The sequence below is a fragment of the Homo sapiens genome, chromosome 1 (assembly GCF_000001405.40).
Source record: "Homo sapiens chromosome 1, GRCh38.p14 Primary Assembly".
Classification (NCBI taxonomy): domain Eukaryota; kingdom Metazoa; phylum Chordata; class Mammalia; order Primates; family Hominidae; genus Homo; species Homo sapiens.
This window is the reverse complement of record NC_000001.11, coordinates 29,147,259-29,426,342: the sequence shown is the minus strand read 5'-3', so window position 1 is coordinate 29,426,342 and position 279,084 is coordinate 29,147,259. Positions and strand designations below refer to the sequence as shown.

At 48.5% G+C, this 279,084-nt stretch overlaps 3 protein-coding genes and 2 long non-coding RNA genes across 34 annotated transcripts, besides 40 other annotated features; 3 read left to right on the top strand and 2 right to left on the bottom strand.

The window, feature by feature from the left end:
* Positions 31,680 to 31,880: a silencer, noted in NCBI's record as "peak141 fragment used in MPRA reporter construct". NCBI's record gives its function as "represses an SCP1 promoter by STARR-seq MPRAs in K562 erythroleukemia cells {active_cell/tissue: K562}" and the evidence as "EXISTENCE:reporter gene assay evidence [ECO:0000049][PMID:32103011]".
* Positions 46,512 to 46,806: an enhancer, noted in NCBI's record as "tiled region #1590; K562 Activating DNase unmatched - State 12:CtcfO". NCBI's record gives its function as "activates a minimal TATA promoter and a strong SV40 promoter by Sharpr-MPRA in K562 cells {active_cell/tissue: K562}" and the evidence as "EXISTENCE:reporter gene assay evidence [ECO:0000049][PMID:27701403]".
* Positions 66,945 to 67,618: an enhancer, noted in NCBI's record as "H3K27ac hESC enhancer chr1:29685237-29685910 (GRCh37/hg19 assembly coordinates)". NCBI's record gives its function as "activates a minimal SCP1, AML or CMV promoter by ChIP-STARR-seq in primed H9 embryonic stem cells {active_cell/tissue: H9 hESC(primed)}" and the evidence as "EXISTENCE:reporter gene assay evidence [ECO:0000049][PMID:30033119]".
* LINC01756 (long intergenic non-protein coding RNA 1756) lies at positions 76,229 to 96,723 on the top strand. Its single transcript, NR_110758.1, has 3 exons — positions 76,229 to 76,660; positions 93,035 to 93,177; positions 95,151 to 96,723. It is a non-coding gene; the product is annotated as a long intergenic non-protein coding RNA 1756 (long non-coding RNA).
* Positions 99,543 to 189,821, bottom strand: PTPRU (protein tyrosine phosphatase receptor type U). Of its 4 annotated transcripts, none has more exons than NM_005704.5 (31): positions 189,626 to 189,821; positions 170,937 to 171,068; positions 167,567 to 167,838; positions 167,001 to 167,082; positions 166,779 to 166,894; positions 166,299 to 166,473; positions 165,440 to 165,733; positions 150,587 to 150,895; positions 147,222 to 147,331; positions 146,686 to 146,887; positions 146,202 to 146,304; positions 143,394 to 143,667; positions 142,367 to 142,403; positions 141,474 to 141,612; positions 136,631 to 136,660; positions 134,317 to 134,474; positions 122,298 to 122,488; positions 121,494 to 121,569; positions 120,915 to 120,991; positions 115,563 to 115,599; positions 114,790 to 114,887; positions 114,584 to 114,700; positions 113,637 to 113,791; positions 110,836 to 110,971; positions 110,192 to 110,341; positions 108,422 to 108,595; positions 105,518 to 105,658; positions 102,847 to 102,972; positions 102,555 to 102,712; positions 101,017 to 101,152; positions 99,543 to 100,744 (listed from the first exon to the last, which is right to left on the bottom strand). In NM_005704.5, exons 1-31 carry the CDS (start codon positions 189,696 to 189,698, stop codon positions 100,682 to 100,684), a joined length of 4,341 nt encoding a protein of 1,446 aa, NP_005695.3. In that variant the 5' UTR covers positions 189,699 to 189,821; the 3' UTR covers positions 99,543 to 100,681. The 4 variants fall into 4 exon arrangements, with proteins under 4 accessions (NP_005695.3, NP_573438.3, NP_573439.2 ...); NM_133177.4 differs by lacking the exon at positions 136,631 to 136,660 and adding an exon at positions 119,197 to 119,214 and having other exon boundaries at positions 102,555 to 102,706; NM_133178.4 differs by lacking the exon at positions 136,631 to 136,660.
* Positions 100,352 to 100,646: a silencer, noted in NCBI's record as "tiled region #8387; K562 Repressive non-DNase unmatched - State 7:EnhWF". NCBI's record gives its function as "represses a minimal TATA promoter and a strong SV40 promoter by Sharpr-MPRA in K562 cells {active_cell/tissue: K562}" and the evidence as "EXISTENCE:reporter gene assay evidence [ECO:0000049][PMID:27701403]".
* Positions 100,352 to 101,381: a biological region, named in NCBI's record as "Sharpr-MPRA regulatory region 8387".
* Positions 100,576 to 101,381: an enhancer, noted in NCBI's record as "H3K27ac-H3K4me1 hESC enhancer chr1:29651474-29652279 (GRCh37/hg19 assembly coordinates)". NCBI's record gives its function as "activates a minimal SCP1, AML or CMV promoter by ChIP-STARR-seq in naive H9 embryonic stem cells {active_cell/tissue: H9 hESC(naive)}" and the evidence as "EXISTENCE:reporter gene assay evidence [ECO:0000049][PMID:30033119]".
* Positions 112,912 to 113,206: a silencer, noted in NCBI's record as "tiled region #13643; K562 Repressive DNase matched - State 20:ReprD". NCBI's record gives its function as "represses a minimal TATA promoter and a strong SV40 promoter by Sharpr-MPRA in K562 cells {active_cell/tissue: K562}" and the evidence as "EXISTENCE:reporter gene assay evidence [ECO:0000049][PMID:27701403]".
* Positions 112,912 to 113,514: a biological region, named in NCBI's record as "Sharpr-MPRA regulatory region 13643".
* Positions 112,939 to 113,514: an enhancer, noted in NCBI's record as "H3K4me1 hESC enhancer chr1:29639341-29639916 (GRCh37/hg19 assembly coordinates)". NCBI's record gives its function as "activates a minimal SCP1, AML or CMV promoter by ChIP-STARR-seq in primed H9 embryonic stem cells {active_cell/tissue: H9 hESC(primed)}" and the evidence as "EXISTENCE:reporter gene assay evidence [ECO:0000049][PMID:30033119]".
* Positions 113,515 to 114,092: an enhancer, noted in NCBI's record as "H3K4me1 hESC enhancer chr1:29638763-29639340 (GRCh37/hg19 assembly coordinates)". NCBI's record gives its function as "activates a minimal SCP1, AML or CMV promoter by ChIP-STARR-seq in primed H9 embryonic stem cells {active_cell/tissue: H9 hESC(primed)}" and the evidence as "EXISTENCE:reporter gene assay evidence [ECO:0000049][PMID:30033119]".
* Positions 114,648 to 115,148: an enhancer, noted in NCBI's record as "H3K27ac hESC enhancer chr1:29637707-29638207 (GRCh37/hg19 assembly coordinates)". NCBI's record gives its function as "activates a minimal SCP1, AML or CMV promoter by ChIP-STARR-seq in primed H9 embryonic stem cells {active_cell/tissue: H9 hESC(primed)}" and the evidence as "EXISTENCE:reporter gene assay evidence [ECO:0000049][PMID:30033119]".
* Positions 115,149 to 115,649: an enhancer, noted in NCBI's record as "H3K27ac hESC enhancer chr1:29637206-29637706 (GRCh37/hg19 assembly coordinates)". NCBI's record gives its function as "activates a minimal SCP1, AML or CMV promoter by ChIP-STARR-seq in primed H9 embryonic stem cells {active_cell/tissue: H9 hESC(primed)}" and the evidence as "EXISTENCE:reporter gene assay evidence [ECO:0000049][PMID:30033119]".
* Positions 134,966 to 135,468: an enhancer, noted in NCBI's record as "H3K4me1 hESC enhancer chr1:29617387-29617889 (GRCh37/hg19 assembly coordinates)". NCBI's record gives its function as "activates a minimal SCP1, AML or CMV promoter by ChIP-STARR-seq in naive H9 embryonic stem cells {active_cell/tissue: H9 hESC(naive)}" and the evidence as "EXISTENCE:reporter gene assay evidence [ECO:0000049][PMID:30033119]".
* Positions 141,420 to 142,159: an enhancer, noted in NCBI's record as "H3K27ac-H3K4me1 hESC enhancer chr1:29610696-29611435 (GRCh37/hg19 assembly coordinates)". NCBI's record gives its function as "activates a minimal SCP1, AML or CMV promoter by ChIP-STARR-seq in primed H9 embryonic stem cells {active_cell/tissue: H9 hESC(primed)}" and the evidence as "EXISTENCE:reporter gene assay evidence [ECO:0000049][PMID:30033119]".
* Positions 142,160 to 142,900: an enhancer, noted in NCBI's record as "H3K27ac-H3K4me1 hESC enhancer chr1:29609955-29610695 (GRCh37/hg19 assembly coordinates)". NCBI's record gives its function as "activates a minimal SCP1, AML or CMV promoter by ChIP-STARR-seq in primed H9 embryonic stem cells {active_cell/tissue: H9 hESC(primed)}" and the evidence as "EXISTENCE:reporter gene assay evidence [ECO:0000049][PMID:30033119]".
* Positions 171,049 to 171,567: an enhancer, noted in NCBI's record as "H3K27ac-H3K4me1 hESC enhancer chr1:29581288-29581806 (GRCh37/hg19 assembly coordinates)". NCBI's record gives its function as "activates a minimal SCP1, AML or CMV promoter by ChIP-STARR-seq in primed H9 embryonic stem cells {active_cell/tissue: H9 hESC(primed)}" and the evidence as "EXISTENCE:reporter gene assay evidence [ECO:0000049][PMID:30033119]".
* Positions 174,231 to 174,948: an enhancer, noted in NCBI's record as "H3K27ac-H3K4me1 hESC enhancer chr1:29577907-29578624 (GRCh37/hg19 assembly coordinates)". NCBI's record gives its function as "activates a minimal SCP1, AML or CMV promoter by ChIP-STARR-seq in naive H9 embryonic stem cells {active_cell/tissue: H9 hESC(naive)}" and the evidence as "EXISTENCE:reporter gene assay evidence [ECO:0000049][PMID:30033119]".
* Positions 175,733 to 176,398: an enhancer, noted in NCBI's record as "H3K27ac-H3K4me1 hESC enhancer chr1:29576457-29577122 (GRCh37/hg19 assembly coordinates)". NCBI's record gives its function as "activates a minimal SCP1, AML or CMV promoter by ChIP-STARR-seq in primed H9 embryonic stem cells {active_cell/tissue: H9 hESC(primed)}" and the evidence as "EXISTENCE:reporter gene assay evidence [ECO:0000049][PMID:30033119]".
* Positions 176,399 to 177,064: an enhancer, noted in NCBI's record as "H3K27ac-H3K4me1 hESC enhancer chr1:29575791-29576456 (GRCh37/hg19 assembly coordinates)". NCBI's record gives its function as "activates a minimal SCP1, AML or CMV promoter by ChIP-STARR-seq in primed H9 embryonic stem cells {active_cell/tissue: H9 hESC(primed)}" and the evidence as "EXISTENCE:reporter gene assay evidence [ECO:0000049][PMID:30033119]".
* Positions 180,921 to 181,422: an enhancer, noted in NCBI's record as "H3K4me1 hESC enhancer chr1:29571433-29571934 (GRCh37/hg19 assembly coordinates)". NCBI's record gives its function as "activates a minimal SCP1, AML or CMV promoter by ChIP-STARR-seq in naive H9 embryonic stem cells {active_cell/tissue: H9 hESC(naive)}" and the evidence as "EXISTENCE:reporter gene assay evidence [ECO:0000049][PMID:30033119]".
* Positions 182,008 to 182,508: an enhancer, noted in NCBI's record as "H3K4me1 hESC enhancer chr1:29570347-29570847 (GRCh37/hg19 assembly coordinates)". NCBI's record gives its function as "activates a minimal SCP1, AML or CMV promoter by ChIP-STARR-seq in naive H9 embryonic stem cells {active_cell/tissue: H9 hESC(naive)}" and the evidence as "EXISTENCE:reporter gene assay evidence [ECO:0000049][PMID:30033119]".
* Positions 182,509 to 183,009: an enhancer, noted in NCBI's record as "H3K4me1 hESC enhancer chr1:29569846-29570346 (GRCh37/hg19 assembly coordinates)". NCBI's record gives its function as "activates a minimal SCP1, AML or CMV promoter by ChIP-STARR-seq in naive H9 embryonic stem cells {active_cell/tissue: H9 hESC(naive)}" and the evidence as "EXISTENCE:reporter gene assay evidence [ECO:0000049][PMID:30033119]".
* Positions 189,699 to 190,018: a silencer, noted in NCBI's record as "silent region_556". NCBI's record gives its function as "represses an Ori minimal core promoter by ATAC-STARR-seq in GM12878 lymphoblastoid cells {active_cell/tissue: GM12878}" and the evidence as "EXISTENCE:reporter gene assay evidence [ECO:0000049][PMID:35858748]".
* Positions 195,032 to 195,532: an enhancer, noted in NCBI's record as "H3K27ac hESC enhancer chr1:29557323-29557823 (GRCh37/hg19 assembly coordinates)". NCBI's record gives its function as "activates a minimal SCP1, AML or CMV promoter by ChIP-STARR-seq in naive H9 embryonic stem cells {active_cell/tissue: H9 hESC(naive)}" and the evidence as "EXISTENCE:reporter gene assay evidence [ECO:0000049][PMID:30033119]".
* Positions 195,398 to 195,507: an enhancer, noted in NCBI's record as "active region_611". NCBI's record gives its function as "activates an Ori minimal core promoter by ATAC-STARR-seq in GM12878 lymphoblastoid cells {active_cell/tissue: GM12878}" and the evidence as "EXISTENCE:reporter gene assay evidence [ECO:0000049][PMID:35858748]".
* On the top strand, positions 195,409 to 258,647 carry MECR (mitochondrial trans-2-enoyl-CoA reductase). 23 transcript variants are annotated; one of them, XR_007060747.1, is made up of 14 exons: positions 195,409 to 195,612; positions 205,422 to 205,505; positions 209,658 to 209,755; positions 210,207 to 210,338; positions 219,438 to 219,581; positions 223,110 to 223,212; positions 224,298 to 224,400; positions 225,754 to 225,827; positions 230,085 to 230,145; positions 230,330 to 230,402; positions 232,164 to 232,491; positions 232,769 to 233,191; positions 239,587 to 239,733; positions 257,705 to 258,647. XR_007060747.1 is itself a non-coding variant. In NM_001349711.2 (13 exons), exons 5-13 carry the CDS (start codon positions 209,710 to 209,712, stop codon positions 232,319 to 232,321), a joined length of 894 nt encoding a protein of 297 aa, NP_001336640.1. In that variant the 5' UTR covers positions 195,409 to 195,612; positions 203,083 to 203,203; positions 205,143 to 205,268; positions 205,422 to 205,505; positions 209,658 to 209,709; the 3' UTR covers positions 232,322 to 233,686. The 23 variants fall into 23 exon arrangements, 16 of the variants coding, with proteins under 16 accessions (NP_001336640.1, NP_001336641.1, NP_001336642.1 ...); XR_007060748.1 differs by lacking the exon at positions 205,422 to 205,505; NM_001349711.2 differs by lacking the exons at positions 239,587 to 239,733; positions 257,705 to 258,647 and adding exons at positions 203,083 to 203,203; positions 205,143 to 205,268 and having other exon boundaries at positions 232,164 to 233,686.
* Positions 195,533 to 196,033: an enhancer, noted in NCBI's record as "H3K27ac hESC enhancer chr1:29556822-29557322 (GRCh37/hg19 assembly coordinates)". NCBI's record gives its function as "activates a minimal SCP1, AML or CMV promoter by ChIP-STARR-seq in naive H9 embryonic stem cells {active_cell/tissue: H9 hESC(naive)}" and the evidence as "EXISTENCE:reporter gene assay evidence [ECO:0000049][PMID:30033119]".
* LOC124903887 (uncharacterized) lies at positions 201,527 to 202,590 on the bottom strand. Its single transcript, XR_007065564.1, has 2 exons — positions 201,732 to 202,590; positions 201,527 to 201,620 (listed from the first exon to the last, which is right to left on the bottom strand). It is a non-coding gene; the product is annotated as an uncharacterized LOC124903887 (long non-coding RNA).
* Positions 215,735 to 215,854: an enhancer, noted in NCBI's record as "active region_610". NCBI's record gives its function as "activates an Ori minimal core promoter by ATAC-STARR-seq in GM12878 lymphoblastoid cells {active_cell/tissue: GM12878}" and the evidence as "EXISTENCE:reporter gene assay evidence [ECO:0000049][PMID:35858748]".
* Positions 216,623 to 217,124: an enhancer, noted in NCBI's record as "H3K27ac hESC enhancer chr1:29535731-29536232 (GRCh37/hg19 assembly coordinates)". NCBI's record gives its function as "activates a minimal SCP1, AML or CMV promoter by ChIP-STARR-seq in primed H9 embryonic stem cells {active_cell/tissue: H9 hESC(primed)}" and the evidence as "EXISTENCE:reporter gene assay evidence [ECO:0000049][PMID:30033119]".
* Positions 223,222 to 223,311: a silencer, noted in NCBI's record as "silent region_555". NCBI's record gives its function as "represses an Ori minimal core promoter by ATAC-STARR-seq in GM12878 lymphoblastoid cells {active_cell/tissue: GM12878}" and the evidence as "EXISTENCE:reporter gene assay evidence [ECO:0000049][PMID:35858748]".
* Positions 227,566 to 228,066: an enhancer, noted in NCBI's record as "H3K4me1 hESC enhancer chr1:29524789-29525289 (GRCh37/hg19 assembly coordinates)". NCBI's record gives its function as "activates a minimal SCP1, AML or CMV promoter by ChIP-STARR-seq in naive H9 embryonic stem cells {active_cell/tissue: H9 hESC(naive)}" and the evidence as "EXISTENCE:reporter gene assay evidence [ECO:0000049][PMID:30033119]".
* Positions 238,440 to 239,084: an enhancer, noted in NCBI's record as "NANOG-H3K27ac-H3K4me1 hESC enhancer chr1:29513771-29514415 (GRCh37/hg19 assembly coordinates)". NCBI's record gives its function as "activates a minimal SCP1, AML or CMV promoter by ChIP-STARR-seq in primed H9 embryonic stem cells {active_cell/tissue: H9 hESC(primed)}" and the evidence as "EXISTENCE:reporter gene assay evidence [ECO:0000049][PMID:30033119]".
* Positions 239,085 to 239,730: an enhancer, noted in NCBI's record as "OCT4-NANOG-H3K27ac-H3K4me1 hESC enhancer chr1:29513125-29513770 (GRCh37/hg19 assembly coordinates)". NCBI's record gives its function as "activates a minimal SCP1, AML or CMV promoter by ChIP-STARR-seq in naive H9 embryonic stem cells {active_cell/tissue: H9 hESC(naive)}" and the evidence as "EXISTENCE:reporter gene assay evidence [ECO:0000049][PMID:30033119]".
* Positions 243,115 to 243,752: an enhancer, noted in NCBI's record as "H3K27ac-H3K4me1 hESC enhancer chr1:29509103-29509740 (GRCh37/hg19 assembly coordinates)". NCBI's record gives its function as "activates a minimal SCP1, AML or CMV promoter by ChIP-STARR-seq in naive H9 embryonic stem cells {active_cell/tissue: H9 hESC(naive)}" and the evidence as "EXISTENCE:reporter gene assay evidence [ECO:0000049][PMID:30033119]".
* Positions 243,753 to 244,390: an enhancer, noted in NCBI's record as "H3K27ac-H3K4me1 hESC enhancer chr1:29508465-29509102 (GRCh37/hg19 assembly coordinates)". NCBI's record gives its function as "activates a minimal SCP1, AML or CMV promoter by ChIP-STARR-seq in naive H9 embryonic stem cells {active_cell/tissue: H9 hESC(naive)}" and the evidence as "EXISTENCE:reporter gene assay evidence [ECO:0000049][PMID:30033119]".
* Positions 244,095 to 244,324: an enhancer, noted in NCBI's record as "active region_609". NCBI's record gives its function as "activates an Ori minimal core promoter by ATAC-STARR-seq in GM12878 lymphoblastoid cells {active_cell/tissue: GM12878}" and the evidence as "EXISTENCE:reporter gene assay evidence [ECO:0000049][PMID:35858748]".
* Positions 244,395 to 244,604: a silencer, noted in NCBI's record as "silent region_554". NCBI's record gives its function as "represses an Ori minimal core promoter by ATAC-STARR-seq in GM12878 lymphoblastoid cells {active_cell/tissue: GM12878}" and the evidence as "EXISTENCE:reporter gene assay evidence [ECO:0000049][PMID:35858748]".
* On the top strand, positions 244,443 to 278,600 carry SRSF4 (serine and arginine rich splicing factor 4). Of its 5 annotated transcripts, XM_047427708.1 has the most exons (8): positions 250,625 to 257,840; positions 259,431 to 259,614; positions 260,279 to 260,453; positions 265,548 to 265,968; positions 266,857 to 266,969; positions 271,433 to 271,647; positions 276,151 to 276,240; positions 277,117 to 278,600. In XM_047427708.1, the coding sequence occupies exons 4-8, from the start codon at positions 265,782 to 265,784 to the stop codon at positions 277,931 to 277,933; spliced, it is 1,422 nt and encodes a 473-aa protein (XP_047283664.1). In that variant the 5' UTR covers positions 250,625 to 257,840; positions 259,431 to 259,614; positions 260,279 to 260,453; positions 265,548 to 265,781; the 3' UTR covers positions 277,934 to 278,600. The 5 variants fall into 5 exon arrangements, with proteins under 5 accessions (NP_005617.2, XP_011540253.1, XP_047283664.1 ...); XM_047427706.1 differs by having other exon boundaries at positions 250,625 to 259,614; NM_005626.5 differs by lacking the exons at positions 250,625 to 257,840; positions 259,431 to 259,614; positions 260,279 to 260,453 and adding an exon at positions 244,443 to 244,697 and having other exon boundaries at positions 265,826 to 265,968.
* Positions 244,655 to 244,844: a silencer, noted in NCBI's record as "silent region_553". NCBI's record gives its function as "represses an Ori minimal core promoter by ATAC-STARR-seq in GM12878 lymphoblastoid cells {active_cell/tissue: GM12878}" and the evidence as "EXISTENCE:reporter gene assay evidence [ECO:0000049][PMID:35858748]".
* Positions 247,909 to 248,409: an enhancer, noted in NCBI's record as "H3K4me1 hESC enhancer chr1:29504446-29504946 (GRCh37/hg19 assembly coordinates)". NCBI's record gives its function as "activates a minimal SCP1, AML or CMV promoter by ChIP-STARR-seq in naive H9 embryonic stem cells {active_cell/tissue: H9 hESC(naive)}" and the evidence as "EXISTENCE:reporter gene assay evidence [ECO:0000049][PMID:30033119]".
* Positions 261,241 to 261,861: an enhancer, noted in NCBI's record as "OCT4-NANOG-H3K27ac-H3K4me1 hESC enhancer chr1:29490994-29491614 (GRCh37/hg19 assembly coordinates)". NCBI's record gives its function as "activates a minimal SCP1, AML or CMV promoter by ChIP-STARR-seq in naive H9 embryonic stem cells {active_cell/tissue: H9 hESC(naive)}" and the evidence as "EXISTENCE:reporter gene assay evidence [ECO:0000049][PMID:30033119]".
* Positions 269,459 to 269,960: an enhancer, noted in NCBI's record as "H3K27ac hESC enhancer chr1:29482895-29483396 (GRCh37/hg19 assembly coordinates)". NCBI's record gives its function as "activates a minimal SCP1, AML or CMV promoter by ChIP-STARR-seq in primed H9 embryonic stem cells {active_cell/tissue: H9 hESC(primed)}" and the evidence as "EXISTENCE:reporter gene assay evidence [ECO:0000049][PMID:30033119]".
* Positions 278,601 to 279,084: the final 484 nt, after the last annotated feature.

The window sequence follows — 279,084 nt, the reverse complement described above, 5'->3', positions numbered from 1 at the left end:
GCCACCAGGAAGAGCAGGCCTGCCGGTAGACAAGTGAGGAGAAAAGCAGAGACAAGTTACAGAGACAGGTGGATTCCTGAAGGCCTCATTTGAGCACCTGGATTCAGCCATACCTGAAATTCCTCTGGACTTTTTACTTAATAAGCCTATAGTTCTGCTTCTGCATTTCTTTCCCTTATAATAAAAAGGGTCCTAATTGATACAGTTATTATCCCCATAAATTATGGTTTCCATGAAGTAACATATTGATCGTCACATACCTGGTCACACACAGGCACGTAAGCTCAAATTCTGCTGTCTCTAATGGTGATGGTCTTTGAGGAAAACTCTAAGAGCTAATAGGGCTCAAGGAAGCCATATAACAGACCCTGCCCAAGGTGCAATTTGTATAGTCTGAAATGACTCACTGAGGCCATCTAATTTGAGAGGTCCAAATTGCAGGCAATCTCCACAGTTTCCTGGAATCCTCATTGCTCACCTCCCAGGGCCAGTCTGTCCCCAGACCATGACACTCCTGTTATCAGGCTTGGCAGGACACAAGCTGTTGCTGCAACTGCCTGGCCAAACAGGCAACAACATATGAAAGGTAATTTTCCTCCCTCTCACTTCCTGGGGAGCAGCCCCTCAGCTGCCATCAGAGCTGTTTGGTGGGGAGCGGGGATTCTCTGGGAAGCCCGCAGCTCAAATGAACCTTGACAGGTAATCCTGCTCCAAAGCAGCAGGTGAGTCGTGATTAGCGCTGCCAGCTGGAGAAGAAGTGGCCTGGGGAAGAAGTCTCCACCAACTCCCTAGTTAGGACTCTGACCTGGAAATTGTTCGAACTAGTGCAGATGTGGGGAGGCCTCCAGGTACTAGGAGATCCTCCTGTGATGACAGCCAGGATCCACCACCAAAAGGCCCTTCTAGATTGATCTTTGCACATGGATTGAGGGTAAAAAGGTCAAGGTGAAGCAGAGGCCATGATCCCTAATGATCCTATCATCTGTCTCTCCTTCTACATGATCCAGAAATGTCTCATTGAAGACATTGAAGGTGGGAAATATCTCATTCACTGTGGCTCCTCAAGGCCTACACAGTGCTGGCAACTAGGAGAGGCATGTTACGTGGTTTTTGATGATTGAATAAATGAAAAAAAAATTGAGAAGACCTCACTTCACAGGTGGGGAAACAGAGGTCAACAGAAAACTCAGTTCATTTGTAGTCTGGATTTTGCAACAGCCACCACCAGCTGTAAAGAAAGTGTGTAGGGTGACCATATGATCCACTTTGCCCAGGACAGTCTAGTTTATGCCTACTATTATCCTAGTGTAGGCATTAATTGTACTCCTTTTGCTCTCAAAAGTGGCCTCATTTGGACAATTTTTCCAGGATAACAGGGGGTTTGGGGTGGGCAGGAGTGGTCTCTGGAGTGGAAGGGGAAGCTCCACTAACTTGTCAGCAGAAAATACCTAAAGCTCACCTTCTTCCATTTGATCCTCACAACAACCCTCGTCTTAGGTGTTTTTTCCCACGCCCTGGGCTTTCAGGTGTTAATGGATGCTCCATGACAAAGACATGCCATGGCCAAGTACATTTTGGAAAGATTGGATTAAACAACAATTAACTGGCAAACTGGTTTCCTTGCTACAGACTTTCTCCATGCCTTAAAATGTTAGTACGAGCAACAAGAATAAAGAAAAGATACTCCCCTGATACCACAACTCCAGAAAGAAGGAGTTCATTGGGGAATAAATCTTCATACTATTTCCCTTTCATTTATTTTCTTACCCAGACAAGTAGTTTACCCGCCTCAGAATGTAATTGAGTTAGCTGGGGAGAGGGGAGCCCACACACAAGCATCTAAAGAGTAGAAGCTCAAAATAGATGGTTTTTTGCTCAGTCAAGCAAGGCGGGGTTTTTGGCTCAGAGCTTAGTGTGAGGTGTATGGAGGTGGGGAGGGAAGTACAGTCACAGGAAGGAGATGGAAAAATTTAGCAGGAAAAGAAAACCAGGGTAAGAGTGATCAGGAGACCCAGCCCTAGGGAATTTGTAGACCCCATAGAGAGTCCCCTGGACATTGCACAGTGCCTGAGATGGGGCTCAAGCCAGTTTATAAGACATGAAAAAGACAGTGACACCAGGAATCCAGAGGACTTGGGACACCTCAGCTGGAGACATCTGAGGCCTTGGTGTTCTGTAATTTGGTTGTGCGTCTGCAGTGTTACAATGGTAGGCTGGGTTTTTGTTCCCAACTCTTCATTCCCTTCCTGCCTCTCCCATATGCCCTTGCAGAGCACTGGAACAGGCAAGGTACGGTTGCCTGTCCCTGATCTTGGACTTGCTTTGCTCAGTGTAACACTGATAGAAGTGGCAGTTACGGCTCCAAACTGAGACCTTAAGAAGTAAGGGGGCCCTTGGGAGTCAAGAATGTTGGAGAAAAGCACAGGGAAGGGGGAGCTTGAGAAAACCATCCAATAAAGTTGTGCATGAAGACTGGATCCACCCGCAAGTTATGCACGTATGGAACTGACCCAAAACAGCTCACTAAATAAAGGCTCTGAGAACTGAACTAGAATGTAGTGTGTCCTGGGAGACACAAACAGGGAATATCCCAATAGTATTGAAAAGTCTTTAAAAACTAAACTGAAGTTGAAACCACAGCCCACTAAAGTAGATCAGTCCTTGTGCCCTGGGCCTTATAAGGTTGACAGTATGCTTTAAAAAAATGCCAAAGTGCCCTATCCAACCAACAACATATACAACATATATACAGCTTCAGGAAAAAGTCCTCCCCTACAAAAGTAAATTCAAAAAATTGGAAAAAGCAACTGTTCCACCAGATGAACAGATATGTGTATTAATGTAAGGATATGGGAAACATGAAAAAGCACTCTGATTCATAAAGCAAATATTCCTAGATCTAAAGCGAGAGATACACTCCAATACAATCACAGTGGGGGACTTCAATATCCCACGCTCAGCATTAGACAGACCATTGAAACAAAAAAATCAACAGAGAATCACTGGATTTATACTGGAATTCAGACCAAATAGACCTAACAGATATTTACAGAACATTTGATCCAACTACAGAATATCAAAATCAATGTAAATAGGAACTTTGGAAACTATACAAATACATGGAAATTAAACAACATGCTCCATTGGGTCAATGAAGAAATTAAGATGGAAATCAAAAAAATTCTTGAAACAAATAGAAATGGGAACACAACATGCCAAAACCTGTGGGATTCAGCAAAAGCAGTACTAAGAGAGACTGCTGCCTGTTCATAGCAGGCAACACCAACATCAAAAAAGTAGAAATATTTCAAATAAACAACCTAACAATGCTCCTCAAGGAACTAGAAAAGCAAGAACAAATCAAACCCAAAATTAGCAGAAGGAAATGAATAATAAAGATCAGAGTAGAGCTAAATAAAATAGAGACTAAGAAACAATACAAAGGATCAGCAAAACAAAAAACTGGTTATTCAAAAAGATAAACAAAATTGATAAACCGCTAGCTAGACTAATCAAAAAAGAACCAAATAAACAAAATCAAGAATGAAAAAGGAGACATTGCAACTGATACCATGAAATTCAAAAGACCACCAGAGAGTATTACAAAAAACTATACATTGGCAAACTGGAACCTAGAGGAAATAAATAAATTCATGGAATATACAACCTACCAGGATTAAACCCAGAAGAAATAGAAAACCTAAAGAGACCAATTATGAGTAGTGAGGTTGAATCAGTAATAAAAGCCTCTCAACAAAGAAATGCCCATGATTAGACTAATTTAAAGTCAAATTGTACCAAACATATAAAGCAGAACAAATACCAATCCTCTGGAAACTATTACAAAAAAGTTGAATTGGAGATAACTCTTCCTAACTCATTCTACAAGGCCAGCATTACCCTGATACCAAAACCAGACAAGAACACAACAAAAGAAAATGACAGGCCAATATCTTTGATGAACATAGAAACAAACTCCTCAATAAAATACCAGCAAGTCAAATCCAACAGCACATCAAAAAGATAATAGAACATGATCAAGTGGGATTTATCCCAGGAATGCAAGGATTATTCAACGTACACAAATCAATAAACATAATATATCACATCAACAGAACGAAGGACAAAAATCATATGATCATCTCAATAGATGCAGAAAAAGCATTTGATGAAATTTAACATCTCTTCATATAAAAACTCTCAATGAACTATGAACAGAGTATGATATTGAAAGGGGAAAAGCTGAAAGCCTTTCCTCTGGGATCTGGAACAAGAAAAGGATGCCTGCTTTCGCCATTCCTATTCAACATAATACTGGAAGTCCTAGCCAGAGCAATCAGGCAAGAGAAAGAAATAAAAGGCATCCAAGTTGGAAAAGAAGAAGTCAAATTGTTCCCTTTTGCTGATAATATGATCTTATGTTGAGAAAAACCTAAACTCCACTAAAAGACATCCTACATTTGATCAATAAATTCAGTAAAGCTGTAGGATACAAAATCAACATACAAAAATCAGTAGTGTTTCTATATACCAATGATGAACTAGATAGGAGAGAAATCTAGAATGCAATCCCATTTACAATAGCTACCAAAAAAATAAAATACCTAGAAATAAACTTTACCAAAGAGGTAAAAGATTTCTACAAGGAAAACTACAAAACACTGATGCAAGAAATTAAAGAAGACACAAACAAACGGAAAGATATCTCACGCTTAGGAATCAGAAGAATTAATATCATTAAAAAGGCCACACAGGCCAGGTGTGGTGGCTCATGCCTATAATCCCAGCACTTTGGGAGGCTGTGGCGGGCAGATCATGATGTCAGGAGATTGAGGCCATCCTGGCCAACATGGTGAAACCCCATCTCTACTAAAACTACAAAAATTAGCCAGGTGTGGTGGCGCATGCCTGTAATCCCAGCTACTCGGGAGGCTGAGGCAGGAGAATCACTTGAACCAGGGAGTCAGAGGTTGCAGTGAGCCAAGATCATGCCACTGCACTCCAGCCTGGCAACAGAGCGAGACTCCACCTAAAAAAAAAAAAAAAAGCCATACTGTTCAAAGCAATCTACAGATTCAATGCAATCCCTATCAAAATATCAAGGTCATTTTTCACAGAATTAGAAGAAATAATCTTGAAATTCAAATGGAACCAAAAAAAGAGCCCACTAGCCAAAGCAATCCTGAGCAAAAGGGGAAAAATCTGGAGCTACCACACTACCTGACTTCAAAACACATTACAAGGCTATAGTAACCAAAACAGCATGGTATTGGTATGAAAATAGACACACAGACCAATGGAACAAAATAGTTCAGAAATAAATCCACATATTTGCAGGCAACTGATTTTTAATAAAGGTGCCAAGAACATACACTGGGGAAAGGACGCCCTCTTTAATAAATGTTACAGGGAAATTGGATATCCATATGCAAAAGAATGAGACTAGATTCCCTATCTCTCCCCATATACAAAAGTCAACTTAAGATAGATTAAAGACTTAAATGTAAGACCCGAAGCTATTCAACTGCTAGAAAAGAAAACATGTGGAAAACACTTCAAGACATTGTTTTAGTCAAAGATTTCTTATTAAGACCTCAAAAGCACAGACAACTATAACAAAAATAAACAAATGAGACTATATTAAACTAAAAAGCTTCTTCACAGCAAAGGAAACAATTGACAGACTGAAGAGCTAACCCGTTGAAGAAAATATTTGCAAATTATTCACCCAACAAAAGACTAATATCTAGAATTTACAAAGAACTCGAACAACTCAACAATAAAAAAAAAGCAAATAATTCCATTAAAAAGTGGGTGAAGGACATGAGCAGATATTTCTCAAAATAAGACATACAAATGGCCAACGTGAATATTTAAAAATGCTCAACAGCACTAGTCATCAGGGAAATGCAAATCAAAACCACAATGAGATATCATCTTATCCCAGTTAGAATGGCAACTACCAAAAGACAAAAAATAACAGATGTTGATGAGGATGTGGAGAAAAGGGAACTCTTGTACAGCATTGGTGGAAGTGTTAATTAGTACAACCACTATGGAAAACAACATGGATATTTCTCAAAAAGCTAAAAATAGAACTACTACATAATCCAGCAATGCCACTACTGGATATTTATCCAAAGGGAAAGAAATCTGTATGTCAAAGGGATACCTGCACTTGCATGTTTATGGCAGCATTATTCACAGTAGCAAAGATATGGACTCAACCTAAGTGTCCATTGACAGACAGTTGAATAAAGAAAATGTGGTATAGATAACAGAATGGAATACTAGTCAACCATAAAAAAGAATGAAATCCTATCATTTGCAGCAACATGGATGGAACTGGAGGTCATTATGTTAAGTGAAATAAGCCAGGCACAGAAAGGCAGATACCACATGTTCTCACTCATATGTGGGAGCTAAAAAAAGTTGTTCTCATGGATATAGAGAGTAGAATGATAGATACGAGAATGGAAGGTGTGTGTGGGTGGGAGGGGGCGATAACGAGAGGTTGATTGGTGAGTACAAACATATAATTATAGAAGAAATAATCCCCAACATTCAAAAGCAGAATAGGGTGGCTACAGTTAGCAACAATGTATTGTATATTTCAAAGGAGCTGGAAGAAAGGATTTGAAATGTTACCAACACATAGAAATGATAAATACTCAAGATAATGGATACAGCAAATACCCTGACTTGATCATTACACATTCTATGCATGTAACAAATACTCACAGGTATACTATAAAAATGTAAAATATTTTGTATCAATCAATATAAATAAATAAATAAATGTGCTGAGTGAAAGAAGCTAGACTCATAACACCCCATACTATATGATTCCACTTTTATGACATTCCGGAAAAGGCAAAACTATAGGCATAGAGAACAGATCAGTGATTGACAAGGCTTAGCGGCAGGGAAACAGTGTAACCAGAAAGGGGCAGCATGGGAAACCTGGGGGGTGATAGCACCGTTCTGTGTCCTGATTCTAGTGGCAGTTACAGGAATGCATGCATGTGTTAAAACTCATAGACCAGCAGGTAGGGAGCTAGGGGAGGAGGAGCATTAGGACAAACAGTTAATGCATGCAGGGCTTAAAACCTAGATTACGGGTTGATAGGTGTAGCAAACCACCATGGCACATGTATACCTATGTAAAAAACCTACACATTCTGCACTTGTATCCTGGAACTTAAAGTAAAATTAAAAAAAAAAAAACAAAAAACCTCATAGACATGCACGCTGAAAAAGGTGGATTTTGTATGTAAATTTAAAATGTTTTTAAAGACAAAATAATGTTTGAAAAGGAGTCATTGAATGTTCCTCTTCACCCCTCTGGTGCTCCTGTCATTCGTTGTGTATGAAGAGCTGCTGATTCAAGGAGAGAACTGAGGACAGACCTAGAACCTCCTGTACCCTGGAGCAAAGCTGCTTCACCCGCCCTGGGGAACCAACCATGAGCAAGAAAAATACACGTTGGCTATTGAATCCATTGGATTTTGAGAAGGCTAATTATGGAGGAAAAAACTAATAAAGTTATGCAAACTGACTTGACCATAGAATCATCTTCTGGAAAACACCTGTTAGCATCTCTCAGAATGCAGCATTCCTTGGAACCTGCTGTTCTGGGCAGCTTATTCTCCCAGAGAAGTGGTAGCTGACTCCAGGCCAGAATCGGTTCTCCTTGTGTGCAGTCCAGGAATCTTTTCTCCATGAGCCCAGTGCATGGAGGCTGGCTGCTTCCCTCAACTCCCAGGCCAAGTCCTGGGCCTTGGTGGCCTTGGTGATGCTGACCAAAGGTGGGCAGTTAGGGGCTCTATTCTCCAGGAATTCAGGGATCAGAACTGGGAGGTAGGGGAGGGGAGAAAGGCTGGCTCCTCAGGCCCTTCCTTGGCCATCTTTTTGCTGTGTGACCTTGAATAGGTCTCTATCAACCTCTCTGAGCCTCGGTCTCACCAGCTCTGAAACTGGGACAATTGTGTATGGTGAGAACAGAGTGAGATGAGGCAGGTGGGTGTGAGGGCTCCTCTGGCTGGGGTTCAGGAAAGCTTCATGGAGGAAGCTGAATCTGAGCCAGGCCCCGAAGCACACTGGGCAGGGAATAAAAACTTCTTGGTACTATGGGCAGAGGGGCCCAGCAGGCAGGAAAAGCATTTCTCTTGAGCTCGGCAGGGAGGGGCTAGGAGCAGCCAAGGAATCAATGAAGATATCAACATGGCCCAGTGTGGGTCCAGCACTTGTCATGTGTAGACCGTGACCTCATCCGCTGCTCACAGCAGCCCCATGAAGCAAGGGTCACACGTGGGGAAACTGAGGCTCAGATAAAGGAAGTCCAGGTTTGAAATCTGAACTCAGGTCTGATTGTCTCTAAGTCACAGCCCTTTGATAAGAAGTCTAAGGATCTTTCCATTCTTACAGAAATTGTCAATTGGCAGCCTTGAGCAGAATACTGCTCCCAAGATGAAACTCGTTTGACGCCCACCATGTAATAAACACCTAGAAATTTCAAAAAATCAAGATCTCCAATTTCTCTCTTGAAAATCAGGAAATTGGGGCCCTGCATTCTAACAGTCCCACATGGCAACAATTACCAAGAGCCAAGCTCATCTTCAAGAGCATCTCAGGCTTCGGAGCCAAACGCCTGGGTGACCTTGGGCAAGTGACAACCCCTGGGCCCCAGTGGCGTCATCTGTATGATGGGTATATCACCAGCTCCTACCACACAGGGGTGTCCTGAGCAATAAATGGGTTTAACACAGGGGAAGTCCTTAGAGTGAGGCAGCTCACAGCAAGAGCGTCCCTGGACTCCCTCCTGTCCTCCTCCGATGGGACCTGCCCTCTCCCACTGGCCGCGGTCCCCTCCTCTGCGTGTTATCCGCACTGCCTTCACCCCTCACTCATTTAGATGACCTGCCCACCCCCACCCGCCAGCCACTAGTTTGTGACCCCTGCACTTCCAGGGCTACTTCCCAGCCCAACAGGAGAAAGATTTTGGCAAGACACATCTATGAGTCAGAAGTATCCAGGCCAGAATGTTCCCAACATGAGTTCCAACCTAGATTCTGCCTTCAGTCTGTGTGTCAGAGACTGCCCGCCTGCATCTGGGGTGTTCTCACCAACCCATACGTGCCTGTTCACAGGTGGCCCTTCTCCGAAGGGTCTCAAAGGAGCAGAGGCCCTGGGAGTACCCACCTATATCCTGGGGTGATATCACCGTGACCATAAGGACAGGCATGACATCTCCTACCTCCTGGCACCCAGGGCATCTCGAAGCTCCCTGCTGCTCCCCCTGTGTTGTGTCCAGGCCGCCTCTGAGCTCTCACCAGGAGCTCCAGGCCAGGGGAGGAAAAGGAGCCCCTGCTTCACTATCCAGAAAAACATCTGTCTGTCACCACCAACAGGATGGTGTGAACAGTCCGCTAGCTCCCATAGACTGTTACTGGAGCCAAGCAGGAGGCCTGGGTGAACTTGGAGAGAGAGAGAAAGATTGATTTTCAGATTATGTCCCAATCCATAGCTGTCAAGGAAGAAAAAAGACCTAAACAATCGTGAAATTAAATCAAATGAGTTTCTGGATGCTGAGTAGTTTCTCCCCCCTCCATGGATGCCTTCCGCCTGTCCCTAGGGAAGGGACGATGAACGAGCTTACTGTGTGTTTGTTCACTCACTGGTCACTCTGATCATCCGTGCATCTCTGCAGTCAGCAGAGATTCACTGTGGTCCTACTGTGTGTCCAGCTCTGCGCTTGGTGCTAAGAATCTAAGAATGAACAGAACAAACGCCAGCCCTTCCTCTGGGATCCACCAACTGGCAGGAATGAGCAGTTACCACTCAGGATAAAGTGCTGTGCTGGGGGAAGCACAGGGCCCTGGAGGAATAGTCCAAAAGGACGGGAGAAGACAGGAGGACTTCCTGGAGGAGGCTGAGCTCAGCACTTTGAAGACCAGTGAGCCTGGCCAAGTCTGGGCCAGCTAATGGAGGCCTCGAGGAGCAAGTTGTCAGGATTTTGGACTTTGTTCTGAGGGCAATGGAGAATCACTGGATGGCTTTAGTTGGTAGAGTGACATGATTAGATTTGTGTCAAATCTTCACTGTAGCTGCTATGGGGAGAATGGTTTGGTGGAGAGCAGCACAGGACATGGAGAGGACAGACTGGAGCATCTGCATCCTTCAGGTGAGAGGTGATGGCAGCCTGAATTCAAGTATGTAAAATTCCCAGCACAAAGATGCACGCACCACCCAGAGGCGATCAGCACAGGGCAGTGAACAGCCACTGCATGTGAAAAGCACTCCCTCTGTCCCTTCCTGTCTTCCCTCAAAAGCCCCCCTAGGTACGGCCCCTCCTGGCCACCCCTCTTAAAGCTGCAGTGGCTCCCCCAGCTCCTCCAATCCCCCTTATCTTGCTCTTATCCCCTTCAAACATGCAATACAATTTACTTGTGTATTGTGTGTACATAATAAACACAAGACAGAGGAATGTAAACTCCAGGTCAGTGAAGACATTGTTGTGATTATTTGTCCTCTGGTGCATCCCTAGCACCTAAAATGGTGCCTGCACATAGTAGGTGCTCAATAAATATTTATTGAATGAATGACCATTGGCTGGTGGTCACTATCATCATCATCACCCACCAGAAATGTGAGGTCCTCTTCGGACCCGTGCTGGAGCTCAGGGAGTGGATGTCACCTTCCTCATTGCCACTGGGGGTCAGTGGTAGAAGGTGTTTGCAGCTCCAGGTGGGAGGGGACAGCCAAGTAGGCGGTTTTAGGACCAGGGACACAATTGGGTGGAGGAGAATGAGTGTCAAAGGAATGCACCCAAGGGAGAGGAAGGGGAGTGTGTGGCCAAGCTGAGAACAGCTGCATAGCTGATGGAGCTGGGGGGTTCAGGGAGGTACTAAGTCTAAGTAATGCCCAGAGTAAGAAAGAGGCTGAAGAGCAGGGCCTGGAGCCAGGCCAGGTCACGGATGGGGCCGCGTTAGCCCGCAGGAAACATTCTGCTCCCCTGCTGGGTCTTCAACCCGCCCTGTGCCAGGATATGGGGTGAAGGGCTGCCGTCAACCTGCACAGGAGACTCAGGCTCTAGCCTTCTCCCAACCTCCTCCCCTTCCTGACATCTCCCTCACCTGGCACTGGTCTGGGCATGAGAGTGGGCCAGGGGCACTGAGCACATCACCCTCTTCAGACTTCCAGACTGTCCAGGCCAGCCAGGCCTTTGGGAAACCCTTGTGTGCCCACCATGGTACCTGTAAGGAAATTGAGGCCCAGAAAGGGCAAGGGGAGGCCCAGAAAGGGCAAGGGAAACCCCAGGCCACACAATAGTTTGTTTTTCTCCCTCTGCCTTTCCTGCCTCTGAAGAGTGGATGAGCCTGGACGGGAGGTCAGGAGGTCTAGACTCTCATCCTGCCCTGTGTCCCTGCCCCTGTGCCATTGGGCAAGTCATTATGCCAGCCTCAATTTCCCCATCTGTAAATTGAGTCCAAGAGGACTCATCTTGCTTCCTGTGCACCCGTACAAAGCCACATCCTCCAGCTTCTGCTTGCACTGTTTTGAACTGAACAGAACGTACCTCCTATTTCTCCTTTGCTGGAGGGGAGGGTAACTCAGATTTACTGAGAGACTCCTACATACCAGGCTCTTTAACCTACATTCCCTTACTTCTTATGACAGTCTCAGGAAGATTCCCCATTTTACAGATAGAGAAACTGAGGCTTGGAGATATGAAGAAACCTACCCAGCAACACAAACCTGGTGGGTGGCAGAATGGGGATTTAAACCCAGCTCCACATGAGATCAGCCCTACTGTTCATTCTGCACCCACAGCCTCAGTGTCCTCCAACCCTAACTCTATCCCTGCCCTGCAGGAGTCTAACATCTCCTGTCATGCTCAGCCTGGCCCTGCTTGGCAGGCTGACTCGGCCGCTGGCTGTGCTGATCACTCCCTCCCTCTGACTGAGTCCCCAAGGTGTGCAGTGTCTTTGCAAACAGAGCTCAGGACTCTGCAATCTGGGATCTGTTTGCTTTGAACTCCCCCATCCCCTTTGAACAGTGCTGCCAAGGAACCTTCTATTTTGAAAACACTAGGGCAGGAGGGACTTCTCAGCAGCCTGGGAAGCGGCTCTGGAGCTCCTGCTTCTGCCCGGGGCTAGGTTCTCAGGAGTCCTACCAGCCCCAGATGCTTCATTCTGCCCTCCTGCCCAGGGTATCCCCTCATGTGGTGGTCCTGATTTCCAGAAGGAGGGGAAGGAGCCCTGGTTTGGGAGTTTGAATCCTGGCTCCAGCACACAATGCAAACGGTAGCCTTGGGCAAGTCAGGTTACTTCCCTGGTCTCTCTTTCCTCATCTGTAACATGGGGATTACCCGGCAGGGTTGGTGACAGGATCCAAGGAGAGATGGCGAGGAATGTTTCTGGTTCTTTATTCATTCAAATTCATTGAGCATCTATTCTGAGCCAGGCACGGTTCCAGGCCCTGGGGACACGAACCTGGGGACACAACCCTGAGCAAAATGAGCCTCGTGGATCTCAGAGTAGAGGGAGACAGACAACGCCATGCAGTGCCGGGGCTGTGACATGGGGATGTGTGTGCTATGAAGGCACACGAAGGAGGGTTGAACAAAAGAGTGATGCCGAGGCATGGCATTATAGCCAAGGTCACCAGGGCTTCCCTGAGGAGGTGACAGCTGAGCGAAGACCTGGTGGGTGCTCAGATGCTGTGAGTTCCCTCCTCTCCCCACCCCCATTTGTCCTGCAAATGACCAATGCCAGCTGGACCACCTGCCCAGTGCATCCCAGCCAGGGCTCAAGGGAGGACACAGTCCCTATAATCCAGCAGGCCCAGGGTCAAATCCTGGCTCCCTTTCTACTTGCTGTGCCTTCTTGGAGGAGTCACCTCCCCTCTTTGGGCCTCAGTTTCCTCCTCTGTCATTGGAGGTCATGGTCCTCACCTCCAAAGATTCCTGGGAGAATTTATGAGAACCTGTGCCCAGCACACCAATGGTAGTGAGCATGGCGGGCCCGGGATGAAGCAGACCTCCCAGGGAGTGCGTTTGCAGGGAAATTTGCCCAAGGAGCGCCCACTTGGCTGCTCAGAACCTCCTATGGTTGTTTCGCTCTGCCCAGGGGACATGTCTGTAGAGAACCCAGCTCTGCCACTCACAGGCTCAGATGGGTGACTCTCTGTCCTTAATGTTCACTCTCCCCTTTGAGGAATAGGGCCCAGAGCACCACGCTGGTCCCCACAGATGCCCAGGCTACCCACAGTTCCCTCCACAGTGGTGCCTTCTCTACAGCCCTAAGGCACAGCCAGTCCTCCTGGGAGATGCTGGGCCTGGAGCCTCCAAGGTAAGAGCTGCTATGCCAGGTATTGGCCACAGGTAAGCCTAGGTGAGCGCTGGAGGCAGCAGTCGGTAAAGAGACCTGATGAAGGAGGTTTTGATGAAGAGGAGAGTCTAGAGGACAGAATCTCCCCTAACGTAGCAATAGCCAACAGCTCCACAGGCCTGGTGAGGGCAGCAGCCTTTGGGGCTGAGCTGGGAAGCACGTCCCCACTGCCTGACCTCTCCAAAGCTGCCCCTGGCACAGAGCCCACCCACCGGGTGCCAGGGCTCTCTCTCTCCTGGTCTTTTCTCAAAATGGAAATCCCCCACTGTTACCATTCTCATTACACCAGCCACACCCACTTGACATAAAACCAAACTCTCAACGCTGTCAGAGGGGTCCTGGAGGAAGGGATGAACACTCAGGACCTGCCTCCCCAGCTTGTGCACCCGGAAATGGAGCAGCTCAGGGACTGCTGCCTGGGTCCAAATCCTGGCACCACCAATTACTGTCACGCATTCTTCAGCCCACAGTTTGCTTATCTATAAAATGATACGATAATAATAGTACCTATGTTACAGGGTTGTTGCGAGGATTAAATGAATTAATATGCTTAGAATATCCAAGAAATATTGATTATAAGTGGTGAAAATAATTTTGTCTCTACAGAACAGAATAAAGAAAAGAAAGTAAAATTCTCTCACTACCGTCTAGAGATGGCTACTGTTACACCCACATTTGGGGCCATATCCTGCCTGTCTTTTTCTGTGCATATCAACATACCTACTATCTCCTTTTTTAACAAAAATAAGGGACCATGCTATATATATTGTTTTGAACCCTGTATTTTCCATATCACAATATATAGATTTACACATATCTTTGTTTATTCTTCTGCAATTCTAACTGAAGACCTGCTGTGTGCTGTACCCTCCACTAGGTGAGAGCAGAACAGAGAGTGGGGCAGGTGTCAGCTCTGCCCTCAGGTGTTCATGGTCCTGTCTGTTGGGCCTTTGTTGTCTAAACTGTTAAGTGTTTATAAAGCACACTGGGAGGAAATCCATGTGTGACCACCTTAATTTGTGCCTTTTTCTTTTTTTTTTTTTTTTTTTTTTTTGAGACGGAGTCTTGCTGTGTTGCCCAGGCTGGAGTGCAGAGGCACGATCTCGGCTCACTGCAACCTCTGCCTCCCAGAGTCACGCCATTCTCCTGCCTCAGCCTCCTGAGTAGCTGGGACTACAGGCGCCCGCCACCAAGCCCAGCTAATTTTTTTAAATTTTTTTTTAGTAGATACTTGTTAGCCAGGATGGTCTCGATCTCCTGACCTCGTGATCCGCCCGCCTCGGCCTCCCAAAATGCTGGGATTACAGGTGTGAGCCACCATGCCTGGCCCTAATTAGTGCGCTTCTTAATTTGTTCCCATGGGATAAACCTATCAAGGGGGCTGAGTTTCTGGCCACAGAGTGCACGTGTTTTTAAGTTTCTTAATTCATGAGGTCAAATCACCCTCCAAAGGCTGTGCTGATTTCTCCTCCCAACCACCAGATTGGGTTTTAAAGGACAATTCCAGCTTCAGGCTCACAGGAGGAAGCCAAAGAGAGCTGGACCCAGAGGAGCCACCATGCTGAGTAGATCATAATAGCACTAGCACGTGCTTCCCGGGGTTCTTATGTCATAATCTTTCCCTATTCCCTCTTGATTTGTAAAAAAAAAAAAAAATACTGGAAGTGTTAAGATTTTTATGTTTTTTCACCTGCCATCTACTTTGCAGTAAGTCTGTAAAGACTAAGAGGATGCTGTTTATCGAAAGATTCCAGCGTGCAGCAGGTGTGCAGTCTATAGGAGCCCTGCAGCCAGACAGCTGGATTCAGATCCTGGCTCTGCTACTCCCTGGCTGTGTGGCCCTGGGGAAGCTATTTAACCCCCTGGGCCTGAATTTCCTCAGCTGTAGAATAGGGATGAGGCTGATACACCAATGTAAAGCATCTGAGACAGGGCCTGGTATACAGTGCGTGTGACATGTGCTCACTGTCATTGATGATGGTGTGGCACTCAGCAGACACCAGGTTCCCAACCTCCTACTTGCGGCCAGTGCCTAGGATGCAAAACTCAATTCCTGCCCACATTGAATAATGTGGAGCAAACACTTATGACAAAAGGAGAAGGGGGAAAGGACTTAAAGTTGTATGTGCAGGATGACCCCAATTAAAAATCGTACTTACACGGGTATGTGCACACTCACGCACACACATTGGCAGCAGGTGGCTGCCCCTGCATTGCTCAGGAGCTTAATCAACTGTGCCTGGATAAATATCTCCCTGCTGCTGCCTATTTGCGTGGAGTTGCCTGGGCAAGAAGCCGCTTGATCATAAGTCAGTGCACCTGCCCCTGTGACTCATGGCAGGTGGCAGGTGAAGCTTCCATCTTTCCATCTGTTCTCTCCATCCATTGCATCTGATATGGATGGCAGGTCGAGACCAGCCTCACAGGCTTCTCTGGTCCCTAGTTTCAGTTGCACTTCTTGGTGGCTGTTAATTCTTTGTGATGCCCCATGCCCCACACCAGTGAATTTTGAGGAGGCCTCACTGCTTTCAAGTCAGATCATCCAAATGAAGCCTCCAAATTTGATGAAAACCTACAGAGCCATTTTCACCTGCTGGGATCACAGACAAACAGGAACTTGATTTATAGTCATGTGCATAGAAGAAAACTTAAAATATATTCACAATGGCCATAATATAAACAATGGTCATCTCTAAGGAGTAGGATTTCGGGCAACTGATACTTTCCTCTTTATGCATTACTTTCAGAATCATCTCAAAGCAAACAGTACGAGCTAAAAGGCTGCTCTGTGGTTTGTGTTTTCCTCCGCTGAGTCACATGCTCTCCCCCTGACCGACCGCCCCAGCCCCACCCCAGCCAGGTAACTGCGAACAGGTGTGCCCTCCTCACTGTGGAGATGTCAGGACTGGTCAGTATTGAGATTGTTGCCCAGGTCAGGAATTTTCCAGAAAGGCAGATGTTACCTGCATCTTCACAGCCTGTCAGCCCCTTTGCACATAAATTTTGCACATAAACTCCACTTTTTCTGTCCAGAGAACTCTGGTTGGGGTCCAGGAGTCACTGCAGCCACAGACCATGATGACTGTGACCGGCCACCCTCTGGTGACCACCATGGGCCTGGCTCTTTACCTGGCCTTTGGCAGACATCTCATTGCATCTACCCCAGTCCTGTGCAGTGGCCATTGCCAGTCCCATTTGACAGAAGAAGTCAAATATCAGACAGGTGGAGTTACAGAACTGAGGTTACGCAGCTGGGACATGGTAGAGTCAGGATGCCAACCAGTGGGCCCCAAGGCCTGATATAAGCCTCAGAACACCCCAATAACCTTCATCATTCTCCCCCCACAAGCCTTCTTAAATAAATTCATTGCCTAAGGTAAAACATAGCTTCAAGACAAGAGCTCTGGCTTCCCCCAGGCATCCCCCAGGATCTCCTGTGCTGGAATCCTGGAGCTGCCCAGGGTTAGATCTCAGGGGCCCTGCTCCAAAGCCTGGCCCCTCCCTCCTCTCCAGGTGACCACTCAGACTCGGCCTTTGCAGGCGGAGAGCCCAGAATCCGGCCGACCAAGACTCCTCCCGGCTTATGTGAAAGAGGGGTATAGAGAGGGTAAGGACACTGTGCTCCTGGCTGTGCCAATGACTCCAGGGGCCAAAGGAGGCAGGGCTGGGATGGGGACATCTCTGAGGACAGCTGGTCAGTCAGTAAGCCTAGACTGCCTTTCCAGCCAAGGCATCTCTAAGCTGTTCCCTCTTTGCCCTTCCAAAGACAAACTTGGGGAAACTGAGGCATTTTGGGATGACCCTCGGTCACCTCTTTTGTAACAAACCCAGAGAGCAGAGCTGGGGTCCTGCCACTTCTAGTGAACTCTGTCCCTCCCTCCTCCATGACCGAGCGAGCAGAAAATGTGGGAGGAGGCAGATCACTGGGCTTGCTGGCCCTCAGGGCCCAGGGCCAGGGTCAGGCTTGGGAGGGGTGAAGTAGAGGGAAGGGACAGAGTTTATGCCTTTAGGTTATTGTAGGACACACCTGGAAAATGAGGCTAATTGCAGCTCATCAGACACCACTCAACTTTAAGAAAATCTAAGGCTGCTGTTTCTGTTCAGCTGTGGTTTCTATCCCAGCAGTGCCTGGGCGGTTATTTCAGCTCCTCATCCTGCTCTCACTGAGTTGGGAAAAGAGAGGGAGAAAGATACCTTTCTGATTCAATCTTAGCCTCAGCAAAACTCTGGAATGAGAGTTACCTGTGGGTGTTGGATGTCCTTGGAAGTTTTGGAAACTAGAACAGATAAAATACATAATAAATTATATTTTATGGAGGGACAGGGATTTGTGTTCCCTGGGCTCTCATATCTGCTGCCTTATTAAATATCATCATAACCAATGTAGGGTAGGGATTATGATATCCATCTTATGGATGAGGAAACTGAGGCTCAGAGGGCACGTGACATGGTCAGTGGCGTCAGCTACAACAGCACTGGCATCCAGTCTCCAGTCAGAGTGACTCTGGTGCCTGCCCTGTTACCCAAGGACATCTGACAATAACGCCTGCACAAAATGTGGCTTTGTAATGACAAGCTTTGCAACAGCCCTACAATGTAGAGCTCCTAGCCCCACTCTTCAGATGAGGAAATGTGTCACAGAAAAGTAAAGTGACTGCATAAAGACACATAGCTAGTGAGTTGGCCAGGCACAGTAGCTCATGCCTGTAATCCCAGCACTTTGGGAGGCCGAGGCGGCCAGATCATGAGGTCAGGAGATCGAGACCATCCTGGTTAAAATGGTGAAACCCCATCTCTACTAAAAATACAAAAAATTAGCCGGGCGTGGTGGCGGGCATCTGTAGTCCCAGCTACTCAGGAGGCTGAGGCAGGAGAATGGCATAAACCTGGGCGGCGGAGCTTGCAGTGAGCGGAGATCGTGCCACTGCACCCCAGCCTGGGCGACAGAGTGAGACTCCATCTCAAAAAAAATAAAAAAGAAAAGACACATAGCTAGTGAGTAACAAAGCTGGGACTCAAACTCTCCATTCATCCATCATCACCTCCTGCAAGGTGGGCAGAGTGGGGACCAAGATCCACACTGCACAGATAGGAAAACTGAGACAAGGCAATGCAGGTAACCCATCTAAGTCAATACTGCAGGTTGTTTGCAGCAGGGCTTATTCTAGAGCCCAGAGCTTCAGCTTTGTAGCTGGAAATGCATGAGATGAAAACATAATCTATTTCATTGCACCCTTGGTCCTTGGTTCTCTGTCTTTAGTTTGCTGAAAAATCACCTGCTGTGGGGTGAGGGGGATCAAAATGCAGGCTCCCAGGCTCCACCCAGAGATTCTGACTTAGTATGCAGTGGGGGCAAGGAATTTGTATTTTAAACAGAAAATACCCTCGTCAACCTAGGTAATTCTGGCAGACCATTCTTGAAGAAATTGGCTTAGGGTGGTCCAGGCCCCATATGAAGTCCCTATGTGCATTTTATAGCCCAGTATTTGAGATCAAAGATTCTGGATCCATCTGGTCTGGGTTCCAGGACCAGCTCCTCCACTCACACCTTTGGATCCAGGGGGAGTTACCTAACAGCTCTGTGCCCAGTGTACCTATCTAAAACTGAGAAGAAGAATAATAGTGCCTCCTTCATAATGGCCCTTGAGGAATATTGAGTTGATTAAACAGAGCACCTAGAACAAAGCCTGCTTAAAGTGTGGCTCTACAAGGACAATCTCTGCAATAGCCCTACAGTGTGAAGCTCCTAGCCCCTACTCTACAGATGGAAAAACATGGCACAGACAGGTAAAGTAACTTGTATAAGGACACACAGCTAGTGAGTGACAGAGTTGGAACTCGAACTCTCCACCAGCCATCTGAAACTCAGTAGTCCTAACCAGTAGGCTGCTCTGCCCCAACAGCACAAGTTCCCTGGCCCTGCCCTTTGCACCTACACCTGCAGGGTAGTGCCACACAGCAGGGAGTCAGGAGAGGCCACCTCAGGCACTGGGCGTAGATTTGCCACAAAATCCTGGAAATCTGCAGTGTGATTCTCCAACTGGTGCTGGCCAGAGGCTCCAAACAGCATCCTTTTTGGCCACAGATGCTTTGAGTGTTGTTGGAACTGTTATCTCATAAGGCCAAAGGGGTAAAACAGTTTGCACTGCAGCCTAGAATTGCTACAGAGACTTCCCTTCCTATATTTTCCACTTAGAATTGGTGATTGACCCTGTTGTTGGATCAAAGTTGCACATTCGAATATGGTATATGTTGCCTCCAAGATCCAAAAGGCCTAGGAAGCATTGTGCCTCTTTTTTCGTGACAGGTAATGTAAGGTGCAGGGACTTGTCTTTCTGCCAGAAGGAGATATCTCAACATACTTCAGACCATTAAAGCCCCAGAAACTTCACTGAGGTAGCCAACTACTGGATTTTGGTAGGATTTACTTCTTATCCTTAGTTATCCTTCTCATCAGATCAAATCAGCATAATGTCATCAATGTAGTAGACCAATGTAGTGATGTTTTGTGGAATGTCAAAACAGCCAAGATCTCATCAGACTATGCAATGAGAGATAGCAGGAGAGCTGTCAGCCCCACTTAGGGAGGAATTCTCCCCTTAGTCCTTAGGCAAGATTCTGACAGTGCACTATTGGTCTTGCCAGGTTAAAAAAAAAAAAAAAGAAACACTTCTAGTGGTTCTTACAAAATTGGTATAGAGAAAAGGCATTAAGCAGGTCAGTAGTTGCATTCCAACTGCCAGAGGCCATACATATTTGCTTCAGCAAAAAGAATATATCTAGAAAAGTAGCTGCAATTGGAGTAACCACCTGATTAAGTTTACAACCTTCCACAGTCATTCTCTAAGACCCATCTAACTTCTGAGCAAGTCAATTGGATTAATAATGCCTCTATTGAGAAGCATCCCTGCTTCTTTCCAGTTTGCAGTGGTATTAATCTTCACAATCCCTCTTCCCCCCAGGGAAGTATAATCACTTCAAGTTTACTATCTTTCTAGGGAGGGAAAGTTCCAGGGCCATCTACCTAGCCCTTCCTACCATAGTATCATCACCTCATGGGTCAGAGAGCCTAAGTGGGAATTCCACCAGCTTCTCTGTATGTCTATTCCAATTGGGCTTTCAGAAACAAAGGAAATAACTGACTTGACCTTTTGTGAGATGAATTTGAAATAAGGCTCCATCCATCTGCTGGCCATTGTAATCCACATTTTGATTCATGGACCACAGTGGTATGTTGGGTCCTCAGGATTTGTCATCAATTCATAGCCAGTATCCAGTAATCCCTAAAAGCTCTGGGTATTTCCTTTTCTCCAATGGGCAGTGTATTAGTGCTCAAGGGACCCCAACCCCACATTTCCCCTCCACACTGCCTGCAGCAGCCTTTTGCCTGGACATCCAGGCTTTTCCATACCTCCTCTGAAATTTAGGCAGAGGCTCCCAAGCCTCAACTCTTGCACTCTACACACATACAGGCTTAATACCACTTGGAAGCCACCAAGGCTTATGGCTTACAACCTCTGAAGCAGCAACCCAAGCTGCACCTGGGCTCCCTTGAGCCACAGCGGGAGCTGGAGTGACTGGAATGCAGGGAGTAGTATCCTGAGGCTGTGCAGGGCAGCGGGAGCCCTGGGCCTAGCCCATTAAACCATTCTGTCTTCCTAGGCCTCTGGGACTGTGATAGGAGGGGCTGCCTCAAAGGTCTCTGAAATGCCTTTGAGGCCCTTTCCCCATTGTCTTGGCTATTAGCAATTGGCTCCTCTTTACCTATGCAAATTTCTGTAGCCTGCTTGAACTCCTCCCCTGAAAATGGGTTTTTCTTTTCTACCACATAGCCAGGCTGCAAATTTTCCAAACTTTTACACTCTGCTTCCCTTTTAAATATAAGTTCCAGTTTCAGGTCATTTCTCTGATCAATCATGTGAGCATAGGTTGTTAGAAGCAGCCAGGCTGGGGGAGCAGTTCCAAGATGGCCGAATAGGAACAGCTCCAGTCTACAGCTTCCAGCGTGAGCGATGCAGAAGACAGGTGATTTCTGCATTTCCAGCTGAGGTACCGGGTTCATCTCACTGGGCTTGTTGGACAGTGGGTGCAGGACAGTGAGTGCAGCCCACCAAGTGTGAGCCAAAGCAAGGTGAGGCATCGCCTCACCCAGGAAGCGCAAGGGGTCAGGGAATTCCCTTTCATAGCCAAGCAAAGCTGTGACAGATGGCACCTGGAAATTCGGGTCACTCCCTCCCTAATACTGCGCTTTTCCAATGGTGTTAGCAAATGGCACACCAGGAGATTATATCCCACGCATGGCTCGGAGGGTCCCATGCCCACGGAGCCTTGCTCATTGCTAGCACAGCAGTCTGAGATCGAACTGCAAGGTGGCAGTGAGGCTCGGGGAGGAGAATCCGCCATTGCTGAGGCTTGAGTAGGTAAACAAAGTGGCCGGGAAGCTCAAACTAGGTGGAGCCCACTGGAGCTCAAGGAGGCCTGCCTGCCTCTGTAGACTCCACCTCTGGGGGCAGGGCATAGCCAAACAAAAGGCAGCAGAAACCTCTGCAGACTTAAATGTCCCTGTCTGACAGCTTTGAAGAGAGTAGTGGTTCTCCCAGCATGGAGTTTGAGATCTGAGAACGGACAGAATTTCATATCCAGCCAAACTAAGCTTCAAAAGTGAAGGAGAAATAAAATACTTTACAGACAGGCAAATGCTGAGAGAGTTTGTCACACCAGGCCTGCCCTACAAGAGCTCCTGAAGGAAGCACTAGACATGGAAAGGAACAACTGGTACCAGCCACTGCAAAAACATGCCAAATTGTAAAGACCATCGATGCTAGGAAGAATCTGCATCAACTAACGAGCAAAATAACCAGCTAACATAATGACAGGATCAAATTCACACATAACAGTATTGACCTTAAATGGAAATGGGCTAAATGTTCCAAGTAAAAGACACAGACTGGCAAATTGGATAAAGAGTCAAGACCCACCAATGTGCTGTATTCAGGAAACCCATCTCACTTGCAGAGACACACATAGGCTCAAAATAAAGGGATGAAGGAATATCTACCAAGCAAATGGAAAACAAAAAAAGCAGGGGTTGCAATCCTAGTCTCTGATAAAACTGACTTTAAACCAACAAAGATCAAAAGAGACAAAGAAGGCCATTACATAATGGTAAAGGGATCAATTCAACAAGAAGAGCTAACTATCCTAATATATATGCACCTAATACAGGAGCACCCAGATTCATAAAGCAAGTCCTTAGAGACATACAAAGAGACTTAGACTCCCACACAATAATAATGGGAGACTTTAACTCCCCACTGTCAACATTAGACAGATCAATGAGACAGACAGTTAACAAGGATATCCAGGAATTGAATTCAGCTCTGCACCAAGCAGACCTAATAGACATCTACAGAACTCTCCACCCCAAATCAACAGAATATGCATTGTTCCCAGCATCACACTGCACCTATTCCAAAATTGACCACATAATTGGAAGTAAAGCACTCCTCAGCAAATGTAAAAGAACAGAAATTATAACAAACTGTCTCTCAGACCACAGTGCAATCAAACTAGAACTCAGGATTAAGAAACTCACTCAAAACCGCTCAACTACATGGAAACTGAACAACCTGCTCCTGAATGACTACTGGGTACATAATGAAATGAAGGCAGAAGTAAAGACGTTCTTTGAAACCAACAAGAACAAAGACACAACATACCAGAATCTCTGGGATACATTTAAAGAAGTGTGTAGAGGGAAATTTATAGCACTAAATGCCCACAAGAGAAAGCAGGAAAGAACTAAAATTGAGACCCTAATTTCACAATTAAAAGAATTAGAGAAGCAAGAGCAAACACATTCAAAAGCTAGCAGAAGGCAAGAAATAACTAAGATCAGAGCAGAACTGAAGGAGATAGAGACACAAAAAACCCTTCAAAAAAAACAATGAACCCAGGAGCTGGTTTTTTGAAAATATCAACAAAATTGACAGACCACTAGCAAGACTAATAAAGAAGAAAAGAGAGAAGAATCAAATAGGTGCAATAAAAAATGACAAAGGGGATATCACCACCAATCCCACAGAAATACAAACTACCATCAGAGAATAGTATAAACACCTCTACGCAAATAAACTAGAAAATCTAGAAAAAATGGATAAATTCCTCGACACATACACCCTCCCAAGACTAAACCAGGAAGCAGTTGAATCTCTTAATGACCAATAACAGGCTCTGAAACTGAGGCAATAATAGCTTACCAACCAAAAAGTCCAGGACCAGACGGATTCACAGCCGAATTCTACCAGAGGTACAAGGAGGAGCTGGTACCTTTCCTTCTGAAACTATTCCAATCAATAGAAAAAGAGGGAATCCTCCCTAACTCATTTTATGAGGCCAGCATCGTCCTGATACCAAAGCCTTGCAGAGACACAACAAAAAAAGATAATTTTAGACCAATATCCATGATGAACATCCATGCAAAAATCCTCAATAAAATACTGGCAAACCGAATCCAGCAGCACATCAAAAAGCTTATCCACCATGATCAAGTGGGCTTCATCCCTGGGATGCAAGGCTGGTTCAACATACGAAAATCAATAAATGTAATCGAGCATATAATCAGAACCAAAGACAAAAACCACATGATTATCTCAACAGATGCAGAAAAGGCCTTTGACAAAATTCAACAGCGCTTCATGCTAAAAACTCTCAATAAATTAGGTATTGATGGGACTTATCTAAAAATAATAAGAGCTATTTATGACAAACCCACAGCCAATATCATACTGAATGGGCAAAAACTGGAAGCATTCCCTTTGAAAACCAGCACAAGACAGGGATACCCTCTCTCACCACTCCTATTCAACATAGTGTTGGAAGTTCTGGCCAGGGCAATCAGGCAGGAGAAAGAAATAAAGGGTATTCAATTAGGAAAAGAGGAAGTCAAATTGTCCCTGTTTGCAGATGACATGATTGTATATCTAGAAAACCCCATCGTCTCAGCCCAAAATCTCCTTAAGCTGATAAGCAACTTCAGCAAAGTCTCAGGATACAAAATCAATGTGCAAAAATCACAAGCATTCTTATACACCAATAACAGACAAACAGAGAGCCAAAGCATGAGTGAACTCCCATTCACGATTGCTTCAAAGAGAACAAAATATCTAGGAATCCAACATGCAAGGGATGTGAAAGACCTCTTCAAGGAGAACTACAAACCACTGCTCAGTGAATTAAAAGAGAACACAAACAAATGGAAGAACATTCCATGCTCGTGGACAGGAAGAATCAATATCATGAAAATGACCATACTGCCCAAGGTAATTTATAGATTCAATGCCATCCCCATCAAGCTACCAATGACTTTCTTCACAGAATTGGAAAAAACTACTTTAAAGTTCATATGGAACCAAAAAAGAGCCCGCATTGCCAAGTCAATCCTAAGCGAAAAGAACATACCTGACTTCACGCTACCTGACTTCAAACTATACTACAAGGCTACAGTAACCAAAACAGCATGGTACTGGTACCAAAACAGAGATATAGACCAATGGAACAGAACAGAGCCCTCAGAAATAATACCACACATCTACAACTATCTGATCTTTGACAAACCTGACAAAAACAAGAAATGGGGAAAGGATTCCCTATTTAATAAACAGTGCTGGGAAAACTGGCTAGCCATATGTAGAAAGCTGAAAGTGGATCCCTTCCTTACACCTTATACAAAAATTAATTCAAGATGGATTAAAGACTTAAATGTTAGATCTAAAACCATAAAAACCCTAGAAGAAAGCCTAGGCAATACCATTCAGGACATAGGCATGGGCAAGGACTTCATGTCTAAAACACCAAAAGCAATGGCAACAAAAGCCAAAATTGACAAATGGGATCTAATTAAACTAAAGAGCTTCTGCACAGCTAAAGAAACTACCATCAGAGTGAACAGGCAACCTACAGAATGGGAGAAAATTTTTGCAATCTACTCATCTGACAAAGGGCTAATATCCAGAATCTACAAAGAACTCAAACAAATTTACAAGAAAAAAACAAACAACCCCATCAAAAATTGGGCAAAGGATATGAACAGACACTTCTCAAAAGAAGACATTTATGCAGCCAACAGACACATGAAAAAATGTTCATCATCACTGGCCATCAGAGAAATGCAAGTCAAAACCACAATGAGGTATCATCTCACACCAGTTAGAATGGCGATCATTAAAAAGTCAGGAAACAACAGGTGCTGGAGAGGATGTGGAGAAATAGGAACACTTTTACACTGTTGGTGGGACTGTAAACTAGTTCAACCATTGTGGAAGACAGTGTGGTGATTCCTCAGGGATCTAGAACTAGAAATATCATTTGACCCAGCCATCCCATTACTGGGTATATACCCAAAGGATTATAAATCATGCTGCTATAAAGACACATGCACATGTATGTTTACTGCAGCACTATCACAATAGCAAAGACTTGGAACCAACCCAAATGTCCAACAATGATAGACTGGATTAAGAAAATGTGGCACATATACACCATGGAATACTATGCAGCCATGAAAAAGGATGAGTTCATGTCTCTTGTAGGGACATAGATGAAGCTGGAAACCATCATTCTCAGCAAACTATCACAAGGACAAAAAATCAAACACTGCATGTTCTCACTCATAGGTGGGAATTGAACAATGAGAACACTTGGACACAGGAAGGGGAACATCACACACCAGGGCCTGTTGTGGGGTGGGGGGAGGGGGGAGGGATAGCATTAGGAGATATACCTGATGTTAAATGACAAGTTAGTGGGTGCAGCACACCAACATGGCACATATATACATATGTAACAAACCTGCACATTGTGCACATGTAGCCTAGAACTGAAAGTATAATAAATATATATATAAAAGAAGCAGCCAGGCCACATCTTGAATGTTTTATGGCTTGGAAATTTCTTCCACCAGATACCCTAAATAACCACTCTCAAGTTCAAAGTTCCACAGATCCCTAGAGCAGGGGCACAATACAGCCAAGCTCGTTGCTAAAGCATAGCAAAAGTGACCTTTACTCCAGTTCCCAGTAATTTCATCATCTCCATCTGAGACCTCTTAAGCCTGGACTTTGTTGTCCATATCACTATCAGCATTTTGGTCACAACAATTTAACAAGTCTCTAGGAAGTTCCACATTTTCCCTCATCTTTCTATCTTCTTCTGAGCCCTCTAAATTCTTAGAACCTCTGTCTGTTACCCAGTTCCAAAGCCGCTTCCACATTTTCAGGTATCCTTATAGCAATATCCCACTCCTGGTACCAATTCTCACAAAAAATTATATAAAGAAATACCTGAGACTTGGTAATTTATAAGGAAAAGTTAATTAACTTTTTAATTCAATTAAACTTCTTTTCTTTATAAATTACCCAGTTTGCAGGCTGTACAGGAAGTCTGGCAGCATCAGCTTCTGGGGAGGCTTCAGGAAACTTACAATCATGGTGGAAGGCAAAGGGGAAGCTGGTACATCTTGCATGGCTGGAGCAAAAGGAAGAGAGAGGAGGGAGGTGATACATACTTTTAAACAACCAGATCTCATGATAACTCACTCCCTCACTATCACAAGAACGGCACCTAAGGGATGGTGCTAGCCTATTCATGAAAACTTTGACCCCATGATCCAATCACCTCCCACCAGGCCCCACCTCCAACACAGGCGATTACAATTTGACATGAGATTTGGTGAGGACACAGATCCAAACCACATCAGACTGTATCTCCAAGCCAGGGGTTGACAAACTAATCTAACCCACGGTTTATTTTTGCATGGCTCATGAGCTAAGAATGGTTTTTTATCATTTTAAAGTTTAGTTAAAAATTATAAATACCATCGTTGCTAGTCTATATCCCAGCACCAGTCTTAGTACCAATTCTATGTCAGTTGGGATCTAGTCAGAAGGCAGGATCACACAGTAATTTTATCAGGAAAAGCCTGATATAAAGAATTATTGCCTAGAGCTGGGAGCAGTGGCTCAAGCTTGTAATCCCAGCTACTCGGGAAGCTGAGGTGGGAGAATTGCCTAGCCCAGGAGTTCAAAGCTGCAGTGAGCCATGATTGCACCACTACACTCCAGCCTTGGCAACAGAATGTGACGCCCCTCTAAAAAAAAAAGAGAGAGAAGAATGATTGCCTAATGATGGCATTAATTACTAAGGAGTAAAGAGAATGCTAGGCAGACATAGCCAATATGTGGAGTTGAGGCAGAGTACTCAAGGGATAAACAAATTTGAAAGAACTCCCACTCCCGTGCTATGATTCAGACCTCACTGGAGAGGGTGTGGCTGTAGCCACTGAATGGTAAGGAAGTTTCTGAGATTCCACAAGCTGAGGTTGGCAAGCAGGAAACCCACTGTGGTGCCAAACAGGCTTGCCAGCAATCTGCTCTCTGGGGTGCTACCGTACCTTGTGGGGAAATCCACCTCCTCTGCAAGATGGAAATAACAATAGTACCCACAGGGTGGTTGTGAGGGCTGTATGATTCTATGTATGTGAAAGACTAAGAACACGTGATGTTTTTCTAAGTGTATTAAAGTGTAGTTAAGCCGTTGATGAATGTTAGCTATGCTATCACTATTATTATTATTATTACTAGAATAATAATCATCATCATTATCACGAACATCACCATTATTACTGCCATCTCCATGGAAAGAAAAGAGAACTTTCGAGAAGTTGTCTGCCTAGTGCCACTCCCGGGACCCAGCACGCTGGAACCCAGGCCCCAGCCTATCTGGTGTCAGAGACCATGCTCTTTCCACTCATACCAAGCAAGAAGCCTCTACTTCGGTCTCTGTATTCAGTAAATAGGGAAGCTGAGGTTCTGAGACTATAAGGGACGCACCTGGAGCCACACAGTGGGAGAATTCGTTCCAGGCCACCCCCACAGCCTTCTCTGGAAGGAAGCTTGAAGGCAACAGTAATCCTGGTCACCTGTGCGAATGTGAACCCCCTTGACTAATGTCACCAGCAGCTCCTGTCCTTTACTTTCTATCTCCTTGTCCCCCACCTCGTCTCATGTTGATTTAACCTGCAGTTTTATGGTCAATCATCTCATAGTAAATCCATTTTAATCTCCCATCGGGTCACCCAAGCTGTCTTTTTATTAGGAAATAAATAATGCAGCACTTTATGCCACACTGAGGGTTAGCCCTGGGAGCCTGGCAGTGGGAGGAGAGGCTGCACAAGCCTGGAGGAGCCTCGAGACCCCAGAGACAGAGAGAGGTACAAGAATAATTACAAGACGACAGGCGTGTGGGCATGGTTTGTGCAAGACATGAAAGCTGTAATAAAATCGGCTTTGTCTCCAAAGCTCTAGGTGAGATTTTAAATGAAAGGTATCAGCTCGGGGATGCTGGCTGTGCTTAGAGATAAGAGCTCTTAACCTAAGACCCTGCCTGTTGCTTACCTGCCAAGCCACCTGAGCCAGCCTGGCCCTCTCTCAGCCTCAGCATCCCCATCTGACTGACAGGAGTCATTCACCTACCCTGATAATGAGGTCCAGGTCACAAGCTCCACCCAGAGAACCCTGGGTTGATGGCTTCTAAGTAGCCCCAGAGGTCAGCCCTGCCTCTCTCAGAGACCCCTAGGTTAAGGAGCCCTGGGGGTCAGCCCTGCCCCTCTCAGTTTCATCTCTCCTGACTCTCTAAGGAGAAAGGGCACTAGACAGGGAGTCAGGAAACCTGGGGCCTCAGCCTAGCCTGGACAATGATTTGCTGTATAACCTTGGGCAAGGATCTTCCACTCTTGGGGCCTCATCTGTAAAATGGGGGACATGCTGGACACTAATGTTCTTTTCAATGTTCCAGTTTCTGGGGCCTGCCCAGGTTGACTCACTCAGTGGAGGGAAGGTGTGGGGGCTGAAGGGAGCCTCTCTGGCCAGCTGCCCCGCTGCTGCCCGTCTGTGTCCCTCCACCTCATTTCCTTATCCCTGGGGGTCCCATCTGGCCCTGTCTTCATGCCTGCTCCCCAGTTGCCAATGGAAGCATTTCAGTGCATCTCAGTTGGATGCAGAGAACTGAGTCTCTGCCTCCAGATGGCGATGTCCTCTCCTGCTCCAAGCCCTAAACTTAGATGCATTAAACATGAAAATCAGAAGCTCTAGCTACTTCCCCAAGCTGTCATCCTGCAAACTGTGCCTGGAAACGTGGTGCCAAATAAGAACAATAACAACAACACTGCGACTCACTGAACGCTGACTATCGAGGCACCGGGCACTGCCTTCAGGATTCACACGAATTCATCCATTTACTGCTCACAACAAGCCTACCAGAAAGCAATGATTATCCCCATTTTACAGAGGCAGAAACTGAGGCACAAAGAAGGTCAGAGGACTAATAATAGCCAAGCATGGACAGGACTAGACACTCTGACTCTTGAATCCTGATCATGACCCATAAGACCGGCCTTATTAGCTCCAATTTCCTGGACTTTGTCCCAGAAGACCCCAGAGGCAAGCTCAAAGGGATGCTGGCTCCATAGGAGGGCAAGGACTGGCCCCCATCAGCCCCTTCCCTGAGGGCCCCAGAGCCTCCCAGGGATACTTTCCCTACAGAGAGTGAAGCACACTCAGCCCGGCCTCCAGGAGTCCCCAGTACTGCCCAGAAAGGAGAGGCGGGGGTTGGGCTCACCCCCGGGTGTGCAGGCAGAACTGCATTGGGTGGGGCTGGACCCAGGGCAGCCTGAAGACCCCATGACCCTGAGAAGAAAGTCACGGAGCCTGAATGCTCTTAGTGAAGGGAGCACCGGGGCTTTCTGGGTAAGAAAAAGTTCTGGAGTCTGGTCACCCTTCTGGAGGCTGGAGACAGCTCTGGCTGAGCCCAAGGAAGTCATATATCAACACCTCATCTTGCCCCTCAGAGAGTCACCCCAGTACTGGCCACCACCACATTCAGGAAGTGACCACTGGCAAGGACCAGCTTCCTTATTTGTGCCTGGCTGGTCCCCTAGGACCTTCCCAACATACTTCACAGATTATTATTGTCTTAAAGACCAAAAAAAAAAAAACCAGAGCTGATTTCAGAGCTGTCATGGGACAGTGGGGAAGAGGAAGGGCTAGAGGTCAGGGCAGAGGTCTGGGTGACTTAGTAATGGAATGAACTTGTGGCCTCCAGCAATTCACTTCCCACCTTGGCCTTGGTTTTCTTGGTTGTAAATGGGAGCAATGACCTGACCTTACCGGGCTCAGAGAATTCAATGTGATCACGTTGATGGAGCTTTGACTTTGACACTTAAAACTGTGCGATCACCTCTTTGCTTTTGATGGAACATCTTTTCGTGACCTGGGAGGGAGGGAGGCACCAGCCAGTGAGAAGGAACAAGAAAACACTTAAAGTAAAACATGCAGCATGCCTTAGCTTTGAAAATCCAAACCTTCCTCGCAGGTTCAGGTCCAGGCCAGGACGCTCCCGCTGAGTTCTGGCTCTGCCCCTGCTCCCCACACTCAGGGGCTCCTGCTCTGCTTCTGTGTCTGGGCCAGAGCAAAATAGACACCTGGAGCCCGGCCAGCCCCTGGGTTTCTGCCCAGAGAAGGGCCGGGCACCCAGGCAGTGGGAAGGTGCTAGGAGAGGGGCCAGAAGCCACTGGGGAAGAGTGTGTGTGGTGTGTGTGTGTGTGTGTGTGTGTGTGTGTGTGTGTTAGAGAGAGAGAGAGAGAAAGAAAGGGAGAGAGAGAATGGGTAGGTACAGAAAGAGAGCAACAGAGAAACACACACAAGAGATTGGCCTGGCCTGTCCACCCTTCCGCCTGTCCTTGTCCTCTCCCACTTCCATGTGGCCTTGGGTGACCTCAGAACCTTGGTTTCCTTGGCTGGGAAACAGCATGATGCCCATCTCACAGGGAAGGTGGGAGGCTAGAGATGAGGGGTGTCAAGGGTCTGCTTGGTGCCCAGCCTAAGAGGGCAATTTAGCCTTCCTGCCTCTGTCCACCTGCAAACTTCCCTGACCCTCATCCACCAGCAGAGCTGAGGCCTGTGGTGGGCTCCAAACCAGCCTGCCTCAATCCCCTCCTGGCCCCACTGCCTTTTCGCTGGGGCCCTGGGCTGTGGCTTGGCCCCTGTGACCCGGTGGCTCCTCTGTACCTGGGGTGACCACAGCCCTGTCCCACGCTCGGTGAGTCCCCGCACAGGGGTGCTCAATACAGGGTTCCCACGGGTCCCCATGCTCAGGGATGGGGGGTGGCACCAGCCATGAGGCTATGCCCAGAGGTTCCCAAGGGAGCATCCAGAGGAACCAGGTCCACCGGGCACCTGTGTCACCTCGTCCAGGAAACCAGGACTGCTGTCAGGTGTTTACTGCTTGGTAAACATTTTGATGTTTCATTCATGAAACCTGCCTTTTCTGAGGTCTCCTGCAGTACAGACTGGAGTGAAGAATTTAATGAGAGCTGGGCCTGTGGTCCCTGAACAGCTCCAAGCACATGGCTCCCAGGAGGCCGTGTCTGCACTCAGAGCAGGAGTCCCCATCCCCATCCCACAGGTCACAGAGCAGGAGGGATGTGCTGCACAGGGAGGTGAAGTGGAGTCATCTCAATATATACAAACACACACAGTCGATGGATGGGGATAACAGTTCAGGCTTTTCTTTTTGCTTTTTTTTTTTTTTTTTTTTTGAGATGGAGTCTGGCTCTGTCGTCCAGGCTGGAGTGCAGTGGTGCAATCTCAGCTCACTGCAACCTCTGTCTCCCAGGTTCAAGCGATTCTCCTGTCTCAGCCTCCTGAGTAGCTGGGACTACAGATGCACACCACCACGCCCAGACAATTTTTAGTAGAAATGGGGTTTCACCATATTGGCCAGGCTGGTCTCGAACTCCTGACCTCGATGATCCACCTTCCTCATCCTCCCAAAGTGCCGGGATTATAGGCGTGAGCAACAGCGCCCAGCCTCAGTTCAGGCTTTTCGAAGAACATAGTAGGTGCACAACAAAGATTAAGGAAGGAAGGGAGGAAGGGAGGAAGGGAGAAGGAGGGGAGGAGGGGAGGGAGGGAGGAAGGGAGGAAGGAAGTGGGGAGGGGGGAGGGAGAAGAAAAAAGGGACATTCCATCACAGATATGTCTTGGTTTCCAGAATGACCCTGTGGATTGTGGGGGTGGCTGCTGTTAGCTCTACTTCTAGATGTGGAAGCAAAGGCTCAGAGAGATTAAGTGACCTGCCCAAGGACACACAGCATCAACAGGTACTCCTGACTGCTGGGGAGCGCTGAGTCTGCCTCTCCTTTGACAGACAGTGGAGCTCACACTCAGGGAAGGGAAGTGATGAGCCCAAAGGCACGAGCCAGTGTGATGCCAGAGTTGCCAGGACCTGCACCCAGCACTTCTATGACCCAGGACAGGCTCAGCTCCTGCACCCAAGCTGCCTCTTTCCTCTAGGCTACTCTGTACCCCCTTCCTCCTTCTCCTCCCACCCCAAAGCCTGCAACAGCCTCTGTCCCAGCCCTACCCTGTCCACAGTCTTGGGAGACCAGATGTCTGGCACTTTCCAGGCAAATGGAGATATGAGGTGCCTCCAGCCCTTTATAGACCCCAATAAGATGTTCTCCTTCTATGTCCTGTCCCCATCAAAGGCCAGGGGAACAAGGACACTCAACAAATGTTCCACATCATCCCAGAAGTGGGCCACACAACCCCCTGATGCCAGGACTCCAGACTGACAAGTGCAGTACTGAAATACCTCTTAGGCCACTGACACCAGACCTCACTGCCAGGCCTCTGCTTACATACCTCCTGTGATGGAGAGCTTACTCCCTGCAAGTCACCCACCATATTGAGAGAGCCCTGTTAGAAAGCCTTTCCTTAGCCTTCAGCTGAAATCTGCCTCTGTGACATTTATTCTGTCCTAAATACAATTCCCGGGGCTACACAGGATCACTTTGTCCTTTCTCCCTTTGCCCTAAGGCAGCTCTTTAAGTATTTGAAAGAATGATGCTTGTCACTTACTCATTCATGAAACGTTTACTTGAAGGCAACATCGCAGTTTTTTTCATTCCTCCATCCATTCACCCACCCATCCATTCATTCATTCATTCATTCATTCATTCATTCATTCATTCATCTGACTGAGTGCCAGGCCCTGGGCTGCCTTCTGTGCATACAGCTGTCAACAAGCCACAGTCTCCACCTGCAAAATGCCCCCAGCAGGGTGGGGGAGACCACGAATAAACCCACAATCGCACAAAATATTTAAGTGCTATGATGGGGGGTGCAAATAGTTGGGGGAGCCCGGAGAAGGCCACAGGGGTAGGGAGGCATGAAGGGCAGAGGAAGCAAGGAATGTCTTAGGGTCTGAAGTTGGAGAGAGACTCCTCCACATCCTGGGAACTGAAAACGGGAGGGAGCAGCCTGAAGCTGGGCAGGGGGATGGGGTGGAAGGATGGGTGAAATCAGACTATGCAGGGCCCTGGAGGCCATCCTTCCCACATGACCCTGCAGCTCTGTACCCCACCTGGATCTCCTCTGCATCCTGGACAGCCCAGGAGGCCAGGGCCCTACATGACCTTGGTGTTCAGAGGTAGATGTGAGACCCAAGGGACCTCAGAGCCAGGAGCAAAGTAGAGAAAAGCCTGCAAGGGACTCGGGAGTCTAGGCCAGAGCTGGGGGGCCAGGCCAAGGCAGGAGGACAAAGGGACCTATGTTGAGCCCTGTAGGAGTTCCAGGTCCTGTGCCAGGTTCCCCCATGTGCAGCATCCAATCTGGTCCTCACTACAGTCCTACAGGACACAGCTCATTAATCCACCTGACAGGTGAGCTGAGGGATGCTCCCTCACATTTCATCTCCTGTCATTCCCACAGCAATCCTGTAGGGAGGAGGTCATTCGTTCTCTTCGGGGCTTGGAGACTTTTCCTAGCTCACACAGGACTCCAACCCAAGCTTAGCCTATGTTCAGGACTCCACTGGAGTGGTGGTCAGGGAGGCTGGACTGTAGTGACTGGATAGTCTAGTTCAAGGAAAGGCCCTTGCCTTGGGCTCAGGCTCTGGGGCTGCTCAGCTCTGCCCAGGGCTCGCTTCCTAAAGACCAGGATCACTGGGGCTAAGGGCTCAGGTCTGGGTCAAACAGACCCAGGTTTAAGTCCTGCCACAGTACTCACTGGCTGCTCCCCCACCAGGCCATGGACTCCAGGGATCAGAGGGACAGTAGCTGGGGGCCTAGAGGGGTGGATAGGAGGGTGGACTCTGCTGTCAGATGCAGAGTCCAAGTCTTGGTTCCGACACTGAGCAGCCATGCCCTAGGAATGCCACGTAAGCTCTTGAGCCTCAGTGTCCACATCTGTAAAATGGGGTGATAACAGCCCCTGTCATCAGCTGCTTGTGAGGGGTCAGTAACCATGGGGTGGGTGTAGCAGAGCATTCAGCACTGTAAGTGCCCCACCAATGGCAGACCAGATACTTATCTCCACCTCTTGGTTCCCGGGCAGCCCTGAGAATGTCGTCAGTGGAAGGAGCCCTTGGGTGATGAATGAATCCCTCCCTGCCATATGATCCTCCCTGAGCCTTTGATTCCTTATCTATAAGACAGGGCTGGTGACATCCATGTCACAGAGCTGCGCTGAGGATAAAGCTGAGACCCTGAAAGCCCCACCCCAGTGACTAGCAGCAGACAGGGCCCGGGGATACGGTCCCCTACTTTCCCACCGAGCTTGCCCCTGTCACCACTGCGACGGGCTTCCTTTCCCTGAGTCTCCGTGGGGAGCCTGGGATGCTTCTCCTCTATGCAAGGTTGGAAGGCATTTGGTGCACTGGACGGCTGGTAATCCCATGAGCAGGCATTTGTCACGTGCAGGTGATGAGCAAAGCCATTTACACCGCTATTATCCCACTGAGTCTCCCCACAGCCCCAACAAGGCAGGGACATGATGCCACCACTTTGCAGGTGAGCAGGTCAGAGGTGCACAGTGACTAGCCCGAGGCCCCACGGGTGGCAAACAGTGAGTCCCAATTGGAACCCAGCCACCAGCCCCATCGACAACCCACTCTCTCAGCCACCCACCCTCCCTGCAGAAATAACAGTGATGAATGACCAGAGGTGACAGTCCCAGAAGGAAGGCTGAGAGAACTGAGTCCTCTGCTTCCTCTCCAGGAGACCCAGTTCCTCAGCAGGAAGGAGGCTCCACATCTGGCTGCTGCCCCCTGATTGACTGTCCAGGACAGATCTGCCCAGGACACCATCTCCCACTGTTTGATCTTTTGAGCTGAGCAAGCCCCAGGACAGAAGGTGAGCTTGGCGTTTGCTAAGATTCCTGCAAGACGGGGGTCAGGGAGAGGCCAGCCAGGTTGGAGGAGGGGCGGGGTAGGGAGTCAGCATGAGAGGTGGAGGATGCTTATCCAGTCCCCTCCTGCACTGGCTGCCCCTTGCTCTTGGCAACTCAACGTCCCTGTTCTTCTCCCCCCTCACACTGTTACATCTGCACTCAAGAACAGATCTGCTTGCACTGTGAATATGGACGGAGAGGAGATGATCACTGTTTGGGGGCCACAGAGGGTTCCCTCTCCTGATGCGAAGGAACTGGTAGAAACAAAGGGTACAAGCTTTGGGCTATATTTTGGGATCGAGTCACCTAACCTTTCTGGGATCAGTTTTCTCATCTATAAAATGGGGTAATAGATCATGCCTTGGAAGGAAGTGTGATAATAACACATGTAGAATTCTCATTGCTGGGCAAGCCTACAGCAAGACCCAGTAAGTCCCAGCTGCTACTGTTATTGTTAAAATAATAACCATCTGGTCCAAGCTCCCTAATTGTACAGAGAAGGAAACTGAGGCCCAGAGACAGCAGGCCTCAAAACTGTGAGCAGGGGAGCCTGAAGGAGATCCCAGGTCTCCTGAGCCTGCAACCCCAATCTTGGTGGGTCTCAGCCCCACTGGGATCTTCCAGGAGTCCTCAGAGAAGCCTGATAATTCCCACTTTCAAGAGGTCATTTTCTATAAGAGGAAACACTCATAGTCTCTGGTATCCGATCCAGAGTCTGCCAGTCCCCTAAAGGGGTTCCTGTAATGGGTAGGGGTCTGGGAGACAGCCTGGAGACCCAGAGCCCAGCAGTGGCTTTGCAGAGACCTAGATACCCATTTAGCACATGCTGCCTGCTGGGAACGATGCCAGACAGTAAGCCTGGCAATACTGTGCTCAGATCCAGCCCTGCTGCTGACATGCTGTGGGCCTGGGCAAGTTCTTTACCTCTCTGAGCCTCAGTTTTCTCATCTGTGAAATGGAAATACAATATCTACTGTATGGAGGGCTATGAGGAATAAACATAATAATTTATATGGGGTGCCTGGCACACAGTAGGAGCTCTAGTGCTCTTCCCCTCAGCCCTGACTAGCCTGATGACCTGGATGACCCCTGAGGGATGATCCTCTGAGGGAACTGGCCTCAAGGCTTCCACCCTCCTCCCTGGCACAGCAGCTCAGGGTCCAGCAGGCCACATTTTCTCTGTGCATCCTTACAGATCAACAATGGCTTGCTCTGAGGGCCAGGCCAGGCGGCAGTGGGTGGGGGTGGGTGCAATAGTCATTCAGAGGAGACGGGGGGGTGGGTAAGAGTCACCAGGAAGAAAGAGACTCTACCCCTCGCTGATCGAAGATGGTGGTGAGGAGGTGGATGGTAATATTATGGTGAGGAAGATTATATCAGGTAGCTACTGTGTGTCAGTCATTTAAGTACGTTTCACACGTTAATGCATTTACTCTTCCCAACAACTCTAAAAAGTTGGTATCAATATCATCCCCATTTTGTAGGTGAGAAAACTGAGGCACAGAGAGCTTCAGCAACCTGCCCAAGGTCACACAGTTGGTAAGTGACAATGTTAGAATTCAGATCGATGGGTCCAGAGTCTACATTTCTAGCCACAGAACTATGACAGTGAAGTAATGGACACAAATGACGACAGCAGCCAACCGTTATCAACTGTTGACAGAGTGCCTGGCTGTTTAAGCACTTCACATTACCTCATTTAATTTTCACTGCGTTCCTATGAAGAAGGCAATACTTCCCCCCATTTTACAGATGGGAAACTGAGACTCAGAGAGTGAAGTGATACGATCTCGCTCTGTCCCCACCCTAATCTCATCTTGAATTGTAGTTCCCATAATCCCCATGTGTCGTGGGAGGGACCCGCTGGGAGGTAATTGAATCATGGGGGCTGTTACCCTGATGCTGTTCTCAGGATAGTGAGTGAGTTCTCACAAGATCTGATGGTTTTATAAGGAGCTTTTCCCCTTTGCTCGGCACTTCTCCTTCCTGCCGCCATGTGAAAAAGACGTGTTTGCTACCCCTTCTGCCAGGATCGTAAGTTTCCTGAGGCCTCCTCAGCCCTGTGGAACTGTGAGTCAATTAAACCTCTTTCCTTTATAAATTACCCAATCTCAGGCAGTTCTTTATAGTACCATGAGAATGCTCTAATACGTGGAGTAACCGGCCCAAAGGCTCAGTGATGGAACTGGGATTTGGACATAGCTCTGTCCAAAGCCTGTGCTTTTAGTGTCTTTAGAAGGCACAGGATGGAGTCAGGAGCCCTTCTCTGTCTGCTCCTCAGTCACTGTGTGACCTTGGGCAAGCTGCTCACCCTCTCTGATCCCTGCCAGCCCTCAGAGTCCATTCCACTCCTTCCAATTGCCATGCCTTCTCCCTTTGTAGATGCCTTCTGGAGCCTCCTCCCTCCTGTACACCCACCTATAGCCCACATGCCCCTTGAACCCACCCATCCAAACCAACTCCCCAGACACTCCCCCCAACCCCTAGCCCAGGAAACCACGCACCCAAAGTCACCACTTGTGGGTCCTCAAGTCTTCTGAGGTGTCCAGCCGCCCCTCTGGTAATCAGAGCAGACATCATGATATCATCTCAGGTCTACCTTTTTCTCTCTTGTTCTCCCCACCTTCAGTCCTATAGGAACAATTACTGAGCCAATTCTTTCCTCTAACAGAACAGAGATCAGAAGCATAGGCTCTGGAGAAGAGCAGACTTAGTCTTGGGAATCTCAACTCTACCACTCACTGTGTGATCTTGGACAAGTTTCTTTACCTCTCTGAGCCTTAACAATATGCCTGCAAATTGTGGATAACAATAGTACCTACCTTACAGAGTGGCCGTAAGACTTAAATATGATCATGTATAAAGTGCCTGAGTGGTAGAAATTCTCAGTCAATGATAGCTGTTAGTATTATTATTCTCTGCCACTCCTCCACACTTCAGCAGCCCCCACTCTAGTTCAGGCTTCCATCTCGTCTCTGTCCTTGCTTAATGAAATGACCTCCTGCTCCTCCCCAGACCCCCTGCTGAGATATTTCCCTCCCCATTCTTATCCTTCTTGCACACTTCTAGCCACTGACCCCAACCTTTCTCAGCTCCAAGACTTTCTTCCCCAGCATCTGCCAGGGTCTCTCACTAAAAGGACTTAGCGTGGAATTCAAGGGTCTTCCCCTTTCCTCCATCAACCACAACCTGCCCTTGCAGCCATGGCTCCCGTAACTTCCTTTCCAAAGGGTGACCAGTGCTCCAGACAATCCAAGCTCCCCCATGGCCCCAGGATCCTTGGCGGAGGTTTACCTCTGTCAACCCTTTGCTCAGACTGTTTCCTAGGCTGAGAATATCCTTGCACTTATCTCCACATCTCCATGTCCCAGCTAAACTTGCAGACCTAGCTTGAGTGCCTGCTCCTACAGGAAGTCTGCTCTGATTTCCCACCTTACTTTTGGCCCTGCTGCATTCTCACTGGGTAAGAGTTCTCCCTCTGTTTCCTCGTCCTGACTTCCAGAACAGTTCTCTGGACTTTCTTTGTCTATAGCACTTACCATAGTCTATTCAAATGTTCGGTGTACATACATAGTATATCCTCTGCTTTGAAAGTATGGTAAGTTAAAGATGGAATTCTTTGCTATTCCTTCAGTCAAGAAGTGGGCACTAGGTCCCTTCCCGCTGCATGTGAGGTGGCCTGTGACTGCTTTGACCAACTGAGTATGGTAGAGGTGACATTATTCCAGGTCTGAGTCTAGACTTCAAGGGGTCTGGCAGCTTCTGCCTTGGTGTTGTTAACTTAAAAATTACACTGGACTTAAAAATCACACAGTTTAGGGTGGGCATGATGGCTCATGCTTGTAATCCCAGTGCTTTGGGAGGCCAGTGAGGGAGGATTGCTTGAGGCCAGGAGTTTGAGACTAGCCTGGGCAACATAGTGAGACCCCATCTCTACAAAAAAATTTAAAATTAGCCAGGCATGGTGGTGTGTGCCTGTACTCCCAGCTACTCAGGAGGCTGAGGGGAGGATTCCTTGAGCTGAGGCATTCAAGGTTGCAGTGAGCCATGATTGTGCCACTGAACTCCAGGCTGGGCAACACAGCAAGACCCTGTCTCTAAATTTAAAAAAAAAATCACACAGTTTATAAATTGGACAGGAGACTTTGTTTCTTATAAATGATTACAGCCTGCAAGGTGGCCATTTCACAAGCTAGGAAGCATCGCCTCCTACCAAAGGCATTACCAGGCCTTTCAAAGGAGGGCAGGATAAGACAGAAATTTAAGCTGAATAGGTTAGCCAAACATACATATTCAACAGTTTATAGGAGCAGCTATGAATATTCATGAAGGTGGTCACGAAGGCATTTAAATGTGCAGTCTCTGTAAACTGACCATGGTAGGTAGTCTTCTTATCAGGAGAAAGTTACGGAAATCAGTCCCTTGTCCAATCAAAGCTGTAGTTATGGCTTGTGGAACTGGGAGTCAGTTAGTCGGTGTCTGGTGGTTGGTGAGCTGTAACTGCTCTAACATTGCTTATCTCAAGGTCAGTGCTTGTTTGGCTGATAGAGAAAAAAGAAAACCTGTGGCAATTAGAACATGGATTATTCTTGAAGTGTAGGGTTGTGTGACTCAACCCTTGCCTGGCATGGCGTTAGGTCCTGTTTATAATTTGGTATCTTACTGCCACAAAGAATTCGTTCTGTCAGCCTTATGATCTCTATTTTATTTTAACATTAACGCTGGGGCTGGGCGCGATGGTTCATGCCTGTAATCCCAGCACGTTGGGAGGCCGAGATGGGCAGATCACGAGGTCAGGAGATCGAGACCATCCTGGCTAACACAGTGAAACCCCGTCTCTACTAAAAATACAAAAAAAAGTAGCTGGGCATGGTGGCAGGCACCTGGAGTCCCAGCTACTCAGGAAGCTGAGGCAGGAGAATGGTGTGAACCCAGGAGGTGGAGCTGGCAGTGAGCCGAGATGGCGCCACTGCACTCCGGCCTGGGTGACAGAGCAAGACTCCGTCTCAAAAAAAAAAAAAAAACATTAATGCAGGTCAGCTGTTATGTCTGAACTGTAAAAGGAAGCCAGTGTAACTAGGCACATTGGACTTCCTACCCTGTCAAGGCTGGGAACTCCATTTTTAAGGTTTTTCTGGGGTCCCTGGGCCAAGAGGGGGTCCCTTTAGTTGATTGTGGGCTTGGGATTTTATTTTTAGTTTACAGTCTCTTGCAGCCCTGTGCCTCCATGTAAGAGCTCCATCTATCACGATGCTATCATCTGGTGAGGAAGCTAAAGGCATGCAGAAGGTTCTGGAGGAGATGCCATCTGAAGAAAGAGCCAAGAAGCACTAAAATGCCAAACAGTGAAGATGTCATCTTGGAAGGGACCCTCCAGCCCCAATATTGCTCCTGGCTGACACCAAGTGGCCCAGCTGAGCCCTTCTCAAATTCCTGGCCCACAACATGATGAACAAAATAAAATGGTTGTTTTAAGCCACTGAATTTTACAGTAGTTTGTTATGCAGCAATAAATAACTACAACAGAATTATCTTCCCCACCCTATTTACTCAAGCAGGGGTCAGCTCCTTCCCAGCCTTTGGGTTCTTGGCTCCAAATCACCTCCTCCAGGAAGCCCACCTTGACCTCCAGGTGAGGTCAGACCCTGGATCCTATGTGCTCATCACACCCCATACGCTTCATTACCACGTGTGGTCATCTGCATGTCTTGCGGGTACTTGAATTGTCTCTGTCTCCCCTACTAGACTGAACCCTCTGCTGCACTGCCACCCTTGGCACAAACGAGGGCTCAGTGAGTAATTGCTACGTGAGTGAGCACGTCTGTCCCAGCCCTAGGCACTGGGCAGGGGCAGAAAGGCAACCCCAGCTAGGCATCTACAGCACAAGCTCTGATTCCCTCCGAACTACAGGTTGGAGTCCAGGGCCTTGGTCACTCTGCCAGCCCTGGCAGGCGTTGTCTCCAGCTTTCTACCTCTGAGGAGCCCCTGTGGTGGCCCCCCCTGGAGAGAGGGACTGGGAATACCTGGGGTGTGGGAAAGGGGGTCTGGGCTAAAGAGGGAGGCACCAGCATCAACCTCCTGCTGCCCCCATGACCCCAACCCACTGTCTGATGTTCCCGCAGCCTGTCCTCTGCACCTGCCTCCAGGACACCTCCTTGGCTCCTTCCTTGACCTCCAGCAATTCCTCCATCCAGCATCCTCCTGTGGGCCTTTGTCCACTTGGGGGAAGCTTTTGAACCCTGGCTCATCCATCTCTTCATTGCACTCCCTGCATCATGCACTGGGCTTCCAGTTCTATAGCAATGAACTCATTTAATCTTTACAACAGCTCCATCTTACTAATGAGGAAACTGAGGTCAGACAGGTTAGGTGACTTGCCCAAGGTCACACAGGAAGTGGAAGAAGCAGGCTCCAGGCTCCCACTCTGTTTCTCTGGCTCAGAGTCCAGTGTTTTTCCCGCTGCCCCGGATGAGATGACTCAGAGTCCCCCTTGGATTTGCAACATGTTCCTTCCTTCCTGATGCCCAGCTGAGAGCTGCCTGCCTGCCCGAAAGCTGATTCCCCCTTCCTTGGAACTCAAGGCCCTCCCATCTGAGTCTCCCAGATTTCCATGTTGGTACCAGCAGCAAATATGGGGTGGGAGGAGCAAGCGAGTAAGAGAGGGAGAGAGATTCCATCGATTCATTGAGAAACAGAGAAGAGACATCAAGAAAGCCTTTAGCACACAAAGACACCAAGTGCACCCTCCACACACACTCACAAGGAAGGAAAGAGAGAAACACACACAGTGCGAGGTGGGGGCATGGAGATGAGATCATACATATGAAGAGGTAGGAGAGGGGGAAAGGAAGAGAAAAAACAGATTCACACTAGGAAGTAAAAACACAGAATAAGAAATGCCTAGCGGGAGATAAAGATAGAAAAATCAGATACACGAATATACAAAGGCAGTTACAGACAAATCCACGAAGAGAGAGCCGTTGTGAGAGGATATAAATGAGAAAGAGGCACAATCTCAGAGAGAGAGGGGGACGCTCACAGGACACACTCTCAGGCAGAGGCGGAGGGAGACAAGAGAGAGAAACATGTCACAACAGACGCAGGCAGAGGAATGGAGGAACGAGCTGGGGAAGATGGAAAAGGCCACAGTGAGACTGAAGAGATGGGGGAGAGAATAATAAGCACAGAGAAAGAGCGATGGGGAGAGGCAGCAGAGAAGCCACAGATGCCGGAGCATCAGGGCTGGGAGTTCGCACCTTCCCCTCCCCACCTCCCGCTCCGCTCCACTCCACCACCTCCTGCCTCTGCTCACAGCAGCCTGAAATGTAAGCCCTGAGTGGAGAAGTTAATTCTCCCAAGTCCAGCCGCCAAGACGCACTCTGCAGTCCACCCGCATGCCCTTAGCGACACAGAGGCGGAGGGGGATGCATCTGCACCTAGCACAGGTTTCTTCTCCTCTTGTCTGAGCTTTGGAACTGCTGAAAGGAGAGAGACCTGCCCAGCATTTGATCATCAAACCCATGCCCAGAGCCGCATGGTTATACCTGCTAATTTCTGAGCCACAGGCAGCTGGAGGCGGGTACAACCCACCAGCCCCTCAACAAGCACCCATAGGGTGCCCACCAGGGACAAGATGCAGCCCCTGCACTAGGGACCCCCCACGTGGGAGGCAGACAGTCCTAGGTCCAAATGTCCCTTACTGGTCCCTACCTGTGATGACTCACCTGATCTCCCTAAGCCTCCACGTCCACCTCTGTGAAATGGTATCATCATGTCTACCTCACAGGTTGCTGGGAAAAATCAAAAGTGGATCCTGGTGAAGCACATTACACAAAATCTGGCATATAGTAGGTGTTCAATAAACATTGGCTTTCTCTAATTGGGAGAGCCTGGGAAATACAGAGATAACAGCAGAAAATGAAGGGTAGCCACAAGACTATTCAGTCCTTCTAGTTGAGTCACGGGAGACTTTGATGGCTTTTGAACCAGGCCTTAGAATGTAGGGAATATTTAAAAGTGAGAGATGGAGATGGGAAAGGGGGGAGCTCTCTTGGCAGACGAATTGGCATGCGCAAAGGCGGGGAGGTAGGGATGGTCTCCAGAGTAGAGACCTGCCTGGTTTAGTTAGAGTGGAAGATGTGTGGACATGGGAGGGATCATCTAATACAATATTCACATTTCATGGATGGAGAAACTGAGGCCTAGAAATGTTAAGTGACTTGTTCAAACCTACACATCTAGCAAGTGTCTGATCCATCTCTTGAATCCAGAACTCAGTGACTCAGGGATTCTCCCCTTTGCCAAGCTGGAAGTCAGCCCCTTGCAGGCGAAAGCGGAGACCCAGACTGAAGGCATCTTGGGTCTTCAGAAGTTTGGTGTTTTTCTAACAGCTGAAGTCCCAGAAACTAAGCCTCAGGCGGGAACATAAGTGGCAGATCCTGACTGCAAATGTCAATGTCTGCCAAGCCTAAGCTTTGACTGTAGATGCCACTGAGGTAGGGCAAGGAAACCCTATCAGGCCTGGGGGTTCAAAGGTGGGGCTCCACTTCTGAGTAGGAAATCCTTCAGTAGACATGTGTGAGGTCCCGGAAAATGTCCCATGAGCCTCTGGGAGTTTTCTGGCCTCGGGTAAGAGTTGGGGTTATTAATCCATGATTTATGAATGAGAGGGTACGATTCAGGGAGGTCAAAACCCCTGAAATTTAATCAAATTTAATATTACGAATATATTATATATAATTCCTAATTATATAACTCTAATTATATTCCCATATACCTTCGAAGGAGGGTAGGTGCTCATAAATGAGGCCCTTCATTCTTCCGGCCACTTGGACACACACTCGAGGAGTCGGAGCAGAGAGCTGGAGCTCCCAAAGGCCACCAATGAAGGAGAGCAGGGACAAAGAGCAGTGATGGGGGAGAATACCACCATTATTATAAATCAAGTCACAGAGTGTGAATTGGCAGTGACATGAGTCAATAATCCTAGATCTGGGCCAGGTGCAGTGGCTTATGCCTGTAATTCCAGTACATTGGGAGGCCAAGGTGGGAGGATTGCTTGAGTCCAGGAATTTGAGACCAGACTGGACAACACAGTGAGACCCCGTCTCTACAAAAATGTTAAAAAAAAAAAAAAAAAAAACGAGCCAGGTGTAGTGTCGTGCACCTGTGGCCCCAGTTACTCAGGAAGCTGAGGTGGTAAGATTGCTTGAGCCCGGGAGGTCGAGGTTGCAGTGAACCATGATCATGCCACTGCACTCCAGCCTGGGTGATAGGGCAAGACCCCATCTAAAAAATAATAATAATAATAATTCCTAGAGCTGAGGTAGGAAAAGAAACCCCAAGAAGGTAGCCTAAATTTTTTTTTTTTTGAGATGGAGTCTCATTCTTGTTGCCCAGGCTAGAGAGCAATGGCACAATCTCAACTCACTGCAAATTCCACCTCCCAGGCTCAAGCAATTCTCCTGCCTCACCCTTTCTAGTAGCTGGGATTACAGGCGTGAGCGACCATGCCCAGCTGAAGGTAGCCTAAATTTTATGATTATATGGAAGTGCACATTTTCCTAAGGAGAAGATCCATAGTTTTCACCAGATTCTCAGAGAGATCAGTATTAATCAGGGTAGGCTAGTGTTATGCTATAGTAACAAACAGCCCCAAATCTCACTGGCTAGGAGTTTCTCTCTATTTCTTTATCTCTCACAAACTGCACTGAAAATCAGGTGATTCTCCAACGCTGCTGTCTTCCATGTGTTAACCCAGTTATCCGGGTTGCTTTGATCTTATGTCCCAACTGTGTCAACATGCTGCCTCCATGATCTCTAACAAAGAATAAGGGAAAGCTGGAAGATCCTGCAGGGGCTTTTCACTGCTTCAGCTCAGAAGTTTCACATGTCAAGTCTACTCACTGTCCATTAGTCAGAACTAGTCATAATGTCTGCCTAACCACAAGGGAAGCTGGAAAGTATAGGCTGCCATGTACCCAGGAAGGAGAGGAGAGCTGGATATTGATGAACACTGGATATGACTGGGACCTCCTCTCCTTAAAAAAATAAGTTAGGAACACTAAGGTTAGAGTAGTGAGTCCCAAAGTCTGAATCATAGACTACCTTAATCTACATTATTCTGAAAGCTTTGGGGAAAGGCACACTCCCAGGCCACCAGCTTGGAGAGTTATATTCTGTGGTCCAGGAATCTGTGTTTTTGACAAGTCTCACAGACAAGTGTGCAGAACAAGTTTGGCAACCCGTAGAGTAGAAGGTCCTCTGGTCACAGGGCTAGGAGTTGCCTCAGAGAGCATCCTGGGTTGGAATCTTTTAAAAAAACTTCCAGGCTTCTGGTTCCAAAATGGTGGTGTCGTAGCAAGCTGGCTTCACTCCCCCTCCATAGAAAACCAGAAAGAACTAGACAGCACTGAGATGATCGCCAGCAATATCCCAGAATTCACATATAAAGAGGAGACAGTTCCCAGGGCCATGAGAAGCAAAAAAACTCTGAGTAGATGCTAAGAGAATTGGACTTCCATATCCATAACACCCCTCTCCCAAACTGCCCAGCACCAAGTGCATGGAAAATTTCCCCAAGACTCACATTTTCTACACCAGAAAAAGTGAGATTGAAGTAAACAACCAACTTCCCCACCATCTTTGGTTTCCTGGCAGAAGATGTGTCCCTGCCTCAATCCATGAGAAGTCTCAGGAATGCCTGAAGGGAGAAATATCCCTGCAAACAGTCAGAGACAAAGAGGGGAGGCAGGACTACCATCCCCAATTCTGGAAACTCTGCTTAGTAACTCGGCCAAAGGAAACACCAAATCAGAGTGGCCATTAAGCAGCACCATGCTGTAGGAGGTTCATTCCACAGATTCCCAGGGCATGAACCCCTAGCCAGGCTTCCTGCACTACTCGGGTATTCCCCTTTGGGACCTTTCCCCAGTCAGTAAACGCAGCGCTCTAGTTGCTTATTTAGAACCAAGGCAAGCATGTGCTTAAGGCGCCATCTAGTGTCAAAAAGAGGCAGCAACAGAATGGGGAAAAAACAAAGAAAATCAACAGGTAAATTACAAACTCTCTGAGCAAGAGTATCTAATAAAAACCAAAACAAGCCAGCCAGAAAAGACTACAAAAAATAACTAATCCTTCAACGAAAAGACATAGACATATATCCGCAATAAACAAAAGCAAAACAGGGAACCATGACCTATTCAAACACAAAAAGCAAGGAACCAGTAACTAACCCTAATAAGACAGTGATATGTGAACACTCTGACCAAGAATTCAAAATAGCAGTTTTTTAAAAACTCAGTGATCTCCAACATAACACAGAAAAGCAATTCTAAAATTTATCACAGGAATTTAACAAAAAGATTGAAATTTTTTAAAAATCAAACAGAAACCTTGGAACTGAGAAATACATGTACTCAACTGAAAAACTCATTAGACGTTCTCAACAGCAGAATGGATTAAGGAGAGGAAAAAAAATCAGTTAGCTTGAAGACATGCTGTTTAAAAATAATCCACAGTCAGAGGGGAAAAAAAGAATGAAAAGGAATGAAGATCATCTACAAGACATGGAAAATTACCTCAAAAGACCAAATCTAAAAATGATTGGTGTTCAAGGAAGGGAGTTGAGCAAGAGCAAGAAGTATAAAGCTTATTCAAATAAACAATAACAGAAAACTTTCCAAAACTTGAGAAATATATAAATATCCAGCTCCAGGAAAGTCAGAGAACACTATGTAGATTCAACCCAAATAAGACTACCTCAAGACATATTAATCAAATTCTCAAAGGTCAAGGACAAAGAGAGGGTCCTAAAAGCAGCAAGAGAAAAGAAGCAAATAACATATAAAGGAGCTCCAATTTGTCTGACAACAGACTTCTCAATGGAAACCATACAGGCCAGGAGGGAATGGGGTGACATTTTCAAAGTTCTGAAAGAAAAAAAAAAAAAACTGCCATCTAAGAATACAGTATCCAGCAAAGTTATCTTTCAAATATGAAGGAGAGATAAAGATTATTCCAGACAAACAAAAGCTGAAGGAATTCACCACCACCAGACCCATTTTACAAGAATTGCTAACAGGAGTTCTTCAATCTGAAAGAAATAAAAATAACATTCAAATAGAAAACACTTGAAATATAAAACCAACTGGTAAAATTAACTCCACAGAAACCCAAAATACTCTAATACTGTAATTGTGGTGGAAATGAATTGTGAAATCCACTCCTAACTCTACTGTGAATCCCAAAAGATAAATCCTATCAAAAATAATAATAGCTACAGCAACCTGTTGAGATATTCACAATATAAAAGTATGTAAATTTGGACAACATAACATCAAAATTCGGGGTGGAGTTGAAATGTAGAGGTTTTTTCCCATTTGTTCTTTTTTTTCTGTCCTTTCCTTTGTGATCTAAGATAAGTTGTCATCTCTTCAAAATAATTTGTCATATCTATTAGATGTTTTTATAAGCCTCATGGTAACCACAAAGCAAAAAATAAATTAAAACATACTACCAAAGAAATAATTTCATCACAATGTGAGTCAACAAGAAAGAAAAAGATATATAAAACAACCGAAAAAAAAACAAGCAACAAGATGGCAGCAGTAAGTCCTTACTTATCAATAATACTGAATGTAAATGAATTCAATTCTCTAATTAAAAGGCATACGGTGGCTGAATGGATAAAGAAAAAAGACCTAAGTTTGTGCTGCCTTAAAAAACATCCACTTCAGACTGGGCACAGTGGCTCATGCCTGTAATCCCAGCACTTTGGGAGGCCAAGGTGGGTGGATCACCTGAGGTCAGGAGTTTGAGATCAGCCTGGCCAACATGGTGAAACCCCGTTTCCACTAAAAATACAAAAAATTAGCCAGGCGTGGTGGCACACACTTGTAATCCCACCTACTCGGGAGGCTGAGGCAAGAGAATTGCTTGAACCAGGGAGGTGAAGGTTGCAGTGAGCCGAGATCACACCACTGCACTCCAGCCTGGGTGACAGAGTGAGACTCTCTCTCAGAAAAAAATAAATTAAAAAATCGACTTCACCTATAAGGACACACATAGACTGAAAATGAAAGGGTGGAAAAAGATATTCCATCCCACTGGAAACCAAAAAAGAGCAGGAGTAACTATATTATATTGCATAAAATAGACTACAAATCAAAGACTGTAAAAAGAGGCAAAGGGCCAGGTATGGTGGCTCACGCCTGTAATCCCAGCACTTTGGGAGCCTGAGGCGGGTGGATCATGAGGTCAAGAGTTCATGACCAGCCTGGCCAAGATGGTGAAACTCCGTCTCTACTAAAAATACAAAAATTAGCCGAGTGTGGTGGCAGGCACCTGTAATCCCAGCTACTCAGGAGGCTGAGGCAGGAGAATTGCTTGAACTGGGGAGGTGGAGGTTGCAGGTTGCAGTGAGCAGAGATCACACCACTGCACTCCAACAGCGAGACTCTGTCAAAAAAAAAAAGAAAAAAAAGGCAAAGAAGGTTACTATAAAATGGTAAAGGGGTCAATTCAGCAAGATGATATAACAATTATAATTGTCTATGCACCCTATCCTAGAGCTCCCAAGTATATAAATTAAACATTGATAGTTCTAAAGAGAGAGACAGACTGCAATACAATAATAGTGGGAGACTTCAACACCCCACCCCCAGTAAAGACAGATCATCCAGACAGAAAATCAACAAAGAAATATTGGAGTTACACACTAGACCAAAAAGACCTTACTGACCTTTACAGAACATCTCACCCAATTGCTGCAGAATACATATTCTTTCCATCATCACATGGAACATTTTCCAGAATAGATTATATCTTAGGCCACAAAACAAATCTCAACAAATGTTTAAAAATTAAAATCATATCAAGTATCATTTCTGACCACAGTGGAATAAAACTAGATATCAATAACAAGAAGAATCTTGGAAAAGACACAAACACATGAAAATTGAACAACATGCTCTTGAACAACTGGTGGGTCAGTGAAGAAATTAGGAAGAAAAATTTTAAACTTCTTGAAATAAATGAAAATGGAAATATAACATACCAAAATCTGTGGGATACGGCAAAAGCAGCACTAAGAGAGAAGTTTACAGCAATAAACACTTATATTTAAAAAGTAGAAATAAACAACTTGTGATGGTTAATACTGAGTGTCAACTTGATTGGATTGAAGGATACCAAGTACTGATCCTGGGTGTGTCTGTGAGGGTGTTGCCAAAGGAGATTCACATTTGATTCAGTGGGATGGGAAAGGCAGACCCACCCATAATCTGGGTGGACACAATCTAATCAGCTGCCAGTGTGGCTAGAATATAAGCAGGCAGAAAAATGTGAAAAGAGGGACTGGCCTAGCCTCCCAGCCTACATCTTTCTCCCATGCTGATGCTTCCTGCCCTCAAACATCAGACTCCAAGTTCTTCCGTTTTGGAACTTGGACTGGCTCTCCTTGCTCCTCAGCCTGCAGACAGCCTATTATGGGACTTTGTGATCCTGTGAGTTAATGCTTAATAAACTCCCCTTTATATATATATATCTATTCTATTAGTTCTATCCCTCTAGAGAACCTTGACTAATACATAAACCTAATCATGCATGTCAAGGAACTAGAAAAGCAAGAACAAACCAAACCCGAAATTAGTAGAAGGAAAGAAACAATAAAGATAAACAGGAATAAACGAAATTGAAACTAAAAAAACAATACAGAAGATCAATGAAACAAAAAGTTTGGGTTTTTTAAAAAAGATAAAAAATAGGCAAAGCTTTAGCTAGAATAACTAAGAAAAAAGATAGAAGACCCCAATAAATAAAATCAGAACTGTAAAAGGAAGCATAACAACTGATACCACAGAAATACAAAGAATCATTTGTAACAGTACAAAGACTGCTACAAACAACTATATGCCAATAAATTGGAAAACCTAAAAGAAACAGATAAATTCCAGGACATGTACACCCTACCAATGAAGAAATAGAGAACCTAAACAAACCAATAATGAGTAACAAAATCAAAGCCATAAGTCTCCCATCCAAGAAAAGCCCAGAGCCTGATGATTTCACTGCTTGCTGAATTCTACCAAACATTTAAAGGAGAACTCATACCAATTCTACTCAAACTCTTCAAAAAATTTGAAGAGGAGGGAATACTTCCAAACTCATTTGACACGTCCAGCATTACCCTGATACCAAAACCAGACAGACACAACAAGAAAAGAAAATGAGAGGCCAATATCACAGATGAATAGAGATATAAAAATTCTCAACAAAGTACTAGCAAGCTGAATTCAACAACATATTAAAAAGATCATTCACCATGATCAAGTGGGATACATCCCAGGGATGCAAGGATGGTTTGACATACACAAATCAGTAAATGTAATACATCACATCAACAGAAACAAGAACAAAAACCATATGATCATTTAATAGATGCCGAAAAAGCATTTGATAGAATTCAACATCTTTGTGATGAAAACTGTCAACAAAATGGGTATAGCAGGAACATACCTCAAAATAATAAGGGCCATATGTCACAAACCCACAGCTAAATCATACTGAATGGGAAAAACTGACAGCATTTCCACAAAGATCTGGAACAAGATGCCCACTTTCACCACTTTTATTCAACATAACACTGAAAGTCCTGGCCAGAGCAATTAGGGAAAAGAAATAAAGGCCATCCATAAGCCACTGAAAACCACCTATGGGGGAAAAAAAAAGGAAAAGAAATAAAGGGCATTCAAATTGGAAAGGAAGAAGTCAAATTCACCTTGTTCACAGACAGTGTGGCTTATACTTAGAAAAACCTAATGACTCCCCCTAAAAAACTGTTAGAACTGATAAATTCAGTAAAGCTGCAGGATACAAAATGGACATACAAAAATCAGTAGGATTTATATATGCTAACAGTGAACAACCTGAAAAAGAAATCAAGAAAGTAACTCCATTTACAATAGCTACAAAGAATATAAGATAACCTAGGAATCAATGTAACCAAAGAAGTGAAGGGTCTATACAAGAAAAACTATAAGACACGGATGAAAGAAACTGAAGAGGACACCAAAAAATGGAAAGATATTGCATGCTCATGGATTAGAAAAATTAATATTGTTAAAATGACAAAACTACCTAAAGCAATTTGTAGATTCAGTGCAATCCCTATCAAAATACCAAGGACATTCTTCACAGAAATAAAAAAAATCCTAAAATTTGTATGGAACCACAAAAGACCCTGAATAGCCAAAGCAATCTTAAGCAAAAATACCAAAGCTGGAGACATCACACTACCTGACTTCAAAATATACTGCAAAGCTATTGTAACAAAATAAGCATGGTACTGGCATAAAAACAGGCACATAGACCAACAGAACAAAATTAAGAAGCCAGATATAAACCCACACACTTATAGCTGACTCATTTTCAACAAAGGTGCCAAGAACATTCAGTGGGGAAAGGAGTCTCTTCAATAAAACGGGATAACCATATGCAGAAGGATGAAGCTATACCCCTATTTCTCACCATTCCCAAAAATCAAATCAAAATGGATTAAAGACTTAAATCTAAGACCTGAAACTATGAAACCACCAGAAGAAAACACTCTAGGACATTGGTCTGAGCAAAGAATTTTTGTGTAAGATCTCAAACACACAGGCAACCAAAGCAAAAATAGACAAATGGATTACATCAAGCTAAAAAGCTTCTGCGCAGCAAAGAAAACAATCAACAAAATGAAGAGATAACCCACAGAATAAGAGAAAACACGTGCAAACTATTCATTTGACAAGGGATTAATAACAGAATATATAAGGAGCTCAAACAACTCAATAGCTAAACAAATAAATAATCTGATTTTAATTTTAAAAGAATCAGAGTCTTCTTTTTGTCTTAAAAGAAGACATACCCGGGAGCTTGCAGTGAGCCGAGATCATACCACTGCACTCCACTCCAACATAGGCGACAGAGCGAGACTCCGTCTCCAAAAAAAAAAAAAAAAAAAAAAAAGAAGACATACAAATGGCCAGTAGGTATATGAAAAAATGCTCAACATCACTAAACTTTAGAGAAATGCAAATCAAAACCACAATGAGATATCACCTCACACCTGATCAAATGACTATTATCAAAAAGACAGGCTTGAGACCAGCCTGGCCAACATGGTGAAACCTGTTTCTACTAAAAATACAAAAATTAGCTGGGCATGGGGGCACATGCCTGTAATCCCAGCTACTCAGGAGGCTGAGGCAAGAGAATTGCCTGAACCCGGGAGACAGAGGTTGCAGTGAGCTGAGATCGCGCCACTGCACTCCAGCCTGGGCAACGCAGAGAGATTCTGTCTCAAAAAAAATAAAGCCAGGGAATAATGTATGCTGGTGAGATGTGGAGGAAGGGGAACCCTCACACACTGTTGATGGGAACGTAAATTAGTACATGCACTGTGAGAAACTGTTTTTTCCTCAGAAAACTAAAAATAAAACTACCATGTGATCCAGAAATTCTGCTACTGGGTATATGCAAAAGAAAGGAAATTAACATAATGAAGAGAATAAGCACACCCATGTTTACTGCAGCACTATTCACAATAGCCAAAATATGAAATCAACCTACATGCCCATCCATGGGTGATCTAATTTAAAAAAAAAGTGGTACATATACACAATGGAATAGTATTCAGCTATAAAAAAAGAATGAAATCCTGTCATTTGCAGTAACATGGACAGAACTGGAGGTCATTATATTAAGTGAAATAAGCCAAGCACAGAAAGACAAATATCACATGTTCCCACTCATATGTGGGAGCTAACAAGGTGCATCTTATAAAAAGAGAGAATAGACTGGTGGTTACCAGAGGGTGGAAAGGAGAGGGGGAATGAAGAAAGGTTGATTAGTGGGTACAAATACAGTTTGATAGAAGTAAGACCTGGTGTTTGGTAGATCAGTAGGGTGACTATAGTTTATGATAATTTATTGTATATTTCCAAATAGCTAAAAGAGTATAATTCAGACATTTTGAGCAGAGAAAAAGGCAAAGGAAGAGGCAAATGTCTAACCCTGAATGTTCCGAACTGCATCCCCAGGAGATCTGATTACCTGGTATTTTCCAGGGCAGTGGGGCTTTAAGACGCAGGATAATCAAAGTACATCAAACGGCCCCATTATGGCCAATTCTCTCTTTGCTGCTGTTGTTTAATTTCTCCTGGAGAATAAGATTGGAAAGGCAGTGCTAATTTAATTTGCCAGAATGAATAAAGATAAGACAGTAACAGAGGGTGATGAAGCACTGGGAACACATAATTCACATCCCCGAAATCCAGTCTCCTTCCATCACAACTGCCTTCCCCATGCTGGAGCTAATTAAGCCAGAATGATGGCAGTTAATTATTTTCCTCTGTGGCTGGGGAAGGCTGGCTTCCCCGGCCAGGCAGTGGGCATGAGGGGGTTTGTAAAAGGGTAAATCAGATTAAAAGAAGGAACAGGGGCTTGTGGATCCCCTAGGGGCTCACAGATCTCCCTTACGGCGGAGGGAGGTGGCACTTAGATAACATGCTCATTAGCTAAAGTTTCACCAATCAATCCTGGTCTCTGGAGTCCAGTACTCCTGGAAGATGCATATGGGTGTATGTGAAAGTGGGTTCATCATTAAGCCCAACACTAGGCAGTCTTGCCAGGCTGGGTCCAGAACACAGAATGGTGTTCACAGGGACGGCATCACTATGACCTAGGCAGGCATCCATGTGTGCAAAAAGGCTTTTCATCCATGCACACAGGGGTGTTGCTCATCAGAGAGAAAAAAGAGTAGCTTCATGGTGCATACTGGGGTCCTCATTGCTAGAAGAGCACATGGGTATGCTTGGACACTGGTTCAGCCCCATACACATGAGTATGATATAATTAGAAGCACCTGTATTCAGACAGCCCTGAGGGTCCCTGGCCCACTGCTAACTCATTGCATGACCCTGGTGAAACTGCTTCTGTAAGCCTCAGTGACTTTGTAGAGTAGGGATAGTCATAGCACCCGCTTTAAAGAGTTTTGATGAGGACCAAGAGAGAGTGCCTGAAAGAGCCCAGCTCAGCACCCAGCCCATGGGAAGGGCTCTAATCATGAGTTATGATCCATGTTATAGTATCATGATGATCACATGGCTTCTCCTTTCTGAGTGCACGTGAAGGGTGGGCCCTCTGGGCTAGTTCATGCACTTCATGGAGAGCTGTATTTATGGCCATAGGGGAAACCTTTCTGTCACATCCGAAATGCTCTTTTGTGATCCTCCTTTGTGACTCGGATAAGAAGGTGGAGAGCCAGCCGCTCCTTCAGGGCCAGGAAATTTGGACTTTATGGAAAGCTGGCAGTCTGTTTTGCTGAAATTGAAGGCAATTTGCAGCAACACAAAAGGGTGCATTAGAGAGGGAGGGCCGGGAGCCCCTGCAATGGGGAGGCTGGAGGCTGGAAAAGAAGGGGATGAAACTGGCCCGGAGAAGAGCAGTTTAAAATGCAAACAAAGCATGAACACATCTGCCAAGGACTGGGGTTTCCATTCACATGGAATGAAGGACCCATGATGCAGGTGCCTTGTCTAGCTGATGGAGCAGGGGAAGGAAATCCCCACAGGGGCCAAGCCTCAGTGGGCTGGGCTTTCATTTCCTTTTTCATGGAGTCCAAAATGAGAATAGCTGGTGTCGGGGCCTGGGACTGGACTCAGATAGGGACTGGGATTTTTTCTTAACTGAGGGAAAAAGTAGAGTCACAGTCAAAGATGAAGGGGGTTTGGAGCTGGAAAGGCATCAGCTCTAGAGTAGATGCTGGCTGTGAGCAGGAGTTTCAGGGAGTAGGTAAGACTGAGGACAGCAGGTGATTCCCAGCAAAAAGCTCAGGACTGTGAAAGGGGAGGATGGGACGTGGCTCCAGGTTTGTGAGGAGCCTAGCAACTTAAAAGAACAGGAGCCTGGATGGCAGTACCCCGACCCCAACCCCAGCTCACCGTGGGTTTCTGGGACCCCTTGGGAGCCCAGGAAGTCCCAGATGGAAGAAATGTAATAAAACTCCACTACTCCAGTTTGGAGAATCATAGAGTATTGGAGATGAGAAAAGTCTTAGAAATGACCCAACCCATAACCATACACAGGAAATTCCAAAGGCTAGAGATGGGCAGTGACCTGACCAAAGTCTCTGCAATAGTTTAGATTTCTTTCAGCAAATATTCACTGTCCTCCCTCTTGAGGCAGAGTATATTTCTCTGCCCTACTGGTGTAGAAGAGCTTGGCTATGTGACTTGTTTGGGCCAAGAGAATGTGAGTGGAGGTGACAGTTGCCAATTCTGAACCAGGTCCTGAAGAAGCATCTGCTCACTCTCTTGGCCTGGTGCCATTTTTGATGAGAAGAACACGACCTCGGGAGCCACAACCCACAGAAGATGAGCGACACATGGGGCAGACCAAAGCCTGGCCCAGCCTAGAGCCAGCCCCTACCCCAACTTGAACCTGGAATGGAGCTGCCCTGGTCAATCCCCACACCTGAGAGCAGGAAAAATAAATGCCTACTGCAGTCAGCTACTGTCCTGGAGGTGGTGTTAGACAGCATTACAATAGCAATAGCAGCCACATAGCAAGTCAGGGACTAAGCTGGACACACCCCAAGCAGCCCAGGAAGAATAAAGGACTCATTCTCTCCCACCAACTCTGTCCCCTGAACAGGCCATCGTGCCTCTGGATAACATGATAGCCCAGGTCCAACTCTTAAGAAGCGGTATGTGGCCACTGCAGTGGAGTGCGCTGTCTCTGCGAGCACCTGTTAAAGCTCACACTGCCTGGAAGGGGTGAACCAGCCTCTCTCCCATTAGCCCAGCAGCAGGGACTCCTCTCAGACCAGGCAGAGATGCTGCAGTAATGGTAGGTGAGCCCAGCAGGGGGCCTGGAAGCAGAGCAAGCCCAGGAGGGGGCTGGACAGCAGCACCAGGGTGAGGGGTGGGAGGCTGAGTGCTGGCAGGCACAGGAAGGAGAGAGGGGCAGGGTGCTCGAGAAACGCCGTGTCCCGGGGGCCACTCTCTGCAGGGAAGAGCCCCTGGGTATGGAGTGAGTGGAGGGAATTTGACCCTCTTCCAAGCACAGGGCTCCATGGCCCCGGGTGGCCAGTGACCTCACTGCTCTGAGCCAGGGATGGGGATAAGAATGTCCCCTCCAAGGACTGCAGTGGGGAGTGAGATAACCTTTAACAGGTAACATGCTCAGCCCAGCTCCTGATAGACGGGCTCCCTCCCCAACCCCCGGTCAGGACACCCCAGGGGTCAGGATTGTGGGCTCCCCAGTCACACATCTGGGACTCGTGTCCTGCTTCACTGCCTCTGGCCGTGTGATGCGGGGCAGGTTCCTCTCTTTCCCTGAGCCTCAGTTTCTTCTTCTGCAAAATGGGGATAATAATAGCACCTCCCTCCGAGTTATGGTGAGGACACTGGGAGATAATCCTCATAAAGTGCCTTGCACAGGACCTGGCACAGAAAACTTGCTCCATCAAAGGCAGTAGGTGTCGCCCCAAGCTGGGGGGTCTGAAGGGGACTTTAGACAGTGACGTCTGGACCCACAGAAGGGGTTGTTATTCCCACAGCTCATTTGCTGTGGCTGCCCCTTCCAGGATTCACCGGTCCACAGCTATTCTTCTCCAGCCCCCAAACACCTCTCTCTCCCTCCCCATCCAGCTTTGACAGGGCAGGTCTGGCTCTATGTGAAAATGGATTTTTCTGTTCACATGAAAATCTCATGGAAGACAATATCTTCTTCTTCTCCTTTTTTTTTTTTTGAGACAGAGTCTCACTCTGTCACAATATCTTCTTTATAAACAAACACTCTGTCCCCATGTATGGGGGGATTATTAACAACAACTACCTGAGAAAACGTGGCTCCTCCTTTCAAGCCACATTATGTTCAAAGCAGTGTCCACTCCACCATCTGTTACCTGTTTCCTTTCTCTTCTTCTGAATGAGAGCAGCCTGTGTTCATTGCTATGGACTCAATTGTGTGCCCCCAAAAATTCCTACGTTGCAGCCATAACCCTCAATGCGATGGTATTTGGAGATGAGGCTTTGGAAGGTAATTAGATTTAGATGAGGTCATGAGGGTGGGGCCTCATGATGGGGTTAGTGCCCTTATAAGAAGAGACTCCAGGGAGCTTGTGTGTGCTCTCCTTCTCTCTCTTGCACTCCCTCTTTCTCAGTCTCTGCCATGTGAGGACATAGCAAGAAGGCGGCCATCTGCAAGCCAGGAAGAGAGCCCTCACTAGAACCCAACCCTGCTGGTACCCCGATCTGGGATTTGCAGCCTCCAGAGCTGTGAGAAAATTAGTTTCTGTTGCTTCAGCCATCCAGTCCATGGTACTTTGTTCTAGCAGCCCAAGCTGACTGACATTCCTTCTTGTAAAAGATTTGCTAGGGGAGATGAATTCAGGAAAAATCACAAACTCCTGAAAAGATGACGCTTGGAAAAAGCATTCATTGTGGTGTGGAATAGGGTTGAGTGTGAGTGGGTAAATCCAGGCAAGGGCACGGGGCCATCATGGTGGAGGTTGAATTGTTTTCCTGGAGTTCTGTCTGCAATTAATTACCTGCTCCTGACTGGTGTTCATGGCTTCGTGAGTGAAATGGTTGAAGTCTGGCTGGGTCCGTCAAGCCCCATAAGGCAGGCAGGTAAAACCCTACCTGTATCTTACCTGTCCAACTCTCTGGAGCCCAGTCCCCTTCTCTATCCAACTCTACCCTTGGGCCTCCATGCCCTAACTCGGGTCCTATCTCTGGTCCACGGTCTTGGCATGGGGTCTGTGAGTCTTACTCTTGCTAGTGGCTTGGTCCAGCCTCTTGGGTTTATCCCACTGCAAAGCCAGGCAGACAGCCTGGCAAGTGGATCAGGGCTGATTTCACACCATCCTCAGACCTGGCCAAGATGGATCCTTGCCCTGGGTCTCAGAATTTGATGACTGTTCCTCAAATTCTGCTCTGCTCCTCCTCTGGCCATGCCTCTCCTCATAAGATGAGGAATCTGTGTGGCCAAAAGGACATGACCTTTGGAAACTAACCCCCAATTTAGACAATAGTTTGGGTACCTGAGACTGCAGCACTCCCTGCCCAGATATCCCAAAGCCGACTTCCCAAGCCCAAGTGGGCCTTGTCACTGGGTCCATCCTCCTGAGGGTGGCGTGTGCTGCGGGTGGGCACACAGGCCTGGGTGGGGGTGGGGGTGTGAAAAGAGTTTGAATGCATGCACTGGTGTCCACATGCATGAGAGGCCCTTGAGGTGTGGGAGGGACCTGAGGTAAGAAGAGAAGGTGGCGGACCAAGGAGGGGCTAAGTCCGGTTCTCCCTGCATCTCCACATCTAGGGTGGGAACTCAGGGGCCTGAAGACTTTAAACTCAAAACTGGCCTCCTACGTTGTTATAAAATTGCATTTGTTAAAGGAGGAGGGTAGGACATCCTTTATTCACCAGTTTGTTGATTTGGTTTATCGTTTTAAATATTTGGAAATGTGGGCATCCATTTGTGCTCTTGCCCTGGGCCCCCCAAATGTCAGGGACAGCCAGAGCATCCACTGTGCACAGACAATGTGCTTGCCTGGGGGTCAGACCCACAGGCAACATCAGACACCTCCCCGTTGCATGATTAGGAGTGGGGGAGTCAAGGTGGCCTTTCCAGTCTGGTCTGATTGAGAGGCAGAGAGTGAGGTGGAGTCCTCACTTGCACAGCACTCCCCCTGTGGTACCTGCCAAGGTACCTCTCCTGCTCATGGGGAGGCATTTGATGGCACCGTGTGAGAGGGGCACGCTCTGCCTAAGTGAGAGTTGACTAATGTGCTCCAGGGCCCTTTAAGGAGGTGTGGCTGGAGAAGGTGGCAATCATCCTTCCTGCTTCCAGGTGAGGGCACCTCCAACCTCTTTGTCTGAAGAGACCAGTCCTCTTCAGAGTCAGCAGAACATCAGGAGCATGGGCCAAGAGCAGACTCAGAGGCTGTGGTTGGGGAGCTTGGTCAGCCTGGAGAGGTCTTTGTCACTCCTGCCCCCATCCTCAGGAGTTTTAATGTCCAGCACAGGACTAGGCACAGAGAGAGCCCTCGAAGCACGTGGTTGGTGAAGGGATAACACAGCTGCGGGGCCAGGGTAGGAAGATCCCCAGGACCCTTCATCCTGACCCCTCCTCATTCTTCAGCCTCTGCCTTCAGCAACTGGGGCCTTCTCTCTCAGTCTCCCAGAATGCACCGGGCTCCCGCCCACCACAGGGCCTTTACACATGCCCTTCTCTGCCTGGATTCCTCTCCTGGTCCCTGTGGCTCTTCTTACCTCCTTGGGGCAAGTCAAGTCTCTGTATTATTCGGCCTCTTTCAAAGCATCAGAGCCCCCTCTTGCCTGGCACTCACTCCAATTGTGATGAATTAATGATATGGGCAGTGATTTCTTCAGCACATCCCTCCTCCACTGGCTGCAAATTCACCAGTGAGTCTGTGCCACAGATTCGGCTGCAGCCGAGGTCCTGGGGGAGATTCGAGAAACAAGATGGTGCCCAGTAACTGAGGGGCGAGGAGGAGAGCCATTAGGATAAGAGTCTTGGTGAGGCTGATGGCCCTCCTCCCAGTCCCTCTCTCCTCTGATAAGAAGCAACACTGGCACACCTGAGACTGTTCTCCAGTGGCCTGAGGCCTGCAGAGTTGGTAGTATCTAGGAAGCGTTGGTGGAGTGATGGCTTTTTACTCATCCCATCTCCTTGAGGTCTGACATCTTAAAATTCATAGAATCACAGCATTTCAGGGCTGCAGGGACTTTCCTAGGCACTTGTTGATAACCTACCGTGGCAGGAATTGATTTATTATCCTGTGCATATTTCAACCATTTACACATACACACATACACAAGAATGTTATCTTTCCCCACTCAGCTTCTCCCCTTCCCCTGCCTTCTAAATGAGAATATTATCTTTGCAAGATGGTTTCTGATGTATGTGTGCATGTGTGCACATGATGCCAAGTCAGGAGAATGGGCTATGGAGAGGGGAAGAAAGGAGGAACCAGAAAGAATAAGCTGATCTTTCCATATAATGAAGATGAGAGGAAGTGACAGAAATAGGAGACAGAGAGAACAGCTCTGCAAGCTTGCCTGGGGAGCTGCTGGAGCTTCAGCTCATGAAAGGGTCTGCAGTTCTTGGTGGTAAGTAATGGGGCCTTCAGAGAAGAGAGAGAGAGAGAGAGGGAGAGAGAGAGAGAGAGAGAGAGAGAGAGAGAGAGAGAGAGAGAAAGAAAGAAAGAAGAGAAAGAAAAAGAAAAAGAAGGAAGGAAGGAAAGAAGACAAAAGAAAGAAGGAATGGAGGAAGGGAAAGAGGGAAGGAGGGAAAGAAGGAAGGAAGGAAAGAAAGAAGACAAAAGAAAGAAGGGATGGAGGAAGGGAAAGAGGGAAGGATGGAAAGAAGGAAGGAAGGAAGGAAAGAAGGAAGGAAACAAGGAGGGAGGGAGGGAAGGAAAGGAGCCTCTCCAAGGGCGTGGCTTTGCACAGCTCCCCCAGCCAATGAAAGTCAAGCGCATGGACTCAGTTTAGACCTGTCTTCAGCCCCTCAAACTCTTGTTACTTGTGCTCTATCTATAGCTGACTCCCAGCCCTGCCCTGGGGCCCTGAGCACTAGGCTAAGGGCAGCCCAAATCTGTGCATCCAGACTCAACAGGCCCCTCAGACTCCATCTGCCTGCCCCTGAGCCAGTCACCCACGCAGCCTCCTCAGGTTTCGCCCCTTGGACAGTTCTTAGCCAACTCAACAGCTGGGGTCAGTGACAAGAGTAGCTATTTTGAGGAATAAGAATAAGTTGATCTTTCCATGTAACAAAGATGGGAGGAGGCAACGAAAATAGGAGCTCGAGAGAGAGCAGCTCTGCAAACATGTCTCGGGGTACTGTCTTGCCCGTTGTCCACATTAAAGCCACATTTTCCTAAAGCGCCCACCAGACCAACTCACTGCCCTGTTTACGGCCCACCAAATCTGGAGCCACTAATGCCACCCATGTTCCCCCACCTCCCACCACCACTATGATTGTCCTGTTGTTCTCACCGTTGAGGAAACTAACCTCGGGGCTGTCCAGGTGTGACCTACACTTGTAAGCCACCCACCAGCCCTGCCATTGAGCACAAGATGAGGCTGCAAACAGTGGCCTGTCTGACCACTCATCATCTGCTCACTCCCAGCCACACCCCTGCATGTCTCTGTCATTTGTCTGTGGCCTGGGCTTTCTTCTGGGAATCAGGCCTCATGTTTTCCTGTAGAATATCCATTGGGCGCAGCCATCACTCACTCTCTGGGAGCCCAGCACAGGACTCTCTATCTCAATCTGTGCCCAAGTCAGGGAGACTGTGTCCACCAGTTCAGGGGCCACACTCAATAGCTCTGGGAGGAGAAGGAGGGTTCTGGCTGGCTGGCAGCACCACCTGCCAGATACCTGGGTTTCCACCACGAGCACAGTGGGTCTTACAGGAGCCTCTTCAGACAGGCGTATTCTCTGTGAAAGGAAATATGTCATGTTTCTTCTGTTCTCCAGTTTTCTTCCCAATCATCTGGGAATGCTAAGCCCTGGATCCCCAGGCCTCTGTCACTGGGGGTCAGGTGCTGACATCATGTGACCTGGAGCCCCTTCCTTGACCACTCTGGACCCCAACCTTGCATCTGTCCTTGGGACAAAAATATGAGACTGAAAAGACAAGGCAAAAAACAGCCACCTCCAAGGGTGAAGGAGAGGAGTGGAGGAGAGGAGGCCTGTAAGTGCTTAGCCCAGCACCTGGCAGACAGGAGGAGCTCCATACAGGTTGGCTGCTACTATCACGGCAGCAGCAGCGGCGTGAAGTAGTGAAGGGTTCAGCCTCCAGAGTCAGCCTGGCTGGTTGAAATCTAGGCTCTACCACTTCCCAGTGTGTCATTTGGGCAAGCTACTTAATCTTGCTGTGCCTCAGCTTCTGCATCTGTAAAATGGGGATGGTGACGGTGCCCTCACCACAGCGTTGTTGATTAAATGAGTTAATATGTGTAAAGCACTTGGCACAGGTCTGGGCACACAGCCCCTCCTCTGCTCACCTCCAGCCGGGCCCTCCCTACCCTATTAAGAGTAGCTGTCTGGGGGCCTGTCAGCCTCACCCAACCACAAGCTCCTCAAGGGCCATGCGTGTCTCTATTAGGGTGATGAACACATCCCACTTTTTCCTAGGACTGTCCTGGTCTTATCACCAAATGCCCTGCATCCCAGGAAACCTCTCAGTCCTGGACAAACCAGGAGGGTTGGTCATCATAGTCTCCATCTTTGCACCCTCCAGGTTTGTCCATTTGGGCCCAGCTCTGTGTCGCCTCCTCACAGAAGCTAGCCCTGACCCACCACCCAAACAGGCATGTTTCCCCTCCTGGTCTGTCACCCGTCACGTGGGTTCGTCTCCACGGCCACTATCAGGTGTCTTGTCCAGTGATGTTTCCACTTGTTTCCTATCCTCCTTCTCCACCTTGGGAAGGGAAGTTCTCTGAGACCAGGAGTCCCGTTCCCCCTTTTCCACAGGATCCCCACAGGATAAGCCCTGGTATGCAGTCAGTGCTCAATACATACTTGTTGGATGAATAAATATCCATTTCCTCAGCACTATGTCCAAGGGAGGGGAGGCAGCACTGAGCAGGACTAATTCAGCACCCTGGGCCAAGCCCAGTGGCTTACGCCTGTAATCCTAGAACTTTGGGAGGCCAAGGTGGGAGGATCACTTGAACCCAGGAGTTCGAGACCAACCTGGGCAACATGGCAAGAACTTGTCTCTACAAAACAGAAAAACTTTTTAAAAATGCAACACCCTGGTACTGGGGACAACAGGTCGTGGAGCAGAACAAGGATGAGGGAATCAGTTATTTTATCCAGGAGGGAGCTGAGGCTCAGGGAGGGTCATGGGCCTGCCCAAGTCACAAAGGATTTGGTGATGAGGTTGCTGAGCTGGAAGCCCACTGTCCTGACCCCTGGCCGGCCTCTTTGGCCTCTGGTCTTTCTCTGCATCCTGGACCACTTCAGCCTCTATCGAACTGATCCTTTTTCCCTCTTCTCCAGCAATACCTCATTCACCTTCCACCCCGGTGGCTGAGACCATTTCTCAACGTCCAGCCAAAGGAGTAAAAATTATTGGATGTGACTTAAGTAATAAAACAATCACTGCTGAACCATCCGGGTGCTGGAGAGCGGGGAGCAGCAGGCGTGGCGGCAGACATGTGCATCCACCTCACTGCCTTGCTCAGGATGAGAGCTCAGAGGGGCTGGGTTGGGGCTCTGGGCCTGCCCTGAATCTGCACTTCCCCAGCTGAGTGAGCCTGGGTCCGCCTTCACCTTTGAGAGCCTCCACTGCGAAAAGTGGAGCCCCACTGTGCACCCCACAGGGGTGGTAGTGAGGCCTGAAGACACCATGCAGCCCCAGCCCTGGGTGCAAACCAGCCTCCTCCCGGAGGCCCTGGCGCTCCAAACCCCGACTGGCAAGGAGTGCTGTGGGTGCAGTGATGTTGGTCCTGCCCGCTTCACAGATGGGATGCTCACTACCTAGCCATGCAAACCCACATCTCAGTGGCTCTGTATGGATGGGAACAAATCAACGCACCCCACCAACAACCACCACCACCACCACCAATTCTCCTGGCCCCAGAACAGGCCCTCTGAGTTCCTACCCTGCACACAGGGAGGACAGGGCACCAAGCAGAGACTCAGGTTCAAGTCCTGGCCCGCATCTCCAGGGAGCTGCTTCCCCCTCAGGGCACACCTGACTCATCTGTACAATGGGGTCGTTGTCCTTACCTCTCGAGCTTGTTGAAGGGATTCCGATGCCCAAGCTCCCCCATAAACCCCCAACACTCTGCCACCCCAGGTTTGGGGTTTGCTATTGATCTTGTTACTTTTTCCCCACCATGTCTGCTGCAGTTTCTCCCGGACCTTGGGAGCTCTTCCTCAGGGAGCTGGTCCCTGCTCTCATGATCCTCTCTCTCTGGACCCTGTGTTCTCCTAAACAAGGTTTAGTCCCCATTTTTCAACCCAAAGTTCATTCTTTTCTACTTGTTTTTCAGTCTGGAACAGCATTTATACTAGAGATCATCTGGTACAATTCCCTTATTGTCAGGTGGGGAAATAGAATCCCAGGAGGTCTCTCAGGGACTCAGAGCTGGGATTAGGCAGGGGATTCCAATGCCAAGTCGAGGGCTCTCTCTCTACCTTCCAGGTGGCCACCCTTTTGATAGCGCTCCTCTGAGACCCACCCATATGGGGTCTCTACACACAACTATGCCCCAGATTAGGGCAGGGCAGATGTGGAGCAGGGCCTGGGGACACAGCCTTGCCCATTGGAGAGAGGTAGAGGGGAGCAGGGGTTACACAAGCATAGATTCCTCAACCTGTGAAGTGGACACAATAAGATCTGTCTCTCAAAGGTGCTGGAACAGAGAGGATTGCTTGAAATTACCCCAGTCAAGGGACACTGCCTGGTTGAATGTGAAAAATTCAAGAATGGGGTTGAGAGGAACAGGACATGATGTTTTCGAGGAAACTGATGAATAAATTGCAAGTCATTCAGAGGTATTTGAAGCTTACCTGCCTTCACTGAATTGATCTCCAAATCTTTCCCTCCCTCTAGCAGAGAGTGGAGTGAGGAATAAACAGCAACTTCCTCCCACACACATACACACACACAGAAGAGAGAGAGAGAGACACCAGCCTCAGTGCAGACATCCCCTATGAGGGTGGTAGGGCTAGAATAGGGAGCCAAAGCCAACTTTCCTTCTGGGATCAGCTACAATCCTAATACTAACAGCTACTGTTTGTTGAGTACCTACTTTGCACCCGACACCATGGTAAGTATTTTACTGCATCGTCTTTTTTTTAATTGTTTTTATTTTTAATTGTTTGTGGGCACATAGTAGGTATATATTTAATATATTTATGGGGTACATGAGATAGTTTGGTACAGGCATGCAATGTGTAAAAATCACATCCTGGAAAATTGGTTATCCATCCCCTCAAGCATTTATCCTTTGTGTTACAAACAATCCATATACACACTTTTAATTATTTTTAAATGTACAATTAAATTATTATTGACGATAGTCCCCCTGTTGTGCTATCAAATACTAGGTCTTATTCATTCTTTCTATTGCTTTTTTGTACCCATGAACCATCCCCACCTCTCCCCCGCAGCCCCATTGCCCTTCCCAGCCTCTGGTGACCATCCGTCTATTCTCTATCTCCATGAGTTCAATTGTTTGGATTTTTAAATACCACAAGTAAGTGAGAACATACATGCATCATCTTATTTCCATCTCTCAAGAAGACAGTGAGGTGAGCATTATAAATAGCTTCATGTTACAGTGAAGGGGTGGGTTGCCCCTCCACACCTGTGGGTGTTTCTCGTAAGGTGGAACGAGAGACTTAGGAAAGAAAAAGACACAGAGACAAAGTATAGAGAAAGAAATAAGGGGACCCGGGGGACCAGCGTTCAGCATATGGAGGATCCCGCCAGCCTCTGAGTTCCCTTAGTATTTATTCATTCGTCGGTGTTTCTCCGAGAGGGGGATGTGTCAGGGTCACAAGACAATAGTGGGGAGAGGGTCAGCAGACAAACACGTGAACAAAGGTCTTTGCATCATAGACAAGGTAAAGGATTAAGTGCTGTGCTTTTAGATATGCATACACATAAACATCTCAATGCTTTACAAAGCAGTATTGCTGCCCGCCTGTCCCACCTCCAGCCCTAAGGCGGTTTTTCCCTATCTCAGTAGATGGAACGTACAATCGGGTTTTATACCGAGACATTCCATTGCCCAGGGACGGGCAGGAGACAGATGCCTTCCTCTTATCTCAACTGCAAGAGGCATGCCTTCCTCTTATACTAATCCTCCTCAGCACAGACCCTTTACGGGTGTCGGGCTGGGGGACGGTCAGGTCTTTCCCTTCCCACGAGGCCATATTTCAGACTATCACATGGGGAGAAACCTTGGACAATACCTGGCTTTCCTAGGCAGAGGTCCCTGCGGCCTTCCGCAGTTTTTGTGTCCCTGGGTACTTGAGATTAGGGAGTGGTGGTGACTCTTAAGGAGCGTGCTGCCTTCAAGCATCTGTTTAACAAAGCACATCTTGCACAACCCTTAATCCATTTGACCCTGAGTTTGACACAGCACATGTTTCAGAGAGCATGGGGTTGGGGGTAAGGTCACAGAATCTCAAGGCAGAAGAATTTTTCTTAGGACATAACAAAATGGAGTCTCCCATGTCTACTTCTTTCTACACAGACACAGTGACAATCTGATCTCTCTTGCTTTTCCCCACATTACAGAATTACAAGAGGGTCAGATAGTGGCAGAGAGAAGGCTCTAGACCGACAATGGGTTTGATTTCCACCTCTCACACTTGGCCATTGTGAGAATTTAAGCAAGTTATTTAGCCTCTCAAAGCCTCAGTTTCCTCATCTGTAAAATGAGGAGTGACAACTTTGCTGGGCTCTTTTGAGGAGTCTGCGAGCAAGCAGGTCAGTGTCTGGCACGTAGTAATGATTCACAAGTGGTGGTCATGGTCATTCATATTGTCATTATTGTTCAAACATTGCTTCTACATCATTCCTTTCCCCTGTGCCATCCCAGTTGCCCATGCTGGGGAGAACTGCAGAGATGAAACCAACCAAAAATAGAACACTGAGATGTCTCATGAACTTTAAGTGACTACAGAGAATTAAGACTTCCCTGCTGGGAGGCAACACACACACACACTTTTCTTCCAGCAAGGAGAAGGGAGGTGGGGACTCCCTGGACATTCTATGTCCTGGACATTCTATAGTTCCTGGACATTCTGTAGTTCCTAATGATTGCAGGCCCAAGCTCCTGGCATGTCTGGACATGGGACCCTCTTTGCTGGCACTAGGAGGAGTGTGAATGAAACCAGTGGGCAGGGAGGTTTCACTCTGCCTGAGGGGCCTGCCCAGCTATGGCCACCTCCTCTTCAGCTCCAAGCCTCCACTCCTGCTTTAAGACAATCTGTTCTCCACCTGACAGCTGCAGAATTGTCCCAGTACCCAGCACAGAGCCTGGCACAGAGTGGACATTAAGAAAATATTTATTGAATGAATTAACAAATTCTAAGATTCTGTAAGTCTAGGTGTCTACAATTCTATGACTGTGATTTGAGAATCTTAAACTACTATTATTTTAACCAGTGCCAAAGGGGGCCAGGCAGGGAACATGTAGCAGTGAAATGAGCCAGACATAAGAGCAAATACACACTGTGCAAACAGGGCAGGCTGGGAGGGACTCCGCTCCCCATCATGGCTGTGGCCCATTCTGAGCCTAGCGTGGGTAGATCATCCGATTTTTCAGGACATGGCAGATATATGGTTTTTTTTTTCTTTTTCTGTCTTTTTTTTTGGTAGAATGTCCTCATTTTTGCTCACTTTTAAAGAGTGGCGGTCGGGTGTGGTAGTTCACGCCTATAATCTCAGCACTTTGGGAGGCTGAGGCGGGCGGATCACGAGGTCAGGAGATCGAGACCATCCTGGATAACGTGGTGAAACCCCGTCTCTACTAAAAATACAAAAAAATAGCGGGGCATGGTGGCAGGCACCTGTAGTCCCAGCTACTCGGGAGGCTGAGGCAGGAGAATGGCGTGAACCCAGGAGGCGGAGTTTGCAGTGAGGCGAGATGGCACCACTGCACTCCAGCCTGGGTGACAGAGCAAGATTCCGTCTCAAAAAAAAAAAAAAAAAGAGAGGCATGTTTTGAAAAATATAATAATGAGATAATGAGGGAAATTGAGTGCTGGGTTTATGGAAATTCTCTGGTCTATCTTTAACTTTTCTGCAAATCTAAACCTACTCTAAAATTTAAAATTTTACTAAACAACAACAAAAAAACACCATGAGGGCCAGCCAAAGGAAATGGATCTGTGAGCCGAATCAGCCCCATGGACAGCTGTTTGCAAACTCTGTTCTCATCAGCGGTAAACACTAGGTGCACAGCCAGTGCCCGTGTCCTTGAGCAGCTCAGACACTCCCACTTCCCAGTCAGGCTGGGGAAGGTGGGGCCACCCCCGAAGACTGGGGCTAGGGGGGACACAGGGCAGAAGCTGAGAAGAGCAGGCTTGGCTGGGCTGGGGGTGGAGGTAGTTCCAGGCGGACACATTGAGAGGCCCGTTAGACGTCCAAGTGGAGAAATGTGGCAGGAGCTGACAGAGTCAAAGCCCAGGTGAGCAGTGTCAATTTGGGGGCGGCGAGTGTGTAGATGGTATTGCTATGGGACTGGGTGGTCTCATCTGGGGGAGAATGTCGATGGAGAGGAGGAGAAGGTGGAGGACTGAGCCCTGGGCTCTCCCATTTTGAGAGAGCAGGAACAAGAGAAGGACCCAGCTAAGAGACTAAGAAGGGCCAGCCCGAGAGGTCAGAGGAAGACCCAGAGAGTGCATGCCCTGGACACAGTGTGGTGAGTGGGGGGACGTACTAGACTTTGACACCTGATGGCCCTGTTTTTTATCAGATTCAGTACGAATTCTGAGATTCCATTATTTTAGCAGTCTCTGACTCCAGCAGTTTAAGGGAACTCCTTCAGACCTCGGGCTTGAGTCTGACAGAGTCTGAATCCTGATTCTGCCCCTTTCTAGCTGTGCGTCCCTCTTTAGGCCTCAGTTTCCTGATCTGTAAGATGGCGATAACTCCTACCTTCGTCTCACCTCACAGGCCCCAGAAGATACCTGGTCCATCCTAAGACAGGACACACAGGGGCTCCCATTGGCCGGCGCCCCAGATTGGCATAGTCGGGCCCGCCTCTAGCACCGCCCACGGCCCCGCCCACCCTCGCCCTGCGCACCTGCCCAGGATTCCCGGCACCTCAGCTCTGCTGCTTCGCTTCTCCTTTCCAGGTCTTGCTTCCCTTCTGGAGTTTGACTCTGACCCTTGATTGAGGCTGGTTTTAGGCAGAACTTTTATTGCAAGGGGCAGAACACACATAGCTAAGGAAAGCTAGAATGTTCCTGGAAAATTCGCAGCATGGAACCATGGCTTCAGGGATGGGTGGAGGCAGAGGCTCGAACCGTGTCACCAGGCCCTGGCTCCCTCCTTCCTTCTCTTAGCTCTGCTTCCCTCTGTGTTGATACCTTTCTCAGGCAGTCTTTCTCCTCACTGCAGGGAAGGTGGCCTCCAACAACTCCAGGCTCAGATGGTGTTTACAGGTTGTGATTCTAGAGAAAGTGGGGCTGCCTCTCTCCAAGTGTCCACATGTCAGACCAGAGGACCCTGTTAATAGAAGGGCAGGTTCCTGGACAAACGCCTGAGGTCCTCTAGATGAGCTGATGTGCTTTTTGCCTTTGCGCCTGATGATCCTAGGAGAACAAGGGTCTCCCTGAGGTGACTGGGGGGGAAGGGGGCCAAGCTTAAAGCTGAGAATGAGTTCCATGGAGTAAGCAAAAGTAGGGTGGGGCTGGATCCAAGGGCTCAGAAGACTGAATTAGTGGAAAATTTGGGAAAGCAGAAATCTGCTCATAGGGCTCTCTGTGGAAGTAGGAAGAGAAGGGAATGCTGGAGGGAGTGGAGGTCTGGACTCAACCCCCACCACCGTCCCCATAGTCCTTGGAAGAGGTAATGTCCTAGGTGTTCTTTTGAGCTCTGGGCCTCAGCTAGACTGCCCCCTTCAGCTGCTAGCAGAATGGACACACAATAGGAAGGCGAGTGCCTTATATAACCCAGGACTGAAGAGGAAAGTATTTATCACACAAGCAAATCACAGGAGGAACCAATCAGCAGAAACCGCCAGTCAGATGGATCAATCCGATTAATTCCTTTATTCAACCAATCATGTGTTGAGCAGCTGCGGTGAGCTCCTATTAGGAGACAGGTGGGCTCGGTGGTGCCTGCTGGTTCCCAACAGCCTTGGGCCTCCAGGCGGCTTCCACCTCCCCCACCAGGGAGCAGGTCTCACCAAACAAGCAAAGGATAAATGGCCTCCTATGGGTGGAAGCCGTTCATCCTTTCCAGGCATGAGGGAGTGTGGGGGACTCCCGCCTGACATTTCAGTGGTGCATTGATACGCTCGCATCTCCAGGCCCCTGTTGATGTCAAAATGTTATGATCTTGCTGGGAGAAGTGATGAATGGAGCACAGTGGAATTAAATATAGTCCTGAAACAGGATGTGGGCTCCTGAGCGTGTAGTCATGGTGACAGCATCCCTGCTGACTTCACTCACCAAAGGGGATACAGGCACTTGGGGGGAAAAGGCACCTGTCAGGCCCTCCTGGGGACACTGCCCCCAGAATCTCTGTCTCATCAAGAGACTGAGGATGTTCAACTTTGTTTACTCATTCACTCACTCCATCTATTTACCTAGCACCTATTTTGTGCTAGACATCATGAACATCACAGGATGTTTCCCATCTGGAGACAGCAAATAGTCTAGGAGAGGAATGAGACATAAATAAATATAATTTAAAATGTGGGTGCTTATTGTGAAGTGAGAGAATAAAACAATGTGAGGGAGAACAAAAAGAGGGATTGATCTGGGGAGTCCAGGGAAGGCCCCACTGAGGAAACATTTGAACTGAGACCAGGAGGGTCAGAATGAGTCAGTCAGGTAAATAGGAGGAGAAGAGATTTTCTAGTGGCCAGAGCGGTCTATGCAAAGGGCCTGAGGCAAGAAGGAGCTTGGGGCATCCAGGGAACAGAGACCCCAGCGAGGTTGCAGCAAGGCTGGAAACACCACCAGGACTGGGTCAGGCGGGACCACGAGGGCTGTGCCAAGGTCTAGCAGCTTAACAAGGGCAGTAATGGGCCATGGGAGAGGTTGAAGCTAGGTTGTGATGCCACTGGGATCCTGTGTTTAAAGATCCTCTGTCAGCAGTGTGCAGAGTGGGTTGGAGGAGGGGGCAGGAAGGGAGAAGAGTATTCCAGGAAGAGGAAGCAGCTCACAGGCAGGTCAGGCAGAAGGCGTGGGCGGACATGTTCCAGCAACTGCAGGAGCAGGTAGCTGGGAGCCGTGAGGGAGGGGAAGGCAAGGGTGGGGATTTGGACGGGGATTTGGACAGGGCCATGCAGGCTTCATAGCTGCTGGTTCAGAGTATGACTATTAAATGGTGAGAGAAGACATGATCCATTTTTTAAGTTCCCTTTAAACTCATTCTTACTTTGTCCAAAAGCCACCAGTGATCACAGTGCAAGGAGGCTCAGCTCCTATAGGATGGGGGAAGGGATCCAACAGAAAACGGTCCCAGCACTAACCTTTCTACCTGTGTGGCCTCGAGTGGGCTCCCGAACCTCTCTGAGCCTCAGCTCTCTCCTCAAGAAATGAGGCTGAGGCTCCCTACTCCATAGGCTTTAGAGCGGGCCTGAGGAGCTCAGATGTGTGGCGTGGGGGTCAGTGCTATCGTCCATGTCATTATGTGTCCATTTACCTTGTAGACAAGGAGCCACCACAACATTCCAGGAAGCAGAAGGGTCAGGAGTTGTCCCTTTTATTTTCCAGATGAGAAAACTGAGGTCCAGAGAGGGGGAGTGGCTCTCCCAAGGGTGGCAGGTGGTGGGCAGTGCCCAGGAGATCATGAGGTGTAGGATGGTGGAGTGGTTAGAACTGGCCCTCTCTGGAGCCCCATGGACATACATTCCAAATCTCATCCCTGCCACTCACCAGCTGGTGCCTGGGTCGGTGGCCTGACCTCTCTGGAACTCAGTCACCTCACCATTTTTTATTTTTTTATTTATTTTTTTTTTTTGAGATGGAGTCTCCCTCTGTCACCCAGGCTGAAGTGCAGTAGCATGTTCTTGGCTCACTGCAACTTCTACCTCTACCTTCAAGCAATCCCCCTGCCTCAGCTTCCCAAGTAGCTGGAACTACAGCTGTGCGCCACTACACCCAGCTAATTTTTGTATTTTTGGTAGAGACGGGGTTTCACCATGTTGGCCAGGCTGGTCTCAAACTCCTGACCTCAAGTGATCCACCCGCTTCAGCCTCCCAAAGTGCTGGGCTTACAGGCGTGAGCCACCACACCCGGCCAGTCACCTCATCTTTAAAATGGGCTTTATGCCCTCCTGTTCCATGAGGTGAGGATGGACAAGATGGTGCTAGTGAGGGGCTGCACCACTCCTGGCACCTTCTCTTCAATGCTCGTTCAATGGTAATTTTGGTGACAGGACCTGGGACTTCCCCCAGCCTGGCAGAGGGTTCACAGTGGCCGAGGCTGCACCCATGTTTGTTAGGGTGGAAACTGCTTAATAAGCTGGCATTAAGGAAGCACATCAGGAGAAGGCAGGAGGACAATGCCTGGGTAGAAATCACTCTCCCCACTCAGGGAGCAGCTGCCCTGAGCCCCTCACACTTGGGCTCCTCTTCTCCCCTTGGCTCTTGGTGGGATCCACTGTCACTTCTGCACAGGGATAACAATAACAATAATGATAATCCCAATCCTCAAATCTGTCCTCTCAGCAGAGCTTTGCCTGCACCAGCTGTCGCTCCGTCCCCACCTCCCCCAAGAGAGGGCTGCTAAAGGCAGAGTCTTTGGGCAGGACGTCCAACACCAACACACTGTGTGACTCTGGACAGGTCCTTTCCCATTCTGGCCCTCAATTTCCCCTTCTGCACAACACAGGTGTTGAACTACATACTCCTAGGGGTAGGAAGAGTCAGTCCATTTGAGCCATTAAGTTCTGTAAAGATGTTCTGGGAACGTGCATGCATCTGCCCCCTCAACTCCCACTCCCCCCCTGACCTCATCCCCTCTCCTTTCCCCAGCACAAAGCTCTGCCCACAGTGACCTTCTGCTATTCCCCAGGGCCTTTTCACAGGCTGTTTCTCCTGCCCAGGAGTATGCTTCCCTCAGCTGTAAGCAGGGTTTGACCTTCAGTTCATTCCCATCCCTGCTCAGATGTCCCCTAAAGTGTCACCAACCCCCATCTATCACTCTTTGACTCCCTAAATTGCTTTTGTCCCCTCAAAATACTCGTGTTGAAGTCATAACCTCTAGTACCTCAGAATGTGACTGTATTTAGAGATAGGGCCTCTAGAAGGTGATTAAGTCAAAAATGAGGCCCTAAGAGATTAGGACACACAGATATCAAAGTGGACACAAAGGAAAGACCACTTGAGGACATAGCACAAAGGTGGCTAGCCAAGGAGAGAGACTCCAAAGAAACTAACCCCGCAAGCACCTTGATCTTGGACTTCCAGCCTCCAGAACTATGAGAAAATACATTTCTGTTGTTTAAGCCACTTAGTCTGTAGTGTTGTTATGGCAGCCCTAGCAAACTAATATGTCCCCACTACATAGTACTGATCAGCCCCTGGCATTTGTCATATATTCATTTGTTGTTTGTCCCCTCCCTACACCATACACTAGAATGTGAGCTCCACAAAGGCAGGGACTTGGCTTATTCTGTATCCCCAGACCACAGAACAGCACCTGGAACATAGTACGTCCCCAGTAAATGAAGAAAGTGGAGCCAGACATCCCTGATTTCAAGTTCTAGCCCTTTCACTCCTTCATGGTGTGACCTTGGACTGCCCCTTAACCTCTCTGAGCACACTGTGTCTCATCTGTAAAATGCACCTAATGATCACACCAAACTCAGAAAGGCTTGTGAAGCCATAGCAGACAAATGCAGGCAAACTGCCTAGCACAGTGCCTGGTGTGCAGCATATTCTCCAAAATAAAAGATATAATTGTTGCTGTTATTGCAACAGTAGCAAGTTCGATCCTTCATTTAACCCTCTACAAACACACATTGACACCTCTTCTGCTGTCTGATGCTGGAGACAGAAAAATCACTCTGGCTTCTGACCTAGGTATGCTCACAGTTTAGTGGAGGAGACAGACGAGGGGACATGTGCCAAGACAGAAATAGGCCAAGCAGGGAGGGCTTCACTAAGAAGGGTATATTGGAGCTGGATCTTGAGGCATGAGTAACAGCTCACCAGATCAACAGAGAGGGGAGGGCATCTAGACAGGGAGAAAGGCAGGTGCAAAAGTAGGGACACATGCTTTATGGTTTGTGTCTGGCTGATGTCTGTGCCTCTGCATGGGCTGTGAGCTGAGGGCACTGGGAGCCTGGGAAGGGTTTCCAGCTGGGAGGGACCCAGCCAGCTTTGTGCTGCTGACGGGCATTCTGGGTTAGACTGGAGGGGACAAGCTTGAGGGCAGAGAGCATGCATAGCATGTGGAGCTGGGGCATGAGGTGGGCTTGACTGGAGGACCAAGGAGGGCACAAATGGTCAGGATGTGCCTCAGGTCAGCTGGAGAGAAGCAGTCAAGACAATGGGCTTGATGTGGAAATGCCTGAGCTGCAGAACAAGGCTTCTTCAAACTCCCAACTAACGTTGGGGCCTCCCCACCTAGGCAGAGATAGACTGGCAGGCAAGCTTGGGGGCTGGGGGGTCAGAGAGCTGAGAAGGTCAACCAGGGCATCACCCACACAACTCACAGGGATCAGGAGGAACATTCTGTCAACCAGAACCAGGGCAGGAAAGCTGACAAGACTAGAGAAGTTTCCTCCCACCAGACAGCCAAAGGGAAACACATTTGTTTTCAGGAGACAACGTGATTGTTTTTTGCACTGAAAAGGCAGGAATAGAAAATTCCACTTTCCAAGACAGTCATCTCCTCCCCCAAGCATTAAAGGGAGCTTCTGTATCCAGCTTATTGGTGCTTGAAATTCTACCACTGGAGCTCCATTTCTATGGCTTGAGGCTTTGCCATTTGTTAAAATGCAAACAACTTCAAAGAAGTCATGTCTTCAACAGAAACTTATTTTCATTAATTCAACAAATATTGAGTTCTTTCTTTAAACCAGGCAGTACCCAGAGTCTGAGAACAGAGAAATTAATTAAGTCCTATCCAGAGCCAAACCTTCAAGGAACTGGCAAGCTCTGCGCCGATAGCAGGTAGAAAGTAGGGGCAGGGATGCCATAAGGAAAGCTGACCATAATGGTGTTGGAAATGATGGTGGGAGCGAGGTGCTGTGGGAATCCCCGGCAGAGATTATTCATTTCAAAATTGCAAAAGGTGAAGCTTGACCTGGGATCTAAAAGATAAGGAGGGTAGAGATTAGGGGCTGAGAATCCCGGATGGAGGGCACAGCAAGGGCAAATGAATGGAGTCATGAGCCAGTATGGATGAGGGGGGCTCCATTCCACTAAGCAGAGGGCTTGGCCATAAGGCAGGACACGAAGACAGGGCTGGAGCAGCGGGGGGAGTTCTGATTGACTGGATCATATTAATGATCTCAGGCAATGGCGATGGCGACTATCTCAGGGCTTTGTTTGCCTCCCCAGCCTCCATGTCAGCACTTCCCACCAAATCGACAGACCCTCCCTCAGGGAACTACCCTGTCCTCTCAACACGTGCCCTGAACGACCCACCCTCAGCTCCAGGGCCGGGTTCTGATTGGCCTAAGCCGTGGGGCTAGCCTATCTTGCTGGATAAAGTGATTGGTTCAGGAAATGGCACATGACCCAGTTCAGACCAATGAAAGGCGAGGAGATGTTCGCTGGGGTTTCTGGGAAAGAGGAGTTGTCCCTCTCTTCAGAGGGACGTCCCGGAAGCGACTGGCTCTTTTTTTCTGGTCGCTGCAGAGTGAGGGTGTGACGGGCCAGCAAGGACAGCAACAGTCGAGGAGAAAGGAGAGAATGCCAGAGAGATGGAGCCCAAACCTGAACCCAGGATCAAAGGGCAACTGAGTAGCACTCGCTCTGGAGTTCTCGGTCGGCTGCGCCGCTGACTTGCCAAATTTGCCTAAGCCCGTTTGTTGGTGTTTGCAGGTCCTAACTGATGCGGTGCCATTTTTCAAGTACAGAATTGGATAAGCGTTGGAGACAGGGAGCAGCCAGCAGGTGCAAGCACTTCTGTGGATCCAGTCCCTTTCCTTCTGATTCTGTCTCCGTGTACACTTCGTATCACAAATCAGGGTCTTGCCCTGGAAAACATCTCCCGACCCCTCTTGCTGGCCTGGCACCTGCACAGTAAGTCCTGGTCGGGCAGCCCGAGTGTCAGGAACCCTGGGCTCTGTCCCAACCCTGTCTGCTGTCTGGCTGTGGGACCTGGGCTGATTTATGCCCACTCTCTGGGCTAAATTTGTGATTCATCCACCAGCCCATAGACTGTGAACTCCCCGAGGAAAAGGGCGATGTCCAACCCATCCATGTGGCCCCCAAGCCCAGGACAGGCCTGGCATACAGCAGGTGTCCATGGAGCTGTTGACCAGTGTGGGAGTGGCACCTTCCTGCTCTAACCTCCCAGGATCAGGGCCATTCATGATGCTGACAGGGACAGCTGCAATTCCTTCTGTCCACCCCAACAGCCTCCTGGAGGCCCCAGCCCGATGCTAGAGCAGCAGGAAATCTCACCGGAAGAGATTTCACACGGAGGCTTTGAGGCAGAGGCCTCAGTTCGCACACAGCCTCTATCTCTGTTGAAGGTTCACTGAGCCACAATTAGACTATAGGGTGAGGAAAATCCCCCAAAGCCTCGACCCTTTCTTTACTCTCCAGCTGCAGCTGTCCTGGGCAAGATTTGAAACTCCTTAGTTCATTGGTGTCTGTGGCAGGGGTGAGGGAGGAAGAGCAATGATGAGGAGCCCATGTTATAAGACAAGAATCAAAAAGAGAAACAAGGCTGGGCACGGTGGCTCACGCCTGTAGTCCCAGCACTTTGGGAGGCCGAGGCGGGTGGATCACTTGAGGTCAGGAGTTTGAGACCAGCCTGGCCAACATGGCAAAACCCTGTCTCTATTAAAAATACAAAAATTAGTCAGACATGGTGGTGCTCACTTGTAGTCCCAGCTACTCTGGAGGCTAAGGCAGGCGAATCACTTGAACCTAGGAGGCAAAAGTTGCAGTGAGCCGAGATCATGCCACTGCACTCCAGCCTGGAAGACAGAGGGAGACCCTGTCAAAAAAAAGAAAGAAAGAGAGAGAGAGAAGAAGGAAGGAAGGAAGGAGAAAGAGAGAGGAAGGAAGGAAGGGGAGAGAGAGAGAAAAGGAAAAAGAAAAAAGAGAGAAAGAAAGGAGAGAAAAAAAGGAAGGAAGGAAGGAGAGAGAAAGAAAAAAGAAAAAGAAAGAGAGAAGAAAAAGAAAAGAAATGGGCCGGGCAAGGTGGCTCATGCCTGTAATCCCAGCACTTTGGGAGGCCAAGGCAGGCGGATCATGAGGTCAGGGGTTCGAGACCAGCCTGGCCAACATGGTGAAACTACATCTCTACTAAAAATACAAAAATTAGCTAGACGTGGTGGCAGGTGCCTGTAATCCCAGCTACTCAGGAGGCTGAGGCAGGAGAATCGTTTGAACCTGGGAGGCAGAGGTTGCAGTGAGCCGAGATTGCGCCATTGTACTACAGCCTGGGTGACAGGGCGAGACTCTATCTCAAAAAAAGAAAAGAAACAAATCCATGGTGTTCGGCTAATGTTTATTCCTTAACAACAGCAGAACCACTCCTCTGCCGTATTGGGTGGCGTGGGCTGAACCTCAGATTGTTCAGAGGATGAGGACCTGTGTGTCTGTATTCATAGGCAGGAGCAGAGAAGGCAGGGGTGGAAAGACCCACTTTCTCCCATGGGGAGAGGGTTCAGTCTAAAGAGAACTGGAGGTGGGTCAGGGGCTCAAAGCAACCCTGTTGTTATGTGTAGGGAGTTTGAGAGGGGAGAGTAAATCTTGTGTGACATGTGAGGGTGGGCAGGGATGAAAATAGAGGAGGAAAATGAGGAAGTGGTGGATGATGATTGGGAAAAGTTAGGAGCCAGAACATAAAATGTTGAATTCCAAGTTAAGGATCTTGGCCTTCACTCCATGGGCAGTGTACCTCACACCACACACCCCAGAAGAATTTTGGCAGTGTGCCCAGAGATACATGAAGCCATAAGATGGGTATAGGACATCCTCCCTCTGTGTGGAAAATGCCCATTATTTTATATTTTATATTAAAACAATCATGGATATATCACAGAGGGCAAAATATGCATGGCTTTGAAATATTAGATTGGAGAATTTAAAGAACCTATGAGCCTGTGGCTGGAGTAGACGAAGCCCTGTCTGGATGCAGACCTCTCAGTAACCTGGGTGTCCCCATGTCCTAATGCTATTAGCAGGAAGCTCCCAGTTTCTCTTTCCCAAACTTATCAAAATGGAACCTCAGCCTCCTCCATTACTGGGAGGGAAGAAATTGGGGGCGGGGATAGGGGGCTGTCCATGATGCTAAAACTGGATTAACCCATTTCCACAGATGAGCTCTGACCTTAAAGTTTCTATTCTGTCTTCACCTTCTGGAAGCTAGATGAAGGAGGGTGGCTCGGGGAGACCCCAGGAAGCTGAGTACTCCAAGGGCTAGGGAAGTAATAATCCTCAGGGCAAGGGAGGGCTGGATAGTAGAGGACCTAGAGGAACAAGATTAGGACAATTATCATGTGTAGCATTTACAGGTCCTAGGAAAAATATTTTCTTGAGTTTGGAGACTATCTCTGCTTCCTAAGAACCATTCAATGTTCTGGAAGTGAGCCCTGAAAATGGTCCCTTAGGAAAATAGTTGCTAGGTCCTCCTCTTTGTGTGTGTGGGTGTGTATCTGTGTGTGTAGTTGCTTCTGTATGCATGTGTATGGCTTACTATGCATGTAATAGACTCTGTGTGTGATAATGCATAGCTCATATTAAAACAACTGGCATCTCATAATTCAATTCCTCAGAAGGAAAAATCTAGGACAAATATTTAGCTGGTATTTTATCCCAATTCAAAAATGTGTACATCCTGAGTTGTCTCATCTCCACCCACAGCCCTGTAGTCACAACCACCCAGGTAGCATCTGCTAAGAAGAGAAAGCTCCAGTCTCCAAGTGCAGGGATGGGGGTGCCTATCTTGGTGGGGGCTGAGGGGAAAGCCTGCAAGGATTTCACAGTTCCAGGGAGATGGAAAGCCTGCAGCTCAGCACAGCCAACCTGGGCTTGCAGACATGGTCTCTAGCCAAACTTCTTGTCTGGCCCATCATGACTAAAGGGAAGGGGCCCGCACCCCAAGTGTCTATACCCATCCGTCTAGGGCTGCTCTGTTCCCCAGTCTTGCTGGGCCTTACAGGCCTGGGAGCATCCAGCCTTCAGACATGGTGTTAGCCAATTCAGAGCTTTGGCTGCAGACAGAGGTGGGTTGGAGTCCAAGCTCCACTACTCACCCATTGTGGGACTGAGGGCGTGTTGTTTCAGCTGCTGCACCTCATTTGCTGTGGACCCCAGTGCGTGCCCCAGTGTGGCTGCCCCACAGTCAGTGATCCCTCACTGTGGATCGCCCTCTCTGTCTCCCTAACAGGAGACATGACAGTCATTTGTTCATGGGTTCTCCATGTACATTTCTTCCTGAGTGATCTATTGACATGAAATTGGCCTTCAGCTTTTTTTTTTTTTTTTTTTTTTTGAGACAGAGTCTCGCTCTATCCCTCAGGCTGGAGTCCAATGGTGTGATCTCGGTTCACTGCAACCTCTGCTTCCCAGGTTCAAGTGATTCTCCTGCCTCAGCCTCCTGAGTAGCTGGAATTACAGGTGCCCACCACCACGCCTGGCTAATTTTTGTATTTTTAGTAGAGATGGGGTTTCACCATGTTGGCCAGGCTGGTCTTGAACTCCTGATCTCAGGTGATCCACCCACCTCGGCCTCCCAAAGTGCTGGGATTACAGGTGTGAGCCACTGCACCCGGCCTCAGCTTCTTATATATTTATCAGTTTAGCCACCGTTAATACATAAACTGTTGTCCTCACAGTAAAATTTGTTAACTGCATTCCTTTGCATGTGTGATTTGGGCTTCTGTGCCTCTTCAGACTTCTCTCAACTTGGACAAATCCATCTGCTCCTCTGCATGAACAAGCCGTCTTACCTTCCAGTGGGATGGGTTTTCCAGACTCTCCCAGAACACACACATTTGTAGATTTACAGCTCCTTTTCCCACTTCTGCTGCCACTCTAGCTACTGCATATTGAGGACTTGCTCCTGGCCAGGCATAGTACTGAATGCTTTGCCAAGATTATCTCTAAGAAATGGGCACCGTTCTTATCCCCATTTTACAGATGTGAAAACTGAAGTTTAGAACAGTTGAATGATTAGCCCAAAGTCCCCCAAATACTGAGCGGTGGAGCCAGCCTTTGATTTTAGATTTTTCTGATTCTAGAGCCCACAATTTCTGCTTGCATTTTGTACCATAGAATGGAAACAGTCCTCCTCCAAATGTTCCACTGTCTCCTTCTGTCTTTCTTTTCCTCCTCATCCTCTCCCACCTCCTCCTTTTCTTCTCACCCTCCTCTTCTTCCTCCCCATTTCTCTGTAAGCCTCTTCTTTCTCTCTTTCCCTTCCCCAGATATTTGCCCCCAACCCAGCACTGCCAAACCTTTGTAGCCAGGATGTTTAAGAGCTGAGATTCCATGTCACCTGCTGGGACAGAAAGGGGAATATGGCTTCAGAGACACCCCTACATTATGGGAGGAAGGATGGCCAAGGCCTCCAGACTTACAACCCACCCTGAGGCCCCTCCCCTAGCTCAGAGCTGTGTGCCTGGGAAAAGACACGTTGGTTTCTCCTTCACTTCTAGCAGCTCAAGGAAGGACCATCCCTGTCCTCAGCATCCCATCACTGCAGGTGTGTGGGTGACGATAACACTGTTCCCAGGTTTACTTTCACACAGTGTGCCAAGGAGTTTCTCCTGGACCTCACGTGATCCTCACATCATCCTGGGAAGTGGAGCATTATGCCCCTTGAATGGGGAAACTCAGGTCACACAGGAAGGTAGGGGCAGAACCAGCATCAGATCCCAGAGTCTCTCATTCCCAGATCAGCATCTGTAACAAAAGGGCAGGCCCAACCTGTGAGTTGGTCACGATGTCGGTTGTTTTAGTTTTTATTTCAGCACGAGTCTCACCTGCCAGCTCCTCAGAGCCGTGGGAGAGGGTGGGGCCAGAGCTGTCTGGATTCAGCTCAGGGCCCCAGGTCTGCCACTGGCTCAGTGTGTGTGACCTTGGGCAAGCGCTCCTTTGCCTCAGTTTGCCACAGGCCTGTTTTCTCATCTGTAAAATGGTCCTTTATGGGACCAGGGTGCTGAGTTTGACTCCCTGGCGATCTGTGCTAGGAGCATCCTGTTCCCCTGGGGCTTCGGGGCTGGACGTAGCCTGTACAGCCGCTTGGCTCCACAGCAGCTGTTTCACTTCCTCAGCGAGGATTGTAATTCCTCCTGCTGGAAACTGGGTCCATGCGTTTGGCTTGAATACGTTGATTTGTCAAAATTACCATTTCCTGGGGCTGCTCACATCAGAAGCAGCAGGTGGTTCTTCCGTGTGCTTCAGAAAGCACCCCAGAGTCCAGCTGGGACAAATCCATCCCTCCAAAGCGACATCTGCTGGAAGGCAGCACTGAATTATGTCGCATTATAACAGCATTTCACTGGGTTCCTGTGACCTTTATTTAGCCAGAGCCGGAATCTCCTACCGAGGGGCCCGCTCCCCTGTCTGGGGACTTTTCCTGGCCTGCACCAGGCAGACTGCATCATAGCAGGTAGGACGGGGGTCAGGGTGAGGGGTTCTGGGCCAGGCAGGGGTGGGCAGAGATAGGCCCCCTTGGCGGAGAGGAGAAGGCGGGGTTGAGAGGACCACATCCATGGGACAGTTCTCTCCGCGGGGCTGGTCACCCACCATGGGTGGCCCTGGAGACTCCTATCCCCTTCATCCATTCCTTTTCTCACTCACTCAGTAAACATTTCTTGGCCACTGATGTGCCAGGGTGACATGCCAGGTTAAGGGGACACAGAGGTAGGGAAGAGCTTGCTTTTATCTCAGGGACTCACAGTCTGGAACAAGAGACAGAAACTCTGTGTCAAGAAACAATAACAGGCATCAGGGAACAGGAGGAGGGAGCAGTTAACTCCCTCCAGGGTTAGGGGGACAGGGGTGTGTCTCAGGGTGGCTGCCCCAAAGGGTGCTCTTTTTGAAGCACATGGATGAACCACCTGTTGCTTCCAATGTGAGCAACCCCAGGAAATGGTCATTTCAACAGCTTGCCCTGAGTCAAGGGCCCCAGTGCTGATAGTTTATCTGAGAGGGGAACCCTCTCAGATAAAGTGTGGAAATGGAACGACTAAGTGGGGAAAAGAGAAAAGTCAGTGAAGCATGAACTAAGCACTAGGCAGTGGGTTACAGCGACGGCAGCTTCGGGGCTCAGTCCTGCTGGGGAGCCTCTGAGGCCTGCGTGGAAGATGCCCCCAGAGCCCACTCTCATGACTCAAGGGGTAGTGGGCACTGTTCACCACCTCTCGAGGCATTAACTCCTCCTGTCCCCTGTACTCCTAGCTGACACCTGCCACACAGACAAGCAAGTTCTCCAGGTGCCAGAGAGAGAAAGAGATGCAGGCATTTGAGGTGGGAAGCTGTCAGCATGCTCAGAACTGTCTGTAACTGCAGAACTCAGAGTGCCAAGGGGAGGGGGACACCAACCACATCTGTTACAGCATCTTAGGAAAGCTGACATCTGAGCTGGGTTTGAAGGTGAGTAGGAGGTTTGCAGCTGGAGCAAGCAGGGTGAGTGGCTCATCTGGGCAGTACAAACAGTATGTGGATGGGAGGGGAAGAAATGAAAGTGGCTCGAGGGGCCAGAAGATTTCAAGAAAGGAATTTATTTTAAAATTAAGTATGGGGGAGATTGAGCAGGCTTTATGCAGGGAAGTCAGGGGTGCTGACAAATGCCGGGGGAAGTGGGGACAGAGAGAGAGAACGCTATAGGGACAATGTCCCGCAAAGGCAGAAAGGAATCAGTCCGGAAGGTGGAAACGGACTGGCCCTCAACCAGAGGAGAGAGTCTGTCCTGAGATAGTTAAGAGTCCTCTTCCCAAGCGGGCTGAGAACAGGTTCAGGAGAGAAGGGAGTATTTGAGAAAGTCAGGTCACTACTGGGAGTGAAAAAGCTGATGGTGGGACTAGGGGAGAACTTAAGAAAGGTGGAGGATCTGAATAGTCCTTGAAGGGAAGGGCGGTTGGAGCAGATGACAGGGAGGTGGCAGAAACGATGGGTGATGCTGGAGCCCGCTGACGTTGGCAATCACCCCTTGGCGATGTTGCCAGTACTCACTAAGTGCAGTTTTCTCAGCAGCTTCTCAGCAGCTCAGAACAGGAGTTGAGAAAGCAGATGGCTGCCTTGGCAAGTGGCTGGGGATTGGTAAGGCAGGGAGGCGAGAGGAGAATGTCAGCCACCTGCAGGCACAGAATTCCTCGGGGAAGGTTTCACTGGCTTTCCATTGCCTTCCTACCCTTGGACCTGGGAGAAGAATGGGGAAGGGTTGAAAAGACCAGGGCTAGGGGTTTCAGTGCCTAGGCTCTCATCCAAGCTCTGCTGCTCACTTTCTGTGTGACCCTGGGCAAGCCACCTCCCCTTGTAAGACCCCTCTTTCTATACCTATTAATTCAGGACTTCTCATCCTCAGCACTACTGACATTGCAGGCCAGATAATTTCTTGTTGAGGGGCCAAGGCGGGGGCTGTCCCATGTATTGTAGGATATTTAGCAGCATCGCTGGCCTCTACCCACTAGATGTCAGTAGCAAAACCACATTGTGATAACCAAATGGTCCCTGGGAAGCAAAATTGCCCCCAGTTAAGAAGCACTGTATTAATCAGAATAACGATAATACAACTGGAATAATAATGTAAGTGGAATAATAATGACAAGATCTATCCAGCCAAGCCGTAAGAAGAAGGGTTGTCATGAGGATCACAGAACATCATGGAAATTGAGGTGAGGAGAAAGCCTTTGCAGGTCATTAGAGCAGCTTGGATGGAAGTAGGCATCTGACACAACTTCTCCTCACTTTCCCCACCTGTAAAGGACATAGGTTAGAAGCTGAGCTGGGCCTAGAACCCAGGCATCCTGATTCCCAGCTCTAGGCTTTGGCCTTTCTGCAAGGCATGCTGGGAAGATGCCACATCCTCATCTTCACCATGTTCACACAGAAACTGGGACTTTCCAAGACGGATCTGAAGGAGGCAGAGGTGAAGAGAAAGGCCAAGAGGAGAGCAAGGGGGAGGCCAAATCTTCATCTCAAATCTGATTAAGATGGAGACAGCAAGGAGGCCAGATGCCAGGGTGGAGAGTATGTGAATAGAGACCATTCAGAAGACAGAGACCACACCAGTAACCTAAACATGGAAAATGTAATGTAAAGAACTGTTCATGAGGCTGGGCGCGGTGGCTCACACCTGTAATCCCAGCACTTTGGGAGGCCGAGGTGGGTGGATCACCTGAGGTCAGGAGCTCAAGACCAGCCTGACCAATATGGTGAAACCCCATCTCTACTAAAAATACCAAACTTAGCTGGGCATGGTGGTGTGTGCCTGTGGTCCCAGCTACTGGGGAGGCTGAGACAGGAGAATTGCTTGAACCTGAGAGGCAGAGGTTACAGTAAGCCAAGATCACGCCACTGCACTCCAGCCTGGGCAACAGAGAGAGACTCCATCTCAAAAAACAAAACAAAACAAAAAAAAAAAAAACAAAGAAATGCCATCCATCTCTATAGCCTTTCAATACCCCTCCACTGCCCTCTATTGACAGAGATTAACATTGCACCAGCCTGCAAACAAATGTTTATAGGGTCCAGCTCCAGTAACACAAAGCAGGACACAGAAGGGTGGACTTGAGAAACAATTGGTGGAACCATCACAGTCCTTGCCTTTGACGAATCAGCTTCCATATATATCTACTACACACTTTTAAACTTCCCTTCACAACAAGGCAACTCTGTGTTTCCACCTAAGGAGATGCAGTTATCCCTTGTACACATAAGGAAGTTCCCACCCTTGCCTCAAAATAAGGAGACACGTAGTTCCAACATCATTCACCCCTTGCTGGCTATATGAACAACTCCTCAAAATCAGCACAGTCACACTGAATATTCTGTTTCCTAAAGGCCATATGGTAAAGTTAACCTCCAATAACTGGTATATAAATAACAATGGGGAGAACACATGAACACAAAGAAGGGAACAACAGACACCCAGGCCTGCTTGAGGGTGGAGGCTGGGAGGAGGGTAAGGATCAAAAAACTACCTATTGGGTACCATGCTTATTACCTGGGTGACAAAATAATCTGTATACCAAATCCCTGCGACGCATAATTTACCCATGTAACAAACCTGCACATGTAACCCCTGAACCTGAAATAATAGTTGGAAAGAAAAATAGGCCAGGCACAGTGTCTCACACCTGTAATCCCAGCACTTTGGGAGGCCAAGGCGGGTGGATCACGAGGTCAGGAGATCGAGACCATCCTGGCTAACACAGTGAAACCCCGTCTCTACTAAAAATACAAAAAATTAGCCCGGCGTGGTGGCACACTCCTGTAGTCCCAGCTACTTGGGAGGCTGAGGCAGGAGAATCACTTGAACCCAGGAGGCGGAGGTTGCAGTGAGCCTAGATCGCGCCACTGCACTCCAGCCTGGGTGACAGAGCAAGACTCTGTCTCAAAAAAAAAAAAAAAGAAAAAGAATAATACCAACGGGAAGAAGGAGAAGGAAACAATTAACATAGTCATAAATATATACACATAACAATAAATGAGAAAATATGCAAAGCTACTCTAGTCCTCATTTCTGTAACTGACCACAAGGCCATAATTTATATCTATGATTTCCTTCTTCCACTACCCATTCCGAATCTTCCCTACCCTCAACCAGAACCTCAGCTAGTTGGGGTTTTTTTTTTACCAGGAAGAGAAAGTCAAAACTTCATTCTTGAATGATAGGAGCCCTCAATTATCCTGCCTTTTTTGGATTGATGAAGTTCTCCATTAACCTGTACAGTTGGGCTTGGAAGTACTAAGAGGCACACCCGCAGAATCCCCTTAGTTCCAGACATAGCCCTCCTGTCCCCATCGTGTAGAAGCAATCCAATTTTTCCGTGGAAACCAGGATCAATCATTCCATCCAAAAGAGTAACCCTTTTATCGGCCTGTTTGATAGGTGACGTAAGAACCCCAAATGGCTAGAGGCAGTCTCATCCTTCCATTCATTGGAACCAACGTTGTGTCCTCTAGGATTCCCCCCATCCTTGCCTTAGGAACAAAGATATCCAAGCCAGCAGAGTTCAAATTTGCAAAGACAAGAAGCAAACATTCTCCAAGTGGGTGATTAAGAATAATAATGAGAGGAGCCTGTACCAGTTGCCATTTATTGCTTCTGAGTTCCAAATCCACCCCTCATGGCCTGCTTGTGAAACTAGAACGTTTTCTCTTGCAAGTTGGCATGGTGTTGATTTTGTCAATAGATGGCACTGGCAGGATGTTGGACACTCTGATTCCAGAGTACTTGGCTTCTTCTTGCATTCGGTGGTGTGCAGGACACTCAGTAGAGCACACCGCTGGTGATAGCAGCAGCCCTCCCATATCTGGCTTCTCAAAGGCAGGATCTATAGAAGCCCCAGCTCACTTCCACTCATCTTCCCAAAAATGGCTTCCTATCCTCCCACCCCAAATACTCTGAGAAACTTCTTGGCAGCCAGTGCTCCAGCTGGCTTCCCAGCAAGTTCAACAGAAACCCTCACAGGCAGCTTCTGAATTTCATCAGCATCTCAGCAGGCATGCCCACTAACCTTAGCCCACTGTGGGGAAAAGCAAGAGAGATCAGATTGTTACTGTGTCTGTGTAGAAAGAAGTAGGCATAGGAGACTCCATTTTGTTCTGTACTAAGACAAATTCTTCTGCCTTGAGATTCTGTTAATCTATGACCTTACCCCCAACCCCGTGCTCTCTGAAACATGTGCTGTGTCAAACTCAGGGTTAAATGGATTAAGGGCTGTGCAAGATGTGCTTTGTTAAACAGATGCTTGAAGGCAGCATGCCCCTTAAGAGTCATCACCACTCCCTAATCTCAAGTACCCAGGGACACAAAAACTGCGGAAGGCCGCAGGGAACTCTGCCTAGGAAAGCCAGGTATTGTCCAAGGTTTCTCCCCATGTGATAGTCTGAAATATGGCCTCGTGGGAAGGGAAAGACCTGACCATCCCCCAGCCCGACACCCGTAAAGGGTCTGTGCTGAGGAGGATTAGTATAAGAGGAAGGCATGCCTCTTGCAGTTGAGACAAGAGGAAGGCATCTCTCTCCTGCCCGTCCCTGGGCAATGGAATGTCTCGGTATAAAACCCGATTGTACGTTCCATCTACTGAGATAGGGAAAAACCGCCTTAGGGCTGGAGGTGGGACAGGCGGGCAGCAATACTGCTTTGTAAAGCATTGAGATGTTTATGTGTATGCATATCTAAAAGCACAGCACTTGATTCTTTACCTTGTCTATGACGCAAAGACCTTTGTTCACGTGTTTGCCTGCTGACCCTCTCCCCACTATTGTCTTGTGACCCTGACACATCCCCCTCTCGGAGAAACACCGACGAATGAATAAATACTAAGGGAACTCAGAGGCTGGCGGGATCCTCCATATGCTGAACGCTGGTTCCCCGGGTCCCCTTATTTCTTTCTCTATACTTTGTCTCTGTTTCTTTTTCTTTTCCAAGTCTCTCGTCCCACCTAACGAGAAACACCCACAGGTGTGGAGGGGCAACCCACCCCTTCAGCCCACCATGAGACCATCTCTGGGCTGACAATCCAGTGAAATTTTCTACCATCCAATAGGCTGCAACTACACCCTCCTCAAGGGTCTGAATCCCAGCTGTGGAGAGGATCCTCTCTTCCTTCTAAGTTTTGGGCCTTGTACATTCTCCTTCACTTTAGTGGTATTCTTTAGAGTTCTCTTTTATTCCCCCTTAGTTAATCTCATATGTTTTCTGTATCTTGATTGAAAATTGACTGACATAGAACCACTCCCACTTCCACCCCTGATTAATGGACCCAGGTATTCTAACAACAAGGAAGGTAGCACTATACAATGGTGCCTGATTCAAAGCATATATTGCATCCTTTCAGGGAATGTCTCCCAAGTGGTGCCATACCTGAGCCTTCAGTAAGCCATTCCATCTTTTAATTAGACCGTTCACTTCCAGGTGATGAGTGATGTGGTAAGACCAGTTAATTCCATGGGAATCAGCCCACTTTTACATTTCCTTTGTTGTGAAATGAATTCCTTGGGAAGAGGCAATTCTGTGTACTATACCATGATAGTGGGTGAGACATTCTATGAGTACATAGATGGTGGCAGGGACAAAAGAATCACAGGCAGGGACATCAAATATATCTCCAGATAATGATTCTATTTCAATAAGGAAGAATCTATGCCCCCTACATGATGGGAGATGTACAATGAAATCAAGATGAAACCTGGTAGATGACCAGTCTATCCAGGGAATGGTGGCATACTGTGGGCTCATGTTGGTCTCTTCCGTCAGAAGATTGAGCACCCAGCAGTGGCAGTATCCAAAGAAGTCCTTAGGAAAGGGATGTTCATGTTTTTAAGCCCAGGCATATCTTCCATCCCTGCCACTACAGCCACTTTACTCATGGGCCCATTGGACAAGCATAGGGACAGAGGAATAAAGAGGTTAACTGATCATCACAAAGCATGTTATATTGCTCACCTACTTATTGAAAGCCTCCTCTGCAGTGGATGCCCTTTAGCAAACATTCACATGGGACACAAATCTTCACAGTCTATGCCCATTCTGAGAAGCCCATCCACATGACTCTTCTGCAGAATTCCCCCTCTTCCATCTTCCAGTCCTGTTTCTTCCAAGTCTCTGACCAACCAGCCAAACCATACCATTAACAACTGCTCATAAATCAGTGTAGAGCCATACTCTGGCTATCTCTTATTCCAGAATGGACAACCAAATATACTGCTTATAAGATTTTCCCTCACCACTGTATTTCAAGGTCACCCTAATGGGGCTGTGATACCTCAGTCTTCTGTTTTGGTTGGTATATCGGACAGCACCATCTGTAAACCAGGCTTGAGTTTTCATTGTTCAGCAACTGGTCATAAGGAGCTCCCCACGAGGCCATAGGCATGATTTGAGGGGGACAAGGCAATGCGGCAGAAGTTGATGAGAAAGGAGTTTGAACTACTAATTCATACAACTTACTCATACCTTCCAGGCTTGCCCAAGTGAGGTCTCTTTAATAGCATTCTCATTTGATGATAGATTGCTGCCACACAAAGCTAACCTTATAACTAGTTGCGTCAATAGAATCTCAATTAGGAATCTTAGGCTGCATGGTCACTTGATGTCCCAGTTAGGCACCCAGTCTCTACCACAGTCCAATAGCAAGCTAGAAGCTATTTCTCAGGGGGGAAAAAAGTAGTGTCTGAATAAACAGGAATAGATTTACTTTAGAATCCTAAAAGTTTGCATTGTGATTCCCCTTTAGGGGCTTAGCTGTGACTCCATACAGCATCCCTACCTGCTGTGGACAATTTGAGAATCACTGGATCTACTGGATCATTCAAGTGGTAGAGAAACTTTTTCTGAAGCCTTAATTTGCTGCAGAACCTCCTTGACTCAAGACTGGAAGCCTTATGGAGATTTTTGCTCATGAGTCAAAGTTACACACGCAAATGTGACATATGTTGCCTCTAAAATCCAAAATGCTTACCAAGTGCTGTGCCTCTTTTTTAGCAGTATGTAATGTGCAGCAACTTGACTTTCACCTTGGAGAGACATATCAACATGTTCCAGACCACTGAACCTCAGAAACTACCGAGACAGCAGACCTCTGAAATTTTGTGGGATTTATTTACCACCCTGACATTCACATATGTTGTACTTGCTACTGCCTGTTCATCAGGCATAATCAGCTCATCATCAATGTAGTACACCAGTGCAATGCTTTGTAGAATGTCAAAATGATCATATTATCTGTAGACTATATAATAGGAGAAAGCAAGAGAAATTGACTTGGTTCTGAGGCAAGACTGTGAATGTGTACTGTTGGCCCTTCCAGGTAAAAGCAAACTGTTTTTGATAGTCCTCACTAATTGGTACAGAGAAAAATGCAGTAGATGGGTGAACAGCTGCATACCAAAGTGGTATACTGAGTTGCTCCAGTAAAGATGCTCTATCTGGGGCAGCAGCTGCAATTGGTGTTACCACCTAATGAAATATACAATAATATAGTCATTCTCCAAAACCCTTCCAACCTCTGCATAGGTCAAATAGGCAAGTTAAATGGGGATGGGATAGGAATCACCACCCCTGCATATTTCAAGGCTTCATGAATCTCTGAAATTTCCCCGCGGATATGGAAGTGCTTCCAATTTGCTATCATGGCAAAGAGAGGAAGTTCCAGAAACTTCTATTTAGGCCCTTTCTTCCATGATGGATCTCATTCCATAAGACAAAGACCCAAAATGGGGTCTCTTCCCAGTGAGAGTATGCCAATTTCACTTATACATTCAGAAACTGGGGGAATGTCCAACTGAACACATTTGGGCTAAATATCTATCACCTGATGATCTAAGTCAAGACTTTGAATGGTGGACCACAGTGGCATTTTGCAACCCCAGGAATTATCATAAATTCAGAGTCAATGTCTAGTAATCCCCCAAAGGACTGGGTACTTTCTTTCCCCAAATGCAGTCATTCTAGTAAGTGGCCACAGGTCCCCTTGGAGAAGGCTTGGAGGAAGTTTGGTTTTTTTTAATTATTTTTATTTCAAATGTTTTGGGGGCACAAGTCGTTTTTGGTTACATGGATAAATTCCTTAGTGGTGATTTCTGAGATTTTAGTGCACCCATCACCCAAGTAGTGTACACACACCCAATATGTAGTCTTTTGTCCCTCGCACCCCCCAAACCTTCCCCACTGAGTCCCCAAAGTCCATTATATCATTCTTACACCTTTGTATCCTCATAGCTTAGCTCCCACTTATAAGTGAGAACATACAATATTTGGTTTTCCATTCCTGAGTTACTTCACTTAGAATAAGGCAGGCATGGAGGAAGACTTATGGTATATACTTATAGCACTACTGCAAGAATCTTCTTCAAAGGGTCTGGCATCCTCCTAAATCAAGATGGTCTGATCTGTGAATTGCTTTAGGTCTAGAAACTGGATGAGAAGCCGTAACTGCAACAGTCATTCCAGTCGGGTTTTGGGCACCAGTGCTAGAGTTGTGTTTGTTCATTTGTTTTTCTGTGATACAGATCAAGCAGTGCTTTAGTAGGCTATCTGTCTATTTCCTTTCTAGGGACAAAGTGGTCAATTAGTCACCACCAAAGATCCCTATGGGCCAAGGCATTCTAATTACAGGCACATCCCTGCTGCCCTTTATGGCGCATCATCCATATTGTCTTTGGTTATTAAGCAATTCCACTTAGCCTCTGCAGCTCCAGGATGCTATCGTCCCCATGAAATCAAGAAGTTCACAGGAATGATAGCATAATCTATGGTAATAACTGGACTATGAAGGTGAACATCCACAGAGTTTCTTAAGGATGAAGGTTCTCCTCTCAATAATATATTTCTCAGTGCCTTAGTTAAGAAGGTGTCTTCCGAGAATTTTCATGGAACATAGTTTGCAGGGGTGGTTGTGCAGGTCACACATGATAAATTCACTCCAACATCCTATCTCCTTAAGCCTTTGGACTCCCTCTTCCACATTATGCCATGGAACCTCTGGCATTTCAATTTCATTAAATGTAAGCCACCTTCAAGTCCAAGTTTCAGTCAACCAACTGAGTAAACTGTTAGAGCGAACTTCAGTTGCACAACTTAACACATTAAATACCAAATCCACATCCATGAATTCAGAATTATTACCTTCCACCCTTAGAATCAGCTCCCATAAATATTCCCTGAATTATGTAAAATCTTGCCATTAGCAAAATCTTGCCTTTCTTCTGTTGTGTTGCCTCGTTCTGCATCACAGTGAGTACCTGTCCCCTTGGAGCATGCTGAGATTTGACCCTTGTTATGGATCTAGTGGTAACAAAGCGTGCTTGTGGCATCTCCTGAGGATAATGGTCATGCTATCTCAAGGCATCTGCCCCATATGAGGTTATCTCCGCATTTTCAAACAAAGGAAAACTAACCTCCTCAGATACAAGAGGGGAAGATATTTCCATTGGCAAGGGAGGCTCAGAGGGCCTCAGGGAATCAGGATTCTCCATTTTATCTGAGTCCAACCAGATGTCCCTATTCCAAGTTTCAAGATCACATTCTTCCCTGATTTATACCCAAACTTTCACATGAAAAACTTGTGATGCTATAAATTTAACTGACATTTAAATTCTGCCACCCACACAATTAAATTTTGTGTTTGGTTTTGAGCAATATCAGCCCTGTGGCTACATGAAATATGAGATTCTTTTACGGATGACATGGAAGCTCTGTGGTCCTCAAACTATGATTTGAGCTGAGAATTAAATAACCTCAACTTGTCTTTTCTTTTCTAGTAAGTGCTCCAGTGCATGCAAGATTCATCCCACACCACAGTCCTTGCGGGCATCATTACTGGTGTAATCATGGTCAGGTGCAGGAGTCACCTGAGTTCCCAAGACACTTGCTCCAGTTGGCATTGCACCAAAATCCATTACAGGTGATAGCAACATTATGGTGCCATTATGCTGTAGATTACAAGCATCCCATTCCCACTGGCAAGGAACTCAGCATTGTGCTCCAGCCCAAAGGCACAATGAAACCTATCAAAATCTCATCTTTGCGGGTCTGTCACCTGGGACCATTCCTGCTCTCAATTCCTTATCAATTAGGATCCAGTCAGGAGACAGAGCTCACACCCATAATCTGAACGTGGAAATTTTAATATAAAGAATTATTATCTAACAAAGGATAGTTAATTACTAAAAAGGGTAAAAGAACACTCTATGAGACCCAGAAGCAGCACGTGCAAAAAAGTAGCTACTGTTTCTAGGCTGAGGGAAAGTGAATAATGAAGGAAATAGGGCCTCAGGAGAAGGTGTTCCCCCTGACTCAGACCTCCTCTATGAGTGAGTGATGACCATGAGAACATGCAGCCTCCAGTGGCTAAGAAACCTGCCAGGGAAAGTAAGCTGGCTCAGTCTGTGGACATGGCCGTCTTTGTGGGAACCTGATCCCACATGGGTTCAGGCTGGTGTCAAGTGTGAGTAGGGCTGGTCTATAGAATCGATGTCCAGGTGGAGAGAGTGAAGCCTGATGGTTCTTTCCTGTTATACAGAAAAGACGTTTGGAGCTGGTCCACACAGGCCACTGAGATGATAGCACTGGGCCTTGGCTCCTGTGCTGGAAACAAAAAGATGGAAGGAGGACCAGAACCTGGAAGGGAAGTGCCTTCCCGCTGCAGAGGGACCTTACAGTGTCCCTCTAGCGCCCTCTCCTGACAAAGCCTAACATTGCTCTAGCTGGCACAAGAGAACTGTTCACAGGGTCCAGCTCCAGTATTACAAAGCAGGGCAACGAAGGATGTATTTGGAGCTCAGAGACAATAAATTAAGAACTGTCATGGGCGAGAGAGGCAGACATGGAAGGGAGCAAAGGGTTGATTGGGGAAGAGGCTAGAAGGGGAAGAGTTGCTATGCCTTTTGTAGGGAAAGGAGCATGCATGGGCTGGAGCCCTGGGGAGCAATCCCAGCCCTCTTCAAAGAGAGAATGCAGTCACAGAATAAACACAGCTCAAGAAAGCCACATTGTTCCACTTTCAAAAGAATAGAAAATAAAATTCCTGGACAGGTTCCCTCTTCCCACTTCTGGGAGTAAGTAGGGAGTGGGTTGAGATACATTTCATTTTTCTTCAAAAGGCTTTCTCAGCTCCTGCTGACTCAGGCCACCTCCACCCTCTGCAGATTCAAGACATTCAATTGTCCAGTCACTGGCTTTTGCTGCAGGCCTACTAGATGCCCAGCCCTGAGCCCTGTTTGACTGTGGGCCTCAGCTAAGCCTGTTTGTGGCTGTGGCTGAGCCTAGCTTGAGTGAGTGTTGAAAGGGCAGACTGGTTCACGGACAAGAGAAACTTCCAGCAGTTAATGTGGTTCAGGTTTAGATCTGCCAGTATTTCTCCAATGATTATAAGAGCAATGGTTTGGAGTCAAGTGACATGGCTTTTAATTCTGTCTTGGCTCTTTTCTAGCTGTGTAGCCTTAAGCAATTCACCTCAGCTCTCTGAGCCTCTTTCCTCATATATCAAATTGTTTTGGTAACATCTGTCTCTCAGGATTTCTGGGAAGATTAGGGACAATGTCCACATTAGGTATAATGCAAGGACCTGCCAAAGTAGGTACAGAGGTCCATCAGACCAAAGCTCAGACTACACCCAAGATTTCATCAGGCTCAGAAAGCAGATGCTTAGGCCAGTGGCCTGGGCACTAATGAGCAATGCCAGCCCCATTGTCTCTGAGGGATGTTGAGCCCATTGCTCTTCAAACAGGGATGCATTAAGAGATTAAACACAGCCCAAGACAGCCACATTATTCACTTTGAAATGAGCAGAAAATGACATTTCTGGTCAGGGTCCCTCTTCCCATCCCAGGGAGAGAGTAGGAGGTGAGCTTAGACGAGTTTCCTTTTTCTTGAAAGGCGTTCTCAGCTCCTGCGCTCCCGCTGACTCAGGCCACCCTCACGGTGAGAATGCAGCAGACTAGGATGATCAGGCAGTGTTTCAAGCCGGCCCTGGACCTGGAGAGGCTGTTGATGGTGAGGCACAGTGGAGATGAGCCCAGCTAGGGCAGGGTTGGGAGAGCAGCCTGGCTGAGGGTTGAGAGCAGCCTCAAGCAGCTGGTGTGGTGCAGGCATAGACTGGCTGTTGTTTGCATGAGCACCGGCTTTGGAGTCAGTCCCAAGTTCTAGTCCAGAGACTGAATCTTTTCTAGCTGTGACATTGAGAGCTCTGCCCTCATTTCTCTGAGCTTCAGCTTTCTTGCCTGCTAAATGGGCTTGGTGATACCCACCTCTCAGGATGCTGGGGAGATTAGGAACAGTCTGTATTAGGGACAATGCACAGCAGTCACTATTGTGATCACCAGGACCAGCCAGGGTGGGGGTGCAGGCCCATCAGACTAAAGTCAGTGTAAAGCCACCAGCCTCAGACACCCGATGCTTAGGCCAATGGCCTGGACCCCACTGAGCAATGTCAGCCCCATTGTCTGAGGGATGTTGAACCTGATGCTGTCCTACTTAGAATGAGCTCCTAGAAAGCACCTAGCTCTGCCTCCTCATGGACAAATCAGGAGACTGAGCCCCAGATGTTTGCTCAATGCCACACAGCATGGTGGTAGCTGAGCCAGCATTGGAACCCAGCCTCATGACTTCAAGCCATGTGGTCATCCAAGGACTAAAAATTATGTGCTTAAGAGTATAGGCTTTGGAGCCAGACAGACCTGAGCTCCAGTCCCAGCTCTGCAACTTTCATTCATTCAACAAATACTCGTTGAGTTCTTGTCATGTGCCAGGCACCATGCCCAGTGCAACAGACACAGGAGGACAAGACCTACATGGCCCTGGCCTCTCGCTGCTCAGTCTGGTGAGAAGAAATACCCAGTGAATGAACAAGCTCATCACCCACTGTGAGAAAGCAGCAAGGCACAGACACAGGATGGGCCCTGAAAGACACAGGGACAGTGGGTGCTGGAGGGCCACTCAGGGCATTCAGGGAGGGCATCTCAGGAAGGGGACATCTGATCTGGGAACTGGACACCAGGCAAGAGCCAGGTATGCAGGACCGGAGAAGGGTGTCCATGCAAAGAGCTCAGAATGATGGGGGAAGAAGAGCCTGGAGTGCGCAGGAGCGTGCAGGAGGGACGTGGACAGACAGGGTAGAGCCAGGACAGGTGGGCCTCAGAGGTCATGGTCAGGAGCACAGTGCTCATGCACACAGCAGCAGGAGGCACTGGAGGGTTTGAGCAGGTGAGTGATGGGATCTGGCCTGTTTTTTCAAACGATCACACTGGTTGCTGTTGTTTGTGTGACCTTGTTGGCTCTCTGACCTGGGGCAAGTTGCTTAAGCTCTCTAAGCCTCAGTCTCCTCATCTGTAAAATGGCGATGATCATAGTACCTACCTCACAGGTGGAACTGGAGACTGACATATGACAGTCTACAGAGAGCACTGAGCAATGTGCATTTCAGTGCCGAATAAAGCTTTGCTTTCTTACATCCCCACGTCCAAAGCCCTCATCCTCTACCTGCTGGCCATTCATTGCCTGACTTGAACCTGTTGATCCTGCCTATGCAATGACTCCATTATTTCTGCACTGCCCTTAGCCATGGGGATGTTGAGGCCAAAGCTCATTAAGCTCCTGTCCATCAGAGGTCACCGGGGCAGGGGGAGGTCCATGGAGCCCAGGGAGAGAGATTGGCCAGGCCCTGCTCCCAATGAGGGCCTTGCAAGTGGCCTTGGCATCCATCAATGTCACGGCTCCATCTCCTGGGTGCCTGGGATATATAATGCATCTCAATCAGGGGCTGAGAGAGGTTGTGTGAAGTAATCATTGCTTTCGCTGACTCCTACAGCCAGATTTATTATGGTATAAAGAAACAACTTAGCTTCTGGCAGTAACAGGCAGCTGGCCTAGCTGCACTTGTAGAAATCTTATTTGCTGGGGCCTGGGTGGGTGGAGGTTTCTACCCACACTTGCTCAGCCAGAGGCCCTGGACAGAACCCGGCTGGACCATTCATCTTCCTGTGCTCCTGGCCACCTTGTCTGAGAGGCCGCCACCTTGTCTGAGAGGCCGCCACCTCTGACACATTTCACAGCATTTGAAAAGCAGTGCTTAGGCCACAAATTCCCCATCTGGTATTACACCGAGGGGATCCTTAGGCTTTTGGGCCAGGGAGGCCACAGAGCAGAGCAGTTAAAGGCCCAGGTGTTGGAGTCAGCCTAAACATGGGTTCAAGTCCCTGCTCTGCCATATAGTGGCCAGGTGACCTTGGGTGAGTAAACTCACTTCCCTGAGCCTCCATGTCTTGTCTCTAAAATGGAGGGGTAGGAATCCCCCCTTTAAAGAGCTGCTGTATGGAGTAAGGAAGAGCCAAAGGGTGTAGGACACATAACACAGGAATAGGCACTAGATGAAAGGTGATCGTCACCATTTTCATTATCCAGGGGCTTCAGTATTATGGCGTGAGATGCCCTTTATTGAGGGTCAATTATGTCACCAGGGAGTATGCTGGTTCCTTTTAAATATTTTGTCCCTAGACCTCACAACCAATCCTGCAGGTAGGTCCTGTTATGTTTATTGCAGGGTTGTTAGGGGATTGTGCAAGGTCACCCGACTGTGGGTTGTGGAGCTGGGGGCGGGACTATGGGTTCTGGAGCTGGTGCTCCTCCTAATACAGAGCCCACCTCCCCAGCTTCTCTGAGAGGCCACACAAGGCCCCTGGTCAGTCGGGCAGGCAAGTCCAACCTCTCCTTCCTTCCCTCCCTCGTGCCAACATTTCCAGGGCACTAGCTCCATGACAAGCCCCTTACTGGGCAATGGACACAAGATGGCACAGAAATACTCCCTGCCCTTGAGGAGCCAGCACCGAACAGAGCAAAGGGCCGAGCCGCATCCAGACTGCTCCGCACGCGTGTGTATCAGTTAGCAAAAACTAACTGTGTATGTAACAAGTGATTTCAACAGACTGTCTTCAAAAAAAAAAACCATTTATCATCTCTCCCAGTTCTAGGGGTTGGTTGGGCAGTGTCTTCTAAGCTTAGCCATGTGGCTACACTTACCTGACAGGTCAGCTAGACTGGAAGGTTCAAGACAGCCTCACTCACAGCCTGGGAGTTGCTACTGACTGTTCATGGCACGCGCTGGTTCTCCTCTGTGTGCCCTCAAATCATCCGGTAGGTGAGACAGCTTCCCTTGTATAGCAGAGTTCCAGAAGAGCAAAAGCAAAAACTGCAAGGCCTCATGAGACCTGGGATCCAGAACTCACACGCCATCACTTCTGCCCATGCTATTGGCCAAAGCAAGTCATATTCTATCGCTTGGCCAGTACCCGTGACACACATTTGTGATGCATCGCGTAAGGCTCAGAGGTCAGCTCAGAATGAGGATGAGGGGGTCAGTCTGTGCCCTATCCAAGTGTGATCCTAACTGGCCAATTAATTTTTAACTCAGATTAAAGTATGCTGAATTGTGAGGTCATTAGAATGGGTTGTATCCTCTGACCAATGGAGAAACTGAGGCACAGAGGGTCAGCCAGTGTGCAAACAGAATGAGTACATCATAGAGTCAGCCTTCATATGAAGAAACTGAGTTCCAGAAACAGGAATTGTCTTGTCCAAGGTCAGGCAGCAAGCCTGTGACAGAGTCAGGAGTGACCCAGGTCCCTACCAGCCAGCCTGCTCCTCCTCCCTCTCTACCCCATGGAGGCGGCTGGGGCTGGGAATGGGCTGGGCTGGGGCAATGGGACGGTCATCCCCAGCAGGGCTGTGTCTCCTCTGCCCCCATCTCTGCGATGTTTGTAAAGTAAGCCCTTTCAACACGCTTGGCACTACATAAGGCACTTAATCATTACCTCATCTGATCCAAACAGGACTGTCCCCACTTTACAGATGATAAAGTAGGCCCCAGAGAGGGCACTAACTTGCCCAGGGTCTCGCAGCTGCTGGGCCCATCTGCCTGACACCAAAGCCTGAGCCTCCCATGCTGCCCCAGAAAGAGCTGAACCTGATCCAGGGCCCCCAGTGGAGTGAGAGGCAGCTCTGTGGCCCTCAGGGATCTCGAGTTGATATACCCTACCTGAGGAACTGCTTCAGAGGCCTGGATGGGGACAGCAATGGCCAGGGTCCCTTGGAACCAACTCTGAAAGTGGAAGGACCCTGAGTGATGTCCTGGTCCACACTCCCACCATTTTACGAATGGAAAAACCAGGACCAGATCAGAACCCAGGCTTCTCCAGGGCCCTCCCACTGCACTGGAGGCTGGGGGCAGGTGAGCAGGCCCCGTCAGGCTGGTGAGACACACACAGGGCTGCTCTGTGGCATTCAGAGAGCACGTTTATTTACAAAGCGCTTTACAAACATCAGCTTATGCCTCCCCACAGCCCCCTGCGAGGTAGGTCAGTAGTCATATCTACAGTTTACAGATGGGGAAATTGAGGCACGGAATGGGGGTGTGGCCTGCCCCATTTTAAAGAGACCTTCCCACCCACCCAACCAAAAATAACAAAAGAAACAAAAAAGCACTGGTCCTACCTCTTCCTCTGAACTCCAGAGGGTATGACCAGCCCTGCTCTAACACTGCCCCTCCCCACAACGGGCAGCCTGACCAGGAGCCACAGGGGCCTCAACCCCAGGGGCTGTTGTTCAGCCTTGCAGATTGTCACTGGCCCAAGCTGAGCAGGACAGGCCAGTGAGGCCTGAAGATTAAAGGAAGAGGGGGGCGAGGTGACTTCATTCTGCAACAGTGGGTCAGGCAGGGAAGGAGCCCCCCATGGGGCACAGCAGTAATAGGCAGATCCTGGTTCAGGGAAGCTCAGAGCACATATCAGGGAAGCAAGTGGGGAGGGATAGTGAGCAAAATATCTCAGGGGCTGCAGGGGGCAGTGGGGAGGAGGGCGCTGCAGTTCCCCTGGGGAGGACAGTCAGTGTGCCCCACTGGCTATTCAGAATTGAGACCTGCTTCCCCAGGACCTTCAGGGGCTGGGCCAGATGGAATCCTAAATGCCAAGTCCCAGTACATCCTCTACCCACATGCAGAGGGGGCAGGCTGAGTGGGAACCTTGGCCTGGGATGCTCTCTGCAGGGCCTCACTCATCCCTGCCAAAAGCCAGGATGGTGCCAAGGGGCTTGGCCTGAGTCCCCCAGAGCCAGCCGTCCTGAGCCTTTGTCACTCTGCCAGGCAGCACCAGGCCTCTCAGCACAGGCCTGCAGGACCCTATGGAGGTGGGGCTGGGCTGCAGACTTGCTAAGCTCCTCCTTGGCCCACCACCCGCCCATGGGACAAGCGAAAGGCCCTGCCCACAGTGGAAGGGGGAGCAAGATAGCCCAGCATCCACTCCAGTGCTTGCCCCATGGGAGTGTGTTTGGGCAGAGCAGGAGGCACTGATCTTCCTCGCCAGTCCAGGATGGTGGGTCTGGCCCTGAGTGTGCAGTGGGTGCCCCAGGCCAGGGCCCCGCTATCTTGACTCCAGCCCCTCCAAGTACTCCAGGGCCACATCGTAGCAAAAGTGGTACTGATCCTGGGGAGAGGAAGAGAGGGAGGGAATCATGAGCCTGACCCCAACTCCAGTATTGTGGGGGGAGGGGAACGGGGAGTGAGAGGGCAAGCACGAGCCCGAGCCCAGGCCCGCCCTCGGGGAGAAGGGAGAAATGGGGGTAATGTTTTAGGACCACAGGGCTAGAACCAAGGCCCAGTGGTGGGGCCCAGATATGGGAGAGTGGGTGCTAAGGAACCTGGCCTGGCATGGACCAGGAAGGTGGAAGTGGCTGGGCACGGGACACAGCCCCTCACCATGGTCTCCACCATGTTGGGTTTGTAGTTCCGGAGGGTTTTGGCAGCAAAGAAAACGTCCACCAAGTTGTGGCAGCGGATCATCTCCAGGACCGTGGCGCAGGCGCAGAAGGTGCCGCTGCGTCCTCCCCCGTTTCTGAATGAGAGATGCAAAAGCTGAGGGGCGGGGCCTTGGAACCTGAAGGTAAGAAAAGGGCCAGGGAACCACGAGGGAGGGGCAGAGAGCCTAGAGGAGAGGGACGGAGCTAGGGAATCTAGAAGGGTGGGGCAGAGAGCCCAGAGGTGAGGGGCGGAGTTAGAGAACACAGAAAGGAGGGGCCCGAGAGCCTAGAGGAGAGGGGCGGAGCTAGGGAACCCAGAAGGAAGAGGCCAAAGAGCCCAGAGATGAGGGGCAGAGCTAGGAAACCCAGAAAGGAGGGGCCAAAGAGTCCAGAGGTGAGGGGCGGGGCTAGGAAACTAAGGAGGGCCAAAGAGCCCAAGGTGAGGGGCAGAACTAGGGAACTCAGAAGGGCGGGGCAGAGGACCCAGAGGTAAGGGGCGGGGCTAGGGAACCCAGAGGGAGGAGCAGGACCAGGTTAAGAAGGATCAGAGGCTAAGACATCTCAGAAGACATATTCTCAAGGCGAAACAGACTGCGGATTCTGAGAGAAAGGAGGCCAGACACACTCCAAGAGAAACACCCGGAGAGACAAAGACAGTGACAAAGAAGGGCGGAGGAGCAGCAAGCGCGTACCCAGAGAGCAAGGTGGAACAGGAATGCTGAGAAGACTGGTCACCACCTGGCATCGTGGGCACACAGGCACAAACGTACCCAAACCCCAAGTCAAACCCACAGCCTCCCACAGAGCTCCATCCCCTCCGTGCCTCTCCCTCCTTCCCTGTGACTCCACGTGTGGGGTGCCTCCTGGGGAATGGCAGACTGATGCGGCCCTCACTCCCCTTCTCAGGGGTCTTTCCCACCAGAACCAAAACCCCTGGGGGCCAGACCCGGACTGACTCAGCTCCGCACCAGCTTCCAGTAGGCCCAGCCTGCCACTCGAAAGGCTCAGTAAATGCTGAAAGCATGAAAAAGTGGGGAGCAAAGGAGTGACTGCACCCAGACATGAGTGAATACATGAACTTATGAATGGGGCATGCAGATGGATGGATGGATGGATGGGTGGATGGATGGATGGATGGAAAAAGTCACATGTGTGCATGCATGAACAAAGACTGGAATTCTATTGGCATAAAAGTGTGCCACAATCTCATGGGGTAAAAAATTCTGACCAAGGACTCTAATTAAATTGGCAAAGTCAGACATCACACAGAGGATACTGGGCAGTTGTTCAGGGCTGAGTCTATAGCCTGGAAACTCACTGGATTCCTCCAGGGCCAGCCTTGGCTGGTTGGGCAGCATCCTGGCCACAGCCATCTAAGAGCCCAGGGGTTTCGGTGCCAGCTTTGCAGTCCAGCCAAAGCTGGCACCCTTTCAGACTGGACCTCTGCCCCTGGCTCCCCAACCCCTCCACCCGCCCTCCCACAGGGCAGGTACTCACAGGCAGTGCACGATGGTGCGCCCATCCCCACTCTCGGCCTGCCACTTGTCCACCTCAGCCAGCAGGTGCAAGAAGGCCTTCTTGGAGTCAGGTGTGTCCCGGTATGCAGACCAGCGCAGGAACTGGAAGTGCCGCACCAGCAGGTGCCCCTCCTGCAACTGGGGACAGGGGCAGCCAGCCAGGGAGGACATGAGCACCAGGGTCCCAGGGGCCCCTGATGACACAGAGGGTCATTAAAAGCTGCCCCAGCCACCACCCAGGGTCCTTCCCTGGGGCTCCTCAGACCACTCACCCGAGAGATGTTCTGCACCCGGAAGACTCGAGCCACTAAGTCTTCATCAGCTGTGCCCGACATAAACTCCACCTCCATGAGGCCATATTGCTGCCGGCCTGGCTCTGGCCAGTACTGCAGGCAGGGCTGGGCATAAGCACGGAGAGGGGAGAGCTGAGTAGAGCCTGGCCGGGGCTCACCCCACAGCCATGCCCACCCCAAGGGCTCCACACTTGCCCTGTGGCTCCCACGAACCCTGGCCCACCCACTCACTCCAGACTCACCTTCAGCAGCTCCCCCAATCACCACCAGTTGCCCACAGGCTGCAAGGCCCACCTGCCCCAATGCGTTCTGCACTGACACGTTCAGATCAGCCAAGATGAACCCTTTGCAAACTGCACTGATGCCTACTGCTGTGCAGCTAGAAAGCTACACCTTAACCGGTTCACACGCTCCTACATGAGGCTGCCTGCTTCCAGGAATAGGCCTGGATCACTCCCACCCACCCCAGAACCTCCCCCCAGCCTTCTCTCTCACTGCCTCTGCCCTTCAGCACCAGCTCACAGAGGTGGGGTGTCCCTGATGCTGCAACACAGTTCAGTACCCCCACTTCTGCCCCAGGACCCCTCCATGGAGTCAGGGTCCTAAATACAACCCCCTCCCAGACTCCAGACTGTGGAGGGACAGAGGAGGTACAGCCCTATGACCTAACACACACAAACACACGTACAAATACACACACACATCCTCCAGGCTAAGTATCCTGAGCCTCAGTTTCTAGTCTCAGCTCTGCCTGAAGCCCAGGAAAGGCTCTTCCTTTCTCTTGGCCTCAGTTTCTCCGTCGGTAAAATGACTCCCATCCTCTCCCAAAAAGACACCGTGCTCATCAATCCCCTCTGACCACAGCCCAGGACAGGAGGACACCACCTTCCTCATTTTGCCTCAGGTCCTGGCAACCCTGTGCGTTCAGAACCCTGCACAGGCTGCTCCCTCTCCACGGGTCTCTCTTCCTCCACCTCCTCACCTAGTTAATTCTGCCCTTCCCACACATCTCAGCTCAGACACTACCTCCTCCAGGAAGCCATCGCCGATACATGATCCCCCGGACTTCTCTGTCCCTGTGCCAGCTCTTTCATAGCTCTTTTCCCTCTGTGCTGTCACTATCAGTTTTTCTACCTGTTTCCTCCTGGACCATGAGATCTGGGAGGGGCTGTGTCTCTTCTCCCTCTGTCTCCTCCCTGCCCACTGCAGGGAGCTGTTCATGGGCAAAGTTGGTTGAGCAGATGAGCAAATCAGTGCCCAGTGAACTACATCTCTGTGAGCCTCCCTCTGGGCCTCTCCCCTCTACCCTAGCAAGGATGGTTCCTGCTGCACCAGGGCTGAGGCCCATTATCCTGTAGTCCTGGGTCATTTTCACAAAGTGCCTGACTCATAAAGAGCCCAGTTAATGCAATCTTCTCAAGGAGGCCATTAAGAAGCTGTTGTACTCATTTTACAGCAAATCTTCCTAGCCCCCTGGGCCCAGCAGAAAGCTGGGGTGGGAAGGGGTCCAGAGACCTAAAGCACATGGTCAGGCAGGGCTGGAAGGCTGGGTATCTGTACTTCTTGGGAGCTCCAAAGGGAAACAGGGGAGTCAGAGGGGCTGCCCCCAGGCTGAGGTCACTGAACCAGTGTCTGGGCCAATCTCAGATACAACTGTCACCCTCATCATCTTTGTCCCTGCCACATACCACATGCCTACTGTGCAGCAGACACAGCAGTGCCACATATCCTATGCACACCTGACCTGGTCCTCACAATAACCCCACAAGAACAGGTCCTATGATGGCCCCCATTTTACAGAGAAGGAAAGTAAAACTCAAAAGAGGTCAATCAACTTACCCTAGATCAAACAGTCAGAAAGTAGGAGGCTTGAATTGTACTCTACCTCGGAGGCCCCCATGATGGGCGCTTTAGTGGAGTGACTAAAAGAGCAGAAGCTCTGGAATGAGGCAGCTGAGGCTGGGGAGCACAGCTCTGCCCCTCCCCAGCCATGTGGCCCTGGAGAAGGCACTGAACCTCTTTGGGTCTTAATTTTCTCACTGAAGCCTTCCCTCCAAGGTCATTATAGATTCTAAATAAGACCATGAGTGCAAAGCAGTCCCTGGCTTAGCAGGGGGCCAATAAAGAGCAACTGTGGCCAGAGGCAGTGGCTCATGCCTATAATCCCAGTTCTTTGGGAGACCAAGGTGGGAGGATCACTTGAGGCCAGGTGTTCGAGACCAGTCCAGGCAACACAGTGAGACCTTGTCTCTACTGAAAAAAAAAAAAAAAAAAAAAAATCAGACAGCTGTGGTGATGCAGCCTGTAGTCCCAGCTACTCGATAGGCTGAGGTGGAAGGATGGCTTGGGCCCAAGAGGTCGAGGCTGCACAACTTAGTGAGCTGTGATCGCGCCACTGCACTCCAGCCTGGGCAAAAGAGTGAGACCTTGTCTCAAAAAAAAGAAAAGAAAAAGAGCAACTAGTGATCTCCCATCTGACACCCTTGTTTTACAGATGAAGAAACTGAGGCTCTGGGAAGGTGTATGATTCATCACACAATAAATAGATGGCAGAGCTGGGACCCAACTTTTGGCTTTGGGGACCATGGCCCTGAATACACAGAGGACCTGGGAGCAGGCGGCCCATTGGCCTGGCCAGTGGAGGCCTCACCCAGGCGGAGTTGGACTGGTTCAGCTGGTTGAGCATGACGATGGAGGTGCACCCGTAATCGTAGACCAGCCGCCAGAAGTCGGGCGTGGTGCTCTGCAGCGGGTGCAGGGTCACGATGAAGGCCGCACTCCGTGTGTAGCTCTGCAGGGAAACCGGAACTCAGCAGGGCCCTGTTCCCGGCCCCTGGCCTGGGCTGAGCCTCTGCCCCAGGCTGTCTTCCCGCACTGCCCACCCTGAGTTGGACGGTTGTGCCCCACAGGACCAGGCTGCCTCCAGTGGGCCATTTCTGATGTTGGTTGGCACACTGAGGCCTGGGTTGACAGGGTGGGCCCAGGCCTCTGGGGACCAAGCCCATGACCCCCCAGAACTAAACAGCAAAAGTTTCCAAAGGTATGGCGAGGGGAGCTTGGGCATGAGGCTGAGCTCAAGGCAGAGGCTGGCCGAGCTTACTCCCTGCCTCCGCGCTTCGGCATCTGCTATTTTGGCTGCCTAGGCCAAATTTCCCAAATGTCTATATGGCTGTCTCCCTCACTTCCTTCTGGTCTTTACTTATCACCTCCTCAAAGAAGCCCTCCCCCACCACCTCATCAAAAATAGCCCCACACACACCCCAAATCCACATTAAACACTGCCTGGCTGTTTTTGTAGAAATTTCCAGTTGATGACATTTCATTGTATATTTCCTGACTATCCCACTCCACCTGCTAAAAGCAAGGTTCAGGAGAGCAGAGCTTCTAGGGTATGGTCTCCACCCAGAACCCTGTAGGGGCTCAATAAATATTTTGAATAAATCTCTAGGTCCCTTCCAACTCCATAAGTGAAGGGTCTGGGGCCCCAGGCTCTCCAGGCAGTGACAGGCCCCGACGCTGCTCACTGCTCCCTCGTCCTGCCAGGGGGGCTGGCACCCGGCCTTCTCCCATTAAAGATCTAGCTCCCAGCCTCCCCTGGTGACCTGCCCTGCCCCACCCTGTGCCATGTCCCCCCTCCCTTCCCCGAGCTCTTCTCCTGTCCCCCAGTCTTCCTCCTGACCTAGGGGCTGGCACAAGCTCCCATGACCCTGGTCTTTGTCTGGCTTCTTCTGGCCTTGACCCTGACTTGGGCCCTAACCAAATATTGATCTGCCCTTTGTAATCCTGCAAGGTGCAGTGCAGAGAAACAAAGAGCCCCCCTGGTCCCCCAGCGATCTCTCTCCAGGACTCTCTGAAGGCTCCTGATTAACAACTCCTCAAGGCCAGGCCCAGCCAGATTCCAAAACTCAGGCCTGGGTGCCCAACAGGGCTCCTTGCAGACTTGACCACCACAAAGACTCCAGCTGGCCCCTCACTGACGAGTTCAGGGCCTGTCTGAGAAATGGGGCCTCCTGGCTCCAAGCCAATAGGACCTGCATGGCTGGGGTCAGACGTCAGAGGCATCAAGGACCTCAGGAGGGGACAGGGCTGTCTCAGAACTTTTCCACGTGATAACCCACCCATCAGGGCCAGGGAGCCCCAGCTCAGGACCCTCAGACAGTCTCCTTTCCAGGCCCCCAATGTGCAGATGGGCACACCAAGGCCAAGGAGGGGGCTGGGCGGGAGGGCACAGCTTCCTAAGTTTAGTTCAAAGATCTTCCCGGTACTACATGCCACCCCTCCAGGACCCCTGACCCCTCAGCAGGCCAGATGTCCCCCGGCGAGCATGTGGGCACACACATTCCATCCACCAAGCTGAGTGACAGTGACTGATGGGCCCCTCACATCTCTCATCAGTGGCTAGGGCAGCTCTTCCCCTCCCCTTCAGCTGACACCCGGAAGCCCCCTGGGTGGTTACCCTCTTTAAAGAAACCCCGCTGTCCCCCGCACTGTCCTGCCAAGGAGTTCCTGGCCAGGCATCAGGCCGCAAAAAGCCCATCTCCCTCTTAACCGCTGTGGGAGAACCTTCCCCATCGGCATCCCTCATTTCCGCGTGGAGAGACGCAGCAGTGACACACCTGGCCCTGGCCCATCCTTCACTCACTCCTCCCATGAGCGAGGCTGCTTGGCTCCACTCCTTCCTCTTTTTCCAGGCCAGCCTACCCTTGGAAAGTGTGCACTCAATTGCTCCTGCTCCCTGCCAGTAAAGGCCAGTCCCTGACGGGGAGGGGTGGCCTGCGGTTGCACGGCTATATCGGGGAGGGGTGAAGGAGCGGCCCACCAACTGGCCACACATCTCAAACTCCATCTCCAGTTTTATCTATAACATATGATCTCCACCCGTGTGTCTCCTGTGTCTATATCTGAACTGGTTCCAGTGTGGCAGAGGAATAGGGATAATAATCCTAGACCCTTCCCGCCTCAGACAGCAGCATCTTGGAGCCATTTAGCAGGGGACTAAAATGCCAGCACCCATCTCCTGAGCTGCTTGCAACCCTCAGTAAAGGAGGCAGAGCCCCTGAGCTTGAAGCAGGGAAAGAGACTTCTAAAAGGCTCCTGAGCCCTCAGAGGGCCCATGCCCACCCAGGGAAGAATGGGGCCAGAGATCACTGTCCCAGGCCTGGTCCTGGAGCAGACTCCAGCTCATTCTCCCCAGGACAAGCTCCCCTGCTTCCAGACATCAGGTCTCGAGTTCCATCCCCAAACCCTCGAGGTCTCCCCAGCCAAAGTCCCCTGAATCACTCATCCTACCCCAGGCTCTGCTGGGCCTAATCTTGGAGACAGCCCTGCCTGAACTCCACAACCAGACCCCACTGAGGCAGAGTGTGGGGGGCACTGGCTTGAATGCCCTGAATGGAAGCTCCCTAGGAGTAGGAGGGTCACACACAGGCCTGTTCCCCAGAATGGGCAGGGGTCCCCCCAACAGAGCCTTCAGCTTTGTTCCCGTGGCCCCTGGACCTTCCCTGATGCTGCTGGGAAGGGGAGCCCCAGAGCCCACTCCACCCCAAGCTCTCACGTCAGTCAGGGCTGCATTAATGTAGTTGTTGGAGTCCCCATCAGTGGAGATGAGGAAGGGCAGGCAGCGGTCGGGCGGCAGGACGTCCATGCTGCGGTTCTTGTCGCGGTTCCGGGGCAACAGGGCGATGCTGCACTCCTCCACGTCCAGCGGCGGGGTGACCGAGTTCAGCGTCTACAGGGAGCGGGGGTGGGGACAGAGAGTTACGTCCAGGGCTTGCTGGGCCTCCTCACATCCCCATGAAGGAGGCTGGACTGAGTTACTAATCCCATTTTATGGATGGAGAAACTGAGGTCCAGAGAGAAGGGTACAGGGCACGGAGCCAGACTCCCTGTCTCTAGGCCATTATAGGGCCTGGATAGAGCTCTAGAGACCAGAGTCTACCTCCTTGCCACCCACATAACCTCAGACAAGCTACTGCATCTCTCAGCCTCAGTTTCCTCGACTGTGAAATAGGGAAGTAATATGCCTACTTCATGGGGCTGCTGGGAGGCCAAAGTGAGATCATGACAAGCACTGGGCTGAGCTCGGCACACACGGGCACAGTGAGGAACTTTACTAGCTGACCAGTGCCTTCACTGAGGCAACCCCTGAAACCCCACACCCTCCAAGAAGCGGACTCCAGGCACGTGGAGAGGGGGTCACGTTCCTTGGTCACGGCCCTGTCTGAACAGAATGAAGTCCTAAGCACCGGGCACTGAATCACACCTGGATCTCCGGGGCATCTCCTCCGCCCGCATGCCTTCACACCTCACGCATCCAGACCCAGGGGCTCTCAGTTTCTTTCTCTTGTTCTTGGAGATCCCTCACAGGGAACCACAGTCTATCATGATCCCCAAAGCCTGACACCCTCCTCCGGGAACCCTGCACCTCCTGTGAGAAGTGCCAGGTCCCCAGCACGTGCCATCCTGCTGAGCCACTGCAGGAACCCTGGAGTGGAGGGGACTTCTGAGGTCTCTGCCACCCAGTGATCGCTCTCAGGCTTCTCTGGAGAACCAGCCTTTTCCCATCTCAGCCATGTGATATGGTGAGGCTGGTCCTGCCCCAAGAGCCAGGCCTTGGGCATGTGACCAGAGCCAGGGGCAATCAGTGAGCTCCACCTCTCCAACCTGTGACTGGTCCAGGGATGGGAACATGAAAGTCTGATCTAGGACTGTTGGGGGGATGCTGGGAGCAGCAAGCGCCTTTTTCCTAAGTCACCAGACAATAGAGATGATGGGAGCCCAGCACTGCTGGCGGCCAGGTGCAGGTCTGAGAATGAAGCCAAAAATAGGAGAGCAGAACCAAGGCAGACAGAAACCACCTGTTGGCATCATCATCTGAGCCCCTGGATCCAGCTACAACTGAAGCTGCACGATCCTCAGACTTTTCAGTTATAAAAGCTGGATTTTCATCACTCACAACCAAAAGAATCCCAATGAATACAAACACCCCAAGGGACATATTAACTACTTCTCTTCTCTGGGTAACAAAACTGAGGCTCAGAGAGGTAAAGGGAACTGTTCAAGGATACTCACAGCTCTTAACTAGGTAAGCCAGGATTTGAACCTGGGTTTATCTGACTTCAAAGCCTGGGCTCTTAACTGCTTTGATGCACCCCATCTTCCGCTGTCCCAAAGTCCTTCCTGGTAGCTCAGCTCTGTCCCTCCAGCTGTGGCCTCAGGCTGGTCCCTGCTTCTTGGCCCTCAATGACTCCTGCAGTATTAAGGATGCCCCAACACACACACAGACACACACACACACACCTATACACACGCACTCATCCCCCACCTGGAACTCTTCCCGCAGCTGGGAGGAATTACTCTGAGGATCAATGCGGATCATCTCCTTGTAGGTGGCCTTGAACTCACTGACAGGGATGGTGGTCTCCCCACACAGGCAGGCCTCCAGGATTGCATCATGAATGAAGATGTACTGCTCCTGGAACAGGAGATGAGAATGAGGCCGAGGAGGGGCCTAGAAGCTGGAGATCTGTGGTGATGGGGCTTAAGCAAGCTCAAGGTTGAAGCAGGGTGTCCTGAGGTGGAGGCCAACCATGTTACTACAGGCTGGACCAAGCCTACCTGAAACAACCTCCATGGACATGCCCCTTTATCTCCTATTTCATCCCTACCCCCTATAACAACTCTGTGAGTGCTCTGAGAGGTGGGGGACAGCTCACGGTCACACATCCACTGAGGATGCAATCCCAGGTATGTCAGCTACAGGACCGGTTGTCTGACCCCACCCAACAGAACACAGGGGAGCAGTTCAGGATGACCCTATGCAGTTGGCGGCCCAAGGTCAGGGATGATCTGAGGGAAGGCAAGAGCCTCAGGACACCCTTTGGGCATGCTCTGCCGGCTCCAGGATCCTTCACGAGAAACTCCAGTCCTAGAAGTAATAATGGTGGGGACAGGGCCAGGTCCCCGCACCTCAGTCTGGATCATGTTGACACGCCGGGAGCAGAGAGTCTTCACACAGTTGTAAATGTCCACGACGCCCTCACACTCTGCCATGTCCAGCATCACATCCAGGACGATATAGCAACCTGTGCGGCCGGTGCCCGCGCTGGAGAGAGAGCAGCCCCAGACCAGGTCAGAGCTTTGGGGAGGAAGCCCGGGACTAAGGAGAAGAAGAGAGGAGGGCACTGGCCATGTCTACACCATACAGGGGACACGGACACAGAGATGACTGCCCCTCCCCGAGTAAGGAGCCAGGACGCAGGCTGCTGGATGGAAGAGCTCTAGTGAAATGTGCTAGAGGACAGAGATGGGATGGGCCTCAGGGAAGGAGAGGAGAGAGGGTGGGGAGAATGCAAAGGTGACACTGGCTCAACCTAGCAACTTAAGATTAGGAGAGAACAGGAATGATGATCCTCCGAGCTAATTCAAGAATGTTCTTTCCTCCTGAAAACCACCAAATCTCCTACACATCCTTGAAAAGCCCACACACTCATACCCATTCACATACCCACTGGAGCATCCCTGACCCTTCCAGGATGATGTCATTCTTTTGAGTTCCCAAAGCAACGTGGGCAGGTTTTTATTAAAACACTCTTCGTGGCCAGGCACGGTGGCTCAGGCCTGTAATCCCAGCACTCTGGGAGGCCGAAGTGGGTGGATCACTTGAGGTCAGGAGTTCGAGACCAGCCTGGCCAACATAGTGAAACCCTGTCTCTACCAAAAAATACAAAAAATAGCCGGGTGTGGTGGCACGTGCCTGTAATTCCAGCTACTCAGGAGGCTGAGGCAGAAGAATCGCTTGAACCCGGGAGATGGAGGTTGCAGTGAACCAAGACCACACCACTGCACTCCAGCCTGGATGACAGAACAAGATCCTGTCTCAAAAAAAAAAAATTAATTAATTCAATAAAACACTCTTCCTGCTACATGGTCATTGTTTATGTGGCTGTCTCCCTAACTTGACTGGGGGCACATCAAGATCATTGTCCTCACGCAAGGTTGTGCAGAGCTGAGGGGGAAGGAGAGTGGACAAAGATGACAGCAAGATTTCAGGTTTGAAAACAGTGGCATCCACGTGCTAGCGAGGACATACAGCAACTGAATACCCCAAATACCCCTGGTGGGGCTTAACTTAGCACAACCCCCTTGTAAAACTGCTCAGCAATATCTCCTAAAGCTGAACGTTCACACAGATAACAGTTCTACTCCTACGTACATACCACACAGAAAGAAATACATTTCTTGGCCAAAAGACATACGATCGAATGTCCTTAGCAGCACTACTCATAATAGCTTAAGACTGGAAACAACCCAAATGCCTATCATGGCAGAATGGACAAACACACTGTCATTTATTCACTTGATGGACGATGATCCACTGTGGACGAGCCTCACAAACCTAAGGCTCAGGGAAAGAAGACAAACAGCAAAGAGCACATGCTGTATGATTCCATTTATGACAAGTCCAAAAACATGTGCAACTAACTGCGCTTTAGAAGTCAGAATAGTGATTTCTCTGGGACTGGGGATGGGGGAATTCAGGCCAGAAACGGGTTCAAGGGGGCTTCTGGGAACTGTTCATGTTCTGCTCCTTTCTTAACTTTAAAAAAAAATTTTTTTTTAGAGGCAGAGTCTCGCTCTGTTGCCCAGGCTGGAGTACAGTGGTGCAATTACAGTTTACTGTAACCTGGAACTCCCATACTCAAACAAACTTCCCACCTCAGCCTCACAGGTAGCTGGGACTACAGGCTTGTGCCACCACAACCCACTAATTTTTTTATTTTTGTAGCAATGAGGTCTCACTATGTTGCCCAGGCTGGTCTCGAACTTTGGGCCTCAAATGATCCTCCCACCTTGGCTTCCCAAAGTGCTGAGATTACAGGCATGAGCCCCTGTGCCCAGCCAATGTTCTGTTTCTTAATCTCAGTAGAGCTGGTTTTTTCACAAGTGTGCTCAGTTTATGAAAATTCATATTTTTAAACATATTTCTGCACTTTGCTTTAAGTGTATTATATATCAATAAAGTTTTGTTTTTAAAAGATGGCATCTTAAAGAGGCCTAAAGAAATCAAAGAGAAGCTGGTTTAGGTGGCAGGGCAGGGAGGACGACTCTACCATGCGGCATTTGGGGAGCTGATAAGAACACAGTAGAGGAACCGCAATGAGACACAGAGGCCATGGACAAAGCCACAAAGGTTGGGGGTTACGCTCTCCAGGGGGAGACAGAGGGCAGGCCAGGACAGCGTACTGGGTCCCCATTTAAGAAGCAAGAGAAAGATGTGGAGCCAGGGAGAAAGCAGAGAGAGGAGGGGCAGCTGGGGTCACGGGAGCCAGTCAGGGTCTGCAGAAGGTGTGAAGGCCAAGGGGTAGGCAAGGCCCACTGGGTTTGGTGGAGAGAAGTGAAGTCCTTCCCACCCCCAGGCCAGGCCTAGCACGCGGCAGGTGTGCAACAAAAAGCTGCTTACTGAAAGCAGGCAGAACTCAATCGTGCCTGGCGCCTCAGCGGCCCGGAGGCCCCTCCCTATCTCCAGTGCCTCCTCAGCACCTGGGTCAAGGGGCTTCACAGGTCTTGGGGGGCACATGAAGATGCCAACCTCAGAGCCAAAGGCCAAAGGGGACAGGGCCTTTGGGGGTCGTTCCCTCCTGCACTCCATCTCTAAGCAGGAGAACCCAGGCCTGGTCCCCACTACAGATCCTGAACCAACCTGACCCCAAGCCCAAATTCCCAGGGAGAAGGGCCCCTTTTCTCCTTGGGATTCCCGGTGCCCCCACCTGCAGTGGATGACAATGGGCCCGGCATCAGGTGGGGTGGAGGCCTTCACGCGCCGGATGAAAGCCAGCAGCCCCGTGGCATGGTAGGGGACGCCATGCTCTGGCCACGCTGTGAAGTGGAACTGGCGGACCTCGTGCCGGGCAGAGTAGCCTCTCTGGGGAGACAATGGGAATAATAATCAGAGTCCCTGGCAGCATCTGTCACCATTAGACACCTGCTGTGTGCCAGGCACTGCAGTAAGCATCTCATTGTATAATCTCAACTAATCCCAATGATCAATTTACTGATGAAGTAGGTATTAATGTCCCATTGTACAAACAAGAAAACTAAGGCTCAAAGAGGAGAAACCACTTTCCCAAGGTTAGAGAAACCAACAACATGCAGGATTTGGACAATGGTCTGCCTGATGCCTAAACCTGGGCTGTGAAATACTCACCTCTGCCACCAGGTTGTTGTGTAAACATATATCATTTTGACTCCCAGGGTCTTAATTTAAAGGAAAAAAAACTATCTTTCCTCTGAGGACTTTACAGAGCAGATCAAATGGGATCGTGGACAGGACTCGCTGGCCAGCCACTGACTATGTGGCCTCTCCTGCCTGGCATAAGCCCTCTGAGCCTCACTTTCTGTATCTGGGCTAATCACACGGAGCTTTCCAGGACTGAAACAATATTTATAACAGGCTCAGCACAGAGTAGGAGCCAGCACCTGGCAGATACTGTCACCCCCTTCATTGTCTCAGCTTCCTCCTATGGGCACCAACAAAGGCAGTGACCTTCCTGCCCTTCTAGAGTGCTCCCAGCCAACAGTGACCAAGTAGCTTCCTTGCTGGGATGGGCAGTGGTGCGCTCCTCACCCTCCTGCTCCCAGGGCTGGGGGAAGTGGGAGTGGGCTCTAATCCCTGCTCAGGCACCCTCTGCAGGGAACAGGCGGTGGGGAGACTCACCCGCTCCAGGGCAAAAGTGCGCACGACATACTCAGCCAGGGTCTCTGTCTTCACCAGCATAATCTTGATGTCCCCGTAGGTGTCTGAGTCCTCCGGCCAGTACCGTGAGCATTTCACCTAGAGGCCCCACAGGACGGGACTCAGTGGGCTCTTTGCTGCCCCCTTGGCCTGCCATGCGCCCCAGCTCGCCCCACAGCCCGGCTTACCCTGCCCACCTCGACCAGCTTGGTGATCATGACGATGCTGGAACAGTGCTCCTGCCACACCATACGCCAGAAGTCATAGACCATCTCAGGCTTCGGCCCTGGGGATGCAGGCAGAGGGTGCCTGTCCCTGAGACAAGGTCTCCACCCCAGGTCAGCACATCCAGCACCATCCAGCACCACACCCCAGGCCAGGAGGCCTCCTGAGCCCCAACGGGGGCTTCATGCTGCCCACAACACCCAGCTTGCAGCTGACGCATGCCTGTAGGGCCCTGAGGTTGGGTAGCATCAGGAGAGGGCCTGGCTAAAGAGCCCGCTCATCCTGAATGGGACCCTGGAGGAGGACCAGATGGTTGGGCAATGGCATGAGTGTCCAGGAGGGACAGACAGATGGACAGTCGTGGAAAGGGATGCAAACAGAAGAATCCAGGCAGCCACCAGACCGAGAGGCCCAACCCACACCCATGAGGCCTGAGCCCAGCTGGCCCTTTTACAGACACCACTTTGGAGACAGGCAGGTAGACCAGGAGCAACAGATGGACTGAGCACATCAGGGAGACACAAACACAAAGAGGGGACAAAGGCAGTTGGCCAGATTCCAAGAGATCCAGCAGAATCGGGAGCAGATGAACAAGCAGGGAGCCAGAATATGGCGACGGTGGGGAGACATTCAGGAATCAAGCGGATCAGCAGGGGAGGCAGAAAGGCAAGCTGAGGGCATTCCAGCACGCTGGGAGGCACATGGGAAGGCGCATGTGGGCAGAAGTGCCAGGTACCTTGAGTGGCTATGAAGTGGTTTGACCTGTGGTAACCCTGGAACAGGAGGAGAGGGCACGGTTAGACCCCAGGGAGTAGCCCCTCACTCCCCCACACCTCCTCTACCCTCCCCTCCCAGCAGCAGAACCCCTACCCCACCAGGGAACTGCTCCCTCACATCCCTAGGACCTCCTAAGCAGGATGACTTTGCATCCCCCCAGGTCCCCAAGGAAGTGGAGAAGTACAGCTGGGACACCAGAGTCGTGGGCTTAATCCAACCTGGGCTGTGCAACCCCAGGGAGGACATGACTCCTTTATGTGCCTAGAGGGACCCCCCACCCATAAAGTGGAGAGAGGCATCTGCTTTCAGCCAGGCTGTTGTTCGGAGACAGAGTCCCCAATGGCCCTGCCCTGTTCCCAGGGTTCCAGAAGCTCTAATCAACCCAGATCCCACACGTGGGATAACCAGAGCTTGTCAGTTATCTTAGCCCCCACACTTGGGATAACCAGAATGGACAGTACCCCTCCCCCTTACTCCTCAGTCACTCAGAGCGTGGGGGGCCTAGATGAGGGCTTCAGGATGGAAGTATATGGGCACAGACATTACTCATGGCCCTTGGATAAAATGTTAAAATCTTTAAGATCAATAATAATGACCCTGTTATGGTCACGTACTGTGCTAAGCACTTTACCAGTACCACCTCCCACGAGAGAGAGGCCAAGAGCTACTTCATCCTCCATCCCCAGAGCCCCCAAGCTGAGGAGAGAAACCTGCCCTCCGACAAGCCACCCCAGGGCCACAGCCACCCATGAGGTCCTGCCACAAGGCCTCATCTTTCTGAGCAAAAGAATTCACCAGATACCAAGGGCATCAATGCGGGCAATGCGGAAAGGGGAATTAGTACTGCAGGGCTGGCGCTGAGAAAACTAGCCCAGCCCCCTACCTCAAGTTTACACCCTCAACACAGCTCCCAGCAACTCCTCCGGTCTCGTGAACTTCCCAGGCCTGAGGAGCCCAGGGGCCAGACTGCCAAGGTTCAAATCCCAGCTCTACCTCTCACTAGCTGTGTGCCTTTGAGCAAAAACTCCTTCATTTCTCTATGCCTCCATTTTCATGTCTATAAAATGGAATAATTACAGCATTTACCTCTGAGGGCTGTTGTGAGAAGCAAATAAAGTAGTATGTTAAATGTCTGCCACTGTGTCTAGCACAAAGTCAGTACTTATTCAGTAATAGCCATTATTATTACTACTACTATTTTAAAGCTGAAGCAGTATCCTTGAAGATACAAATGAATCAAGTGTATCAAATGGAAGTCAAGAATTGCTGGGGCAGAAGGCGATTGACTATGGGGTGAAGAATCTGAGTCTTGGAGTTGAATGGACCTGGGTCCCTGCCACAGCTATGCCGAGCAGTAGCTGTGTAACTCTGAGCGCTGAGAAGGTGCTTCTCAGTCTTTCTTGAGACATAAATCTCCCGGGGGATCTTGTTAAAAGGCAGATTCAGATTCAAAGGTCTGGGGTGGGGCCCGGGATTATGCATCACCAGCTCCCAGGTGGTGTCCATATTGCTGGCCTCAAAACATCCTGAGTAGCCAGGCTCTTGGCCTCTCTAAGCCTTTGTTCTCCTCTGCAATATGAGGATAATAGCAAGACAAACACTCAGAGATTCTGCTGGATACCTGCTCACTGTTCCCACGAAAATGACCAAAACATAGTCAAAGTGACTAATGACGAAAAGCCTCCCAGTGACTCTCAGCCCTCAGCACTGGAACTTCTCCACGTCTAGCCCAATTCCCTCCTGCTGTCGCTCCATGCCACTGTCTCCACTGCAGCCTCGACCTCCAGTGCTCAAGCAATCCTCCCACCTCAACCTCCCAAGTAGCTGGGACTACAGGCACAGGCCACTACATCCAACTAATTTTTGTTTGTTGGTTTGTTTGTAGAAATGGGGTCTCACTATGTTACCCAGGCTGGTCTAACTCCTGGGCTCAAGCAATCCTCCCGCCTCAGCCTCCCAAAGTACTGAGATTACAGGTGTGAGCCACTGCACCCAGCCAAGAAATATATTTTTTAAAAGAAAAAGGAGACAAAATGGAAAAAGCACCCACAAAATAGCAAATAATCACCAGTCATTAAATATTATGAAAACAGTATATATGTATTAAAAATCCCCAGCCTAGGCAACATAGTGAGACCCCATCTCTCTCTCTCTTTTTTTTTTTTTTTTTTTTGAGACAGGGACTGGCTCTGTTGGTCAGTCTGGAGTGCAATGGCACGATCTCGACTCACTGCAACTTCTGCCTCCCAGGCTTAAGCAACCCTCCCACTTCAGCCTCCCTAGTAGCTGGGACTACAGGCATGAGCCACCACGCCCAGCTAATTTTTGTATTTTTTGTAGAGGCAATCTCACTATGTTGCCCACGCTGATCTCGAACTCCTGGACTCAAGCAATCTGCCTGCCTTGGCCTCCCAAAGTGCTGAGAAGACCCCATCTCTTAAAAAAAAAAAAAAAAGGAAAAAATTAGCCGGGCATGGCAGCACACGCCTGTAGTCCCAGCTACTCAGGAGGCTGAGGTAGAAGGATTGCTTGTGCATAGGACTTCAAGGCTGCAGTGAGCCATGATCACACCCCTGCACTCCAGAGCAAGAACCTGTCTCAAAAAAAAAGAAAAAAGAAATCAAATTAGAGAATAGCTAGATGAATTAGGGTAGTTTTTTTAATTTTAAAAGGCTAAAAAATGGGCCAGGTGTGGTGGCTCATGCCTGTAATCCCAGCACTTTGGGAGGCCAAGGCAGGTGGATCACCTAAGGTCAGGAGTTTGAGACCAGCCTAACATGGTGAAACCCCATCTCTACTAAAAATACAAAAATTAGCTGGGCGTGGTGGTGCATGCCTGTAATTCCAGCTACTTGGGAGGCTGAGGCAGGAGAATCACTTGAACCCAGGAGGCAGAGGTTGCAGTGAGCCGAGATCGTGCCACTGCGCTCCAGCCTGGGCAACAAGAGCGAAACTCCACCTCAAAAAAAAAAAAAAAAAAAAAAAAAAAAGCATAATATTTAAAAACAGACTATCCAAACTGCTTCCACCAAAAAACATTCAAATTAAGGCTAAATTGAGGGTAAAATGGTCGGGGTTGAGTTTCAGGCAAACTGATCATGAAGGTATTTGAACACTAGGGAAAGTAGTTTTAGGAGGCTGACCTGGGGCTGTCCAAGATCTTGACCCTTAAGCAGCAGAAACAGGGCCCTCCAGGGCAGCTTCCCCTGCACCCTCCAAAGGGTCCTGTAGAAGGTGCAGCTAGGGAGGCTAGGGAGGACTCCTTGGGAATGGCGGAGCCAGGGAAGGAAGGTGACAGACTGTTGTGACCAGTGCAGAATGGGCAGGGGAAGCACCCCCAACACTGCTGCCCCTGCTCAAGGCAGTGGAGGATGGGAGGGAACTGCTTACAATAGGAACACTCTCGAATCTTCAGCCCTGGGCAGCCCCTGGCCAGGCTGCTGAAATGGACGGTTGGTGCTGGGCACATAAGTAGAAAGGAAGGACAGAGACAGAGAGACAGACAGCCAGAGACCGTGAGAGAGTCTGAGATACAGCCAGTCAGACAGACAGGAGGAAGAGGAGGAGGAGGAGAAGGGGAGAGAGATACTTACTTCTCGGTTTATCCGAATCTTAATGATTCCAGTGAGGAAACAGTACAAAGCAAAAGAGACAGATATTAGGCCAGGGGCAGATGGAGGTGGACGGAGCACAGGAGTGGCCAGAATGGGCGATGTGAGCAGGGCAGGCAGAGCGGAGACGGGCAGGCCGGGCTGGGCTGAGCCACAGAGTGGGGAGTGGCATGTCCCTGCCAGGGCCCAAGAGGAGCCAACTGGGACCTTGGCAAGACCAAGGAGAGGCCCGCTGTCACCAAAGCTGCCCAAGTCTTCCAGGCTGGGCCTGGCCCTGACTCCAACCAAGGGACAGGATGAGTGGGGGAGGCAGCAAGGGATTCTGGGAAACATGGCATGGCACATCTGGCCCCAGGAGGAGGAGAAGAAGAGGGAGAGGAGAGGCCACCTCCAGAGACCCTGACTACCTCGGCTCCCAGACCTGTGCCTTGCTCTGCCTGGCCCCCCAGGCCTTTGCTTAGGCAGCTCCTCACCCGGGACACTCTTCCCTCTCCTCTCCAGCCACCCAGAGGCAGCTCAAGCCCTGCTTCCTCCACAAAGCCCGCCACACCAGCCCTGGCTCTGCCACTAGCCTGCTGTGTAACACTCAAGCTGTGTGATCTCTCTCCTGGCCTGCACTTGCTCATCTAATCTGAAGTTATTTTGATTTGTAAACATGTCTATCTGTCTCACCCACTCAAATAGATATGTTCAAGGAAAGCAGAGGCCATGACTGTCTTGTTCACATCTGTATCCCTGGTGCCCAGCACAATGCATGGCACAAAGGAAGTGCTCAAAATATATTTCATACGTGATTAAATGATGCTCTCCCAAACTTGGTTTGCTGTAGGGATTAGGGGCCCTGTCCCGCCTCGCCCCTCTTCCACACCTAGGAAGTAGACTCATCACCTCTCTTTGACACCCAAGCCCAGGCCTCCTGGCTGCCTGCTCTGTCTCTGGCCCCTCCCTCCAATCCATCCAAGTCCTGCTGCTGCTGCAGCAGGGGGCAGGACAGCCTCACAGCAGCAAAGGCTTTAGAGACACAGACAGGCTGAGATTTGCGTCCTTTCTTTACCACTCACTAGCTGTGCAACCTGGGACAAGTCGCTCCACGTCTCTGAGCCCCGGTTTCCTCACCTGTAAAGTGAGGTCATGGTGCTAACTGCCTCAAAGGGTGGGTGGAGGGATTACAGAAAAGGAGATCTTGGGTGTAAAGTGCTTAGCACAGTGCTTGGCACTCAGTACGTGCTGGATAAATGTGCGTTATTATTCTTAAAGGACCACTCTGATCATGGTCAAAACACTTTAACAACTCCCTGGTGCCCCTAGGAAAAAGCCCCCACTCCTGAGCCTGCCATTTGAGGTCTTCACAATCCAGCCCCTGCCTACCTCTTCAGCCTCATGGTGCACGATGAGAATCCCATTCTCCATGCCTCCCGCCTTCCTCACCTCTTGGCCTAGCTGTCTGCCTCTTCCCTTTGCTTTGCTTCTCTAAAGCACCTCATCTCTCAGGCCAACTCCCACCTACAGAAAGCCTTCCAGAAGCTGCTGCTCACTGTCCTCCCTCCTCTGAGCTCCCTGGCACTGACTGCAGAGATAGGGGCACTCCGAACTCAGCCATTTGAACCCCCATTTATCCCGACAGGTTTCTGCCCTGCCTGGATAGTAAGCCTGGAGCGGGCAGGGCCAGGTCTGCAGAAATGACAGGGCAAGGCACTCACATCTATGTAGTTGGCATTAATGTAGTCGGCATTGGGGTCTCCCAGCATCGGGTGCAGTTTCACTCGGTGCCGATCATCTGTAAACACAGAGCAGGTGGGCAGGGGCTGAACTGGGGAGCCCAGAGCTAGGCAGTCAGGGAGGGATTCCTGGAGGCTAGGGGATAGGGCACAGGCAGGGCAGCCAGGGAACCTAGAGTCTCAGGGCTTACCAGTAGTCTCTGGGCACCATGGGAGGCAGGACACACCAGGGGGTAGAGCCTGGGCTATGGAGTCAAGGAGGCCTAAGAGTGTATGCTGCTCAGGCAATTACTGGCTCTGAGACCTTAAGCAGGAATCTTAATCTCCCAAGCCTCAGTTTCCTTATTTGTAAAACAGGGATTATAGTATTTCCCGTTTCACAGGGAAATTGAAGGGAATAAATGAAACAAGCACAGGGCGTGACGTGTGGTAGGCCCTCAATAAAAGGTGGCCAATGCTACTATCATCTCTGAGGCTGCCCCAGCTCACCCTGGCTGTGTTCCCCCTCCTGATGCCCTCCCACCCACTGCCCTGGACCCCAGGCCCTTCCCCAGGACTCACAGGCAGGCATTGGCTCCTGCCGGCTGCCCTTGACCTTGTCTTTCTTCTTTGTGGCGTCCCAGCCTTCAAAGAAGCTCTACCAGAAAGAAAAGTGGTGGTCAGTGGGAGAGAGGGACCCTCACTGAGGGCCCCTTCCCCTCAGTGGGGATGATGTAGGCAGGATGGGGGTGGGATGATAAGGGCCAGATTCAAGCTGAACTTGGGCCTGAGATAAAGTCACTGTGTCACTGTGGGTCCTTTTATCAGCCAGGGACCAGGGTCAAAACCAAGGCATGTGGGGGGAAGGGAAATGAGAAAAGAGGAAAAGAGGGCCAGGGTTCAAAGACATTTTGGAATAAGGGTCAGGCTTAGAATAACGGTTAGAAAGAAGGTAAAGGTGAGGTCAGATTTAGATTAGGATAAGGGTGATGTCAGAGTCCAGACAGAGGTGGGATGAGATCCAGAGTTCAAATGGAGCTTAGGATGACAGTCAGGATCAATGTCAGGCTGGGATTAGGTCAAGGTCAGTGTCAGTGGGCAGATTCAGTTTAGGGACAGAATAAGGATCCCGATCACAGTCCACATAGAGATGGAGACGAGATTCAAGGTCAGATTTCAAATCAGGGTTAGCATGAGAGTGAAAAACCAAATCAGTCTAAAATTAGGATGAGGGTCAGAGTCGAGGTCAAAAAGGTTGAGTTGGAAACTGTCAGAGCAGGCGTCCAACCAGGACTAGGCTGAGGGTTGCCAGGGTCAGAGTCCACAGAGAGTAAGAGCCAGGTGAGGCCTCTGCAGGGATCCTGCTGGCCCGGGGCCGGCGTGCACCTCATACTCCTGCTTGAAGCCGTAACCCTCGGCCGTCTTCATCTGGTTGATGTGCTGCAGAAGGTCTGCGACACGCACCGCAGGGTGCAGCTGCCCCGTGTGGTATGGGGAGCCCTTCCGGCCACAGGGACGCCTCGGGGAGCCCCCCAGGAGGCTGCTGGCCTCAGTGACCCCACCGCTGCGCTGGTCTCCTGCAGTCAGAGAAAGACAAAAGGGTTCTTGACACACATGCCCCAGCCTCGGGGGTCCTGGAGAGACTGGGGTCTATGGGGGTGGGGAGGCACAGCCAATGCCAAGCATAGCTGGGTTGTTGGCTGGAGCCAAGCAGCCTAGCCAGGCCCACCCTGTGTGGTCCTGAACACATTCCCTCCCTCCAAATCTCGGTTCCACCTGTAGAATGAGCCGGTCAGATCAGGTGGCCTCCGAGGGCCCTTGCGGCCCTGCCTGGCTAGATTTCATTATCCCCTCACTCTATCCAGCGAGGCTTCACCATGCTACCTGCAGAAGGCAGCACTCCGCAGAGCCCATGACAGCTGCTTCTTCCTCCCCCTCTTCCAGAGAACAACCTGGAACACTGGCAACTCCCAGCAATTACCCCCATTCAAAGACAGGCAAATCAGAAATTAGCAGCTGCTGCCAACCCCTCTGCAGATTAACACCAGGCACCCGAATAGGCGCCTTTCTCCTGCGCAGGCAGTTCCACCGTCAGCCTGTGCGGGGCCGCAGCCAGTGGGGGAGTGGGTGGAGAGGTCCACAGCTCCTCACACACCCTGGGAAACCATCCTCCCCCGAGCCCCCAGGACCACCCCGTCCCCGGCTGTTCTGTTCAGCATTCCCAAGGACGTCCCACTCTGGTCTTGGAGATCAGGTCCTGGGACTGAGAAAATAGCCACACCCGCCTTGGGACACGCACGCCCACTCACTCATTTAATACTTATGCATCGCTTAACAACAGGGATGCATTCCGAAAAATGCATTGTTAGGTGATTTGGTCTTTGTGCGAACACCACAGAGTGTATTTACACAAACTCAGATAGTAGAGCCTACTCCATGGACCTGGGCTGCACGGCATAGCCTATTGCTCCTACGCTACAAACCTGTACTGAATACTGTAGGCAATTATAACACAATGGTAAGTATTTATGTATCTTAACATAGAAAATGCACACTAAAAATACGCTATAAAAATAATAAATGGGCCGGGTGTGGTGGCTCAAACCTGTAATCCCAGAAATTTGGGAGGCCGAGGTGGGTGAATCATGAGGTCAGGAGTTCAAGACCAACCTGGCCAACATGGTGAAACCCCGTCTCTACTAAAAATACAAAAAATTAGCTGGGTATGATGGCACGAGCCTGTAATCCCAGCTACTTGGGAGGCTGAGGCAGGAGAATCACTTGAACCTGGGAGGCAGAGGTTGCAGTGAGCCAAGATCGCGCCACTGCACTCCAGCCCAGGTGACAGTGCGAGACTCTGTCTCAAAAAAAAGAAAAAAAAATCATAATAAATGATACACCTGTATAAGGCATTTACCATGAATGAAGCTGCAGGACTGGAAGCTGTCCTGGGTGAGTCACTGAGTGACTGGTAAGTGAATATGAAGGCCTAGGACATTCCTGTACGCTACTGTGAGCTTTATAAACACTGTATGCTTAGGCTACAATACACTTATTTAAAAATAGTTTTCCTTCTTGAATAATAAATTAACCTTAGCTTACTGAAATGTTTTAATTTGAATTTTTTGACTTTTGTAATGACATGCACATAGTACAGCTATACAAAAATATTTTCTATCTTTATTCTATACTTTTTTCTATTTAAAATTTTTTTTCGTTTTTTAAATTTTTTTTGTTAAAAACTAAGACACACACACACACACACACACACACACACACATACACATTAGCCTAGGCCTGCACAGGGTCAGGATCATCAGTATCGCTGTCTTCCACCTCCACATCTTGTCCCACTGGGAGGTCTTTAGGGGCAATAACACACACGTAGCCGTCATCACCTATGAAAACGTTGCCTTCTAAGACTTGGAACCAACCCAAATGTCCATCAGTGATAGACTGGATTAAGAAAATGTGGCACATACACACTATGGAATACTATGCAGCCATAAAAAAGGATGAGTCCATGTCCTTTGTAGGGACATGGATGAAGCTGGAAACTATCATTCTGAGCAAACTGTTGCAAGGACAGAAAACCAAACATCACATGTTCTCACTCATAGGTGGGAATTGAACAATGAGAACACTTGGACACAGGGCGGGGAACATCACACACCGGGGCCTGTCATGGGATGAGGGGAGGGGGGAAGGATAGCATTAGGAGATATACCTAATGTAAATGACAAGTTAATGGGTGTAGCACACCAACATGGCACATGTATACATATGTAACAAACCTGCACATTGTGCACATGTACCCTAGAACTTAAAGTACAATAAAAAAAGAAAGAAAGAAAATGGTGCCTTCTTCTGGGACACTTCCTGAAGGACCTGCCAGAGGCTGTTTTACAGTTAACTTTTTAAAAAATAAGTACACTCTAAAATAATGATTAATAGTATATTAAATACATAAACCAGTAACACAGTCATCATTAACTATTATGTACTGCACATAATTGTATGTGCTAGACTTTTTTACAACTGACAATGCAGTAGGTTTATTCCAGCTTCACCACAAACAAGTGAATAATGCATTGCACGATGACATTATGATGGCTACAATGTCACTAGGTCATAGGAGTTTTTCAACTCCATTATAATCTTATAGGACCACCATGGTATACGTGGTCCATTGTTGACCAAAACTTCATTATGCAGTGCATGATTGTACGCATGTCCCTCCTCCTGCTCTGGGTGAGGCTGTGAGGGGCTTATTCAACTCCAGCCCTCCCCACATTTTCAAGCCAATCTCTGCCCAGATCTAAGCTGGCAGGGTCCAGTGGGGGACTGTCAGTGGGGCCTAGATAACCTGCCCCCACTCCCTGTGCCTTCACATATGCTGTCCTTCTCCCTCCAAAACTCCTCCTCCCCCTACTTTTCTTGCCTGATGAACTCATACTCATCCTTCAACTCTCAACTGAAATGACCCTCCCGGCAAGAACCCTCTCCGGTGCCTGGCCTAGAATTCCTACTCAGCAACTAACTGGTAGAATGAATGCAGGATCACCAGGAGACCCCCTGATGAGCTCAACTTCCTCAAACTCCAACCAGGGCAGGGAGGCTGCCCCATTGTGCTTGGGTTCCACCTTCCTGTGCCATGGTTTGAAGATGACTTCACCTCATTTGCTTCTCTGCTCTCAGGAACCACGGTCTTCAGCTGCCTATAGTTCAATGTCTGAAAGCAATTGATTCCTATATTTTAGCTGGATTACTGGTTGCTTACAGCTGGATGGCAAATCAAGTACCAGTTATGCCATTGTGGTGGGATGCCCAAACCCTTAATTTTACAGATGGGGAAACTGAGGTCCAAAGAGAAAAGACTGGCCTAATTTGGTGGTTGCCAAAGTGTTTCAGAAAATCGTAGGTATGCAAGATGATTAAGTGGTGTCCCATTAAAAAGAAGAGCAAGAGGAGGAAGAGGAATTCTGTGTTTTAAAGGAGTCTGTGAAATTCTGGTTTAAACAAAAACAAACAGGTTTCTTCCCTGCAAGACCTCTCGGGGCTTTCGGCATGTTTGTTTGCATTTTAAATCTTCAAGAGAGGAGTGGAAACAGCAATGTTTCATAAACATCTTTTGCCACGGAGGGCTTTTCTTGTTTGTTTCATGAAACATCCTCAGGAGAACACTGTGCAATGTAGACACTGAGAGATGGGCTCTGGAAAGACTTCAGATCAATTCCCAGCTCTGTATGTGACCGTGGGGATGTTACCTACTCTCTCCAAACTTCCATTCTCACATGTCAAGTGAAGGTAAAAATTGTTACAATCCAATATGATGATGTAAATATTAAATATAATAATGTATATAAAGCACCCAGCCCCGTGCCTGGCACACAGCGAGCACCTGCAAGGGCAACTGTTGACATTACTAGTCATTTCCAGGAAAGGAAGGAAGCCCCTGAGTGCCAGAAAGCCATGGCAGCTGGCTGACAAGAGTCTTGGTGCTTCTCTGCTGTAAGATCTTGGGTCTGGGACCTAAAAGGCAGCTTGAAAAGATGATTCCAAGGAGTGTCCGTAACGCACCACCAGGCAAGTGCAACAGTTTCAAGAAGAGGGACTTCTGTTGGCTCAAAGAACTCAGAGAAGAAACTGGCGAGATGGAGAAGCCCTCGTGCTCTTTGTGGAAAGTGGGCCGACAGCTCCACAGAGAGCTCTCCTGGCAGAGAAAGGAGCAAATGAGGGTGGCAGAGAATCAAAGAGTTTATCCCAGAGATCCTGAAAGGCTGGCAGCCCTGGCACAGCCCCACAAGGAGGCATGCAATCAGTGCACAGTGGCTGAGGACAAGCAAAAAGTCCCGCCTGGAAAGCCAGAGCCACATCTGGGCAGCTGACAGCTGAGCCTAAGAATAACACAAGATGTTCTACAAATAAGACCACCAGGAAAGGAAGGGATGATGATGTTCCCAAAAGGACCCTCCAATTCCTGGGCCCAGAGAGGACAGGTCCCTACTCTCCTTGCCTATGAGTTCCCCTGTGGGACTTGAGACACACTTCCTACCCCACCCCATCCCCTACCCCTAAGGACCAGTTTGCCCATAGGCCCACCTTCAAAGTCTCCACTTTGGGACTCTCCCAGGCTCTTCCTAGCACCATCGTGACTGTGGAACATCTTCTGTGAGTAACCACTGGACAGCTGATGCTTTATGGGGAGGGCTGAGGCCCAGAAAAAAGAACACTAGGTTTGGAGTCAGAGAGACCTGAATTCAAATTCTGGCTCAAGTTCCTTGACCTCTCTGGGTCTCAGTTTCTTCTTCTGGAAATGAAAATCCTCAGCCCTCCCTCAGTGGTGGCACTTTCCCTGATTCCCACCACCCTCAGATGAGGAGAGGCCCCCAGTTATTCAATGTGGTAGCACCCCAAACTTTTCCTCCACTGTTTGCAATTAGCAAGTAAGTTTCTTTCCTACAGAAGCACAGCCTGTAATAAGAGCTAGCCATATCTAACATATTGAGTGCCCAGCACAATTCTTAAGTCATTTATTCCTTAGAATATCCGTATGGCAGGGGCACTACCATTGTTCCTCTTGTGCAAACGAGAAAACTGAGGCCCAGAAGAGTTAAGCTACTTGCTCATTAAATGGAAGCACTAGGATTCAAACCCAGGCTTGAATCCACCTGACTCTGAGACCCTGCTGTCCCCACTGCTCTCTCTGCTTCCCTGATTAAGGGGCATTGATGGGCATGAAAAAACCTGGCACTTATTTGACAAACAATTTGGCCAACACCGACTGGCACCCACAGGAGTCAATAGCTCCAGACGTACAAGGCCCAGGAGGATCTGAGGGTTTTCGCAGGCAGGATTTCAGAGACAACAGGGCTCATTCCAACACCTTGGGAAGGTTCCAGCTGGCTTTTTCACACCAGCCCCGCCACCAGTTACCCACAGTGATAAGTCCTTCATTTAAAATTTGCATAGAAGGATCCACCAAAATCAACATGGCTTTCCATTCTAAACCACAAAAACCTGGCCTCCACTGTTTGGAAAAGAAGGAAGTGGAAGGCAGACCAGCAAGTGGAGGGCAGAGAAGAATAAAGAGAGAGAATGTGCTGAGGCACAGCTCAGCTCATCTCCTGGACACGTTTTGGTTTTTTTTTTTTTGTCTTTTTTTTTTTGAGACAGAGTCTTGCTCTGTCTGCCAGGCTGGAGTGCAGTGCAGTGGAGTGATCTCGGCTCACTGCAACCTCTGCCTCCCAGGTTCAAGCAATTCTTGTGCCTCAGCCTCCCAAGTAGCTGGGATTACAGGTGCCTGCCACCATCCCTGGCTAATTTTTGTATTTTTAGTAGAGACGGGGTTTCACCACGTTAGCCAGGCTGGTCTTGAACTCCTAACCTCAAGCAATCTGCCTGCCTCTGCCTCCTCAAGTGCTGGGATTACAGGTGTGAGCCACCGCGCCTAGCACCTTTTGAGTTTCCAACCATCACCTCTGCCCAGGCTCAGTGCCCCTTCCTCCTCACCATCAGTCAACCATACCCATCTCACCAAAATGCTGACCACTCCTGCCCAAGGGCATATTTTCTCAAAACTAACAGCACTGATTGTCCCCACTATCCACATAGCAATTAGCCTGGTCCCGACTTCCCTGGGTCAGTCCTGACTCCCCAACTCATCAGTGAATCCCAGGAGCAGAGCCCATGTTTCCTGCCTCTCTCTGTCTCTCAGCAAGACTCAGCGGTTAGGCATGAGCCCACACCACCCTGATCTCCCGCTCTCTCTAGCACCCACTGGAGGATTTAGTGCAGTCACACCTCTCCCTGTCTCCTCCCATGCCTATCACCACACATTTGCACATACAGTGCCTCCTCTACACATGCCCTTTCCTTCCCATCTCTGCGGTCTGAATCCTACCCATCCCTCGAGGTGCAGCATGATGCAGTAGAAACAAATTTGCAATTCAGAAAGACTTGCATTTAAGTCCTGACTCTGCCACTTTCTGGCTATTTAACCTGGACAAGTGACTTCCCCTCTCCAAGCCTCTGTTTCCTGATTTGTAAGCTGAAGGGTTAATAACAGCTACTAAGCAGGCAGGTGCGGTGGCTCACACCTGTAATCTCAGCACTTTGGGAGGCCAAGACGGGTGGATCACTTGAGGTCAGGAGTTCGAGACCAGCCTGGCCAACATAGTGAAACCCCGTCTCTACAAAAAATACAAAAATTAGCCAGGCATGATGGCAGGTGCCTGTAGTCCCAGCTACTAGGGAGGCTGAGGCAGGAGAATCACTTGAACCCGGGAGGCAGAGGGTTGCAGTGAGCCAGGATTGCACCACTGCACTCCAGCCTGGGCGACACAGTGAGACCCTGTTTCAAAAAAAAAAAAAAAAAAACAGCTACTAAGCAGGGTAAAATGGTATAAAATGGTGAAAATTTAATAAGAGAGATTACAAGGAGAATATGATTAATAAGTGCATAACACTGAGTTTAAAAACATAAATAAAATGGCCAAATACCTAGACAAATATAACTTATCAAAAATATAACTTTCTATTTTTAAAAAAATAGAAAGCCTGAATAGTTGTTTAGTCCTTTAAATATACCAAATTAGAACTTTAAAATCTGGCCAGACACGGTGGCTCACACCTGTAATCCCAGCACTTTGAGAGGCAAAGACAAGTAAATCGCTTGGGCCCAGGGGTTCAAGACCAACCTGGACAACATGACAAAACCCTGTCTCTACAAAAAATACAAAAAAAAAAAAAACAAAGTAGCAAGGCATGACAGTGGGCACCTGTCATCCCAGCTATTCAGGAGGCTGAGGTAGGAGGATCACTTGAGCCCAGGAGGTCGAGGTTGCAGTGAACCATGATCACACCACTATAGTCCAGCCTGGGCAACAGGGTGAAACCCTATCTCAAAAAGAAAAAAAAAAAAAAAAGAAAGGAAAGGAAACATCATAATCATCATGACCAAGTTGAATTTATCCCAGGAATTTAAGGTAATTTTTTAAAAATCTAAAAATGTCACTCATCCCATTAGCAGACAAAAGGGGAAAAAATAATTATCACAATAATTGCAGAAAAAAGTATTTGGTAAGTTTAATGCCCACTTAAAACCTCTCAGCAAACTAAAAACTAAAAGGAATTTGGTTAGCCTGATAAAAACATTTCTACCAAAACCCCAAAGCAATCTTCATTCTGTGTTTAAATGTTAGAAACATTCCTGTTAAAGTCAGGAAAAGAAGACAAGGATTCCAGCTACAACCAGTCTATTCAACACAGTACCGGAGGTCCCAGCCAAAAAAACATGGGGAAAAAGAATAAGAAGTGGGAAAGAAAAAACAACTATTTCTTCTGCAAAGGATATTCACAGATCCTTTAACTGCTCAGAAAGCCTGAAACATTCTACAGAGAAATGAGAATAAGAAAGCATATCGAGAAGTATGTATATAAGGCTAGGCACGGTGGCTCATGCCTGTAATCTCAGCACTTCGAGAGGCCAAGGTGGGTGGATCACCTGAGGTCAGGAGTGCGAGACTGGCCTGGTCAACATGGTGAAACCCCATCTCTACTAAAAAAAAATACAAAAATTAGCTGGGCATGGTGGCGCACGTCTGTAGTCCCAGCTACTTGGGAGGCTGAAGCAGGAGAATCACTTGAACCAGGGAGGCAGAGGTTGGAGTGAGCTGAGATTGCGCCACTGCACTCCAGCCTGGGTGACAGAGTGAGACTCCGTCTCACAAAAAAAAAAGAAGTATGAATGTAAGATCAATATGCAATCAAAAATAAACTGCATTTCTCTATATAAGAAATGGAAATGTAATATTTGAAAAGTGTACCATTTGCAATAGAAGTCAAAAATAAAGAACCTAGGGACATCTATCTAAAAAAAGATGTACAAGATTTTATGGAGAGAATTATTGAAAGACATTCAAGACCTAAATAAATGGGGCAATATAAATCACTTTCATGGGTGGAAAGACAATTTCATAAGATGGCGATTCTTCCAAATTGATCTATAAATTCAATACAAAACCATCCAACAAAGTTTTTCAAGAAACTTAAAGAGATGACTCTAAAATTTATAACAAAGAGAATTAGCCGAGCGTGATGGCTCATGCCTGTAATCCCAACACTTTGGGAGGCTGAGGCGGGCAGATCACTGGAGCCCAGGAGTTTGAGACCAGCCTGGAGTAACATAGTGAAACCCCGTCTCTACCAAAAAAAAAAAAATGCAAAGATTAGCCAGGCATGGTGGTGCGCCCCTGTAGTCCCAGCTCCTCGGGAGGCTGAGGTGGGAGATCGCTTGAGCCCGGAAGACGAAGGTTGCAGTGAGCCCAGATTGTGCCACTGCACTCCAGCCTGGGTGACAGAGCTAGATCCTATCTCATTAAGACAGAGAGAGAGAATGAAAACAAAAATAGCCAAGACATCCTTGATGAAGCACAAAGTTGGCACAGCTTCATGTTTCAGATATCAAGACTTAAATAGCCTCGATAATTAGACCGTGTGGTTAGGAATCAACCAAACCAACCAATGAAAGAAACAGGGAACTGAAAAATGATCTACTTATCTGTAGAAATGGGGTGTGCGAGAAAGATGGCACTGCAAATCAGCAGGGAAAGCGTGAACTATAATAAATGATGCTGGGACAGTGGCTTATCACCATGGAAAAAATAAAATCCTTAACTTATACCACCACACACAAAAATCAATTCCAGATGGATAAAGATTTAAATATAAAATGTAAAATGTTATAAGTTCTAGAAAAAAAGCAAAAAATATTTTATAACTTTGGATAGGGAAAACTTCTTTAAAAAACACAAAAAGTAGAAATCACAAAGAAAAAGACTGATGAATTTAAATACACAAAAATAAAAATCTTCTGTTCATCCAAAGACACTATAAATAACCTAGGAAGATAAGCCACAAATTGGGAGGAGATATTTGCAATTCACAAGTGACAAATGATTATTATCCTAAATATATAAAGAACTCCTAAAAACCACTAAGAAAGCAACAGAAAACCCAATAGAAAATTAGGTGAAAGACATGAACAGGCATTTCATGGAAAAAGAGACCTGAATGGCCATTGATGACTTGAAAATACGTTCAACTTCATTAGTCATCAGTGAAATGCAAATTAAGACTATAGAGAATTACCATTTTATACAAACTAATGTGGCAGAAGTGAAAAAGGCTGGCAAATTTTGATCTTGATGTAGAGCAACAGAAAGTCTTACACACTGCTGCTAGGAAAGAAAACAGGCAGAGTTGCTTTGGAAAGCAACTTGGCACTCTTATTAAGCTGAAGATGCACGTACTCCATAATCCAGCAATTCTATTTCTAGAACCTTGTGTGCAGGTGCATCTAGACATCCACATCAGAATATTCACAGCAGTCTCATTTGTGATAACAAGAAAACTAAAAACCAATCGAATGCCCATGGATGGCAGAATGGAGAAGTCAATTGTGATACAGCCATACAATGGGAAACTACGCATCAGAGAAAGTAAATGAACTGCAGCAAAACATCCACATGGGTAAATTTAAATATGATGTGGAGTTAAGTAGTGTGTGATTTCATTTTTATAAAGGATGAAAATGAGCAAAACTATACAATGCGTTGTTTGGGGATATATGTACACATGGTAAAACTACCCCCAAAAGTCCGGGCGCAGTGGCTCACGCCTGTAATCCCAGCACTTTGGGAGGTCGAGGCAGGTGGATCACGAGGTCAGGAGATCGAGACCATCCTGGCTAACACGGTGAAATCCCGTCTCTATTAAAAATACAAAAAATTAGCCGGGCGCAGTGGCGGGCGCCTGTAGTCCCAGCTACTAGGGAGACTGAGGCAGAAGAATGGCATGAATGCGGGAGGCGGAGCTTGCAGTGAGCGGAGATTGCGCCACTGCACTCCAGCCTGGGTGACAGAGGGAGACTCCGTCTCAAAAAAAAAAAAAACAAAAAACTACCCCCGAAAAAGGTAGGAAAATTATAAACACAAATTTCAAGGGAGGCTGGGCACAGTGACTCACGCCAGTAATCCCAACACTTTGGGAGGCTGAGGCGGACAGATCAATTGAGGTCAGGAGTTCGAGACCAGCGTGGCTAACAGCGTGGCTAACATGGTGAAACCCTGTCTCTACTAAAAATACAAAAACTGGCCAGGTGCGGTGGCTCACGCCTGTAATCCCAAGACTCTGGGAGGCCAAGGTGGGTGGATCACCTAAGGTCAGGAGTTCAAGACCAGCCTGGCCAACATGGTGAAACCCCATCTACTAAAAATACAAAAATTATCTGGGTGTGGTGGCGCACACCTGTAATCCCAGCTACTCAGGAGGCTGAGCCAGGAGAATTGCTCCAACCCTGGAGGCAGAGGTTACAGTGAGCCAAGATCACACCACTGCACTCCAGCCTGGGCAACAGAGTGAGACTCCATCTCAAAAAAACAAAAAAATTAGCCGGGTATGGTGGCAGGTGCCTGTAATCCCAGCTACTTGGGAGGTTAAGGCAGGAAAATTGTTTGAACCTGGGAGGCAGAGGTTACAGTGAGCCGAGATCATGCCACTGCACTCCAGCCTGGGTGATAGAGTGAGACTCCATCTCACAAAAAAAAAAAAAAAACACAACAATTTCAAGGGAATATTTACATCTAAGAAAGAGGTAGGGGATATAGCCAGGGAGGTGTACCAAGATAATGTTCTAATTCACCAATGAGGTTCATTGCTGTTTGTTGTATTGTTATGATTTTATGACTTTCATAAACATTACATATTCTCTTCTGTACAAATCAACACTAAACAGAATAAAAAGATGTGGGATGAAGCAAGTTATGACACAGACCTAGTACATAACGGCTGACTCACTATATTCTGTGAATACAAGCACAGCCCTAAGTGATTTTGCACACATTATCTCATTTAGTCTTCACATCGGCCCTACTAGCAGAGGCAATCTGCATTCCCATTTTATACACAAGGAAACAGACATCCAGAGGGCTTAAGTGACTTGCCCCAGGTCACACAGCTAAGAAAGGGAGAGGTAAGCCCAGGTCTGACTCTATATCGGTCTCTCTCAGCCACTGTATCCCCACCTCTCACATAACAGGTGCTCAATAAGGGGTGAGGCCACTCTGATCCCTCTGATCCTACAGCAGCACCTCCTCCTTGACGACTGTCACAATGGACCTTGCATTCCTCTTTTGCTAGCAGAATTCCTTGCAAGCTCCTCTAGTACACAATGCAAAAACGCCACCTGTGCTGGCTCTATATCCAGAAGGTATCCAGCAGGAGCACCACAGATGCTTCACTTTTGGTTGCAGGTGTTACAGAACTCACCTGATGTGGGGACCCTATTGTCTCAGGTTGGGAGCCCCAGAGCCATGAAGAAGGGGTAGGAGGGCCGGGCACTCACCCCGGGTGCTGTAGCCATGGGTGTCCATGAAGGACAGGCCCAGCCGCTCGTCCTCCTGCAGGGTGCTCTGGTCTGTGAAGCTGCGGTCCACGGCGCTCATCATGTGTGTCTTCTCCTGGCGGTAGTTGACGGTGGCCTTGGTCATGTTCACCGGCTTCCTGGAGAGGGGGGTTGAGGGGAGACACAGGCATTGTGTGGGGCTGGACAGCACCCAGAGGTGGCTGGGGAGGCCCTGGAGTAAGGGGACCTCAAGGCCAGGAGCCAGCAGCTGTCCTAGAAGCATCTCTGGATGCTGAGGGCTCTGCCCCCATCCTTCACTCATTAGACCCAGAGCTGCTTCTTCCCTGAAAAGGGCTTGGCAGAGCCCGTCCTAGGGACCTTTGCTAAGGGAAAGGGGTGGAGCAGCAGTGGCTTCAGGCTGGGATCTCACTCCTAAGTTTCACTGGCCCCCTGGGCTTAGGAAATGGGAAAGAAAGTCACTCCAGGGCTAATTTGGTGTCACAGCAGACAGCCCCCTCACCCCCACTGCACCCCAAACTAGGAAAATGGCTGGCCCAGCTCCAGGCCCAGCATGTCCCCACCTCTCTCCTCCCCGTGTTAAACAGGGACCACTCTCCAGACTCCTCCTTCTCCTGCAGGAAGGAGGGACTACACCCCTCCTTCCCCGCAGAGAGTCTAGCTTGTGCTCAGCCAGAGCTCGGGGGCTTCCCCCACGCACAGAATGAACTCCACCCTTGGCTTCTCCCTACTCCCAGTAGCACCTAGGATGGTCCCAGCATAGACCACCACAGACTTGTAAAGAGACCCACAGAAGGTCCAGATTCCCACCACTGCCCACCAGTCCGTCCTGCTGCTCAGAGCAGCAGGGAAGAGAAAGAGAGACCTCCTCTCCCTCCAGGCCCAGCTTCACGGATGAGGATGGCAGTTTGTGACTTCGAAGGAACTTGGAGGAAAGTGGGAGGGAGAAAAGGAGGTGGGGAGATAGGGCCATGGACAGAGGACAGCCAGCCAGCCTGGCTGAACATGGAGCCCAGAGAGGACCCGTCACTGAGCAGATGCTGGCCTAGAGGGTGGTCTCCAGGGGTGTGCCACAGGCTCTGTTCCCAGCCCAGGATTCCTGGCCTACCTGGAAGAAGAGCTACAGAAACAAACCAACCCGATCCCCAGAAGATGGAACCCGGGAGGGACACCTAATGCTGTTGGCATCCAGCTGAGCTCAATGTGAGATTAAGCAGATGGAATTTAATACAGATTCTTTGAGAAGTTCTGCATCTGGTTTTGAAAACTAACTGCGCAAGCAGCAGGGAGAGCTGCCTGTCCACAGCCCCTGCAGGAGCCGAGCTGGGGGCTCAGCGCGAGTCGCTGGGTGTTGAGTTGTTGGAAAAGCTCGTGTCAGGAAACACTAAGGTAAGGAGCTGTCCAGGGAGGAGGAGGTGAGAGACCCACTGTCCTCAGGGCTGGCCTGGCGCCCTCTGGGCCTGCACTTCGAGGGAGGGAAAACCAGCACAGGGGCAGGAGGAATGTTCCAGAAGGCTTGCAGAGTAGAAGACAGAGAGAGAAGACAGAGTAGCATCGGCAGGCTGTGGAGTCAGCAGGGGCCTGGGTTGTATCCCAGTTCCAGTGCATTTTGCAACCTCCCACAACTCCCTTGGTCTCTCTGAGCCTCAGTTTCCTCATCAGTAAAGTGGGAGTGATAAAAGCTCCTATTTCTCAGAGCTGTTGTGAGGACTCTGTCAAGAACTGAGCACAGGGCTTGGCCCAGAGGAGGCTCCCAGGAAATGGTGGGTCTGCAGAGCTGGGGCTGCCTGGCTGGAGAAGGGACTTGTAGGGGCCTGAGAGTTGCCTGTGCTGTGGGAGAAGCTGCCAGTCTCAGAACAGGTAGGCCCCACCCACATGCACACAAGCACACACATGCACATGGACGTGGGCTCCAGAGCGTGTCCTGAACGTGGATTTGGTTGGAGGTCAGGACATACTTCTAACCACGAGGAACAGTAGACGTAAGGGGCTGCTCTGGTGGTGAAGGGGACATTGAGGCTCAGGGACTTGCTGGGGGTGACTCAGCAGGGCCAGCTCTGAACCCATGCCTCTTAGGGGCAGAACCAGCACTCATGACCACGACTTGAGGAGGAAGATGCAGAGGGGAAGGACAGAGCAGAGGAAAGAAAGTCAGAGGCCGAGGTGACCAGAGAGAACCGGGTGGACACCAGGCCAGGCTGGGTGCAGCGAGACTAAGCCCAACCAGAGAAGGCGGGGACAGGGGATCTCCCCCTAGGCAGGGCCGGGGACTCCCAGGCAAGGTAGAGCTACTTACGGGTAGTAGGAGTAGGCATAGTGGTCTCTCCTGGCAGCGTGCAAAGAGAGAACAGCACAGTTGTGTCCGAGGTCCGTCCACCAAGGCCGGGCTGAGGCAATGCCCAGGCAGCAGGGTGGGGCCTGGGTACCTCCCGGGCTGGGGAGGGGGCTGGCCAGGGACTGAACAGGTCAGGAGGACCTCCCTGGTCAGGCTCAGATATTAATGACCAGGACCCAAGGCCCTTCTGAAACCTTCCCCAAGCCTACTGCAGGAGTGAGGAGGAGGTGGGAAAAGGACCTAGGGGGCCGCAGAGCTTTCACACAGTCATACACATATGCACACTCACACAGACACACATGTAGATATATGCTCACATACACACTCATACATGGAGAAACACATATCAACACCCACAAATGCAGACACACAGGTGCAGACATGCATACACATGTATTCAGACACACTTGACACACACTCACTTAGACATATATTCACAAACACACACACACACACATTAGACATCCCCTGACACACACAGACTCATACTCTCTAGGCTAACTGTGCTTACCAGGGCTGTTCTCATCCCCCACCCTCCCACCCTGCACGGCCCTCTGCCCATAAGGGGTCAGCCCTTTGCCTGCACCTCCACCTGGGTGGGGACAGAAAGGGGGCAGGATGGAGAGGACTCCAGATGTATGCCCAGGACACAACTAGGGCCCACCCTTACCTACCCTGCCTGCCCCTGGGTGTGGGATCCACTAAAGGAGCCAGGTCATCCCCTCTGGGAGCACCTGGGGCACAGCTTCCATCAAGAGCCCTACCTTACCGCAAAGCACCCACAGTGTAAAGCAGGTTGGATTCCCATTTCATAGGCGGGGAAGCTGAGTCAGGGAGCATGGGCTACCTGGGCCTCTCTGGGGGTCAGTGGCAGAGTCCAGAGCAAACACCTGCCCCAGGACCCTGGTCCTGGAACTTCCTCTGTGCTCCCCTCCCAGGCTCTCCAGAGGCCTCCATTCACTTGCCCCCACATCACCCTGTCAGCAGGGACCCCAAAGAATGGCCTTCCACAGGAAATCCTGCAGATGAAGGGGAGGAGAGCGGAAGACGGACCAGCAAAGGCAGGAGCTTGGCCCCAGGTCACAGAGCACATCTCCTCCATCCCAGGGAGAGAGGGGAGAGTCTAGGGCGCTGGGGCTGTTGCAGAGGCCCCACGAGGGAGGACACGGCTGAAGAAATGGCATTCTTCTGGCCTCAGTTGACACATTGTGCCTTCAAAAGGGCCTTCCCGGACCACTCTCCCACGAGTGCCAGCTACATGATGTCTCTTGTATTCTCTTTGCCCCCAACACCCAGCACCCTGTTCTTTTCACAATTTGCAATTATCTCTTCCATTTGTGCTTTTTCTAATTTCATGCCAGGCTCTCCACTGGCTACAAAGTACAGGAGGACAGAATCCTTGTCTTTTTGTCTCCCTCAGTTTCCCCAGGGCCCCACACATTGTAATCCCACAATAAATATTTTGTTGAATGGAGTAATCAATAAATGAGGAAAAATAAATAAAAGAACTTCACCTCCATGCGCTTCCACTTTCTTCTTTAAAAAGTGAGGTTAAGCCTGGGCATGGTGGCTCAGGTAGGCCTATAATCCCTGCATTTTGGGAGGCCGAGGCGGGTGGATCACCTGAGGTCGGGAGTTTGAGACCAGCCTGGCCAACATGATGATGCCCTGTCTCTACTAAAAATACAAAAAATTAGCCGAGTATGGTGGTGGGCGCCTGTAATCCCAGCTACTCAGGAGGCTGAGGCAGGAGAATCACTTGAACCCAGGAGGCAGAGGTTGCAGTGAGCCAAGACTGCATCACTGCACTCCAGCCTGGACAACAAGAGCAAAACTCTGTCTCAAAAAATACATACATACCCATCCTGGCTAACAAGGTGAAACCCCGTCTCTACTAAAAATAAAAAAAAAATTAGCTGGGCGTGGTGGTGGGCGCCTGTAGTCCCAGCTACTTGGAAGGCTGAGGCAGGAGAATGGCGTGAACCTGGGAGGCAGAGCTTGCAGTGAGCTGAGATCGCGCCACCGCACTCTAGCCTGGATGACAGAGCTTGAGTCCATTTAAAAAAAAAAAAAAAAAAAACATACATACACAGTGAGGTTAATAATAATCTCCCACAGGGACTGCTGTGAGGCCTCAGCACCGGGAAGCACCCAGCAGTGCCCACAAACCACTCCTCCCTACACCTCAGAGTGGGGAGACCCGACTCCCCTGGGCTAGACTGTGGAGATATAGACAAGACAGGGCTTTCTCTGCCCTTCATGGAGCTCTTAACCCAGGAGGGGAGGCAAGCATTGAGCAAAACACTACAAGTAAGTAAATGACAAAGTGCAGGGAGAAGAAAGTGCTGCCATGGAGAAGGGTGGGGTATGGGGACTTCTGGAAGCACAGCCAGGGGATCTGACCTGGCCTGGGGTCACCAGCCTCCCTTCCAGGCCCTGGAATTCCCCTACAGCAGATGCATCCAGTCTGATGGTCCACAGAGGCAGGGCAGGATGGAGAATCTGAAATCTTCTTCCAGCTGGCCTCTATTACCCATAATCCCCCTGGGACTCCCTCCTGGGGGCGTGGTAACTGCCCTCCTCAGCAACTTCCTACTCTTGTTAGTTATGTTGGCACCCCACGTTGATCTGAACACCCCCATCCCTGCCAGGGCTGCTGCATCCCATGATACCCACAATGCAGACTGCAAAAGCCCTGAGGAGCACGGAAGGCCCTGAAGGCCAGGCTCAGATCCAGGGGCATGCAGTGGGTACTACACAGTGAGACTGAATGGCTTTTAGAGGAAGTAAGGAGGTCCAGAGTGATGGGGGATGAGGGGTTCCTGGAGGCATCTGGGATAACTTGGGTTTATGGGGTAGCAAATACATAATGGAAGGTTTCCCAGTGAGGCCCTGACAACATTTCTGATCCAGCCTGTCCTGGGCCCAGTGCTCTCTTTGCAGGGCTCTCTTTGACACCCCTCACTCTGCCAATCCTCTTCTCCTTGAGGGTAGATTTCTAGGACCTCAAATACCACCTGAAACTGAAATCTGCCCCCTCCACTATAGCCCTCTCCAGCCCCAGCCCTACTTAAAGTCACTTCTCAGGCCCCCTGCTGGGGGAAAGTCAGGGGCTTGCCATTCTGGGGGCACTGCCTATGCACCAGACTCAGTGAGGCCTTCACATTTGTAGGCGAGCCTGAGTTGAAGTCAGGCCCTACTGCTCATCAGCCAAGTGGCCTGGGCAAGGTGCTTTCATTACAGTTTCTTCATCCAAAAAAAAGGGAGTCAGTCAAGATCCAAGAAGGAAATGTTCTCTGACGCATGCTGAGTGCAGAACAGTGCCTGGTACACAGTAGATGTCCAATAACTAATGTACTCATGGATGATGTGTGTGAAGCTCCTGGCACATAGTAATCCCTCATTAAATGATACTTTAAAATAGTCTCTCTTAAAGCTGTGCAGGAACAACGAGGGGAAAAATCAGAGTGTATCGCCCTGGCTGGGCCATCCCCCCCATCTCCTCCACTCCGCTGCACACTCCACCCCTAGACTCTCTCTCTCTTGCTGGTGTCTGGCCTCAGGCAAGGTGGCCCCAGCCAGCTCTCTCTCTCATCTTCCTGGATCCTATTATCCGCTCCTGGCAGCCCAGAGATACAACCAACTCATCCATGTATGCCCAGCCTGGCAGCAGTAGGGGCTATAGAAGCCAGAGCCCAGGTGGGGAAGGGTGGAGCTGGCTCTGCCTCTGGCTCTCCGGGTAGCCTTGGGCAGCCCTGCGTGCCCTCTAGGCCTCAACATCCCCATCCCTCATTTAAGGCGCTTGGACCACAGTGTCCCACGGCTGCCTGGTGGGGAACATGGTGGGGCAGAGCTGGCAAACAGAAAAGTCCCAGAAGCCCCCACTCAGCTTCCGACCAGCACTGCTGCTCAGCCTTCATCTGCTCCATTTTACTAGGCTCCCAGGGAAGGGTTTTCTGGTGTTTTGAAGGCAGGTTCTGTTTCTTTAAAAAGATTTGAAAACCACTAGACTAGATGGCCTTGAACTACCTGGCAGCTCTTACGTTCTGGGGCTCTGAGCCTCTACAATTCTAAAGCCTAAGATTCCTAGAGTCCTAAATCCTACATTTCTGAAACTGCAAGATTCTAGGTTCTGGATTCCACAATGTCCTGGGATATATGCTGCCCTCTGCAAATCCGCTAGGAAACACATTTCATGCAAACACAGGCTGGACCTTTGAGACACGAGGGATAGTAGGGGCGGCAGGGGGAGGGGTTTATCAGTCACAGGCCCAGGAGGGCTCCTCAAGGATCCACAGGAACAGGGTCCAGGGCAAGTTGAGCCTGAGAGAAGGTGGATCCCGGGAAGAGCCATGGCTCAGGGCCCTTGGTTTAAAGAGGAGTGAGCTCCATCCTCTGCTCAGGTCAACTGCACAATCCCATAAGCAGGGCAGACACCTTGGCTGAAGGTCTGCAGGAGGGTAGGGGTTCAAAGCCAGGTCACCTCTATGCCCTCCCTATTGAAACAGTCCCAGCAGGCATAGCTCCTTGGCACCAGGCACTGAGCACCCCTCCCTGGATGGCAGCACCTGGCACCAGCCAGAACTGTACTCCAGCCATGCCACTCCAGGGCAGCCCCATCTTCCCAGTCTCTGGCTTCCCACCACCCAGCTCAGATCCATCTGTAGAGGCGATGCCCAGGCTGGCAGCCCTCCACACACCTGCAGGACAGCTGCCCTACCAGCTCTTAGCCACTATTCCTCTGTGCCACCAGGCCTCTAAGGGGTAGAAGCCACTGGTGGGACAGGGCACCGGCCTCACTCACCCTTTGCGGATGATGACAATGATGGCACCCAGGAGAAGGATGAGGACAGCAAGCCCCCCTGCACAGATGCCCAGGATAAGCCCCATCTCCTCCGATCTCTGGGACACCTCCAGGGGCCGCTTGCTTTCCTTGCAGGCAGCTGGGGAGAACAAAGCAGAACAAGGGATCAGAGGAAAGACAGGGACCATCGAGCCCCTCCTGTAGGTGGCTGTGCCCAAGGAACAAACTGGGCTGCACAAACCGCCCTACATCCTCAATGTGTGTCCTGCCTTTTGAGCAAATCTACCTCCTCACCATCCCTGATACCTTCTGCACTTCCACGCCACAGTCCTCACTGATATGGCTCCTTTGCCAGGAATAGCTTCCCTCGCTTCCCACTTTCTCAGATCCTCCCAGCTCTCAGTGGATAGGGGAGAGCAGACACCTGGGCTTCAGCCCCACCCTCTTGCCCTCCTGGGAGGTAACAGGGATTAGGAATTGTGTACCTAGGGCATGGTTAGTCCATCTCAGGATGGGAAACCAACCACATTCCCTGTCTGGAAGCAGGAAAGATACCTATAGCACAGGGCCCATGCTGACCTCACCTTCTCCCCCACCACAGGAAAGCCGGACAGATACGTAACCCAGAACCAGCACCCTGTACCCATCACCCCCAAGGCCCAACTATAATGGCTCCTCTCCACAAGCCTGCTCCAGGCCCCTGCTGTCACCCTGGGAGAAGGCGCCCTTGAGGTAGGGCACATGGAAACCCAGCAGGAAGCCCCTCCTGGCCCCAGGACTGCCCAACCACCCTCCTCTACTCCCACAGCCGTAGGTCCTCAGGATCCACCTCCCCAGCGCTGGGCAGGTGAGAAACCTGCCGCTGAAAGGCTGCAGGAACTCAGCGGACTTACCTTTCCTGGCAATGCGGATGCAATTCAGCCGGGTCTCCTGGAGGCACAGATGGGGGTCTCAGCGTTGCTGAAGCCCCGACCTCTCCCTCCCCAGGGTGGGAACCTCAGACAGCGTTTCTTGGGCCTGTTCAGGGCTTTGTCTTGTGCTGATGGCATCAAGGGACACCCCACCCGAAGGCAGGCCTGGGGGGACCCTTGAGAGCGGGGCCTAGAGGGGAGGCACCTGCAGTGCCTTAGGAAAGGGGGATGAGATCGGAGGCAAAAGAGAAACAAACGTCTTGGGGAAATGGGCGGGGCCTCGGGCATCGGGGCGAGGCCTAGGGCCAGAGGTCCAGCTAGGAAGTCAGAAACCAGGCAAGAAACCAGGCAAGAAGCAGAGGAGGGAGGAGCCTGGAGGATAAGGTGGGGCTTCAGGGAGGAGGCGGGTCCTAGGCCTTAACACAGGAACGCTGGAATCTGAGATGGACTCCTCTGGGAAGAGAAGCATCTAAGATAGAAGGCAGGGCCTCAGGAAGGGGCAGAGACTAGACTGGGGACCTGGATAGAAAGGAGGAGCCTGAGAAAGAAGGCTCAGGAAGGGGGTAGTGCTCTGTGGGAAGGAGCCTGGGGTCAGGAGGGCTGGCTATGGGAGGGGTGGGACCATGGGGGAGGGGCTATGGGAGAAGGGACTATGGGACGGACTCTGGGAGGTGGGGCTGTGGGAGGCGGGGCCGTGGGGGTGGCTCTATGGGAGGTAAGGCTATTGGAGGTGGGGCAATGGGAGGTGGGCAAAAGGAGGCAGGGCTATGGGAGGGGCAAGGTTATGGGGGAGGAACTGTGGGGCCAGGGCTATGGGAGGTGGGGCTACAGGAGGTAGGGCTATGGGGGTGGGCTGTAGGAGGAGGAGCTATGGGAGGTGGGGCTATGGGAGGTGGGGCTATGGGAAGTGCCGGGCCTGGAGTCTGCGCTGGGCCTGCTCCAAGGTATCTCCTGTCTGCCATCCCCCCACACCCAACCACGCCCACCATGACCCTGGCCGGTCCCTCACCCCCTTCAGGTGGCTTGCTGCCTGGAAGTAGATGAGATAGGCCTTCCTAGGCTCAAGTGGTGGGTTCCAGAAGCCTCGGTAGGTCTGGTTGTCACCCACGGTAAAGGGCATGGCCTCAGGTAGACTGCTGGCCGCCAGTTCGGCCCCGAAGTAGTGCACCAGGCCTCGGGCCAGCGCCGCCTCGAAGGTCAATGGCACTGGGAAGCAGTCCTGTCCACCTGGCTCCCGCCGCAGCCTCCGCGCCCGCTCCTCCTCCACAATCACCTGGTACACACTGGACAGGGAGGAGAGCGTACAGGGGATCACAGGCGGCCAGAGGACTGGGAGAGCCAGCTGGCAGTTAAAGGCATGGGCTTTGTGGTCAAGCCCTCCTGGGGACTAACTTCCACACACTGCTCCTTACTAGCTGGGCAAGTCCCCTAACCTCCCTGGGCCTCGGTTTCTTCCTCCATAAAATGGGAGTAATTGCAAGACTGTTCAGAAGATAGATGGGAAGAACAGGCAAGTTAAGCAAGCAGCCAGCACCTGTCAGCGGTTATTCCTGTTACTAATCCAGGCTAAGAGGATCGTGGACCCTGCTCAATATAACCAAGCCATAAGGCCCCAGCCTGCTTCCTCCATGAGTCCTCCTGTGTGTGTGACACAAGACCTGGGAAACCAAAGCTACTGAAAGCTCCCTTCTGGGACTCAGTAAATGACAGGGTTAGCCAGATTCATTCATTCATTCATTCATTCATTCAGAAAGAGATGACTGAGCTCAGACTATGAGCCCTGTGCTATACACTAGGCAACTGGGCTTCCTAAAACTGACCTCTAGTGAGAGACAGTGATTTAGCAAACAAGGACACCCAACACTATGTCTCTAGCACCCTCCCAATGCCAAGGCAGCCTCTGATCAGCAAATCGGAGCCCTGCTGTTTCAGGATCCTGACTGCCCACTCTGGTTCGTGCTCCCTGGTCCCAGCTGTGTTTCTATTTTATCTCTTTACTAAATAGGTTTCTGCTATGAGCTCCTCCAAATCCTCTGCAGAACAAAGTGGAGAGTAAATAAGTGAATCCTGACAAATTTAAATATTTCCAGTTACAGTCTCGGTCACGTCTTGGCGTGTGACATCCCATACTGACAGCCTCTCCTTGGGGAAGCAGAAATGCCTTTTCCTTGCTCACCAGATGTTTCTTTGGAGCATCCAAGTTGTGGGGAATCATCCCAGAGTGTTGGACACCAGCCCATGGCTTGTCACTAGCCCATTATAAACACCAGTCCAAGCCCCTTTCAGCCTCCATTGCCCCAGGCTAAGGTCAGGCCTCTCCTAGCCCTAAATCCCACCAGGAGGTAATCATTAACATTAGCCATGAACAAAGTGCATCTTAATCTAGAATAATCCCCATTGTGCAGATAAAGAAACGGAGGCTCAGGAAGGTAACGGGACATGCCCAGGGTCATGCAGCCATCTTGCCGCTCCCCTCCCACCAAGCCTGCCCCCACCTAGCCTTGCAATCATCATCCTGAGGGACCCTGACCAGTGCTGCTCACAGGATCCCTCAAGAGGACAAGAAAGAAAGGGTTCCCAACCCATCCCAGACTCAGTGGCATAAGGGCCCTGAGGCTCTAGCAACAGGCAAAAGGCCCTGCAGACCCCGTGACTTTTTCCTGGGTCTTCCCTGAGGGTCTGGGAATCAGCCCAGGGCAGGATTTGCAGTGGCAAATACAGGGAAGACAAAGCAGAAGAGGAGAGGATACAGTGGGGAGTGAGGAGGTGAGGGACTGCCATGGTCACCCAGGCAGCCCACTCTCTTCCTAGGGAACTGACTAGGACCCTCACACCCCCCCCACCTAAAGGCTGTCACCCTCTCCCAGAGCATGTACCTTCGTGGAAGGAAGGGGTGGACCAGAAGGGCAGGGAGGCTCTATAACTTCTAGAAAAGGTACAGGCACAGCAGATAGACCTGGCTTCCAAATCCCAGCTCCACCACTTACTAGCTGTGTGGCCTTGAGGGCAAGTGATTCAGGCTCTGAGTCAGTTTCCCGATATGTAAAATGAAGGTAATAATACCCATGCCACAGGGCTGCCATGAGGATAAATGGCTTCATGCAGATAAAGCCCCTAGCACGGGGTCTGGCTAACAGTACGTGCACACAGTTGCACAAACACCCTCACACTCTCACACACATGCACACTTATGTCTCCCATATACGCCTCTCACACACACTCACACCACACATCCCATGTCTTTATCACAAAGACACACCCAGTTTCACATCCCACATACACACACACACACACACACACACACACACAGTCTTGTCTCCAGCACCCTCTCCCCAGCAGAGGCAGCCACCACGGCACCAGCAAGCCCAGCTTCCTCTGGGGAGAGGAGGTGGAGAAGCCAAGCTCCTAGCCATTCCAGAGAGATGGCCCTATCTGGCTGGCTGCCCCAGCCTTCTAGAAAGCCCATCTCTGTGCTTCCAGGAAAAGGCTGGGATGATATAAGGCCCCCAGAGTTTCACTTCTCCAAGGTGTCTGAGGAAAGGCCCCCTGGACAGGCCTGGACAGTCCCCTCTCCAGGCTGGACCTATCCAGGGTCCTCCTGACAGTCACCATCTGAGACCCATGGCCTCAGAGGGGAGGGACTGCAGGCTTCTTGCCTGCCAAGCATCACAGAACAATCTCCTCCAGACACTCCAAGCCCTGCGTGGGAGACTGAGGGAGGAAAAGGGTGAGCTGGCCTGGGATGGGGCTCTGGGTCAGAGGAGGGGCCTCTTTCCTAAGGCCCTGGACTCCCACCCCTCCGTCCCCGCTTTCCCACCTGATGGGCGCACCGCGGCCCTGTGCCGGCCTCAGCAGCACGGTGATGGTGTTCTCAGACTCGCCCAGGGGTGACGGCATGTCGGCATAATCAAAGCTGGGAGCTGGAGAAGGGGACAGGGTCACAAGCTGGAGCTTGGCCACTGGACCAGGAAGACCAGGCTTCCAGCCTCCTTGACCACAGTCCTCAGATCTCCCCTACTTCAGCCTTAGCCTCTTTGTTCCTGCTGACATGACCTGAGCTACCCTGGCCCCTGACCTCAGGCACCAGCCCCAACCTCAATCTTCTGATTCCACTGACCAGTCTCCTGACTCCTCTGACTTCATCCTCCCTGAGCCTGACTTTAACTCCTAAATGGCATATTTATCTCAGCAGGGGCCCTCTGTAACTACCCCCAGGATGCCCCCCATTTCCCTTCTGCCCATGGAACCCTGGGATTCTGGGCCACCTCCGAAGAGGCTGGGCCGGGTCAGGTGGGGCTCACCAGAGATGTTAGTGGTTATCTCAGTGAGTGCCGCCTGGCCGAAGCCTTTGCCTGTGCGGGCCCGCACGGAGAACAGGTAGGTGGTGCCTGGGTGCAGGTTGGAGAAGACATGGTAGGTCTCATTGCGGAGCTTGGAGATGGTACGTCGTGGGCCTGGCACGTTCACTGCCGGGTCTGATGACTCGATGCTCTGGTAGCTGATCTGGGGGCAGGATTGGCAGGCAGGTGGGCACTGGATGGTCAGAGCATCCCTGACCAGCAGCCTCCACCCACCATGTCCCAGGGAAGTGAGAGATAAGGCTAAGCAAAGGAGACTATGGATGCCATCAAGCCAGGCTTCTAGTCATCTTCGGCTCTCCCTCCTGCCTTCAGGACCCTCCTCTAGAATACACAGGGCACAGACCTGGCCATAGTTGAAGAAACTATGACAATCACATCTGTCCTCCCATGCACCTCCTACTGTAGCAGCAGAGAGAAAGAGGGCCACCTCTCACCTTCCACCAGGGTCCCCCACTGTAATAGGGTCCCAAACCCACCTCATACTGGGTGATGAGACCATTGGGCTCCTGGGGCTCCTCCCACTTGAGGAAGATCATGTCCTCCAGTGGAGTGAAGGTCAGGGACTCGGCTGCAATCCCACTGGGCACTGCAAGGGAAAGGCAGCAGGGGCCAGGGGAAAGTGGGCTTTGGTGCCAGACACCTGGGTTTAAATTCCAGCCTTGCCGCTTCCTACCTGGTTCTCATGGACTATTCAGCCTCTCTGCACCTTACTTAACTCAGCTGTGAAGTGGGAATGATATAACCCCTCTCAAGCCAGGACTCAAATGATGTGATGTACATAAAGCCCCAAGGCAAACATCAGCAATTGCATATGGTTCAACCTATTACTAAGTACTCAAAATGGATAGCTGGCATTTTCATTACTGTGTAGGTTGCATTCAGGAGAGAAATACGTTTGAAGGCTCCAATTTTGTTCCAGTTGGGTAGTTTTCAGAAAATATGCACATGGGCCAGAGAAATGAAAACAGCAATTGCATTGCGGTATTGGGATTATGGGTGGCGATATTTTCTCGTCTAAAAATTTCTAATTACATAAATGACATGTTCAATGTAGAAAATCAAAATGAGCTTAAAGAAAATTAATGGCATCTACAATTGTATCACCCAGAGATACTGTTAACATTTTAGCATTAACACTTGCAGGCATGGCTTTGTTTTGTTTTTCTTGTGTAAATGTATACTGTTAATGGCAGGCACAGGAGTGTCATTTAGGAAGAGAATGATCTTTGCTTGGGAAAATACCTTGATAAACCACTATGGGGAAGCTGAAGTCCTAAGGCAGAGAAAAGCAGAAAGTAAAGAAGGAGCTGAATTTTGAATCTAGGCCAATGCTGTGCAGAACAGAAAACTGTGCACGTGCGGCAGCAAGACAAAGCCATAAACCAAGGAGCTTAGTGGTAACTGGAATCTGTAGGAACCCAGGGAAAGGCTTTGGACCTGTGATAGCATTCGAGTGTAGCTCTTAAGAAGGACAACTGGCTGGGCACGGTGGCTCACGCATGTAATCCCAGCACCTTTGGGAGGCCGAGGCAGGCGGATCACTTGAGGTCAGGAGTTCGAGACCAGCCTGGCCAACATGGTGAAACCCCCATCTCTACCAAAAATACAAAAAATTAGCCGGCGTAGTGGTAGGTGCCTATAATCCCAGTTACTCGACAGGCTGAGGTGGGAGAATCGCTGGAACCAGGAAGGCAGAGGTTGCAGTGAGTTGAGATTGCACCACTGCTCTCCAGCCTGGGCAACAGAACAAGACTCCATCTCAAAAAAAAAAAAAAAAAAAAAAAAAAAAAAAAAGAATGACAACTGTGAAGCCAGATGGTCAGGTTAGAAAGCCAGGCTTTCTGTGACTTCTTCTGTAAAATGGGAATAGAAATAAAATGGGAATAGAAATAGTAACCTACCACATAGGGTTGTCATGGGTATTAAATGCAGTAATATATCAAAACCATTCAGAATGGTGCTTGAATGTGCTAAGGGCTAAATATTAGTTTGACATATGTAGAACACTGCATTCAACAGCAACAGAATACATGTTCTTTTCAAATACACTGGAACATTTACCAAAATTTAACAATATGTTGGGCCATAAAGTAAAGATGAAATTTCACAAAATAAAATTTAGAGTATATACTCTGACTACAGTGGAATTAACCTAGAAATCAATAATAAAAAGACAATTAGAAAAGTCCCAATTGCTGGCCAGGTGCAGTGGCTCATGCCTATAATCTCCGCACTTTGCAGGGCCAAGGTGGGCAGATCACCTGAGGTCAGGAGTTCGAGACCAGCCTGGCCAACATGATGAAACCCTGTCTCTACTAAAAATACAAAAATTAGCCAGGCGTGGTGGCGGGCACCTGAAATCCCAGCTACTCAGGAGGCTGAGGCATGAGAATCACTTGAACCCAGAAGGCGGAGTTTGCAGTGAGCCGAGATTGTGCCACTGCACTCCAGCCTGGGTGACAGAGTGAAACTGTGTCTCAAAAACAAACAAAAAAGAAAAGTCCCAATTGCTTAGAAATTAAGCAACATAATTCTAAGTAACTCTTAGGTCAAAGCAGAAATTATAACAGAAATAACAGTTCAATTGTATAGACAACAAATTGAACTGAATGATAATGAAGATAGGAAATATCAAAACTTGTGGGACACAGCTAAAGCAGGACTTAGAGGAAAATGTGTAGCTTTAAACACGTATATTAGAAATGAAGAAGGGCTCAGTATTAATGATCTAAGAAACTTCTATCTCAAAAGGCAAACAGAACAGCAAATCAACTCCAAAGAAAGTATAACAAAGGAAATAAAAAATAGAAAATAAAGAAAATCAAGTAAGCCAACAGTTGGTTCTTTGGAAAGATTAATTTATACAGTCTTCACAAGGGTAAACAAGAAAAAAGAAAACAGAAATTACCAATATCAGAAATGAAAAAGATGATATCACTATAGAGCCTATGGACATTAAATAAATATAATAAAAGAATATTGGCAAATGAAGTGGCTCATGCCTGTAATCCCAGCACTTTTGGAGGCCAAGGTGGGTGGATCACTTGAGCCCAGGAGTTCGAGACCAGCCTGGGCAACATGGCAAAACCCCGTCTCTACAAAAAATACAAAAAAATTAGCCAGGCATGGCAGTGCACGTCTATAGTCCCAGCTACTTGGGAGGCTGAGGTAGAGTGATCATTTGAGCCTGGGAGGTCGAGGCTGCAGTGAGCCATAATCATGACACTGCACTCCCACCTGGACAAAAGTGTGAGTCCCTGCCTCAAAAATAAATAAACTAGCTTGGCGTGGTGGTGCATGCCTGTAGTCCCAGCTCAGGAGGCTGAGGTGGGAGGATCGCTTGAGCCTGGGAGGAGGAGGCTGCAGCAAACTGAGATGGTGCCACTGTACTCCAGCCTGGGCAACAGAGCAAGACTCTGTCTCTAAATAAATAAAAAAAATTATAAACAACATTATCTCAAGAAATTTGACAATTTAGGTGTAATGAACAAATTCCTTAAAAAATACAGTCCATCTAAACTGATACAAGAATAAAAAAATCTGAATATCCCAATATCTATTTTAAAAACTAAAATTTACTAAAAACCTTGCCACAAAGAAAACTCTATGCCCAAATGGCTTCACTGCTGAATTCTTTCAAACACTTAAGGAAAGAAATTAGACCAATCTAACCCAAAGTCTTCCAGAGAAAAAATAGGAGCTATCACTACTTTGGTGTTATACAGTTGGTTTAATCCTAAGCAAAAAAAAGAAAAAAATACCCTCAGTAAATTTCAGTCTCAGACATGGCGTATCTGTGGGAGGTACACAGGGCCCCGGGAATTGGGACTGAGACTCTTACCATCCTCATCCGTCTGGAAAGTGACCTCCTTGCCCTCTTTGCGCCCCTCAGGGTTAGTGAGGACAAGCCTCACGTGAACGTTCCGATAGGGCAGCAGGTTCTTGATGGTGTAGCGGCTGACACCTTGCTCTGTCTTCACACACTCTCGGATGGTCTGGTTGTGGCTGCTGCCCAGGGTGTAGTGATAGCACAGCGACACAGTATAGGTGTGGCAACGCGTCACGTTGTAGCCCAGTGGTTCCCACTGCAGGGTCAGCTGACGGGCCTGGATCTCAGCAAAAGCCAGGCCTTTGGGGGCCCTCATGGGCTCTGGAGAATGCAGGAAGCAGAGAGAAGAAGTTAGAAGAAATGGGAAGAGAAGAGGAAGAAGAACAGGGAGAGAAAGCATCAGTCAGCTGCCTGAAATCATCCCTCCATTGCCCCCAAGAGCTCAGGGGACCCCTAGAACATCAAACAGGGAGTAAAAGTATGTGCTTTGGAGTCAGGCGGACTACATTTGAATCCTGGCTCTGCCACTTGCAGCTGGCAACTGCTGGCTGAATCACTTCACCCCTCTGATCCTTAGATTCCTCAACTGCAAAATGAAAAGATAATAGGCCCTGCCTCATAGGATCATTGTAAGGTTTAAGGAAATACACACAAAGGATGCATGACAATGGCTAATATACAATAAGCCCTCAAAAATATTAGCTTTTTTTTTTTTTTTTTTGACAGAGGCTCACTCTGTCACCCAGGAGGGAGTGCAATGGCATGATCTAGGCTCACTGCAACCTCTGCCTCCCAGGTTCAAGCAATCCTTCCACCTCAGACTCCCAAGTAGCTGGGATTACAGGCGTACACCACCACGCCTGGCTAATTTTTGTATTTTTGGTAGAGATAGCGTTTCACATGTTGGCCAGGCTGGTCTTGAACTCCTGACCTCAAGTGATCCACCCACCTCAGCCTCCCAAAGTGCTTGGGTTACAGGTGTGAGCCACCGCACCCGGCCAATAATTTATTTTTAATAGCACAGTTCACCTCCTAATTCAAGATCACCCTGGACTACAACAGGCCAGTCTGAATCAAACTGTTGATATATTTTTCTTAAGGTATTAATTCCAAACTTGTTCTGAAACAATGTATAGTAATACATATAATATAATAACATACAGAAATCAGGGTAATGAGGGAAATGAGAGCCAAATAGTTAAATAAAGCCAGAGAATGACAGGGAAACAGAAACAGAAATACATGACATTAGGTCCTATGTGGAGGTCTAAAGATAAGGTTCAAATTCAGTGGTGGGTTCCCTGGCTGTCAAAGCAAAAAGGGAAACACAATCTATTATATAATGATAATGATAATAAAGGCAGTTAACATGTATTGGGGGTTTTGGATAGGCTGGGCATTGTTCTCGAGTCTTTAAAATGCTTTATCTCGACCAGGCGTGGTGGCTCATGCCTATAATCCCAGCACTTTGGGAGGCCGAGGCAGGCGGATCACAAGGTCAGGAGTTCAAGCCCAGCCTGGCCAATATGGTGAAGCCCCGTCTCTATTAAAAAAAGAAAAATACAAAAAAATTAGCCAGGCGTGGTGGCGCAAGCCTGTGGTCCCAGCTGCTTGGGAGGCTGAGGCAGAGGAGTCTCTTGAACCTGGGAGGCAGAGGTTGCGGTAAGCTGAGATTGTGCCACTGCACTCTAGCCTGGGCAACAGAGCGAGACTCCGTCCCAAAAAAAACAAAAAATGCTTTATCTCATTTAATCCTTGTAATCTAGTGAGACAAGTGCTATTATTAGCCCTATCATACAGATATGAAAACAATGGCACAGAGAAATTCAGTAACTTGCCCACAGTCACAGAGATGGTAAGTGGTGAAGCTGGGATCCAAACCTGGTCAGGCTGGCTCCGAAATCCATGCTCTTAACCACCACTCCCCACCTCCCCAATAGGAATTCACTGATGCCTCAGGAGAGAGCGAGCTACCCCAGCAGAAGGGAGGTGCATGTTATGTTTTACGGTTTCTTGATGACTCTATGGACCAGAATGCTATCCCCATCTTATAAATAAAGAAACTGGGCTGGGCACAGTGGCTCATGCCTGTAATCCCAACACTTTGGGAGGCCCAGGCAGGAGAATCGCTGGAGCCCAGGAGTTTGAGACCAGCCTGGGCAACACAACAAGACACAATCTCTACAAAAAATAAAAAGTTGGCCAGGCGTGGTGGCTCACACCTGTAATCCCAGCACTTTGGAAAGCCAAGGCAGGTGGATCACCTGAGGTCAGGAGTTTGAGACCAGCCTGGCCAACATGGAGAAGACCCATCTCTACTAAAAGCGCAAAAATAAGCCGGGCATGGTGGCACATGCCTGTGGTCCCAGCTACTCAGGGAGCTGAAGCAGGAGTATTGCTTAAACCTGGGAGGTTGAGGCTGCAGTGAGCCATGATCGCACCACTGCACTCCAGCCTGGGCGACACAGTGAGACGCTGTCTCGAAAAAAAAGAATAGAAAAGAAAAGTCAAGGCTTCTGAAGCAAAGGCAAGATGGAGCCCAGGACTCAGCCCTTAGTCCTGCATCTGCATTGACCAGCTGTGTGATCTTGGGCAAATCTCTGGGCCTCAATTTCTGGATCAGTAAAATGAGGGAAGACACCAAGACTGCATCAACTGATCCTTTTCTCTCTTACACTCTGATTCCATGAAGTATAGTTTCATTACTCTCAAGTTCTGTGATCGCCTGCAAAGTGTCCCCAGCTAGAGGGACCTCAGCATCCCTTAATGAACAGGTGAGAAAGCACCGCTATACAATCTCTTAAGAAGATTAAGTACAACCCCTAGGAGCATTTTTTTTTCTTTTTTTTTTTTTTTTTTTTTGAGACAAGGTCTTGCTCTGTCATCCAAGCTGGAGTGCAGTGGCAGGATCTCGGCTCACTGCAGCCTTGATCTCCCCGGCTCAAGTGATCCTCCTGCCTCAGTCCCCCAAGTAGCTGGCACTACAGGTGCGTACCACCAAGCCCAGCTAATTTTTGTATTTTTTGTAGAGACAGGGTCTTGCTGTGTTGCCCAGGCTCATCTCAAACTCCTGGGCTCAACTGATCCTCCTGCCTCTACCTCCCAAAGTACTGGGATTACAGGCTTGAGCCACCGCACCCAGCCCCTAGTGGCATTTTTTATGTGATTAATTTGTTCAGAATTCCCCTTATGAAGAAGATGCAAAGGAAAGCATTCGCCCAGGCTGCTCCTATCTTGGGAGTGCACCAGTAACACAGTTTTCAACACTGGCCCCATGTACAGCACAATACAAGATTCTGTTTCCACCCAGAAGGTTTCCTTTCTTCCCTGGAATGCAGGCAAGCAGCATGTCTCCAGTTATACATGGAGCCATCGAAGAGAGATTTCAGCACTCACTAGGAACAAAGCCTGCCTCCTGACTGGCTCCCTTCTCCCCACAAGCAGGGACCACCCAAATCCCATCCCATATGGACACTGAGGGGCTGGCTGCCACTGCTCCCTGTATCCTGGGTACTGTGGGCTGCAAGCCCATTCACCACACTTAGGTTTTCTCTCCCATTCCTGGCCCATAGAGATTTTTCTAATTTTTTTAATGTAGTTTTGTTTTAAGCCATCATTCTTCTATGTTTGCGCCAGAGGAGGCAGATCTGGGGTGTGCTCACTTGCCATCTTTCCCAGAGGTCCTCGCGTTATTCTTCAACTCTCTGGCTGTGGTCCTGGCTGCCCTGTGTGCACTGTCCTGGGAGTCTACAAGAGCCGAGGTGGCTGCCCTGTGTGCACTGTCCTGGGAGTCTACAAGAGCCGAGGTACCACTGCTTTATTTGCACTACTGGGAGTGGCTCTCTGTTCCCTGCAGCTCAGCTCACACCATCCCCACCCCCTGGAATGCTGCCCTGCATTCCTTTCCAGCCTCTAGGGCTTGGCAGAAGCATTCTGCTTCCTAGTCCTCCTGCAGCATTTACAGAAGGGCAGGAGAAGTTCCATGTAAACGGGGGACGTATGCTGGGTAAAGACCACGGCAAACAGGACAGTAGTGTCCCATCCAAAAGGGGCAGCTACTGCTCACCTCTAGATGACTGTTGCCAGGCAGGACTACAGGTTCAGAGTTGCCAGATCCTCCCATTTTTCAAGAGGAGCCAGAAATTCCAATTTTTATGTGAAATCTCCAGATTTTTAAATACTGGCAACCTACTCAAGCTTCTTCAAATCACCTTACAGGGCCCAAGATAGCAACTTTGGAGGATGAAACTCCCAACTTCAGACTTAGGCATCTCATTCTTTGACAACTGTGCCACCTCCCATCCACCCAGGTAGACTGAGAGCTCTTTGAAAAGAAGGTCCACTTTTCTTTTTTCTTCCTGCCTACCCTGATCATATCTGGACAGATCCAGGGAGCTCAAATAGTTTGTTGACTACAGACTGATATGTTGATTGAGGGGTGTGAATCCATGAGTTTCTCCACGTTTCTAAAAACCATCTGGCACCCAGACACACTCTCTTCAACTGTCAACACACGCTGACAAAACAGAACTTGGGGACCTCAAAGCCCCATCCCTCTAAATTACACAGGGCTACAGGTCACTCCGAGATCAGAGGTCAAAATGCACATTAAAACAATGAGGATAACATTTAACAGCTGTTGAATTAGGCCACCATGTGTTGACTTTAGTAAGGCTAAACAAGATGCAATAACCCTGAAATGTTCAACTTTTTCTCATGGGAGGAGCTTTGGACTGGGATCTGGTACACCCAAGTTCACATCCTATCTCCACCTCTCATTAGTTCTTTTTTTTCTTTGTTTGTTTGTGTTTGTTTTTTTGAGACACAGTCTCACTGTCACCCAGGCTGGAGTGCAGTGGTGCTATCATTGGCTCACTGCAGTCTCAATCCTCCCACCTCACCTTCCTGAGTAGCTGGGACCACAGGCATGTGCCACCATGCACCTGGTTAATTTGTTTTGTGTTTTTTGTAGAGACAGGGTTTCACCATGTTGCCCCAGTCTGGTCTCAATCTCCTGAGCTGAAGTGATCCACCTGCCTCAGCCTCCCAAAGTTCTGGGATTACAGGCATGAGCCACTGCACCTGGCCATAGTTCTGTGGCTTCAGGCAAGTTACTTAACCCCCTTTGAATGTTGATGTCAGGTTCCTCCACTAAAAAATGGAGATTATGGCTGGGTGCAGTAGCTCATGCCTGTAATCTCAGCATTTTGGGAAGCCAAGGCAGGATCGCTCAGGGGTTCGAGACCTTCATGGGCAACATAGTAGTGAGACCTCATCTCTACAAAAATATAAAAATTAGCCAGGCATGGTGGTGCGCGCCTGTAGTCCCAGCTACTTGGGAGGCTGAGGTGGGTGAATAGCTTCAGCCCGGGAGGTAGAGGAAGCGGTGAGCCAAGATCATGCCACTGCACTCCAGCCTGGGTGACAGAGTGAGGCTCTGTCAAAAAAAGAAACAAAAACAAACAAATGGAGATTATGATGCCTACTTTAAAGAGCAAATGTGAGAGTTACATGAGATAATATGAGTCAAATTGCCCAGCCTACAGTCATTACCAGCCTACAGTCATTACCAGTCTATAGTAATTAATAAACATGTGTGCATTAACATGAGATGCCAGTAGCAGTATAAATTGGCACAACCATTTTTTAAAGCAATATATTTAAAAGCCCTTTCTTCAACCACTCCTGACACTTTATCCTAAAGAAATAACTCAGGGTGGGGGGAGAAGGGAAGAACTACAAGCGCTAGGTTTCTCAATATAGTATTATTTATCATTATAGAAGTCTGGAGGCAAACAGTCCAGCTAAATGGGGACATTCAATGGACTTCTAGAGTCAGTAAACATAATTATAAACAACATAACACACGTAACAACACCAAGCAAATGAAGCAGCATACGAAATGCTTTCTACATCCCAATGCAAGGGTGTAAAAATGTCTACTGCAGGCATATGGGCAGAGATGTGAAGAAGTCAGAAAAATTAAAACAGCTGTTGGGCTAGGATGATGAGCTTCGGAGTGCTTATTTTAAAAAATGCCTTCGCCTGATGCTATATTATTGTTTTTACAGTAAATAATATAGTGCGAGGGGAGTTTCATGGGGATGGAGGAGATGACAACACAGCTGGCCAACAGCAAAACAACTGCCGGCCAACGCGCCTAAGCAGGGAGGGGCCATGATGTCAACAAAGAGAACCGTGTAATTCAGAAGGGCAGGGGGAGGTGTTTGCACCCTGTCTGCCAGGCCCCTGCCCCAGCTTCCGTCCTGGCCAGCCTATGAAAACTGTTTCACAGTGCCCAGCACAAAGTGGGCATTCAGCCCATGATGGTGGCAGCAGCAGCTGCTGCTGCTGCTGTTAAAAACACTGGATTAGGCTGGATGCACTGGCTCCTGTCTGTAATCCCAGCACTTTGGGAGGCTGAAACAGGAGGATCCCTTGAAGCCAGGAGTTTAAGATCAGCCTGAGCAACAGAGTGAAACCCTGTCTCTACAAAAAAAAAAAAAAAAAAAAAAAAAAAAATATATATATATATATATATATATATATGTATATAAATTAGCTGGGCATGGTGGTGCAAGCCTGTAGCCCCAGCTGCTTAGGAGGCTGAAGCAAGAGGATCACTTGAGCCCAGGAGTTCAAGGCTGCACGCAGTGAGCTATGATCGTGCCACTGCACTCCAGCCCAGGTGACAGAGTGAGACCCTGTCTCTAAAAACAAAATAAAACAAAAAACTAAAACAAAACACTGGATGAGAAATCAAGAGATTCAAATTTTGATTCAAGCTCTGCCATGGACTCACTGTGTAGATTTGTACAAGTGGCTAAATCTCTAAATCTGAGTTTATTCATCTGTAAAATGGGAATAATCAACAGCCGTCATCATGAAACCTGGGTTCTTGACCCACTGTCTGATCACAGCCAAGTCTCTTCCCCTCTCTGGGTTTCAGCTTCCCCATCTGTACACTAAGGGGAGTGCAATAGAGATCCTCTGCGGAACCCTGTGCTATGATTCCTTTTATCCTAAGTGGCAAACCAGAACTGCCTTTGAAAGATTAAAAACACCATCATTTACTGGGTGCTTACTGTGTGTTAAGCGCTATACTTCACATGCATTTAATGCATTTCCCTGCAATTGTCTGCATTTAACCCAAAACACTGGAGGCTCCAAGGTTCAGGCTTTCCAACTCCTCTTTCTTCCATCTACATTTATTCCCTAAAAATCTAAGGACTGAATCGGGGATTCTCAACCTCAGCACTATGAACATTTTAGACTAGATAATTCTTTCTTATGTGGCTGTCTGTGCATTGTAGGATGTTTAGCAGCTTCCCTGGCCTCTATCCCTTTAGATGCCAGTAACACCCCATTGCCGCCACCCAGTTGTGACAACGGTTATGTCCTCAGTCACTGTCAAATGTCTCCTAGGAGACAAAATTGCCCCTAGTTGAGAACCATTAGCGTAAAAGATCTCATCCAACCTCAGGGCTTTAAATGCCATCTATACCATCTCCACACTGATGACTTTCAAATTTCTATCTGCAGCCCGAACCCCTTCCCTGAACTCCACACTCATGTATCCATCTGCTGATGAATATCTCCACTTGAATGTCTAATAGGGATCTCGAAGTCAACATTTCCAACACAGAACTCCTGATCTATGACACCCACGTCAAATCAGCTGCCACCACAGTCCGCTCCAGGAAATGACAGCTCCATCATTCCTGCTGCTCTAGCAAAACACCTTGGAGCCATCCTTGACTTCTATTTCCCTTTCTCTCATCCCATATTCAATCCATCAGCAAATGCAGTTAGCTCTGCCTTTAAAATAAACCCAGAATCTGACCACTTCTCCCCACCACCACCACTTCCACTCGGCTCCCAGCCATCACCACCTCTTAAGCAGATCATTGCAGTAGCCTCCTCCCTGGTCTCTGCGGCACCTTTGCCCTCCTGGAGAACATTCTCCACAAAAGGGCCAGAGTGATCCTTTTAAACAAAAGTAGATGATGCTCACTCCTGCTCTCTAAACTCTTCAGTGGCTCCCCAGCTCTCTCTGTGTACAACGGCTCTAAGTCCCACATCTGCAGCTCAACTTCAGCCTCTTCTCCTGCCATCTCCCACTCAGTCACTAACACAGTGACACTGGTCTCCTGGATGCCCCTTGCACGTGCCAAGCATTCTCCAGCCTCCAGGCCTTTGTGCTGGCTGCTCAGTCGGGCTGGTGCTTGCTTCCCCCAGCAAGCCCCCAGCTCTCTGCACGGCTCAGTCCCTCACCTCCTTCAGATCTCTGCTCAAATGTCACCTTCCCTTGAGACTTTTAAAAATAACAACCCTCCAGGCCCCACTCCCTGCTTTTCTTCTTCACGGCACTTATCACCATCTGACAGGCCATAAAGTCCTCCCTCGGTATATGCCAGGGATTGGTTCTAGGACCCCTACATATAACCGAATTCACACATATTCAAGTCCCATAGTTGGCCCTTCATATATACAGGCCCTAGAAACACTGGAGTTTTTTGTATTGCTGGTTTGTTTGTCTCTAGATAAGATCTTGATCTGTCATCCAGGCTGGAGTGCAGTGTGAAATCTTAGCTCACTGCAGCCTTGATCTCCTGGGCTCCAGCAATCCTCCTGCCTCAGCCTCCTGAATAGCTGTGACTACAGGCACATGCCACCACATTCAGCTAATTATTGTTGCTGTTGTGTTGTAGAGACAGGGTTTTGCTATGTTGTCCAGGCTGGTCTCAAACTCCTTGCCTCAAGCATTCCTCCCATCTCAGCCTCCCAAAGCACTGGGATAAAAGGTATAACCCACCATGCCCAGCCCGCAAATACCGTATTTTTGATGCACGTGTGAGTGAAAAAAAAATCTATGTAAGTGGATCTGCCCAATTCAAACCTGTGATGTTCAAAGGCCAACTGTATACTTCACTTGTTTACTCATCTATTATCTATCTCCTCTTGCCAAAATGTGAGTTCCAGGAAGAACTCACATGTTGGTGGCCTTTGTCTGTCCTGGTTATAGTCATATATCCCTACCAACCACAATAGCACCTCGCACGTAATAGACACTCAATAAGCATTCGTTGAATAAATCTTCAAACTAACCCTATATGGTAAATGTTATTATTCCCATGTTGTAAAACAGGGGGACTGAAGCTCAGAAAGGTTAAGTAACCTGACCCAGACCCCTTCACTAGAAAGCAATTCCCACTGGAACATTCTGACCCACCACTCAAGGGTCTCCCAAAGTGTGACATTAAACCAGATTTTAGACCTACCATCCAAGGAGTTCCCAAAGTGTGGCTTTAAACTGGATTTTAGATAATTCACAGATTGGCTTTTTAAAACACTTACGAATATTGATTAGCAACAAATAACATTGACCTAAACCTCACACTTTACCCAAAATAGATCATAAACTTAAATGTAAAATGTAAAACTATAACACTTTTAGAAAAAAAACAGGAGGCCAGGCGCGGTGGCTCATGCCTGTAATCCCAGCACTTTGGGAGGCCGGATCACCTAAGGTCAGGAGTTCAAGACCAGCCTGACCAACCACCTCTACTAAAAATACAAAATTAGCCAGGCATGGTGGTATATGCCTGTAATCCCAGCTACTCAGGAGGCTGAAGCAGGAGAATCACTTGAGCCCAGGAGGCAGAGATTGTGGTAAGCTGAGATCATGCCATTGCACTCCAGCCTGGGCAACAAGAGTGAAACTCCGTATCAAAAAAAAAAAAAAAAAAAAAAAAAAACCCAGGAGAAAATCTTTGGGAGACAGGGATAGGCAAGGAGTTCTTAGACTTGATACCAAAACCACAATTCATAAAAGGGAAATTTTACAAATTGAACCTCATCAAAATTGAAAATAGTTCTGTGAAAGTCCATATAAAGAGGGTGAAAGGACAAGCTACTGGGAGGAAATATTTACAAACTCCACATTTAACAAAGGACTGGTACCTAGAATGTACAAAAAACTCTCAATACTTAACAACAACAACAACAACAAAAAGAATAATCCAATTAGAAAATGTTCAAAGACATGAACAGATGATGCACCAAAGAGGATATACAGATGGCAAACAGCACATGAAAAGATGTTTGTCCAGGTGCCGTGGCTCATGTTTGTAATCCCAGCATTTTGGGAGGCTGAGGCGGGCAGAACACTTGAGGTCAGGAGTTCAAGACCAGCCTGGCCAACATGCTGAAACCCCATCTGTCCTAAAAATACAAAAATTAGCCAGGCGTGGTGGTGTGTGCCTGTAATCCCAGCTACTCGGGAGGCTGAGGCACAAGAATTGCTTGTACCTGGGAGGTGGAGGTTGCAGTGAGCTGAGATCATGCTGCTGCACTCCAGCCTGGGCAACAGAGTGAGATTCCATCTCAAAAAAAAAAGAGGAAAAGAAAAGATGTTCGACATCACTAGACACTGAAGAAATGCAAATTAAGACCATGATGAGATATCACTACACACCTCTCAGGAAGTCCAAAATAAAAAATAGTGACAACACTAAATGCTGGCAAGGATGCAGAAAACTGGATCACTCATACGTTGTTGGTGAGAGTATAAAACAACACAGCCACTCTGGCAGTTTCTGATAAAACTAAACATGCAATCACCATATGACTCATTGATTGTACTCTTGAGCATTTATCCCAGAAAAATGAAAAGTTATGTTCATGCAAAAACCTCTGTATGAATGCTCACAGAAGCTTTACTTGTAATAATGAAAAAGTGGAACCAGCCCAGATGTCATTCAACAGGTGAATGTTTAAACAAACTGGCATTTCCACAGCATGGAATAAAAAGTAATAAAAAGTAATAAAAAGGAATAAACTACTGATATACACAACTTGGATGAAGGAAACTATGCTGAATGAAAGAAACCAATTCCAGTGCCAAGATAATTCAATAAGAATAGACTTTTCAACAAATGGTAATAAAGATCTACATACAAAAGAACGAAGTTGGCCACGCATGCCTATAATCCTAGCACTTTGGGAGGCTGAGCCAGGTGGATCACCTGACATCAGGAGTTTGAGACCAGCCCGGCCAACATGGTGAAACCCTGTCTCTACCAAAAATATAAAAATTAGCTGGGCATGGTGGCACGCGCCTGTAATCCCAGCTACTCAGGAGGCTGAGGCATGAGAATCGCTTGAACCTGGGAGGCGGAGGTTGCAGTGAGCCGAGATTGCGCCATTGCACTCCAGCCTGGGCGACAAGGGTGAAACTCTGTCTCAAAAAAAAAAAAAAGAATGAGGTTGGATCCCTACCTCACACCACATTTGAAAAATTAACTCAAAGTGGATCAAAGACCTGAATGTAATAGCTGACACTATAAAACTATTAGAAAAAAACACAGGAGTAAATCTTCATGACTGTGGATTAGGCAATGGTTTCTTAGGGATGACATCAAAAGCACAAACAACAAAAGAAAAAAATAGATAAATTGAAAACTTTCGTGCTTCAAAAAAAAACTATCAAGAAAAAGAAAATATAATCCACAGAATGGGAGAAAGTATTTGCAAACATAAACATCTGATAAGCATCTAGTGTCCAGAATATATAAATACTCCTTTTTTTTTTTTGAGACAGAATCTCAGTCTGTCACCCAGGCTGGAGTGCAGTGGCACCATCTCAGCTCACTGCAACCTCCACCTCCCGGGTTCAAGCGATTCTTGTGCCTCAGCCTCCTGAGTAGCTGGGACAACAGCCCACCACCACACCTGGCTAATTTTTGTATTTTTGGTAGAGGCTGGGTTTCATCATGTTAGCTAGGCTGGTCTCAAACTCCTGGCCTCAAATGATCTGCCCTCCTCGGCCCCCCAAAGTGCTGGGATTACAGGCATGAGCCACCACCATGCCCGGCCTACTCAGAATATATAAATAATCTTACAACTCAATAATAAAAAGACAAATAACCCAACTTAAAAATTGGTCATTTTTAACACTCTGAAGACATTTCTACAAAGAAGATATAGAAATGGTCAATAAGCACATGAAAAAATGCTCGATATATCATTAGCCATCAGGGTAATGCAAATCAAAATCACAATGAGATACCATTTCATATATACTAGAGTGCTTATAAGAAGACAGATAATAACAAGTGGTGACAAGGATGCAGAGAAACTAGAACCCTCATAGACAAGTAGTGGAAATTTAAAGTGGTACAGCTGCTTTGGAAAACAGTCCAGCAGTTCCTCAATGAATAAACACAGAGATATCTTATGATATATATGGTACATAAGAAAAATGAAAACATATATCAATATAAAAACCTGTACACAAATATAGCAATACTGTTCATAATAGCTGAAAAGTGTAAACAACCCCAATTTCCATCAACTGATGAATGACAAATAAAATGTGATATATTTGTATAATGGAATATTATTAAGCAATAAAAAAGAATGGAGTATTGATACATGCTACAATGAGGATAAACCTTGAAAACATCATGTTAAATGGAAGAAGGGTCAGGTGCAGTGGCTCACGCCTGTAATCCCAGCACTTTGGGAGGCTAAGGCAGGCGGATCACCTCATGTCAGGAATTCGAGACCAGCCTGGCCAACATGGCCAAACCCCATCTCTACTAAAAATACGAAAATTAGCCAGGCATGGTGGTGGGTGCCTGTAGTCTCAGCTACTCAGGAGGCTGAGGCAGGAGAATCCCTTGATCCCAGGAGGTGGAGGTTGCAGTGAGCCGAGATCACGCCACTGCACTCCAGCCTGGCGACAGAGTGAAACTCCGTCTTAATAATAAATAAATAAATAAATAATAAAATAAATGGAAGAAGCCAGTCACAAAAGATTATATATTATATGATTCCATTTATGTGAAATGTCCACAGAGAGGCAAATCCATAGGGACAGAAAGGAAATTAGTGGTTGCCTAGGGCTAGAGGTGTGCGAGTGAAATGGGGATGACTGCTAAAGAGTACAAAATTTCCTTCTGAGGTGATGAAAATGTTCCAAAATTGATTAATGGTTAATGGTTGACTCAATTAATTAATTGAGTTAATGGTTGTGTAACTCTGTCAATACAGTAGTCCCCCCATATCTGCAGGGGACACATTCCAAGACCCCTAGTGGATGCCTTAAACCACAGAGAGTTCCGAACCCTAGATAAACTATGTTTTTCCTATACATACACACCTATGATAAAGTTTAATTTCTACATTAGGCACAGTAAGAGGCTCACAACAATAACTAATAATAAAATAGAACAATTACAACACCACACTATAATAAAAGTTATACAAATGTGGTCTGTCTCTCTCTCTCAAAATATCTTATTGTATTGTACTCACCTTTTCAAGCCTCAAGTTGACCACAGGTAACTAAAACCATAGAAGGAGAAACTTCAGATACACGGGGACTACCGTATACTAAAAACCACTGAACTGTACATTTTAAGGATTGAATTGTATGAGATGTGGATTATATTGCAATAAAGCTGTTATCCAAAAAAAGCCAATTCTAGAGGTTATATACTCTGATTTCATTCATATAATATTTTTGAAACAACAAAATTTTAGAAAGGACAGATCAGTGACTACCAAAAGTTGGGGAGTAGAGGAAGAAAGGGAGGTGAATGTGGTTATAAAAGAGTCCTTAAGGGGATTGAACTATTCAGTATTTTGACTGTAGTGGTGAATACACAAACCTACACATGTGATAAATTGTGCAGAACTACATACACATATACACACACACAAACAAGTACAAGCAAAACCAGAAAAGTCTGAATAAGATCTGTGGTTTGTATCAATGTGAATATCTTGACTGTGATATTATGCTATAGTTTTGCAACATGTTACCACTGCAGAAAATAGGGTGACTTGCACAGAGAATCTTTCTGTATTTTTTTTACAACTGCATGTGACTCTACATTTATCTTAGTAAGTCCATTAAAAAAACACACTAAGCCAGGCACGGTGGCTCACGCCTATAATCTTAGCACTTTGGAAGGCCGAGGCGGGTGGATCACCTGAGGTCAGGAGTTTGTGACCAGCCTGGCCAACCTGGTGAAACTCTGTCTCCAGTAAAAATACAAAAATTAGCCAGGCATGGTGGAGCATGCCTGTAATCCCAGCTACTCGGGAGGCTGAGGCAGGAGAAGAATCACTTGAACCCAGGAGGCGGAGGTTGCAGTGAACCAAGATCGCGCCACTGTGCTCCAGCCTGGGTGACAGAGCAAAACTCTGTCTCAAAAGGAAAAATAATAACAACAACAATACTAAAGTCACAAAAAGAAAAACCTATTGTGTTCTCAATTTCTCTTCTGATTAAACAAAAAAGACCCTCATCTGGCACAGGTGTACCATCCTCCAACAGCTGCTTTGCCCTTTTTAACAAGGAAGAGCAGACCTCAGGCTCAACACCCAGACAAGAGAAACCAGCTAGAATGTATAATATACTTGTATTTGATGGTATTTAGTTGCTTATTTTATCTAGATGTAGAATTAAGAACACAGATTCTGGAGTCAGCCAGTCAAGAGTTCCAATCCCATCTCTGCCACTTACTAGCTGTGTGCTCTTGGGCCAGTCACTTAACATCTCTGTACCTCAGTCACATCTAAAATGGGTACGACAAGAGCACCTACATCGTGGTAGTGTTGTAAGTTTTAAATCTATAAATATGGGTTTGTGTGTGTGTCTACACACAGATATGTTTAAGTGCCTGACACAAAGTAAAGTATTAGCTATCATTATCTTTACCATAACAAGGGTTGAGGAAAAATCACAATGTTTTAGAAAGGTTTACAAGCACAGGCCACGCTACCTCTCGAATGCGCCCCTCCATAGCCCTGGGCCCACCAGAGACTGAGGCCAGGGGTAGCTGCTGCACCCACCTGCGCATTTGGTGCGGCTGATGAGGGGTGGCCCAGGGCGGCCAGTGCCGCCGTCTCCGGGACGCGTGAGCAGCACGCTGATCTCATACTCTGTGTCGGGGTCGAGGTGCCACAGCTTGTAGGTCTGCAGGCTGACGGCGTGCACCTCAGCCCAGGGCCCGCGCGCCATGCGGTACTCAATCTCCTTGCGCACGATCGGCCCGTCGCCAATGATGGAGTTGGTGTTGAGCTGGATGATGAGGTAGGTGGGGCCAGCACGCAGCAGCTGTGGGGGCGCGATGGGAGTTGGGGGCTCTGCGAGGAGATGGGGGAGAGGCGAGGCGGACCGATGCTGCTGTGAGACCCCAGCACCCAACTCTGAGTTCCACCACACCCAAATCCCTCTCCGTCCTCCTAGGGCCTCTCACGCTGCTACCAAGCCCTCAACCAGACCCGCTCTCCTACCCCCACTAAATCCCGGGCCCTAAGGGGCACCTGGCTCCAAAGGCTGACCCCGCCCTCGCCCATCAGCCCACAACCCCTCTCTCAGGCCCCTCCTAATCCCCCACATCCTCGCCTCCTGGAGCGGACCGCAGGCCAGCTAGGATCAACACAGAAGTCACACAGCCAGAACCCCACCCCTCTTTAGGCTCTCACCTTGACCCTGTCCGTCCCCCTCGAAGCCAGCCCCGACCCCTAGATCAGATCTCATCCCGGCTGGGCCACTGCCATTTCCACAGGCCCATCTTCAGATAGCGCCCCAGCGACACCCTGCCGGCCCCACCCCCCACGGCCACGCCCCCGGGCAGAGCCCGCCCCCGTCGCCGGCCCCGCCCCTCGAGGGTGAGGTCCCGGCGCTCCCCGGCGTCCACCAGCTGACCCTTGACGATGAGCTCCGCGAAGTTAGAGACGCCCGCGCCGCGCGGGGCCTGGGACACACAGCGGTACAGGTCCTGCTCGGCGCGGCTCACGGCAGCCAGCGGGAAAGTGGCCAGGAAGCGCCGGTGGCTGATGTGCCGCACGCCCGCCGCCGGCACCAGCGCCCCGCTCTGCCGCTGCAGGGAAGAGAGTGAGGGGGTCAGGGGCGCCTCGGAGCGAGGGGTCCCGATCTCGCTCTGACCCGGGCCCCATTTAGCCGTCCCTACTACACCGCGCGGACATAGGTTCCTGGAGCCGCGCTCTAACCTGGGGGAATGGGGGACCCAAGAAAGCGCAGAGCAGAGCTAGGGGAGGGCCGGGACGCTGTGCGCAGTGCTGGAGTATGAAGCAGGGACTCAGCAATCTGGGGGGAGTCAGGGCCAGAAGCAGCCACCAACCCCCTCCCACCCCGCCCCCAGCCAAGATCACCGCTCCCGCTCACTTGCAAGAGGAAGCGTTCGGCCTCGGCCGCTCTGCCCGCGGCCATGCACTGGAACGACGCGTTCTGGCCCGCGTTGACCTCCACGTCGCCCAGGCGGGAGAAGTGTGGGGCCTTTGCTGCGGGGTTAGAGCTGCATCGTGAGCTGGGCCTGCACCCCCTGCAGGCAGGAGCCGCGGCCGCCCACACCCCTTACCCCTGCGCCCCCAGTGGGCTGGGACTCACCGCAGGGGTAGCTGAGAAGCAGGATGTCATCTAGGCCCATGTAGCCCCTGCGGTCTGGGGAGATGAGGGCCTCAAACAGCACCTGGGGGAGGCGGGAGGGCCCCTATCATACTGATATTCCTCCAGCCTTGCCTGGGGAGGTGCCCACTTTCAGCTCGGCCTCAGCCTCCTCTGCCTCAACTAGCAGAGGTCAGCCCAGCTCACACTGACCCTCCCTCCCAAGCCAGCTAGTTGGGGGTGGGGTCCCAGCGCCCATAGTGAACAAGGTGGAGGCCAGTTTCCACCCAAATCCTGGACAGTTACCCTCAAGCAGCCAGACAGAGTTTCCAGGTCAGCACTGTTCCAACTCACCCTTGACCTGGGCCAGAGGCTATTCCTAGGAACAATGACCTCAGATGCTGAACCCAGACTGGCCCCAGACTGACCCCTGGCCTTGACCACAGGTTGCCTCTGATACTGAATGCAGACACATTCTAACTTCAGCCACTCATCTACTCCAACCTCAATTTGACATCCATCTGCCCCACCTCCAGGCACAGGCTGACCGCTGACTGAACCCAGCCCACCTGATATTCATTGGGCCAGAAAGTGCTGACAGCCAGCTCAGCCTGGTGCCACTGACGGCCGTGGGATCCAGTCATATTCCACACAGCACTGCCCAGGGGGCCCCCATTAACGCGCACGTAGACGCCCAGGGTGCCCGGGCTGTGCCCGTCCCGGCTGTACAGGAAGTAGCTGAACTGCACACAGTGGGTATCATTCTCGCTCAGGCTCTGGAAGATGACATGGGCTCGCTGGCCTGGGGCATGCTGGGAAGTGTTGACCATCAAGTAGGAGCCTGGAAAGAGAGGAGGAAGAGGCAGGAGATGAGGAGACCTCAGGGGAGGGACAGGGCCAGGGCAAGGGGAGCACTGAGGAGGACTCCAGGCAACGGGACCCACCAGGAGTCAGGGATTCTGAGTTCTGGCCCCAGCTCCACCTCCCTGGGTGAGTCCCTTCACTTCCTAGCATCTGTTTCCCACAGGAGACCTGGAGCAGTAAAAAACACACAAACCTGACTTTGTCAAAACCATTTAAAGGCTGGGCGCGGTGGCTCACGCCTATAATCCCAACACTTTGAGAGGCTGAGGTGGGTGAATCACCTGAGGTCAGCAGTTCGAGACCAGCCTGACCAATATGGTAAAACCCTGTCTCTACTAAAAAAACAAAAATTAGCAGGGTGTGGTAGCATGTGCCTGTAGTCCCAGCTACTCGGGAGGCTGAAACAGGAGAATTGCTTGAACCTGGGAGGCAGAGGTTGCAGTGAGCCAAGATCACGCCACTGCACTCCAGCCTGGGTGACAGAGCAAGACTCGGTCTCAAAAAGAAAAAAAAAATTATGGCTCCTTACAATCTACAGGTCACAATGCCCATGCCCAGCCTAACCACAGCTTTCCCCATGTTCTGAGCTATCCCTGGAGACAGGGACTAGGTCATTCATCCCTGGAGTCAAGAGCTTGGCACACAACAGTCCCTCAAAGGCCACCCCTTCCAAAGCCCTCCCTCTGCCTCCCACCCTGGGCTTCTCTCCTGCCCCCTGGGTCATTACTAAAGTGCCTGTGTGTCTCCCACCAGGCTGTGAGGCCTCAGGACGCAAGCTGAATGAATATGTAGAACAGAGATTGAATGAAAGGATTCCAACTTCCCTTCCAGCCCCCATCCCTGAGTCTAAATTCCTGGAATACAAATCCCCTTGACTTCCAACCTGGAGAAAGGCAGCCTGTCCCTTCCCCAGAGACCCAGGCTGGGTACTGGTGGAGTAGAAGTGGACTAGGCTGGCTCAGGACCTGGCGGGGGGATTTGGGCTTCCCAAAGGGCACCCGAAACCACCCAGCGCTGCCTCCTCCCGGGCTTGGCTGCCAGCCAACACAAGCTCACTCAGATCCCCGCTCCAGGAGGGCTCCCCAGGGACTCTGCTGGAGGCGATCTCATTCATCTCTGTAAGCTAGAAGCCCTATGGAGGCGGCTCCTGGATCAGTCCCAGCAGGGCAGTAGTAAACTAAACTCAAGTCCCCATCCCCACCCAGGAAGGGGCACTTCTCAACCCCCAACACACTCCCTCTTGGCCCACTCATGCTACTTCTCTCTCCTCTCCCTGCGAGCAGCTGTGTGCATCTTTCTCCCTCTTCCAATCTGACACTTTGTTCTTTCCTCCTCCTCCTGCTCCCTCTGCCTCCTCCTCGGCTCACTACATCCCTCCCCTTCTCTTTCATTTACTCCCTTTGTCCCTGTCGCTCTTCCTTCTCCTCTCTCCATCTCTGAGTGTGAATCTCCCTCCTTTCTTCTCCCTCCACCACCAGCTCCCATTCCTAGAATGTGAGAACCAGGAGGACAAAGACTGTCCATCTGGCTCACCACCACATCCTCAAGACCTAGCACAAGGCTCACACTAATTGCTAAATTCCCCTCTCCCCTTTCTCACTGGGTATGTCTCTGCTTGCACGTGACAAGAGAGGCAGTGTGCACTCAGGGTGGTCAGTACTATAAGAGGTGAATTCCAATCAGCTGCCTTGTACCTGACTGCCAACCATGTATCAGACTGAGGCTGGGCCCTGGGAATATGGAGAGGCCCACACGAGGTCCCTGCCATGGTGGGTACCTTTACAGATTATTTTCAGAGAAGGCAAACTGTGATACCCACTAACACCTGCAGAGGCAGAGATAAGTGCCCCAGGAAGGGCACAGTGTGAGCAAATGCACAGAAGGGGAGGCGGGGCAAGCCATGAGAGTCCGCAGGAGGCGCCTGTGCCAGGTCATGAAGGTCTTCTCTCCTAGTGGCTTCAAGTCCTGGCCCCACCACTGAGAATCTTTGCTGCCCCTCCCTGACAACAGATGCAATCTCAGCCATGACGTGAGCTAGGCAGTAAACACCCTGGGCACTAGTGTGATGGGGCAAAGGGAGTGGGCTTCAGGCTGTGGAATTTCAGGATTCACTCGGAAAGCCCATTTGATTTGTCCTCTGACACAGCCCTTATCAGTAATAAAGTTGACAATTTGGCCTTTATTTGTCTCATTCTTTTTTAATTCCCAGTTGATCCTGCATCCAGTGAAGAGCAGTACTAGTAATCAGGGCCCCCAAAGACCCTCAACCATAGCAATTAAATAACTGACCCCTGCATGCCACCCCTGTGCTCTGTACTTTATATGCATCATCTCATGACCCTCTGAAATGGAGTCCTGTTTGCCTCATTTTACAGTGAAGACAATGGAGGCTCAGATACGTTAAGTGACACTGCTGGTAAAGTGACTGGAGACAGGGTTTGAGCCCAGGTCTTCGTGACTCTGGAATGAGTGTTCTAGGGGCCATGATGAAAGCAGGAAGTCAGTACTAGAATCCATATTATTAGTCTCCTGACTCCCAGTCCAGAGCTCAGGATGACAAAGGTGCCCCATCTTGAAATAGGAACACAGCAAGGTAGAAGTCGAGAAGAATCTGGGACTTCCAGGAGGAAGAGGGCAGAGGAAGGAAGGTTTTATACACATCTAGTCCCAGTGTTACTGCTCTTTCAGCATCTTCAAGTCCTGGAGAGACCAGGATTCAGGGGCTCTTTGGGAGAAAAGAATCTCTGAAGAGAGCCTCTCAAAGATGGAGGATTTAGGAAGAACTGAGAGTGGGAGTGGTTTGGATCCTGAGCTAGGCAGCAAGGGGAGTAATTGGAAGTGAGTTTTAGCTCACAGCCATGAGGGCCTGCACTCATTTTACACACGAAACTAGCTGACATGCACAATTAGACAGTGTCCAGAGAAAGCCACATTCAGTGTCACGTATGTCATTAAAGATGCAAATGTAGATGGGGCCCAGAGAGGTTAAGTAATGTGCCCAAGGTCACACAGCAGGTGGGTAGAAGTGCCTCTGGAAGGAGAAGAAGGGGTAATGGCGATGGAGAGTAGACTTACCGTGGGGCAGGTCCGCAGGTGCCCGGGTGCCAGGGTGGATTCGCACTTGCTCCCACTGGAAGTCATCGTACTGGGCCTGGCTGTACTCGCAGGGCACTGCTGGGTCACTTGCCTCCTCGAAGGTGCAGCCAGCTGTGAGAGCAGGGCCTGGTTAGCCCAGGCTAAGGCAGGGCTGCTGGCCAGGAGGGCTCCTGGAGGGTAGCCCCACTCTCCCTTCTACCCAGGCCCACCTGCCCTCCTCCCTCTCTTCAGGCCCTTCCCCACACTGCTCCCTCCCTCTAGTGAAATTCTCCCTCCTCCACCCTCTCCCTCTACCAAGGTCCCCTCCCAATACCAAGATGTCCCTACACTGCCAACTCCCCCAGTACTTCCCAGGACCCCCCAACCACCACTGGCTCAGTCATCCATCAAAGACCCTCCTCAAAAACTAGTTATCAGGATTGCTATATTATTGGAACTTCACAACAACCCATAAGATCAGGAATAGAATCATCTCCACTTTGTGGATAAGGAAACTGAGACCCCAAAAGGCTGAGTGACTTCATTAGGGTCACGCAGGTCACTGGTGATGGAGGTGGGGTTTGAACTGAGATCTCCGGATTGTTACTCAGTGTTCTGTCACCTGCCCCTCTATCTTCCCATAGAGGACAGACAGTGGGCCCTGGGCCTGGCAGGACCATGCATGCCATAATCCAGCCCAATGAGATCTCCTTTAAAAACAACAGTTGCCGCCAATCCACTCAAGCCGGGCACAATGCTAAATGGCGTAAGTACAGAGCCTCGTTCAGGCCACGCGTTCTGAGTCAGGCACCACTATTTTTCCTACTTGACAGATGTCAATGGAATTCAGTCATTGCCCAAAGTCGGCCAAATTAGGTCTCTGCCTGCAGGAATGTGACATGCAAAAGCACAGTCATGTGTGGACTAGGCACATGTATGACTGACTAGATGAAGCAACTTCCCATGATTTGCAACCAGTACTAACAGTTGAAATGAGAAAGAGGGGAGGAAGTGAGGATTGAAATACATGTGAGTCCTTTGGTTGGTAATGAGGTCCATATATCTTAGTGAGTTCATCAAAGGCCTGAGCTGGTTGCCTGATAAACCTGAGAACACTATTGGTTCAGAAAGGAATTGCAAGCTTCTCCCTGGCACTCACTCCCAAACCTTAGTGTTTGGAGCCCCATCAGGAGCCTGAGGCATCAGAAACCCAGGAAAATGCCCAAGCAAGTGGCGAGGAAGCAAGCGCAAACCATGCCAGACCCTGTCCTGGGTACCTGCCAGCCACTGGTACTCCTCCCGATTTGACAGATGATGTGACTGAGGATCTGAGGAGTGAAGGGATTTGTCCACAGCACCACGTGGTGGATCAATGAGTGGGCTTTGGCATCACAGACTTGGGATCAAATCTTGACTGCAATTTGCCAAACCTTGTGACCAGGGGCAGGTGGCTTCTCTTTCTGAGCCTCTGTTTCCCTATCTGCACATAGGCTTGTTGAGGATTTGATGTAGTAGCCCACTTAGCACAACGCCTAGCATACTTAAGCACTCAGGAAATAGCAGCTCTTATGTGTACCATGCAAGTCTACTAGGGAACAGAGGTGGGATTTGAATCCATGTGGGTCAGATGATGAAGTCCAAGCTTCCCACCAAAAGAGGTTTCGATACCAGAAGGAGCAGACCTGAGCTGCTTCCCAATCTCAAGAAGAAGAGGGAGAGGTATAGATAGTTGTGATATTTACATATATTTGGTTAGTGCAAAAGTAATTGCAGTTTTTGCCATTTTTTTAAAGTAATGGCAAAAACAGCAATTACTTTTGCACAACATAATACATATTTATTTATATATATAAAACCCTTTGTACAGTCTTATGTTATAATGTTGGACACTTTAGGCCTCAGAAACAGGCCTCAGGAAACAAAATTTCTCTCTGACCTATTCCTGTCCTCCTTTCACCTGTCCAAGGCAGGGCTCTAATCTAATCATGGGTCATTCCAGAGAGGGTCCTGCCCCATACCCTAGAGGAAGGAATGCCACGGAAAGGCCAAGTAAAGTCTAAGCAGACAGGCCTTGCTGGGTTTAGATCAGGTGTTTTATGTGCAATCACATTTGTCCATCATGCTTATGTAAGGAAACCTCCGTAAATACCCAAAAGGACAGGGTTCGGAGAGCTTCCAGACAGCTGAACACATGGAGCTTCTTGGAGGATGGTGGGTCCAGAAAGGGCAAGGAAGCTCCATGTCCCTTCTCCCATACCTCACCCTATGCATCTCTTCATCTGTATCCTTTGCAATATCCTTTATAATTAACCAGTTAATGTGTTTCCCTGAGTTCTGTGAGCTGCTCCAGCAAATTAATCAAACTCAAAGAGGGGGTCGTGGGAACCCCAACCTGCAGCGGGTCGGCCAGAAGTTCTGGAGGCCCAGACTTGCGACTGGTGTCTGGAGGAGGAGGCAGTCATGGGGACTGAGCCCTCAACCCATGGGATCTGACTCTTGTGCTAGAACTGAATTGGAGGACACCCACCTGGTGTCTGCTACAGAATTAATTGCTTGCTTGGTGGTGGGGAGAAGCCCCCACACATTTGGTCACAGAGGCCTCCTGTGTTGATGACTGCTGCTGTGGTGGTGGGAGGGCAGAGGAAAAACACCGTTTGAGAGAGCTTTTCCCAAACAACAGCACCTGGGGAGTGAGTGCTATGTCACAGGCCCAGTGCTAGGCATCTTCACACGCAGCAAGCGACTTCACTTTTAGGAGGCTCTACTGTTTCATCTGCAGCTGCAACTCCTCTAGGCGGTGATGCGGATGATGTGAAGTAGCACATGAAAAACACACCCAGGCCAGGCGCGGTGGCTCACACCTGTAATCCCAACACTTTGGGAGGCCGAGGCAGGCAGATCGCCTGAGGTCAGGAGTTCAAGACCAGCCTGGCCAACATGATGAAACCCCATCTCTACTAAAAATTAAAAAATTAGCTGGGTGTGGTGGCGCATGCCTATAGTCCCAGCTACTTGGGAGGCAGAAATAGAAGAATCACTTGAACCCAGCAGGCAGAGGTTGCAGTGAGCTGAGATGGTACCCCTGCACTCCAGCCAGGGTGACAGAGTGTGACTCTGTCTCAAAAAAAAAAAAAAGAAAGAAAAAAGAAAAACACACCCAGAAGAGCCAGGCACAAAGGGGCTCCTCACTGCTGGGGGCTCCCGGTCTTCTCCTGAAATGGTGAGATGTGGGTGTGAGGATGGCACCAAGCAGTTGGGATGAAGTAACAGAAGACTCTTTCCAGAGCTGAGGCAGGACCTTGGCTGAGCTCTTTGGCTCTTTGTTTGAAAATCCCTGGTCAGCATCATACCCTATTGCCTGTAGGAGGTGGGTATTAACCCCATCTGTACCTGGAGGGCCTCAGCTTCCCCTGTAGAAAAAGACCCACAGTGCAGCAGAGAGAAAGAACATGGCAAGTACAGAGAGAGAGCATGGTGGTCAGGGAGGACTTCCTGGAGGAGGAGGCCAGCTGACTTCAGCTTGAGCTGGGCCTGCCCTAAGGCTCTTAGCCAAGGCCTCCTTGAGGTAGAGGGGTTGCCAGAAAGGGAAGCCCAGGATCTAAAGCCCTGGATGGGGTTCAGGCCTTTCCTGTTCCTTCACAAGTAACAAAGCCGCTGCCCTGATGTCTCACTCACCACCCTGGGGAGAGCCTGGGAGTGCCAGCCCCTTGGCTTCCTCTTGTTCATCCTGAGCCAGGCCACACGAACGGCCAGGACTCCCAGACTGACTAACCTGGTCAGAGTGACACCCAGACCACCTGACCTCAGTCACAGGAGCCCCCAGATAGACTGACAACAGTCCTATGATCCCCAGCCAGACTGATCCAAGTTGGTGACCCCCAAATAGGCCGACCTCAGCCAGCCTGGCTCCCAGCTGACTGTCCCTGTTGAAAGTGGCCTCTGCCTCATACAGATGACCCCCAGACTATCTCACTTCGGCCAGAATAACCATCAGACTGACTGACCCCAGACCTGCACACCCCAGCCACAGTGACCCCTGACCTCTGCCAAATGACCCCTACAACTGACCCCGGCCAAGGTGACCTCCAAGGAGTCACTCTGGATGGGCTGACTGACTGACCGCATCCAGAGTGATTCCTTTTTTTTTTTTCTTTTGAGATAGAGTCTCATTCTGTTGCCCAGGCTGAAGTGCAGTAGCATGATCTCGCTCACTGCAACCTCCAGCTCCCAGGTTCAAGCTATTCTCGTGCCTCAGCCTGCAAAGTAGCTGGAATTATAGGCACGTGCCACCATACCCAGCTTGTTTTTGTATTTTTAGTAGAGATGGGGATGTCACCATGCTGGCCAGGCTGGTCTCAAACTTCTGGCCTCAAGTGGTGCCTCCACCTTGGCCTCCCAAAGTGCTGGGATTACAGGCATGAGCCACTGTACCCAGCCTCAGAGTGATTCCTTAACCAGATTCACTCCCTCTCCCTGACCCATGTCCGTCTCTAGACCTGTGTCTCTGGGCCAGACCCAGTTCTAGCTCCAGCTCATAGTGGGTAACATCTCTGGGGACAGGCTCCCTAAGGAGAGCCCCACCCTCACCCCTTCCCCTGGTCCCTTGAGATGGGAATGGTCAGCTAGGAGCCAAAAGCCCCAAAGCCAAGTCCCAGCTCTGCTAGAGACTCAACTCCTGCTGGAGGCCACTAAATCCGACTTTGAGTTCAGAGCAAGAATGGTAGCAAGGAATCCTTCTTGACTCCATCAACACAGACATGGGCACAGACATGCACATATACACATCAATACCTCTATGAAGGGGCTGTGAATTACCACCATGACCACCTGAGCCGGTGAATCCTCAGCAACTCAGAAGGTAGGTAGTATTATTTTTGTCTTATTGTTAGTTTATTAGGTACTATTATTATTCCTAATTTACAGATTAAAACAGGCTCAGAGAGATACAGCTGCTTACTCAAGGCCATGCAGCTACAATGTGCAGAAGCTCAGACTTAAACCTCCTATCTTTATTCCAGGAGACTGGGCACAAACAAAACAAAGCCTGCCCTTCTGCTGGCCATAAGTGTTAATTCAGCTTCATTCACAGGGGATTTTTCCCTGCCAGTACAAAGCAGGTCCCAGGCTGGCACTATTAGAGGTACAAGGATGATGAAGACTCTGCCCTGCCCTCAGGGACCTCCTAGTCCCAGTGAGGGTGAGGAAGAGGGAATGAGGGAATAAGGGAAGAGTCAAGGCCACAAGAGGGGGTCCAGGGGAGGGGGCCAGGTAGAGGGGAAAGGCCTCCTGGAAGAGGCGGCATCTAAGCAGAGCCAAGAAGGATAGGTAGAGATGGGTGGAAGGATTTGTGGCAAAAGACCCAGGGGAGCAAAGCAAGGTGGTCAATAAACACAGTTTGTCCAGGGCACAGAAAGGAGCCCAGGTTGGCTAAAGCCATGGGAGCTATGACTGGAGGGAAGGGAGGTTGAGGCCAATCATGGAGGACCCTGAACGCCAGGGTGAGGAGCTGGGCCTCATTTTGAATTGAGAAGCCACAGTAGGTGTTTGAGTAGGAAAGTTTATCTCATCCTGGATTCAGATGAGATAAATGATATATCCTATAAGCCATGAGTAGGGCAGGTGGTGTCTCCAGAGAGCACAGCAGGATCCAGAGGGATCTTGGGACCAAGCCACCAAGGGGTCCAGAGTCAGATGTCAGAAACTGGTGAGGACAGGGGCCTCAAGTCCCCTTCCAGGATGTAAACGGCACACCCTCCAATCACACTCAGAGAGGTGCACAGCACACAACACACATATGCCCTGAGCCCCGCGCTCAGTGTTCACACACACTCCCTTTCTGCAGCCTGGGCCAAGCCTGGGGATGCAGCCTCAGACTGGGAACAGGGAGAATGCCTGCCCTTGGGCACCCCATCTCTACAGAGGCCTCCCTGAGAGGGTGAATTGAATCAACCCAAGACCCCCAAGGGCTCCCCCAGCCTCAGTTCAAACTGGCCCAGCTACATTCCTCAGCTAATCTCCCCAGTCTGGCAGGCGGTTGCCTGAGCAACCGTCAGCCACAATTTGGGAAGGCAGGGGGATGGTTTAGCCACATCCGGCTGGGCTCAGGATGGGGTGATGTAAGGGGCAGAGCTGCCTCTGGAGGAGTGTGGGAGGGGTCTCCCTGGTGGGAGGGGCTCCACACCTCCCCATGCATGTGTCCACATGCAGGTGTGCGTGTGAGTGTGTGCAGGTGTGCGTGTGTGTGTGTGCACACGTGCACTCATGGCTCTAAGATGACAGGACAGCCTGGTACTGAGTTTCAAGTATTCAAATGGGAGGCGGAAGACCGGGATCTTTTTCCCACTGAGCCTCTAAGTCCCTTTGTGACTTTGGGCAGGTGACTTGCCCTCTCTGAATCCTTACCTCCTCACCTGTAAAATGAGAGTGGGGACCGCTAAGGTCAGATGACCGGTTGCAGTTGCGTGAGTGTGCACGTGAGCAAGAGTCATCTTGGGGCAGAGGTGCATGAGGGTGGGCATGGGTGTCGGAAAGGGGAGGTCTCCCGGGCAGGCGCTGTGAAGCCGTGGGTGTATAGACGTGCATTTACAAGCAAAGGTACAGGGCATATTTAGTGGTAAGCCTGCACCTAAGGGGGAGGTGGGTGTGTGCAGTAAGGTAGATGGGAGTTGTGCATACGTGTATGTGTCAGTGTGAACACAAGCACTGTGCACCAGACTTTCCTCACACCAGACAGGGAACAGCACTCCATGCCCAATGCGGCTGCAGCTGCAACCAGTATTTTCTGAAGACACCTGGCAAACAGAGCCTGTTTGCAATGAGACTTTTCTGCCCTTTGGTTTGTCAATAGAACATCCAATTCCCAAGAGTGGTCCCAGGAGAAGCAAAACTTTTCCCAACAGGTTGCACATTTAGGGGCTGGGATTTCACCCAAGCCCAGGTACATGCCCAGTTGTGGGTGGGGGAATTCAAATACAACCCCAACAACAATACTGGACTATTTCATCATCCAAGGTTGTACCCCTATTCTCAGCAGCCCAGCCCAAGCCTGGAACCAACACTGGACTCACCCCTGACTTTCTTGCCTAACCCAGCCCCATCCTGGGTTCTCCACCCCAGCTACAGCTCCATCTCAGGCCTGTCTAATCCCTACCTCCTCCCTGCCTGAGGTCAAGGACCACGTCTCATGCATTTGAACCCCATCCCAAGCCCTGTGTATAGCCAACAGTGCCTGGACTTATTGACCCCATGATCCCAGCTAGTCTGACCCTCACCAACCACACCCAGCTCTAGGACCATGACTCCAGCCCAGAGGCCCGGCCCAGCCCACCTTGCTACTCTCCTTGCCCAAGTCAACTCATCTAGACCTAAGCTGAGGCTCCCAGAGCTGCCCGAAGAGCCCTGACAAACTGATGGGTCATTAATTGTAGTCAGGGCTGGGAGCAGTATGCCCATTTTCTAATCACCCAGGAGTCACCATAGCTGCAACCAGAAAGATCGCCCAGGGCTGGGCCACAGGGAAAGTTGAGCTAGCACCACCCACAGAGCCAACACACAGCCTGACAATGCCAACATCTTGCCATCTCCACGGAGAATGGAAGGAAACCAAGTACAGCAGGGGACCTTATGCCAGGCCCACTCCCCATCTCCCTGATCAATATGTGCTGCAAATCCCAGAGTTAGCAGTAGAGCTGCCACACTGGCAGTATGAGGGGAAGGCACAGGCCAGGGCTGGATGCCAGACAGAGGAAAAGGGCCGAATGGAGGACTATGTTGTGCAGTGGTGCAGTGGTGCAAAGAGTTCACAGATCTGCCCCACAGACACCCTGCGACATACGAAGACAGAGTATAGAGTAGAGGGGCATGGGGCTGTGCACAAACCCGAGCAGTGTGACGATCTGTACTTCATAAAGGTCCATGGAGAGAGGCCTCTGCTGTGCCACAGTGCAGTGTGTGGAGGGTGCAGTACAGCAGCTTTGCAGTGTAGAGACAGAATACTGTTATACAATGCAGGGAGCAGAGCCCACAGTGTGCACAGGCCTCATTACAGACATCTGGTACAGCATGGCAGAACTGGCCAGGGCCATGATGCACCATGGAAGTGCCACATCCATCATGGGCATGACCCAGAGCTGCACAAGGCACACCGCGCCACTGCAGTGCATTTAGTGGTACACTGGGCTGGCACCCAGTGCTACGTGATAGGTGTATGGAGGAATGCCAAGATGGTAAGTTTAAGCCTTACTAGTTCAAGCTTCATGCATTCTCAGGGGAAGGGTGTGTGCCCTGCATAGACATGCAGCACAGGCACACAGAACAACAGAGAGATAAGGGGATGGGAAAGGGGCAGTGAGTGAAGAAGAAACTGCAGGGTGCGGCAACCCAGCCTAGCATATAAGCCCAATAAATACAGTCCTGAGGAACAGAGTATGTGCAGACTCGAGGCATGGGTAGGAAGTGGCACAAAATGGAGTACAATTAAGATGCTGTGTGGAGCTGGGCGCAGTAGCTCATGCCCGTAATCCCAGCACTTTGAGAGGCCGAGGCAGGTGGATCATTTGAGGTCAGAGGTTTGAGACCAGCCTGGCCAACATGGTGAAACCTCGTCTCCAGTAAAAATACAAAAATTAGCTGGGTTTGGTGGCACATGCCTGTAATCCCAGCTACTCAGGAGGCGGAGGCAGGAGAATCACTTGAACCCAGGGGGCGGAGGTGGCAGTGAGCCCAGACCGCTCCATTGCACTCCAGCCTGGCCAACAGAGTGAGATTCCATCTTAAAAAAAAAAAAATAGATGCTGTGTGGAACCAGTGGATTCAACGCAAGGGCTCTGGGTCCCGCAATCCGGTAGAGTGCACACAACCCAACAGTGAACAGGTTCGTTGCAGGGTAGAGGCCCTGGGCAGTAATCCTGTGCAGTGCACGAATGCAATGTCAGATACTGTGCAGTGGTGCTGCCTTTGCAAACCTAAGCCAGTCCTGAAGCCCAAGAAAGTGGTCCCAAGCTGTACTATAGATATAGACTCCCTGAGTCATGTGCAACGTGGGGCAGTGAGGACACTCAATGCAAAGATGTTGTTCACGTAGGGCTGACAACAAAAACCTGGAAAAGGACGCCAGCCTACAGATACCATGGTGGTAGGAGCGTGAAAGGCCAGGACACCATAGGGGCAGCGTTTCAGCAGCAGTGGTGCAGTGCAAGGGCTGGGCCATGAGGCACATATCCAGTGCAGCAAAGCAGTGCACATGCACAGAAGTGCTATATGGGGCAAAGTGCACTGTTGGTACAATGCAACTGTGGAATGCAGAGGGGCCATGCCCAGAAACTCAGGAAAAGTTCACAGTCCTGATGCAATACTGACGTCCATGCAATAGTGCAGTGCAGTACAGAGATGCTGTGTGATGCCAAGATGCAATGTTGTGGTAGCATGCCATCTGTTGGCACGGTGCAGTGCTGCAATGCGAGGAGCTATGCCCAAACCCCAAAAGAGTCCATGTGCCCAATGCAATGTAGACTGCCTGGTGAGGCAATGGGGTGCAGAATATAAATGCTCTATGACACAAACATGCAATGTGGCCACAGAAAACCATGTGTTGATCTCAGACAGTGGTGCAGTGTGAGCAGCTCCGCCCAGAAACCCAGGAGAATTCACCTTCCCAATGCAACACTGACATCCAGCAGAGTGACACAGTATACAAGAGAGCAGCAAAGACACACACATGGCAGGACCATGGCAGGATCATGGCAGGATGGAGGCACGGTCCAATGGGACAATGCAGAGGCAGAGCATGCAGAAACTCAGGAGAACGCACACCCTCAATGCAATGCAGCAATCCCAGTGAAGTAGAGGGCTGAGACACAGGGCTGTGCAAGGAGGCTGGACCCAGGAATCCCAGACAGTGCACATCCAGAGCAGTCCAGAGCCTGGCACGCTGCAACAGTGTTGCTGGGAGGGTCATGATGCCTCCCTGTGATGCACTGGAGGAGAGGGGAGCTCAGATCCCTGGAAAACTCTCTACCTACAGCTCTGCCCGGCCACGCTGGCTCACCCCACAAGTTGGGGGCCGAAATCTCATCTGGCTTGTCTCCCTCCCTCCAACATCTTCCACCCCAGTGACTCTCCAAGGGCAAAGGCTGAAGCCACTGCCACCCACAGGATAGGCCATCTAGAATCGAGCACATTGTCCAGGTATTATAACTGAGCAGAATCCCAGCATGCTGGCAGGAAAACAATGAATTCAAATTCTGCTGGTAAAGCTCTCAGACAATTAAAGTACAGCCCCTGGCCCCCAGCCCAGGGCAGGACAGAGGAGAGATAGAGAGAAAGACCTATTATTGGATAAGGCCCTGGGACAGGGTGAGCAGGAAGTAGGATGAACAAGAGGTTAGGATGTCAGAGAAGAGCCAGACTCAATCAACCTGGCTAGGCACTCCCCAACCACCACCCCCGTCCCCACCACTATTACTCCCTCCCAGGCCTGGACTTCATCAGAAACCAAGAACAAACTTTTCTGGGCACACAGGATGACCGCACGCATGCAAATACACACATCATAACAGTGATCACTTACACAGTGCTTACTATGTGCAGGACCTGTTCTAACCTACATAATCATAACCATAAAACATATCCTCATGACAAACGCATGCAGTGTGTCCTATTATTATCCCCATTCCACAAATGAGAACTCTAAGGGCCCAGAGAGGTCAGTAACTTACCAAAGTATCACACAGCTAGAAGTGGTGGGCTTAGGATTAGAACCCAGATGGTCTGGGCCCTGAACCCATGCTCTTAACCACCACACGCTAGACAAACACATATTGACAGGCATGCCCAGCCACAAGTCCACATGCACGCTCCTGTAAACACACATACATACACATTCTAAGCAATGTATTTCCCACTCTCAGCTGAGACTCACCTGTCCTATCCACTAGGTTTCTGATAGCTCCCAGTTGTCACCTCTTATCTCCACCTCTTATCTTATCACCCACATCTCCTTGTTCTATCATCCACCTGTCCCCCAACCCTCAGTTGTTCCCCCAATACCGCCTGTCCCTTCACTGTCAGCTGTCCCATCCCCCAGGTATATCTTTCCCACCAGCTATCTTCTATCCGCCAGTGGTCCCCCAGGCCTCAGCTGTCACCCACCACAGTGGACATCTGACAGTGTGCTGCGGTTTTCCGTCTCCTTTTTCCACTAGTCTGGGAGCCCCCGGGGGCTGAGCTGTCACCCCACCCCTAGCTTTAATCTTGCCCTGTCAAATATCCTCAGCATCTCCCCTTCCTAACAGCCCCATCTCAATCTTTCTCCCCAGCTTCTGCCCTCAAACTCCCAAGCCTCAGCGGCCCTCCAAGCCCCCTTTCTCCTTGTCCCTTCTGAGTCATCACAAGGTCTTGTGGTTTGCATCTTGGGAATCTGCCCAAGACCTCCTGCGTCATCTGGAAGCAGCATCTTCTGAGCTGTCCCCCTCAGGGGTCCTCCCACAGTCATTCTGCAGGAAATGGCAGCCCCCAACCCAGAGCCAGAGGAGGAGGCATAGCCAGCCCACCCATGACTGTGCTGCAGAACCCCAGCTCCTGCATTCACCCCTCCAAGCCTTCCCTGTGCACCCAGAGGCATCGAGATGCAGCCACTTAGTGGGCATCTCCCACGTATAGGCCCTGGGGACCACAGATGACAAAGACACAGCTCAGCCCCTGGGGGCTCCCAGCCTAGTGGAAAAAGGAGATGGAAAACCGCAGCACATTGTCAGACGTCCACTATGGGAGAAATTTCACCAACTGCACCGGGAGAGGGCTGGGAAGGCTTCGCTGCATCAGTGACAATGGAGCTGAACTGTGAAGGCTGAACAAGTAGGTAGATCCCCCACCCCCACCACGAGGTGAGAAGTAGGGAGGGGCACAGTGTGTGCAAAGGTAGAGAGGTGTGAACTGGCATGGCAGGCTCCTGGATCAGCAATTTGCCTGGTGATTTGGAGCAGACAGCGGATAGGCAGGAGTGGGATCAGGGAAGAAAGGCATCATGTGAAGCTGCTTCAGAAAGAAAGGGCTGGTCATGCAGGGCCTCATGTGCTATGCTAGGGTTTGGGTTTTGTCCCCTGAGTTCTGGGGAGCCTTCAGCTTGGGACAAAGGAGTGGCAGCATCCTATGTCTGCCTTAGAAGCTTATTCCAGCCACAGGGTGGTGGAAGCATTAGAAACCAAAAGCCTGGGCCGGGCCCGGGGGCTCATGCCTCTAATCCCAGTACTTTGGGAGGCCGAGTCAGGCAGGTCATGAGGTCAGGAGATGGAGACCATCCTGGCTAACACAGTGAAACCCCGTCTTTATTAAAAATACAAAAAATTAGCCGAGCGTGGTGGCACGCGCCTGTAGTCCCAGCTACTTGGGAGGCTGAGGCTGAAGAATTGCTTGAACCCAGGAGGCAGAGGTTGCAGTGAGCCAAGATGGTGCCCCTGCACTCCAGCCTGGGTGACAGAGTGAGACTCCATCTCAAAAAAAAAAAAAGAAACCGAGAGCGTGATGGCAGGCAGAGTAGAGGCCAAGAAGGCTACCAGGCTACTGCAATAGTCCAGGCAAGATCTAATAAGGCTGCAGAGAAGGGGCCTGGATTGAACAAAACCTTTTGTCAAGAGCCACTGAGTCATGGTCCATCCAGACCAATTCCCCTCCCAGAGATGCCCAGGACTCACTGAAGGTGCTGCAGGCCGCCTCATGCCTCTAGACCAGTGCTGTCTGCAGAACTTTCTGAGAGGATGGAAATGTTCTCTGCCTGCATTAACCAGTACAATGAGAGCCACTAGCAACATATGACTCTTGAGGACTTGAAATCTGACTAGTGCAACTGAGGGATTGAATTTTTATTTTAATTAATTTAAATGTAATACCCATACATGACTCAGGAGCCACCGTATTGGAGAATGCAGGTAGAGGACAATTTCCATCACCACAGAAGGTTCTATTAGATAACACAGCTCTAGGCTGACCGTTGAAAAACAGAACTATCGGGGCCCCTTCCAAGGCTTCTGGCTTTGGAGTCTGAAGAGCGATCAGGAGGCAAGTCCCAGGGAAGGGGCTACCAGAGGTTGAGTTGGGTACAGCCACCAGGACATTCCCACCCAACACGTCCACACCCCTTGTGGACACATCCTGGATACATGGACACCACCATAGGTCACAAGGGCACCTCCACATCTAAACATACAAATAGACACATGAGGCCAGGCACAGTGGCTCACACCTGTAATCCCAACACTTTGGGAGGCCGAAGCAGGTGGATCACCTGAGGTCAGGAGTTCAAGACCAGCCTGGCCAACATGGTGAAACCCCATCTCTACTAAAAATACAAAAATTAGCCAGGCATGGTGGCGGGTGCCTGTAATCCCAGCTATTCGGGAGGCTGAGGCAGGAGAATCGCTTGAACCCAGGAGGCAAAGGTTGCAGTGAGCCGAGATCATGCCATTGCACTCCAGCCTGGGTGACAAAGCGAGACTCCATCTGAATAAAAAAGAAGAAAAGGCCGTGCGCTGTGGTTCACGCCTGTAATCTCAGCACTTTGGAAGGCCAAGGCAGGCAGATCACAATGTCAGGAGTTCAAGACCAGCCTGACCAACATGACGAAACCCAGTCTCTACTAAAAATACAAAAATTAGCCAGGCATGGTGGCGTGCGCCTGTAATCCCAGCTACTTAGGAGGCTGAGGCAGGAGAATCACTTGAACCCGGGAGGCGGAGGTTGCAATGAGCCAAGATCACGCCACTGCACTCCAGCCTGGGTGACAGAGTGAGACTCCATCTCAAAAAAAAGAAGAAGAAGAAGAAGAAGAAGAAAAAAAAAAAATAGACACATGGCACCCCACACCCAGACTCACTAACAACTGGATACTTCAATGACTGGGTCCCTGTTGTTTCATACACAGATACCCCCACCCTCAGATACCCGGACACTTGGGGACCCCTACAACCAGACACTCAGGCACCTGGCCAGCCCCATACCTGGACACAACACAGAGACACTCCCCACTTATAAATACCCACTAACCTGAGGACTCCCAGACACATGGATACACCCACCTCCAGCCCCAGGGATGCTGGGATAGCCTCTGTCTGCACACCCTGATCCTCCCACATGCTGGTACTGGGTTGTCCACACCTAGATAGCGAGACACCACCCATCCAAATAGCTCTGCACCCAACTCCAGGAATGTGATACTTGGATAGCCAGACACCCTTAGCACCAGGCTCCCCAGGGGTCAAAGCAGCTGGTTACCTCCCTACTCCAAACTCAGATCCTGCCACACCACACGATAACCAGATGGCTAGACACCCTAACAGGTCACATGTGTCCATGCCCCTAGTTACAATCCCTACACACCCCCCACTCTGACTGCCCAGATGCTAGAGTCACATCTGCACACACCTCAGCCAGCCTCCCCAACCCCATCTGCCAGGGCCACCACGGGATGCAGTTCTCCTCCCTTCCCTCCGGTGCACAAGCGGTGAGAACAGAGGCTGTGACCCCACCCGCCCACCCTAGGATCTAGGACTGAGGACTAAGGGAGGGTCTTCCAGGAAGCTTCCCTCCCTCTCCTAACACAGGGCCCTGCGGGCTCCCTCCCTCCTCCCCAGCCACTCACACAGACCGTTGAGACTCAACGTCTCACCAACTGCCAGGCCCCATCACAAAAGCCTGAGACTGGGGGCTGGAAGGGCCCTGCCAGCTGCTAGGGGTGGGGCCAGAGCCTGGGGGAGGGGCTGGCAGGCAGGAGGCCCGTTCCCTTCAGTCTCTTGCCAGGGACTCAACCTCCCCAACTCAAAGCTCCCAGATGACACTCTCAACATGGCCTTTTCACAACATAACACCATCCCCCACCCTCCAGGAATTTTCCAGATTCCTGGAGGGAAACCTGGTTCTTCAATCTCTACCTTCAGTGGAATCAGTGCACCCCCATCTGGCATCTCCACCTCTGAACCTGGCCCCCTTAAACTTTATTCTTTCAGGCCATATATATTTATTCAGACCCGGTGGGCCAGGCCTTGTACCTGGCACTAAGATTCAGAAGTAAACTAAAAACCCAGTCTCTGTCCTCAGCTCTCAGTCTGGTAAGGGAGACAGCACTAATAAACTGTAATTACAATAATTACAATGCTATGTAAAAATCCAATTGACCCCCACCCCCCGACTTCCTAGGCTAGGACAGGGCATCACCGAGGAAGGCTTCAGGGACTGGATGATGCTTACAGCTGAGAGCCCATCAAGTTGCAGGAGTTCACCAGCAAAAAGCTGGAGTTAGAAAGTTCTGCAGAGAAAGCACGGCTTGCCCAAAGGCCCAGAGAGGAGACAGCAGGCTGTGGGCATTTGGGTCTTTGGTAAGAAGGTCAGGCTGGCCAGATCATAGGATGCAAGGGGCAGTGACACAAAACAAGATGCAGCTGGACAGGCAGGCAGGAGCTAGAGCCAGCAACAGGGCCAAGGGATAAGGACTTCACCCTGAAGGCAATGGGGAGCCTTCAAAGGGTTTTAAACCCTTTGAGTTAAAATGTACTTTACAAAGATCCCTGGCACCATGAGGGAAAGAGGGAAGGAGGAGGCTGGAGTCTTCCTGCAGGTGAAAGATAGCTGAGGACGGACAGAAGGAGACAGATGAAAGAGTCTCTGAGAGGGCAGACAGGACGTTCCAGGATGCAGGAGGGCAACTAGGAAAAGGGGGGAGGGGGAGGAAGGAGGAGCACAAGGTACCCCCTGCAACTCTGGCCAACCCAGTCCTGCATGGAAAGGCCACCCCATATGCCCAGCTGAGCTGATGAAAATCATGGAAGGATGGTGGCCTGTCTCCATCAAGCACGATGCTTGCCCTAGGTTTTTTCTGACACCAGAGCTGGGCAGCAGGCTGTCCAGGAGCTCAGCGTCCCCACCTCGGCCACTGTCACTGCTTCCTGCTAAGTCCCCTCCCCTAGCCCCAGGGAAAAGGGAGGGATGCCCAGACAAGCCTTTATTGCCCAACCTGAAACCACTGGGCAGCCACTCCCTCATTCCTGCCGTCCACAACTCCTGCGACCAAAAGGACAAAATAGCAAGAACACAGCAGAATAAATAACTACCAGGTTTGCAAGGCTGAGAAGGCATCACACACCGCCCCTACCCGGAAGCTCCGGAGCCATTCAGGGAGCTGGGCTGACTCTGTCCAGACTGGGGACAAGGGGTATCACATCTATTCTACTTGGGCTTCTGAGTTCATCTCTAAGAATAACAAAGGGGGCCAGGAACTTTACAAGTGAGGTGATTTGCCAGACATCACATGAATAGCAAGTAGCAGAGGCAGAATTTGACACCTAATACCCCAGCTTTAAATCACAGCCTCTGTCTGGGGCTTTGCAACAACTCTCAAATCCATTTTTTGTTCCCTGGCACTCACAGACAGAGCCTTACTTTACAAGGTACTTGGTATCTACCAAAAGTGCCATACACCATTATCATGATGGCTATGAGGCAGAAGAGGAAACTGAGGCATCAAGAATGGGAGTAACCTGCTCTAGGCCTCACTCCCAAACTTCAGTTCCTGACAGTCCTCCTGCTGGCAGGGCTTGGGGCTTGTGAGTGTTCTTGAAATCAAAGCGATGGTGGTAGGAGCGGGGATGGGGCGCATACAGAACCCCGCGGGTTTGATTTCACGGTGGGAGAGGGAGGCAAAGTTGCCGCAGGACATGGGGGAGAAGTTGGGGAGGATGGGGTGGGAGGTCGCCTTGGGCGTCCTTTCGGGAACGGGGAGGTCAAAGCTAAAGCTGTGCCCTATGGCCCCGGAGCTGCAGGGCGAGGCCCAAGCGCTGGCCAGTGGCCGGCGCGAACGCTGGAGCCACAGGAGTTCCGGCCCGAGACACCGGAGCCAGCAGCAGGGCCGCGAACGCGATGCCGGGGAGGTCAGTTGTCTGCGGCTGGCGACCGTGAGGAAGCGGCTCCGCTCCAGCACGTGTCTCGGCTCGGATCCCGCCCCGGGCGTCTCCCGGCTACCCGGAGCCCGCGGAGCAGCCCCGCCGGTGGCGAGGGCGGGGGAGGTCACCCGGAGCAGGGCCCCGAAACTCCGCGGGAAGGGGCCGCGGTCTAGGATCCCAGGCCTCAGGGTGGGATGTGGAACACGCGCACGCACACACATCCGACACACCGTCCACACTCCGACGAGCACACGGACACACAAACACAGGCTCCGTATACATACATTCAGCTGCGCGCACACACACACGCGCACGCACACCAAAGACACCAGACTCCGAAACACACCCGGAGAACGCGACCACACAGCAGACAAGCGCGGAGCCACACGCTCACACTCACGCTCACACTCAAGCACACACCTGGCGGTCCCGGCCGGCCGGGAGGCCGCACAAAGTTGCAGGCTCCACCAAGGGAGTGTCCCGGGAGGCCCGGGCGTCCCCCGCGCGTCCTGCGCGCCAAGGGAGGGGGCGCCGTCCCCCGGCGGCGAGCCAGGCCCTGCCCGCGCCCGGACGTCGCAGCCCAGCCCGGGGACAGCCCCCGCCCGGCCGCCCGGGGCGCAGCCGCGGCCCGGCCACCGCAGGAGCGCCCGCCGGTCCGGCCCTCCCCTGCCCGCCCGCCGGCCCCTCGCTGGGGCCCGCTGGCCCGGGCGCCCCGCAGCCCCGGCGCCGCCTCGGATCAGCCGCCCGCCAGCGCCGCGCGGAACTTGCGAAACAACAAACAGTCCGACATGCCCGAGGCGGCGGCCGCGGGGCCCGGTCCTCCCCTGAGCCTCGGGCCCTGCCCGACCCGGGCAGCCCAGGGGGCGCCGCCGCGACAACTTGTTCCGGCCCAGCGCGCCACACACGCGCACACGCACACGCGCGCACACACGTCCTGCCACCGCCCCCTCGGGCGGCCCCGGGACCAGGGCACACTCGCAGCCGCGGCCCAGGCGCGCTCCACACTCGCAACATTCCTGGACGCGCAGCCAGCACACACGGACACATTCGCACACACTCACATCCGTTCCAGACTCGCTCCCACACACGCATTCCCGGCACACTTGGCATTCACTCGGACCCACGCGGCCCCCGGCAGCACACACCACATACCCTAGACACTCCCCACACGTACACAGCGCACGGACACACACGTTCCGGACCCGTTCCCACGCCTTCACACATGTACACGGATCTCAAAAGCACACACGCCACACACGCGTTCCCGGATCCACACTCAGGCGGGATCCAGAGAGCACCCTTGGCCACAGGCATAACACAAACACACAACCCACTCGCAGACACAAAACAAACAGCACTCCCGGCCAGGCATACAAAATGCAAACAAATGCAACACATTAGCAGATACAACTCCCGCAACACAACCAAACTCAGATGCACACACAACCCACTTGGCCACACAAACACTACACACTGGCAGACCCACAAGACACTCAGCGCACACCCAATGCCTCGATGCACACAACATTCACCCCCAACATACTCGCCGACACACATCACCTTTTCTTGCGCACAGAACTCACGGACACACAACATTCGCAGTCACGCAACACCCCGGGCACACAATCGCCCATCCTACGCTCAGACACACACAGGGAGCACGCTCGTAACGCCCGGTCACTCAACACTCACACTTTCTTCCGAGCTACGCCACGGGCCCCGAGGCTCGGCGGGGCAGGCTCGGTCCGGCCGCCGCGCGCTTACCTGCCGGAGTCTCGGTCTCCGGCGCGCAGAGCTGGAAGGTGAGTGCCAGCACGAGCGCCTGGGCACGGGCCATGGTTGGAGCGTCGCCGCCCGTCCCGGGGCCCGGCGCGGGGGACGCCGCCCCCGGAGCCCGAGCCCAGCCCGAGGCGAGCCGGAGCCCGAGCCGGAGCGGAGCGGCGCGGCGCGGAGCGGGACTGGCGCCGAGTCCAGAGCGCGAGCCGGAGCAAGCGGGGCGCTGACGTCAGGCCCGGCCGCGGGTTCGGCGGTCTCGCGGCGCTCCCTGCTGGCCACGGCGGGTGCTGCAGCGGGTCCGGCCGCCCGCTAGCCCTGGCGCGCCCCTCCCCCGCTCCCGCATCCTCCCCGCCATGAGGCCCCGCGGCTGGGTCTGGACGCCCACGGACGTCTCCACGGACCGGGCACCAACACTGCCAGGCGAGCACGCTCATGGCCCACGCCTAGCTCCCGTACAGCGCTCTCAGGGACGGTGACCCAGGGACACCCGGCCTCTGTCCCATCCGATGCCTGAATCCCTTGTACCTTGGCGCCTTCAAATGCGTGTTCTACATACCTCCAGGAACAGGGCGCTCATCACCTGGCCAAGAGCGGTTGTTGGGGCTTTGGAAACGCCGGCTTTTAGAAAGTTTTTCATTTCATGACGTGCAAGTCTACCTCCCTCACTAGCCCTCACTGGTCCTACTCTACCTTCTGGCTACACAGGTTAAATGTATTTGGGCCTCTACCCAGAACGAGCCCTCGCACTATGATCTGCAAACTCGTTGCTCATTACTATGTAAGACCAGGTACCTTCTATGTGTTTAACCCACATGGACTCATTTAATCATCATATATTAGGTATGCAATAATTATACTGCATAAATACTGTTATGCAACAGTATTTGACAGCACCGAGATTTGAATCAAAGTTGTTTGGTTTGAATTGAATAGGGGCTGAGACCTTCCTCCCATCTGGACACCTATTCATTCAACAAATATTTATTGGGGTCTATTCATTTATTCAACAATTACTATAGGCCAGGGTAGAGATATAAAACAGACAAAAATTCCCTACTCTCATGGACCTTACATTCCAGTGGGAAGACAAGAACAGTAAACAACCAAAAAAACAAAAACAAAAAAGCAAACCCTCTGGTGTACGTCCTTTATCACTGTCTCATACACCAGGAAATTTGGGGGTGGTGGGGGGACAGGGAAGGGAAGGGGAATTGTTGCAATTTCAAATAGAGTGCGGGCTATATGATGAGTTCATTATCTGTCTCCACCTCTAGAAATGAGCTCCCTTGGGAAAAGACTCATCTTGTATTTCCGTGCCCAGTATATGGCATGTTTTTATTATTTTATTTTATTTTATTTTATTTCAAGATGGAGTTTCACTCTTGTTGCCCAGGCTGGAGTGCAATGGCGCAGTCTTGGCTCATTGCAACCTCTGCCTCCCAGGCTCCAACAATTCTCCTGGCTCAGCCTCCCAAGTAACTGGGATTACAGGTGCCCACCACCACGCCCGGCTAATTTTCGTATTTTTAGTAGAGACAGGGTTTCACCATGTTGGCCAGGCTGGTCTGGAACTCCTGACCTCAGGTGATCCACCTGCCTCAGTCTCCCAATGTGCAGGGATTACAGGCGTGAGCCACCGCGCCCGGCCTCTGGCACGTAATTGATGCTCAATAAATACTGACTGGATGGAATGAATGAAAGGGAAATGGTCCTAGCCTTCATGAATCTTACATTCTATTAGGAGAGCCCAACAGCAAACATGTACATAAATATATCATTACCATCTAAGATATGCAAGCTAAAGGAAACGAGGGAGTATAATGATAAAGAACATAGGGAAGGGGCATCTCCTTTAGATAAGTGGTCCAAGAGGGCTTTGCTATAGAAGTGACATGGTGACATTTGAACTGAGACCTGAAGTATGAGAAGGAGCCAACCTCATGCAAATCAGTGGAGAGGAACATTGCAGTCAGAGGGGACAGCCTGTGCAAAGGCAGGAGCTGGTGGGTACAAGCAGCTGCAAGGAAGCCGGGCAGCTGGCATGGAGTGAGTCAGGGGCAGAAGGGAGCCAGGTGCAGCTAGACAAGTCAGCAGGGTCTGTAGGTCAGGCAAGAAACTATGAGCAAGGAAGGGGCTTGAGGTTCAACCCTAAGAGTAATTAATGGGAGGCCACTGAAGTGGAGTAATTAAGCAGAGGAGTAATAAGGAGTAATAAGTTCTGATCTCTGGGTTTTTTTTTTTTTGTTTTTTTTTTTTTACAGCTCCAGCTATAAAGACTGCTGAAGTAGGGAAAGCCATGGGCAGATGGGTCTGACCACTGGGCAGTGACACTGAACAAAGCGTAGGAGTTCAAGGTATATGTAGGCCCTCCCTGTGCCCTGCCCCTCCTAGCTGGCTTCATGCTGAGATGGACACACCTTGAAGCTGCCCTGGGGCTGGAGGAGGTATCGCTGGGTTGAGAGTTCCTGGGCTCTTGGTCTCCTCTCTTGTGAGAGCTGATGAGCTCCACACTGAGTTAGGAAAGGGACCAAAAGACACAGCAGGCAAGAATTAGACACAGATAATTAAATAGGGAGAGGGAGGCAGAAGCAAGAAGAAACCAAGGGGAAACCTTAGGGAAGAAACTAAGATACAGAGACGCTGGAGCAGAGAGGAGCCAGAGAGGCCCACCCAGAAAAGGAAACTCAAGGAGAGAAAACCAGTGAACAGAAGAAACAACCAAGGGTGCTGTTTGCAGAGGGCTCTTGAGAGAGCCTCAAAATAGGAGTTTTACCAGTGATCCCATTTTACGGGTGTGGAAACTGAGGTTCAGAGAGCATATGACACTTGCCTAAGGTGACACAGCTAGTAAATAGACGGCGGGCCCTAGATTTGAACCCAGATCTGACTGATTCCACATCCCTTTGCCCTTTGTGCAGGGGAAGATGGCAGAGACTATAATGGAGGGAGAAAGAGAACACAAGCAACAGGTAGACAGATGAGAAGAGGACTTTCTGCTTTACTTTTAAAAGACCACAAACTTCAGCCGGGCACAGTGGTTCACACCTGTAATCCCAGCATTTTGGGAGGCAGAGGCGAGGTCAGGAGTTTGAGACCAGCCTGACTAACATGGTGAAACCCTGTCTCTACTAAAAAAAAAAAAAATACAAAAATTAGCCAGACGTAGTTGCGGGCACCTGTAATCCCAGCTACTCAGGAGGCTGAGGCAGGAGAATTGCTTGAACCTGGGAGGCGGAGGTTGCAGTGAGCCAAGATCGCGCCATTGCACTCCAGCCTGGGCAACGAGCAAAACTCTGTCTCAAAAAAAAAAAAAAAAAAAAAAAAAGACCACAGACTTCTATAATCCTTGAGAGAAGAAGGAAGAAGGAAATTCCTGGCCTGGAGTGACCAGCCCAAATCTAGGGAAAAGGAGATGGCACCACAGACCGTTCTAGGCCATGAGGAAATTCAATTACCTGCAACTCATGGAATATTTATGACACCTACCCTGTGCCAGGCTCATATCGGGTGCTGGTGTTATGGAGATAAACCAAACATGGCTCCAGTCTTGCCTGGAGGGGAATAAATAAGAGACGATGTACTAAAGGCCATAACACAGCTCCAGGGAAAACACAAAGGCAGCAGCAGATGACCTAGGGAGTTTTGAAACATCAAAGAAATGACATCTGAACCTGGAGTTTCCGAGGCAGGGAACAGCATTTCAGGCAGAAGGAGTGGCCTGAATAAAGGCACAAGACACACTGGGGAAGACGGGTATCAGATGCAGCTGGATCACAGGCTATGCACGGTCCAACAGGAGAAGATGAAGCTGGAAATGCAGTGTGGGAGTCAGAGTGCAAAGAATCTTGAATGCAAGTCCAGGAAATTGGACTTGAACCCCTCAGTCAGTAGTTCTCAAACTATGCCCCTGCAAGAACCCAGATGGCCTAGACTAAAAGTGAGGGCTATTGGGATGCACAGGAGGCTAAAGTCCAGCCCCAAGGAGGAGGACTTGCTGGATGATTCTTCAGGCTTCCTGACTGGGCTCCCCAGAAATTCAGAGGAGCCAATTTGGTGAAGAAGAGAATGTCGACATCTCAATGTCACCTAGGGAGTCTTACAACAGAAGGTTACGTTGTACTTCCCAGTTCAAGTAAGCCTATGTGTCACTGGGGAAAAGGGTAAGCAGGACTGGTCATCGTGTGTGTGCTGGCACATAAATGTGGGGCCAAGCCTTTCCCCCACCATGGGACACCAACTTTCTCTAATAATAAAAACAAGTACAGACATTTAGTGAGCACATACTATAAGCCAGACCCTAGTCTGAGGGTTTTATGTGTGATATTTCTCATTTAATCACAATAACCCCCGATAATATTTATCAAATGCTTCCATGTGCCAAGCATTGTACTAAATGCTTCAAGTGGATAATATCTCACTTGACCCTCACAACAATCTTGAAACAGATAACTAGTATTCCTTCCATTTTAAGAGTAAGAAAGTGAAGACACAGAGAGGCCTGGTGACTTGTCCGAAATCAAATGGCTGGAAAATGGCAGAGCTAGGACATAAAGCCAGGTTTGTCCAAATCTAGCTCACAGTACTTTGCTGTGCTCTCTTCCTCAGAGGAAAGGCTTGGAGATGGCAAGCTTCAAGTCAATAAAATCCAGGAAAGGAACTCTTCCTTATCCTTCAAAGCCCTGGCTCAGTATCTTAAAACCTGTTTCCTGGGACACCTGCATCAGAATATTCTTGGGAGCTTGTAAGGATGTAGATTCCTGGAACCCCCATCCGCAAGATTCTAATTCAGTAGGTCTAAGATGGGACCTCGGATTATTTTTATGCACACAGAAGATTTTGAATCACAGGGCTGGCTCTAACAGCACCTCCTCCAAGAGCCCCCACCCCATCCCACCCCATCCCAGAGCACTTCTCTTCAGACTACAGCATTGCACTCTGGCACGAGCCACAGCTCGATCTGGGGTTTTAGTAATGTTCATGTCTTCCCTACACCAAAAATCAGACTAGATCCTTCATAGGGCTACACCTTTTTACAGGCATTTCCAGTGTTCCACTTAATCCCTTTCTACACTGTGAGCATTTTGAGAGAGGACCCTTCTCCTTGTGATTCCTGTCTTACATCTGAACAGAGTTTTTTACAATGCGTTCTCCCACCCACAATAGCATTCCTCTATTATTTCATCCAATCCTCACAACAATCCGGAAGGAGGCATATTATCCCCATTGTACCGATGAGAAAAATTCAGAGTTTCACCTGCCCAAGGTGGCCAAGCTAGGAAGTGGCAGGGCTAGGATTTGAACCTAAGTTTTCTAACTCCAAGCCCCATACTCCTGCCTCCACAGCAGCTTTCGTGTACTCTCCTCAGTGTAGGGAAGTAAGCTTTGCCTCCCTATGCCGTTACATGGTAGTGGTGATTAAATGAGATAATACCTTAAAGAGCCTGGCTCGGTGAGCACTCAATATATTATGTGAAGGGTAAACTGAGGCCAGGGAGAGTAAATATTTCCTCCAAATCAAACACCAAACTGCAGGCTGTAGACACGACTTTGGACTAGCCCCAGACTCTCCTTGTTGAGACAACAGCTTTGGCGGCCTCGCAAGCTCCGCACCCCCGGATCCCTCCGGGGCCCACACGCAGTCTAGCCAGGCGCCACCACTTGGGCAGCGAAGGAAGGAAACGCCCTTCAAAGGGACCAAGGGGGAGTGGTCACCCGGCGGGGCAGGGGCGGGGCGCAGGCGCGCGGTCGCTGGAAGATGACGTAGCCGGGGCGTCAGGCTCTGTGTTGGTTGGAGCGAGCATGTGGGTCTGCAGTACCCTGTGGCGGGTGCGAACCCCCGCCCGGCAGTGGCGGGGGCTGCTCCCAGCTTCTGGCTGTCACGGACCTGCCGCCTCCTCCTACTCCGCATCCGCCGAGCCTGCCCGGGTCCGGGCGCTTGTCTATGGGCACCACGGGGATCCAGCCAAGGTCGTCGAGTAAGAGACGGCGCCGAAGCCGGGGAAGGGGACTGGGGTTTCTGGAAGGCTTTAACACGAGCTGCGGACTGGGAAGAGAGGGACAGGGTCCGAGGAAGGGGGCAGAGAATAGCAAACCGAAGCCGAAGCCCAGGGCGTTTTTGGTAGGTCAGAAAGACCGTACTTGAAGGTAGCTGAAGACCCGAGAGGCAATTATCAGGGTATTAATGGCTGATGTTTATTGATCGAATATTGTGTCAGGCAATCCCTTGTTTAAATGGATGCTCTCATTTAATTGTCACAACAATGTTTTGGGGTAGTTATTGATTTATCCCCATTTTGCAGATGAAAACTGAGGCAGAAGAGGTAAAATCACTCGTCCAAGGTCACACAGCCAGTAAGTGACAGGGTCAGAATTCCAACCTATGTCTGACTGACCTGCGTGAGTTCTTACTATTATTATTATTATTTGGAAGAAGTTTTCAGAATACTTTTACATCCATTTGGATCTTCATGTGTCAGTAAAGAGTAGGTCATAGATCATTGTTTCCAGAGGGCAAGGGACTTGCCCAGAGTGATACCGCTAATAAGTGATTGGAACAGGAGACTGGAATCCATGGCTTCTGATTCCAAACTCATGTTTCTCTCCACTGCACCGTATATGCATCTTGGCTTGGTTAAAAAGAGCTGCTTTGGTGCCATACAGACCCAAGTATCTATATTTGGTCAAATACAGGCTCAACGTCTTAGTAGCTGTTTGGTCTTAGAGAAGTCATTCAACTTCTCGTTACTTTTATGACTTTGTCCTCCTCCTAAAATTCTGTTGGATCTTAATTCATGCTTTTTGCACGTGGTTGATAAAAATAGTATGTCAGTTGCCAACCATTGTAAATCTGCACATAAATAGCCATTCAGAAGGGCTATTGGGGCCACTGAAGTGGAGCTAAAGCAAAAGCACAGGTCTGGGAATCAAAATACTTGGGGTCAAATCCTTGTCCTAGCTTTGCATTTGGCAAGTTACTGAGGTTCTCTGAGCCTCGGTTTCATCATCTTAAAAAATGGAGACAGTACAGACAAAGTTCATAGTGGTAATCACCTAAGATCTATGTAGTGCTCTCCACCAAAAAACACCTGCATACTCTTGTGCAGTACCTTCTTTTTAACTCTTTGATTCCCAGCAAATAGTTTGATTATTTTCCAAAGGATGGGCAAATGTGGTATTACTTTAATGGTTAAAATTCAGGCTAGAGCTGGGCACGGTGGCTCACGCCTGTAATCCCAGCATTAGGGAGACTGAGGCGGGTGGATCACCTGAGGTCACGAGTTCTAGACCAGCCTGGCCAACGTGGCGAAACCCCATCTCTACTAAAAATACAAAAAAATTAGCCGGGCTTGGTGGTGGGCACCTGTAATCCCTGCTACTCAGGAGGCTGAGGCAGGAGAACCGCTTGAACCCAGGAGGCGGAGGTTGCAGTGAGTCGAGATTGCGCCACTGCACTCCAGCCTGGGCAACAGAGCGAGACTCTGTCTCAAAAAAAAAAAAAAATCAAGCTAGATGTTTTGACAGGTGGTGAGGATAAGCCTCAGATAAATTCAAGGTCATCCAATCAGCCTAGCCACATCCCGCATTATAGAAACGAAAAGAATGTCAAGAAGACACATCAGTCAGTAAACTCCAAATTGTATGTTGATCGTAGGTAATAAAGCATTGTGTCAGGGAAGACATCTCACTAAGGACTGCGTTGTAAGGAACTGGTACAGCTCTGATGAACACTCCTCCATTTCCAGGAATGTACCCCAAATGAGAACCATGTAGTGTCTCTCCCACGGACTTGTAGTTTGTGTCTGCAGCAGGACCTGCCACAAAACAGGTGCTCCTAAAATGTTAGTTCAATCTAAATCTAAATTTCCAAAAAAAGTGAACCTTTTATTAAGTTCTGCTGTGGTGATGAGGAAGGCCTGGGAAAGTTCAGCTGAATGCAGTTGCCTCCTAATTGATTCCCTCCTCTTGGAGAGCCAGAGAAGCTGGAACAGACCGGTCTGTTTGCAGATGCCACTTAGGAAAAAAAAAAGCTTCTATTATGTCCTTCTGTGGAACTTCAGTAATTTCCCTCTAGTTCAAAACATGATACTTCCAACCGGGCGCGATGGCTCATGCCTGTAATCCCTGCACTTTGGGAGGCTAACATGGGCAGATCATGGCGAAACCCTGTCTCTACTAAAAATACAAAAATTAGCTGGGCATGGGGGTGCAAGCCTGTAGTTCCAGCTACTCGGGAGGCTGAGGCAGGAGAATTGCCTGAACTGGGAGGCAGAGGTTGCAGTGAGCCGAGATCGCGCCATTGAACTTTAGCCTGGGTAACAGAGCAAGACTTCCTCTCAAAAAAAAAAAAAAAAAGATACTTCCACAAAGCATTATATTCAACTTTGGCTTCACAGCACAGTCACCATTTGTAGTGCTTTTATTTTTTGTATTTGCCCACATAAAATATCAGACAGCTTTTATTTTATATATATATTTATTTATTTATTTATTTATTTTGAGATGAGATCATGCCATGTTGCCCAGGCTGGTCTTGAACTCCTGGGCTCAAGGGATCCTCCCACCTCAGCCTCCTGAGTAGCAGGGATTGCAGGTGTGTACCACCACACCCAGCTTGACCTGTAGTGCTTTTAGAAACTACCGTATGTATTCCTAGGCCCCACTCCTGAGGTACTTAGTAGGTCTAGGATGGCTTGGAGCTTCTGTTTTTTTCAAAGCTCTCCAGGTGACTCTGCTGCCCAGGCCAGGCTTGAGAACCACTGCCTTGTGGATACAGATTGTCAGACAAGCAGTAATTCTCTCCGTGCTCCAGAAGGGCAACTTTACTTTCTGACCCAGATTCAGGCGGCTTTACTTGTTCTCGTATGGACTGAAGCCAGAGACTGGGATTCTCTTTGTAGTCATGTCTTACAAGGTTTAGGGTAACCACACTGTCACAGAAAGAATCAGGTGTCCTTTACACATCCTGGTAACTGGCTGTCTGGGTCAGGTTACACCAGGTAGGGGTCATGGGACTACCTAGAGTCTGAACAGAGCATTGTCAGAACTAGTGTGGTTTGTGATGCTTGCGCTGTGGGCCACACCTCTGCAAGCAGGAGGGAAGGAATGAGGAACAGCCTTCTCAGGTCTGAATCCTCAAAAGGAGGCCTCCAGGTTTCTCCTGTTCTCACGTCCCTGTTTTCATTCCTGTTGGCCTCCAAACATTGCAGCTGTTCTCTCCTAAGCCATTTTCCCCTGTTGCTTAGTTTCTTTCCCTTTCTTCCAAAATGGGATTCCCTAAATAAGTATTTGGGCCTTTTTTATTTAAAAGATTAAACTGTAGATCTAAGTAAAGTAAGACTGTGCAGAAGAATGACAAACATTTGAGAAATTTCAGAGTTCTCCATAGCCACTGTCCCTTGTGCAGAGTTCTAGATTCCCTATCAGATAGTTCCCAGAAACCCAGGGGCCAGGCATGGTGGCTCATGCCTGTAATCCCAGCACTTTGGGAGGCCGAGGCGGGCGGATCACCAGAGGTCAGGTGCTCGAGACCAGCCTGGCCACATGTCGAAACCCTGTCTCTACTAAAAATACAAAAATTAGTCGGGCACAGTGGTGCATGCCTGTAATCCTAGCTACTCGGGAGACCGAGGCAGGAGAATCGCTTGAACCCAGGAGGCAGAGGTTGCAGTGAGCTGAGATTGCACCACACCACTGCACTCCAGCCTCAGCGACAGAGTGAGGCTGTGTCTCAAAAAAAAAAAAAAAAAAAAAAAAGATAGTTCCCAGAAACGCTTAGTTCTTCTCTTGCCTTCTTTTTTTCCTGAAAGTCCGCTCAGAACTTTGCCATTCTCTGGATCTTCTGGTGAAAACAGCTTTCATTTATTGTATACCTGCTGTATAGCAAGCATTGGACTAAATGCTCCCTGTATATTACGGGGTTTTAAAATCAAAACACTCCAGTTTGGTTATTATTACTTCCACTTTACAGATAAGGAAATTGAAGCTCAAGTAGATTGAAAGGCACTTATCCGAGATCTTACAGCTAGGATGCCCCTTCTTTATTAAAAGTCCTTGATATAGACATAGGCCTGAGGAAACAACAGCAGTCACCTCAAATGATTTCTTCAAATAAACTTTTTTAAATATTTTAAATAAAAAATATAGATGGGGTTTCACCATGTTGCCCAAGATGATCTCAAACACCTCAGCTCAAGCGATCCTTCTGCCTCAACCTCCCAAAGTCTCAAATGATTTTTGAGAATGAGATGGACTATAAAATTGGGAAAAAGGTCAGAAGAGAAGGTGAAATTGTAGGTCATTCAGGTAACCCCAAATTTCTACGCTGTAGAAAGGGCAGCCCCAATCCTGGGAAAGTTTAGAAATACCATTCTCTGTCTCCTCCCCTTTTCAGGATCCCGAGGCTTTTGTAAAACAGCATCCTGATCATCTTGGCTTTCTCACCTGCCTGCTGCTAGTACAACAATGAAACTAAGCTGGAGCTGGAAACCCGTGGACATATACCCGTTCTGTCTTTTTTTTTTTTTTTTTTTTTTTTTTTTAGATAGAGCCTGGCTCTGTCCCCCAGGCTGGAGTGCAGTGGTGCAATCTCGGCTCACTGCAACCTCCACCTCCCAGGTTCAAGTGATTCTCCTGCCTCAGCCTCCTGAGTAGCTGGGATTACAGGCGCGTGCCACCACACCCAGCTAATTTTTGTATTTTTAGTGAAGACAGGGTTTCGCCATGTTGGCCAGGCTGGTCTTGAACTCTTGACCTCAGGTGATCCACCTGCCTCAGCCTCCCAAATTGCTGGGATTACAGGCATGAGCCACGGCACCCGGCCTACCCATTCTGTCTTAAGCCAGATGGACTTTGGAGGAGCAGGTAGTGGGGCCCCAGTCTGTCCATTCTCACTATAGGGCACTGTTTACTCTCAGGAATTTCTTCTTTTTACAGTTAATATAAAGCAAAACTGCAGGTGACTTGATTTTTAAACCCACATTTTAGTACTTTGGGGAAAAAATAGCATTTTGGGTTTGGTGCTCTGTTTAGAGCTCTTTATTGTGGTCATGAATGGAGTGGGAACAGAAGGCATTGATATAGTAAGTTGGCCAGCATGTATTCTTTGAGAGTTTACTGAGTGCAAGGCACTGAGGGTACAGAGTTGAATCTGTTGTGGTCGTTGCCCTCAGAGCCTCACAGCCTAATCCAGGAGAAAGGCCGCCATAGTCCAGTGGGGTAAATGCTGTGATGGGATATGTTCAGAGTCCTGTGGACACCCAGAAGGGGGTTACCTAACCCCCTCGGGTTAGTCAGAGTGTTCTCTGAAGAGACAGGGTGTAAACTGAGTGCTCCAGAGATCCGGTGAGCAGTGTATGAGGAGAGAAAGTGGGGAAATGTCCCAAGCAGAGGAACCTGCATGTGCAGAGACCCCGAGGGAAGAGAAAACATGGTGTGTGTGATCAGTCCGTATTTGTTGACTGCCTACTGTGCACTCATGTAATCCTGTGAGAAAGGTGTCTGCTGAAACCAGCTCAGAGGGGACTACCCTTAGATCACAGGGCTCAAGCTTAAGCGGATTCCACATCCTATAACTCATACATTACCTTCCATCTGGCCTTTAGACTAGGCTGTGGAGTTTAGGGCCAAGCCCTGCTACCCTGGTTTTCTCACTGTTGCCTCTGAAGGTGAAAGCTGCAGGCACACCCCCTAGGAATCACACAAAAGACTGGGGTTTTCCCTCCGTCCAGAGAGTCCGGGAGGAAAGCTGCCCCTCGGAGCCACTCCAAGTTGTCTCTTGCCCTCTCCTAGCAGCTCTCTGGGATGAACTGGCCTTTCCCACCCTGGGTGAGGTGGGAGGGGTCCTCATTTTAGAGAAGGAAAAGCAAAGATGACACAAGGTGAACCTGTGACTTGGGATGTTTCTTGCCTGTGTTCCAGTCCCACCTCTGCCACTAATTATGGCAGTGAGGAAATCACGTTAGTCTCCAATTATCTTCAGTTACTCCTTGATAAAATGAAGAGAGTGACCAAGGTCAGCAGTGGTAAATATGGGTATGTGTGCTGTCCCCATGCAGACCTTCACAGTCCCTTTCTGTAGACCTCAAAACCTACACACCTCTTTATCACATTCTCCCCAGACAACGCTCTTCCTGCCAAGACAAGACGGGCCCTCAACATCCTTCTCAGCATAACACTGCAGCCATGGAAATTATCATGAGACGTGAATCCTCTTTGCTCCAACAATTGTCCGGCTGTGACAATTCTAGGAAAGTAACACAGGCATTGACTGCCTGCTCACCAATGGTTGTTCCAGCAGCCTCCAGGGAGCAATGATTTTGTTTGAAATCTGGGATCCTGGGCACAAGATGTTACCAAGGACCCCCTCTTGGCCCTTGGTTCATTACACAATCAATAGCCCTCCCAGCCTCCAGCCAGACAGGAGCTGCATGGTTGTGTTTTTACCTGTCAAAGAGATCCAAGCAGCTTGCAGGTAGGGACTGTGCCCCCAAGAGTTGGTCCTCAGCAAGTTGAGTGACAGACTGCAACTCCCTTGTAGTGGAGTTTCCCTGGTGTCAGCAGATGTAGCATATCATGGGGCCTGCAGACTTTCTGGTCCTCTTAGTTTAGGGTAAGTAGGGGATTGAGAAGGTTTCTTTGCCAACTGGGTAGAAACTTCCAGAAGTTGCCCTAAGTCTCTGATTCCTTCAGTTCAAAACAATTGTGCTAAAGAGCCAAAAAATGAGTCCTGAATGGTGGGAGTCCTGGAAGCCGTAAGAGGTGCAGGGAGGGTGTGGCTGTGTCCAGCACACCAAACCACCTGGAACAAAGGAGCTTTGCTCAGGCAAAGGAGCTCTCCCCGAGAGCCCAGGACTCCCTTAGTTCCCTGGGAGCCAGGCCCTTACAAGCTGCGAGCTGAGGAACTTCATTCCTTCACAATTGCCTAGTTGTGCCCTGCTTATTAATTATTAGTCAAATCCCAGAACAATGTACCTAGCACACCAGGCATTTCACTGAATCACAGAAGGCAGTTTGGTGACCAGGGGACCACAGACAGACTGGGGAGGACCACAGGAGGGTCAGTTACATTCACCCGGTGCCCTGTGATGACACAAACGTTCTTGATTCTGTACTAAGTCGGTGCCCTGTGATGACACAAACATTCTTGGTTCTGTACTAAGTAGACGAGAAAGTCTCTGGCCAGTGACAATTTCTCCCTACCTCTTCTTCCTGCTCAAAATGATATTGACCGTTTGATGTGATTGAGTAAAAGATGAAAGATAAGTACAAATGATTGCTAATTAAATGTGGAACGCAGGAAAGATATCTCAGCAGAGCTAGCTAATGCCCACCTTACACAGCAAGTATAACTGTGCCAGTCCCCAGGGTACTGGCCTCTTTTCCCCCCTCTCAAAAGGCTCTTTCTTCTGCCTGCTTTTGTCTCCCTTGTACTTCATATGGCATCACAGGTGTACAGCCTTGGCCTCAAAGGAGCCATTGTGACCTTATCCAGGCTGGGATCTGTTGATTGAGGACAGTGGCATCCCCTCGAGTTGCATGGCGCCATTACATTCACGGAGGACGTGAACGGTATGGGGGAAGCAATTTGAGATCTAGCCAGGCTGGGTTGGGTGCCTCATTTGTACTCCAAAACATAGCCACTGTTTCCTTTGGTGAGTTTTGTTTGTTTGTTTTTTTAAAGAACAGGGAAGAAATTGCTATCATTACACTAGAGGTTTAACTCTTGGAATTCAGACTTGGTCCCTGTTTTCCCTCCTGTCTCAGCAGAATGGTATCCTTGACAACATGGTTAGCACTGTCTGCAGGAACAGCAGTGTCTGTGGTATTGATGGCATTCCCTGGGGCAGGCCAAGGCTGGCCTCCCTGGTGAGAGGCAGCTGGACCCCCCCACCCCCAGGCTTGCAGCAAATGTGGGGCCAGCCCCCGACACCATCCACCTGTGTTTGCAGCTTCAACTTAACTTCCCATCTCCTAAACCCTCACCCCTGCTTGGCCCTCTTCACTCTCCTTCTCTCCCACTTCAGTGAATCTCAAATGGCAGAGCTGCTGGGCTTCCCAGAAGACAAAGAAGAGAACGAGGGGCCCAGAGCATCGTTTCTCAAACTGCTGTTTGGGGCAGGCTGTGCTGTGAAAATACTGTAATGTTCCCAGCCCACATTAAATCTGGAAAGCTCTGGATGACACAGGCCACATGGGTTTCTTTATTCCGGGACTTCTCAGAGCCTTTATGACTAACGTGTAGTCAGAATCTTAGAAAAGGGGCTTAGTAGGCAGCATTTCCCAAACAAATTGGATCGCAGGAAATACCTAACAGCCAGGTGCAGTGGCTCACACCTGTAATCCCAGCATTTTGGGAGGCCCAGGCGGGTGGATCATGAGGTCAGGAGTTTGAGACCAGCCTGACCAACATGATAAAACCCTGTCTCTACTAAAAATACAAAAAAAAAATTAGCCAGGCGTGGTGGCACGCACCTGTAATCCCAGCTACTCAGGAGGCTGAGGCAGGAGAATTCCTTGAACCCGGGAGGCGGAGCTTGCAGTGAGCCAAGATTGTGCCACAGCACTCCAGCCTGGGCGACAAAGCGAGACTCTGTCTCAAAAAAAAGAAAAGAAATACCTAACAGTATCTCCAAGAAAAATTCAGCACACACAGCGTAGTGAATGCTGGTGTAGGGTTCAACAGCCTGCATTTTGGAGTCTAGCTTAAGATCAAGACTCTTGAGTAAATTATTTCTCTGAGCCTCAGTTTCCTTTCCATTAAATTTGGGTGATACCACCCTCCACATAGGCATTTTGAGGACTGAACGGCAGTCAGTCCTCATGTATATAAAATGTTAAGCATACTTGGAGCTCAGTAAGCCATCGACATAAGTTGTCATTTCATTGTTCAGTGAAATCACCCAGAATAAGTTTTTCGACTCTCCTAGACTCCACCCACCCAGCCAACTCACAGTTCTGTATGTCTAGCCCTGAGCACTCTCTGCTCTGTATCCATACTGCAGGTCACCTGTGTCCCCTCTCCAAATCTACTCTTCCTTCCTCCCTAGCTCAGCATTCAGTTGTCCAAGCCAAAGGCCTGGGAGCCATCAAAGACTTCTCTTCCCTCCCGCCACATGGAACTGATCACCAAGTGACATTAGTGTCGCTTATTTAAGAGATTTTACATTATTGAATCCTCTCCATTCTCCTGGCTCTTATGCAGATTACACCTGTTGCCTGGTCTACTCCTGGGTCAGATTCTTTGTCATTCCCTCTGGCAGGAAAACCTTTTGTCTTTTCTCCATCCGCCCTGTAAATGCCTATTTATCCTTCAAACTATGGTATCCTTTCTTCCAAAGACCCTTTTCTAATCTTCTGTTTCCTTCCTCCCACCAGGCTAGACACTGTCAGCCAACCTCAGCACCACAAGCCTCCCTCTATTATAGCCCTTCTCCCAGTGTTTCCACGGATGGGTTCCCAGTCCATCAAGGCCCTGAGAAGGGGATTTTTTTTTTTTCCCCTGAGACAGGGTCTCCTGTTGCCCAGGCTAGAGTGCAGTGGTCATTCACAGGTGTGATGATGGTACACAATAGCCTTGAACTCCTGAGCACAAGCAACTCTCCTTCCTCAGCCTCCCAAGTAGCTGGGACTACAGGTGCGTGCTACCATGCCCACCTTTATTCATCATGAAACCCCTTGGCACAGTATCTGATACTTCGACTGTCCATAAATATTTGTTGAATTACGTTTACTTGAATTTTCCAAAACGTTGCTGTCTTCCTTTCAGTGACTCAGTGATTCTTTTCAGAGGTATAACCAGGGAATTGTTCCAGAGGTTTCCTTGGATATTCCTACAACTGATAACAGCTGTCATTTCTTCAGCATCTACTGTGTAGGTACTACCATAAATGCTTTACATACATTAACTCATTTAATCCCGTGAACTGAGTTCTCGTGTTATCCCATTTTACGGAGGAATATTCTGAGGTTTATCTAGCTGATAAATGACCAAGGTAGGATTCAAACCCAGGGCTGTCTGCTTCACTCAAGATCTGTGCTCTACCCATCATCTATGAACTGAGATCTACCTGTATTCTCATCTTGACCACGGTCATCTAGATTTTTAAGAAGTGCAGTGTCACTGCACGTGAGATGTGTATGCCTAGACTGAATGCTCTTAAGGATAATCTCCATCTTTATTTGAGCCCATCTTGCAGGAGTATTTTCCTAAACAGCCTAAAACGAGGAAGAGCAAGTTCAAATAGCTAAGTCCCTTTGGTTTGGGCCCTGCGCCTGATTTCCTAAATGACTGGCACTTTTTTTTCTTTTGAGACGGAGTCCCACTTTGTCGCCCAGGTTGGAGTACAGTGGCGTGATCTCCACTTGTTGCAACCTCCACCTCCCAGGTTCAAGCAGTTCTCCTGCCTCAGCCTCCCAGATAGCTGGAACTACAGGAGCACACCACCATGCCTGGCTAATTTTTGTATTTTTTTTTTTTTTTAGTAGAGACGGGGTTTCGCCATGTTGATCAGGCTGGTCTCCAACTCCTGACCTCAATTGATCCACCCTCCTCGGCCTCCCAAAGTGCCAGGATTACAGGCGTGAGCCACCATGCCTGGCCATGACTGGCAGTTATGCCACATTTTCTCACTAGTGAGAAAAGTTCGATCCCAGACATTTGCTCAACAGTGAGTTAAGACTAAAACTTCTCTGCCCTCTGGGAGCTCACAGTCTAACAAGGAGATAGCACATATACACATATTCTGACTGCAAAACTAGGTGATAAGTAAAAAGAGCTCTGAACTCAGAGTCTGAAAGACCTGAATCCAAGTTTAAATTTGTATCTGCAGTTCCAAAATCCTGAAAGCGCTGGAAACTGACAGGTTTTTTCTATAACTCATTTGAAGGAAACGATCTAACGAGGTTTTTATGTGGTCTTTATTCATCCCACTTAGCCTGAGTATTCCTACATTTTGCTGCAGAAACATTCATGTATCTGATCACAGGGTGCTACAACAGCCCCCATTGGGTATGTAGATAATACATGGCCCCAAGAGTTTTGGAAAAGGGATTGTGAACCTATGTCTTGTCCTGATCAATTGACAAAAAATGTATGAAATGGCTTCACAAACTAAACATTAGTAAACTCATATGAGATAGTCTTAAATAGCATGATGTATAATTCTGTACAATGGGAATACTGAGCAAGTGATTTTTTTTTTTTCTGGACTAGGAAGAGGGTCAAAAGATATCTTAAGGGAAGTAAACTTTGAACTGGGCCTTGAAGGGTGAGTTGAATTCCTCACTTCATAGAGAAGCTGTGGAAGAAAACATTCTGGGCTATAGGAAGAACGTATAGAAAATGTGCAGAAAAAATGTCTTTAAACAGCTTGAGCACATGAATTTTGTCAGCTTACAGAAAAACTCTGATGATCTGTGAAAATACAGGAGAGAAGCACTGTGGATAATACAAAGGGGCAGCTAGTCCGAAATCCATTTGCTCTGGGCAGGATTTTTCTTTTGAATGCAGACTTAATACACACATTGAGAGTGAAACATCACTATCTGGGCTGATGCCTCCTTGCTTAGTGCCCACCTGTTAGCGCTCCCTCCATCTCCCCATAAGGCAACGGCAGCCGGTCCAGCCTGTGCTCATTTCACTGCCCTCTGCTTGGTGTGGGGTCAGCCCCTTACCTGCTGGCTTCTCTAGATCACACTGCCAGGTTCAAATCAGGTCAGCCACTTGCTACTTTGTAGTGGCCATAAGCAAGTTGTTTACCTCTTAGAGCCTTTGTTCCTCAGCTGTAAAAGCAGAACAATAGTATGAGAGCTATTGTAATAGGAAGGCTGGCAGGTAAAGCACTTAGCAGTGTGCCTGACTGGTAAGCACTGAATAAACAGTAGTTATTACTATTACAAGGGCTCCCCGTCCTCCAGCTATGTGTAAATACATACATTCCTTAATTAAGTAGCTGGGACTACAGGCACACACCACCACACCTGGCTAATTTTTGTATTTTTAGAAGAGATGGGGTTTCACTAGGTTGACCAGGCTGGTCTCGACCTCCTGACCTCGTGATCCATCCACCTCAGCCTCCCAAAGTGCTGGGATTACAGGCGTGAGCCACCGTGCCCAGCTATTATAAAACATTTCTTCAAAATCACACTTTTACCACAAGATCAAGCCTCCAGTATAATTAAAAGGTCAGATTTCTGCAGGAAGTAGGTGGAATTACATCAGCTTAGTTGGGTGATACTGTTGCCTAATGCTAAAAACCTTGTTGGCAGTTATATGTGTCTTGGGTAAGTAAAAATGAATTACTACTTAATAAATGCATTTGGGCAGAGGGAAGCATTGCAAACATGAAATCTAAGGGGTGTGGAGAAAGAAAGAAAGCAGTCACTGGTGATTAAAAAGTCACAGGCCCCATGGGTCCAGTACACTGACCAGTAGTATCTGGTTGGCAGAGCTCCTTTTTTAAAAAGCTTTTTTGAAATAACAAAAGTAACACATGCACATTGCCACTTGGCCTCCCTCAAAAGCCTTCTTGCAGGTTTTGCCCATTAAGCAAAGTTTCACTGGGATAAAGATGTTGCCACCATGGTGTCCAAGACCCACCATGAGCAGAGGGACTTACCACTTAACATGGAAGAGGCTTCCAGAGGGGATCAGGTCCAAACCACCACTGCAACTCTGTTTTACAAATGGAGAAACAGAAGCCTAGAGCAGAGAAGAAACTTGCCCATGGTGACCCAGGCATCCTGCAGTGGAGCTTTATACCCAGGACCTTCAGCCCTCCACCCAGGGTCTTTTCTGCCAGACAAGAATCCTCCTCCAGAAGGGACATCACTCAGAGTGAATCACAGCCATCCAGGGAGTTCTTTGTGAACTACATAGGCCATCTCCCCATTACGCCCACACTCTGCAACTAACAGAAATATCTCCTCTCCCCTGTATATGTTAGGACCAAGAATAAAATCAAACATGTGGAGGACATGTCAGCTAGCCTGGGATTTCCAAGATACCCCGGTTGGTAAGAACTACTTGGGGTGCCCTCATCTGGAGATTCTGGCTTAGTAGATCAGAGGTGGGCCTGATAATTTATATCCATGAGCATACCAGGTAATTCTTATAACTAAGCGAGTTTTGGAAAACACAGGGCTCATCTAGGCCAGCAGAGGTTTCCTGTCCCAGAGTGGGCAGTGGGGTTGAAAGACCGGGCACAGTGGCTCACACCTGTAATCCCAGCACTTTAGGAGGCCGAGGCAGGCAGATCACGAGGTCAGGAGTTCAAGACCAGCCTGGCCAACATAGTGAAACCCCATCTCTACTAAAAAAATAAATAAATAAAATTAGCCGGGCGTGGTGGCAGGCACCTCTAGTCCCAGCTACTTGGGAGGCTGAGGCAGGAGAATCGCTTGAACCTGGGAGGCGGAGCTTTTAGTGAGCCGAGATTGTGTCACTGCACTCCAGCCTGGGTGACACAGTGAGACTCTGTCTAAAAAAAAAAAAAAAAACACTGTGGGTTTTCCACTTGCAGTTAATGAGAGTCAACCTCTATCCTATGTTGATTTCTTTTTTTTTTTTTTTTTTTTTTTTTTGAGACAAAGTCTTGCTTTGTCACCCAGGCTGGATGGCACAATCTCAGCTCACTACAACCTCTGCCTCCCACGTTGAAGCAATTCTTCTGCCTCAGCCACCCGAGTAGCTGGGATTACAGGCGCCGACCACCACGCCCAGCTAATTTTTGTATTTTAGTAGAGACAGGTTTTCACCATGTTGGCCAGGCTGGTCTTGAACTCCTGACCTCAGGTTATCCGCCTGTCTCGGCCTTCCAAAGTGCTGGGATTACAGGCGTGAGCCACCACGCCCAGCCTCCTGTGTTGATTTCTTATGGTACCTCTCTTTTATAACAGAACCGTAATTCCTGGGCACACATGGCAGCTCAGAAATGTTGCCTGACCTACTTTGAGGAGATGATTTGAGCGAAACACCCATTCTAGCCTGGATGACATGAACATCTCCGTTTGGCTTTGTGCTTAGACTCAAGAACCTGGAGCTAGCTGCTGTGAGAGGATCAGATGTCCGTGTGAAGATGCTGGCGGCCCCTATCAATCCATCTGACATAAATATGATCCAAGGTAACCTTGGTTTCTGTGGCTTATGTTAATTGGCTTTTTTGTTCAGCTGCCACCTCATTTTCATTCCTCCTCAGGTGTGGGTGTGAAATGCCTGTGATTAGCAGCAGCTGTTCTCCAGATGAGCCGTCTGCAGGCTGTGTCAGCCCTGTCTGGCCTCCCTTTTCTGGAATGTGTGGCTTTTTGAGAAGATTGCAGTGGGGAGTAAACTAAGCATTGTGAAGTGCCTGCGACATGCTGGTTTCATTTCATATGTTACCTGATTTTCATGATAACCATGAACACTAAAGAATATTGTCCCCCTATACAGACAAGCAAGCTAAGGCTCAGAGGTTGGTTAGGCAGACAGTCCAAAGCAGAGCCCAGATCAGGCCTAGGATGGCGTGGACTCAAGTCCATGCTCTTTCACTGCCCAAACATCACTGGTTGACCCTTTAATGCTCTTCTCCCTCAGGAAACTACGGATTCCTTCCTGAACTGCCTGCTGTTGGAGGGAACGAAGGTGTTGCACAGGTGGTAGCGGTGGGCAGCAATGTGACCGGGCTGAAGCCAGGAGACTGGGTGATTCCAGCAAATGCTGGTTTAGGTGAGTTTCTCCAGGTGTCAGCTGCCTATTCGTTCTTCCAGATCCTATTTCACCCACTCTGTCGGCATCCACTGATTGGCCGAGTGTACCTGGGTAATGCAGGGTTTATTTTTTTTATTTATTTATTTATTTTGAGACGGAGTTTTGCTCTTATTGCCCAGGCTGGAGTGCAATGGCGCGATCTCAGCTCACCAAAACCTCCGCCTCCCCAGTTCAAGTGATTCTCCTGCCTCAGCCTCCCAAGTAGCTGGGATTACAGGCGCCTACCACCACGCCCGGCTAATTTTTGTATTGTTAGTAGAGATGGGGTTTCACCATGTTGGCCAGGCTGGGTCTCAAACTCCTGACCTCAGGGATCCGCCTGCCTCGGCCTCCCAAAATGCTGGGACTGCAGGCCTGAGCCACCACGCTTGGCCTTGTTTTGTTTTTTTTTGAGACAGGGTCTCACTTTGTCACCTGTGCTGGAGTGCAGTGACGCGATCTCGGCTTACTGCAGCCTCCCAGGTTCAAGCGATTCTCCTGCCTCAGCCTCCCGAGTAGCTGGGATTACAGGTGTACACCATCACGCCCGACAAATTTTTGTATTTTTAGTAAAGAGGGGGTTTTATCATGTTGACCAGGCTGGTCTCAAACTCCTAACCTCAGGTGACCCACCACTCAGCCTCCCAAAGTGCTGGGATTACAGGCATGAGCCACTGTGCCGAGTCTGAATTTTGTTTATACATGGAGATGAGCCAAAATTCACTTCATGTGGAGGATGTAAAATGAGGAAAGACACAAAGGTGAGATTGGGAAATGGTGGAAAATCCATTGTAGCCTCAGCAGAGGGTTTGCATATGGGAGAGGATTGCACGAGTGAGAAAGAAGGCCAGAAAGGCAGGTTCAATCACGTGAGCCCAGGAGTTCTAGGCTACAGTGAGCTATGATCGCACCATTGCACTCCAGCCTGGGCAACAGAGTGAGACCCTGTCTATTTTTTTTTAAAAAGGTAGCTTGTGTCCACATGGGGTAAGGCCCTGCCCAAGCCAAGCTAATGAGTAGGATTTTGTTTGATATATTATAAGGAGTCATAGGTGAGTTTTGTTTTTAGCACTTAACAGTTTTCAAGGCACGTCTGTTATTGATCCTCACAGCAGCTACAAGAGGGAAGCAGGGCAGGTATTATCCATCCATTGGACATAAATTGAAGCTTGAGAAGTAAAGCCCTGGCCCAAAGTCAAACAGCAAAATGAGAGTGCCCACTGGATTCTTTCTCCTGGGTTCCCATTACACACCAGTGTTATGATCTTCTGGGTTGTAACTTACAGCGACCCAGCTCAAACTTGCTTTAAAAAAAGAAGTTGGGGCCAGGCGTGGTGGCTCACGCCTGTAATCCCAGCACTTTGGGAGGCCGAGGTGGTGGATCACCTGAGATCAGGAGTTCAAGACTAGCCTGGCCAACATGGTGAAACCCTGTCTCTAATAAAAATAAAAAAATTAGCCGGGTGTGGTGGCATGCGTCTGTAGTCACAGCTACCCGGGAGACTAAGGCAGGAGAATCTCTTGAACTCAGTAGGTGGAGGCTACAGTGAGCCGAGATCATGCCACTGCACTCCAGCCTGGGCAACAGAGTGAGACTCCATCTCCAAAAAAAAAAAAAAATAAGGCCAGGCGCAGTGGCTCATGCCTGTAATCCCAGAACTTCGGGAGGCCATGGCAGGCAGATCACCTGAGGTCAGGAGTTTGAGACCAGCCTGGCCAACATGGTAAAACCCCGTCTCTTCTAAAAATAAAAAATTAGCCAGGCATGGTGGCGTGCACCTGTAGTCCCAGCTACTCGGGAAGTTGAGGCAGGAGAATCACTTGATCCCAGGAGGCGGAGGTTACAGTGAGCCGAGATTGTGCCACTGCACTCCAACCTGGGCGACAGAGTAAGACTCCATCTCAAAAAAAAAAAAAAAAAAGAAAGTTGATTTGTGGAACTGGGAAGTGTAACAGAGTGAAAGCTTCGGGTTCAGCTAGATCCAGGAACCCCAGTACTATCAGAGTTGTGTCTCTCACTTGTTCTTAGATGAGATCTCCCCACATATTGATATAATCAAACCAACAAATATTTATTGGCCACTCTCTTTGTGCCAGGCACTGCTCTAAGCACTTCATGTATATTAACTCAATTGTTCCCACAACATGAGATGGATACCTCATCATTCCCACTTTGCAGGTGATATAACAGTAAATGCAGCAGAAAACTGTAAACTGTTAAGCAGTTTGTCCAAGGTCACCCAGCCAAAAGTGATGGAGTTAGAATTCAGATCCACTCTGATACATACCTCTCATAGATGGCCACCAGCAGCCTGAGGTTCATATCACCCTAAAAACAAACAAATGAGCATATCCTCCACAATCATGTCCAGCACAACCATATCCATCCCCCAGAAGGGCCCTGAATGGGCCTTGCCCATCCCTGAACCAGTCCCCTGGGGCGGGGTAGGGCCACTCCGGTTGCTCTGATTGAGTCTCTCACCCTCCTCTGTGATACAGGTGGGGCCTTGTGGTTGACAGCCCCAGAGATTAGGAAGGAGCACTTGTAGAGAGAAAAAGATACTAGGCAGGAAAAAAAAAAACAGTAATAGGAGTCTACTACAAGCTCTTTGCTTCTCTGAGATCAGGAAGGCTGCCAAGAATGGCTCCACCGTCTCCTACACCCACCTGGCGGTGAAGGAGCTCAGCCATTTGAGCAAATTGAGAGCTGCAAGGATTCACTGGATCCTGATGCCAGTGCTTCGGGCCAGCCCCCGTGCTAAGTGAAGGTCCTATCAAGGTGAGCAGACAGTTCCTGCCCTCAGAGTGCTCTTGGCTGGCAGTGGGAGGCCCAGAAATGGAAAAACAACACTTAATACAATACAGTATTACAAGTGCCATAATCACAGGATTGACACCAAGACAAGAGTCCTCTATCTTGGAAAGCGTTAAGAAAGGCTTCCCAGAGAAGTGATGCTTGAACTCAGTCTGGAAGAGCTGCTGGAAGTGCAGCCAGTGGGCTAGGTGAGGAGGGGCTTCCCAGGCACAGAGTGCAGCGTGTGTGAACGTAAGTGATGAGAGAAGGCACAGCACTGGTGGGGAACTGCAGGTAGCTCAGGGTGGCTGGCTCATGGGTGCGAGTGGGAGAGAAGTGAGATGGAGCTGGAAAGGTGGGGTGGGGCTGGGTCCCAGCGGTCCTGCATCCACGGTGCGAGGGGTACCAACAGAGAGTTAAGTAGAGGAATGATTTGATAGGATTTGTGCAATGCAGAGAATGGTCTGGAAACCATTGGTCTGGAAAGGCAGAGGGTGGAGGCAGAAAGCCAGTGAGGAGGTGGGCAAACAAGTCAGGCTTCAGATGATGAAGTGTGAGGGTCTGAATAAGACAGTGTCGTAGGGCTGGAGAAGAGGGCATGGAGTCAAGGGCTAAAGTAACAGGACTTGGCAATACTTTCAGTTTGGAGAAGAGAACAATAAAGGATGTCTGCCAGGTGTATGGGTAATTGTACATGTGGTGGTGGGGGTACCCAGAACAGGGATTCTTCCCTGGAGAAAAGGTGATTCTTTTGTTTTGTTTTGTTTATCTTTTGAGACAGAGTCTCGCTCTGTTGCCCAGGCTGGTGCAATCTTGGCTCACTGCAACCTGCAACCTCCACCTCATGGGTTCAAGCAATTCTCCTGCCTCAGCCTCCCGAGTAGCTGGGACTACAGGCGCCCACCACTACACCTGGCTAATTTTTGTACTTTTAGTAGAGATGGGGTTTCGTCTTGTTGGCCAGGCTGGTCTTGAACTCCTGACCTCAGGTGATCTGCCCGCCTCGGCCTCCCAAAATGTTGGGATTACAGGCATTGAGCCACTGCGCCTGGCCAGCAGGTGAGTCTTTTAAGCAAGGTGCCAGCCAGAGAGGATGAGGATTTTATAATTGTGAGGACTGCAATTAACTCAGTGTATTCAGTAAACATTTTGTGAGCATCTGCAGCATGCTGGGCTTGAGGACACAGCAGTGAACAGACATGGTCTTTCTTCTCGTGAAGACTGCCATTTAGTAAGAGTGGCAACTATTAAACAGGTAAGTTCTTAGTTGGCCACAGCTTGGTCATTTTTCATGGTTCTGAGCTGCCTAGCTGTTGCTAAGCCCATAGCCAGCCTTTTCCCACGTGCAGCCAATCCCAGGGGAGACCAGACCAGATGGTGTGGATAGATCTTTGCCAACTGACTTTCTCCTTGGGAAATATGCAAAACCTTCCTGAGGAAGCACAGAGCCGTAGAAAGTGCACTGGCTTTGGAATCAGGGGGCAAGTTCTCTTTCCAGCTCCGCTGTATGACCTAATTTAAGTCACAGCTACTTTGAGCCTCAGTTTTTTCATCTCGAAAATGGGACTAATTGTCACTGCCTAGCATGTCTCAGCAGTACTCAACTGAGAATATATGCAATGATCTTTGCAAATGCCAAATTTCTGTATGCATTAGATCAGGAGTTGGCAAATTTTTATCTTAAAGGGCCAAATAGTAAATATTTTAGGCTTCGTAGGCTATATCATCTTTGTGACTACCCAACTCTACTATCGTAAACAGCCACAGGCAATATATAAACAATTGAGTGAACATGGCTGTGTTCCAATAAAACTTTATTTACAGGACCAGGCATGGTGGCTCATGCCTGTAATCCCAGCATGGGAGGCCAAGGCGGGCAGATCGCTTGAGTCCAAGAGTTCAAGAATGGCCTGGGCAACTTGGTGAAAGTCCATCTCTACAAAAAATTAGCGAAGTGTGGCAGCGTACACCTGTAGTCCCAGCCACTGGGGAGGCTGACATGGAAGGATAGCTCGAGACCAGGAAGCAGAAGTTGCAGTAAGCCACACTCCAACCTGGGCAACAGAGTAAGACTCTTGTCTCAAAACAAAAAAAAAAAAAACCCTTTATTTACAAAAACAAGTGGTGAGGCAGATTTAGCCCACAGGCCACAGTTTGCTGACCCCCAAGTTCAACAATGGAGATGGTTAAGGGTCAGTTGCATATGACTGAGGAATTGGGAATCCTCAGAGCTAAAGTCTGGGAATTAGCATCATTAAAGGAAAACAATGTGTGTTATACACCCACTGTGTACTAGGCATAGTGATAGTCTCTGTACAAATGTCTTTAGTTTAATCTTCACACTATGACATAAGTGTTACTCTCTGCATTTCACAGATTAGGGAAATGGAAACTCAAAAAAGGTGAAGTGATCATTCAAAGTCACACACTAGTGAGTGGTAGAGCCAGGGTTTTTAAGCAGGTCTCTCCAACTTCAAGCCTAAGAGTTCTACTTGAAACCCTGAAAGCCCTTGTCTCTGACCACGGGTGCTGCCTCCCTCCCACCCAGAGTCTCTTGAGAAGAGGATTAGGGACTGCTAAGCCCCAGAAATCCATATCAAGGGTTGGATTTCCATTGTCGTGCCATAAGGGGAATTAGAAAATGCCCTGGATTTCATACATAGAAAGCCCTGCACTAAGCATTTGGTGCACGGTAGAGTACAGTAAGTGTTAGCTGAGATGAATGGGAACGATGATTTGAAGGCCAGTCCGGGGGAAGCCCACAGGATGCTGGGGCACTTCCTGGATTACAGAGGAATCCTCGCCTTTTCAGTCTCTTATTTTCTCAGCCATAGACCTACTCTAGGATTGACACAGCCTTCTATAAAAAGTGTTCCTGGGCCGGGTACAGTGACTCATGCCTATAATCCCAGCACTTTGGGAGGCCAAGATGGGCGGATCACGAGGTCAGGAGATCGAGACCATCCTGGCTAACACAGTGAAACCCCATCTCTACTAAAAAATACAAAAAAATTAGCCGGGTGTGGTGGCGGGCACGTGTAGTCCCAGCTACTTGGGAGGCTGAGGCAGGAGAATGGCGGGAGCCTTGGAGGCAGAGCTTGCAGTGAGCTGAGATCGTGCCACTGCACTCCAGCCTGAGCGACAAAGCAAGACTCCATCTCAAAAAAAAAAAAAAAAGTGTTCCTGCCTCCTGTCCCCAGTTCTTGGTCCCTAAAGCCCACATTGACATCCCCGTTTCCTATAGCACAGTTAGTGATTACCCAGGCTGCCCCCTGCTTCCCACAGCTGACCCACATAGGACCAGGACACCATTAGAATCCCAGCAACTGGATAGTGAGCAGGCATGCCCAAGAGCTTTGGAAGCATAGGCCAAGGGCCCCGAGCTGCCACTGTGACCAGATGCTGAGCCAACAAGGCTCCAAGCAATTTCCCTAAGGTGACACAGTGAGGACACTGTGGAACCAAGGCTGGAGTCTCTCTGACTCCAAAGCCTACCCTCTTCACCCCTTCTTCATACAAGATCCTGCCTGTGTGAGTGCAGACCCCTCACGCAGTCCTCACCAAATCCTATTGATTCTGTCTTTAAAATAGAACTCAAATCCATCTTCTGTTCCTCATCCCCACTGCCAAAGTCCCAGACTAGGCAGCCATCATCTCATACCTCGACCCCCACAAAGACCTCTGGCTTCCACGCTGCCCCTCCCCACTCCACAGTCTTCACCCAGCAATAAAGTGATCTTAAAGCATACATCGGATCATCTCAGTCTCCTCTTAAAGCTTGTTACAGGCTTCCCACTCACTCATTCACTAAAACAAGATCAGTTCTCCATACCACAGTGCTGAGGTCATGTTCTCATACCACAGGTTGTGACCCATTCGAGAAATCAATCTAGTGAGTTGCAAATAGCACTTTTTAAAATTAAAGTTGAGCAGAAAAGAATGAAAAATAGCAGAGTATCACACATAGTAAGGGTAAGTATTCTGTGAAACACAGGCTTGTGTTACACGTACATTCATGTATGTATATGTACGAATTCACAGTGGAACTCATGGTTACTGTGGGTCAGAATTCTGAAAGTCTAATATCACCTGCCCGGCCCCTGCTGCATCAGCCAGGCCAGCCATGTCTCAAGCCACTCTTCCCATCACTCTCCACCCTGCGGTGCAGCATCATCCCATCCCAGTCCTTTGTCCTGCTACAGCATCTCTGCATCTGCTGCATGCCCTACCTAAGATGTTCTTTGTGTGCTCTGAGACGGTAGCACCTCTATCCTTTCACTCTTAGCCTGTCACCTCCTCAGAGAAGTATCCTTGACTCCCATCTAAAGTAATTCTCTTGATGTTCCTGTCTCTTTATAATTTATCATTATCATATCTGCTTTTTTTCACCTGTTCGACTCCACTAGAATGAAACTAAGGAAACTGTCTGTATTGTTCAAGTGCCTGGGTGCAAGATAAATATCTGTAGATGGAAGGAAGGCAGCCCAGATACCCAGGTTCCAGCTCCAACTCTGCCTAGATAAGCCAGGGGGCTCTGGGCAAGTCACTTCCTCATTTCCTCCCCTGTTGCATGAGGGGTTCAAAGTCGATGTTCGATAAGGGCCTTCTCAGTACTGACATTCTAGAATTCTTTTGTCTGGAACTGGAATGTGGGCTGGGAGTTGATGCTCATTTCTTTCAAGCTTATAGAATTTTTCATTTCCTTATCTCATTTGATTTCTACAGTAGCTCCTGGAGGAGGCGAGTCAGGCTGTTCTTGCCTGTGCTATTTACACATTAGAGTAACTAAAACTCAGTGACAGGAATTTTCTCAAACTAGCAGAATAGCAAAACCAGGTTTGGCATCTGTGCTCTTGACTTCTACTTTTATGCTTTGTTGCCTAAAACTACCTGAGTCAGGCCGGGCGCAGTGGCTCACGCCTGTAATCCCAGCACTCTGGGAGGCCGAGGCGGGCGGATCAGCTGTGGTCAGGAGTTCGAGACCAGCCTGGCCAACATGGTGAAACCCATCTCTACTAAAAATACAAAAATTAGCCGGGCGTGGTGGCAGGTGCCTGTAATCCCAGCTATTCGGGAGGCTGAGGCAGGTGAATCGCTTGAACCCAGGAGGCAGAGGTTGCAGTGAGCCGAGATCATGCCATTGCACTCCAGCCTGGGAGACAAGAGCAAGACTTCATCTTAAAAAAAAAAAACATGTGAGTCAACCTGCTCTGGATGAGAAGAATGAGGACTGTGTAGGAAAAAGGGGGCTTTCTCAGCTTCTCCTGCCCTGGTGGTAATGTTACTACTGTCTTACCCTTAGATTGCAGCAGTTTGAGGTCATTAACTACCTGCACGGTGACATTAACTAAATCTAATGGTAACTCAGAGAAGCAGCCTCTCTGAATCGCCCTTACAATGGTATTTGGCATATTTTGTTTTGGTTTGTTTTTTGTTTTTTGGGTTTTTTTGAGACAGGTTCTTGCTGTGTCACCGAGGCTGGAGTGCAGTCACACAATCATAGCTCACTGTGTCCTTAAATTACTGGGCTCAAGCAATCTTCCCACTTCAGCCTCATGAGAAGCCGGGACTGCAGGGCATTATGCCCAGCTAATTTTTTTTTTTTTTTTTTCTGTAGAGACAAGGTCTCACTATGTTGCCCAGGCTGGTCTTGAGCTCCTGGCCTCAAGCAGTCCTCCCACCTTGCCTCCCAAAGTGCTGAGATTATAGGCATGAGCCACCACACCCCATTTTTACTACATGTTTAAGATAAGAATGACTGTCTATTTTGGGCCAGGCACAGTGGCTCATGTGTGTAATCCCAGCACTTTGGGAAGCCGATGCAGGCGAATCACCTGAGACCGGGAGTTCAAGACCAGCCTGACCAACAAGGCAAAACCCTGTCTCTACTAAAAATAAATAAATTAGCCATGTATGGTAGTGCATGCCTGTAATCCCAGCTACTCAGGGGGCTGCAGCATAAGAATCACGAACCCAGGAGGCGGAAGTTGCAGTGAGCCAAGATCGCGCCATTGCACTCCAGCCTGGGCTACAGAGCAAGACTCTGTCTCCAAAAAAAAAATTAAAAAGAATAACAATCTATTGTGCATAATTATCATGAGGACTCAGACATTCAGAGGAACGTCCAGATTTTCTTCTTTTTCTAAACATCCTGGATGCTATCCTGGATGCTTCCAGTGGATGCTACCCACTATCCTGGATGCTTCTTGGCCAAGGAGGGTGAGCTGGGGTTGAATGTGCACAGGGCTCCTTCCTTATGATCCTGGCTTCATCTTCTGACTCAGGAACCTGGCGGACCGAGGCTGTGTTCAGCGAGGAAGCACTGATCCAAGTTCCGAGTGACATCCCTCTTCAGAGCGCTGCCACCCTGGGTGTCAATCCCTGCACAGCCTACAGGATGTTGATGGACTTCGAGCAACTGCAGCCAGGTAGGAACCCACAGGTTGGGGGAGCAGGCCAGGGTCTCGCAACTAGGGTGCCACTCACATCCTGACCCCAAGGCCAGGAGAACTTGCAAGGTGGAGGTTTTGAGGGGGTGATGGACCTCTCACCTGGGTGAATGTTGTTGCTTTCACTTAGAAAGATGTTAGCTTGGTTCCTAGGAAACATGCTGAAACCTCATGAGGAGTACACTCTCGAAAACTGCTGCAGGGTCACATTCTCTAGAGCTTGGGATTGAATTCTGTCATTCAGCAAAAATGTGTTGAGCTGGGGCTAAGCTCTGGGATACAAAGGCAGACAAGATAGACACAGTCCCTATGTTTTCAATAAAATGCTGAACTTAGTGTTAATAATTCCACTCAGCGTTTACATAGCACTTTCCAGTTCACAGAAGTGCGTTGACAGGCATTATCCCCGTTGAGTGCATGAAATCTTCACAGCATTGCAGTAAGGTTGGTACCATCATTGGTTAAGAGCTCAAGCTCTGGGCAGATAACCTGGGTCTGACCCCAGGCTTCACCTTTCCCTGACTGTGAATTTGCCTCTCAAATCATCAGATTTTTCTTCTGTAAAATGGAGAATAAAGAACGTGGAGGGTGAAACACTACAGCATAATACTTCACACAGTGCTGGGCATACAGTGCAGAGACTGTCCGCTGCTTATATTCTTCTTCCCTTTCATAAATGGGAAAACTGAGGTCCAGAAAGGTAAACTATTTGCATGAGATCAGCCAGGGAGTAAATGACAGAGCCAAGTGTTTTTATTTGGGTTTCTCTGAAAGCAGAGCCTAAGACCAGCACTGGGTGCAGAGAGTTTGTTTGGGAAGAAGAAATGAAGGGGAGTGGGGAGAGTGAGACAGAGATGGAGGCAAAGCCCATGAAGCCCGGTTACTGCTGCGGGCAACTACTGCTCCGGCTGTTTTTTTGAGACAGTCGTGCTCTGTCGCCCCGGCTTGAGTGCAGTGGCGTGGGCTCACTGCAACCTCCACCTCTCGGGTTCAAGGGATTCTCCTGCCTCAGCCTCCCAGGTAGCTGAGACTACAGGTGCCTGCCACCATGCCTGGCTAATTTTTGTATTTTTAGTAGAAATGGGGTTTCACCATATTGGCCAGGCTGGTCTCTAACTCCTGACCTTGTGATCCGCCCACCTCAGCCTCCCAAAGTGCTGGGATTACAGGCGCGAGCCACCCACCCCCAGCCGGCCTGCTCAGTCTTGCTGGGGCCCTCTGAAGACTCTCAGAACCCACTGCAGAATTAACCCTTAAGGCCAGGCATGGTGTCTCATGCCTGTAATCCCAGCACTTTGGGAGGCTGAAGCTGGCAGATCACTTGAGGTCAGGGGTTTGAGACCAGCCTGGCCAACATGGTGAAAACCCGTCTCTACTAAAAATACAAAAATTAGCCCGGCGTGGTGGCAGCGCCTGTGACCCCAGCTACTCAGGAGGCTGAGGCAGGAGAATCGCTTGAACCCGGGAGGCGGAAGTTGCAGTGAGCCAAGATTGCACCACCGCACTCCAGCCTGGGCAACAGAGCAAGACACCATCTCAAAAACAAAACAAAACAAAACAAAACAAAAACTAACCCTTGAATGATGAGAGGCTGGGCCAGTTTTCCACTAATTCTCACACCCCATTGTTTAAGGGTCGCCCTAAGGGCATTAACCTCCTGGGCTGCCTCTGCACACCATGCACATCCATGCACATCCGTGAGCCGCAGTGGCTGTAGAACTCACCCAAGCCACCTCTCATACCAGCGAAGAAACTGAGGCCCACAGTTGTTGGAGTGTGATGAAACATGGTGCCCAGCCACTGTCCAAGGCCTGGCTGAAAGCCGATGCCAGTTCCCACAAGAGAAATATAGGTTTCTTGCAACTATGGCAGATGGTTCCTGGGAGCCTTTGGTGGAGAAAGCCAGTGGCTGTGACCAGGGACCTTTGCTGGAGTCCTAGTGCAGCAGACACTTTGTTTGCTTGCATCCCATGCCCTAAAGCCACCTCCCATTTAGGCTGCAGCTGTAGTAACAGATCTAGGCATTTCGACGCTGCCCACCCTAAGTACCCACTGCACACCTCTCCACTTTCCTGCCTCAAGGCTGATATGGCCTGAACTAGATCACTGTTGAATAAACTTAGGATCTTGACACATGGTAAGAATTACATTTTATATTGTGATCAGTTTATACAAATAGGAATATATATATAATGGAAACCAAAGTTTCGTGAAATACCCTTACTATGTGTGACATACTCTGTTATTTTTTATTCTCTTCTCAATTTTAACTTTAAAAAAAAAAGGTGCTTGCAACCAACTAGATTGATTCATAATCCACTGGTGGGTGACAACCTGTACGTTGACCCCTGGTGAAGACGAGTGGGCATTCTTCTTCCAGGAAGTCCTCTATCTCTAGTTTCAGCCCGTTGTGTGACAGATCCCTGCTGCCTCTCAAAAACCAGATAGCATTTCAAATTCAACAAAGCACTTTCCCGGACACGATGCATTTGACTCTAATCGGGGGCACTTTTTTTTTTTAATAGAGGGAGTCTCGCTCTGTCACCCAGGCTGGAGTACAGTGGCGCGATCTCAGCTCACTGCAACCTCCACCTCCCGGGTTCAAGCGATTCTCCTGCCTCAGCCTCCCTAGTAGCTGGGATTATATTTTAAGGGAAGGAAACTGAAGTTCACAGAGGTCATGACTTGCCCTGTCTGTTTAGTTACAATCATTGGTGAAACTGAGACTCATGCCCAGATCTGTCTCATTCCAGAGCCCACATTTTTCCCAGCATGTCACACCGCCTTCCCCAATGGCCAGGTCCAAAGCTAAACCTGGGCTTTGCCACAGAACTGTAGGACCCTGTTTCAGGGGCTGCCAGTTTCTCCAGCGCAGCTGTAATCCCATTTCAAGGCAGTGCACCTTTATTAAACACTGCAGAGAGGAATAGGGCATGACCCTTCCCTCTCAAGAAGCTGCAAGCTGTTGATAGAAATGGACCTATATACAATGAAGTGTAAGATGGGGCAGACCGTGGTATGTGCATTAATACAGATGCCCACAGAGCACTGTGGGAGCACATAGAGGGAACAATCCAGGAAGGCTTCATGAAGGCTGCACTTGAGCTGCGCTTCAAAGGATCTACAGGATTTCAATAGGAAGGAAGAGAGAAGGAGGGAAACATTGCAAACCAAGGAAATAACCTAAGTAAAGACTTGAGGACATAAAAGTTGGGAGGATGACGAAGGCTATAAAATATTTTACATAGCAGGGCAGGGTCTAAATTATATCCAGTGTAGATGCTGAGTTGCCAAGTCCTGGGAGGCATCGTGAGTGTTGTGGAAGTTTAGGAGGCATTAGGAGAACAGTGAGAAACAGTGGAAGGTCTGAGAAGACTCAGCAGCCAGGTCCTGGGTCCCTGTTGAGCCTGAGGACTCCCTTGCCTACAGAAGGATCCCCGGCTGGGAGCCTTTGACCTATTGCAGATCTATACAGGGCTTGATTTGGTTCTCTTCCTGGCTCCACAGGGGATTCTGTCATCCAGAATGCATCCAACAGCGGAGTGGGGCAAGCAGTCATCCAGATCGCCGCAGCCCTGGGCCTAAGAACCATCAATGTGGTCCGAGACAGGTGCGTGGGGAAGGAGGCTTCATCCCAGACCATGTCTTGGGTCTTTCCCACCTCCCATCCCTGCGGTGCCCAGTTGTCCACCAGAGGGCGCCCTTGCATAAGCATAAACTGGCTTTAGGCATCGCTAACAGTTGGCGGCTGAAACAGATGAGTCAGTCCTAAGAAATGAAGTCCAGCTGGCTTTTGGCGATAGGATGAGTGAATCTGACATGTAAAGAGAGGGCAGGAAGGAGGTGGAGACTGCCCTTACTGAATAGCTAAGACTTTCTGAGACTCTTGGCTTGTGATAACCTCATGTTTTCAAAACCCCAGTTGATATTTGGGAATGATTTGAGCTGTATTATTCTTTCTGTGAACTGTCTAACCCAAGGCCCCTTTACCCTTGCTTTTGTGTGGTACTTGGAAGTGCGCTAAATACAGACGTGAAGGAGACAGGGGCAGGTTTGTCATCTGTCTTTTACAGATGAGGAAACTGAAGTTTCAGGGAGCAGCTTGCCCTGGAAGACACAGCAAGTCAGTAATAGACTCGGTTTCCTCACTTACTCTCTTTCCATCATATCGTCCAGTTTCTCTAGGCCTCACTGTCCATGAATGTGGCTGTGGCTGTCATGGAAGCCCACTCTTAGTATAATCGACACCAGCTTCAGTTCCTCAGTTGTACTCGCAAAAATAATTCCATTTGCCTTAACCAAAGAGACCCAGAGCCACTCCTGGTCTAGACTGTGTATGTCCAACACTCTGAAGAACCACTTGAAAAGAGGGGGGAAGTGGAGTTTGTCCTTTCAGTAGAAGAAATCAGGAAGTTAAGTGACTTCTCCCTGGGCACAGATGGCTTCTAACACTATTGAGCTGTCAGGGCCTGTGAAAACCACCCAGTCTCACTCTGTTGCCAGTGAGGAGACAGCCAAGAGCTATTGAAGCTGCATGAAATTAGGTGGCTGGTCCCTGCTCAAGCCTGGCTTAAACCTAATCCCAGCTTCCTGCAAAAAGAAGCACGGGTTCTCCCAGCTGTGGCAGAGAGGTCCTGGGGGGCTTTGGTGGAAAAAGCTGGCAGATGTGACCAGGGACCTATGTTTGGTTTCCAGACCTGATATCCAGAAGCTGAGTGACAGACTGAAGAGTCTGGGGGCTGAGCATGTCATCACAGAAGAGGAGCTAAGAAGGCCCGAAATGAAAAACTTCTTTAAGGTACCTAGGAAGAGGGACATTGCCCCTCCAGTCCACGCACATCTCCCTGAAGAAAGTTGACATGCATTAGAGAAACTGGGGACTGGCCCCATTGTTCCTCTCTGGAAACCTCCCTTTGCCTCTTGGTTGGTTAAAGCCCATTCCCCCTAGCCAGGCGGCAGGCAGCACGCATTAAGTGCCCAGATGCTGGGAGGGAGGCATGAGAAACAGAGTTTAGGAAACCCAGTATGACTTGCAGTTTAAACGTTTGTGGTGGGCCGCATCAGCCCACATGTGTGACTCTTAGAACTGGCAGGAGAGGACCTGAGGAAACAGAGACACAGAAAGAGAAAGAAAAGAAGTAACCTTTCCCAACCACCTGCCTTACATTTTATCTGATGATTTCCACAAAAGCTTTTCAAAGGAACTGTTATCTGTTTTACAGATTAGGAAACTAAGACTCAGAAAAGAGGAAATGCTTAACCAAAATCATATAGTTTATAAGGGCTCCAGAGAGTCAGAGCTGGCCTCAGTCTCTCCGAACTCAAAGCCTCTTAACCTTCCAGAACCTCCACCCCACAACATGCCTAGTAAGTGACCAGACCCTCAGCCCCTTTTCACTGAACCATCTGGAGGAACCAAAGACACACACTCAAGAGCATGCGCTTCTTGCGAACATTTCTGAAGCAGTAGATCAGCATATATAATATCAGCTGAGTCAAAGAACTGAAAAGGGGGGCACACAGGGAGCTGAAACCCACCAAACTGCATGCAGATGCCCTTTGCCTATTCTTTCCCAGAGAAGATGAGTTCTGCCAGGTCCTAAAATGGACAACAGGATTAAGTTGCTACAGAAAAGGCCCTTCTTGGCTGGATGAGGTGACTCATGCCTGTAATCCCAGCACTTCGGGAGGCCAAGGCAGGCGGATTGCTTGAGTCTGAGAGTTTGAGACTAGCCTGAGCAACATAGTGAGACCTCTGTCTCTACAAAAAAACATTTTTTTTTAATTATCTGGTCATCATGATACTCATCTGCAGTCCCAGCTACTTGGGAGGCTGAGGTGGGAGGATTGCTTGAGCCCAGGAGGGTAAGGTAGCAGTGAGCCATGATTGCACCACTGCACTCCAGCCTGGGTAACAGAGCGAGACCCTGTCTTAGAAAGAAAAAGAAAAAAGAAAGAAAAGACACTTCCTAAGCAGAGAAAAAGGTGAGTTCAAAGGCATAAACACACACACATATACATAAGTACGTGCACGCAAACAAAGGCATAAACATCTCATTTACTCCCTCCTTTTAACACAGCACTTGGGCAAGCTTCAGACCCCATATGTAGAGCGGGGATGCTCCCTCACTGCACTTTTGTTGTTTTCCAGGACATGCCCCAGCCACGGCTTGCTCTCAACTGTGTTGGTGGGAAAAGCTCCACAGAGCTGCTGCGGCAGTTAGCGTAAGTCCCTTGGGCCTGCAGGTCCAGCTCGCCAGAGCTCTCCAGGTCTTTAGCTGGGAGGACCATCAAGTGACTGAGTCCCATCGCCAGTTCGAGCCAAGTCCAGGTCAGCACAATGTTGAGTGGAAACTAGGACCAAAGTCATCCAGCTATTTGGGCACTGGTTTCTCAGCCTTCCCCTTTGCAGATGACCAAAATTTTGGCCTATCCAGCTTTATTTTTCCAAGGGACCCCAGAAGTAGACTGCTAAGCTGCCTGCCATAGAGGAATAGTCAAGGATTTATAACCTAGGGATGTCTGAAAAAGTCACTTAGTCCTAACTTATTTAACCTTTCAAAATTTGTATTAGCTTTTAAAATAGATTCTAATTTTAAAGGTAACATTATGCTTATTACAAAACATTTTGAAAACATGTAAAAGTGCAAAGGAAAACTTAAGCATAAAAGTTTCCTGTTGGCTGGGCACTGTGGCTCATGCCTATAATCCCAGTAATTTGGGAGGCCAAGGAGGAAGCATCACTTGAGGCCAGGAGTTCGAGACCAGCCTGGGTAACATAGTGAGACCCCATCACTACAAAAAAAAAAATTAATTTTTTTTTTAAGTTACCTGGCCAGGCATAGTGGTTCATGCTTGTAATCCCAACAAGACAGGCAGATCACTTGAGGCCAGGAGTTTAAGACCAGCCTGGCCAACATGGCAAAACTCCATCTCTACTAAAAATACAAAAAGACTAGCCAGGTGTGGTGGCAGGCACCTGTAATCCCAGCTACTTGGGAGGCTGAGTCACGAGAATCATTTGAATCCAGGAGGTGGAGGTTGCAGTGAGCCGAGATCACACCACTCTACTCCAGCCTGGGTGACAAAGGGAGATTCCATCTCAAAAAAGAAAAAAAAAAGTTACCTATCACCCCACTACCAAGGGGGATAAGCCCTGTTGACAATATTAATGCATGTCCTTCCATTCTTCTTTCCCTTAATATAAGCTTCTAGGCCGGGCGCAGTGGCTCAAGCCTATAATCCCAGCACTTTGGGAGGCTGAGGCGGGCAGATCACGAGATCAGGAGATCGAGACCATCCTGGCTAACACGGTGAAACCCCGTGTCTACTAAAAATACAAAAAATTAGCCAGGTGTGGTGGCGGGCACCTGTAGTCCCAGCTGCTCAGGAGTCTGAGGCAGGAGAATGGCGTGAACCCCGGAGGCAGAGCTTGCGGTGGGCCGAGATTGCGCCACTGCACTCCAGCCTGGGCGACAGAGGGAGACTCCGTCTCAAAAAATAAAAATAAAAGCTTCTTGAGCTAGAGTGTGTGTAAAAAGACACTTCCTAATTAAAGCAGGAACCCCCTCAATAGTACGGATTCAGCTAGCGCATACTTGCTGAGCACTTACTAGCTACCAGGTACAGAGAGGGCTGCGACACTGATGTGCCCTCTGAGAATTCACAGGCTTGATGAGCAGGTGAGTCACGTGGCCAGAGCACTGTGGTGAGTATTCACCATGCACCAGACTGTGTGCAGCGCTTGACTTACCCTTCCCACAACCACCTAGACAGGGGGTGCAGTTCTAACCTCTGTTTTATACTTTTAAACAATGAGGCCCAGGCCGGGCGCAGTGGCTCATGCCTGTAAACCTAGCACTTTGGGAGGCCGAGGCAAGTGGATCACCTGAGGTCAAAAATTCGAGACCATCCTGGCCAACATGGTGAAACCTCGTCTCTACTAAAAATACAAAAATTAGCCAGGCATGGTCGTGGGTGCCTGTAATCCCAGCTACTTGGGAGGCTAAGGCAGGAGAATTGCTTGAACCCAGGAGGTAGAGGTTGCAGTGAGCCAAGATCGTGCCATTGCACTCCAGCCTGGGCTTCAGAGAAACAGTGTGTCTCAAAAACAAACAAACAAAAAAAAACAAGGCCCAAAGAGGTCAAGTACCTGTCCCAAAGTCTAGGCAGCAGGAGAGCCAGGCTTGACCCCACATTTGAGCACACCGCTTCAGCCCTATACCTGACAGACAACCCCTGCGGCAGACCTCAATCCCAATGTCATTGCAGGGGGAAGCGTTGTTACGGGTGTAGGCACTGGAGCCAGAATGGCTGGGTTCAAGCCCCTGCTCTGTGACTTACTAGCTGTGGGCCTGTGGAAAGTTAGGCAATACGTGAAAAACAATCCAGGCCTCCGTCTCTTCATCTGTAAAATGGGGGTTATATAAACCCTCTGCCTCTGAAGGGTGGTCTAACACGGGTCCCCAGCCCCCAGGCCGCAGACCAGTACCAGTTCGTGGCCTGTTAGGAACCAGGTCACGCAGCAGGAGGTGAGCGGTGGGTGAGCGAGCATGGCCACCTGAGCTCCGCCTCCTGACAGATCAGTGGCAGCATTCGATTCTCATGGGCATGTGAACCCTATTGTGAAGCACGCAGGGAAGGGATCTAGGTCCCATGCTCCTTATGAGAATCTAATGCCTGAGAATCTGAGGCGGAACAGTTTCATCCCAAAACCATCTCCCCCACTCCAGTCCATGGAAAAATTGTCTTCCATGAAACCGGTCCTGGTGCCAACAAGGTTAGGGACCGCTGGTCTAAAGGACACTGGGCGATATACAAATTGCTGTACAAATGACGGATGGACTTCAGCTTTCTCATCTCTAAAACAAGGTTGTTACGAGGATTCCCTGAGGCAGTGCATGCAAAATGCTTAGAACTGTGCCTGGCACATAGTAGAAGCCTGGTAAGTGTCAGCTAGTCTGATTAGATGAAGTGCAGCAGGGATACAGAAGAGAGAGGGCTTGGCTCCCAGGAGCTACTTTCTACAGCAGGTGGCAGTCAAGGGGCACTTAAGACCAAACTACCCAGCAGCCTCAGGGACAGAAGTACCTGCCCTAGGACAGCAGCTCCTTCCATTTGGTAGTTTTGAAAGTCTACCTTGTGTTGTCCCCAAATGTGCCTGAGGTCATCCTTAATCAACAGACTCCTAGAAGAGCCAGGGAGTGGGGAGGTGAACATAGGTTAAGTCAAGTGAACTCCAGGCTTATTCACTTAAAAATTATGTTAGCCTCAATCCTGTATGTCAGCTGACATGGGGGTGTGGGTGTCAGACAGCAGGTACTGAGAAGGCACCTCCTGCAGTGAGAAGATGCTTGTCATTGTTCCCTGCACCGTCCACATCATTCCTTATCTGTAGAGCTGTTTCCTCACGTTGATTCTTAGAATGAGCACTGGCAGATGAAGAGATGAGGTCTGGGCCATTTTCACTGCATCACCCTAGGTCGGACACCTGTAAGTGAGAGCAGAGCCAAGGCTGAACTCAGGCCTCGAGCTCATCTGGGGAGAGCATGTTTCTTTTCAGCACTTAATCAAAGCCTGACTGGATGGGTTAGATCAGTGGATTCCCAATCCTGGCTAAACATACAAGTCATCCAGAGCGGGTGTGTGTGTGTGTTTAATATACATTCTCGTCTCCTGATTCATTGAGTCTGGGATTGGACCTAGGAATCTGGTTTCTTGGTTGTTTTGTTTTGTGTTGAGATGGTCTCACTGTGTTGCCTAGGCTGGAATGCAGCAGTGCAATCTCAGCTCACTGCAGCCTCAACCTCCCAGGCTCAAGTGATCTTCCCACCTCAGCCTCCTGAGTGGGGCCACAGGCATGTATCACCGTGCCCAGCTAATTTTTTTTTATTATTATTTATAGACACAGGGTCTCACTATGTTGCCCAGGCTGGTCTCAAACTCCTGGGCTCAGGCAATCCTCTCACCTTGGCCTCCCAAAGTGCTGGTATTACAGGTGTGAGCTGCCATCCCCAGCATGCATTTATTTATTCATTCATTCATTTATTTTCTGAGACAGGGTCTCACTCTGTTGCCCAGACTGGAGTGCAGTAGTGCGATCAGGGCTCACTGCAACCTCAATTTCATGGCCTCAGGTGATTCTCCCACCTCAGCCTCCTGAGAAGCTGGGACTACAGGCATGCCGCCTTGCCCAGCTAATTTTCTGTACTTTTTTTGTAGAGATGGGGTCTCCTTTTGTTGCCCAAGCTGGTCTTGAACTCCTGGGCTCAAGTGATCCACCTGCCTCAGCCTCCCAAAGTGCTGGGATTATAGGCATGAGCCACTGCTCCCAGCTGGAATCTGTATTTTTCAACCTTTCCCAGAGATTCTGAGAGCAGGGTTTATAAAGGAACCAGGGTTGGAGTAGAAGCGCCATGGCAGGTTCAGGAAGGGCTCTGTCTCTGCCTTGCATCCACTCTTTGTTCTCTTTGGACTTTTCAGGCGTGGAGGAACCATGGTAACCTATGGGGGGATGGCCAAGCAGCCCGTCGTAGCCTCTGTGGTAAGCTGGGTGCAGAGGGAGGCATGCCTGGAGCCGGGCCAGACACCTCAGCCAGGCCACATCCCCTGGCACGACAGCTGTCTAAGCTTAGGCAATGCCCCGTTCCTGGAGGGGAGTCTGTACCCTTAAGCGGTACCTGAAGTTCTTGCCCTCAGAGCCCAGCATGTCCTTCCTGTGTCTGCAGAGCCTGCTCATTTTTAAGGATCTCAAACTTCGAGGCTTTTGGTTGTCCCAGTGGAAGAAGGATCACAGTCCAGGTGAGTGCATGGCCCAGTGCCAAGAGTCACAGATGAGGGCAGTGCCTAAAAATGGCAGCAGAAATGACCAGCTATTCTGAGCCCTGGAGGGGTGATTGGGTCCCCAGCCCCACAGAAGGATCAAAGAGAATAGCCTTAGTCCAGCTACAGTCAGCAAACAGTTATTGGACTAAACTGGGTTAGTCTTAGGGGCGCAGAACAAGACAGACACTGCCCCCGTCCTGAAGAGCTGACAGTGGGGAAAGATGGATAGCCAAACAGAGAGAATAGACTCTGGAGCCAGCCTGCCTGGGTTCAAATTCTGCTTCCACACTACTGGATAGAGGTTCTGCCTAGCCAGCAGTGGGACCTTGAGCAAGTTACTTAATCTCTGCCTCAGTTTAAATGTCCTAAGTTTAAACTCTTGTTAGCCGTGTTTGACAGAGGAGGAAATTGAGGTTCAGAGTGGTTAAGTAGCGTGCCCAAAGTCACCTCCCTGCAGGGAGGTATGAGGCACGATGTAAACAGATCATCTCCCTGTTCATCTCCTGGAGGACTGGCTCCCCAGAGCGGGATCTCCAAACTCAGGACAAAGAATAACATGGAGTTATCCAAGTGAAGGGGAGGAAGGTGGTGGCATGAAGGCAGTGTTTCAGGCAGAAAATATCGAAAATCACACGTGCAACTAGGCACTGAAGCGGTTCCGAGCGACCTGGAGCACTAGATCTGAGCTGGGGCTGGAAAATTGGGTGAGTGGGTTGTGACCAGGTTACAGAGGCCTTATAAACCTGATTAAGGCATTCAGACTCATGGGTTTTTTTGCTGTTTTGGGGGGTTATTTTTTTTGAAACAAGGTATCGCTCTGTTGCCCTGGCTGGAGTGCAGTGGTGTGGTCACAGATCACTACAGACTCAACCTCCTCGGTTCAGGTGATCCTCCCACCTCAGCCTCCCAAGTAGCTAGGACCACAGGCACACGCCACCACATCCAGCTAGTTTTTGTATTTTTAGTAGAAATGGGGTTTCATCATGTTGCCCAGGCTGGTCTCAAACTCCTGGGCTCAAGTGATCCACCCACCTCAGCCTCCAAGAGTGCTGGGATTACAGGCGTGAGGCACCACACCCAGACAAGACTCACGCTTAAAGGCAACTGAGGAGCCAGTATAGATGACTAGATTTGAAGGCTGAATGAATTTATGTCTATGGAAAAACACTTCTCAGCCGAGGCCTTCACTTCTCAACTTCCTGTACCATATAGGGTCCTTCGCAGGAGGCAGGCCCAGGAAGGGGATGTTGGTGGCGTCCGGTCGTGGGGTTCTAAGGGAGTCCTGGGCTCTCAGGGAGAGCTCCATTTCCTGAGCAGAGCTCAACTGTTCCACATCACTTGGCGTGCCAGGCATACCCACTCCCTCTCTGGGCCTCCTCTGGCCTCCCTGCCTCCGCCATCCTTTTCCTCCCACCATTCAGTGCTCCTGTCTCCACTGTGGCCAGGTTCTGTGAGTCTGTGCCATCTTAGCCACCACTCTGAAGGGTGGTCTCTGCCTGTCTGCCCCTCAGCCCCTAGAGCCGCTCCTATGTTCCCCTCTCCCCACCTTGACCTCACTGTCCTAAAGACAGGCAGGGACCAGGCTGCCTCCACAGCCACCCTATCCTTGGCACAGCCAGGACTCTCAAGGCTTTATTGGAGCTTGGTGCCAGCTCCTGCCCATAGGGCAGCCCCGTGCCACATCTCACCAAGCCCCAGCTGCTGTTCTCTTGTCTGATTTCCTCCAACCTCCCGCAGACCAGTTCAAGGAGCTGATCCTCACACTGTGCGATCTCATCCGCCGAGGCCAGCTCACAGCCCCTGCCTGCTCCCAGGTCCCGCTGCAGGACTACCAGTCTGCCTTGGAAGCCTCCATGAAGCCCTTCATATCTTCAAAGCAGATTCTCACCATGTGATCATCCCAAAAGAGCTGGAGTGACATGGGAGGGGAGGCGGATCTGAGGGGCTGGGTGCAGGCCCCTCAGTTGGGGCTCCCACCTTCCCCAGACTACTGTTCTCCTCACTGCCTCTTCCTATTAGGAGGATGGTGAAGCCAGCCACGGTTTTCCCCAGGGCCAGCCTTAAGGTATCTAATAAAGTCTGAACTCTCCCTTCCAAAAAGTAGAAGTCATCCCTGTCGAGAAGGACCAACACTGTGCACTGGTCAGCTCACAGCACCAAGAGGCCCCCTTCCTGCTTTTCTGTCATGTGTTCCCCCAGTAATCATTTTCTGACCACCCTGAAAGCAAAGCCTGGGTGGGTACTGGCAGTGCAAAGGCCAGTAGGCCACCATCCCTGGCCCCAAGCTGCACAAGCCCACAGACGAGGGTCCTGTAGAACAAACGCTTTGATGTGCTTCTCAGGTAGCCTGCGGCCCAGTCCAGGGCTTGGGGAGGATCAGCTGCATGGAAGAGTGAATGCCAGGCTGAGGTCATCAGGGCCCTGAGGAACTTGGACGTGGGGTCTTCACTCTCATGGAACTGCCCTTCTAACTGGAGACATAGACAATATACCAGTGGTTCTCAACCAGAGGCAATTTTACCCCCAGGAGACATTTGACAATGTCTGGGGATATTTCTGGCTATCACAGCTTATGAAGGAGGTTGCTACTGGCATCTAGCAGGCAGAGTGAGTGCTGCTGTTAAACCCACCACAGGACACAGAACAGTCTACTGCAACAAAGAATTACCCAAGGCCTGGCGCGGTGGCTCACACCTGTAATCCCAGCACTTTGGGAAGCCAAGGCAAGCGGATCACTTGAGCCCAGGAGTTCAAGGTCAACCTAGGTAACGTGGTGAAACACCATCTCTACAAAAAATACAAACATTAGCCAGGTATGGTGCTGTGCACCTGTAGTCCCAGCTACTCGGGAGGTTGAGGTGGGAGGATCACCTGAGCCTGGGAGGTCTAGACTGCAGTGAGCCATGATCATGCCACTGCATTCCAGCCTAGGCAACAGAGCAAGACCCTATATCAAAAAAAAAAAAAAAATCTAGCCCCAAATGTTCAATGTTCATGAGGTCGTTGATAAACCGTGCATTAAACAATCTCACAGTAATTACCATAGTGACTAATGCTGTAAAGAAGATATGTGGGGTGCTGTAAGAGCAGAATAAAGATCTTGCCCTAGGCCCCAGGGACAGGGGTATGCTTCCTTGAGGTGAAGTTTGAAGGTGGGCTCTCACAAATGAGTGAGCTTTATTCAGGCCGAGAGAAGAGCTTGACGTGACTTTTTGGTATTTGCTTCACGATTCATTTGCTCAAAGCAAAGAACAGAGGCTTCAGGGTGTCTCCCTTATCACCTGGCCCTCTGTACCCTGCACTCAGGAGCCTCATTCAGGACGTATTTATTGAGTGCCTAGTGTGTGCCCAAAGCTAAGGATACCAATGAAAGAAGTGCTGCTGGCCCTCAGGTTGCTTAGCCTAGTGCAAGATTGACCAGTATAGTATAATGATGAGGTCACTGACATGGAGGTGTTCAGAGGGCCTTGAGAGGACACACAGGGGCCCCAGTTCTGCCCGAGGGCATCAAGGAAGGATTCCTAGAGGAAGTGTCTCCCACAGCCAGTCTTGAAAACCGAGCAGGAAACTGCGTACCAAGCAAAGCCAACAGCACATGAGAGTTTAGAGGCCTGAGAGCCTGGCACTCAGGGAACTGCAGTCAAGTGTAGCTGCTGCCTTAGACGTGGGGGAAATGTGGGAACTGAGGTGGGAGACATGGGTGAGGTACAGATCACAAAGGACCATGATGTCAGGGCTTACCCTGAAGCCCTAGGGAGGCACCAAGGGATTTTAGGCAGTGGAGCAATATGGAAAAAACTGGCTCGGAATGTTTGTTTTTTTTTTTGAGACGAAGTCTCACACTGTTGCCCTTGCTGGTGTGCAGTGGGCGATCTTGGCTCGCTGCAGCCTCAACCTCCTGGGTTCAAGCGATTCTCCTTCCTCAGCCTCCCGAGTGGCTGGGACTACAGGTGTATGCCACCACACCTGGCTAATTTTTGTATTTTTAGTAGAGATGGGGTTTCACTATGTTGGCCAGGCTGGTCTTGAACTCCTGACCTCGTGATCCACCCACCTCGGCCTCCCAAAGTGCTGGGTTTACAGGCGTAAGCCACCACACCCGGCCAGAAGGTTTAATTGCATGCCAGTTTGAACATGGACTCCCAGCATAATCATCTTTTCTTTGGAAGCATCTTTTATGTCCGCTGGAAAAAAGGACTCAGCTTCAGCCTGGGGCTGGGAAAGGTCTGCATTGCCCTCTGGGGAATATTTGCCACCTTCTGGGCTCAAGATCAGCCCCAACTCTTTCCTGGTCCCTGTCCTCTAGGTTAGTGGGACAAGTGATTGTACAGATGATCAGTGCAGGCAAGTGAAAAAAGCCTTAGAAGGAGGGAAGGCTGCCAGAGGCCACAGGAGTAAAATTAAGATTAGGTTCTTTAGGCCAGGTGAGGTGTCTCACACCTATAATTAGACAGGCGTGCTGGTACATGCCTGTAGTCCCAGCTACTCAGGAGGCTGAGGCAGGACAGTCACTTGAACCTGGGAGGCGGAGGTTGCAGTGAGCTGAGATCACGCCACTGCACTTCAGCCTGGGCAAGAGAGAGAGACTCTGTCTCAAAAAAAAAAATAGGATTCTTCAAGGGGAATCCATAAGGTTGGGGTTTAGGGAGAGTGGTGAGCCTGAGTCCTGGTGAAGGAGCAGGCCCCTGGTGCCCACTCTAAGAGCAGGCATACAGGAATGTTTGTAACACCACGCTTCAAGATCTGGAGGAACGTGCAGAATGCCTGAGAACAGTGAAGGCAATGATTCCTTGTACCTTTAGGGGTCTGGAGGTGACATTTGGGCTGGTCTTCAAAGGATGATTATAATTTATTCAGGGAAGGGTGACAAGCATTACAGACGAAGAGAGCAGATTAGGCAGTTACAGAGACAGGGTATTTATGTTAGAACTGTCTCATTTTCTCCATTCTCTTCCTGAGAATTAAAACCTACAACTTTTAGGTGGGTACATGGCAGGCCGGAATAAACACTGTTTCTCTGCATCCCTTGCAGCTAACAAGATCTGCCCCCGCAAGTGATGTAAGCAGAGGTGTTAGGCGTCAGTTTCTTAGGAACCTCTTTTTTTTTTTTTTTTTTTTATTTGGAGAGATGATGGAGTCTTGCTCTGTCACCTACGTTGGAGTGCAGTGGTGCAATCTCGGCTCACTGCAATTTCCACCTCCCAGGTCCAAGTGATTCTCCTGCCTCAGCCTCCCGAGTAGCTGGGATTACCTGCCACCACGCCCAGCTAGTTTTTGTTATTTTTAATAGAAACAGCGTTTCACCATGTTGGACAGGCTGGTCTCGAACTCCTGACCTCAGGTGATCCGCTGGCCTCTGCCTCCCAAAGTGCTGGGATTACAGGTGTAAGCCACTGCGCCCTGCCCAGGAACCTCTTTAAAATATAGCAGGCCTGCATCCTGTACCTTTTTCTTCCCCTTCCCCTTCCACCCTCCTTATAGCTGTGGTACACAGACATGATTCCTGGAGTTTACCCAGCCATCTTTGACTACGGTTTTTTTTTGTTTTGTTTTGTTTTGTTTTTTTGAGACGGAGTCTGGGTGGCGCGATGTCGGCTCACTGCAAGCTCCGCCTCCCGGGTTCACGCCATTTTCCCGCCTCAGCCTCCCGAATAGCTGGGACTACAGGCGCCTGCCACCGCGCCTGGCTAATTTTTTTGTATTTTTAGTAGAGACAGGGTTTCACTGTGTTAGCCAGGATGATCTCGATCTCCTGACCTCGTGATCCGCCCGCCTCAGCCTCCCAAAGTGCTGGGATTACAGGCGTGAGCCACCGCGCCCGGCCTTGACTATGTACAGCAAGATCAAAGGAGCCTGGCTCCCTGACACCCAGAATCCCCAACTGCCCACCTCAGGACTTGTTTTACATGAGAAATAAGCGTCTGTTTTATTCAAGCCCCTAGTATTTGGGGTTTCACTGAACCTAATCCTAAGTAATACAAATTCAATGGTTTAACTTAGATTGAAATCAAGTCAATCTGAAGCCGAAAAAGGGAATCGTGGCAGTTTATGATTCCCAGCTAAGGAATTTGGACTTTATTGTGTTGGCAGTAAGGAACAAAAGATTTCTGAGACAGAAGATCAGAACTGTGCTTTGAAAAAAAATCCCTCCAGCAGTAGCCCGGAGGACAGTTTGGAGGAGGGAAGCACTAAAGAAAGATAAAATCAGAGACTCCCAGGTTCTGAATTTCAGGTAGGTAAGCCCACCCCGCCCCCTTCCACTAAATGTCAAAGACCAACCAGGGGTTGCCGACATTTCAGAGGCCAACATTGGAAAGGAAACAGTGCCAAAAGAGAATTGGACTTAAAATGGATCCTCTCTTCTCTACTTTACAAGTGCAGGAGATTGTTTTTAATTTCAGACGGTCCGGGCACAGCGGCTCATGCCTGTAATCCCAGCACTTTGGGAGGCTGAGGCGGGCAGATCACTTGAGCCCAGGAGTTCGAGACCAGCCTGGGCAACATGAGGAGACCCCCCCCCAACCCATCTCTACAAAAATACGAAAATTGCCTGGGTGTGGTGGCTCACACCTGTAACCCCAGCACTTTGGGAAACTGAGGCAGGCAGATCACCTGAGGTCAGTTCCAGACCACCCTGGCCAACATGGTGAAACCCCGTCTATACTAAAAATATAAAAATTCGCCAGACACAGTGGCTCACACCTGTAATCCCAGCACTTTGGGGGGCCAAGGCAGGCGGGTCACCTGAGGTCAGTTCGAGACCACCCTGGCCAACATGGTGAAACCCCGTCTCTACTAAAAATACAAAAATTAGCCGGGAGTGGTGGTGCACGCCTGTAATTCCAGTTTTTCAGGAGGCTGAGACAGGAGAATTGCTTGAACTCAGGAGGTAGAGGTTGCAGTGAGTCGAGGTCGCACCATTGCACTCCAGCCTGGGCAACAAGAGTGAATCTCCGTCTCATACAAAAAAGTTAACATAGGCTGGGCGTGGTGGCTCACGCCTGTAATCCCAGCACTCTGGGAGGCAGAGGCAGGCAGATCATGAGGTCAGGAGTTCAAGATCAGCCTGGCCAACATGGTGAAACCCCATCTCTATTAAAAATGCAAAAATTAGCCGGGTATGGTAGCGGGCGCCTGTAATCCCAGCTACTCGGGAGGCTGAGGCAGGAGAATTGCTTGAACCCGGGAGGTGGAGGTTGTAGTGAGCCAAGATCGCGCCATAGCACTCCATCCTGGGCAACAAGAGTGAAACTGTCTCAAAAAAAAAAGACAAATAGGCATTACCTGCTAAAAAAAAGCTTGAGCGCACCTGAAGCCCTGCAGCTTCCTGACTCTGCCATCTCTCCCTGTCCTCTTCTGGGACCATCCACCCAGTGACTACCTATAGTTGCTGCCACAATATTGGTAAATGGAGGCCAGGCGCAGTGGTTCATGCCTTTAATCCTAACACTTTGGGAGGCCAAGGCAGGCAGATAGCCTCAGGTCAGGAGTTCGAGACCAGCCTGAGCAACATGGAGAAATCCTGTCTCTACTAAATTAATTTGTACTAAAAATACAAAATTAGCCGGGCGTGGTGGCAGGCACCTGTAATCCCAGCTCGTTGGGATGCTGAGGTAGGAGAATTGCTTGAACCCAGGAGGTGGAGGTTGCAGTGAGCCAAAATTGCACCACTGCATTCCAGCCTGGGCAACAGAGTGAGACTCCATTTCAAAAAAAAAAGTAAACTCCAAATCCTTCCCATGATCCTTGAGGCCCCTCAAGATCTGGTCTCTCCAGGAGTTCGAGGCTAGCCTGGCCAACATGGTGAAACCCCATCTCTACTAAAAATACAAAAATTAGCCAGGCATGGTGGTGTGCGTCTTTTTTTTTTTTTTTTTTTTGAGACAGAGTCTTGCTGTGTTGCCCAGGCTGGAGTGCAGTGGCACAATCTCAGCTCACTGCAAGCTCCGCCTCCTGGGTTCACGCCATTCTCCTGCCTCAACCTCCCGAGTAGCTGGGACTACAGGCGCCCACCACCACGCCTGGCTAATTTTTTTGTATTTTTAGTAGAGATGGGGTTTCACCATGTTAGCCAGGATGGTCTCGATCTCCTGACCTCATGATCCACCCACCTGGGCCTCCCAAAGTGCTGGGATTACAGGCGTGAGCCACCTCGCCTGGCCTGTGGCGTGCATCTTTAGTTCCAGCTACTTGGGAGGCTGAGGCAGGAGAATCGCTTGAACCCAGGAAGCAGAGGTTGCAGTGAGCTGAGATCGCACCACTGCACTCCAGCCTGGGTGACAGAGTGAGACTCTGTCTCAACAAAAAAAGGAAAAAAAATTTGATAAATGTGTTTTCTTGGGATATGAGATAATTACGCACACTTTCCTCAGGGGAAGACTGAGGCCGAGAAGAATAAAGCTCTTGCGGCCAGGCATGGTGGCTCACGCCCGTAACCCAGCACTTGGGGAGGCTGAGGTGTGCAGATCACCTGAGGTCAGGAGTTCGAGACCAGCCAACATAGTGAAACACAGTCTCTACTAAAAATACAAAAAAAATTACCCAGGCATGGTGGCTCATGCCTGTAGTCCCAGCTACTCGGGAGGCTGAGGCACGAGAATCGCTTGAACCCGGAGGCGGAGGTTGCAGTAAGCCGAGATCTCACCACTGCACTCTAGCCTGGGCAACAGAGTGAGACTCGGTCTCAAAAAAGAAAAGAGAAAAGCTCTTGCGTTAACCTGTGTGTGCCAGGCTGTACTTGTGCATGGAAACTCTCAGAACACCCACCAGCCCCATGCTTATTGTCAGGCACCATGCCCTGAGTAAAGCACTAGGCCAAGCCACAGCAGCTGGAAATGGTGGAGAAGAGAAGGCTCAGTCCTGGCACAACATCTGCTTGCATCTGAAGGCAGGAACATTCCTGGGAAGACAGCAGGGCTAGCTGAAAGGTAAGTGGAAAGGAGACATTGGCACCTTATGAAAGAGAAAAAAGAGATTCTTAGAAATTTCCTATGTCATTGAGATGTTAATGTCACCACTTTACAGAAGCAGCAGCCTCCCAGAGATGTGAAGTGAGTTGTTCCAGATCACACAGCAGGCAGCAGAGCTGGCACTAGAAGCCAGATCCCCTGACCATATCTGGTCACTACAGCAGACAGTCCCAATTCTTTTGGCTCCACAGGTGGCCTTGGAGGTCCCACTCTTCTCACGAGTCCTTGATTTTGTTCTTGACATGTCAACTGGAAGAGCATTCAAATTTCCCTGAGTCTGTGTCTCATGGGGAGGCATGAGAAAAAGGCAGAATCAGGAGGCCATTGAAGTAGTCCAGGTAAGAGATTATTTATGTATTCATTCAATAAGTATTTTAAACGCTCTTTATGTGAAAGGCACTGTTGTTAGGGGCTAGGGATAGAGCAGGAAACAAAAAACATGGCCCCTGAGACCAGCGAGCTTACATTCCAGTGGTGGAGAAAGACCATGCACAAGTAAATAAATAAACCAGGTAATTACAGACTGTGTAGTAAGTGTTGTGAAATATGACAAACAACACTTGAAATAAGGTGGACATGGAAGGCCTCAGGCCTGAATAAGAAGGAGCCAGCTGTATTCCAGGCAGAGGAAGTAGCGCATATCAAAGCCCTGACTGTGAACAGTCTGATGAGGCCTGAACTAGTTTAGGAAGTAGGAATGGAAAGAAGGAATGAATCTGTGAATATTTAGAAGGAATAATCAGAAGGACAGACTGAATGCAGTGGTTGAAGGTTGAACTTTGGCACCTCGCTGATGGTGGTGCCACTTGCATTGGGGAAGGAGGAGCAGGTTTTAGGGACAAGCATTTCCCCTCTGGAGGGCTCTCTTTCCCATCTGTACAATAGGTTAATATAACAACCAAGCTTAGTGCTAGGATTTTTGTTTTCGTGGTTTTTTGTTGTTTTTGTGTGTGTGTGTGCATGTGATGGGGTCTCACTCTGACATCCAGGCTTGAGGACAGTGGCATGATCACAGATCACTGCAGCCTCAACCTCCCTGGGCTCAGGAGATCCCCCCCATCTCAGCCTCCCAAGTAGCTGGGACTACAGGCATGCACCGCCATGCCTGGCTAATTTTTTTTGTTGTTTTTTCTGCAGAGACGGGTTTTTGCCATGTTGCCCAGGCCAGATTGCTAGTTCTTAAGAATGTTATGTTCCTCACACTTACTGAATTCCAAATGAATTAAAGATTATGGCCGGGCAAGGTGGCTCACACCTGTAATCCCAGCCCTTTGGGAGGCCCAGGCGGGTGAATCACCTGGAGTTGGAAGTTCAAGACCAGCCTGACCAACGTGGAGAAACCCCATCTCTACTAAAAATACAAAATTAGCTGGGCGTGGTGGCACATGCCTGTAATCCCAGCTACTCAGGAGGCTGAGGCAGGAGAATCACTTGAAACCGGGAGGCAGAGGTTGCAGTGAGCGGGGATCGTGCCATTGCACTCCAGCCTGGGCAACGAGTTAAACTCTGTCTCTAAAATATATATACATAAATTAGCTTGGCATGGTGGCACGGGCCTGTAGTCCCAGCTACTCAGGAGGCTGAGGCAGGAGAACCGTGTGAACCCAGGAGGCACAGGTTGCAGTGAGCCAAGATCATGCCACTGTATTCCAGCCTGGGTGACAGAGCAAAACTCTGTCTCAAAAAATAAAATTGAATTAAATTTAAAAAATAAAATAATAAATAGGAGGTTGGGTGCAGTGGCTCATGCCTGTAATCTCAACACTGGGAGGTCCAGAAGGGAGGATTGCTTGAGCCCAGTTGTTTGTTTGTTTCTTTTTTGAGACAAAGTTTCGCTCTTGTTGCCCAGGCTGGAGTGCAATGGCACAATCTTGGCTCACTGCAGCCTCCGCCTCCTGGGTTCAAGCTATTCTCCTGCCTCAGCCTCCCGAGTAGCTGGGATTATAGGCGCCTGCCACCATGTCTGGCTAATTTTTTGTATTTTTAATAGAGACAGGGTTTCACTATGTTGGCCAGACTGGTCTCGAACTCCTGGCCTCAGGTGATCCACCCACCTCGGCCTCCCAAAGTGCTGGGATTACAGGTGTGAGCCACTGTGCCTGGCCTGAGCCCAGTAGTTTAAGACCAGGCAGGAAAACAACGAGACTCCATCTCTAAAAAAGTAGAATAGGCTGGGCGCTGTGGCCTGTTTTTGAGATGGAGTTTTGCTCTTGTCACCCAGGCTGGAGTGTGATGGCACGATCTCGGCTCACTGCAACCTCTGCCACCTGGGTTCAAGCAATTCTCCTGCCTCAGCCTTTTGAATAGCTGAACTACAGGCCCACACAATCACACCTGGCTAATTTTTTGTATTTTTAGTAGAGATGGGGTTTCCCCATGTTGACCAGGCTGGTCTTGAATCCCTAACCTCAGATGATCCTCCTGCCTCAACCTCCCAAAGCGCTGGGATTACAGGCGTGAACCACCGCACCCAGCCACTAATTATTACTTTCAAAATAGATTTCTTGCCGGGCGCGGTGGCTCACGCCACCTCACCTGAGGTCAGGAGTTTGAGACCAGCCTGGCCAACATGGTGAAACCCAGTCTCTATTAAAGATACAAAAAAATTAGCCAGGCGTGGTGGCACATGCCTGTAATCCCAGCTACTTGGGAGGCTGAGGCAGGAGAATTGCTTGAACCTGGAGGCAGAGACTGCAGTGAGCCAAGATAGTGCCACTACACTCCATCTTGGGCAACAGACCAAGACTCCATCTCAAAAAAAAAAAAAAAAAGCCGGGTACAGTGGCTCACGCCTGTAGTCCCAGCACTCTGGGAGGCCGAGGCAGGCAGATCACGAGGTCAGGAGATCAAGACCAGCCTGGCCAACATAGTGAAACCCCTTCTCTACTAAAATACAAAAAAATTAGCCGGGCGTGGTGGCAGGTGCCTGTAATCCCAGCTACTCTAGAGGCTGAGGAAGGAGAACGCTTGAACCCAGAAGGCGTAGGTTGCAGTGAGCTGAGATCGCACCGCTGCACTGCAGCCTGGGCGACAGTGCGAGACTCAGTCTCAAAAAAAAAAAAAAAAAGTAGAATAAATAAAAATTTAAAAATAAAATCCAGAATCAAAGAAAAATAAAGGATGGATAAATTGATCCCATAAATATCTAATGTTTTTGCATGGCTAAAAAACACTCTTGGCAAAGTCAAAAGTCAACAAATGGAAAAAATATTTGCAACTCATTTGACAAAGAGCTGATTTTCCTAATATATAGTGAGCACCTATGAATAAGAAAAATGGGTAAAGGATATACACAGACAGAAATAGGAAAATATATCTCAAACATATGAAGAAAGACTCATATCTCTGCAAAATATGATATTTGCAAATTAAACCACTTGGAGATAACATTTTTCACCTCTCAGATTGGCAAAGATCAAAAAGTTTGATAACACGGTGTTGATGAGGATATGAGGAAACAGCCACTTAAGGGGAATTGAGCAATAACTTATCAAAACTCTGACCCAAATATCCTATTTCTAGGAATAGATGATATATATAGAGAGAGAGAGAAAGAGAGAGAGAGAAATGCAAAGTTACTGCAGCAGTGTAATAACAAAAGGTTGGAACTTATTTCAATGTCCTTCACCAGGGCACTGGCTAAATAAATTACTGTGTATAAAATGGTATGAACCATAAAACTAGTCCTTTTATACTCTTAAGGAATGATTTTCAAAATATATTTTGTGTAGAACCATATGTATAGTATCCTACTATTTGTTTTATAAGGGTAAATTAACCTCCTAAAGGACATTTCAGAAACTGCCTCTGGGAAGAGAAACTAAGTGGCTGGTGGACAGCGAAGACTTTTCACTGTGTATCATTTGAACCTTGAGTTATCCTTTCAAAATATTCAAAAAACAAAAACAAGCAAAGAAACAAAACCCTTTATGGTTCTAGGTACATGGCGTTAGTGAGAAGGGAACCAATATTTATTGAGCTCTTACCATGTTTCAGACACTGTTCCAAGTACTTTCACATACACTACCCCATTTAGTGACCTGTGTAATCCTTGAGATGGGTATACATTATTCTAATTTTACAGGTTAGAAAATAGACTGGATAGGCCAGGCGCAGTGGCTCACGCCTGTAATCCCAGCACTTTGGGAGGCCAAGGCGGGCGGATCACCTGAGGTCTGGAGTTTGAGACCTGCCTGGCCAATATGGTGAAACTTCCTCTCTCCTAAAAATACAAAAATTAGCCGGGCGTGGGGGCGGGCGCCTGTAGTCCCAGCTACTCTGGAGGCTGAGGCAGGAGAATCGCTTGAACCCGGGAGGCGGAGGTTGCAGTGAGCTGAGGTCGCGCCACTGCACTCCAGCCTGGGCGACCGAGCGAAACTCGTCTCAAAAAAAAAAAAATAGGTTGGATTGTGGTCAAGTAATTTACTCGGCGTCATGCCTAGTCTAGCTCCAAAGCTCCAGCCTTCTCCGCTTCTCACACTGCTTCTATTTAAGCAGTGTCCTCTTAAAAATAATACTGGTCTCATTTATTGGGCACTTGATATGACAAAACTACTAAGTGCTTTATGTACGTATTCTCATATAATTCTCAAGACAACTCTGGAAGGTAGGAACTACTCTCCCCCTTTTACAGAAAAGATAAAGGAGGGTCCGAGACATCGCGCGTAACAAGCCCAAGGTCACGGGTACACAATCGTTTGGAAGCTAGGTTTGATTCCAAAGCTCCAGCTCCGAAATCCAAACCACACCCGGTTCAAAGGACAAAAGCACAAACGCTCGCTCGCTGGGCTCTAGGAGGTGCGGACACTTCCGGGGGAGGGGCGAAGCCAGCTGGCTGCGGAAGGCGGTGCAGGAACCCCTTTGGCGAGCTCGCGCGAGGACGTGCCGCAGCGCCGCCTGTCGATCACCTTGCCCCGCCGCACGTCGGCGCGCCCCCGGGCAAGCTCCTCCCCCAGTCCTGGCCGAGCGGGAAGCGAACGCGCGCTCTCTCCGGTTACCTTCCGCCTCGGGGAAGGGCGGGGGAAGTGGAAGCGCGCGCTCGCGAGCTGCGTGCTCGCGTACGTCGCCGGGGTTCGGCTGCGTCCGTCCCGCCGCCCGCCCGTTGCCGCCGCCGCCGCTGCCGCCGTGCTCTCGCTTTGCCCGCCGCCGCCTAAGGGGGGCTGGGGCCGGGGCCAGCCATCACTGCCGTTGCCGGGATGCCGCGGGTGTACATCGGCCGCCTGAGCTACCAGGCCCGGGAGCGCGATGTGGAGCGCTTCTTTAAGGGCTACGGGAAGATCCTGGAGGTGGATCTGAAGAACGGGTGAGGAGGGCGAAAGAGGGTCCGGCCGGGCGGGGACAGACCCCATAGGTGGTGGGGAGGCCGCGGGGACGGGAGAGGGACGCCTGGTCCGCGCGGAGCGGCTACCGGCCTGGCCAGGCTCCGCCATAGTGGCGGCGCCTCGGGGGCGCGGGTAGGCCCCGGTTCCCACTGCGCCTGCGCGGGTGGGGGTGGTGGAGGCATAATGGGAGCTGTGCTGAGGCCCTGAGTGGGACGGGGAGAAGGAAAGCCCGAGTGGGGCTGGTGCTCCGGGCAGGGGGGCACAGCTCCAGGGCGCCCGGGAGACCTGGGTTTTCCCTTCCTAGGCCCGGAACTGGGGCCCTATTCGTTTCTGGGTAGACACCAACCTTTCCCGCTCTGAGGACTACTGGAAATAAACAGGATTTCCTGCTCCCTTTCACCTCTTGCCCGGTCTCATGGATCAGACGGTCACAGCGCCGTCTTCCCCGAGGACTGGAGCCTTGGAGGGAGGCCCTTTTTAGCCGTGTGCCACGCTTTTTTGGGCGGGAGACTCCAGTTTGAGTAGTCTAGTGACAGTTTCGAAAGTATCGTCTTGCCGTGCTGAAAGCCTTCACCGTTCCCTCTGCAAGAGTAAATTAAAGTCTTAACTTCTTATCTTTAAGACTCCGTGCAGAGTTTCCACGCTGTGGTTTCCGTTTTCCAACTTACCGAAAAATTGCTTGGCCGTTGTAGAATTTGTTAGGAGAATAGTGGCCACCCTGGCTAGTATCTGCGTCTGGTTAACGCAGACGGAGACGAAATTGTTAACTTACTGCCTCCCCCAGAGTATGATCTATTACTTGTATTCTTAATCTACTTCGGCAAAAATAGTGCCAGCATGAGCTACAGGTTTTAGGGAAAACTGTTGAGGAATCAGGCCTGGAGAAAATACTCAACGGGGAAAACTGGGAACCAGATGTTAGGTAGGGCTTGGAAGGCATGGATATAAAATTAAAAGGACTGGGGTGACATTTTAGGGCACTAAACCTTGGGTGTTAGAGAACTCTTGGCTTAAAAAAGAAACTCTACTTTGCAACAGTTGTAATATAGCTACCGTTTACTCCCCAGGGTTATACTAGTAACTGACACCTGAAACATTTTGAAAGTTACCTAAGTATGTTTCACGTATGAGAAAACTGGTAGCTACCGTATTCTCAAATGATGATTTGGGTTTAAAAAGCCATTTCAAATTAATTATTAGAATCGTTTTCTTTCTGAGGACGTCTTTAGTAAAGTACTGATTTCTTTTACAGTAAAAGGCTTTAAAAACTACTCCTTTTCTACAGTAAAACGTTCAGTTCTTAAGGATATATTGAAGTGGCGGGTAGACGTTATTGTATACATACCATATATGTGAAAGTTGAAACTCCAGTTTTTTTCAGAGCCCAGCTAAATTGACAGCATAACTAACTTTTGTGGACAAAGTGTGGATTTTGAAGCCAGCCAGGCCTAAGTCAAATCCTGGTTCCACCACTTACTACGTATGGGCAAGTTACTTCTCTGAACCTGGTTGTTCATTCATGTGGAAAAGGAAGATTAGAGATAATAAATGTAAAGCATTTGGCTTAGGCAGTAAGTGGCAGCTATAATCAGAGGGATGAGGAAACATCTTTGCTTGTTGGTGTTTGATAACATAAAGCGTGTTTGGTGAGGTCTTTTCTAATGTTACTCAGGTGATAGTGTGCAGGAAATGACAAGACTGTTAATGGGAAACTGATTCATCAACCAAATGTATTGATAACCCATCAACAAAATGTCCACCACTGTGCTAAATGAATTGGGGGAGGAGGCAGAAAACAGTTCTGCTCTTGAATAAATTAAGCATTATGACATGTGCACTTTGAATTAAGAAATGTTTGCTTTCGCTTTAAACTCTAGTAAAACTTGGAATGATTTGCTTGAAAAGATGTGTTGAAATGGCTTTGAAGAATAGATTAGAGCTTGAAGTGAAGAAATTTAGGTTTCTGGGAATAGTATATGTCGTAGTTGGGGCTCAGGCATGGTGACTTGTGCCTGCAATCCCAGCTGAAGTGTGAAGATTACTTCAGGCCAGGAGTTTGAGACCAGCCTGACCCCATCTCTAAGAAAAAAATTTTTTTAATTAGCCACGCGTGGTGACACTCGCCTATAGTCCTAGCTACTTCAGAGGATGAGGCAGGAGGATCACTTCAGCCTAGGATTTCAAGGCTACAGTGAGCTATGATTGTGACACTGCACTCCAGTCTGGGTAACAGCAAGACCCCCATCTCTAATAAAATAAGTACAATGCTGACTTTTTTTGCTTTTTGATGAATAGGGAAAAAATATTTTTTTAATGTCATAATTGGTGTTGAAGACATGGTCCAGTAAGAAGCAATTATGAAAAATAATAAACAATCTAGCATGGATCAAGCCTTATGAAGAATCTAGAAATTTAACAACATAAACCAGAAACAACGACTATTAGATTTTACACTAAAAATTCGAAATCAATGAGTAGGAATTCAAAGGCTCTGGAAGGAAGAAGTGAGCAACCCAAAAGGAAGATGGAGCGATAAGAGGAAAGAGCCTTTCAGGACCCTAAATACCTGGGTGGTTTTTTTAAGGAACTGTTCATTCTTACAGTTATGCTGCCAAACCATGATATGCATGAAATGTCATTGAAAGTCAAGGTTGAAATGAAGTCATTTTAGAGTTTCAAAGACAGGTATGACAGTCACCAAACAGCACACAATATGACCTCCTGGCATCATTGAGGAATCATTACAGAGGAAAACGACTTCTGGGAAGAAGACCAATGGTAAAGATGTATTTCAAGCAAAAATTGCCTGTATGGCAAAAACGCTGGAGAGTCTGAAAGGAAGGAGTGAGTACAAAAGAAAAAGCATAACTTAGCTACGTATGTAAGCTTATAGTCCCCTAGCAGAAGGGCAGTGGATCTCCCTACTGGGAAGCATGTTTGAACATATCTAGATTGTGATTAGTAATTGAAACTCAGAGGCCGGGCGCGGTGGCCTGTAATCCCAGCACTTTGGGAGGCCGAGGCGGGCAGATGACGAGGTCAGGAGATCGAGACCATCCTGGTTAAGATGGTGAAACCCCGTCTCTACTAAAAATGAAAATAAAAATTAAAAAAAAGTAGCCGGGCATGGTGGCAGGCACCTGTAGTCCCAGCTACTCGAGAGGCTGAGGCAGGAGAATGGCGTGAACCTGGGAGGTGGAGCTTGCAGTGAGCCGAGATCGTGCCACTGCACTCCAGCCTGGGCGACAGCGAGACTCTGTCTCAAAAAAAAAAGTAATTGAAACTCAGAAACAGATTTTGGATGCTTTAGATAGGTCTTTGAAGAATTGCTGGAGTTCAGATTTGTAGAAGTGAGATGTATCAGTAGATATGTTAGGCTGAAGGGTTGTAAGTTAAGTTTAGAATTAAGGCATAAAATGCTTGTCTAGACCGGTCACGGTGGCTCACACCTGTAATCCCATCACCTTGGGAGGCCGAGGTAGGTGGATCACTTGAAGTCAGGGGTTTGAGACCAGCCTGGCCAACATGGTGAAACCCCATCTCTACTAAAAATACAAAGATTAGCTGGGTGTGGTGGTGGGCACCTGTAATCCCAGCTCCTCTAGAGGCTAAGGCAGGAGAATTGCTTGAACCTGGGAGGTGGAGGTTGCAGTGAGCAGAGATTGCATCACTGCACTCCAACCTAGGCAACAGAGCAAGACTCTGTCTCAAAAAAAAAAAAAAAAAAAAAAAATCTTGTGTAATAGGAAGATGACCAAATAAGGAAACAAATGAGTTCTTCAAAGGAGATTTAGTGTTCAGGAAAGGATTCTATGGACCCTGAGAGGGTTTGGAGAAGAGGTGTGTAAGCAAGAGTTCATTGCCTACCGTTTTATTACACCAGGCATCGCTAATGTAGATTGCCACTGTTCTAGAGAACTTTTTGAAAGATGGTTTGGGACCACAAATACAACGAAGATCTCCCAGGATCATATAGACCATTCCATTTCCCATTAAGGTCTCCTACTTTTCTACCCGCCCCATAAACTTCAAGAGTCACTGCAAGGGCCTGGCACGGTGGCTCACACCTGTAACCCCGGCACTTTGAGAGGCCAAGGCAGGCAGATCACCCAAGGTCATAAGTTCAAGACCAGCCTGACCAACATGGAGAAACCCCTGTCTCTACTAAAAATACAAAGTTAGCCGGGCGTCGTGGCACATGCCTGTAATCCTGGCTACTCGGGAGGCTGAGGCAAGAGAATCACTTGAACCTCAGAGGCATAGGTTGCGGTGAGCCGAGATCCTGCCATTGCACTCCAGCCTGGGCAACAAGAGCAAAACTTCGTCTCAAAAAAAAAAAAAAACAAAAAGAGTTACTGTAGGGAAGGGAGGGGCAGGAATCCTAGATGCACGTCAAGGAAGCAACAATATTAGCAGCACTTGTTTATACCCTTTCAGCTCTGTGGTAACTTTTGTTGGCTTTGATTGTATATAGATTTTATTTTTTATAATAAGCCATTTCATGTAAAGTGTGAAAGAATTTTGAGTACACTAGTTGCCCTTTTGTCATAAAATCTTGTGGTTTTAGTCAGATCTTTATATCTTAGCTTTTCCATATTTTAGTTAATGAGTAAAACTTACCACATATTAAGATTATTTTGCCTGTCTAGTAGCTAGAAGGATAAACCCCCAGATCATTGAAATTTATAGTTTTATTTTTTAGTTCAAGTCATGAATTAAAACTCTCAAGGGAAACTTGGATTTAAACTTCAGAACCTGCGTTTCATGGAACAGTGAAATCATGAATAGCCTGAATTTTCAGGGGATGTTGTGGTCTGTTTAGTCATGCTATCTAATTATTACCAGAAAATTTTTGTTTTCGCCCTTGTTTAATGCACCATAATTTTTTTAATGTGGAGTTCAAGACTCTTCGAGTGAGGCAGGTCGTTGTTGTGTATGTCACTGCTCACTGGAGGGCATTATTAAGCCTTAGATACTGAGAAGAATTACTGCCAACCCCAGCACCTACACAGGGATTTTTCTCTTTTGACTCCTGAATTCTTGACAGATTAGGAAGTATATAGTTAGTTTAATGTTCCAGGTTGCTGGTTTCTGGTTAGATGAGCTGTTACAGTATTTTTTTCTTTTTTTTTTTTTTAAAGTTTTTAGTTTTTAATTCTCCCAAGGCTTCTCCCAAGGCTCTGTCATTCATCGTTACCGTATTCTTAATCATGAGAGGGATTATCTTCACCCACCACCAAGTGGCAGAGAAGTGCTTTATCATTTTTATGATAATGCTATAACTAATGAGTGACAAAAGAAAAAGCAAACACTTTGCCTTTAGGAACCCTACCACCTATTTGTTGTTTTTTTGTTTTTTGTTTTTTGTTTTTTTTGAGATGGAGTCTTGCTCTGTCGCCCAGGCTGGAGTGCAGTGGTACAATCTCAGCTCACTGCAACTTCCGCCTTTTGGGTTCAAGCAATTCTCCTGCCTCAGCCTCCCAAGTAGCTGGGACTACAGGCGCGTGCCACCACGCCCGGCTAATTTTTTGTATTTTTAGTAGAGACAGGGTTTCACCGTGTTAGGCAGGATGGTCTTGATCTCCTGACCTCATGATCCACCTGCCTCGGCCTCCCAAAGTGCTGGGATTACAGGTGTGAGCCACCATGCCCGGCCACCTTTTTGTTTTTAAGCCCTTCTGCCAGCCTCAGAAATAGCATCCCATTTGCACTGGCATGTACAAAGCATTAGAGTCTATGTTAAGAAAAGGAAGACATTTGGTTCTGGATTAATTTTAGGATTATCTAAGAAGAGGTTAAAACAAGTTTTGTTTAAAAGCGTGTTTGAATAACTCTCTTTATGTATAGTTAAAATTAAAGACCCACTCTTAATTTTCAAAGTAGCACATATTTATAATTGGAAATTTTTTTTTTTTTTTTTTTTTTTTTTTTTGAGACAGCGTCTGGCTCTGTCGCCCAGGCTGGAGTGCAGTGGCGCAATCTCGGCTCACTGCAAGCTCCGCCTCCTGGGTTCACGCCATTCTCCTGCCTCAGCCTCTCAAGTAGCTGGGACTACAGGAGCCCGCCACCGCTCCCGGCTAATTTTTTGTATTTTTAGTAGAGACGGGGTTTCACTGTGTTACCCAGGATGGTCTCGATCTCCTGACCTCATGATCCACCCGCCTCGGCCTCCCAAAGTGCTGGGATTACAGGCGTGAGCCACCACGCCCGGCCGGAAATTTTTTTTGAGATGGAGTCTCTGTCTGTTGCCCAGGCTGGAATGCAGTGGCACAATCGTGGCTCACCTCCCAGGTACAAGCGATTCTGCTGCCTCAGCCTCCCAAGTAGCTGGGATTACAGGTGTGCACCACCACCCCCGGCTAATTTTTGTATTTTTTGTAGAAACGGGGTTTCACCACGTTGGCCAGCCTGGTTTTGAACTCCTGACCTCAAAGTGATCTACCTCACAAAGTGCTGGGATTACAGGCGTGAGCCACCACACCTGGCCTATTATAATTTTTTTATATGGAGAAGGACCAAAATAATCCAAAGATGTAACTCTTTGCATTTTGGGTTTTTTAGTTTTACTTTTTTTCACATACAGGTATGGGCATGTGCACGCACGCACTCTGTCTCTCTTCTTTTCTTTTTTTTTTTTTTAATTAAAAAACCCACCGGCCAGTTGTGGTGGCTCACGCCTATAATCCCAACACTTTGGGAGGCCAAGGCTGGCAGATCACAAGGTCAAGAGATTGAGACCATCCTGGCCAACATGGTGAAACCCTGTCTCTACTAAAAATACAAAAATTAGCTGGGCATGATGGCGCACGCCTGTAGTCCCAGCTACTCAGGAGGCTGAGGCAGGAGAATTGCTTGAACCCAGGAAGTGGAGGTTGCAATGAGCCTAGATCGGGCCACTGCACTCCAGCCTGGTGATGGAGCAAGACTCCATCAAAAAAAAAAAAAAAAAAACCTATCTCCTGCACAGTCTCTCCCTTTTCTTATGCCTCTCCTGACTCCTTTTTTTTTTCCAAACTTGGAATCATACTATAAGTTATTTTATAATTTGCTTGTTTCACCCTAACAGCCTGATCCTTTTCCTTTGTCATTAAGTATTCTCCTACAACCTGGTTTCTAATGGCTACATAGTACTCCAACATACATATGTTATTTAATGGACATAATCAGAACCATGTTGCAAGGCATTTAGGTTATCTTTATTTTTGTACTATTTTATGCATGTATAATACTGTTGAATATCCTTTATATGAATTTTTGTATACATTTCTTTTTGCCTTAGGGCAGATTCCTGCAAGTAGACTTTGGGAGTCAAAGCATATACACATTTTAATGCTTTTGCTAGCTATTCCATTACTCGGTAAATTAATATTTACGTTTCCACCTGCGGTGTTTAAGAGCTCCTATTTTTTTTTTTCTTTTTTCTTTTTTTTTTTGAGATGGGGTCTCAATCTGTCTCCCAGGCTGCAGTGCAGTGCAGTGGCATGATCTCAGCTCACTGCAACCTCTGCCTCCCGGGTTCAAGCAGTTCTCCTGCCTCAGCCTCCCAAGTAGCTGGGATTACAGGCGCCTGCCACCACACCCCGCTAATTTTTGTATTTTTAGTAGAGACACAGTTTCACCTTGTTGGCCAGGCTGTTCTCAAACTCCTGACCTCAGGTGATCCGCCCACCTCATCCTCCCAAAGTGCTGGGATTACAGGCGTGAGCCACCGCACCCACCAAGAGTTCCTACTTTTCTGAACAGTGCCCTTTATTATAATTTTTTAAACTAATTTTTTCTAATTAAAATGTTTAGAATTATATATGAGGAAATCATTTGGCAGCCTTTAAGGCTTGTCTATTTAGCCTATCAAGCATAACAAATTCAAGAACTTTTTGGACCAGGTGCGGTGGCTCACACCTGTAATCCCAGCACTTTTGGGAAGCTGAGGTGGGCGGATCACTTGAGGTCAGGAGTTTGAGACCAGCCTGGCCAGCATGGTGAAACCCCGTCTGTACTAAAAAGACAAAAATTAGCTGGGTATGGTGGCACTTGCTGTAATCCCAGCTACTTAGGAGGCTGAGGCAGGAGAATCGCTAGAACCCGGGAGCCGAGATTGCACCATTGCACTCCAGCCTGGGCAACAGAGTGAGACTCCATCTCAAAAAAAAAAAAAAAAAAGAAAAAAAAAAAACAACTTTTTAGGCCAGGCGTGGTGGCTCACACCTGTAATCCCAGCACTTTGGGAGGCCGAGGCGGGCGGATCACGAGGTCAGGAGATCGAGACCATCCTGGCTAACATGGTGAAACCCTATCTCTACTAAAAAAAAAATACAAAAAAAATTAGCCGGGCCTGTTGGCCTGCGCCTGTAGTCCCAGCTACTTGGGAGGTTGAAGTAGGAGAATGGCGTGAACCCGGGAGGCTGAGCTTGCAGTGAGCCGAGATCGCACCACTGCACTCCAGCCTGGATGACAGAGCAAGACTCTGTCTCAAAAAAAAAAAAAAAAAAAAAAAAAGCCTTTTTGACTCATTAGAGAATAAATGTAGGTTAATTGTAGATCATTTAGATATTATGAAAGCATAAAGTGAAAAGTATCATTAAGCATCCTTTTAAGATGGGTGAGGTTTTACGTGCAATTTTGTGTCACGCTTTTTTTACTTAATTTATCTCATGTATTTTCTATTACATTAAAATCTTCCTTATTAATGGCTTCATAAAATCCATTGTATGGCAATATTATGACTTACCCAACCATTCCTCTTATATTGTCTACCTTTTTTTTGGTCTCCTAATTCTTGCTGTTATAAGTAACCCTGTGATGGGTATTATGTGCATAAAACTTTGTTTGCATTTTTATTATCCCTGAGTACATATGGATTCCATGAAATAAAATTCATGTGTCACAGCAGGAGTGAACATATTCAAGTATCTCAGTGCATATAACCAAATAACTTTCCAGAAAAGCTACACCAGTTACACTTAACACCCGCAGTGTATGAGCATGCCCGTGTGATGGGCACTTCAACAGCATGGAGTACCCCTGTTGTGTTTGCTGGCCAGGCGTGGTGGCTCACGTCTGTAATTCCAGCACTTTAGGAGGCCAAGGCGGGCGGATCACCTGAGGTCAGAAGTTCGAGACCAGCCTGACCAACATGATGAGACCCTGTCTCTACTGAAATTACAAAAATTAGCTGGGCATGGTGGTAGGCTCCTGCAATCCTAGCTACTCGGGAGGCTGAGGCAGGAGAACCGCTTGAACCCGGGAGGCGGAAGTTGCAGTGTGAGATCACACCATTCCACTCCAGCTTGGGTGACAGAGTGAGACTCTGTCTCAAAAATAAAAAATAAAAATAAAAGATGCTAATTTACCAAGTGAAAAATAATCAGGAAGTTTTTCTTGAATGAATAATAAATAGAGATAGGACTATGAATTAAGTAGCATTCTGTCATTGTTTTATTAGTAATATAACTATTACAAATGTGATCAAATTTTTTTTTATTAAAAGTCACTTTTTAAAGTCAACTTACCCCCCAAAAAAGTGTATTATTTTTTTCCCCCAATATATGGGGAATTTAATTTTTTTCTGTCATTTTGAAAAATCAATGCCAAGAGATAATACCATATTGAGATTTTTGACCAAATGTTAACAGCGTAAATTGCCCTGGTTCAAGACCTCCACTCCTTGGTTCTTGGTCCCTTCAGTTTGTGGTATGAATAAACATCATTTGTAATTATTTGACTAAGTCATTTAAAATCCCTGTTCTTCAGTTTAATATACTGTTTTGCTCCTCCTTTCTCATTGAGGTACTGTATGAATTTAAGGGCCATACGAAGTATTTGTCCCTTCTTAAAAGATAGGCACAGGATATAGACTCGGTAATAAAATGTGGTTTGGGTTTCTAGTATTTTTTTATGCTTCCAGGTACCCAGAACCGCAAATTTTACTTTGAGCTCCTCAGAAGAAAGGTGCTCCAGGCATCTGAGAGAATACCGTTGGGGTGATACTTACAAATTTGTAAGCTAACACTGAAATCTTAAAACTTCCGAAAATATTAATGCATTTGTATGACTTATTTTTCAACTGAGTATGTCAAAGTACTTTATGAACAAGTGTTGTCCCTAGTTTGTACTGATGGGGAAACTGAGGCATGGGGTGATAAGGTGACTGGCCCAAGGTTACAAAATGAGTTATTGACAACTCCGGAAATAGAAGATTTTTTAAATTCCCATACTAGATACATGTGGGCATTGACATTCAAAGCTTCCCTCATGCTATTTCCTTTAGTCCTGTCCTTTGGGGATTGCCTCTGAGGGTGAGAGGGTAGTTCAGGTTTCCGGGCTTGTTCAGCCTTTAGTCTCTGTAGAGGCTTCCAGCAAGCTGACAAGTTACTGCCAAAAGTGAGACAGATGGTATTTTTTATGATGTTGTCCTTAGTTGGAGACTGCTAGTGATTCTCCTCCTCAGGCTACTCTTTGAAAAGCTGTAAGGTGGTATCAGCTTTATCGTGGTTGGCTGAGGAAGGATTTGTACAAGTAAATGTTCTCTGCCTTATTGTCATTCCTAGGGCCGTCTGGTCTTATAGTACCCTGAAGGTGAGGGATTAGATTATGCTCTGAATTTGTATGCCCATAGTTTGAGGAAATGTTTTACTTGAGTTTTCTGTGTGTTGAGATGAAAGTCTCCCAGGCTAAAGATTTCTGAACTGCACGCAATGTCTGAAGAAGCGCTTGAAAGGCACTTTATTTCTCCCAGGTCCCCAACCATGGGTTTAGGTTTTTATGCCAGAAAGGGGACCTTCATGAACAAAGACCCCCAAGACCTAGAGAGAAGAGGAAGTCTGAAAGAGGGAGGTTTGAATTCAGCCTTCAGGAATGAAGAGGGCAGACAGAGCAGGAGGCTCAGGCAAGGGAGTCAGGAACCACAGACCAGAAACATGGACTTGGAAAGGTTTTCATGTAATTGAAATGAAGCTATTGATCCATCCATTTTAAAAGAATTTGAAAAATTCATTAAAATACTTAATTAGTGGCATCCACTAATTAATAAAAGCATAGGGAGTGGCATCTTTAACCAAAAATGAAAATGAAGAAACAGACTCCAGCCCAGGGACCAGGGGCGATTATGAGGGACATGGTGCCTCATACAGCCAAGATGATCCAAGAGGCATCATCTTTAATGAAGCTTTAACACCTGGCAGCCTGCTCATTGTGTTGTTTAAGAGGTAAGTATGAACTGGTTTTGTTTGTAGCTTTTGTGTGGAATCAGGTAGTGCTGTCTGCAGAGTGTAAACCTTTATTTCTTTAAGTAGGAATAACAGATAAAGTAATTCTATATTAAATCCCAAGAGTTTTATTCTAAATTGGTAATGTGACTTTCATCTCTCGAGTTTTTTCAAATCGTTTTTAATTTGTGGTTGAGTCTTCACGAACTTCTTGTCATCAGGCAATAGTTGATTCCCCTTTTTTGAAAGCTTTCAATTTCATTTATCCTTAGTGTTGAAAAGTGTCAGAAAATTGAAATGGACACAGATGATTGTATCTGCCCTCCCTTTCAGGAAAGCCATGTTGACTTTAAAATATCAAAAAAGAAAGTTCAGTTATGATTGCAGGGGGTAATGATAGTTTGATCCACAAACTATTTGCAGTGTAAAAGTGAAATACCTTAGCTGACTTAGTTCATTTTTGAAAGTTTTGAATAGCTAAAACAAAGTTGGCAAATAGGCTCATAGAGTAGTTACAGAGTAAGACTAAATTCATATTTGATGCAGATTCCTCTCTACCTCCCATTCTGGGAGGATTTAGTTTTACTGTTTGGTGTTTAGGATAATGATTGTTCTGTTTTTCTCACCCTACTATGTGAATATATATTCTGTTAGAGATGGGCTGTTATCTGCAATGTGGACTCAATACCATGGGCTTGAGTTTGGTTAGTTCATCATTAGAGATTTTTTTTCAGCAGTTGGTTTACTTTATGAGAAAGGATCATGAGTTTAATTTTCCCACTGATATATTTGTGTTCTCATTGCTGAGATATAAGTTTCTTAATGATTTGTTACCTTTTTCTATTTTCCTAGACTAGTATTAAAATTTTGATGGCATATGGGTTTGGTTCCACTTGTAGAGAATAAATGTTCACAACTTACTGGTATTAGCACACACACATCACATGCAGAAATGGTGTTTTCTTGCCACTTACTCTTTCTCATAAGATGCTTATATTCCTGTGGGCATTTGTCTTCCACACTACAGCACATAATTTGATGAAACTGATTTTCTGTGCAAGAGCTTGTGTTTCTCCAACTCTGGTTTTATGGACCACTTTTCATTGGTATATAGGAGGCGGTTAAAACGTGGTGGTAGAATGCAGGTTTTAGGTTAGCTGGGTGTGAAGAATCCCAGGTCTTTGGGATAGTCTTGGCAAGTTACTCAACTCCTCTAAGTTAGTTTCTTGATCTGTCAGATGACAGTAAACCTCAGAGTTGTGAAAATTAAATGGATATAATGTGTGTAAAGCACTTAGCATAATGCTTTATACATCGTAAAACTTTCAAAAATAGGAGTAGTAATTATTACAAAGAAATGTGAAGAAGAGTCCTAGTGGGCTGCATGTTAAAAATAGTTTTTAGTTAATGAAAATTAAATCACATCTTAGATGTTTATCATCTGCATGGTACTTTTCTGGTTGCTGCTTTAACCTTTGTATAGTTGAAAGTCTGTAAACTTTCTAGTATTCTTTGATTTCTGGCCCATTTCCCTCCTACCATTCACGCTTATATTTTTTGGTTCAAGTCACCATTCCTTGCAAAACTAATTAAATACATTCCTAAATACATAATATTGCCAATATTCATTCACATCCACCACGTCTAGATCCAAGTCTTCATCTTCTTTATGCTGGTCTAATTTTTGCTGAGCCTTAGAAGCAAAGACAGACTCCGGGGGTTGATATGGGACCTCCAGAATGGGGATTGCACAGAATAATCTTATTTTTCCTCTATTCTTCTAGTCTGTTATGTTCTGAACCCACACATGTTTTCGGAAGGACCAGATGGCTGACACTGGCTAATGGGAACCAAAAGACGAGTGAAAGTAACCTGGTTGTCACATACCCCCAGCTTAGAGGTGCTTCACCCTGCCCCAAGGTCAATTTCTTTTTTCTCTAGAGACTTTACCCCATTATATCAAAAACCTTTACTACAGCCTGACTTTATCTGATGTTAGAGTATCATTAAGTCAAGCAGCAGCATTTATTGAGTGAAAAAAGATTGTACACAGGACTGGAAGAGAAGCATCTGCCTTTAAAATACAGTAGAAGGCCGGGCATGGTGGCTCATGCCTGTAATTCTAGCACTTTGGGAGGCCAAGGCAGGTGGATTGCCTGAGCTCAGGAGTTCGAGACCACCCTGGGCAACATGGTGAAACCCTGTCTCTCCTAAAAAAAAAAAAAAAAAAATTACAAAAAATTTGCCGGGCATGGTGGTGCACACCTGTAGTCCCAGCCACTCTAAAGGCTGAGGTACAAGAATTGCTTGAGCCCAGGGTCAGAGGTTGCAGTGAGTGGAGATCGCGCCGCTGCGCTGCAGCCTGCGCGACAGAGCGAGACTATGTTTTTTTTAAAAAAAAAAAAAAAAAGGAATTAGAACCTTGTGGTTTAGAGCTGGGATTTTTAGAGTCATGGGTCTGGGTTCAAATCTAGCTCCTTCACTCATGAGCTCCTTGAAAATGAGCAAGTTGCTTACTCCAAGCCTCAGTTTCTCATTGTAAAATGAGAAGAATAATAATACATTCTTCACATTTGATATACAAATGGATGAAATATTATGGATAAATTATTTACTGTGCCAGGCACTGTGCTAAATAGCCAACAGATATTAGCCTTCGTTTTTCTTAGTGAAGAGCTCATAATCAAAAGAGAAGGTAAGCACAAAGACAAAAACAAGACTTAAAAAGCTACAGAAACATGACTGGGCACAGTGGCTCACGCCTGTAATCCCAGCACTTTGGGAGGCTGAGGCGGCCATATCACAAGGTCAGGAGTTTGAGACAAGCCTGACCAACATGGTGAAACCCCGTCTCCACTAAAAATATAAAAATTAGCTGGGCGTGGTGGCGTGTGCCTGTAATTCCAGCTATTCAAGAGGCTGAGGCAGGAGAACTGCTTGAACCTGGGAGGTGGAGGCTGCAGTGAGCCAAGATTGTGCCTTTGCACTCCAGCCTGGGCAACAGAGCGAGACTCCATCTCAAAAAAACAAAAACAAAAAGCGTAAAATTGAATAGAAGTGCTAAAGCTAAAGAAAGTCCTAAAATAATTGGAATAGGCAAGTTTCTGAGGCTTCATGAAAGAGGTAATTCTCAAGCATATGGAAGAAGATTGATATAATTCAACTTGTGTAGTCAAGGTGTTCCAGGTTTAGAGAGTGACATAAAGATACTTAGGAGTCGTTATAGACTTCTAAACAAAAAAATGATTTAGTAGCTGACTTTTCCTGACACAATGCAAAAGACAAGTTGACTAAGTAAAAATAGCTCTAGCCTAGAATTACATAAATTAATCCAAATGGTAGAGACAGCCCTGAAGGCCCAGCAAATGAGAAAACTGCAGAACTTGGCAGTAGACCCAGTGGGTAACCAATAAGATATAGTCAGAAGTGATTACAAAGGTGTTGGGAGCAAATTAGATGGTCAAGGGATCCGGAAGAGAGAAATCATGAGGTAGGTTTTCTTCTTTGAAGGTGGGGAAAGATCAAGTGCAGACTGAGCTGTGGCCAACGTTTGCAGACCAGGAATCCACACTAGCTCTAATCAGAGAGCCCTTGGTGTGCGGGAACTGCCAGTTTGCCGACGTGAAAAGAGTCCCAGACTGGGTAATGGTGAGCCCTGAAGTCGCACCCCAGCTCTGCCACTCAGTGAGCACGGGTAAGTCATCCACCTCCTCCAGGTGGCCTTGATGGCCCTCCCTCCTCTGAGACTAAAGAGAGGCCACAATGCCCAGAGCAGCCTCCTTCCTGTCTCAAGAAAGGAAAGGATCTCAGGAACCCATTTCATGTGGTAGCAGCTTTTAGTTGTGGGTTGTAAACAACCCTCTGTTGCCAGGAAAGTCAAATTGCAACCATAATCACTGATCCTGAGCAGTAAATGTGACATTGGTTAATTCTTCTGTGAGGGCCTGAACGCTGGTTCCCTGGAATGTTGCAGACCTTTGGAATCGGGGCAGTTACACTGTTCTCATTCACAAGCTTTTCTCTGAGTTGGCCTCTTCTGAGCACTAGAGTTGGTTGCAGAAGTGTCTTTCTACAGTTTGCCAAGCACTTTATGCAGACAGCAAGAATTACCGTTTTTTTAGTACTGTCCTATCAGTGTGTCCTGACTTTTTACCTCATAAGACCAAGTTGGCTGAAGCATAGGACATCACTGAGTGCTTTGAAACAAAGCTGTTTGATTCCTGTTCACTGAATGCCATTTCTTTCAGGGTAGATTTAAGGACTTTCCCCTTAAAGTACAGTGCTACTGACTCTAGATTGAGGGTTCAAGCCACCCCGTGGGTTAACTTCAACAGATGAAAATTTTTCCTTGGCTACAGCAACATCCCTAATCCTGACCAGCCATGGAGAGGTTCGGTTCTTACAAGGAAAATGAGTGAATGTGGGAATGGCTCACCACATTGTGAAAACAAAACTCACATCCTGCTGATGGTTGGCTGAGGACTGTCATGTCCACATACAAAGAAAAGCATGTGGCACAGTTTTAGGACAAAGGTGAGCAGAGATCCACCGTGGAAAGGGGCATATTTTCTTATAGAGAGACCATCCAAGGCATGCCCCTCGGTAAGCAGTGTTGGTGGGTGACCACGGTCACACGCATGGAGGCTTGCTTTCCCCTGCTCCTCATACCCACTCCCTAGCAGTTTCTGGTATTGAGCACCCCCTTAGTCATGCCTTGCCCAGTTAGCCATTGATCAGCCTGTTTCCAGAGCAAGCCATGGGTATTAGATTGCAGACAGGACTTAGTCTCCCTGTTCAGTGAAGATGTTTGGAATACAGAAGTGACCCTAAGCTGTTCTGAAAAGAGTTGAGGTAAATCCTATTCAGTAGAACATAACAGAGCAAAGGGCAGACTTGGTGTTTGGGACCATTGGTATAGGCTATTAGGATCAGAGAAAGGATATTTAGCAAGGATACAAACTCAGATAATAATTCTTGCCTGAAGAAGTGTGGTTAACATTTCAAAAGTTGAAGTCTTAGAGTACCTTAGTTTTAAAAATACGTCATTCCAGTTCTACCTTTTCAGAATTATGACTGATAACCTGAGCAGTACATCAGCTATTGAATGACGAAGATGAGCGCATTGGCAATGGGATAAGAATGGACTAAAGTTTAGAGCAGCCCATGTAATTCAGTGTGGCTTTTGTTTGTGGTATCCAGATACCTGTCTATACTTGGTAAGACTCATGGTGCCTGCCTTTTTTTACAGGGAAAATGACAGCAACTTCCCCTCATTCTTTTGACTAGGTTTGTGAGGATAGAATGTGACCAGAGGAAAATAGTTTTGGTAAAGACAACACAGTGCTTGGGATCAGACGAATTTTGGATTTCAGGGTTTTTTTTGGGATTTGGGAATGTTTGTATTGTACTTAATGGTTGAGCATTCCTAAACAAAATCCAAAATGTTCTGATGAGCAAATTTGAGCATCTTGTTGCTGCTCAGAAAGTTTCGGATTTTCGAGCATTTCAGATTTTGGATTTTCGGATTCAGAATACTCAACCTATTGCAGAGAAACATTAAAGAAAGGAGTTTCTTCTCTTACTTGAAGGGTGTTGTGTATTGAATAGTGAGGTCATGCTTTTTATTCTTTCATATGCATAGGGGAGGAAGATTGAAAGTGTATCGCAGGGCTCTTTGTGTTTCTGTCAATCCCTGCTGTGGAGGGGTTTTTACATTTGTCTTAGATTCTTTCTCCTGAATTCCTGCATCCTATGAATTATTGAAAGGTGTTCTTTGTTTTTAATAGAGCAGAAGAGGAAGGATTTCTGCTGTTAGAATTAGAGAAATTTATCTCTTGGGTTGTTTTGTGAGGCTTATTCACAAGTCACACCAGAGATGTATATACATATATGTACACACGTGCATACATATAATAGTATGTATACATGCATGTGTGTATTTTATATTCCTTTTTACTCTGACAGAGGATTCAAAAGGAGATTGCTTTCTGAGAAAAGAGATTTGTTTCACGTTACTTGCTGCAAAGCACAAAGGGAGTGTTAAGCTTGGCTTTAAAAGGCTCTAGTGTTAGTTACCAGGAAGAGCTTTACTTTGTTGAAGGCACTAATTAATTCAGGAACAGTTAAAAGTGTTTAAATGAACTAAAATTGGGACCCATACATAAAAGGTATTTTAGATGATAAAAATGTATCCCTTTTCATCTGTTGGTGTCTGGTGGTACCATCCTAGTGCAGGCATGTCAAATTTTAGAGTTTAAATTTTCCATTTTTGAAGCCCAGCACAGTGGCGTGTGCCTGTAATCCCAGCTACTTGGGAGGCTGAAGCCGCAGGATCCCTTGATCCCAGGAGTTCAAGTCCAGCCTGGATAACATATTGAGACCCCATCTCCATTGTTAAACCAAAGGAGCACTAATTTTAACACTTAACCTGTCATGCTTTTGATGTTAGTCGAAGCCTTGGAGATATGCAGTATACTTCCCTCATTTCATGAATAAACTAAGACCCAGAGAAATAAAATGATTTAAATTTGCTCTTCAAAGTTTGTAGCAGAACCAAGACTAGAACCCAGGTCGGTTCTTGCTGCTTCAGTCTTAATAGTTAGGGAGTTTCAGCCCTGGTGTCAAACCACAGGTTTGAATGCCAGCTCGGCGGGGTTTTTTTATGCAAGTTATTTAATATTCTGTGCCTTGATTTCTTCATTTGTAAAACAGAAATAATAGTACCTAGCTGATGGGTGCTATGAATATAAACTACGATACCATTGCTTAATAGAGAGATTGTTTAGTCAGAGGTAACATTTTATTTTTATTATCTAGTCTTCTGTCTTAATTTATTTCTATCTTATTCACTCTATTTATTGAATGAAATTAAGTCATTCTTCAAGTAAAGCAGACTTGGTAGAAACAACCACACTGATCTGCTCTTTGCTTTATTCTCAGAACAAGAGTCCGTATCAGATATGGTTTGTTGTATGCGAAGATGTTTGTTTTAATCTTCCAAACCCACTCAGCATGTCAATGGCAGAGAGAAGTGACAATCAGATGCCTGATTTGATCCTTGAACTGAACTTTGATATGTTTCAAATAGATTTTTTCACAGAATAGTAGCCAAAATTTTTCTGTAAAATAAATTTAATCTCAAGTCAGCTAATTTAATAAATGTTTTGGATACCCCCAAAACAGGCTTACCAAGTGACCCACTTGTTGGAACTTTTTAGAAGTAAATACTGGGGGAGGTTTGTAGGGATTTTTCTGTAACATTACCAGTTGTCCCTGTAACTCAAGGAAGTTTTATTGGCAAGATATGCCTTGCTTCATTCTCAGCTTGCAAAGAAAGATTCATCTGTCGTAACATTAATTTTTATTTTTAAATTAACCTGCCTCCACTGAACAGATTGTCACTGCTTTCTCTGAAAGGTCAGGATAAGTTCTGCATATGAGCCTTGGAACAGGGTGATCTTTGAGTCTGGGAGAATGTATTACCATGTAGGTCTGACAGAAGCATCACTTGCCATCAGCGGCCACTGGGCTTTCTATTTCAGTTGACCTGCAGAGCTTAGGATGTTGCATTCTGTGACCACCCCCTCTGCCCAGTAGTTGTAACCCTTCACTATTTTGAGGAAAACAGTTGGTATTTTCCTGTGGTTTGTTTAATCCTCAGGATTCGGTGATGTCCTTCTAAGATCACGTTAGATCAGTCCTGGTCATTCAGTCATTGAACAGTGCCGAGCCAGAGTATGACTCGAAGGGAGTGGAGGCCATTCCATCACGCCCAGGCCAAATGTCCCTCCTCCCTCCGCATGGCGTCAGGCTCTCACATGGTGCCAAAAGCAGTGATGCTGTGGACAGAGGAGACTTGGGACTGGTCTTGACAATTAAATTCAGGAGGGCACTTTTGTTGTTGTTATTGTTTTGAATCCATCTAGAGATAAACCAAAGTAGAAAATAGTTGAGTTGGTTTTTTATTTGCCTTAAAAGAAAAATTGTCTCTGAAAATAATAGTATAGTTTTCCTAATGACCCATTCTATCTAAGAAAGGAAAAAGCAGCTACATTATATTATCTATTAATAGATTTTTAGTCACTGTAAAGCACTTTTGAACATAGTAAGTCAGGGATTTCGAGAGGCTTTACTTGCCTTTTCTAAGATAACAGCATGTTCAAAATCCTTCTTATTAAGCTGCTCAGCAATTCTAGCCTATGGAAGCGTGAAACTATGTTTTAAAGACTTCACAGCCCATAAATTGAGCCAGGTGGCTTCTGAATTGTGTTACTGCAAGGCACTTCCTGTTAAATAACCGGGTGTGTCTGTGTTAATTTTTTTTAATGGAGTTGACATTCAGTGCCACTCAGACATTTCAACATAAAAAACCCTCCAACGTTGTTACCTACACATTGTAACCTAGCACATTGTCACCTTGAGAGACTGTTGTATGAAAGGAACTCTTTAGTAAAGGAAAAATTCCACAATTCTGAGTTCTCACTTATTTAACATGTTACTGAGTATAGCATCACATTCTAAAGAAACTGGAGGCCGGGCGCAGTGGCTCACGCCTATAATCCTAGCGCTTTGGGAGGCCCAGGAGGGCGAATCACCTGAGGTTTTGAGACCAGCTTGGCCAACATGGCAAAACCCTGTCTCTACTAAAAATACAAAAAGTAGCCAGGCATGGGGGCGTGCGCCTGTAATCCCAGCTACTCGGGAGGCTGAGGCAGGAGAATCACTTGAACCCAGGAGGTGGAGGTTGCAGTGAGCTGAGATCGCACCACTGCGCTCCAGCCTGGGCGACAGCGAGACTCTGTCTCAAAAAATAAAATAAATAAATAAATAAGTAAACTGGAATCATTTTTTGTCAGCAGGCTGAGTGACCCTCTGACAAGTCTTGTAACTTGTTTGTAGTGTCAGTGTGTTTAAATGCAGAGGAACACTAGTCTGTGTGCCCGTGTACACACAGCCTTACTAGAGTTTAAAGAAATTGCTTGTAACTTTCCTTTCTGATTAGTTATGATCAATAAGATGGTTTTGGTTTTTAAATATAGGCAATGGTCACAAAGCTGGACTTTTCACAGCTGTGTCAGACCAAACTAAATATTTCTTGAAAACATAATTTACAGGGCATTTGTATAACCTTGCTTATAAGTATCTTACAAATTTTGCACTTTAGCTATATAAATTGTACTCTTTAATAGGCATTAGTAGGATGGTGGGGGTTCTTTTGGTTATATGTTAAGCCACCAAACCTCTTGGCTGGAAAAGATGTAGCAATACCATTTAAAGAAGTTTGCACGAGTTGTATACAGATTTCAGAGAATTCCATCCTATTCTAAAACTTCATGGAAATGAATTTGGAATCTCACAGGGAAGTAAACAGCTCCAGTCTTTTTTTCACTGATAATCACATGTGACAGATGTGTTTACGTAGAGGAACAGGAACCTTAAAAAAAAGTTTTTTACTTTCACATGATTCAACAGTTATTACACAGTGCCTGAATGTAGGTCTAATTGTTCTCTAAGATACCACTTTTAAAGCTAAAAAAGATGAGTTTTATGTGGTGTTTGAAAGAGCGTTATATGTCTTGTAGCATTATATATTTTGGATTCTTATACCAAGCATCCCTGTCTTTGCAGTTGCCACCAACTACTTGGGAAACAAAAGAAGTGTCCTGTGTATGTAGCCAGCCTCCTCCTAGAAAGATAGGAGTCTACTTTGAGAAGTCTCCCTACCTCTTTCAGTGCCTGTTGGCACAAAGCAAAGTGGTTTCACCTGAAGAGAAGACAAAGTTGATCCTTAGTTTGCAAAATCCACCTAACCTTTGCTAAGCATGAACCTCATTGCTTTCTCTTTAATGTTAGTGAAGCTGGATGTCAAAATGGTACCAACCAGTATTTTCTTTGCTCTCTTCTAGATATGGTTTTGTGGAGTTTGATGATCTGCGTGATGCAGATGATGCTGTTTATGAACTGAATGGCAAAGACCTTTGTGGTGAGCGAGTAATTGTTGAGCATGCCCGCGGCCCACGGCGAGATGGCAGTTACGGTTCTGGACGCAGTAAGCATTCAAAGGGCATACTTTTATCAGTAACGTGCTTTTGTTATCATGCTAATTTTTAAAGTAATTAATTGATATTACATTTAAACGTATTGATGTTTAAGCTATTTTGTAAATTATGTATCTTTTTTAAAAATGTAGAATTACAAATAAGCCTTTGATAATGTTTAATTTTAATTAAACTAATGACAATTTCTTGTTTATAATACTTTATAAATATGTTTAATGATGTGTGTTTGTGTTGTTGTTGTTTTTTTCTCTGTAATGCAATTGTTTAACATAGATTTAACAAAGACCTCAATGTTTTAATTAAAAGAATCCTTTGAGGCTAAGATGACTGCCTGTTCCATTTGCTGACCTTGGGTTACCTTTCCATGCGTGGCTCTTTGAACCATTGTGGCCCTTGGCTGACCAAAAACAGGAAGCCATGTGACGACCGCAACCTTTCCCCATTAGACCTGGGTGGTGAGGATCCCAAGGGTTAGACACAGATGAGATTAAACTGAAATAGGTGCCTGAAAATCTTTTTTTTTCCATATAAAATATTCACAAAATGTTTAATCACTGTGAGTAACACCAGTAACTGATTTAGTAATTTGGTTACTTATTTCTAAATTGTTAAATTGTTAATAGTTTTAAATTTATGCATGTTAATCTTAAATGCAAATATTAATGAATATGTATACTTACAACTTTTTAAATTAAATGTTTATATTTAGCTGATTGCTTCTTTAAAAATCTATTTTAGAATTAAGGGTGGGAATAGAGTTAAAACGTGCTATTGTTTGGGGTGGGGGTAAATAATATATTTAAGGGGGGGTGTGTGCTGTGTCATTTTTTTTCCTTTTCTTCCACTGAAATAATCTTATTTATTTGAACCTTCCAAAGGTGGATATGGTTATAGAAGAAGTGGCCGAGATAAATATGGCCCTCCTACTCGCACAGAGTACAGACTTATTGTGGAGAATTTGTCAAGTCGGTGCAGCTGGCAAGACCTAAAGGTTTGGGCCCCATTAACCTTTTGGGGTAAGGTTGGGCAGGAGTTAAAGTTGGGAAACAGGTAGATTTGTGCAGGCCCAGGCATACACAAAATACAGTGTTATATGTTTGAAAGCCTGCACAGAGCTGGAAATAATTAAAGTGCCATATGAGTACAAAATATATCAGAATTATATTCCTGCTATACATTGTGGGACCATCATTCTAAGGACACATTTGTGAGTTTGGTTTGGTTTGGTTTGGTTTGGTTTGGTTTGGTTTGGTTTGTTTGAGATGGAGTCTCGCTGTGTTGCCCAGGCTGGAGTGCAGTGGCACCATCTCTGCTCACTGCAGCCTCCGCCTCCCGGGTTCAAGCAATTCTCCATCTCAGCTTCCTGAGTAGCTGGGATTACAGGCACCCGCCACCATGCCCGGGTAATTTTTTTGTATTTTTAGTAGAGACGAGGTTTCACCATCTTGAACTCCTGACCTTGTGATCCACCCGCCTCAGCCTCCCAAAGTGCTGGGATTACAGGCGTGAGCCACCGCGCCCGGCCTGATTTTGTTTTGTTACAGAGTCTCTGTTGCCTAGGCTGGAGTGCAGAGGCACAATCATGGCTCAGAGATTGGTTGTCACTATGTTACCCCGACTGGTCTCGAACTCCTGGCCTCAAGTGATCCTTCAGTCTCAGCCTCCTCAAGTGCTGACATGACAGAAACCTGGCCCAAATGTGTGATAACGAAATTTCTCTCTGTAAAGAATGTTTGAAACCCTGTCTCTACTTAAAAAGATACAAAAATTAGCCGGGCGTGGTGGTGGGCACCTGTAGTCCCAGCTACTTGGGAGGCTGAGGCAAGAGAATTGCTTGAACCTGGAAGGTGGAGGTTGTAGTGAGCCAAAATCATGCCACTGCACTCCAGCCTGGGCAGTAGAGCAGGACTCTGTCTCAAAAAAAAAAAAAAGGGTTACAAGAAGATGGCAGTGTAGCTACTCACCAGTCAATAAAATGGTTGAAACCATCAGTGTTTCCTGCAGCATTTGCTATAACATGCAAATTCACATCAGCTTCAGTGTGTATCCTTACTGGTGAAATTGACAATCTGACCCATGTTTTTTCATAAGGTTTTTGATGGAATATTTGTCCTGAAAGAGGTTTGGTGTCAAGAATTAAGATTCAGTGCTAATGTTGGCCATCCAGTGTACTGGTTCCAGCTTTTTTTTTTTTTTGAGATGGAGTCTCGCCCTTTCGCCTAGGCTGGAGTGCAGTGGCGCCATCTCAGCTCACTGCAACCTCCGCCTCTGGGGTTCAAGTAGTTCTGCCTCAGCCCTCTGAGTAACTGGGATTACAAGTGCATGCCACCATGCCCGGCCAATTTTTGTATTTTAGTAGAGGCGGGGTTTCACCATGTTGACCAGGCTGGTCTCGAGCTCCTCCTGACCACAAGTGATCCACCTGCCTTGGCCTCCTAAAGTGCTGGGATTACAGGCGTGAGCCACTGCACCCGGCCCCACTTATTGACAACAGTGTTTTTAATCTCAATAGGAAGAAAAACTTACTGAGCAGTATCATAATCTGAATGGTCTTAGGAGGATGCATGAAACAGGTTTTGTTTTCTGTCTCCCTTCTCGCTTTTTTTGGCCATATTTAAACAAGTCATCTCTAGCCAAATGAGTGAAGTGTATTTAGGTTCAGGAAAGAATAGTTAGGAATCCTTTACATTTGTATAGTTTAATTTAAAGCACTTTTTTGTTTTTCTTTTTAAAATTTAATCCCAGCAACCTTCAAGTAACATGCAGAAGAGCTGGGACCAGGACTCCTGACTCCCAGTCTGCTGTTTTTTCAGGTGCATCATGCTTATCGTCAGCACCGTAGCAGACCTTTACTGAATGTCTGCCAGCAAGATTCTGCTTGCTGAAGGAATGACTCCAGTATTCTGAGAGTTAGGGATTGAACATCATGGGTAGAAACTGGAAAGCTACTCTCTTCATCAGTAGAATGCTAACTCGTCATGTAGTGCCACTAAATGTAATATTAAATTAACTTCTTAGAAAACCTCTTAATTTTTTTGTTAGAACAGAGCTTAGTTACTGTTGGGGGAAAGGCTTATGGGGTGCCTGTATAAACTGGCCATAAAAATATGGGACAATAAATTGTGCAAAGCCACAAGAGGCCTCTTGTGGGAGGAGGAAAGCCTTATCACCATTATGTTCCCATGCTCTCAGCAAGACTTGCTCTCTTATCCATAAACACTGTGTTCAAGGAGAAAGACACTCCTTTGAAGCACTGGAATGTGGCCAGACATGCAGGCTCCTAGTTAAGCTCGCTCCCACCAGCTACTCTCCGATAAGTTAAAGATATGCTGTCTAAGCACAAAGGAGATTCATTTAAACTGCCACTGCTGTAGATTACGTGTATGACGCACTGCCTTCCTTTCAGCACTGCCTGCCTTTCACCGTTTCGTCCTGAATGTCTGCTTCTTAGATCTAAGTGATTGTACTCAGTAAATAGTGTGGAGACCAGAACTCTGAGCCTTTTGCAGCCTCCATTTTGCAATTGGCCCCCTGGCCCCCACTCTTTATGCACTCTTAACCTCTCTCTTCTCATTCCTTCGTCGCCACCAGACTTTGGGTACCCTACGGGTGGTGTTGAGGCTGGTCCCCAACAGTTACCACCCTTAGTTGGTTCTACATGTCTGTACCTTCAGGCAGTTCCACTCTCAGGAAACGAGAGTAATAGATAATTGAGCAGATTTCCTAGCTCTCAAGGTGGCCAACCTGAATAGAATCCTGGTTCTGCCACTAAGGTCACTTACATGACCCTTAGCAAGTTACTTACATCTTATGCCTCATATTCCTCAACTATAAAATGGGGTTAATACTAATTTCTACTCAAGGTTATTGAAAGAATTTAGTGAATTTTATATATAAAAAGCCTAGAACAGTTTCTGGCACAATGTATGTTAGCTATTTATCAAGGAAATGCAAAAATAAAACAAATTAGGGGATATTAGTAGTTTAAAAAATAAATTTTTTTTTTTTTTTGAGACGAAGGTCTTGCTCTGTCGCCTGGGCTAGAATGCAGTGGCACAATCTCGCTCACTGCAACTTCCACCTCCTGGGTTCAAGCGATTTTCATGCCTCAGCCTCCCAGGTAGCTGGGGTTACAAGCGCCTGCCACCACGTCTGGTTGATTTTTGTATTTTTAGTAGAGACAAGGTTTCACAAAGTTGCCAGGCTGGTCACAAACTCCTGACCTCAGGTGATCTCCTGGCCTTGGCCTCCCAAGGTGTTGGGATTACAGGTGTGAGCCACTGCACCTGGCCAAAAATAAATTTCTTTTTGTTCTGTTTTGTTTTGTTTTTTGAGATGGAGTCCCGCTCTGTCAGCAGGCTGGAGTGCAGTGACACTATCTCGGCTCACTGCAACCTCCTAATCATATCTCCTCTTATTTATATAATGCTTTAGCATTTGTCTAGGACATTAGTTGTATTCTCTCATTGAACCATAGGAAGTCCTCAAAGAGAATGAGGAAAGAGGCCTGTGGTATTGAAGGGACATGATGGTTATAAACAAATAATTTGTCACTATAAGATTTAGAAAATGGGCTGGGCACAGTGACCCATGCCTATAATCCTAGCACTTTGGGAGGCTGAGGCAGGTGGATTGCCTGAGCTCAGGAGTTTGAGACCAGCCTAGGCAATATGGCAAAACCCCATCTCTAATGAAAACACAAAAAATCAGCTGGGTATGGTGGCGCGGACCTGCAGTTCCAGCTGTTGGGGAGGCTGAGGCACAGAATCACTTGAACCTGGGAGGCAGAGGTTGCAGTGAGCCGAGGTCACATCACTGCACTCCAGCTGCCTGAGCGACAAAGCAAGACTCTGTTTTTTGTTTGTTTTTAAATTTAGAAGATGATAGCTAACTGAAAACTTCTATATTCACACAAAACTTTATTTTTTTGTTTTGAGGTAGGGTCTTGCTCTGTACCCCAGGCTGGAGTGCAGTGGCATGATCACGGCTCACTGCAGCCTCAACCTCCTTGGGCTCAGATGATCCTCCCACCTCATCCTACTGGGTAGCTGGGACCACAGGCGTGTGCCACTACACCTGACTAATTTTTTCAATTTTTGTAGAGATAGGGTCTTCTGTGTTGTCAAGGCTGGTCTTGAATTCCTGGGATCAAGCAATCCTCCCGCCTCAGCTTGTCAAAGTGCTGGGATTACAGGCATGAGCCACCACACTTGGCCCCAAAACTTTATTTAAAGGAACAATTTAATGTGTATTTATTGTCTCTCCCACCCACCTAATATGGCTGGTGCTTTAAAGAACCTCAGTACATGATTGATGGGTAGATGAAAATATTTAAGAGTAAACTTTATTCTGCGGAATGCTGGCATTTCTTAAAGGAAAAATTCACTCAGATGATTGCATTAGATATTTTAGCAAAACATATCCTAATGTAGTCACACTTTTTTTTTTCTTCAGGATTATATGCGTCAGGCAGGAGAAGTGACTTATGCAGATGCTCACAAGGGACGCAAAAATGAAGGGGTGATTGAATTTGTATCTTATTCTGATATGAAAAGAGCTTTGGAAAAGTTGGATGGAACTGAAGTCAATGGGAGAAAAATCAGATTAGTTGAAGACAAGCCAGGTTCCAGACGACGCCGGTCCTACTCCAGAAGCCGGAGTCATTCAAGGTACTGTTGATGTCTTTTGTGTGTTGGAGCTCATCATAAATTCATTAGTGAGCACATAGATAATTTATTTACATTTTCCTGTTGAGTTCTTAATAACATGATTCCATCTGGTTCAATAACTTAGAATTTTGAACTGAACATTTATTTGTAAAACTCTTGAACTCTTAGGTCATGAGTACAAATAGAAGTCCCTTCTCTTAGAAATCAGAGGCCTTGCTCACGCCTGTAATCCCAGCACTTTGGGAGGCCAAGGTGGGCGCATCACAAGGTCAGGAGTTCAAGACCAGCCTGACCAATATGGTGAAACCCCATCTGTACTAAAAATACAAAAATGCTGGGCGCTGTGGCGCATGTCTGTAATCCCAGCACTTTGGGAGGCCGAGGTGGGTGGATCACCTGATGTCAGGAGTCGAGACCAGCCTGGCCAACATGGCGAAATCTTGTCTCTACTAAAAATAACAAAATTTAGTTGGGCGTGGTGGGTGCCTATAATCCCAGTGACTCGGGAGGCGGAGGCAGAAAAATTGCTTGAAAATTGCTTGAACCCAGTAGGGGCAGAGGTTGCAGTGAGCCGAGATTGTGCCATTGCACTCCAGCCTGGGCAACAAGAGCGAAACTCCATCTCAAAAAAAAAAATGGTGTGGTGGCGCACGTACCTGTAGTCCCAGCTACCCAGGAGGCTGAGGCATGGGAATCGCTTGAACCCAGGAGGCAGAGGTTGCAGTGAGCCGAGATCGCACTATTCCACTCCAGCCTGGGCGACAGGGAGACTCCATCTCAAAAAGGGAAATCAGAGGCCGGGCACAGTGGCTCACGCCTGTAATCCCAGCACTTTGGGAGGCCAAGGCGGGCAGATCACCTGAGGTCAGGAGTTCGAGACCAGCCTCAATATGGAGAAACCCCGTCTCTACTGAAAAAATACAAAAAAATTAGCTAGGCGTTGGTGGTGCATGCCTGTAATCCCAGCTACTCGGGAGGCTGAGGCAGGAGAATTGCTTGAACCTGGGAGGCGGAGGTTGTGGTGAGCCAAGCGCACCGTTGCACTCTAGCCTGGGCAACAAGAGCAAAACACCGTCTCAAAAAAAAAAAAAAAAATGGAAATCAGAGGCCACCTTTCACATTTCTTCTTGGGACCCCTAGATCCTACTACCTTGGTTGATGGCACACATGGCAATTTTGTCTTACTTAGCACCTGAACAGGCCAGGCACTGGGCTAAGCATTGGAAAGGCTTTGTAAAGAAGACAAATGGCCAGACGCGGTGGCTTACACCTGTAATCCCAGCACTTTGGGAGGCTGAGGCGAGTGGATCACCTGAGGTCAGGAGTTCAAGACCAGCCTGGCCAACGTGATGAAACCCCATCTCTACTAAAAATACAAAAGTAAAAAAAAATTAGCCAGGCATGATGGCACACGCCTGTGGTCCCAGCTACTAGGGAGGCTGAGGCAGGAGAATCGCTTAAACCGGAACCCAGGAGGCAGGGGTTGCAGTGAGCAGAGATCACTCCACTATACTCCAGCCTGGGCGACAGAAAGAGACTCTGTCTCAAAAAAAAGACAAATATGGTCCTTGCCCCCCTGAAACTCAGTCTAGCGTAGAAGATGAGTATTGAATAAACCGTGCTATTGTGACAAGAAAATGCACACAGCACAACTAGTCTAGAGAGCTGGCAACAGCTTCCCTAAGGACATGCTGTAGAACTGAGCCCTAATGAATAAGGCAGAGAGATGGTGAGCAGAAGAAAATGCCTTTCTTTCTTTCTTTTTTTTTTTTTGAGACGGAGTTTCTTTCACTCTGTCACCCAGGCTGGAGTGTAGTGGCACAATCTCGGCTTACTGCAACTTCCACCTCCCGGGTTCAAGCGATTCTCCTGCCTCAGCCTCCTGAGTAGCTGGGATCACAGGTGCACACCACCATGCCTGGCTAATTTTTGTAATTTTAGTAGAGACAGAGTTTCACCATGTTGGGCAGACTGGTCTCGAACTCCTGACCTCAGGTGACCCACCCACCTCGGCCTTCCAAAGTGCTTGGATTACAGTCTTGAGCCACCGTGCCCGTCGAGAAAATGCCTATCTATCTAACAGAAAAGGGTGTTTCTGAAGGCCTGGGGGCAGGAGAAAGTTTTCCAGAGTAGAGAAGCTAATATAGAGAGGTAACGGGAGGAGAGTGGCTTGAGATAAGGCAGAGAAGGACCAGATATACTGACCATTAGGCCAGAGCAAGAATGGAAGAGTAGTGAGAAGTCACTGGAGACTTTTCAGGTTTTGTTATTTAGGTCTTTTGACTTTTTATTATGGAAAATTTGAAATTTATATATGAAGCATTGGAGAACTCTGAATTGCACCTCCCACTCCTCCAGCTTCTGTAGTTTTTATTTTGCCAGTCTTGTTTCACATCACCCGCTCCTGCTGCATTGTTGTAAGGCAAGTCTAGACATCTATCATTCCATCTGCAACTGCTTCAGTATGTATCTGTAGTATTTTAAAAGAAACCATGATAACATAGCTAGCAAAATTAGCAATAATTCCATACTATGATGTAATATCTAGGTTGTATTCCAATTTTTCAGTTGTTTGTTTGTTGTAGAAATGGAGTCTTGCTATGTTACCCAGGCTGGTCTTGAACTCCTGGGTTCAAGCGGTCCTCCCACCTCAGCCTCCCAAAGTGCTGAGATTACAGACGTGAGCCACTGCACCCTGCCCTAGTTGTCTCAAATAGGTATTTTTGCAATTGGTTTCTTCAAACAAAAGTTGAAAGAATAGTTAATGAACACCTGTATACCCTCCTCTGGCTTTAACAGATAGCATTTTGCCTTTTCTCTCTTTGTATGTATGTATTTATACAAGCACACTGTACATTTATTTTGTTGTAGCATTTGAAAGTAAGTTGTAGAAATTATGATACTTTGCCCCTAAATACTTCAGCATGTGTCTCCAAGAATGAGGATAACCACAGTTCTGTTTTTTCACCTAAGAACATTAATAGTAATTCCATCTAATTACTAAATGCCCAGGCCATATTCATGTTTCCCCAGTTACTCCATGGATGTCTTTATAGCTGGGTTTTTTCTTAACCGGGATCTAATCCAGTCATGTAGTACAAGGGGTTTTTAGGTAAAACCTAATGTAGTCAGGCTTTTAGTGTGGAGCAGTTCCTTCATGACATTTATTTTGCTTAGGTTTGGGTTTTTTTGTTTGTTTGAGACGGACTCTTGCTCTGTCGCCCAGGCTGGAGTGCAGTGGCACCATCTCAGCTCATTGCAGCCTCTGCGTCCCAGGTTCAAGCTATCCTACTGCCTCAGCCTCCCAAGTAGCTAGGATTACAGGCGTGAGCCACCACTCCTGGCTTATTTTTCTTAGTTTTTTAATACTCACATTCTGTATTTATCTGTTTCTTCTTAGTATCATTGAACTTGTATCTTATCCCCTGAACTTCCTATATACTGGAAGTTAGGTCTGGAGAGGTGTGATTGAGATGCAGGTTAAACATTTTTAGCAAGAATACTTCATAGGTGATGGTGCCTGGGCAGCTTTGAAAGTTTCCCTCTTTCTGTCATAATGAGATGGTCTAGGCCCATCTTTGTGTACTACTTCCTGCTTTACGCCTGGAGTCAGTCATTTTCCCAAGGAGTCCTGGTTGGTAGAAAATAAGAATCTACAGTCTGGATGCATTAAAAAAATTTTGTAAAGCTTGGATTGTCGGTCTCTTTAAAACAGCTCTCGTCACAGTGAGTTGAATAGATCGTAAAGGGGAAAAGTATACACAGAAAGGCTGGTTGTTGAACAAGGGGAGAGATAATGGTGGCTTGCCCAGAGAGGCAGCAGCAGAGGTAGAAAGACCGAAGATCAGGAGGCATGATCGTGGGTGTGTAAGGGGATAGGGGAAAGACGGGGGAGTCAAGGATGGCTGTGATTTCTGTTACGAGGAACCATATGAATAACAGTGGCATCAGTGCACATAAGGAGCCCAGCAAAAGGAGCCGGCATCGGGGACAGTTAGAATTTCAGGAGCTGCTAAGAGGTTCAGGTGAACCATCCAGATGGAAGGTTTGCAGGTGACTTCATCTGTGGACCTAGAACCCAAGAGAGAGTTTGTGCCTGGACACAGCCAGTGCTGTACATATTGAAAATCTTGGCCGGGTACGGTGGCTCATGCCTGTAATCCTGGCATTTTGGGAAGTCGAGGCAGGTGGATCACCTGAGGTCAGGAGTTCGAAACCAGCCTGACCAACATGGAGAAACCCCGTCTCTACTAAAAATACAAAATTAGCCAGGCGTGGTAGCACATGCCTGTAATCCCAGATACTTGGGAGGCTGAGGCAGGAGAATCGCTTGAACTCAGGAGGTGGAGGTTGTGGTGAGCCGAGATCGCGCCATTGCACTCCAGCCTGGGCAACAAGAGTGAAACTCCATCTAAAATATATATATATAATATATATAGTCTTGATTGATGCTCATCAGCAGCCTCTTGTCAGCAAGTATTAAAAAATATTTTCTCCCCCTAGGTCTCGCTCTCGAAGCAGACATTCCCGTAAGAGCAGAAGCCGAAGTGGCAGCAGCAAAAGCAGTCATTCTAAGAGTAGATCTCGGTCCAGGTATGTCTTCCATGTTATAAGTAGAGGTGGTCAGCAGGGAATGCCTGTACCCTGTCTCACTTTTTTTTCTTTTTTTTTTCAAAGAGACACTCTGTCACCCAAGCTGGAGTCCAGTGGTACAGTCATGGCTCACTGCAGCCTCACCTCACTGGGCTCAAGCAAGCTTCCACCTCAGCCTCCCAAGTAGCTGGGACTACAGGCACATACTACCACACCCAGCTAATTTTTTAATTTTTTTTAGAGACAGGGTCTCACTATGTTGCCCAGGCTAATCTTAAACTCATGACCTCAAATAGTCCTCCCAGACTACTGCGATTACAGACATGAGCCACTGTGCCCAGCCTCACTTGGATTTCAATCATGTGACCAGTCTTCCTGCTTTTCCAGCTTCTTTTTCTTTTTTTTTTTTTTTTTCCCCCCTCAAGACAGAGTCTCGCTCTGTCGCCCAATCTGGAGTGCAGTGGCGCGATCTCGGCTCACTGCAACCTCTGCCTCACGGGTTCAAGCGATTCTCCTGCCTCAGCCTCCTGAGTAGCTCGGTTTACAGGCGTGTGCCAGCATGCCTGGCTAATTTTTGGTATTTTTAGTAGAGACGGGGCTTCACCATGTTGGCCAGGCTGGCTCTTGAACTCCTGACCTCGCGATCCGCCTGCCTTGGCCTCTCAAAGTGCTGGGATTATGGGCATGAGCCGCCGCACCTGGCCAGTTTTTCCAGCTTCTGATTGGCATTGTGAGGGTTCAGAAAACAATCCTCAGCCAGTGCCAGCCATGCTTTATATTGGGGGGTGTAACTCCACATGTATGCCCTTTGGTCTTTTTATCTCCTGATTAGCATGAAGTCACATGTGACACAAACAGTATCCCATGTCTCCTCAGGTCGGGCTCCCGCTCCCGGAGCAAGAGCCGGAGCCGGAGCCAGAGTCGGAGCCGGAGCAAGAAAGAGAAAAGCAGGAGCCCCAGCAAGGAAAAGAGCCGCAGCCGCAGCCATAGCGCTGGCAAGAGCCGCAGCAAGAGCAAAGACCAAGCTGAAGAGAAGATCCAAAACAATGACAATGTCGGGAAACCCAAGAGCCGGAGTCCTAGCAGGCATAAAAGTAAGAGCAAAAGTCGGAGCAGGAGTCAGGAGAGGAGAGTGGAGGAGGAGAAGCGAGGGAGTGTGAGCAGGGGCAGGAGCCAGGAGAAGAGCCTCCGCCAGAGTCGGAGCCGGAGCAGGAGCAAAGGGGGCAGCAGGAGCCGGAGCAGGAGCCGCAGCAAGAGCAAGGACAAGAGGAAGGGCAGGAAGAGAAGCAGAGAGGAGAGCCGCAGTCGCAGTCGCAGCCGCAGCAAGAGTGAGAGGAGCAGAAAGCGAGGCAGCAAGCGAGACAGCAAGGCGGGCAGCAGCAAGAAGAAGAAGAAGGAAGACACTGACCGCTCCCAGTCCAGATCTCCATCCCGCTCCGTGTCAAAGGAGCGGGAACATGCCAAGTCTGAATCCAGCCAGAGGGAAGGTCGAGGAGAGAGTGAGAATGCTGGCACCAATCAGGAGACCCGGTCCAGGTCGAGATCCAATTCCAAATCGAAACCAAACCTTCCATCAGAATCACGCTCCAGATCAAAGTCAGCTTCAAAAACCCGATCTCGGTCCAAGTCTAGATCCAGGTCTGCTTCCAGATCGCCCTCCCGATCTAGATCTAGGTCCCACTCAAGGTCCTAACTGGCTATGGCCACAGCTGGAACTACCCGAGAAGTCTTTTGTACATGTTTGGTAGCCGTAGCACAAGTGATTGGAGTAGAACATGTCACTGCTGTACATTTTTAACTCCCCTAATGGTGTGTCTATAATTGTTAAATCTAAGTGCTTCCTCTCAGTAAAGCCTCCTGGCACCAGGCCTTCCTGCTCGACTGAAAAAAATTTTCTCTTTGAAAATCCCCTTTTACTCATGGCCCACAGTAGAATATCCAAAACGCCTTGGCTTTCAGGCCTGGCCTTTCCTACAGGGAGCTCAGTAACCTGGACGGCTCTAAGGCTGGAATGACCACATAGGTAGGTATGGTGAGTTCAACCATTTTTGCTCTTGAATTGATGCCCTTCGATGTATGCCATTTAGTGAAAGTGCTAAGTCTTAAGTTTCCTACCACTTTGGTTTCATATTTTTGGACTTAACAAAGTTGTGAATAGCACAGTCGAGGAAAATTGATACCTGCAGTAACCCATAGGAAATAAACTGTAGAGTTCCATATTCTGGTATTGTGATTATATTGTTTTATATTAAAAAAGAAAAGAAAAGAATTTTTTTTAATTTTATTTTTCCCCGTCTTGCAAAGTATAGTGACCCCTGTTTCCATTAAATTTGAATAAAGACTATTTTTGCTTGACAAAATTTCATGGTGTTTGAATTGAAGTTGTACTTTCTGATATATCTTGATATGTCTTTTCTTAGCATAAAAAGTTCATGTGTAGGCCGGGCACGGTGGCTCACGCCCGTAATCCCAACAGTTTGTGAGGCTTAGGCAGACGGATCACAATGTCAGGAGTTCGAGACCAGCCTGACCAACATGGTGAAACCCCGTCTCTACTGAAAATACAAAAATTAGCCAGGCATGGTGGTACACGCCAGTAATCCCAGCTACTCAGGAGAATGAGGCAGGAGAATCGCTTGAACCCCGAGGGGTGGAGGTTACAGTGAGCTGAGATCACGCCACTGTACTCCAGCCTGGGCGACAGAGCGAGACTCCGTCTCAAAAAAAAAAAAAAAAAAAGTTCATGTGTAATGACTGTTTTGTTCCTTGGGATCACCCATCTTAGGGAACCAACACGTTCCTAAAGGATTTTTCTCACCAACAGAATAAAGGCAGGTTTCCGAG

Excerpts from the sequence above, each read along its gene's own strand:
- PTPRU (NM_005704.5), bottom strand. The coding sequence starts at position 189,698 with ATGGCCCGTGCCCAGGCGCTCGTGCTGGCACTCACCTTCCAGCTCTGC. Across the intron at positions 122,489-134,316 it reads CCATGGCTACAGCACCCGGG|GAGACCAGCGCAGCGGTGGG; the intron begins GTGAGTGCCCGG and ends CTCTGACTGCAG. Across the intron at positions 101,153-102,554 it reads CGCACCATCGTGCACTGCCT|AAACGGGGGAGGACGCAGCG; the intron begins GTGAGTACCTGC and ends TCTCTCATTCAG.
- MECR (XM_011541539.2), top strand. The coding sequence starts at position 195,437 with ATGTGGGTCTGCAGTACCCTGTGGCGGGTGCGAACCCCCGCCCGGCAG. Across the intron at positions 205,506-209,657 it reads ATTTCTTCAGCATCTACTGT|ACTCAAGAACCTGGAGCTAG; the intron begins GTAGGTACTACC and ends CTTTGTGCTTAG. Across the intron at positions 230,403-232,163 it reads GAAGAAGGATCACAGTCCAG|ACCAGTTCAAGGAGCTGATC; the intron begins GTGAGTGCATGG and ends AACCTCCCGCAG.
- SRSF4 (NM_005626.5), top strand. The coding sequence starts at position 244,591 with ATGCCGCGGGTGTACATCGGCCGCCTGAGCTACCAGGCCCGGGAGCGC. Across the intron at positions 266,970-271,432 it reads GCAGCTGGCAAGACCTAAAG|GATTATATGCGTCAGGCAGG; the intron begins GTTTGGGCCCCA and ends TTTTTTCTTCAG. Across the intron at positions 271,648-276,150 it reads AGAAGCCGGAGTCATTCAAG|GTCTCGCTCTCGAAGCAGAC; the intron begins GTACTGTTGATG and ends TTCTCCCCCTAG.